General features: G+C 37.2%; 9 protein-coding genes across 16 annotated transcripts; 7 read left to right on the top strand and 2 right to left on the bottom strand.

The window, feature by feature from the left end:
• Positions 1-9431: 9431 nt before the first annotated feature.
• On the top strand, positions 9432-23160 carry ska3 (spindle and kinetochore associated complex subunit 3). Its single transcript, XM_030124147.1, is given in 13 exon segments — positions 9432-9651; positions 9751-9812; positions 11775-11946; positions 12284-12737; positions 12818-12876; positions 13664-13738; positions 15577-15782; positions 15991-16194; positions 17380-17487; positions 17489-17572; positions 18287-18366; positions 18706-18845; positions 22706-23160. Coding segments are annotated over 13 exon segments (1926 nt in total). The 5' UTR covers positions 9432-9527; the 3' UTR covers positions 22864-23160.
• Positions 23161-25531: 2371 nt separating this feature from the next.
• LOC115412593 (uncharacterized) lies at positions 25532-33667 on the top strand. The gene is made up of 2 exons (XM_030125184.1): positions 25532-25778; positions 27194-33667. Exons 1-2 carry the CDS (start codon positions 25601-25603, stop codon positions 28546-28548), a joined length of 1533 nt encoding a protein of 510 aa, XP_029981044.1. The 5' UTR covers positions 25532-25600; the 3' UTR covers positions 28549-33667.
• A 4823-nt stretch (positions 33668-38490) lies between these two features.
• Positions 38491-83129, top strand: lats2 (large tumor suppressor kinase 2). Its single transcript, XM_030125425.1, has 9 exons — positions 38491-38688; positions 51139-51882; positions 72899-73031; positions 73498-75083; positions 75956-76183; positions 76331-76685; positions 76992-77174; positions 78182-78288; positions 79727-83129. Exons 2-9 carry the CDS (start codon positions 51517-51519, stop codon positions 80282-80284), a joined length of 3516 nt encoding a protein of 1171 aa, XP_029981285.1. The 5' UTR covers positions 38491-38688; positions 51139-51516; the 3' UTR covers positions 80285-83129.
• Positions 83130-91853: 8724 nt separating this feature from the next.
• xpo4 (exportin 4) lies at positions 91854-166677 on the top strand. Its single transcript, XM_030125164.1, has 24 exons — positions 91854-91943; positions 100421-100526; positions 100762-100903; positions 102562-102700; positions 104615-104731; positions 104872-105025; positions 118467-118579; positions 134035-134192; positions 144532-144706; positions 145914-146090; positions 146273-146415; positions 147043-147188; positions 147604-147781; positions 150573-150732; positions 151709-151878; positions 153011-153185; positions 156832-157038; positions 157788-157874; positions 159214-159394; positions 160016-160137; positions 160222-160352; positions 161248-161365; positions 161546-161638; positions 163863-166677. Exons 1-24 carry the CDS (start codon positions 91854-91856, stop codon positions 164058-164060), a joined length of 3480 nt encoding a protein of 1159 aa, XP_029981024.1. The 3' UTR covers positions 164061-166677.
• Positions 166678-168899: 2222 nt separating this feature from the next.
• eef1akmt1 (EEF1A lysine methyltransferase 1) lies at positions 168900-176580 on the top strand. Of its 3 annotated transcripts, XM_030124755.1 has the most exons (6): positions 168912-169006; positions 169093-169206; positions 171807-172026; positions 173138-173220; positions 174200-174489; positions 175746-176579. In XM_030124755.1, exons 3-6 carry the CDS (start codon positions 171892-171894, stop codon positions 175877-175879), a joined length of 642 nt encoding a protein of 213 aa, XP_029980615.1. In that variant the 5' UTR covers positions 168912-169006; positions 169093-169206; positions 171807-171891; the 3' UTR covers positions 175880-176579. The 3 variants fall into 3 exon arrangements, with proteins under 3 accessions (XP_029980613.1, XP_029980615.1, XP_029980614.1); XM_030124753.1 differs by lacking the exon at positions 169093-169206 and having other exon boundaries at positions 168900-169006; XM_030124754.1 differs by lacking the exon at positions 169093-169206 and having other exon boundaries at positions 168917-169006; positions 171813-172026; positions 175746-176580.
• Positions 176581-177283: 703 nt separating this feature from the next.
• il17d (interleukin 17d) lies at positions 177284-184539 on the bottom strand. The gene is made up of 2 exons (XM_030124756.1): positions 183787-184539; positions 177284-179337 (listed from the first exon to the last, which is right to left on the bottom strand). The coding sequence occupies exons 1-2, from the start codon at positions 184092-184094 to the stop codon at positions 179016-179018; spliced, it is 630 nt and encodes a 209-aa protein (XP_029980616.1). The 5' UTR covers positions 184095-184539; the 3' UTR covers positions 177284-179015.
• Positions 184540-185946: 1407 nt separating this feature from the next.
• On the bottom strand, positions 185947-211017 carry ift88 (intraflagellar transport 88 homolog). Of its 6 annotated transcripts, none has more exons than XM_030124746.1 (28): positions 210840-211017; positions 209828-209890; positions 209662-209721; positions 208717-208770; positions 208542-208605; positions 207883-207952; positions 207471-207561; positions 207085-207189; positions 206739-206841; positions 203919-204265; positions 203036-203106; positions 202769-202855; positions 202228-202327; positions 200961-200966; positions 200137-200223; positions 199769-199955; positions 199042-199150; positions 198741-198891; positions 198421-198536; positions 197707-197759; positions 197356-197421; positions 197138-197244; positions 193743-193806; positions 193275-193325; positions 192454-192471; positions 192274-192324; positions 187913-188020; positions 185947-186493 (listed from the first exon to the last, which is right to left on the bottom strand). In XM_030124746.1, the coding sequence occupies exons 1-28, from the start codon at positions 210918-210920 to the stop codon at positions 186372-186374; spliced, it is 2592 nt and encodes an 863-aa protein (XP_029980606.1). In that variant the 5' UTR covers positions 210921-211017; the 3' UTR covers positions 185947-186371. The 6 variants fall into 6 exon arrangements, with proteins under 6 accessions (XP_029980606.1, XP_029980607.1, XP_029980609.1 ...); XM_030124747.1 differs by having other exon boundaries at positions 186357-186493; positions 192274-192326; positions 192459-192471; XM_030124749.1 differs by lacking the exon at positions 193275-193325 and having other exon boundaries at positions 186357-186493.
• Positions 211018-211204: 187 nt separating this feature from the next.
• cryl1 (crystallin, lambda 1) lies at positions 211205-260545 on the top strand. Its single transcript, XM_030125304.1, has 9 exons — positions 211205-211499; positions 213912-214019; positions 215418-215544; positions 227658-227819; positions 229648-229743; positions 231288-231386; positions 249810-249918; positions 256403-256509; positions 259831-260545. Exons 1-9 carry the CDS (start codon positions 211462-211464, stop codon positions 259933-259935), a joined length of 951 nt encoding a protein of 316 aa, XP_029981164.1. The 5' UTR covers positions 211205-211461; the 3' UTR covers positions 259936-260545.
• A 3026-nt stretch (positions 260546-263571) lies between these two features.
• gjb8 (gap junction protein beta 8) lies at positions 263572-270435 on the top strand. Its single transcript, XM_030125305.1, has 2 exons — positions 263572-263709; positions 269051-270435. The coding sequence occupies exon 2, from the start codon at positions 269087-269089 to the stop codon at positions 269894-269896; it is 810 nt and encodes a 269-aa protein (XP_029981165.1). The 5' UTR covers positions 263572-263709; positions 269051-269086; the 3' UTR covers positions 269897-270435.
• The last annotated feature ends 892 nt before the right edge of the window (positions 270436-271327 follow it).

Here is a 271327-nt window from a genome sequence, read left to right as displayed (position 1 = left end):
CCACGACGAACTGGAGAGCTGGATCCGGGACTGACAGAACGGGGGCCGAAGTGAAGATGTCCTTCAGCCTTCTAAAGGCTTTTTCAGCTTCGGGACCCCATCTAAACACAGACTTAAGAGAGGTTAGAGCGTGCAGGGGAGCAGCCACACTGCTGAACCCCCTAATGAACTTTCTGTAAAAGTTGGCAAATCCAAGGAACCTCTGGACGTCCTTACGACAACTAGGGGTAGGCCAATCCCTGACTGCACTAACCTTCTCCGGGTCCATCTGCACACTTCCCTCCGCAATGATGAACCCCAGAAAAGACACAGATGGCCGGTGGAATTCACACTTCTCTGCCTTTACAAATAACTGATTCTGAAGGAGTCTCTGGAGCACTTGGCGGACATGTTGGACGTGTGACTCGACATCCGGGGGGAAAAAAAAAAAAAAAAAAAAAAAAAAAAAAAAAAAAAAAAAAAAAAAAAAAAATCAGGATGTCGTCTAAGTAGACAAATACAAAAACATTGAGCATGTCACGCAGTACATCATTTACCAGGGCTTGGAAAACAGCGGGGGCGTTGGTGAGACCAAATGGCATGACCAAGTACTCATAATGCCCACTGGGGGTGTTAAATGCCGTTTTCCACTCGTCACCTTCTCTGATTCTGACCAGATGGTAGGCATTACGGAGGTCTAATTTGGTAAAAACCTTGGCACCATGTAATAGCTCAAAAGCAGATGACATGAGTGGTAATGGGTATCTATTACGGACAGTGATATCATTTAAGCCATGGTAGTCAATACAGGGGCGGAGACTCTTGTCTTTCTTGTCAACAAAGAAAGACCCAGCACCAGCTGGAGACGATGAGGGCCGAATTAAACCAGCTGCTAATGATTCGTCGATGTACTTTTTCATGGCGGCTGTCTCCGGGCCTGACAGGGAATACAACCTTCCCTTAGGGGGACTGGTACCAGGGCGCAGGTCTATGGCGCAGTCATACGGTCTGTGGGGAGGCAAAGCAGTGGCACGGGCCTTATTGAAAACTTCTTTCAGGTCATGACAACATTCTGGTACCTTATTAAGGGCAGGAAAATCAGTCTCTGGTTCCCTCAGGGTCTCCACCGAAGCCACAACGAACTGGACGGGAACGGACGGGGGATCCCGGGACCGGATCTCTTCCCCGTGGTTCGCACAACCCTCACCCCAAGACAGAATCTCTCCTGTCTTCCAATCAACCCGAGGGTTATGCAGAATGAGCCACGGATGACCCAGAATGAGAGGCTGGGAGTCAGAGTGATATATATGGAAACAAAGCTTCTCTGAATGGCCATCCTCGAACTGGAGAGAGACTGGTTGAGTGCGCAGCACCACACGACAGATGATGTGATCGTCTAAAGCCCATGCCTCGAGGGGGCGCTGCACCGGTACCAGATCCAGGTTTAGCTGTTTAGCCAGTCTCTCATCCATAAGGTTAGCGTCAGCGCTGGAGTCAATCAGGACAGAGTGCTGTAGGGAGACAGAATCAGAGGACAGACAGACCATAGGTTGCACCCGAGATGTGTTAACCATACACACTGTCCAGCTCAACAACGAACCATCACCTGTCGTGGTCTTTATCCTCAGCGGACAGCTGATGACACGATGTCCCTCTTGCCCACAGTACAGACACAGGCCAGAAGTCAAACGACGACGATGCTCCTCTGCCGACAGACGTGTACGGCCCAACTGCATCGGCTCCTCCCTTGAGCCTTGGCCAGATTCCGGTACAGGAATAGGAGGATCTACAGACTTCTTGTCACGACCAGCTGTAGGAGACTGATGGACCCCAGACGGTTCTGACTGCCATAAGACCCATTGGTCCGAGATCAGAATAGCGGCTGAGATGACATCATCTAATGAGTGGAGTTCCTGACGAAGCGCCATCTCACGACCAATCGAACGATTCAATCCTGTCTGAAAAGCGGAGATTAATCCCCTCTCGTTCCACCCTGACTCTACTGCCAATGAGCGGAACTCACTCACATACTGTCTGACAGGACGATCTCCCTGCCTCAGCCTAATTAGTCTCTGTCCAGCCTGTTGTCCTCGTATAGGGTGATCATAAATCCTTTTTATTTCGGTCAACAAACAAGACGCCAACTGAACTAGGGGAGAATTCTGCTCCACAAGGGAGTTGAAAAAAAATTAACGGAGGTCCTTCCAATAAACTAGCAACATATGCAATTTTTGCAGACTCACAGGAAAAACGTCGAGGTTGAGATTCAAAAATGAGTCGGACCTGAGTACAAAAACTTCGGCAAGTATCTGGGTTACCTGAGTATTTAGTGGGGGGAGGAATGATGGGTTCCTCCAGGACTCTCTCAGGTGGACCTGTTGTAACGGGTTCGACCGGTGGACTCGGGGTGGATGCCCGATTACTGGAGAGTTGGGAAAACTGGGTGGCGAGCTGAGTCATTCTGTCCAAAAGGGAATGCAGAATCTGCTCATGTCCCCCCAGGCGTTGCTCCTGGGAGCAGACTGCTTCCCGGACCTGATCTAGGTCTGCTGGGTTCATTGTTGTGGCCAGTTTGTACTGTGATAGGCTAAGTACAAAGGCTGAACCCAAAAGCAAGACCACAAAAAAAACAATAAGGTTTAGTGTTTTTATTAAACACTTTAACAGGGACAGATATACAACACAGAGATAATATAACTTCTGTGAAGCCACCGGATCCGGGGGAAAATGTCTGGGCTGCGGGTGAATATGGCAGACGACCGGCTTGGCCGAGCCGGGAAAACCCCAACGGAATCCCCACTAGGGACAAACAGAGGGTGGTCAAAAAACAAGCCAGGTCATACACGGAAAAGCAGTCACACAAGCAACGGTACATGGGGGACAGGCAGACTCACGGTAGTAATCCAGGCGAAGGTCGAAGCACAGGTAATCGGTGGAGGCTGAGGTAATAAAGGGAGTAGGCAGAGACAGAGTCGGTAACGAACCAGGTCGAATGACGAGCAGACAGGATAGGAACAGGCTGAATCAGTGGTCGAAGGACGAAAACGGGTCAAACACGGCAGCCAAACGAACAGGATCCAAAACGCTGGTAAGTGAACACAACAAGTTGTAGAGCACAAACTGGCAACTGAACAGGGGAAGACACAGGGTTTAAATACACAAGAGGGCGGGAAGACAATTGGACACAGGTGGAAATAATCAGGGAGGAGTCAGGTAATCAGGGAAAAGGTGAACACGATCAGGGAGAGGAAGTAAAGACAACAGACAAGACACATGAGGGAAACTTAACAAAATAAAACAGGAAATGACAAACAAAACAGAAAAGACAGACAAAGTCCAAAAGCCGACATGACAGTATTTTAAAAACAGGTGGGAAAAATATCGTAATTTACAAGAATGAAGTCGTTCCTTGCTCGTACAAAGCAGTAGTATCTGTGTTGTATAAAGTACCTGATATTAACTAGTCGTAAATCTCCTCAGTACCAGTAGATCATGCATATATTCACTGGGGTCAGTACACGGTCTGCTGTAAATGCACTTTGGATCAGCTGGTTCTTTGTTTCAGCTGAGGAGGGATTTGCCCCTGAACTATACCTGCCATTTCACTTTAAAAAGAGCTAGGTCTCCAAACATGGGTTCATATGAATCCCAGGAACCGTGGCTACAATTTTGGAAAAGATCATAGACCTCCTATGTATGGTTTGGCCCGGAGGGCGAGTTGTTCTGAAAATGTTCAGGTGCAGATGTTTGTATGAGTCAGAAGTCCTAAACAGAACACTAATAAACATGGCGGACAGCGGTCCCCTGTGCCTTGCATTACATGCTAGCACATGGGGAATTAGTCACCTGTGGAACGGACAGGACTGAAGAAACACCATCCAATAATTTTTAGCGCCGGGACCGGAGCCGTTTTCGGAGCCCCAGCCGGGCCGGAGCCGGGACCGGCGTCGGAGCGCGAGCCGGGACCGGAGCCGGGCGAATTGTTTGGCTTAAATTTTCCAAATGCAGCTGCTCTCACCGTTTTTCTAACATCTCCTACCCCACCTTTTAGTGTTATTTAGATGACATGACAAAATTTATGGTCTTACCATGTCCATACTGAGGAGCAGTGTGACTGGCCAGCTGATTCGCCTCTGGACAATGATGAAAAGGGAACGTTAAAAATCTTCCATCGTATTTATGCTTAGTCCCGTAACCATGGAAACAGTAGAATTCCAATGTCATATTGAAGAAATGCTCGGCCCGACTCGGGCTCTGGGCTAGACCTGTATAGAGCAGTGCGCATGCGCTGCCTTCTGGCGTTAGGTTCCAGTGGTGGAAGTACCAGGGTTCAACCAGGACATGGGACACATGTGTTTACTTCTGCCACTTAATACCAGTGTTGGGCAGTAGCGTCGCTACTTGTAGCGAAGCGAGTAATTTACTTTAATTTTCAGTAGCTTGGTGGTAGCGTCACTATTTCCTGAATCAAGTAACGTTTCAGTAGCTTAACTCTTTTATTGATCAAGTAGCGGTAACGACGTCAGACACAGACCTATATTTATATGGTTTAACACAGTGGAGAAGCAGTTTGTAGCCTAGAAAATGTAATTATATAATCCACAACACAAGCACTCCAGATAGTTCAGAACGGGGCACATACACACACACACACACACACACACACACATACACACTCTGCACAGGATTCACTGTAAACCAGACGTTTCACCCGGAGTGGGCGTGTCTGACTGGAACGTCGTCGTGCACATTCTTGGAAGCGCCGTGCCCGCGCTTCTGGACCGCAGAGCAAACTGTGGGCAGTGATGGAGCTTTTCCCACTCCCTGTTCTCCAACATCCTGCCGCGTCGTTGCTGGCGGTACCAGTGACCGGACAGCAGATAGGGTAACCCATAAAGATCCAAACATCCACCGCCAACCAAACGCATCTACTGATTTAAACTGTTTAATCTCTGTTGATCCACTAATCCTATCAATACGTGTAACTAATTGGTGTAAAATGCAGTTTGTCATCTTTTCATGGTCATCATTTATGACCCATTTGGACGTTCAGAGGCTCTGTAGTGACCGTGGAAACACCGTCGTCTTCTACAACATTGATTCACCAGCAAAACCCATGGAGTTGGATCAGTGACAGTGGATGGACACACGAGGTTTATGTTCGTTAATGTTATATTTTACTGAAAATGTCGCTTTTTCTGCAGTTTTCTCTCTTTTGATATAATAACCCTCAACTTTAATCTGAACTTTTATGAACATTTACATGACCAATAAATTAAATACAGGAAAATACCTGATTTATACTGATAAAATACAACATACAGAGGATAATATTATAAATAAATGGTGATAAATCAGTTAAGAAAGGTTAGATTTAAAGAAAATTTCATTTAGAAACTGACATAAAAGTAGCACTGGGTCTTTATAGGTTAAACATAACACTGATAAACAGTTTAATTGGAGTCAAGTAAAAAAAAACAAAAAACTAACACTCCACCTGGATACATGCATTTCATGTATGTAAGTTATTGGCTTCCAACTTATTCTTCTATTTACCTGTCCCCGATCAAACTATCAGTTGATACTTTGGTGAAGCCAACCACAAAGTAATGGGTTTCCAAATCAGCACATAACTAACACTTGGTATGAATTATTGGTAAAGGTGAAAGGAGGAAGGAGGGAAAATTGCAAAACATTTTCATAATATACGTAATATTAGTGTTATGTGGGTGGTGTTAGATTATTATTATTGATCTAAAGCAGGGGTGTCAAACTCATTTTAGTTCAGGGGCCACAGCCTAATCTAATCTAAAGTGGGCCAGACCAATAAAATAATATAAATAATAGGATAAGAAAAATAATGTCAACTCCAAAGTTTTCTCTATGTTTTTGAGTGAAAAAAGTCAAATTCTGTAATGAAAATGTTTACATCTACGAACTGTACTTGAGCATAACATGAACAAATATGAACAACCTGATAATTCTTACGAAAAATAAGTGCAATTTTAACAATATCACGACTAAATTTATCATTTATACATATGCATCACATCTTACAGATCACAGTGGATCTACAAATGCACAAAACATTTAGTAACAGGCAGAATATTATTAAAACTCCATATTTCAGACATTTTTTTTGTAAAAGGCCAGTCTGTAAATGTAACAATTTTTGTGTAATTTTACTTTTTTTTACTCAAAGACAAAGAGGAATATTTGCAGTTTTCATTATTTATAGGTTATTATAATAGTATTTTACTGCTCTGATCCACTTTAAATTAAATTAACCTAAAATGATTTTAATGCCATTGATTGTTAATATCTTCAGTGTAATTTTTTACAAATTGATCCCACGGGCCGGACCCTTTGGCAGGCCAGTTTTGGCCCACGGGCCACATGTTTGACACCTCTGATCTAAAGCAACACCAGGATTGACATAAATTGTACTTTTATGCTTCATGGCTTTATTTATAGTTACATATATCAGTTAAATATGTAAGTGTTAAAATGAAAATGAAAATATTTATTTAGTATAGACTGTAAAGTAACTTTAGTTTGTTCATTCTTAATTTGACCTAAAGATCCCCTGTGTCTATGTCCTGTAAAGTCAGATCCCAACGAATGTTAACTATCTTAGCCCACTGTTGAACATACTGAAGGCTGAGCTCATTTGATCAAATTTACTGACTGTTGTGACGTGTAATCTACAAAAATCCCTTATATTCTGTAAAATCATCACTTGTTAGTACCATTATTGTTCAGTGAGAATGAAGTACAATATCCTAAAACAATCAAAAAAGTCATCAGTCATAAAATTAAAAAAATGACAACTGATTTCTTTTTAGCTAATATCCAAATTATTGAGAAACTAAAGTTAAAAAAAAAAAAAAACTACACCGTTTATAAAATCTGCTATATTGACTTTATCCACTTGGAGGCAGCAAAACCAAACTGATCACTGGATGCATTTGCAGTTGTGTCTTTACAGAACTGAACTTATTGAAGCAAATTCTTTGACACCCCCACAGTGGATGTGAAACAGAACAAACAAGATGGGATTGAAGCATCTGTTTTTTGTGTCTGGTTATTCTTTGTCGTAGAATAACCAGATAACAGGTCACATTTGAACTTGAAGCAATTTGTCAGTAAATTTCCCAATTACTTTTTCGCCTCTGAAAACAAGGGACTTTAAAATGGTTGCAAATCCTAATGTTTAATGTTATATTTTTGTCAAACCCCTTGAATTAAAGCTGAAAGTCAACACCTCAGTCACATCTTCAGTGCTTCATTTCACATACACTCTGGGGAGAAACAACAGCACTTGTGTCACTGTAAAAATATTTACTAATACACTATACCCATCTGTATTCTATGAAGTACAATTTATCATATTTATCATATATTTATCAAATTCAAACAATTAATCAAAGTTCTGCTTTGTAAAAATTGTGAAAAATAATTTGGTCGCAAAACGAAAATTATTCCCCTGGAGAGTTTTTGCTCAACAGAAATTTGATGTAACCTGTTTTCTTTTTGAAATATATTAACTGTGAATGTTTTTCTTTAGTATCGGACATCCTAACATTTTTTTAGTGCTCCAAAACACAAAGTAAGTGCCCCATAGCCTATCACTTTAAAAGATAGTCGATTAAAAAATGTTAGCAAGAAGTAAGTGAGATATGTAATAATGTGGAAATGTTGCAAATTAGGCAGCACAGAGGACAAGAGGCAGCGGCACAGCAACAGAGCAGGAGACAGACAGACAGACAGACAGGGAGGGAGGGAGGGAGGGAGGGTGAGGTAAGTTTGAATTTTTGTTTACCAACATTATGAAAGGTTTTCAGTTCTCTTTCTCAAATTAAAAAGATTTGCCTTTTTCTATCTACATTATGTTTTTGTTCATTAATACAACTCGAAACCTGCCAGTTGTATGAAGCATTTTTGAGTTTGGGGTAATTTTGTCATAATCGCTTCCGTATTTTAGGAGATTATTAGGTTCTATGTGTTGGATTTAAAATAGTATTAGTAAGTTGTATTTGCATGCAGACATAAAGAGACATGAACAGATCCTCTAAATTAGTCATTGTATCATTTTCTGTACTTTTAACATTTTCAAATATGTGATCTGACTGGGGCCAACCTCTAAGGGAAATTACAAAGTAGACCCATATTTCTTCTCTTGCTATAGCTACATAAAAGTATCAAATTACATGTTAAAATGCAACAGAATACAGGAAATTGCATCTACAAAAATGTGGGTTTCATCTTCACAAGCCACCGTCTTGTGGCTGCATGTATGGCAGAATTTTGGTCACACCCATCAAATCCTACTCCAGTGGTTTTTGAAAAGTTGGCAGTCCTGTTACTGTCACAGGAATTAAGTAAATTTTAGCTTTTTAACCCTTTCATGCATGAATTATAAGAACCTTAATCAAGATTTTTTTTTTTTTCCTGAGTGTTTTTTTTTCATCTGTAGACATGAAAAAATAATGTGATTGAATTATTATTATTTTTTTGTACCTATTTTTCATGGCTCTACAAAAATGTCCCCTCAGCTGAACACCATTCGCTTAATTTTTTAAGCAAAGAGACATGCATTTACTGACATACTTTGTGAAAACTATGAAATAAAACATTTTTAACCTCCTGAGACCCAGCAATGCATTTTTGCTCTCTGCAGGGGATGAAAGTTTGACAGTTTTACTTAAAAAATGCTGTCCATTGCAAAGGACATTCCATTAAAAATAAATAAATAAATAATAATAATAATAATAATAATAATAATGATAAATTATCTGGAAAAAAAAAACTTGCATTATGCAGTTTCCAATTAAGACAATTGTTTAATGGAAAAAAGCTAAAATTTTCACTTTCCTGGGTGTCAAGAGGTTAATGCTGCTAATCTGATGTTTTCTCACATTTGAACATACTATAATGCCAGTTATTACTCACTTAGATAATATGCAAAAAATAAAAAAAAAATTTGTTAAAAAAAAATACAAACGCTATTAATCACAGCAATTGATTTAGATAAAAGAACAGGAAAGTTACAGTAATGGTATGAATGTCAGTGTATGGGATGATGCATGAGCGTCCTCTGTGTTGGCTGATATGGAACTACTAAAACAACAAAAGCCATGAATAAACAAGAGAACAGCTGGAGAATAACTGTCCACTGGAGTGACCACTATGCATGAAAGGGTTAAGCAAATTATTTAAAATAAATTAAAAAAAAAAAAATGAAAGTTAGCTTAACAGGCGACAAGGTCATGATGAAACCGTGCATCCATTGCAAACATTCAGACTCTTTGCATCTTTTTGTGACGGACAGAATTCGCTACTTTAGGGGGCGCTGTTGAACATTTAACGTTGAACATTTAACATTTAACAATTAATCAAACGAAGAAGAAATTCAGGCCACTTCCGTTCAAAACCGGAAACGGCGCCAAAATTGAAACTCGGTGAATGAGCATAAACAAACGGTGTGGTGTGTGTGTTTTTACGAATTATTTTGTTTAAACTCACGTAACATACACGCCTTTCTTAAAATGGATCCGACCACACAGTTCTTTAACAAGCTCCGGAAACTGGCGGTGACTCTTGAAACAGAAACGGACAAACTTCAGACCGCCTTTGAAAACCGCAACAACAACGACGACGATGATGACAGCGGTAAGTGACACTGAGTTTACACCGAAAATCAAGCCTGTTCGGCTTTGAGAGCATGAATATACCCCGTAAACCTATCTGGCAATGTTGTCCCTTTTTCAGACACCAGAGCGAAAGCTATGAGAGCTTATCATGAACTGAACTGTGACGTCAGGAACCTCAAGGTAAACTGGTTCATTTACAGAAGAGTTATTTTAACCCTTTCATGCATAGTGGTCACTCCAGTGGACAGCTGTTCTACAGCTGTTCTCTTGTATATTCATGGGATTTGTTGTTTTAGTTCCGTATCAGCCAACACAGTGGACACTTATGCACCATCCCATACATTGTAATTCACACCGTTACTGTAACTTTGCTGTTCTAGATAAACCTGATCTGCAGTAGCTTGTTTGAGTCTAAATCAATTGCTTGTTATTATTATTAAACAGTGTTTTGGGTTGTTGGTTTTTTTTTTTTTGTTTTTTTTTTAAATATACGTGTTTTTTTGTATATTATCTCCATGAAGTGAGTAATAACTAGTATTAGAGTATGTTAAAATGTGAGAAAACATCAGATCAGTAGCATTAATTTTTTTTTTTTTTTTTTTTTAATTTCATTGTTTTCACATGATGTATCAGTAAATGCATGTTGTTGTTGTTGTTGTTGTTGTTTTTGCTTCAAAAATTAAATGCATGGTGTCCAGCTGAGTGGACATTTTTGGAACTCCATGAAAAATAGATTCATAACAAAATTTTCAATCACATTGTTTTTCTTATGCCTAAAGAGGGGTAAAAACACCTTGATTAAGGTTCTCACAGTTCATGCATGAAAGGGTTAATCTCACAGCCTCAGTTATTAAAACACTCCCATGTTTATGGGGAAACATATCACATATATACACAGTAAGAAGAAAACAAGTTAATGGGCAGTGAATATGTGCAGTAATTATTGAGTACACGCACTCTAGTAAATGTCACATACAGTAGAGTCAAGTATTAGTCAGAAAAGATATAAGGTATATGTGCATTGTACAACAGTGCCCACGTTATCCTTTGATAAACCCTGCAATTAAAACTGGTATATCATCATTTGTATTTGTGTTTATTTATTTAGTTACAGGACAGTGTATTGGTATTAGTTACAAAGAACAAGATGCATGCACCAGATTTAGCAGAGAAGCTAATTTCCATCTGTTTTCCTGGACAAACAACCAACATAATAAAACATCACATAGATTACAAAGTACTAATGCTTTGGAAGAAAACCGTTAAACATGACTGTAATGGCAAAATTACTTATATCCATATATATTCATATATATTTCATATATCATATAGGCTTCTAACTCTATTTCAGATATATTCATGTCACTGTGTATTATAGAGCAGTTTGGACCTCTTTTGTGTTGTGTCCAGAGTAGAAGGCCAAACCAACATTTCTCACAGGGGTCTTATCTCTAAGTTCCTGACACTAACCAAAACACTTTCCACACATCATAATTTTCTCATGGGAGACAGAAGACTACAGGGTGATTTGCATTTTTGGGTTCAGACTGTCTCAGTCTTTGTCTGAGGGGTATCTCTTTCTATGGAGCTCCAAATAAAGGGATTTCTTTGACACTGAACATTTGAACTTATCCTTCTTTATTATAGACGAATTAGTAGAGTAATATTTTTTCCATAACAATGACCAATATAGGAAAGTTTGCTCAGGCTGAATGGTTACAGCCAAATACATAAAAAGGGGCATTTTTTAGACATTGTCTAGAATAGGAATAAGATATTAAAGAAAGAAGAAGGAGAGAAGAGAGAGGAGGGGAAAAATAGAATAAATAAATAGGCTAATTGTACAATAGCAAACCAGACATGGAAAGAAGTAAAGGCTCTTATGCCAGGAGGAAGGGACTACACCTTATCGGGCATTAAAATGCAAGACTCAAGTTTGTATATGAGTGTAAAGGTCTTGTGTATGTTCTTATATATCAAAGTTTGTTTTCCAGTCTCATTTTAAACTTTTAACGCACTCTAAATCAAATTTTAAAAAGCATACTTGCTATACATTGGTGCAATAGAATTATGTACACTCGCAAGGCTTGACTGTTTAAACCCGTTTGGATCCAATTTTGCATAAGTTTCTTTCCTTTGCAGGGAGAGATCCAGGGTCAGCTGACTGAGCAAAGAGCACAGTTAAATGAAGTGTGCAGCTTCATTAAGGCCTGTGGGGTGATGGAACAGAGGGTCTCTGAAGATATCAAGAGACTAAAGACTCACTGGGAAAATTATGGCTACCAGGCTCCCAAAGACATCCACAAAACGAATAGTAAGTACTGACTAGTTTATAGGTAAAGGACACACATAGTGGACATACAGTGGCTGCATTAAATCCTTGTTGATTTCATATATTCATACTTTATCTAAACGCATTGTTTAACTAGTGTCAAGATGTACCTCACATACCCATAGAGCTTGCACTGGGCTGAACAATTTCATGTGTGCTTTTAAGTAAAATCACTGTGAAAATAATCAGAAAATAATGTTGTGCTTTTTGGGGGCTTACAAGTGTGAACAGTTGTGTTTGCAAAAAAACAAGCAAGAAATGGCGCATACTTTGACTTTAGGGTAAAATGAGTTTCTGTCTCTTAATTCTACTTATGCAGAGGTCAAAGGTCAAGAGTCAGAAGTTGAAGACAAAACAGGAGATGAAAATGAAAACAAGTCAACAGGAGAAGAAGAGGATACTCAGGAGGATGCAGAAGTGGACCATTCCTCTGCATCACCTCCAGCTCTAGGGGCACCACCCTGTGCAGACCCTCTGCGCACCCCACAGCTCTCTGACTTTGGCCTGTCTGAAATGCAGCTGAAGAGAGCTCTGGTGGGGGCAGAGTGGTGCTCTGAAGCACCCCCTATGCCTGAAATGAGTCTTCCTCATCCCTCACTTAACACACCTGCCCTTCCACCAATGGCCATTACTCCTAAACGTGCCCTGCGGATGGATGAAGATGAGCTGCTGACACCTCAGATGCATGACTTTGGCATCTCAGAGCACACAATGTGTCTGAACAATGACTTCACTATGGACCTGCGGCGCAAGAATGTTGAAAAATCCCAAAGGTAGAGCATTATGGTTCAAGTGGTATAATATTAAAAAAACAGCTAAGAGCATATAGTTACTGCTTATTGTTTTTCAGCAGACCACCTGAGAACCTCCCTGATCCACCTGTGAACCCTCTAGAGACCTTAGCAATAAAAGGTTTGAAATCTGTATTTCATCACCATATCACAGCATTGAGGCATTCATTAAATAATCAGCTGACTGCAATTACTTTACATGACTGTGCTCATTTAGTGTAATTGATAATTGTTTATATGGTATATTTGTTGCTGAATCAAAGCACTGGTCTGTTTTTTGCATTTCCTCTCAATTACAGTGTTATTAAATGGAACCTATAGTGGAATGTTATAGGTTAAAATAAAGAACTAGAAGCACTCGGAGAGCGCAGACCTCCGCCAAGGCTGATCAGTGGCCCCCCCGTGGGCCCCCCCACGCCAAGGAGGTTATGTTTTTGCCAGGGTTTGTTTGTCTGTCTGTTTGTCTGTCCGGTAGTGTGCAATATAACTCAAAAAGTTATGGACAGATTTGGATGAAATTTTCAGGGTTTGTTGGAAATGGGATAAGGAAGAAATGATTACATTTTGGTGGTGATCGGGGGTCACTGATCAGCCTTGGCGGAGGTCTGCACCCCCCCCCCCCCACCCACGTGGGCCCCCCCCCCCCCCCCCCCCCGATCACCACCAAAATTTAATCATTTCTTCCTTATCCCATTTCCAACAAACCCTGAAAATTTCATCCAAATCTGTCCATAACTTTTTGAGTTATGTTGCACACTAACGGACAGACAAACAGACAGACAGACAGACAAACCCTGGCAAAAACATAACCTCCTTGGCAGAGGTAATTAATTGATGCTGTCACTGTTCTCTTTCCTTGCTAATTTAAAAAGAACTGAAGCATTTTTGTACTCTTCTTATGTTTTCAGTGTCCTCGACAGATTTGGAGACTCCAGAGCCACCTGTGTTTTGCACCCCAGGGCTAAAGATAAAAAAGACAAAGGGTCAGTGCCCCCAGAATCCTCAGGAAAATTATGATCCTGAATCTCCTGGTTGCCATGGAAATCTCACAACAACCCCTGAGGTCCCAGCATTTAAAACCCCATACATGAACACATGGGGACACTTAACTAGTATTTAGATCAGGGATTAAAGTTCTCCGTCACCACGACAGATTTCCGTCAAATGGAAAAATTGAGGGGGGAAAAAAGTCATATTGAAGTAACTTGTTTCGCGGAGTCCAGTCGGCACCGCAATCCTGTCCTGGGTCTGCTGTCCTGAATCTGCAGGTGTTTAACACAGGCACAGGGGGCTGATAGGTTTAACAGTGATGATAATAAGATGACTTCTTTATTTTTATGTCGGGAGGAGAGATTGATGACTATTTAACTTTGGAAGGAAACGCTGCTCATTCTGTGCCTCAGAAACACATGGACAAGTTCAGCTTTACCAAAGTTCAGCCTCCAGACTAACTTTAGTTTAGTGCTAACAAGTAGCTTTCATTATGAAAGAACCACAGCAAAAAGGGAAGAAGACAGAACTGATCTACATGTACCTTCATGTTTGGGTTCATAGCTTATCTCCTCTTGCTGGTATATGACTTGTGTTTGTGTGTATGTGCCCTTCCCGTGCATGGGGCTGTGCGCGCCGCGGCCTTACGCGGTTACGCACCCGACTGCATAAGTACTTTATTTTGACCCGTTTAGCATCTTATTTCTATCTGTGTGGTACAGTACGAAGATAACATTTAATGAATGAGTAACACCCTTGGTATTTGCAAAGCTACTGTATTTTAAATACCCTCAGAGAGTATCTGTAACGGAATATAATTTCTGTTTCAGTTGACGTAATTTCAGTTGACGTACCAAAAAGCAGAAAAAATGAAAGATTAGTTAGGGTTACATTTACACAGACATTTTCCCCAAAATTCATGTGCTGTTGGAGTTGGAGTTATGTTTTAGGAGTTCCTAAATTGTTAAATAAAAAGTTTTTCACTCATTTTTTGCAGTAAGGTTTTCTTCTAGTTATTATTTTCACTTGCTTCAAAGGTTTTCATACCCTTTAAAATTAACCAGAGAGCACTGAAATTGACCTGAAGGTTTAAACATTTTCTGGGGGAGGACCCCCAGACTCCCCACCAATACCACTCATGACATTTTTTTTCTATCCATGTTACTAATCTTCTACACCTGTACACTCTCCCATTCAGTGTGTTTTACAGTATTGCCAAATTTGACTATATAAACTTGTACGCTATAGCAGTAATGTATTGCATCATTTTTAATAGTGGCCAATGATTTTGACCAGAAGAAAATTTTCAGTCAGATGAAAAATTTTTGCTTTAATCCCTGGTTTAGACTACATAAGATGTGTTGTCGACTGTGTCTGGGTTGTAACTTACATTTTAGTGCTGTTCAGTTGTAAACTTATAGCTTACAAAGTCTTTTAAAAACTAGTGGAAGCAAGCACATAGTTGCTAACCTTCTAATGTTGAAGTGAAGTCATATATGTACATTTTCCACCCATGCATTTGTAAATTAACAATCCTTGACCAGAATCCAAGGCAGTGACCAGTGTTTTATAGATTAAAAAAAACAACTATAGTTTGGAAACAATTTGTATATTTGCTTTGTGGAAAACATAATCCTTGTGTTCTCTCAATTACAATTTTATTAAATGGAACCTATAGTGGAATGTTATAGGTATAACACAAAGAAATAAGAGACTTTGACTGAATACAAGATATTGTTAAAATAAAGAATTAATTCATGCTGTTACTGTTCTCTTTCCATGCTAATTAAAAAAGAACTGAAGCATTTTTGTACTCTTCTTATGTTTTCAGTGTCCTCGACAGATTTGGAGTCTCCAGAGCCACCTGTGTTTTGCACCCCAGGGCTAAAGATAAAAAAGACAAACGGTCAGTGCCCCCAGAATCCTCAGGAAAATGGTGATCCTGAATCTCCTCATTGCCATGGAAATCTCGCAACAACCCCTGAGGTCCCAGAATTTAAAACCCCATACATGAACCGGCTGGTCAGCACCAAGAAGGTATTAAGGACTTTTGTGTATGTGATTCTTTATGTGCTGAAACTGTATATTGAGAAAGATTTTTTAAAGTTTGATTTAAATGCATCATGTATTGCATTATCCTATTGTCATCTTAAAAACTGTTGTATACCATAGCAATGTTAGGAAAATTTAATTATTTGTTTGCACTCAACCATCCTGTATGTGCTTTTTTGTCTTATATCAATAGAGTGCACGAAAGCCTGAACCTATTAAGATGCAAAGCGATGACGACAGCCACGTTTTTGACCTGCCAACACCCCCTTGTGATGGAGCAGTTGCCTCTAAGCGTAACTGGGAGTATGATGTTCCAGACATATGCATTGAAGGTGTGGAGGACAAGCAGATGCCAGAGATGCCGAATCTGGAGTCTAATTTGGGAAACTCTTTACAAGTAAGTAAATGTGTCATGTTAGTTATGACCTAAATTTTCTTTTTTTTTTCCTGTTTTCTGCCCTCATTATGACAGAAGATCTTAAGTGATGAAGTAGTTAGTTTAACTAGTTATTATAGTAATTAAAGATATTCAAAACAAGTGGTACCAGGCACAACAAACCCTGCCCCTCGCACGTATTGTAGCTTATTTTGGCATCGATCCAGCTGATGTCATCATGTCTATGCGTGTGCTGATATCAGCATAGACAAATTTCGGCCATTATAAAAAAAATATTTAAAAAAATTCATAACAAACTTGAACTTTGACCTACTTTTCCCAAAATGTAATCACATCTATTCTTGGTCACTAGCAATCTACAAACCCAATTTAGTATGAATTCAACGAATAGTTTTGCTGCTGAAGTGTTAACAAACAAAGAAACAAACCGAACCAAAAACAACACTCCTTGTCTCCACTTTGGGGGGTGAGATAATACCATTCTTGTCCATAGAATTTGTATTTCAAGATATCTTAACCTCTCAAAACTAAATTTAAGTACTGCAAAGATCCTTAAAAATGTGTAAGTGGCTAACCCTAACATCCAAGAGTAGATATGTGTTGCAAATATCTATAATTAAGTTCTTCCTGGTCAAACATAACATTTTGGACTTTCCTCAAAGCAAAAAATGGCACATTTTATAGCATCTACAGTTCGATTCTGGATCAGAATTGCATTCACAATATCTGGAGTTGATTTCTTACAACAATATCTCTAGTATCTACCCTCCAAATATTATGGATATAATCTCAGTCATCGAAAATGAAGAATCACTGTCCAGATTTCCAGAATGTAACATAATGTAATGTATAGATCCATATGACATTTCTTTATCTGTAATGACACTTTTACTATTTAGAATTTAGGCTGCAGTTTTATTAAATGGCTAACAATTAGGCCTTGGCATTGCAACTAATTTCTCAAACTGATACATTTCTCAAGATCACAATTCAATTTGATATACCTTCATTTGGGGGTTTCTCAGTTAAAATGGTACTGGGTAACAAAGCTCCATCAGTGTTCAAACAGGGACGTTATGGTTCATAGCTGACTTCTTGAACATGCTGCTTCTGGGCCACCACATCACCGATTGTTTTGAAGAGCTCGTCTGATGTTTGTTTCCCTGTGTCTTTGTTTGCTTCCAGAGATGTGCAAAAATGCCGAAAATGTTGAGTGAATGCGAGAAGGTAGCTAAAAAGCAGTCAGCCAACAACCTGGATCTAGACGGACCGACCCAGGAATTTAACTTGGGAAACACCGTGTGTCAGACGTGTCTATGAGGAGCCCAGCACCCCAGAGATGCCAGACCTCAGCTCAGTGACCCAGGACATCTGTAAAGTAAGAACACTTCTCACCACTTAAAGCCAGTATTGTGGGTTTGTCATAGGCGCTGTTTACACCTGGGTTCTAAAAAGTATTTTAGTGAAACACAGTATTACTGAGACATTTTTGCCTTTCACACCTGTGTCTATCATGTGCCACTGCCTGTTGCCAGACAAGCACCAGAGTTGTTTTTCATGGGTAAGCGAAGAAAATAAAATATTTCACTCCTAATATCCAGGAGCTGGCTATTTTATTCTCCCCTCCACTTTTTCTTTCACTTGCCCCAAAATAACCCCCATGTCCTACACTCATGAAGTGTTCATCTTTCATGGGGACTCTTAACTAGTGTTTAGACTGCATAAGATGTGTGGTCGACTGTGTCTGGGTTGTAACCTACATTTTACTGCTGTCCAGTTGTAAACTTATAGCTTACAAAGTCTTTTAAAAACCAGTGGAAGCAAGCACATAGTTGCTGACCTTCTAATGTTGAAGTGAAGCCATACATTTTCCACCCATGCATTTGTAAATTAACAGTCCTTTACCAGAATCCAAGGCAGTGACCAGTGTTTTATAGATTTAAAAAAAACTATAGTTTGGAAACAATTTGTATATTTGCTTTGTGGAAAACATAATACTTGTGTCCTGCAAATAACGTTGCATACTTATTTAATCACTGCAAAGCATTCATGATCTGTTTTTGTGCTCTTTTTTCATAATTTTACTGTGTAGCTTGTGTCCCAGGCTCAGCTGAAGAAGTCTACCACGTCAATAGTTCACCCACATTTGAGGCCAGATAAAGAAAACACCAGGTAAATTAAGGTGGAAAATTCTCCCAGGGTTTATCCATTTTTTAGAAATGTTTCATATAAAGCTGTCAAAGTATGACTTTCATTCTAAATTTGTGTAGACTGATGACCTGTTTTACAATATAATACAGTTAGCTTTCAGTCCCTTTTTGCTGAAGGAGATATTGAAAACAATCTTGAGAGATGCAGTGTCATTTTTATTACGCTGTATATTTTAATTTAATTTTGAACATTTTGGTTGTTTTATCTTTCTAAACCGTTCACTTTGAGCTGAATATGTGTAAATTATGCCATTCCTTTTTGCAGTTTTACATTGCACTGTAAATGTCTTCTTGTATGTAGTCCTCTTCCCAGAGCTGCGACTCTGTCTGTGGTGTCAGAGAACGAGTTTCAGGGTTTACCCAGCTACATGAGGCAGATGACTTTGCACAGCCTTAACCAAGCCGTCCAAAACATCAATACCTTCATGACACAATGTCGAGGTCAGTGGGAAATGTTATGTGTGTGGTTTTACATGAGAGTTTGGAAAAAGGTGACAGATCAAAATTAACCTCTAATATTTACATTAAAGATGTACTTTAAAAGGGATTCAAATGTTCTTTATTCATATACAGACAGGTGAAGAACATCTTAAAAATATAAAATTTGATAAATATATAAGAAAATAACACTCAAATCAAAGTTTGTCTGTATTAATTTATTGTATATGATAGATTAACATTAGGTTGTATAATTTGAGTACTGCATGGAATTTGAGAAAAAAGAAAAATGATGTCCAAAAATAGTTCCCCATATAAGGAATTTTTAAGTGTTTGTCAGTATGTAAAAAAAATAGTGAACCAATTTTCATGTAACTTGGCACAGGAGTATGCACAAGCCAGGATCTAACCACAGCTACCCATCAGAGGATGGCATATCCTCCCTGGCCCACACAAAACTGAAACATAGTTCTTGTTCTTGATGTTTGTTTCATTGACTTGGTTTCACTGAAGAGTTGAGGCATTTACTGGCAAATATCAAATGGTTTTCTAATTCTGCTCCAGAAAAGAAAAGGTAACTAGAAAAGCACTCAGACAGCACAGACCTCCGCCAAGACAGATCTGCCGCCCCCCCTCCTGATCACCACCAAAATTTAATCATTTGTTCCTTGTGCCAGTATCAACACATTTCCTGAAAATTTCATGAAAATCCATCCATAACTCTTTGAGTTATCTTGCTAACAAACAAACACACAAAGCAAAGTGATCACAATACCTCCTGGTGGAGGTAATAAACAGCATGACAAAGAAGTTGCCTGCTAATGCCAGGAGTAATAACATAATGATGTATGTTGAACTAGAAGCACTCGGAGAGCGCAGACCTCCGCCAAGGCTGATCAGTGCCCCCCCCCCCCCCCCCCCCCCCCCCCCCCCGATCACCACCAAAATGTAATCATTTCTTCCTTATCCCATTTCCAACAAACCCTGAAAATTTCATCCAAATCTGTCCATAACTTTTTGAGTTATGTTGCACACTAACGGACAGACAAACAAACAGACAGACAAACAAACAAACCCTGGCAAAAACATAACCTCCTTGGCGGAGGTAATAATTAATACCTCATATTTATCACAAGCCTAAAGTCTCTTGTCATCTGGAGGTCATGTGTTACTGTTCTTGATCACATAATAACAAATGAATGAACGTAACAACCAGTATAACTCTCACACAAAGGACAAAATCTAAAATGTGCTTAACAGTAATGGACTAAACGTTCCATAGAATCATTTGCTACTAAGTTTGTAGCTCTAGGTTAAAAGAAAAATATAAGTTATATTGCCATTTTGCAAAAACTTTCAGTCTGACCTGGGCACAGCCTCTATCTGCAGGTAATGACTTGATTCAAGGAATGCATGAACATAAAGTATTTTAAGTATTTCAGTGTCTGACACAGTTTATGTGCTACTTAGTTAAACATGTTTATTCTTGTAACCCCTTGTGGGTCAAAGCAAACGGCACCACTCCAACACATAACTAGTAATTGTTCAGTGGTTAAAAAAAAAAACAAAAACAAATATTTAGCACTTTTCTAGTTACATTCCAGAAGCAAAATGATCATGGCCAGACAAAGAGATGTTGATGATGTATCATTATGTATCATCAGGTAAAAATTATCAGGTAAAAGGAGGCATAGTCTTACAGAGTTGTGGGGTATTTGGCAGAGATGAAGGCAGAGGTAAGCCAACAAAACTTTGTAGGACTGCTGAGGCTAAGGTATATACTTTTGGCTCAGCCTTCGAGTGTATATTGTGACCACTTAGACTAATCGTACATTAATGTGCTAATGGTTACATCAGACACTGAATGTCAGAGTGAGAGTGAGAACATGGAACAAGAACCTGAGAAAGGTTCTGACGCCATGATAACCATTAATCTTCTCACTACAGCAGAAATAAGAGAAGTTGCAGATACAGGGCTGTTAATTAACTGCTGTGCACTGGTAATGTTAGTTATTACATGGCATTGTTTACCACCTGCTAAGCTTTTAACAATGGGGACCAGTAGCACTGCAACGCCTGAAACTGATGGACTAAAGGAGGACTTTGGCTTTACTGTCCATTATTCTAATAAAGCAAAAAGCTGTCTGTGTTACTTGATCGTCACAGCCATGTCCTCCATCAATAATGTTGGAAGGTGAATGCTCAGTATCTTCTTCAGTTCATGGCTTGACGGGGATCAGATGGCAACAAAAGACTATTTTATCAGAGGATTAAATTTACACCACAAGGCTGTATTACCTGGCATCTTTGATGTCACACCCACTAGTCATGGCTTTCATATGTGTGACCCCAGCAGGAACAGCAGGTGTTAGCCCTGTCATTAACCACATTACACACCACTAGGGCTGTTTACAGACCTACCGTGAAGCATAAGATAAGATAGGACTTTATTGTTGTATGTTGCTGTTAACTGTGAAATGTCCCCACGGTGGGATAAATAAAGTCATCTTATCTTATCTTTATTGTACCATGGGGAAATTGTACAGTTGACAGCAGCAAATACAGAAGTGCAGCGAAGATAGAAAAACAGAAAAATACATGTGTGAAACATAAAATACAAAGAGAAGAAAGAAAAAAATGTGCTATCTCTATAAGTATTTGTACAAATTTAGATTTAAATTTAAATATTTTGTACATATTACAGCACCATGACAGCTGTTTATGCGTAATATGATATGGTTATTTCACTGTTGGAGTTGATGTACAACTAGGAAGCACATTATTGTATTAGCAGAATGTATTTTGTATGTTTTTGTATATTCCACCTAGTTTATGTTTTTTTTAATCATATATTGCATGTTATGATTGAGTTCAAGCTCCACAAATCTTATCCAGAGTAACTAACAGCACATTTAACAGAAGAGGAGGATTCAAACTGCCCCTTGAAAGTTACTTGGCATGAAAAGTAAAAACATGTGATTTGTTACCAAAGTCAGTGCCATCTTTGTAGGAGATGACTATGTACTAGCATAAATATGTTTCACAGCTGTCAGATTATTCATTAGTAGATGGATTATTAGGTTATCAGTGGTTATGATTGAGTTTAAGACAATTCAAAAACACCTAATTTAAAGTTCCTGGGTTTATTTTGTCACTGGTGCACAGTGAGACACCATTCACAGTGATGAAACCATTCTATAGCGGGAACCTACTGCACAACATTTTATCAGTAACATGTCAGACAGCTGTTACAATCAAATACCAATTGAACTAAATCATAAAACAGTCACAAAATCATCAGAATCAATGCAGTATCCAAAAAGGTAAAATATTCCATATATATGTAAATATTTCATAGAAGTTGGTGAAAACCATACCCTGTCTTTTTACCAGCCGCCTACATAAAGTAGACCTGTTCTATGGTCTTACTTTCTAAGGGGCATTTTACATTTAAAACTGTGTTTTTCTCTAACAGTTTTATTTTTTTTACTTAAGCAGTACCAGAAAATATGGTGATTGTTTGCTTTTTGGTTTCCACAGATTCACCAGTTTTGTTTTGTTTTTTTTGTTTGTTTTTTTAATCAACCAGCAATCATTGCAGCTGGGTGCCAGTGTGTTTGTCTTTATGCATGTTTGATTAGTTTAACATATATGTGACTCTTCACTAACCATAACTTAGAATCCACTTTGGTCTCCACATAGAAACAGGAAGCTGAATTTAAAGGTGAACCTGAGAACAGTTTATAGTAGAGGTGACTTGTTTCACATAAATTTACTGTTTACTCTGTAAACTCAGACTCTTTGGAAGTCAGCAGCTGTTTAATACATCTAATCTGTTGCTGTTCTTTTGGCGCCCTCTGCAGGAGAACAGACGGAGTTTCAGATGGAGGAGATGAGGAAGATGATCAACTTTGGAACAAAGACACCAGTGTTTATTCTTTGTCTAACTGAACTCAAGAGGCTTGATCATGTCAAAGGAGCCAGAAACACCTCTGTGTTCAAGCTGAATACACACACCTGAAGGCCACCCTGGTACATAAACTGTACATTCAAAATACATACAAAAACTCAGTCTGTATATGTTCATGCTGTATTTTGGAAGCAAGATCATAAGAAATGCAGCAGTTTAAATTGACACTACCACAGCCATGCCAAACACAAGCTCACATTTAGACTGTAAATACTTAAAATTGGCACTATTTTAACATTATGCTGGATATTAAATGACCTGGTATGTTATCTAATATGATCACACATGATACAGAAATTTAATGTTTATACATAGACTTTAATTTGCTCAAATGGAAGTAATACTTAACAAAATAAAGAAGCACACTGTTATCAGTCTTATGAGAGCAAGTGTATGATTTCAGTTCAAATGTGTAATCTGAATATTTCTCTAATTAAAGACATGTAGCGACCTATATTATAGACTCTTTACAGTGACCATTTGGGATCCTTGCCAGTCAGATTTGAGCATCATGTATAAGGCCATATTCAACCAAGAACCAAAAGAAACCAAGAATTAGAAGGACTAAATAAGGAGGTTGTTAGGCTTTTATAAAAGGCAATAATATTCAGGTTCTTCTTTGATGAAAAAAGACAATCACTGTTACCTCTTAAAGCTGCAGGAACTGAAGTTATGGGGGAAAAAAAACAGGAGAATTGGAAAACACAAGGTGGCGATAACCTGATGCCTTTCCACATAGAAAAGCAAATCTCAACACTGATTAGTAATTATAGTTGTCAATCATATATATGTATATATATATATATATATATATATATATATATATATATATATATATACACCCACCCACCCCACCCCCCTATTAAAAATAGGTACATATTGGTTAATTTTCCTGTCGGTGCTGATGAAGATCTGGAGCTGGTTCCTGAGCGCCTTCAATGGCAGCTCACTGCTTGTAATATGTGTGCACTGTGCTAATGCTAGGTACTGTGTGTGTGTGTGTGTGTGTGTGTGTGTGTGTGTGTATTAGGATGGGTAAAATGCAAAGATCAAATTTCCCTTAATTAACCATGGGTAAAAAAGCAAGTTACCCTTAACTTTTAACCCACCTATCTGACAATACAGCAGGAGGTAGAGTTCTTGTTTCCTATCAGACCCTTTGAAATACAATATTTGAAATGAAATTGGAGAAATTTTGCCCAGTGATACTGCAAAATCATCAAGCACTGCAGTTTTAAGGCCCTTGACCCAGGTGTAAATTCAATGGTAATTAAGACAGACTATGTTATCTAAATGTTTTTTTTAACTTGATAAAGAGATAGAAGCAGTAAAAACATGTTTATTGACTTTGGGTTAAATTAAAAGATTTAATACGGTTTCTAGTTCTATTTCTATTCTGATGGTATTTTACTTTAGCACTGTGCTTAAGTGCATACTTGTACTTGAAAAAAAAAAAACAAATACATTCTATTCCACTCTACACATAGTCAAATATTGCACTTATTTCTGGATTACATATCAAAAGAGATGTATTGATGTACCAAAGAACATTAAAAATGATAGCAAATTATAAAATAACTAAACACTGACAGGGAACATTTATTTGCACAATGTCTATCCCTTCATTTTGATGTACATTTTGCTGATAATACATATATCTACTTGAATAAGGTTTTAAAACCTTAACTTTTACTTGAAGTTTAGAATTTTTTGTGTTATTGGAACACGTGAATGATTCAAATACTTTGGTAACTATTTACAGCACTAAATTTTCTTTTGAAATCAAGTTTGGCACAAAATAAGGACAATAACCTTCTAATTTTATTTTTGACTTAGTGAAATGTTAAGTGTCGGGTATTTGTTCAAGATCAGCACAATTAACTTTAGATGGGGATGAGCACAGTCCGGTTCCTGTTTTTCTCATGTACTCAGTTACAAGTTGAAGAAAAGCTGGAATATAATAATTATATTACAGTTCAGACATCCAGCAGGAAAACAAACCTCTATTGCCATGACTCTGACTGCTGCTCAGTAATTCTCCATGACTTCTCTAATGATGTGGGTAAAAAATAATCCTACCTGGAGCACAATGAAAGATATTTAATCAGGATTTTTTTTGTCATCAAATCAAGTGACATAGTGTGACATCTGACGAATCATGTGGAAGGAAATAACTATCAGATGGGACTTTTTCTATTAAAATTTTGATCTATTTTTATTAATATTTTATTACGTGACTGCAGATTTGTGAAATGCGTCCAGAATTTAGGTAGTTGATGTCAATTATCCTGCCAGATTTTTTATTTTCTTTTACTGCTTTTTTTTTAGTTTTCTACTCATTGCTGCTGGTAATGTAGTGGTCTTTACTCCCCCACAGGTAAAACACTGGGGACACCAGCTGGGGCTAGCACATGAAGACAAGCTTGCTTCTACTTGAACTAAGCTTGTTAAATGCTGCACTAAACGCTACGTCATATTCGACCACGGCTTTCCCTTTATTTTTTTCATTCTGACCTTCCCCCTTAAACTCATATACAAAAGAACATCCTTATTATTTTACATATTACTTTAAAAATGTTCACTTTCATATAGGTAGCTTTCTCGGCTTGACAAAAGAGCGCATGTTGATGATGTCATTCTCAAACGGTCCAATCAGATCACTGAAAGCAAACGACAATTGATGACGATTTACGGTTTTTTCACTCCCTGATCAGCCACCATTTTGGGAGTCAAAACACCCAACAGTCGCTGCGCACACCTCCACTCCACGCTTTTCCGTGGCCTTACTATGGTTCACACATGTGTGGTGGCTGGCTGTAGGAATAGAAGGACACCCGGCACCACTTTATCTTTCTACCGTTTCCCTCGGGATCCCGAGAGGAAGCAGCGCTGGATAGCTGCTGTGAACCGAGAGGGCTGGGTGCCGAACGACGGCAGTCGACTGTGTAGTACTCACTTCATCTCAGGTAGGATGCTTCAACTCCCGACCTCAAACAGTCTCCTGCAGTTTATTTAGAGTTAGACCATGAATTTGTCAACGTTGTCCCAAAAGCGATAATATTAGAGAAACTGAAAATGAATTTACTGTACTTTGTAATAACTAATGATCTTTTATCATCGTTTGATTATAGCATGGATGCGTTGTAATTATTAAGATTACGAGGAAAAACAATTATGTTAACAATGCCGATCTATTATTATTGCTATTGTTATATTGTATACTATAGTATCTACAGCCATAATGAAATATCCTGAAGTCAAGTGCGGATACTTGCACATCAGCCATGTGTAGAGTAGATAATTGGATGAAAGTGAGTGTCTACTGGTGTTATTTAACAAAAAAAAAAAAAAACGTGCACATTACATTACATTAATATCAGGTAAGTTAAGAAGTAGATCAGTATATGTAACATGTTTGGTGCCTGTGTAAAATGGGTATATTTAGGGCTATATATTGCAACAGGGTTTTGTATTGATATGCAAGTTGGAGTGACATATGGAATGAGTAGGCCCATCTGCAGCATAACAGTAAGGGCTACTTAACACAGTCTGAGCAGGACTGCATATACACTCCTGATCAAATTTTTAAGACCAGTTGAAAAATTGCAAGAATTCACATTTTGCACTGTTGGATCTTAAGAAGGTTCTAAGTATCCACATTTTTGCACAGATTTTGGCTTTTAAAGGCTGTGTTCTTAAACTTTTGATTGGCTGATGAACAGCCCATTTCAGTTTAATTGTTGTTTTCAATAAATTGCTTTCTCAATTGTTTTTTTTGTTTGTTTTTTTTTGTCTCAGTCCCATTTCTTCTTTTTGCATTTTGAACCTCTACTTAGAACCTTCTTTAGATCCAACGGTGCAAAATGTTAATTCATGCAATTTTTCAACTGGTCTTAAAATTTTGATCAGCAGTGTGTGCAGGCTACCTGTGTACACTTACACTGCACGATATATCTAAATTCTCCCAACAATTAATACTGTCCTACTAAAAATGATTATTTGGATTTTGTAACATTATACATTTCAGATTTTATTTTTTTCCTATAGTTTATGATTTGAAATAATTTCAATATGTGTAGAACATATACATGCTTTTTATATATTTGATTTTTTTATCTCAGATCAAGAATGCCAGCAGAGTCTTGTTAGCGAACATAAAGGGGAAGGGGCTAAATTGGGTACTATATGTGTTGTTTTGCTCTTTCTTTTTTTATAGTGTTCTAGATTAGATCTAGAATGTATTAGGAGGTAGGCCTACTTGTAACATCAACTAAATGCAGCACATAATGAGCCTCTATTAGAAGAAAATACACAAACCATTATTCTATTTTCTACCTTTACCTTCTCCCTTATACATCCTCCTCTCCCTTTCCACATTCAGGTAAACAGGTGAAGAACCCACGTTCTCCAGATTATGTACCCTCTGTGTTCACACCAGCTTCCTTATCATCTGAGATGAAGGAACCCGGTGCCTTAGAGATTGTGGACAAACAGGAGGAAAGAGTGGAGGCGGCTAATGCCCTCCTGTTTCTGCAGGGCCAAGGTAGGCCTGTGGCAGGGGAGCGGGGTCAAGCAGAGCATCCCGTGGAGGTGGAGGAGGAGGCAGCTGTGGAGGAAAGTGCATCATCCTCCCTCAGTACTGATGAAGATGATGATGATGATGATGATGATGAATCTGTAAGCGACAGTAAGAAAGGGAAATATGCCCAGACATCTGATGCACCGATTAACTTTGATGACATTCTGAAAGCCCTGAAGAGGGAGAACCAGGCCCTCAGAGAGTCTGTGGAGAAAATGTCGCTCTCTGAGAACTCCCTGAGGAACGATGCAGAGAAGGTCAAGTTTTACACTGGGTTACCCAACTACTTTGTTTTGGAGACAGTCATGTGGCTTTTGGCACCACACATGGATGGTATTAAAAATGTAAAGCTGTCCAAGTTCCAGCAGCTGCTGCTGACTCTTATGCGGCTGCGCCTGGACCTTCGTAACCAAGACCTGGCCTACCGTTTTGGTGTGAAAGTTGGTATGGTAACCAGAACCGTGCATAGGATGGTCAACATTATGTCCTCCACTCTGGTGCCCACTGCTGTTTTCTGGCCGTCCCGAGCAGAGCTCCGGAAAAATCTGCCTGCAGCTCTACGCTCCTCCCATCCTGACTGCGCTGTCATTGTAGACTGTTTCACCGTGCCTTTTGAGGAGCCGGTTTCCCAGGGCAACCAGCAGCAACAGAGGGTAGTGCCACACCCCCACAGGGCAGGGACTTGTAGTAACATGCTGAAGTATCTGATTGGTGTGGCTCCGCAGGGTGTTGTCACCTTCGTCTCCAGGGGTGTGCTGGGAAATGTCAGTGACAAGAGCCTGGCTGAGGGTTGTGGATTTCTGTGCAAGCTTCTCCCAGGAGATGTAGTGCTGGCGAGTCGCGACCTCGACATCGCAGAGTCCGTTGCTGCACGTGGAGCTACATTCAAAATTGCTGGCAGCTACCAAGGAGAAACATATGGGAGCTCAGAGGGCTCAGTGCTGGCTGACTCTTCAGCTGAGACAGTGAGTGTGCAGAAGCATGTGGAGAGGGTGATCTCCATGGTGAAACAGAGGTACTCCATGCTCACTGGCCCCGTTGAGAGTCCCTTCACCACAGCCGCAGAGCGCACATCGAACCTCACAACCTTTGATAAGATTGTGCAAGTCGCCTGTGCCTTAAACAACCTTTGCATCTCTGCTGCTCCTCTTGAGTGACTGGAGCAGACATGCTTTGTGCCCTGAAAAGAGTTAGTTTGAATCATTTCAAGTGGAGTTCTATGAAGTGCTTGTCCATTGTCAGTTTATTACCTACCGTACATGATGGTCAACTCACCCCCAGTTTGGAGTAGACAAGAGTCAAGGGTACCGACAGAAACTATGCAGTGCACAGTTATGGATGGCATGGCAGAAAAAAACATATTTTAGACACTAAATTTTGACCTATTTTCACCTTGTGAGTGGGGAAATTAGCGGAACTGCACACTTAAATTTTTTTTTTTTTTTTTTTTTTTAGCTGATGCTATGACTGTACTGTTAGACACAGCAGTGCTGGTATTAACAAATAAATTTCTTTGCAAATTTATAAAAACTGGCTGAAGGTGAAAATGACTCAAAATACACTTGTACCATTATATCTGAACCTTGCAAGACCATCCCCGTCCATATCAGAGCATTACTTTACTTCTTTTCCAATATGTTAAATGGGGGACATGCCACCCACTATTCATGCCACCCACTATTCACTGACAATGGAGAAGCTCCTTGAACAATCCCACTTTAAAAAAATCCAAACTAACCCTTTACTGCTGGTCTACTGCTTAAGTTCCCTTTACGGCTTTTGGACCTTATTCACCAAATCAGTGACACAATTCAATTTAATTTAATCTCACTGTATGTGATTCCTTTTTATCTAGGTCGTTCTACACTTGGCAATAGAAGCACTTCTCCCAAAGCCAGAATCCACATTACTGAGATGTGATGTCATTAGTTATGCAACTCAACAAAGAATGGTAAATTGCTTGTAGGTCTCAAAGGATGTTATTGTTTCATTGTGTTTCAAGCGACAGCAGTGTCAGTAAATGTAATTTGAGTTACTGTCATCGACCACTTTGTAAATACTAAGCTATAAACCTGTGGTTTGGGTGGCACAAAAAGTGTTTCGATGCAGATCCAGTTGTCTGCCATGCAGGGCTCATACCGTACATGTTATCATTCTCATCAGATGACTTCATTAAGTGAAACAGCTGAGAACTGAAGTCAGTGATGTTTGTCGAAGGTGTTTATGGTCTATTGTGTGTCAACAAACGTTTTTCATACATCTCTGCCACCTGATCAAAACCTAATCAGATGACAGAGATGTATGAAAAAGGTTTGTAATCGTGATTAGGTACAGATTAATCTTACTAGTCTTGTACTGATCACAAAATTCTGCAGTTAGTCAGATGTTTTTTTTTAAGTCTGACATACTGTTACAGATTTAGTAAAATTTTCTGTTTCCAAGAGCTACAATTGAAGCACACAAACTTTTTTATATGTTTATTTCAGTAGAAAATGATATAGCCTAGCTTGGTCATTTTTTTCCAATATTGCTCCGAGTTACAAAAAAAATCTCAGAGCAAAGCATTCTAGGCCACAGCTCTTTTGCCGTTAAAGTTAACGGCACCATATTCCATTTGTCTATTGTGCTTTATGTTCTAGCTATGTCAACACTGCTGGAGCAGATGAGGAATTACTCATATAGATCAGTTTAACAGCTTGGTACCATGACCATAGAGAGGTGATATTTATTTTCACACTACACACTAACAATTTTTGCTCTGCACACTGAAAATATGTTGACGTGTGTGTCACTGATGTTTGGAACTGTTCTACAGATCATATGTGCAGACTTGTGCAAAAACAGAGACTAATCACCAGATCAAGCTGAAAACTGGTCAGTTCTGGTCATCAGATGATGGATTGGTGCATCTCCAAGCTTTTACCTGCTGTTCTCACAGCATACAGCTGTTCCAGAGGTTTTGCCCAACAGCACTTTTTGAAATGCCACTGTTTAATGATCTGTACATGGTTTGTTGTTAAAATATCAGAAACTGACCAAATACACTTATGATAAGTTAAGGGGAAAATCCTGATGGGAGTGGTCTCTTTTCATCATTCATAGTGAATGCTTTGATGAGTGAGAGTTAAAAGGATGAGAAACATATTCCAAAATGTTAATGCGCTTTTAATATCTTTTGTGACAGGTAAGTGTGAAGGACATTACCGCATTATACTGTAGTTACTCATCTACTTCGTTATTCCAACCTAAGCTGCAAAATAAACAAGGATGTCATTAACCACACCTTACACGTGTTTAATTAAAGTAAGTGCACGTTATCTTATTATAATTCAGTGTTTTCACCAAAATTACTGTTATTGCTCAATTTCAAGAGATTTATCAAACATGGTTGAACAAGGAAAGATGAGTGTTGTCATCAGTCATTTTATTTTCACACATTGTATGTTGGATAACAGGGAGCAGGAGAAAGCCCACACCTGTGACAATTCACAAAGAAAAAGCTTCTCTGCAGGCATTTGTGAACTGAAATTAAACATGCATCCACAAGTTTTCGCACTGAATTCAAGAACAGGTATGAGCTTTGAAAGAAAAGATAATTTTCCAATTGTTAAGTTGAGCATGTCTATCTGAGCACATGGAGAATGTATATGTAACGTTGTGACTGATAAGTCTTTGTTTGATGTGGTTTGTTCAATGATTGTAACCCTTTTAAGCCATGAATCTTTATGATGGAGACATTTATGTGAGTAGTTCAGTCCAAGGCTGGTTATTTTAAAGGGTTAGTTTGGGTTATTTGAGTGGTTTTATGTCAGAATTTTATGTACAGTAGATGGTCAGCAAACCTCTGACAGAGAAGTACAGCCTTCAGCCAATTAAAGAATTAAAAAAAAACAAATCAATACTTAAGTTGCAGTACCCATTCTCATAGGCAGTAAATTGTAATGCAAGATACTAAGAACTGACCTGAAATCAGTTATGTTAATGATTTTCTAATTCAAAATGACTGTTTAACAACTCCTTTTTATGATGTGGTGGTGACAAATGTAGTTGAAGTTCAAAATGTACTCATCCACAAGAAAAAAGTGTATATTTTAAAAAAGACAAGTCAAGTTTGAGATTTTATTAATAGACGATTTAAATGAAGATCAGTCTGAGTCAGCCCTGGTCCTGAAGCTGTTAAATCAATCTCTTCAAAGCCACCAGATTCTTTGGACAAAAACAGTGATTTTTCTTTTGTGGAACATACAAGTTGTACAAGTTATTGTCTTGATTGGTTAGACATAATGTCTCACAGTTACACTGGTAAAGTAACTGATGGAGGTGGTGCTGGACCAACATCTCCTGAGTTCTATGAGGTATAATGACTGTTTTTGTCAAAGGAGTCAGACATGAAGACAGCGATGTAAAGGCCTCAGCTGCAGTTCAGAAAGGGCTGTCCACATCAGTACATCTACTGTGGAGGAGGATAAACTCCCACTCTTAAAAAAAACATCTGAAGTAACCCTTTAAGTATACCCAGCTAGATAAAATAATTCCTGTGTTTTGTAAAAAGAGCATGGGCTTGTCATGTAGCCACAAACTGAAACGTCGTCTCTGAGGAAACCTCAGGATTTCAGCGACAAGAACCTGCTTCTCTTTTGTTGTCCTCTATTGCCGGTGCCTTAATTTGTAACATTGGTACTTCTATTATAAAGCAGCCCCTTTTTTCAATTATAGATGCTTATTTTTACATTCAGCACCATGCTTCTGACTTTCCCTGGATCAGTTATGTGTTCATGTGGATAATGTTAGGAAAAACATCTTGTCTTATTCAGTAACCCTGTTCTGAAAACTGTTGTTGTTGTATCCTTTTTTTTCTTTTCATATCTTTTTAATGTGCATAACCACCACATGATGTCAACTCTTTATATATAAAGTGTAACTTCCAAGGAGTTAAACATTACAACATCGGTTCTTGTGCTTTGGCTCAGGGCCTGAAATGAATCATAAACCTGTTTTAAAGTGGTTTTATTTAATGAGAAGTGCTGCTGTGGTAGGGACTAGTTTGATTGCTGGGCTTTAAAAGATGAAGAAACACTGAAGCTTCACTTGTAGTGTTGAGTTCAGGCAGGCCATGATATTATACAGAGGAATGTGCCTTCTGTTCTCACCTCCACATGGATGGATGCTCGTTTGTCTTTACTGTTGTGTTTATAATATTTTACATGTGCTTGTTATGTATAGTGGCATTTCTGAGGTACTTCCACTATTTCTCTGTGAGTTTTATTTTTCATTTCAAGGGACCATTTTGTTATTCAGTTGGCTGCATCATTTCCTGAATCAAAACAAACCCTGAACTTTCCATAATTACATTTTTTCCATTTTTTTTTTCATGTTCATTCCCGTTTTTGGTTTTCTCTAATAAAGAAAACTTAGATTTACAGTTGGTTTGTAATTCAACAACCACATCAGGAAATGAAATATGCTGTTCTCCTCCTTAATAAATCATTTTTATATAAACAAAAGCCACAAATACCACAGTCTTCTTTTTACTAAATGACAGGGACAGAGGGAAGTGATGAATACGCTCTGTGTAGATTCCACATAGTTGCTAAGAGCATTTTTTAATGTTTTGTCATAGGTGTAGTTTTTGGGAAAGCTGATTTACGTCTCTTCCAGATTTAGGTTATTGACTCATCACACTGACGGTCACAAACTACTAAACTAGAATATTTAAGGTTTAAAGGAAAACTTCTAAACAGAAGAGTTACTGCTTTCAGTCTTAAACTGGGAGTTGCAAAGTGGATGAAAGATATTTGTTTCAAAAGGTTATTTTATTTATGACTGTTGCTTATTCTTAAAGCAAAAAATACATTGTTTCTTGTGTAGTTTAGGTGAAAATATCAGTGTTGGAGATGTTAACTGGATAAATACCTTGTTGTGAAACTGGTTGAATTGATACCTTTTCACTTAATGTCATGGAGTGTTATAATTTTGCTGGTTTTCCACAAAATTGGCTGATGGTTATTGATTAATTTTTTGTTAATTCTGTGTAAACAAAGAGCTTCCAGGTTGAGATGGATGACTTCACAGGCATTCAAACTGATTAATCCAGTATTTTTTACTTTGTTTGTTTTTTGTGTTTTTCTCTAGCAGGTCACCATTTCCGTTTTGTTCACCTTTAGTCTTCTGAGTGCATGTGCTTCCATTATGTAACCTGTAAAGATTTTAGTTTGTTGTTTGGATTTTCCTCTTTATTGTTCCTGTGACTAAAAAGATTAAATTCTAAGAAATGAAGCAGCCTTTACATGCCTCCTTAATTGTGAAAACTGAATTATTTGTGCACCAGTGTCTGTGTAGATAACTAAGTTTCCTCTGTTTTGTCCTTGTGTTTGGCAGTTTGATCATTGATAATTGAACACAGGCCTTTGTTTGCTTCCACAGTGATTCGTGTCTTTCGGCCCATTGGTAAATATTCCCACTTTCGAGGCCAGAGAGGAGTGACTGAGTAATGTCCTGATATTTTTTTTCATTTATCAAAGAGAGAAAAGCATTGGAGGAAGCCCCGCCTGGAGTATGTGCGGTCAGAGAGGAGGGGAAAGCCAGAGCTCTCACTCGGTTCTGCTGTAGAGTCAAAAAGGTCCTGCTTTCACGTCTTCTAACATCATCTGAAACCTGTCCTCATCACGTAACTGCAATTCTGTCATTTATCGATATGAAGTATCATCTGGGGTTGTTTAAAATACTGCCAGGATTTGATATAGATGTGTTTATACATGTTTTCCCTGTTCCAGTGTCATGTTGGAAAAGGAAGAGCAATATGAATATGAGGCATTTTGTCACGTAGCTCACAAATACAGTCACTGAAAAAATTATTCGACTGTCAAAAGTCATCAAAAACAGTGGTTATGCAATCAGGTATTAAGTCCTGTGTGTATCATGTGACTAAAACAGACAGAAAAGAAAACATGGAATGCCTAAAAGTTTTTGTCAGTACAATGCCATAGATATTGATGTAAGAACTGAAGTGATTTTGGTTATTATCAAGAAAACCATGGAAAATGGATAGATATCAGCTCTGAAATTAAACTCATACAAGCTATTTTTGTTGATATCATTACATTTGTCCAAACAAATGTACCTTTAGTTGTACCAGGCATTAAGATGAACAAGAAATTGATGAAAACTAGAGTGATTTAATATTTTTTTTCCATGACTACATGGGTGACAGCAGCAATATGTGTTAAATAATTCCTCCAGAGTTGTTTTTTATACAGGGAAAACCAAAAACATTAAATAAAATGTGTCATGTATTTAAAATGACATTTCTTTTGACACTGTCAGTAAAAAAATACTTTCGCTTGCATATTTGAAAAACCTAAAAACATTTTTCTGCTCAAATTAGACTCTTTTATTTTAAACTGTACAACAAATCACAGTCTGATTCCTCATAATGTTTGAAAATATATATATATTTTTTACATTCCTGCAGCTTTTAGGTATGGACTTTTTTTTTTAAACTCAATTCCACTTGATCCTTCCTGTTTCCAGTTTTTACCTTATTCTTTGCCATTTATTTGCTCATATTCAGTTTGTTTACAATATATTTTAGATTTAGGTTTTATCTCACGGGAGAGAAAGACAGACAAACAATACTCAACAGATCTGTAGGAACAGAACATTGAATGCAGAACATAGCTAAAGTATATCAACTTCAGAAAGAAATATATAATAACAACCAAAAAGGCAAATAAAATCATATAAATATACATTAAAACAAAGCAAATTGGAAAGGGGTAAAAATATGAATATAAAATAATAACACCAAGTACTGTTTATAATGTATATTAGATGTAGATTTGTATCTCATAGGGGAGCAAGAAAGACCAAAAGCATAAAATACAACAAATCTGTATGAGAAACAATAAATACAAAACATAGTAGAAGTAGATCAAATAACATGAGTGAGAAATGTGCAATAAGATCCGAAAAAGTAAAACTACACACTGAAAAAGTAAATTGGCTAGGGTTAATAGTATATAATATAAAGTAACATTAGGATAGCAAGCATGTATGATGTTTCATGACTTATCTTGCCTAAACAATTTATGCCTTCTCATTTCCACTCATGACCTCGTCTTTCAGTGTTTCTCTTAGACTTAGACTGTATTTGTCATTCCAGATTTTACATCAAAAATTTAATTTCGATGCAGTTGGCTCAGCAGGCAGCAGCAATAATACAAACAGGTGCTATATATACAGGATACTGTATACAAGATAGAATATAGAAAATAGAATAAATATGCATATAAAAATAACTGTGTGAATATACATACTATGGACACATTGCACAGTTATATTGCATGTTAGAACAGTCCAGCGTTCATAAGGATGGGAGTGTGTGTGGGGATATTATGTTGAGTTCAGCAGTCTATAGCATGTGGAAAGAAACTGTTTTTGAACTATCTTACATTATTCAAAGAGAAACGACTGCAGGTCACCACAGAGCTTCAGTCTATAGACCTAAAAACCACCAACCATGCCAGAAATCTGGGTGTAGTGATGGACTCAGACCTAAATTTTGAAAAACACATCAAGGCAGTCACAAAATCAGCCTACTATCACCTTAAGAACATCTCCAGGATCAAAGATCTGATGTCTCAGCAGGACCCGAAAAAGCTAGTCCATGCATTCATCTTCATCCATGCATTCATCTTCAGTCAGAAAAGTGGACCACATTAGTCCAACTCTGAGGTCCTTACACTGGCTGCCTGTCCGTCAGAGGATAGATTTTAAAGTTCTGTTGCTGGTCTATAAAGCTCTGAATGGTTTAGGACCTCCTGACCCAGTATGAACCCACCAGACCCCTCAGGTCATCTGGATCCGGTCTGTTGTCAGTTCCCAGAGTCAGAACCAGACATGGAGAAACTGTGTTCAGCTTCTTTGCTCCACATGTCTGGAACAAACTCCCAGAAAACCTCAGATCAGCTGAAACACTCAGTATATTTACATCCAGGTTAAATACCCACCTGTTCTCAGCTGCATTTGAATAGAGTTTGTATTCATCAGTTCAGATCTGCACTGTTCCTTTTAAACTAAAAGTTTTTATCTGCTTATCTGTTTTATCTTTTTATCTGATTTTGTTTTTTTTTGTTTTTTTTTGTTTTATTGCTTCTGCTGTAATGCTTTTAATGTTTTATGTAAAGCACTTTAACATAAAAAAAAAAAAAATTATGGTTTTTGGGAATCGAAAAGAAATTGATGGGGATATTACATTAAAAATATGCGATGCTGAAATTGAAAGAGAGTTTGATACAAAATTCTTAGGGGTTGTTATTGATCACAAATTAACATGGAAACCACATATTAGATATATAAAAGGAAAGACTGCAAAATCAATGGCAATCTTGTGTAAGTCCAGAAATATACTCAACCACAAGGCACTACATATAATTTATTGTTCACTTATACTTCCTATATGTCACATTGTGTGGAAGTGTGGGGCTCGACATATAAAACAACTGTAAATACTGTAGTCCTCCAACAAAAACGAGCAATACGTATTATTAATAAGGCTGGTTACTATGAACATACTAATGTCTTGTTTATGAAATCCCATATTATGAAATTTAATGATTTGGTTTACTATAAAATAATGCAAATAATATATAAAGCCAAATTAAAGTGACTCCCTGTCTGTGTACAAAGGTGCTTCTCAACAGTCTAAATATGATTTGCGAGATGTTTGTAAATTTGTTGTACAAAAAGCTAAAAAAGAGACAAAAAGAAGATGTATATCTGTTGTTGGGGTTAAACCATGGAATGAGGCCAGCATGGATTTAAGAATGTGTAGCCCATTTTTGATATTTAAACAAAATGGTACGTAAGGCAATTTTTGAAGGATACAATTGTTAAGCTCTAACAAGTAATAGGTAAATTATTTATTTTTGAGTCTACATTAAATTACCATTAATTTGGTGGTTAAGTTTTCTATTTCTCTGGTTTATTTTCACCTTTTAATGTTTCGCTTGTTTGTTTGCTTGGATACATTGTTTTTTTGTTTTTTTTCTTTTTCCTATATTGGATGCTGGGTAGCTGAATTTGTTATGTAGGACAGGCATTAATATAAGCATTTTGCTTCTGCCTGTGCCTTTTCAGTCATAACCTGTTGGTAATGTTTGTAATGGTTGAAGTGCTGTTGTTGACACTGGTTATTATGTGATGACTGAATAAAGAATTTCATCATCATCATCACTTTGAACTGTGTTGTACGTGAAATGTGCTATATAAATAAACCTGCCTTGCCTGCCTATATATATATATTATCTGCTATAAATTGTAGGACTTTTTCTCAGAATCTAATGGAAAACTATGGAAGTAAATCTGTCTCATCAGATTTTGAATTATAAAAGCCATTGAATTTCTTGCGCTCAATTTTTTTGCAATGAAATTAAGTATCTGGCTTTTTTTGTCACTGAATTCAACTATGTTCATAAATTCAGAATAAAAATAAATTCAGACGCAAAAAATTCAGATAACATATCCAGGACACCAAGGATAAGCGATCGATTCTTTTGCAAGTTGAACCAACACGCCAGCCAATTGAGTTACGTTAGGTTGGTCATGTGACGCCGATGCAGGAAGACGGTCAGCGCAGATGTGTGATCTGAATTTTTTGCATCTGAATTTTTTGCTTTTGAATTTTTTGCATCTGATTTTTTTGCGTTTGAATTTTTTGCTTTTGAATTTTTTGCACCTGAATTTTTTGCATCTGATTTTTTTGTTTCTGAATTTTTTAATTCTAAATTATGAACATAGTTGAATTCAGAGACAAAAAATTCAGATACTTAATTTCAGTGCAAAAAAAATTCAGTGCTAGAAATCCAATAGCTTTTATAATTCAAAATATGATGAGACAGATTTACTTCCATAGAAAACTGCCAAAAAGTAGTTTCGAAGATGGTGTGCTGAAGTTCTGGTGGATTAAACTGCGGTACGGTGGTTCAGACAGTGTGCGGAGTGAGTCGTGTTTCCATAGACGATCTTCGGGGCCGTGCTGACGTGCGTCGGTCCGTCACGTGACTTGAGGAATGTTAACAATGCAGTGAGTGTCCAACTTTGTGCTGCATTTCTGATCCTGCTGCAGTCTGGGCAGAAAATGGAGGCTCATTTCATCATATTTATCCAGCTCCTCCGACTTCCCTGAGCTCCCTCTGCCTTTCCTCCGAGCTCGACAACCGACACACGGACTTTTAAACGCGGACTTTTGACGGAATTTATCCTGCATTCTGAGTTCTTGTCGCTACTTCTATCACATGGTAAGTTGAGAGTTACTTTTTTGGGGAGGGGAGTGGTGGTGGTGGTGGTGGAGGAACTTATTTCCACGACTTGTTGCTGAGGGGAAAGTTCCTCTACGGGTGTGTTAAAGTAAAGGATATATATAATACAGCAGTAAACAGGGTGGTTTCCCCCTCTACCATTGTGTGGCCGGTGTGTTCAGGGTTAAACAGCAGCACCTCAGGGTCTTTCTGCATAAGAATGTCCTGGCTCGGAGCCCCCAGCCCCAGCCTGAGCTCCAGTGGTGAAGGCCAAAGCACGTTAAAGCAGGGGTTTCCTGAGCCTTTTCATGTTCAGGGGCTTCAGGCTCACACACTAAACCACAGTTTTTCCAAAGGTCCTCAGGCTGACACAAATTTTGGACTTTTTTTTTTTTTTAAACATAGATTGTTTCAAGTTGACTTTAAATTCCCCATGTTCTAGTAATTCTAAGGAATCCTGACTCCATGTTTACCCCAGTGGCATTATTTACTGAACATCCTCCTAAAATGTCATCTTTCAGAACATCCTGCTCTATTAAAGTGTTGCAGTGATTTATTGTTTTAAACCCAGGCTGCCTGCACATATCTGAGATACCCACACAAAAATGCATTCTTTAACTCTCCTCCTACCATCATATTTAACATACAGTGACGAATGAATGCAGATCCAAGAGTAAAGTCCTGGAAATTACAACTATCACAGTCAAATCGTAACTAACACATTATCCACTGGGATTTGCTGTGCAGATAGTCATAAGATGTGTGAATTAACTTCTTGGCTGATGTCAGTGTTTTCTGTGTGTTTATTGAATTTTCATGTCGTTTATTATTTATTTAGTTATTTATTTTTTGTATTTGCAAACAAGTGACATTTGACAGATGAAGAACAACCAAGGTGCAATGTAAAAAAACAGAAACTCAGATATGAGACAATGCAACACACATGTTAACAGACCTAGACAGACAACAGAGAAAACAGACAACAGATTTAGATAATTTTGATATCATTTATGTCTAAAAAAAATCTTAATTTTATAAACAAAACTGAACTAATGAAGTTCTATGTCTTTCACAACTTCATTCCATCATGCATATATATAACACAGCACATGAAACATTGGCATGGGTGGAATGACTTATAGCCTGATATCTGTCCATCCTTAATTATTAATTATGTAATAAACCATTCACAGTGATAATTCAATTCATTGAATCATCAAGAAATTGTCAACTGTTGAATAAATCCTCACCTGTTTTGTTAATCAGTCAATAGGTTTGAGCATTTTCTCATGGAAAAAGTTATTTAAGCCTTTTAAATGGGAGTATTTTGTGGTTTCTTTACTCCTCTGTTACGGTAAACTGTAATCTTTGGATGATTGATGTTATCTTGTGCTTTCAGAAACACTGACCCCACATTTTTGCAATTTCCTGACATTCATTGAAAATACTTGTTTGTTGTAGCCTTAAATCCACCTCAAAATGACATTTTTTTGGTTTTATCATTATTGTCTTGTGTGTCTCCTCCAAAGATATGACTGACAGACTAACCCCTACAAAGTGTGTGTGATACGTCACAATAGGTCACATGGCAAAGACAAACTCATTAAATAGTTGCATCTGTTAAATATAGTCAGAATTGAGGACTTCTGGCTACACTGGCTTTTCCAAAAGCACTAGTAATGCACTGATTGTGAAATTCTGGGCTGTTCTATATTAAACATCAAGATTTACTTTTCTTTGCCCCACATTGTAATAAATGTAACTTGGGCCTCCACCCCCATGCTGTGTCTACATAAAACATTTATAGACATTCAGGAAGAAAATTACAGAGAACAGGCAAAAACCATAATAACCAAAACATACCATTGATACTAATGTTAAATTAATAATAAAAACATAATTAAGGAAGTGCATGGAGTTTCTACAAGTGAAAAATGAACACATATCAGTAAATTAAATATGTAGGTACTCATGTTTTTGTTTATTCTTGTTCTTGTCTTAATTGTACTGTTTTCATTCCGTGATACTCTCACATTAGCTGCTGTACTTTAGGACAAACATTGCACTATTGTCATACAGTATCTGCTCCTGTTTTGTTCCATTATGCATCTCCTCACCTCATAACCGTTACTGTACTGCAGTACTGCTGCTATTATAAATAGATTGATATGTACACTTTATGTTCTATTTTAGTGGATTCTTTATACCACTTCTTTATTCTTATTCTATTTTTACCTCTTTTTTTATGATTTGCATTTTTTATTTCTTTTTTTCCAAACATATCACATCATCACACATCAAATACTAACATTAGAGCATTGGTAAATTATCCACCCTCCCTTAACCAGAAGGGGTCTTCATATCAATATAGTGGCTTTTTATCCTGCACACATCAACTTTGAGTATCCATGTATATAATATATACATACACCATAAATATCTACACAGAGGCGTCTAATCATAATATACACACATACCTACATAAGGTATGTGATCATGGTCTTTTCAGTGTGAATCCTCTGAGCCTTTAGTCTTTGAAATCTAAAATTTCCAGGTATTTGCTCCATTTCAAAAGATATTTTTCTGTCTTGTTCTGCATCCTATATGACATTCTTTCATATGCCGCTACTTTTTCCCACTTCTGTCATCCACTCCTGGAACTTTTTACCTCTTTTTTTAATTTCATGGTATTTAACAAGGTTAGACGGAAACAGTATCTCAGGCCTCTATATGTCCTGTGTGTGCATCTAGTGAATTGACAAAATATAATCTTTGAATTTTGAATCTTAAGGCACATATTGAATCATATTTATGGAACAGCCTTCAGTATAACACAGCAGATAAATATCAGCTACCAACAATGTTCTTTTATACTGATGTTCAGGAATATTAAAAAGTGCCAATAAAAATGTAAAACAATGTCATAGAGTTATTACATTAGGAACAAATCCGTGTAAAAAAAGAAATTATAGAGCAAAGCGTCTATGAACGATGTTCATTTTGTGGATTGTTCTGTTAAATTTTCTTCAATGTGTTGATTATTTTGTTAATTTTTCTTGATTGTTTTGGTAATTTGTACTCATTTTGTACTCACTCAAACTGCTCCTGAGTGTACCAAAAACTGTGCACAAGTTCAGGGTTGACCGTGCCTTTGCTGCAGCAGCTCCTAAACTATGGAACGATCTGCCTCTCCATATCAGACAGGCCTCCTCTCTGTCTGTTTTTAAATCCCTTCTTAAAACCCATTTTTTCTCCTTGGCTTTTGAAACCATGTGAGATGTTTGAAGGTATTATCTTTATTCTGTATTTTTTTTATTTGGTAGTGGTTAGTTGTTCTCATTTATCTATTCTGTTTATTTGTTTATTTTATTCGTATTGTTGTTTTTAATTGTATGGCTTTTAATCTATTCTTGTATTTTATTTGTTTTATTTGGGTTTTATTTATTCTTCTGTATAGCACTTTTTTTGTTGTTTTTGTACAATTTCTATGTCTTTAAATCTATTCTGTATTTTATACTTCTATTTTGGTGTTAATTTTTCTTCTGTACAGCACTTTGGTCCACTGCAGTTGTTTTAAAGGGCTTTACAAATAAAGTTGGATTGGATTTTGCTGATCATTTTATTTAGTATTTATTTCCCAATGTTTTACAGTGGAAAAAAGTTAAATTACATGATCAAAATGTTCACATCTACTAGGCTAACTATCTAGACAATGTTCATTTTGTTGGTTAATTTTTTATTTTTTTTTTAATTTTGTTGATTATTTTGTTCACTTTGTTGAATATCTTGTTTGTTTTGTTAATTATTTTGTTCAATGTGTTGATTATTTTGTTAATTTTCTTGATTGTTTTGGTCATTCTTACTCATTTGGTTGATTATTTTATATATTATACTATTTATTTTTCAATGTTTTCAAGTGAAAAAAGTAAAACTAGGCTACATGATGAAAATGTTTAAATTTGCAAACTATCCAAACTGCTCATCTGCTCAATAAAATGCTGTGTTTCAGAGCATACTGCTCTTTAAAATCACTGTAACATTTCAGCCAGCAAAGCATTTTAGACAACTATACAAACATACACGAACTCTGGATCTTTATCAACCATTTTAGGCCTTTTACTGTTAGGAAAAAAGATAAATAGTAGCCTGTTCTGTTGGGTTAAAGGGCATTAACACGCTCTGAGAAACTGTACAAGAAATATGTAGATGATTTGTTTTCGCTCTGTTGTAAGTCTGCGTGTTTTTGCACTGATGTAACCATGCGTTTCATTCAGTTGTACCACTACTATGCTCAAACACACTCTCCCTCTTTCTTCCTGATAAAGTGTTACTGTAACTAATGGGCGCTGGCTGTTGGTCTTATCAGCTCAGGAGATGAATGTTGGAGGACTCACTTGTGTGTTCAGTGCCTGCTTCCTCTGAAGGGGAAACAGCATGCGGTTTGTAATACCCAAGGTTACTTTAGACACTTGATGTTCTTACCGGCCCGTTTCCTGCATCAGGGGGTCACATTTTTTCACCATTAGTGCTATAATGTACTTGTGATGCAGCGGTGTGTTCCCAGGTATGAGGTCACAGCTGGATGTAGAACTGCAGTGGGAAGTCGTCATCAGACTAGGAACAGATGCAGGCAGATGTTGGCCATGTTGTTATTGTACGGCAGCAGGTAGCTACATCCCCAGCTGAAAATAAAACCCAGTTGGTGGCAAAACAGCGGGATTTGGGTAATGTTTGGATGCAGATGTGGTTGCTGGTTGTAAGCTCTTGCCAGGTCCAGTTGGTGATAAAAGCTGAATGTGGACTGCATGTACCCATTTATGAAGGACGGAGTAACAAAGTAGATCCTGAGGGTTACTACTGCCTGTTTGCTGGTTGTCGGTGACTTTAAAAATGCTAAAGTAACATGAAAAATAGCTACAAGATTATTTCTTGTAATAGTGGCCCAGCTATTCTTACTGGTCTGTAGGTGACATGGATCACAAGACATATCATATAAAAACACTTCAAGCTGCATAAGCTGAAATCGGGGGTAAAATATGAAATAATGGGAAGCATGGATGCCATTTGTCTGTGCTCTGACAGAATCTGAACAGTGATCAGTAGTTACAGCTGTCAGTCACATGTTGAACCACATACTTGTATGAAATGAGTAAATGTTGGCTGTTTTATGTCAAGTTCTGCAGATGAAAAGTAGTTATTTTTACTAATTCTGGCATATTTATGTGGTTGTATTTTTTTAAAAATAACAATGTTCATAAATATGCATGGTCCCTATTAAATAAACCAATAAAATAAATAAATAAATAAATAAATAAATAAACACTTTATCAGCCAAAACCTCCCGTCAGTCAGTGGATTTTTCAAAACCCAGAGAAGGGAGAAAATTCTTGTTTTGTCTGAGACCACTTGAAGTACAATATGCTAAAAGGTAGCAAAAAACGACCAACAATAACAAAAACTTGCAGTTGTATGTCAGATTTAATCAATTAATATTCATGGTCTACAACACAAGACTATTTGGATGTAAGTATCCACAGGTTTTTCTTCTGTCTTCCTCTTACTCCCCAGTATATATTATCTCCTGTGTAGATGACAGTCAGAGCAATATCAGATCATGTCAATTGCAGTGTGTTGCACATCCACTATTTTTAATATTAGTTTATGCAGTAAAAGCCCTTACATACACACTGACTGACTGAACTTCATACTGTACCTAAATAAAACAGATTCAAAGTGTGTTTTCTGACTTACAGCACGCCTTATTAAGTCTTATAGTTAACTTAATAAAAAGAAAATGACACAAGAACTCATGAAGCATACTATTGCAGTGAATGCATTAGATTAAACTGTAGATGATAGATTTCTAGAGATCTGAACATCATTAGAAACGTCTGATATAAAGTAAGTACACTAATGAACTAAATCTAGAACACAGGCCTAGTTTTGGAGAACGCTACATATGCTCCCAATGTCTCCTACTGTGGTTTAAAGTGGAATTTTGGATTGTGTTAAGAGTTAACATCTAGTGGTCATTAGAGAAACTGCAGGTGGGCTTAGTGTTTTTTTTCCCCCTAAAATGCCTAGAGTAAGTATATTTAAATCATTTCTACTGCTGATTTAAATGTTAAAAAAAAAAAACTAAACACTTGAAGAAATAGAGTAATATAATTGTAGTACTACAGAGTAGGTCCTGGTGATCTGGGTAAAAGATCATGTGAGGATCTTGAGGTAAAATCATGATCCATAATCTGAATTGCAATTTCCACACATCTGTAGATGAGGTAGCTACTGGTTGCTGGAGGCATTGTGATGGCATTTTGTTATTGTCTGATTAGAAACATAGCATTTTTGCATCATTTTGGACCATTTTCTTGCAATATTGTGACAAAAGCTAATGAAGAAACATTGGTCTCCATTTTCCTCAACTGTACACATATCTGATATATTTAAGTGTCTTCATTAATTACAATATGGGGCAAAAATGTTAGAGATTTATAAATGAACCAAAATTATTCTTACATTCAACAGAGTTGTCATTTCATCAGTTATTTCCTCTACAGCAGCAGTTAATGAAAAGTCAGAATCAAAACTTGAACTATAAATATCCATTATTACATATATAGATTTAGATAAATTTTGCTGTTGTGGAAAAGATATGTTTCAAAGCTTTGGGTTCAGCCGTTGAAGTGCAGTTGAGTGACTGATCTGCAATCATGAATTACATCTGTCAATCACATATTTAATCCCATATCTGTCTAAAACACATGTGATTTGCTAATGTCTGCATCATGCAGTAAAAAAGAGTTCACATAGATGGGTAGAACTCCTGAATCCTGTCAGACCAGTTGAATTACAATATGCTGTAATGTGATAATGTAAATGTTGCCCAATAACAGCAAAAAACTATCACGCACTGCAGCTTTAATGTCTAAGCCTGTACTGTCTGCATGAAAAAGGGATCGTATTCCAAGTGAAGATTGATCACAGTTAAGATGGTGAGATTACCCAGTCAAACTATAGTCCGTCTGTCACTGTATTTTCCAACAAGTGCTTTATCTGAACCCATTTTTATGATTTATTTATCAAAAACTCTCATGTTTAAGACTGAGTTTTATGATGAATGCGAGTAAACGTGAGGTTTTGTAGCACAGGCAGTCAGTATTGTGTAACAGTGTGTAATTTTGGCCAATTTTAGGTCAGTGGTTCTCCATGACTTAAAGCACTGATTGAGGTAAGGGTTAAATGTGTGTGGTTGTGTGTAAGGGCACCATCCTAACTCCTATTTCTAGGCAGAGATCCCACCTTGCATCTAGTTTTTTAGTTTATTTTGGTCAGCATGGGCCGTCCTGTGATCTGTTGGTGGTATGACTTTACTTGTAGTTACTTGTGGAATGGAATGCTCGTTGGTCGGACATGGCGCCTAAAGCATCACAGGAATGGAGGCAAGAGATCCTAAAGATGAGGCAACATTTATATAGGCCTGCACGCTTGTCCCTGCCCTGCCCAGCCGACCACCATTATGAAACAAAAAACATGTTTTGGTCTATACAAAGTTTAGGTTGTCCAAACAGTGAGAACTGTGTGCGTCTTAGAAATGACCCGGAGGGAAGGACTCAATAGGAGACCAGAAAAAGTGTAGTTCAAGGCCCACGCATGATGGAAAGTAGCTGTGGGCAAAATAGTTCAGATTTTTATGGCAAAACGCAATGTTAATAAGAATGCTTAAAATAGTCTGGAGTGTCTGTGTACAAAGGAGTGAGAGTGTGTTCAATGAGACATCATGTCCTATGGATGGGGCTGTTGACATCCTGGAACACACCACTCCCATCACCTCTTATATGTGTCTGATAGGGTCATATAACACACTACAGGACTTTTATGAAGTGCTTTGTTACTTTTGAATAATGAGAAATGACTTTGTTTAATAATAAACTCCATTCATAAGTATATACAGTGTCAATTCAGACAGCATAGTATGAATGATTTTATGGTAACGGGCAACTTTAACTTCAGTTAGACTTGCATTTTTATTATCCTTTTAAAACTGCCCAAGAAATGTAAAAAAAAAAAAGTCAAAGAAATGTAAAGCTAAAGAATTGAAACACAGGGTAAATCATATTGTGGTAAACAGATTTATAAATGTATGTTTGTTTTGAAATTTGTTCAAGTGCATAAAAATCCTAAAACTTTTTTTAAAAAGCACTTGGTTTGTTCTGTTTTCTGTAACTTAAAAAAACTTATTTTTAGCAAATTCAGGAAAATTTATGACATTATGATAAATCTTAGCATTTGTCAGAGCTCTAAAATGTCTGTCACAGGTGGTTTTACAGGTGCCTCCTTCTTTAAGCTATAATTATGAAAAGTAGAAACCAAGAGACCAACTGAGTCATTCATGTTTAATATGCGGAGATAATTATCTATCACATAATTGCGCGATTAGTGGCTTTTTAATTTCTTTCACCAATCGAGCTTCCAGGCAGACCTGTTGAAATACAGCAGTTCCTGTACAGGTTGTGTAACCAAATCGTTGGAATAGCTGATGAGATTTTTCACCAAGTCAAGACATGTAAGAATATGACTTTATGATGTCTGCAATTTTCTGATGCTGGTAACAAATCAGACTTGTATTTAAAGGCTAAACGGTCACCTTCTGTGGCTGAGGAATGTACTTGTATTCAGATCTGGAAAAACTGACTTACATGGCAGAGGAAAGGTTGAGGACTTTTGCAAGATGTGGTCTTTCTTTCTTCATGAATAACTTAAATGTGCAAATGCCTAGAACTGGACAAGGACTATTGCAACCACCTTTATGACCTCAAAATAGCTTATTACTAGGTCCGTGGCTAGAGTATTAGTGTTGTAAAATACAAATAGAAATGAAGAGGATGACCGACTTATGGACTTATTATATGTGTCTGTATGCATATTAATGTTCTCTGAAATGTGTGTATGCTCAATATGTAGTGTACATACTGATATTATCAATATTTTATTTATTTTATTCACCGTAGATCTTATTGAGGGTGGGAGGAGGGGGGTTAGAGGGTTTTTTTGTTTGTTTGGAGAGTTCTATTATTGTGTTTATGATCGTATATTCATTAAAATCAATAAAATATATTTAAAAAATAAATGAATAAAAATAAACAAGATTTGGTTGTTTAAAAAAAAAAAAAAAAGAAATGTCAGTATATTCAGATTGTTTAAAGGTTTGACTGGTACTCTTGTAATAACATCATCTCAGTTCACCCCTGTCATCTTAAATGGGTTAAAGGCACCAGAGTGGGGAAGTGTTGCCACCAACTGTTTATCTCAAGAAGATGGTGTCTGATGTTTCACCAACAAAGCAAAGGCAAACCAAAATGGCAGTTATATAATCCAGTGTATATTCCATTATTTGTAGTATTATTAGGCTTGTACTATAATAATGACATAAAATGAACAGAAATGGTTATCATCACAAGTTACATTATACTGGAAGCACTGTATTTACCAGTTTTCCACTTTCAGACTTTTCTGAAAGCTGTCTTATATTATAGTTTGTTGCTTGTAATGATGCAATTTCTAGTGAAAACTTTGAATATTGATGTTTCGGGTCAGTTAAAGCGTCTTAAAAGTAACAGATTCCAGTGTCCAACTCTGTCACTGTTATGATTCCTTTTGTTCTGAGTGTACAGTAGCTGCTTTGTCTTCGACTTGGTGGATCTGTACAGACGTATGAGATGCACATACAGTAGCGGAAAAAATTATTAGACCACCCTTTGCTTTCTTCAATTTCTTGTTCATTTTAATGACTGGTCCAACTAAAGGTACATTTGTTTGGACAAATATAATGATAACAACAAAAATAGCTCATAAGAGTTTAAGTTAAGAGCTGATATCTATCCATTTTCCATGATTTTCTTGATAATAACCAAAATCACTTAAGTTCTTACATCAATAGCTGTGGCATTGTACTGCCAAAAACAGTGCTTTTAGGCTTTCCATGTTTTCTTTTCTGTCTGTTTTAGTCACATGATACACACAGGAGTTAGTACTTGATTGCATAACCATGGTTTTTGATGACTTTTGACGGTCTAATAATTTTTTCCACAATTGTATGTGGAAGAAATGTGCCTTGTATCACTCTGTTTAGATGCTGTACCTCTGTGGTCTCACTGAGAGCTTGTTAATTAGCATTTAGCTCATAGCACCATGTGTTGGGTAAATTCGAGTACAGAAATGTTTCTGCTGACTTGTACTGTCCTAGAATGCAGGTTTTTCAAGGAGTCTTTAATTAGTAAATATAGAATAGAATAGAATAGAATAGAATAGAATAGAATAGAATAGAGATCTTTATTGTCCACATTGTGTATATTCATCTTTGGCCCCACAGAAACAAAAAAGCATAACAAATTATTACACAAGACTTAAGTACAGCCGACACACAAGAGCTTCTCACTCCACGGGCTTATGGCCACACAAAATAAGCATAGATCAAGCGGCCCAATAGTCAATATAAAAGTGGCGAAGGTCTGAGATGAGTTAAGTAAAGTGAGTTAGATTTAAGTGATGTCTTTTGCAGTTTGTAGTGTTTGCTCTTGGTTTTCATTAGCTTTGGATGTTTTCAGAGTCAGCATTTACACTAAATTTGTCGTAGGCCTGTGGTCATGGGTGGGTGTTTCCTCCTGCAAGAAAATGGCTTGTTAATAGAGAATATTGAATTTAACATGACTTTGGACTTCCTTTTTGAATGAATATACATAAACATCTGAAAAGCTTGAATACAAAATGTGATAAAGCTATCCAACTGCATGTTAGATTTACATAAAGTCATTTAGTTCCTGTTCATACTAAGCTTTATAATGGTAGGGAAGCCTTTGACTGACAAACCTTCGCATCTCCTCGAGTCGTCTATGGTGTCTGCTCACTGTTGGCCTGCGGGTTCTCACGTGAAGCCTGTAACAGGAACATGTGCGTTTACTCCACCCGTAATCTCAAAATGCTGCAGAGGAGTAACGCTGTTGTGGCAGAATGCGGACTATGCTCTTCTAGATAAGTCTGTCAAATGGTGTTAAATGTCTGATCACAGGGGAGCATCGCAGGCAGGAGGTGGGGGGGCAGGCGCTGACTTGTTTTGACCCCACGTCGAAGCTCGGTGCTCTCCTAAGGGTGTTTACCGATGACCATGTACCAGAAGTATGCAGTGACAGGGGCTGACTTGTGTAACCGCAGCTATGCATTGGAGGGGTGTGGAGGGGGCCAGGTGGAGTTTTATGACCCTCCAACATTCCTGAATTATGCATTAGGTATGCAGCAGCACTGCTCACTCTGAATGTGCATCCAGACACTTCACATTATTGGAACAAAACATCATTAATCCTGGAAATATTTGATGCTGCTGATTTTTGACATGTTGATAATTATTTTTTTCACAAATATTATCTTGCTTTATAGTTAATTAAAGAACTCTATCATTTTTTACATTTTCATTGTCAGTTAGAAATCCAAAATTATCCAAGTGGTCAGTTGCATCTGCTTTTCAATATGAATATGGTTTATTTTAAAGATAGTACCTGAATAAATCAAAGATCCTGCATATCTTTTTGTTTTAGGGTTGTCTTTTGTGCAATTTGACATTTTTCAGCCCCTGTTGTTCAAAGTACAAAAAACATCTAATTTGAAAAATGAGTAAATAATAATAACAATAATGAATCAAATCATTTTGGATTCTTTTATGTTAAAAAAAAAAACTTAATCTGTGTCAAATGTGCATTTGTTGATATTATAATCACTTTTACTAACAGAACCTTTACATGTGTGAGTATCCAGTGTGTATTAGTGTTTTTACTACAGTATAAAGGTCCAAATGTTATTTCCACAGCTGTTTATAGTGATGGATGTGTGCGTGACATATTGATGCTTGTAATTGACTTTTTTAAAATAACCCTTTTGTGACACTGGTCTACCAGAAAATACTTCCAGAATAAAAGTAAAAATTGGTAGTTTGCTATAGTCTTGACGATACAGTATTCAAATGTGAAACTCTGTGATTTAATGAGAGAACAGCATTACTCAAATGTGTCTCTGAATCACCAGTTCTACTTCCAAACACTGCCTGAATACAGTCACCTGTAGTGTAAGACTTAGACATCTGTTATGTAAACATACATAAACCTATATATCTACCAAAATGTCAACACATTAGCCAAGCAGAACTTAAGTCATTTGTTTTCCAATTCATTTTATCAAAGTATGTCAGATTTGGTACATTTTATCTCTGAAGCAGATCATTTCCCAAAAAATTATACAACACTGATACATCTTCTTCATCTTCTCTGAATAGCTATGAACATTTTTAGATCCAATTCCACATATTTTAGCTGAAGGACAGAAGGTAAAGTGCCTGTTGTCCTTTCAGAAGAACAACACTGACCATAGTCCCTTTGCTCTGATCCATCTTTTCCTTCACAGGCTCAAGTTGGCAGCATCATGGTTTGGCTCCGAGGTACCCTCATGACGGGCTGCATTTCCTGGAATAAGCTGGAACCTGAGCCTTGAAAGTCACACCATGGAGTGCCTGTAGTACCCCTCCTCACCTTCATCCCCCACCATCAGCAGGAATCGGGCACACAAACAAATAAGGGACACAGAGGAGGCCTCTTCAATCTGCTCCTCCGATCTGTGCTGCTGCAGACTCTTTATCTATTTAGGTCAGCCAGCTTGGATCTGTGGAGGGAGCAGTGTAGAGTAAGTGTGCGTGTGTGTGTGAGTGTGTATGCATGTATGTGTGTGTGTGAGAGAGTGGGAGTGTGTGTTTTAGAGTAGGTGCCTGCCCTGGGCACCGAGGCCATGAGGCCCAAGACTTTCCCAGCTGCCCCATATGTGGGCAACACCCGCCAGAGGCTTCAGGAGATCAAGGAGGGTCTGAAGCAGCCCGCCAAGCTGGTGAGCCAGGCGCTGCACGGAGGCAGCTCCCGCACCGAAGGCAGCAGGGGGGCTGACTGCAAGGGGGGCAAAGACACTGCCAGCAGGCAGCAGCAGCTCAGACCACCACAGAAATTCAACAACTACCAGAATGCCCTGCGGGAGATTCGCAAGTCCCTCATGCCCTTTGCTAATGAATCGGGCCCCTCTTCTGGATCAGGGCACCCCGCCGGCGCTGGGGAGGTGAACAGGCAGATGCTGCAGGAGCTGGTCAATGCTGGATGTGACCAGGTAAGATGGAGACAGACTTTTACAAACAGGGCTCTGCAGTGTTGTCAACTATCTTAAATGGAAGTAGCTAAACCTTTAGATGACTAACCTGTGGGACAAAAATTCGAAGACATTTGGTTTTATTTGTCAAGTTGTTTTGAAAGTTGTCAAAGTATTTAAATAATTATAGAAACTTGTAATAAAGATGATTAAAATCTCAAATCTAATGATAACAAAACATTTAATTATGAATAAAGGTGCACAATATTGAAACGGTTATATCAGAAACATTTTCGAGACATTGTTATTATTTCACTCATTTACAGATAGGTTAGGACACTTAAAATGGATCTATAAGTCTATACTGCAAGAAGAGACTTTAACACATTTTGATTTGTCATGAAGACAATGAGTAATAACAGGTATTTATTTCAACATCCAGTAGAAAATACAGACTGACTCCACAAACGAAGAAGCAGAAAACATATTTCAACAGTAGGTCATGTGGTCTATTTCCGGTATATATTTAGAGCTCTGCGTTTTGTCAAGAAAATAATGTAATTAATAATTAAGAAATCTGAGCAAAGTAAAAGAACTTATAATCATGGTTGATTACTCTAACAAAGGCAAGGGAGAAGGTGTTCCCTGGCAGATAAAGGAGATCAGTAATTCGTCTTTAGATACATCTGATCTTTTCTATCTGGCTGCTGATGGGTCAGCTACTTACACTGAAGACAGTCAATGCAGTAAAACTGCAGAGTCAAGATTTGATCAAAAAGTAGCAACACAACAAAACTAGTTCTGTGGATTTTGGGTTTGTTTCTCTTTGTTTAGATGTAGAATGAGCCATGTGTTGTATGACACTGTTCTTATACCAAAACTGAAAGAAGTGTTGGTAATTAATGAGAAGAGCTTTTTGTCTTATTCACTGTAACAGTCGCAAAAAAAATTTCCAAGTGCTCACGTCTATCTCATACCCTATCTTTGGAAATAGTTGAAGCAATATTTATTGTAAAAGGAAATTAATAGAGTAGACACTTTATGAACACATACTTACCTAAACTGAGTAACTGCATTTTAAGGCATTCATTATTAATTAATCAAAGGCCTTAAATTGATTGGATTTTCCAGACACTCCAGCAGACATTAACACACAAGCATTTCTAGGCTGCAGTGAACACCTTGTACTACTCCTAATGGGACTAGATGTCACTTCTTTCTTATCATATTCTGGGGAAAAATCCATAGGTTTTTTCCTAAGTTTTCATTTTATCTTTTCAAACGCTTATCTTAATAACTCAGTGTTTAGAGCCTTAGACCAGTGAGAAATTCACAAATCTTTAAAGCCTTAGTGCTTTGACTATAATAGTTTTTTTAGCATCGCAGGGAGAAACTTCCATTATTACCTTTTAAATATATTTTTAATATATTGGTCTGAGACATGAGACTTGTAAGACCTGCAGATCTACGCCATTACAAAGATTTTTGTCTAATCATATGTATATGGTCATACGGTTAAATATGTGGTTTGCAGCTGTAAGTTCCAATCGCTGATCAGATTCTGTCAGACAAAACCTGGATGTGATTCTACTACTCTACTCTGTCTTGACGTGGAAGCTTGGAACAGTGGCCTCATTTAAACACAACATCACATTCATTTTATATTTACATTTAGTCTTTTCAGTTTGGACCGAGAGGAGAGAGCTGCAGAAGGAAGGTCTGTACTCTCAAAGTCCCCCTGATTTCAGTTCCTACATCTTTTACATCATTTAAGCTCTCCAACAAAATAGTCCAATCAGCCACAGAGTTTTGTTTTTTTTTTCACCTGATGTTACTCCTATGTGGATCAAACATGCAGAAACAATCTGTGTATATCCACCACAGAGAAATGATCGGATTAAGCCTGGGTTATTATGTGCTAATATGTACCAACCCGACAGATCGTCAAAGGTTTACGTCACCCCTCTCAACATAACTCTAAAATTCCTTCTGATCAAACCAGTCTCTCCCAATTTAGATCTTTATATAAGTTTGATTTGGATATTCCTCTAATTATCAGTGGAATAATAGGATTCATGTACAGGGTGGGGAAGCAAAATTTACAATGAACATTTAGCTGTTTTTTCTCAGCAGGCACTATGTCAGTTGTTTTGAAACCAAACATATATTGATGTCATAATCATACCTAACACTATTATCGATAACTTTTCAGAAGCTTTTGCCCATATGAGTAATCAGGAAAGCAAACGTCAAAGAGTGTGTGATTTGCTGAATGCACTCGTCACACCAAAGGAGATTTCAAAAATAGTTGGAGTGTCCATAAAGACTGTTTATAATGTAAAGAAGAGAATGACTATGAGCAAAACTATTACGAGAAAGTCTGGAAGATACTATTAAAGAAGAATGGGAGAAGTTGTCACCCGAATATTTGAGGAACACTTGCGCAAGTTTCAGGAAGCGTGTGAAGGCAGTTATTGAGAAAGAAGGAGGACACATAGAATAAAAACATTTTCTATTATGTACATTTTCTTGTGGCAAATAAATTCTCATGACTTTCAATAAACTAACTGGTCATACACTGTCTTTCAATCCCTGCCTCAAAATATTGTAAATTTTGCTTCCCCACCCTGTAGATCTACTTATAGATCAAGACCCTCAGTAGAACCAGAAGATATACAGTATGTCCTAATCTGTTTATGGAGCTTTTATCTGAGGCTGTAAAAGCCACTTAACTCAGTTGTCCAATCCCACTTTTCTTTATGCAGTCTGTAATGTTTCTTAATGAAAGCAGAAGCTACCATAAACAAATACAAATACAGTACTGGTCTCCTCTGCCAAGTTTACTGTATTGCAGTTATGTAATGCAGGCCAAAATGTAGAAATGTTGAAATATCAGGTGGATTTCCAGACCAAGCTGTTTGGTATGTACTCTGTGGGTGGATCAGGAGGATCAGGAAGTCAACGTCTCTTTATTCAAATAATGCACAGAATCTTACACAACACAAGCATAGTGGGAAAGGAGCCCCCCTAAACAGAGGAAAACATCAGTATTTAAGCATAATACACGTTACGCCCCAAATACATCATAGTTTGCCCAGCAACAGACAAGTTATCTCCTAAGTAAAGCTGGAGTGACCGTCAAAATGTAACTTCAAGTGGGTGCAATTTGGAGCACGGGATACCAATAAGGCAACAGTTCTTCATACTTCTGTGAAACAAGAACGTACATCATTAAGGATACATTTGTGAAAGATTCAGTACACTCAGTACTTTTTCCATCATGCTCCATCTGCTTCATGGAGGAACGAGGACGGAGAAGTGTTTCCACGTGAATCAAGAGCATGTTTGACCTTTGACCTTCAGCCTCAGAAATCACTGTGTAACAGTCATGTGTAGGCCGTTAATCAGGGGTCACTTCACTTCTTTGACAATTACTCCATAGCATTACACATACCTCTCATATTTATTGCCAAAATCACTCCTACAAAGAGTTTTCAATATGATCTGTCAATCTGTGATGTTAAATTTTGATTTGTGATATTATTAAAACTGATACATGTGCAGTTAAGGGGATAGTAAGGTGACTGCATCACAGCTTTTATTCATTAGAAAAGTGATTAATAATGATTAACAAGTGAATAGTGGTTAAAAAAAGTTGTTTCAGAGTGTTTGGTGTGAAATGAATGAGAAAGTCTTATTTTCGCTCCAGTGGCAGTCATTTTGAACACATTTAATTGTAAATATGAATTTCACTTTCCTTTGATTTATTCTACTTCAGTATGATTCTCAGGCATCTGTCTGACAATTCTCAAGTAGATTTTGACAAGTGTTTACTTGCACTGTCAACGTTGTGACCAACATATCAGTACTTTCTACTAACATTTTCAAAACTGCCTCATTACCTAACATTTAATGAGGGGGAATTATTGCAAATTTTTGTTTTGCTCCATTGTTTTTCTCAACATAAAGAGCAAAAAAAAAAAAAAGATCATAAGACAAGAAAGGGAGACTGTACTGTGGCAAAACAGTGCATGTATGTTCACCAGGTCTGCTCATATGGTTTGTAAAATGCCAAATATGACAGTTTCTTACTATGGACAAGAAACCACCAGTGTATAATTTCCATTTACAGTATGTACACACACTGACCAGTTGTAAGAAAAGCCAAAAGAACTCCTCACGATATATATACATGGCAGGAAATCATCAAGCCACAGCAGTACTGTAACCAAATGCAGCTGGTCCAGTTTGGATCCGGTACACCAGTGGTTAAGGATCTCGAGGACTGGCCCTGTGATGGAGCTTGGCATGTGAAGAATGCTCCGCTGAGGCTAATGCACAGAACTGTGAAGAAATCCTCACCATAACTTGTAGAGTTCTGAGGCTGCCCTGCACATAAAGGTTGAGCGGTGGGGCCAAATCAATCTCAACTCATTACTGTTAAACACCGGATGTGTTTCTGAAGAAAAGATGCTGTAACGCAAAATAGTCATGAAAGACACAGGAAAATGAAAACAATGTAAAATATGCAACAACAACGTGAGATCCAAGAATTGCACAACAATGTGTCACATTAATCAGAATACTTTATTAATCCCAGGGAGAAATTATTGGGTGTTGCAGTTGTCCTATTATGTATAGATGGATAGATGGATGACAATTAGAACAGCAATTTGTACAATATGTACTAGACAATATATTATCAATATGATAATTAAATAAACCTACATAAATAAGTGTGCAGAAATGTAGTTGTGTATTATTATGAGGTTATATGTTGGAATTAAACCGTCTTGAGGTTATAAGGTAAGGTAAATAAAGCCAATTACTCTGACTCGTACTTCAACAAAAAATGAGACATTTAGTAAGTGATGTATCTGATGGTGGAAACAAAAGAAAAACAAAAGAAAATCACAGCATGATAAATGCAGTTATCACCATATAGAAATATATCTCAATAATATTAATTATCCTTTTATCTCCCAGACCTAATCGCAGTTTTTGGAGTCATTGTGTGCTCACAGGAGTCATGTGTCCTACACAGCACAGTACTCTGCAGGTGTTACTCCTGCATTACAAAATAAATGACCATAGGTCTGTGTGATGTACAATGGCAGCCGTTTACTGAGTCACAGCGCCGAGCAGTTGACGTCCATCGCTGCCACCATTGTGAATGGACCAGACCAGTGCCTGCTCAGCCAGTACAAACAGGATGTGAATATTCAATGGCAGCCGGGTGGAGCAGTTCCTCCGGCCGCTGTCGAGTCACCGCCAAGAACGTCGCCTCTCCTCCCCGTCTGTCTGACTGTGTCTGTCTGCGTATATTAGGCGAATGAGTAAATATGTAAATGAGATTATTAATAAATACTTAATATTCATTAAGTCCACTTTTCACATAAATCATGAGTAATTATCAAGTTCTCACTCAAAATATTTCAGAAATGCCTTCAAAATATGCAGTAATAATTAAATACTGCTGTATTACTGCTCTTCTGGGTGTAGAAAAAAATGTTGGTATAAAAGTTGAGCTTATTACAGTTTTCATACCAGCTTTAATAAATCACACTCCTTAATTCATTTATTACTTGACTTTTGTCAGGTTTTTGTAATAATCATAATACCTGAAGAATTAAAACTATCTGTAAAACTAATTTTTAAAAAAAATTAGCAATAGTCAGTTCTTCAAAATTAAACTGAAAGGCTCAATAAAAATAAAAAGAAATGAAAATTCCTGTAATTACTCTTCTCTCATCTAAATCAATACATTTCCTACAGTAGCATCGGAGTCCTCCAGCATCAGTCATGTTGTTATATTTTTCTTTGTCTGTGGTAGGGCTGAATACATATATACAATTCTTCTTCAGTGTGTATTTATATAATCTTATTTTATACTATTTTGAGCATACAGTCTACAGCTCCTTATGCTGTTGGAACAACATGATGAATGTATTTCACCTTCTGTCACCCAGTGCAATATGCTGAGTTGTTGAAACACCACAGAGGGATACAGCTTACTTTTATTTATATAGGCCTACAAAACCTTTTTTTTTTTTTTTTTTTTCTTAAGTAAAGAATAGTGCTTTTATGTTAGAAGCACCTGACCTACTTATTTACTTCACAAGACGTATGCAACTGGTTTTGGTCTTGTTTTACTGAGTACTTCAAGTTCAGTATTCAGATGTACAGTACACTGTGTTTTTGGTCTTAGAAATAAATAGTTTTATATGCTTTTTTTTTTTTTTTTTAGCCTTATTGAGCCCCACCCTAGCATAGAGGCATGGCAGAGGTGGAAGAAGTACAGATATAATACTTTTTTCACTTCTTTCTTTAATCTGCATCTTGTAAACTGAAAAATCATCTATGTGAAACGGTGTGCCCATATATGTTTCATTTCTACTACAGGTACAGTCATAGGTGCAAACTATTATGACGTCCTCTTCAGTGGAACTATAGCAATGACAACAGAGGAAAATAGAATATAAATAAATAAATAAATGATAAAAAAGAATTTAAAAAAATACAATAGAGGAGAATGAAATTTGAAAGTTATGTTATAAAAAATGTAATATCAAAATTTTTGGTTCAGAAAGTAGATGTTTATGATTGTGGATTGATTTTGTTATGTATGTAGTTTTATGTTACGTCACTTTGGCTCACTTGGAGATACAGTCTACTCTCGTTAAACCGCCCGCCGTTATACCGCCATTTCCACCTATCGCCCTCCGCCAGCCCAGTTCCATGCACAAACAACACTTATACCATTGATTTCCCGACCGTTATACCGCCAGCGTGATTGCCATCGAGTACACATAAATTTTAACAATGCACTGAAACAAACGCGCCAGACGCTGATCGCGACAAGCTACGAGTAGGTCTACGGAACGGCCACCGTTCATTTCTCGCAGAACACTCAGTAGGTCAGGATGTCGGGAAGAGGACGTGGGATTAAGCCAAAGCCTCAAGATGATGGGGTGCCATTTCCCGACACGGTATAATAATGCTTAAAATGTTTCCCCACTTTAAATGATCCCTTACAACATAACAGAATCAAGATTTATTTAGAAACGCAATTAGAACGGGTTAACGGAGGCAGCATAGACATCATATAGTAAAGACATGCACATTATGGACGTAACCAGTTGTAACGCCATTTTCGCTATACCGCCAATTTGGCTGTGAACGGAAGTTGGTGGTATAACGAGAGTAGACTGTACTAGTATCTTATCATACCCAACGGTCTGATCAGCTGTGCCGAAATGGAGCAAGTTGAGCTGTATGGAAAAACAGCAATATTCTTAACCTCAGTAGAAATAGAGATACCTGTGTTGATAATGACAGATTTTTGCTGTAGTAAAAGTACAGGCTCTGAAATGAACTCGAAGAGTAAAAGTAAAAAGGATTTATTTGAAGGACATTTTCCGTTTGTGTGTAAAGCTGCCCGCTGGACTTCAGCGAGGAGGTGGTGAACAGAAGGATGTTGGCAAAGCTGACATCCATCATGGACAACCCCTCCCACCTCCTGCATCAAACTGCAGAGGCCCTGAGTAGTAGTTCCCTCAGCACCAGACTTTTACATCACAGTGCAAGGAGTGATACCGCAGATCACCCCCCCCCCCCCCCCCCAGAGACATCAGACTCTATCACAGTTCACAGTAAACCCCCGATATCACACCACATACAGGTGCGACCACAATGTTAATATGTAAATAATATTAAATTTTAATTCCATATTTACATAAATATACCAAATTTCTTATATTTCTTTTTATATTACATTTTTTACTCGTTTGTGTTTTTTTTTCTACCTGTCTTTTTCTCTGCACTTGTTTGTTGTATGTTGCTGCTGTTAACTGTTAAATTTCCCCGTAGTGAGATAAATAAAGTCTTATCTTAAAGCAAAGTGAAGTTCACATCATGATAATTTGATATGTAAGACTGTTAAACCAACTTCAGATTCATCTTTTATTTTGTTTTCATTAAGTTATGTTTGTTCTATGTAGTTGATGGGTATAGCACATAGTCAATCACCAAACTGGTCTTAAAGGGGTCAAATTTTGCTAAACCTACTTTTATTAGTCTTTTGTACATTTATTAGTGTATTTAGGGGCCTTATCTTTATAATAATTTTGGCAAAATTCGAGTGGATATCTACAACCTGTTTCAATTCCTGTTCAATTTGTTGCATCTATAACTAGTTAAGTTACATTTGCACATATAAGGTCAAGACTTCCGACAAACATTTGTCCAAGTACGACATAATTGTCAGCAGCAGCAGTTGTAGTCCATACTGAAAATATGTCCAAACTTCAAGCCGATTACCTAAAATGTTCAATTGTTGGTTGTATTAACAAACACAAGTGGTTGAACGGGACAGAGCAGCACAGACAACAACCTGGAGGGGGTGGGGCGTGAAGTGGCTCATTTGCATTTAAAGGGCCAGCACTCAAAACAACCTTTCTGGTGTCATTACTCAGAAATAGGGTTGAAGATGGACCTGTGGAGTTGAATTAATGCAGAATTCAGACCCAAGCATAGCATTTACAGTTTATGTAGACCACAGGGAAATTATTTAAAATACATAATTCCATTTAAAAAAAAAAAAAAAAAAAAGCAAAATATCCCTCCTGTAAAGTTGGGGTAGCTGGCAATGATGGTAAACAGAACTAATCAATAATTCCTTTCAAATGCAATAAAATTAAAATAATGAGCTTCTTTTTAAAGTTTAAGGAGAGCAATGTAAAGATATTTGTTGAAATGCAGGGTGTAAAAATAAATACTAAAGTACGTGAACAATCTACTTGAGTAGAGTAACTACGTTACTTTTCATATTTTGTTACTTTCCACCTCTGGGTAGTTTTGAGTGTCTTCCTTGTATTTTTAAGTAGATTCCAGAGACACTGTGGCTGCTGTACATCACACAATCTATCCTATTTCATATCAAATGAAATCAAGCCATGAGGCTTCTTCAGTTTCAGACTTTTTTTCAGCCCTACTCTTATCAGCTCTTCCTCCTCCAGCAGCAAATTGCAGTGCGATGTGGCCTGTTACATAATCATCTTTCTTTTTTTTTTTCTTTTTTTTTTTGTAAAGGAAATGTTTTTGAGGGGGAATGAAGGAGGGGGAGGTTGGCATGCCACGCATTGAGATGACAAGGAAGGAAGGGAAGGAGGAGGGTGTGTTTAGCTTTTTCTTCCTCTGAACTTTTCGGCTATCGCACAGGCCTTCCAGTGTAAAAGAACGTTTTGTGGCTGCTTTGGAATCTGCCGCACGCTAAGAATATGAAGGTCTCCCAACGTGTGAGCAAGCAAACACTGCGGTGTTTATGCAACGGTGAAGCCGATGGGACGTGACTTTAAAGCACAGGGTCTGTGTGTTGTGTGTGGAGCAGAGGACGAGGGTCATGAGAAATGATTTGCAAGCGAGAAAGAGAAAATATTTAATAGGCGTGTACATGTGGAGATGACAGATGGACGTCCCTTTGGCATGTCCATCCTTTTGTACTCTGCTCTCTGACTGTCCTCCATATGGCTCCCATTTGCAGGGTCCTATACTGGAATGTGTTTGAGTGTCAGTTTCTCCCTCACACACTTTATCTCAGAAGGATAGAACTATTTGTAAAGTTCATATTGTTGATAGTAACAGCACGAGACAAACATGAGAATCTGTGTTTGCACTAGCGTAGTCTGTGTAGAGTTTGTAGGCCGGTGATTATGCGTTTGGGATAACTTGGTGGCTTGTGGTCTGCAACCATTATGACAAGGGTGCAAATGTGGCCTGGATATTTTCGACAGAGACGGAGGAAAAAGGAGGAGAGAGCGAAAGAAAGAAAGAGAGTGGGAGATGTGAGAGAGACTATCCAGATTGCAAATAGCTTGAATTCCTGCTTCCTGAGCTGTGGAATGTGAGCAAGGAACATCTGTCGCCATGACAGCCGGGGTCACCAGGCCCGCCTCCGCCCAACACACACACACACACACACACACAATCCAAGGCAGGAAGAGCAGAACAATAAAAAGCAGAGACACAGAGAATTACTACGTGTTAATGGTTCATAAGTCAGTTTCAGTGCTGTTTAATGTCAGTTTAGACGTTTGCACTGATGTTTATAGTTTCACTGAGATGCCAAATCCTGTTTAATCAGGTTGTGCTTTTCATTCTTTTACATTTTAACTGTCTTGAACTTACAGCAAGAAGAAGTGGAAGAAGTATTCATGTCGTTTGTTAGTATTAGTGGTAGAAGTGCTAACAAAACACTGTTATGCTATTCCACTAAAAGTAAACTTTAAGTAAGTACTGTCAGAAAATGTACTTTAAAATATGAAAGTAAAAGTAAAATGGTCCCCATCTTTTTGGATCCTTTTGGATTTGTGCCGCTGAAGTAATGTCTGCGTTGCATTTTACTGCTGTATATGTTTTCAAGTTTACATCATCAGAACCACTTTACATACTGTTGGTAGTTAATGTACAGTGATGCATTGTTGCATTGAGTCCCTGTCCCATGAGAGCTACTTATCTCTAAAATGTCAACTTTTCATGAGCTCTTACCTGTTTTCAGCTTTGTGTCAATGAGAGTTTTTACAGACATTTTTTTTAATTTAAGAAGGATGAGAAATTGAAGCATCACTCGTAAAAGAAACGCTTCATCCTTTAATCCCACAGAAGGATGCAAAATCAAGGAATGAGATGAGAAACTGTAATGTGAAAAGAAATAAAAAAATAAAGCTTCCTGCCAGACAAATGTACTGGAGTAAGAAGTACAATATTTGACACGGATACGCAGTGAAGTAGAGGATTAAAAACACAATAAAGTACATTTACCTCCAGTTTGTACTTGACTACAGTAAGTTTCATTGTCTTAAACTATTGCACATCAGAAATTCAACTAAAAGAGTAAAGTAAATATTAAATATGTGATCTGATACAACCAGATCGATGTGATGATTCTTAACTTCACACTTCACACTTTTTACTTTTTTGGAATGCAGTGTTCTTCAGCCGTCATATCATTTAACAGTATACTTTGTATGCTTCCTTATGTAACACATGTTGAAATTAATTATTAATTACATCTAGTGATGTCCCAATCTGGATTTATTTGCTTCGATATGATTTTTTTAATGATTAGTTTTGCCAATAGCGATCCAGTACTGATACTTTTTTACTATGAAAAAAATTGATTTGATTTAAATTTGGAGTCATTATTTATAGGTTATTATGCTATTATATTACTTGAGATCACAATTGGGCTGAATGTGGAACCTGAAATAAAACAAGTATGGTACCTTTGACTCTTAATAACTTTAGTATAACTTTTACACTTTCCAAATTAATACTGTGGGCCAAATTAGAACCTTTGGTGGGCTGGTTTTGGCCCACAGGCCGTATGTTTGCCACCCCTGCTTTGGGGCATCTATGGACAGGTCTGTTTAGGGATGATACAGGGGTGCGTTCTGTGCCGTATGTACCTCACAATGAGTACACGCAGACCATATGGCCGTACAAAGTGAAAGTGAAACTTAAGATGCTTTACTAATTCCTCTAAGTCTCCCGTTGTTGTGCAGCTCATTTTCCTTTTCCCTATCTTCGGAAACTTTAATTTGAGGGGGCAGGGCGAAAATGCCAGATTGACAGCTGATACCAATCTTTAGATCAGATCAGGACATCCCTAGTTATATGTCCCCAAAATCCCAAGGTTTTTGGAGGGCTCAGGACCTGTGATGGTCATCTGTTGTAATTTAACTAAAAACAAATCATTGAAGTCACATAATCACACAATTCATTTCAAGAACAAGTAGGGCTGCACGATTTTGGCAAAAAAAAAAATCTTGATTTTTTTCCTCTAAAAACTCGATTTTCGATTTTGATTTTGATTTTTGGGTAAAACTACAAAAGACAACAGAAGTCAGCATGTCGTTTTCGTGAGCAGCCCACAATGCAAGGCACTGCTCTGACCTCAAATCTGTGATGGTATCACGTGATGAACCCCCAGAAGTTTATTTTTTCTTAATTAAATCTTTATTGAATGAAATAGAGTATACAAACAATGTATGCAACAAGAAAATAACATAAGTTTGCCAGGGGGAATACACTATAATACAATGTCCAAATCAGAGCAAATACTTATGTTTTTTATAGCCTTTTTGTTTCCAGATTTATCTAACAGCTTTAAATAAAGTTCAACATCTTTCAAAAAATAAATAATATTTGTTTTTGTGTTACAGAACTTACATTTGTGAATGAAAAATTTAGCAAGTAAGAGGACTAAATTAATTATTTAATTTTTTTTCATATATATATATGTGTGTGTGTGTGTGTGTGTGTGTGTTGTTGTTGTTTTTTTTAATTTTATTTATTTATTTATTTTTCCTGGGTATCTGGGCCCACAGAAGTGATACCAATGTAAGTCAGTGACAGGCATCAGTCGTGCGTGCGTGCGTGCGTGGACCAGGTTAATATAAGTGATCCACATGCGGTTCTGTTTAAACTGAGGGATCCGTGCGTGGAATAGACTGACCCAGGACACGCTGGAGGGATTCTATCCTGGAGCGGGTGGATGTGTGTGGGCACAGGGCTGTCTGGGCTCCTCTGCTGAGGCTGATGACCCCGAGACCCGGACCCGGATCGGAAGAAGACAGTACGGTACGGATCCGGGACAACGGAAGATGAGTGATCCGCATGCAGTTCTATTTCAGTTGCGGGATCCGTGCGTGAAGCCACGGCTTACAGTGCTATAAGTACTGCGGGCTCATGAACACATTTAAAGTCCGGCCATTGCACGGAGTTCTGTGACAGACCGCTGTCACTGATAGGAGGAGGAGCCTACGGGAGCCCGCAAGTGCACGGCCCGCAGGCACGAGAGAGATGAAATCGATTTTACGATTTCCCTTTTTAAAAAATCGTCCTGATTAAAAAATCCGATTTCGATTTAAAATCGATTAATCATGCAGCCCTAAGAACAAGATATGATCCTCCTTTGAAAAAAATGTATTTCCAGGAAAAAAAGGCAGCTATGTATTCAGACTAATGTGGCATCTCTTCTCTGCAAAGAATTGGAGAAATCTCAACGGAATGTATCTGTTTCTTCTGCTTCAGTGGTATAGAAAAACCTGCAAAAAGTTCCACTGTAACATGCACTGTTGTGATGGCTCTGGTTTAGGACATTTGTTTCATGTATTCCCTCATTTCCTTTATCTTCATTTCCTGGACGCCCTATCCATAAGTACAAAAGCCAAACAAAACACTAAAACCTAAGAATCTGCTTTAGATATTACCTACTCATGAAACATTATGTACCTACATTTTTACTATTTAAGATTTGACTAAATTTGAGAGGACAGACCTACGTTTAAAAGGAGGAAGTAAAATGAGGCAGAAAGGTTTCAGCGAGACATAATGTGACGTTACTGGGCGACTCTGGCAGCCAGGACTCTGCGCTGGCGACACAGGAATGCAACACACACACGTTCACACAGGAAACAGAGTATAAACACTGGTGTGTGTGTATGTGTGCGTGTGGATGGTGATTGTTGTGTATGAAGGTGGATGTGTGCACACAGCATGTAGCGGAGTATTTACACCTGTACACACACACACACACACACACACACACACACACACACACACACACACACACTGTGACGGCTACCAAACACACATGCACACACACATATTGTAGAAGGCATGAAAGTGTGTGGCCATGGCATTTCCTGGCTTTGAGTGTAGACTGTGCCCACGATTGCTGCGTGGCCCCACATTTAAACTGTTTACGTTTGATTTAGTTCCCTCACGACAAATAAAGGCACCCTGTCTTTCTGAGAAACCACAGGCAGAAGGGCCATGAAATGGACGCACAGAGACAAAAGCTTGCTCTGTCCAGGGTTGTTCTTGCATCTCTGTACTCTCTGAAGCCCAGAAAGGTCGGAACGGGGCAAAATCAGACTCATCAGCAGCATTTGCAGAAGAAAATCTGTGTTTTTAATGAAGTATTTTAGACACTGACACACTGAGCACTGCGGAATCACATATTAATGATGGAAAGGTGTGGTCATGGTTTAGGCACCTTCTGTTACTTTTAAATATAAAGGATAAATTAAAGCATTAAAACAGTTTCCATGTGAGTTAAATATACAGCAGAACTAGCTGATCATTTCTGAAAGCCTCTTAGATTTATTTTTATTATCAAAAATTATTCATTTATTTGTATGTTTGATAATAATGATGCATCTTCATTGGTTGTGGGAAGAAATAAAGTATAATACTGAATTGTACCCAGGTAAAGTTTGTTCACAGTTTTGAGATATTTACTTTTTTGAATTTTTGATGAATTTTTGAAATATTAAAAATTTGCCTTTACTTATAATGGGCCATATTTTGATGGCTTATAACATGGAAATGGTTTAAGATATCTATAAAATTACTATTGAGCACTGATAGGAAGTCATATATGGACTTTCATTTAATGAGTTGAGTCCTGCTCCAGTGAAAGTACCACCCACTTCTATTGGGAGATTGATCTCCTACATCCAGACCACAGGACTCTCACACAGCACCAGAACCTGACAACCTCACAAATTCAAGTTGTTATTGGTTCTTTATAGAACATGCTGGTGAGATACAGGGCTGCTGGTCCTAGTTTCACTTTTACTTTAAGTAATAATGCTGGATTAGTACTTCTATTGGTGTAAAGGATATGCATATCTTTTGGTGGCTCTTGTAGCAACTGCATGCATCATAAAATTGGATCAGTTTTAAAGTTTGGTTGAAGTTAGTGTTGATTTTAGGAATTTAATCTGCCTTTACCTATGTATCTTCAATTATTTGTTTTGTTAGTGTTTTTAAGATATATATTTTTAATGTATATTATGAGGCTTTAAGGTTTGGTTTTCAAACCTGTTTGTAACCAAGAAAGAAAAAGAAATGTAAATGTTATTAGAGGTCGTTCCTTCCCTATGCGGCCGGCAGGGGCGTCTCCACTCAGGACTTGAATGCCGGCTCTGTGAGAGTGGCAGGGCAGAGGTCTGGGTTGAAATGTCTTTGCAGTGAGGTCATATGCCATTTTAGGGGATTTCTTCATCTAGGTGTGGGTCGCTCAGTAGGAGAGGGAAAGGCAGACATTCAGACCAGTTTATCTCCTACTCTGGTGTCTTGTTTGTTTGCAGGTTTAGTAATGTGAAGAGTAAAGCTTAAAGCCAGTGGTTCAGTTTGTTGCCCTTTCACCACATAGCTAAATGGTTGCTCAAACTGCAGACAGGTCAGATGTATAAATGGGTGTAAAATGAAAGGAAAAGTGTCGTAGAAAGGTCTTGATATGATGAACCCATTTCTTAGAAGATACTCCCCATTCTGTGTTTTTACAAATGGAGATGGGGAGCACCGTTTAACATGTCGGTACAAAATCTCCCATCAGTGTTCACACTGAATAACCATGAAGACCTTAGAATATCATTTTAATCAAACAGTTCAGTGATCCCTGTGTATGAGGGCGCTGTAATTTTGGACCATTCCCATTATGATTTTCCATTCATTTGGAACGTGTCTGTTAAAAAATATGTATGAGGGACATTGTTTTTTGTTTTTTTTTAACAAAATAACCAAATCTCTTTTGAGGTTTTTTGTGTCATGAAAGAAATTAAAACAACTAAACTGCAAAATTGAAACAAGATGGAAATTTGTCAAATCGGCAAAAGCCAAAACCAAGGAAAAAAAGAAAAAATAGCATTTGTAAATACACATGTTGCTTCTGTAGCTCTCGCCTCTCTGTCTAGATCTTGCTTAGTTGAAGTGTTAGTTCTGTTTTTGGTTTTTATCAGGTGCTTACGCTGCCTTCATGTGCTGTCGGGAAGATGATCCTTTCCTCTAAGTAAATTCAAAATAATAAGTGCGTTCAAGTGCTTTAGTTGTCGTAGCAAAATGAAAAATGACACAATTTATTATAAACCTCCGAAATTGAGTTTCAGGGATAGAATGGCTTTACTCCAAATGTGCCTGATATCCATGTGAACGCGATAACTAGGACAGATTTGGTTGGATTTCTTATTCCTTGATAACCAATGTATGGGACCCCCAGTGGAAGAACCCTATCGATTTCAGCTTCTCTGTGAGTATTGTAAGTCATCCAAATGGGGGCGCTTTAGTTGAAAATCTGTTTTTTGGATATAAATGAAGCAATAATAGGCCGATTGAGATAAAATTTGGTTCATATTGATCGTCTTACAAATGTCCATTTCATATAGTGTCATTTTCAGTCACTAGGTGGAGTTTTCTGGGGAAAAATTGGTTCTCTGACCATTATTCTGCCACTATCAGGTTGACGTAGCTCTAATTGAGTTCATATCGATTATCTAACAATTATCGTGGATAGATTTATATATAGCAGAGGACTGGGGGGGGGGGGATTTCGGGGATACAGTCTTGCTACCTGTCTCCAACAGCATTAGCCTTCTTGTGACCTGGTACTTTGATAAAACAGTTTTGGACATGTTAAATTATCTTCTACAGCACTTTTTTTTACTTTTTTGGTAAATTGCGCATGCTATAAATATGTAAAATCATCAGCTAATAGCAGCAGAATGTTAATAGAAGCATTGTTTATCATTTGCGATGAATCTTTCATTGGTCTTCGCTATGTTGAAAGGTTCAAAGGTTATTTTCCTCTCAGCATCTCGTTTATGAAATTTTTTTCCCACTTCTCCTGTGGAAAATAAACATAAGGGGTTGTTCATGTGCAATTTTTGAGTTCATAGCTTATTTTTACCATAATTCCCATAGCATGCAAAGGCAGGATTATTCACGGTCAGAGTATTTATTACCCAGAGTAGATGTAAGTCTATACTCATTTGGGGAAAAAAAGAGTCAACTGATTGTTACTCAGCCTCGATTAGTGAGGTTTTTTTTTTTACTTTGGATCCAAAACAACATAATATAACAACTATTGCCACACAGTAAAATAGACAGCCCAATAGGGTCAAGCCAGCAGGACACCAGTAACTCCTGCATTCTGTTTAACCTTGTGCAATCTGAAAACATTCAGAACAATAAATTCATAATTTGTTTTTTCATTTGGATTCTCAAAGCTCTCAGGATTTTCTGCATTGAATTAACATAGGAGTAGAAGGAATGATTGGCATTGTGTAATAAATGGCTCGACAGGAATGCTCTGCATCTTTCCTCCTTCACATTTTTGCTGCTGTGTCTCAATCACAAAGTGCACAGAGGCTTATGATTCAAAATGCCAAAGTGGTAAACCAGCATTTTTCACATAAGTGACCTACATACCTCTGGGCTTTTCCACTGACGCACCTGTTGGAGGAGAAACCACTGGACCAGGGATGAGCTCCACATGAAGCCCCCTGGGAGTGTGGTAGAAAAAAAGAGACAAAGCAAAGAAAAGCCACATAAATATGACCATGCAAAGACATCACTCTGAAGTCTAAACTGAAGTGCCTGGTGTGGATTTACAATGATTTTAAGACTTTTTTTTTTTTTTTAATTATCTTTTTATTGAACATTATAAAATAAATTCCACATACAGCTGGTACACAATGGCTGAGTTTTTGTTTTTTTCCATCTCTTTCCACTCTCCTCCAAATTTAATATCTTTAAATTAATCATGACAATCAAAAAATAGAAAATATAGGACAAACAAAAACAAACAAAAAAAACAAAAAAAAAACAAAAAAAAAATTTAAATAAATAAATAAATAAATAAATATATATATATATATATATATATATATATATATATACACACACACACACACACACACACACATACACATACATACATATATAAAAACATCCTCATTCTTTTACTTTAAATCAAATTTGGGAATTACCATTCCTTTCCAAGTACAAAAATAAAATTGTGCCCGGGACTTCGTGGTTCTATACCTTCCACCATACATTTTGCCCGATTACACTAACAGGGTTTTACTATGTTACCAGTGCAGGGAATATATTAAACCAAAACAAATATACAAATACAATTAACAAGAAAAAACTGAACCTCTGTAGCTTGAACTAGGGCTTTTTTTTTTTTTTTTTTTCCCACAATATACATCTCAGATAAAATCAGACCTAATTGGTTTTATGTACTCTAACCAGTTTTCCCATATTCTTTTAAATCTATCCACTTCCAGTCTCAGAGAAAAAGTTAGCTTTTCCATCACATAAATATTGTGTATTACCTCAACCCAGTCCTCAACCTTAGGTACCTCATTCTTCATCCATTTTCTGGTAATTGCTTTTTTGCTTGCAATCAGCATTATTCTATAAATATGTTTGTCCCCAGATCTAGAAAAGTTTATGTCCAGTTTCCCCAGATATAGTACCTCAAATGTACATGGAAGGTCGACCTTCAGTACTTTTTCCATACAATTCTTAAGCTCCTGCCAGTAACTACCAATGAAAGGACAACTCCAGAATACATGGAAATGGTCAGCTTTATCAGCCCCACATAATCTCCAACACTTTGTGTCATGATACTTTGTCTGTGCTGGTGTTCTAAAGAGTCTTATGATGTTCTTCCACCCGTGTTCTCTCCATGATAATGAGCAAGTTGTTCTCCACTGCTGTTCATTTATCTCATCCCATTCATCCTCTGATATGACAATATTTGCCTCCCTCTCCCACCTCTTTTTTATATACACCGTGTCATTTCCCTTTAAGTCTTCCACTCCCTTATATAATTTTGAAATCAATTTATTTTTCAGTTTTGACTCATATGCTAAAGTAAACATTTTAATGAGTTCTAACCCCTTCCCCCTAGTGGTTCCCCTCATTGTTCCCTCTAAATAATGCCTTAATTGCACGTATCTGTATTGATCCAGATTCGTTAGACTATATTGGTCTTTTATCTCTTGAAAACTTTTAATCTCCTTCTTTCTTAAAAGCTCCCAGAGTATCGTAGGTCCTCTGATTTTAAGACATTTTAACAGAAGAGAACTATCAGAGTGCTCATATAATTTAGAGACAGGCTGATTATTTAGTTTGGCCACATGCTGACATTTTAACTAAGCTATATACAGGTTTATTCAAAAAGAATGAATGGATTTCATGACGCATTGCTTCAGTTCTCAAGCATCGTCATGGAATGAGTCAGTGACCATTTGAAAGGAGTTTTTTAAGTTTGAGCTTTTTTAAATGAAAAAGTGCCCCAGCGATGAACTGGTCGGAAGGGGGCCCAAGACCTTGCTCTTTGTGCTTGGCCTGTGAGATCCCCAGACCTCACCGTGTGTGATTTTTAAAAATTTTTTATTTATTTTTTTTTTTTCTTGTGGGGATACATAAGAGATTGCGTTTATGTTCCACCGCTACCCACTAACCTCGATGACCTTAAACATCGAATAACAACAGCGATCAATTCAGTGGATCGTGATACGCTGATACGTGTCTGGGAGGAATTCTCTTATTGCATTGACGTTGCCCGTGCTGCAGGTGGTGGCCACATTGAACACTTGTAAGACAGGAAATAAAAGTTGATTGTGAGTAGAATACTTGGGACTTGGCTGGAGTTTTCTATTGCTTTTCCTTATTAAAATATTGCGCAATGAAGTTGGTTCATTCTTTTTGAATAACCTTGTATATATTGGTTGAACTGGGCGAATACTCAGGCTTCTAAACTGAAATAGTGGATAAAAAAGCACCAGAATTAGAAAATATATATCTTTCATCTAAAGGTCTTTCCTCTCAGTCCAAATCAAAATATGTGGTTAAATATAAATTAAACTAATATCACTTCATGCTGTTATGGAAAAGTGAAACCACTTTTCCAAGCTGTTGTTGAGAACTGTTGAATCATGTCCAGGTCATATATGATGGAACAAAATCAGCAATGGGCAATTACAGCTGTCAGTCACTTTTTTAAACCCCTCTATCTGTCTGAAAACATGTGATTAGACCAAATCTCATGTCACAGGATGGATTTTCTACAGCCTGAAAATACAAGCAAAGAGTAGATGCAAATGCCTTGTCAGACCACTTGAATTACAACATTTTTTTTCTTTTTTCCCAGTGATGCCCAAAATACTAATAATTCTTCCCAATTTGTTAAGTGTGGTTCACTAAAAAACAGAAACAGTATGAGTACAATTCCTGGAATGAAGGTCTTTGACCAGTCATGATTTGACCTCCTTCTTGTGTCTCGACATCTTTTTCCTTTTTTGTGTTGTTGTGACGGGCACAGGAAGTCACTGGTATGCAACTCCAAGTACGGAGGATGCAGGTGGTCGAGCACCTCCAGTAACAGTTGTTTTTTTTTTTTCTTTTTTAAACATCCTCTTTGTATTTGTTTATATGTTGGGTTTATGGGCACCTCAAGCCCAGTTGGCCTCATTTTAAGAAATAATACTCATCAACTTTCTTTGAAATATGGGTAAAATATACTTAATACATTTATACTTTGTGACATGATCTACATGAGAATACAAGAATGCCTGAAACTGAGAATGTCCACATTACTACACACACCAAATAAGACACCTAAAACAACTAGAACCAGTACACAACTCCAGTTTCTTTGTTTTCCTAAATCAATCCCATATGATAAAAAACAGCAAGTTAAATTTAACTTGGTTTATTTCCTCATTTTGCACATAAGTATAAAATACTTCCTGCTGGAACTCTTAATGAAAGTAAACAGTGTTTTACATAGACAACATAAGTTGCAGGGGCTACTAGACTTGTTTGCATTCGTTGTGTGATTGCACCAAATGAGCATTTATTAAGTGCTTTAGAAGGATGTCAAAATATCATCATGTATCATGATGTTGTCCACAATTATTATTTATATTTATTGATTATTTTTCTTTTTCCCACGTGTGTTTCTGTGTCTTTGGTCAGAATATTGTCATGTGATGAATTCATCTTTTTGTTTGTTGTTTTTACTTTAAAACTCTGTTAAGCTTCTGCTCTCTTGTGCTTCTGTTTGGTAACTGAAACATCCTAGAATTGTGACTTGATGTTGAAAAATATAAGTTATAAACTTATGAAAGTAAAGCATCTCCTAAATTTCTCTGTTTTTTGTATGTTTCTATCACAGGAGATGGCAGTGCGGGCGCTGAAGCAGACAGGAAGCAGAAACATTGAAGCAGCCTTGGAGTACATCAGTAAAATGGGTTACCTGGACCCTCGCAATGAGCTCATCGTCCGTGTCATCAAACAGACTTCACCAGGTGCACAAATACACTCATATAGTCACTTTGGGACAGATTGAAAGTCTTTTATGTGATTTGGCTTTTTTTTCTACAGAAACTGCCTTTTGTCAAGTTTCTCACTGATGTGCAGTCAGGTGAACATCAGAAATTAAGTGCCTTTTAAACAATCATTTGATGATGCTAAGTCTTCTATCAGGTTCCATTAAACTATAGCCAAAGTAGCATAATGAAATGATGACAGAGCTAGTAGATAAAGTCCAAGGTAGTGCTGTTGACAGGACACTGTTCACATGAATCAATTCATTCATTTGGATGTCATATTAAAAAAAGGTAAAAGGTACTAATAATTAATAATTTCTAAAATGTGAATATCAGCTCTGATAATTAGTTTGTATTAGTCCTAAAGTGTAGGTCCTTTTGGTAGATGTCATACAACAAAAGCCTTAAGAGGAATGTTTCTGAAATAATTTTCTTGTCTTGTTAGGAAAAGCAGGTATGCCAAACTCCATGGACCACCACCCTGCAATGGAAGCCTCAGGTGAGGCTGGTGCCATACCCCCATACCACCAGATGGGGGCCCCCATGTACGAGGGAGCGGCTGGATATGGCCCTGAGGGAGAGATGCCCAGACCCTACATGAGCGCAGCCCCTGTGATGAACTACATGCTGCCCCCATCTGGTGCAGCACAGGGCCCAGCAATGGGAAACCCAATGGGTCGACCCCCCAGTATGGGCACGTATCCATCAGTGATGCCCACACAGAGTAACCCAGCCAACACCATATACCCCCCAGGGGCTCAGCAGAAAGGCTACCCTGGCAGTATGGAGCAACACGGCCCCATGATGAGCTACAATGTCCCAGGTCAGCCCCTGCAGCTCCAGCCACAGCCACCAGGGGGCCCTGTGCCAGGACCACATTTTGATTATGGCCATGCCAGGCCACACATGATGGAGCCCACAAGCTATGGGGTCAAACGGACCCCCTCCTTCCAGAACAAGATGGCACCACCCCCCATGGCGCCCCCAGACAACTACTTGCAGGGTAAAGGGCCCATGAGCCAGAATGGTCCTGGAGGAGGGTACCCTGCCAACCTGTACCTGTCCCCCCACTCCCACCCCCGCCAGGCCAGCCCCACCTCCCACCAGGTTCACATGATGTCCCGTTCACCAGGTGGAGTGGCAGCCATGGGTCCTGACTTCTCCGATCTGCCCCAGGGCTTAATGACGCCATCCAGGGCTAGCCTGAACCTGGACCTGTATGAGCACCACTGGGCGGGGCCTCCAGGTCCTGAGGGAGCCGCTCCAGCTAGGCAGCCCCAACCCCAGTGCCCATTCAGGGGTGAAGTGCGTGTCCCTAGCAGGACCAACTCCTTCAACAGTCGCTCTACTGGGCCTGGTGGAGTCCGGCCAACTATGGCTGCACCACCCCCTGCTGGGAAACAAGACCCCACTATGGGCCCGCCAAACACCATCACAGCTGTGACGTCCCCACCAATCCAAAAACCGGTGAGCAGCATTCGAGTGATGAGGCCAGAGCCCAAGACCGCCGTTGGACCGTGCCACCCCGGCTGGATGACTGCTCAGGCCCAGGACACCGCTGAACCTCTGCCCTACATGCCTGAAGAGACCTACACCCTGGAGCCTGCTCAGGAGCCACGCTGCCCACCACCACCTTACCCCAAAAACCTGCTCATGTCTGGGGCACCAGGTGAACCGGGAGCCCTGGAAGGAGCCGGAGCCATGTGTGGAGCTCAGGAGCTCAACAACCCTACTGCCAGAAGCACACACAGCGGTAGCGGAGGCAGTGGGAAGGTGGAGGAGAACCAGCAGGTGAAAGAAAAGACCAAGGTTGGAAAAGGAGAGAAAACAGTGAAAGATAAGAAGCAGATCCAGACTTCACCTGTTCCAGTGAGGAAGAATGGACGTGATGAGGAGAAGAGGGAGTCCCGCATCAAGACCTACTCACCTTTTGCCTTTAAGTTCTACATGGAGCAGCACATAGAAAATGTAATGAAGACCTACCAGCAGAAACTGAACCGCAGACTGCAGCTGGAACAGGAGATGTCCAAGGTAAAGGACATTACTGCTCTGTCTGCCATAATTTACCTGTACTACAGTGAGAAATTCATACTGATAGCTGACAAAACATCAAAAGGCTAGTCGAAATGAATGCAGGTGTTTTTCAAAAAAATCTCTGTCCCTGCATTTAAAAAAAAATCACCCAGTCATAGTTTACAAAGTATCTCTGTGAAGCCTATTTTATCTTGGCTCCAAAGGCATGTGTCACGTGGAAAATCATAAAAACACAAAATTATCAGAAAACCAGTAAACACCTGGCATCATCCAGTATTATTATACACTCACATCATCTAAAGACAAAGATTTTCATTCATGTCTATCTTACTTTTTTTGCCTGTTTGAATGCAAAAATAGAAAATGCAACCTTATAGTTCCTAAAAACATCTGTGTAATCCATAAACTGAATATGTAAAGAAAATTGTACAAGATGTGTATCTAATATACTAAAATGTATTTGTCCATAAAAGATGCACATGGGGTGTACTGACTGATGTTCAAGAGACTGTCCTCTAAAGAATTTCCCCTCAGGAGTTTGTTTTAAACAAGACCTTTGTCTCAGGATGACGTGTCAGTGAGTTCACATTTGTGTTTGCATAAGCTTGTCCTGAATTGTGACTTTGACCTCAGCCTCCCTGACCTAATTTAAAACAACTGGAAGGCATTTTCAGAGAATCCTAGCACAGACAGACCCAGACCGTTAAGTAACAGTTTAAACTGGCAAAGGTCAGCTAACAGCTTCAGTTCATTAATCACAAATGACAAACGTATTTGTTTTTAGTTGTTTCTTTGACTACTTAAAAAATGTATTTGTTTTGTAATGCTTGTTTTGGCTGTCTTTTCCTCTGCCCCTTTCCTCTGTGCAGGCCGGCCTATCAGAAGCAGAGCAGGAGCAGATGAGGAAGATGCTGAACCAGAAGGAGTCCAACTACAACAGGTTACGGCGCGCCAAAATGGACAAATCCATGTTTGTCAAAATCAAAACACTGGGCATAGGTGCCTTTGGCGAGGTGTGTCTGACACGTAAGGTGGACACTGGTGCACTTTATGCTATGAAAACACTGCGCAAGAAAGATGTCCTTAACCGCAACCAGGTGTGTGATATTCATATAGTTTACACTTGAAGTTTTTTTTCTTTAATGCAAAACATTCATACTCCACAAAAACAACTTGTGGCCTGTTTGAGTTTTAGTTGTTCTATAAAAGCTACTGTTGTTAAGCATGGGTTTGCTTTGTTGTAGGTGGCCCATGTGAAAGCAGAGCGGGACATCCTTGCAGAGGCAGACAACGAATGGGTGGTGCGTCTCTACTACTCCTTCCAGGACCGTGACAGCCTTTATTTTGTCATGGATTACATCCCTGGAGGAGACATGATGAGTCTCCTCATCCGAATGGGTGTCTTCCCTGAACCGCTGGCACGCTTCTACGTAGCAGAGCTAACACTGGCCATAGAGAGCGTCCACAAGATGGGCTTCATCCACCGCGACATCAAACCCGACAACATCCTCATTGACCTGGATGGACACATCAAGCTCACTGACTTCGGCTTGTGTACAGGTTTCCGATGGACACACAACTCCAAGTACTACCAGAAAGGTGATTCACAAGTATCTAAATATACACAGGCAATAAAATTACAATTTTTAAAATATTTTAATGATAATTATACTTTGTGAGGATGCACTTTTAATTGTTTTAGATCAGGTTAGTTCATACTAATTCCCAAACAGAAGTTTATTAGCTGCCTGTAGAGTCACTCACCTGATTATAGTAGTTACAAGTTTTGTGTAGAGCAATGACAAAAAAGCTCTGTTTATGGGCATCTCAGAAGATCTTGCGAGTGTGACTTATCCTACCTAGTTTGTACAGATGGTGTTTGAACTTTATTCTTTCTATCGGCAGGGAGCCATGTCAGACAGGACAGCATGGAGCCCAGTGACTTCTGGGATGATGTGTCTAACTGTCGTTGTGGTGACCGGTTGATGACACTGGAGCAGCGCGCCAACCGGCAGCATCAGCGCTGCCTGGCTCACTCCCTGGTGGGAACACCCAACTACATCGCACCAGAGGTGCTCCTTCGCAAAGGTCAGTTAACAAAAGAAACAATACTTTGTCCTTTTTTTTCATTCGTGCACTCTGGCCTTCCCATGTGGCTTCATTACACTTAGTATTAACGTGAGTCTGTTGCCAGACAGGAGAGATGTTTTGCATACACTAACCATGACCACAAGAAGGTTTCAGAAGAATATGGTTCACTTGCACTCCAGACATGTACACAGTAGCGGTTTTTGGCATGTCCATTATGTTCGGCCGCACAGGGTGGCATTGCAGGGGGGGGCGGCAATGCACCCCAAAATTAAAAAAAAAAAAAAAAAAAAACTTTGTGAAATGGTTTTCTATTGTGTAATGCAGTGTTTCTCAATCTTTTTGAACAAAGCCCCACTAACGGCAGCATCAGCGTCCTGCTGCCCCCCGTCTCCAAAAAAATTAAAGATGTGGGAGCTGGGGGGGGGGGGGGATCACCTCCCAAAAATAAATTTGCAGTGGGGGAGGGGGGCAACAAAGGGTTGTTTCGCACAAGGTTCCATTCAAGCTAGCACCCCAACTGCATGTACATCAGAGCTACACTGATCTGTTAGAGCAGTAAAAACAATGACAAAATAAAAGGTTAGGGGGTTTACTCAATAGTTGTGCACAGGTAAGGTAGGCAGTCCATTCCAGACATTATTATTTACACTATGAAAGATGTGTGGTTAAATGCGTCACAGATCACCAGTGTGGTTTGAGGGTTCAGGTCACAATTCATCTTGGTTATCACTTACATCGATGATACAATCTCTCAAAACCCTTTTTTTTGCATATATGGGGCCTATGAGTTGCTCCATGTCCGAATGGATCCATTGTTCCTTACAATACTGTGTTTTGCATTTCTCTACAACAATATTTGTGTGAATATACTGACGTTAGTTATTATTGAGTATCTTTGAGTTTTTGCTAAGTTTAATTTTTTGGCTATTTGCCGAAGCAAATGAAACAATGATTATGAGGTATGAGCCAGAACACTAACCCTTTAATCTGACATTTTTGTGCAGGTTACACCCAGCTGTGTGACTGGTGGAGCGTGGGAGTGATCCTGTTTGAGATGCTGGTGGGACAGCCACCCTTCCTGGCCCCCACACCCACTGAGACCCAGATTAAGGTCAGTGAAGAGGAAAAATATCCCTTTCTTCAATTGGGTTAGAATCGCAAAACAGTGAATGAATAAATGTGACCTTGATGTCACTGGAACTGTTTTATTGGAGGAGGCCAGATTTCCTGAGATGTTCTTCCTGCGTCTTTGTTGGAAGTCCCAGGTGAATGTGACTTCAGACATAAACCTTGATTGAATTGACTCACTTCAACTCTGCAGGGATTTGTTCTTTTGATCCATTTGTTTTGAACAGTTATTTGAACTCGAGTAGATTCAAATAACACCAATGTCAGATATTAAATTTGAGTTTTAAGCATTACATTAGGGGTAGTTTGTGAAATACATCCTTGTGTGTTTGCAGTGATCCCATTATATGAACAAACTATGGGAAATGATGACAAATTGCACGAGACAAAAGCCACATGCCATTAAAATCCTCCCTATATTGGCTTATGTCCAGTTTGGTTTTGGTATCCAGTTCAATTTTGCATATGGATCATGGACATTGGGCAACAGAGGTTAAAATTTTGTGTAGTGAGTCATGTTTTTATAAGATGGTTATGGTTATGTTATTGTATGTGCTTGCATCCATAACGTGTTACATAGCGTTGATCTGCTAGAGAGTGCAGATGAATATCAGCCATGTCTCTAAAGCTGGCACAATCACATGATTGAGTTTTAAATTTGTGTTTCGGGAAGAAATTTATAGATTTGACTGTAACAAAACTAATAGATCACACCAAAACAAACCTCTAATGTAAAATTAGTAGCCAGATTTGATTTTATTGGAGCACATCCACTGCAACAAATAACCAATATAAAACTCTTTGTGCAAGAACATGTTCAGAGTAGGAGCTCTGTATATCAAGGCATTAGTCACACCACTGTAAAAGTCACCAGCAAATAGCAATAATAAACTCCAACCCCAGTGCGACCCACATGCAGGCATGGAGGTCTTTATTTTGGGCTACAGCATTTATTTTGAAACAAAATCTACAGAACGTCAGCTCTGATTAAGGTTCTCTTTACTCATAACATTTGGCAAAGAAAACAATCTTGTACTGCAATGACAAAGGAATATCCTAGTTTGCAAGCGAAAGCTTTATCGTCAGAATGAATAGGAGGCACCATTGGACTATGGAAGAAAGACTTTTAGTAGCTCTGTGTTGCTCCCAGGAGGCTCTGAGGTTTGAATGTGGTCAAAGAGATGAGGGCATAGAATCAAATAGTTGTAGCCAGCATTTCCATGAAAATATTTCTGTAGCAAAAACTGTACAAGGACAAAAAGCTTACAAACAAACATGTCCACTGAAGATCAACTATAATGTTTTGATGCGAATGGCTCAACCACTGCGTCTAAGCCTTGTAATCATAGGGAATCGTGTCAGTGCCTCCAAAAACTGTATTAAACAGGTGTAACACAATAATGTCTGACTCCTATTTGCAGGTCATTAACTGGGAGAGCACACTACAGGTGCCTGTGCAGGTCAAACTGAGCCCTGAGGCTGTCGACATCATCGGCCGACTCTGCTGTTCCGCAGAAGATCGTCTGGGTGCCAACGGCGCGGGCGAGATTAAGAGCCACCCTTTCTTCACACAGATGGACTTTTCCAGCAACCTGAGGCAGCAGCCCGCCCCCTACCGGCCAAAGATAGCCCACCCCATGGACACATCTAACTTTGACCCAGTGGAGGACGAGGGAGGCCCCGGGGCATGGAGCGACAGTGGGGACAGCACCCGGGCCTTGGACATGCTCTGCTCCCCACACGGGAAGCACCCAGAGCACGCCTTCTATGAGTTCACCTTCCGCAGGTTCTTTGACGATAACGGTTGCCCCTTCCGCTACCCAAAACCTCTGGAAACCAGCGAGATGTCGTTAAGTGTCACCGCAGACACCAGCATGGGCCCCGAGGAGGAAGAGGAGCAGGAAGAGGAAGATGACGAAGATGAGGATGAAGACGAGGAGGGAGAGCAGGGAGAGGGGTGTGAGCCGGTGTATGTTTAAGGAGCTGAGCAGTGTGTGTGTTTGTCGCGTTGTTCATGACCCTCCTACTGCTCTTCTGCTGTGTGTGTTTGTGTTTTTATGCATATCCGGCATGTGTGATATTAGAGAGTATGGCTGTTAAGTTACAGGTGCAGGATTGACGAACATCGCCATCTTGTGGAATCTATGGTGCATACTTTAAATGTAAACTCCCCTAAAACTGGGACCAAGAAACATTGTGTATGAGACTGACTGCACCAAGGGCGACGCAATCAGAGAGCATGGCTCAGAAATGGTATAGGAGATAGTTAATATCTTTGGGAATGTAATAATGCCTGGATTTCTAATTTGAGGACCTCTTTTAGTCCTTGGAGAGGTTTTTTGTATCCCATTCCTTCCATCCTTGGTCTTATGGATGACTGAAATACCATCGGACGCAGGAGCTGCTTTCTGTTCTACCTGAGCTGCTTTACACTCGGATATCAGACACGGCAATGTGAAGAGTGCAACCAGTTTACTCTCTTGGACCGTGGGAGGGAGGGCGGGTGGGCGGGCGGGAAGGGGGGGTTAGGGAGGCTGAATAAGCAACATGCCTTTTTAACAGCTGCTGCAAAATAAGCTACAGACACATGCACACACTTTCGCACACTTATTCAGTACAGCTTGTGCTCAGTCATTAAAAAAAAAAAAAACAGGAGATGTCCATCGTGACGTTTCAGAGACGATTCCTCCTGTGTACAGTATTGTCGAGCAGCCATGATATAATACTTGGCCTTTAAAAATGGGCCACTTTCAACTTTCAACATGTATATTGTTGAATCTGTAGTTTAAATCTGCATCAACACCTGATGCAATTTTAAGATTACAGATGAACCAAACAAGCTTTGGTTGCTCTGTCCATCCTCCATCCCCAGAGCAGTTTCCTTTTGTGCCAACTCAACTTCAGTGTTCTGTAGCCTCTACCATTTGCCCTCCGAGGTTTCTGTTACGAGCACATTTGCTTTGACTATTTTTATTTATAATTCTAATGCCTATTGTCAAATTCCCTATCCTTAATCTAGTTCCAGTCTGAACATCCTTTTTTTTTAGACTGCACCTGAGAAAGTAATGGAGCTCAGGCCTTGTTAAGGACTTAGTTTGGAGTTTTATAAAGCGGGATTGTATGATGCACCTTCTCCATAGTATGTGTATTACCTACAGTAGATGGCAGTCAGCAAAAAGAAGCATAGAAAGAGCATTGAAACAGAGCAACATACTGGAGGGGGCAGAAGCTAAATGTATTCTACCCACCTAAAGCAAATGCAGAGAGAAAATGGTTCAAATTTACCGTATGGGTTAGTGATGCAGCCAAAAGCTCACCATTTCTATAATTTTATATCATGATTCAGTAACCGTAAATTCGCTTATGAAATGCTTTAAAATAATGTGTATTATCACACGGGATTCTTTCCTTTTATATTATATAAAAATCTTCACAAGATAATACTTGGTTAAAAACAACAAAATGGAAGCTCTAAGTTTCCAAACACAAACATTTACAATGCCAAAACAAAACATTATGCAGATGCAAGTCCAGTATTATTTTTTAAATTAGTTACACTGGTTTTAACTCTAAAAGAAGTCCTACAATCCACATCACATGAGAGTGACGAAGTGACCGGAATTGGAAAATTGTAAAATCACATGAAATTCTGTGAGATCCTAGAGTTGAAATCAGTATTTCCAAACCACTCCGTGTGTAGACACATTTCTACACATTCCTTCATTGTTTAACATGTTACTGTAAACCTTTCAAAACAACAGTTTTTTGCATTTCAGTTCTCTTACAAAGTGACAGGAAACAATATCATGTATTCTATTTTGACTCTTAATTTGGACTTTAAGGAGAGTACTGCAGAAGGAGGGAGTATATTTCCAAATTTCAGCGAGTTTTTTTTTATCCTTATTTTGCCTCCAATAGCTCTAAGTGGGCTTTTTTTAGATGGTTAAAATACATTTTGCTGCTTCCTCAGTTTTGCACAGCTTAGATTTAGAGCTGGCATTCTTGTCTGCTGCTCCAAACAGCCGCCGTCTACTGTTAATAATGCACTGACTATGAATTAGCATCTCATACAATATCACTATCAATGTCTGAACAGCATGCTTCAGAAATTAATTAATTTTCTTGTTTAAGTACAAGAGTAAAAATTAGTCAGAGGATTTTATCAGGACGTTAACCTCGGGTCAAACAGGTCAGAGACATGTTCCGACTGAGAATCAAAGCTAACACACACATACAGTACAGTACACACGCTTCATATCCAAATGCACCAAGACACACATTTTTACTGCGATTCTGCCTGGATAGTTGTTGAGTTGTAAAGTAATTTACCCAGTTTTCATAAAATACACAAAGAAACATTTTCTTACAACAGCCAAACATGTGATAGTATGACTATGTGCAATACAGAAAAAAAACAATATATATAGTTTTCTAAACACTTAATATTCTTTTGAACATTTAGTACTGAAACGTGCTATGTACAAATATATTGATCTATGTATGTTTTCTCTTTTCAGTTACAACATGCTGCTTATTATTGTGGTTAATATTATTTACATTATTATAATAATTGTTATTACATGCGTACCTGTTTTCTTTTGTTGTGGCTTATTGAAACGTGTTGGCTTTATCGCCACGTGTGCTTGGCTTTTTGAAAGTAATGATCTGTGTGCCTTTTTCTAGTTGAATGTTGACGTGTGTCGTTTGTTGATAGATGGCAATGGTGATGGTGGTGATGATGATGATGATGATCAGTGTTTATAAAAAAAAAAAAAAAAACACCAGTGGCAGACTCTTCAGCTCCTGCAGCCTGGCTGGTCCTGACTGCAGGAGAGGAGGACGTTAAGTTTTATTTTTTGGTTCAGAAAGAGGATAAAGGTAAGATAGAGGAGGAAGAGGAGGAGTGGTTTGAGGCAGGTCAGCTTCAGGAAATGCAGTTTGAAACAAAACGAATGAATAGCTTTCTCGACTTTACACAACCACAAATGGTTAAACTTCAACAAAGAGTGATTGTTTGGTACATTTTCTATTATTTATCCAAAATGACCGCAAGTTAGAGAAGTGTTAAATTCTCCTCTCTCTACAGATCTGTGCCTTGTTCTGCAGATGACACTGTTCTCCAGTAAACGTTTTGCTTCTTGACAATCAGCAGACACTAACTGCTCTATTTGTGTCAAAATGAACCGTTTGGTCAAGTTTTGCCAAACTGTGTCAACAGTATTTAGAATTTGAGAAAACTGGGAATTATGAGGAGGTCAGAGCTTTTAAGTAATGATCAGTAATGTTTGGATCAGATTTGTTACTGAATTGTTGGGGGGGGGGGGGGGGGGGGTGTTTCTTCTTTTGCTTGACAATGTATTGAACGTTTGTTTTTTTTTCTGTAAATGTGCCTTGTGTTCTGAGATGAGCAGCACAACCTTAAGAGTTACTCTCCTCTTGTTTTTGTCTTTTTCTCAGACTTCTTTCACCTGTTGCTACTTTTTACCTGGGGAAGGTAATGGAGCATGCTCTGCTTTATGCTCTGTGTTTACATGCGTCACCAGTCTTTCTGTTTTTTTGTATAGAAACTTAGACTAGAGTCAATCCAGTTCAACTTGTCGAGATCTCAGTTCATGTCATGGAGTGATTTTTATACGGGACCTTGTACAATCATAAACCTCTACTTCCTTCTACTTTTTTACTGAGTTTTTGAAGTTTATCATCAATGTATTTATTCATTTGTATATTTATATAGCACATTTCATACAGATATATAACAAAACAGAAATGATTTGGTGATTTAAAACCATCACACTGGCAGTTTAAGAAAAAAATATGGAAAAATCAATTAAAGTGGCGTAAACTACAAACCACATGACATAAACTAAGGTAAACAGGTGAAAACATGCAACATCTAGTTAAAAGCACTTGATCCAATCTAGTGAAAAAATGTTTATGAATAAAGCAATACAGCACAATACAATATACCAGTTGATACTTGATCGTCAGTTAAAGGGGTCATATTTTGCTAAACCCACTTTTATTTGTCTTTAGTACATTTATTTGTATATTTGGACCCTAATAGTTCCAAAAGTTTGAATTTGAACCCTCCAGGTGCTGCAAAGCTATCTTTATATTCACTTTGGCAAAAACTGCGTGGACTTCTACAACCTGTTTTAATTTGTTGCGTCTATAACTAGTTACATCACAACATTTACACTTACAAGGTCAAGACTTCCGACTAACATTTCTCTGAATACGACATAATTGTTTGTCAGCAGCAGCGGTTGTAGCCCATACTGAAAATATGTCCAAACTTCAAGCTGATTCCCTAAAATGTTCAGTTGTTGGTTGAACAGGACAGAGCAGGACAGTCAACAACCTGGAGGGGGCGGGGCATGAAGTGGCTCATGTGCATTTAAAGGGCCAGCGTTCAAAATGACCTTTCTGGTGTCATTACTCAGGAATAGGGTTGAAGATGGACCTGTGGAGTTGAATTAATGCAGAATTCAGACCCAAACATAGCATTTACAGTTTATGTAGACCACAGGGAAATGTTTAAAATGCATAATTCCATTTTAAAAAGCAAAATATCACTCCTTTAAACAACAACTACAAACACACTTGGCCGCAGTGAAAACACATTTTTAAAAAAAAATCTGAATACATAAATAATTAAATCTCTAGTTTTTCATTTCTTGCAACCTTGTTTTCATTCTATGTGGTATTAATATAGTTATACAGGTTGCAGGTTGAAGTTTGAACTCAATCCAGTGAAAAATCAACAAATTTGTGAAGATTAAAATACACATACAAGGATGGAATTTAGCCTTGAGGATCTGTTTTAGGATTTCCTAAGATGCCTTCACCTTAATAAATATAGAAATAAGAAAATCTGTGACATGAACTAAGTGGTCATATGAGTTTGGATGGACAGACAGATTGGCGCAGTGTTTTATGGGAAGCTTTTGTAACTCAGTATAAATCCAGTTTTAGGACAGAATCTATGGAAAAGTCAAAAGGGTTTTCATCATTCGTTGTCATTAGTTGAATTATGTGCAATGTAATAAAGACAGAAGTCCTGAATTTAAATTCAAGTTTAATGCATTGAAAAATAATGACTTTTTTTCAGCTATTTGTCAGGAAATTGTGTCTTCAATTGAAATAAAGCCATAGCGGTTGATATCAATAATTAGCATTATCATGAGTCAAAGTTGAAGAAATGTGATTGTTATTTTACACTTTATTTATGGTTAAAACATGACAAACGTGCAGCGGCTCATTTCAGAAATCTAATCTCTTATCATTCGAAATAATTATAATAATAGAATATTTAAGTAGCATTAGCATAAATTAAGGGCAATTAAGTAACACAAGAAAACATGGAATCATTTTGTCAGTATTTTAGCAGACAGTGGAAATAAAATAAACCCGAAGCACAATAGAAAAATGAACGTTGCGATAATTGGCATATTCACCTTCTACTGGATCCAAAGATGACGCTTCATTGCAGATGTTAAACAGACATTGCTCTTTTACTTTTCCCCAGACAGTTTTCCTTCATCCCGCCGTCTCAACAGGCGTTCTCTCACTTCTCTAAACCTCATATCGACCAGGGTGGAATCCTCCGTGAAATAGCTTTATAAGCAGAGCCTCAGCAGAGTCTCTGCACCATTTGTGTAAGTCCCACAAAGTGTGCGAGGTGTTTCCTGGGTGTGTTTTGTGTTTTCTGTTTCTGAGGTCTTTAGAGAGTGACGACTGACAATCTTTGTTTTGATCTGATTTCTGTGTCAGACTTCTTTGTGTATCCTTTTCATTTTGTATTTTTACTCTAAGAAGCCTCTGGTTGTCTTTGATGCTCCTTAATGTATGATACAATTCTGTTACTCTTGAATTTATATTTATACAGATATACATATTTTTTGTATCTTTTTTTTTCAATTTCTCTAGTGCAAATATCCATGTCTACGCAGTATTATAGATAATGTAATGTGGACAGCTATCTCTTTTTTTTTTTTTTTTTTTTTTTTTTTTACATCTATGTATGACGGAGAATTTGTAAAAATGCTTTCACAGTCCTTGTGTGTAAAATGTATGTATAAATTAAATTAACCAACTTTGACTCTGGCCTTTTTTCACTGCATTTGCTGTTTGAACAGGTTGTGGTAAAGACACTTTACTGCTCACAGGTCACATATTTACATAGAATTTACATACACATACTCACAGATTATTAAAACATGTAAGCAGTTGTAAAAAAAAATTAACACACACACAACTTTGTGAAAACAATTGCTAAATCCCAAATGTTTGAAATAAAATCAGAACAATCCTATCATATAAAAGTAGAATAATTTCCCCAGGCTTTCATTATATGCTCTCAAATCTTAGAAATGAGAACTTTTTTTGTTTTGTTTGATAATTTTGGTATTTGATTTGCAAAATTGTGAGTGTACAATTAGTAATATTATTAGGATTGGGAATTAACTAGTTTTGCTTTTTATTTTTTTTATAGAATCGAATTCAGAAACTCTTTTTTGCCAAGCAGGTCTTCACTCAACAGGAATGTGCTTTAGTCTGTTAGTGTAGTACATTTATAACAGTGGGTTTAACAAACAGAAAACATAGTGTAAGGGGATGAACATGATGCAAGGTGTAATAAATACCATATATAACATACAACATAAAAGAACATAGATACAAATATAATGTGCATTGACTATAAACAATATCATGAAACAATATTCAGTGACAGATAAAGTGAATAGCAGTATAAATCAGTACCAGTTGGATTCTCTAGTCTTAATAATGAATTCAGCTGGAGGAGGAATAAACTGTTCATTTGATTGTTTGACATGAGGGTTTTATTCCTGAGAGTTTATGACCCAAACTGGGGCGAAGATGAACTCTGATGGAAGTCTGGAATTTCACTACCCTTGGCTTTAGGGTCTGATCAAGCGATAACATGTGGACACATTTCAGGTTCAACTGTCTCAGTCATGTGAGCAGAGTAACTTATGTGCATGTATTATACATATTTGAGTAGGTATTTATAAGTACTTTAACATTATGTACAACAAAATTTGCTGAGATAAAATTTTTAGGTTAAAAATGTCAAATTACTGCTCGGTAACACGTGGACTTGAAACAGACACCAATTTTTTAAGCTTTACACAAACATTCAAAACATGCCGTTCTTGACAGAAATTGGTATCAAGTAGGACAAAACCTTTTAGATATTATGTTCAGCTATGCTGAAAATAAATTTTGGTGTAAAATACTGAAAAGTCTGTGGAAACACATGGACGACTTTTTACCATTGCATGCATCATCGAAAATGTATCAAAAGATCATTACTTTCTGAAAGTTTCACTCAAATATCTGAATTATAAGTAACTTGAAAATAAAAAATTGGTATTTTTGTGGTAACACGTGGACAGGGACTTTTAAGCAACTCGCAAATGTTCAAACTCATAAATATCAATAATATTCACAAAATAATGAAAATCTAATACTTGAAACTTAACAATCATCCATTTAATTAACAGACTGAATACATTTTCAAATTTCTTAGAAAGAATTTTTGCGTCAAATTCGAGGTATGGCTGTGGTGTAAAAAGTACAATCAATAAAATCAGTGGTAACTTTTTTTCTACAAGTGGTATTTTAAAAAGGATAAGGATCTTTAGCTAATAAATGAACCCACTTGATAAATGATGTGTGCAAATGTACTTTTTCATGTTGATGTTCTTTTTCACTTCATTGGACCCTTTAGCAGGCTGAACAACATCCATTTCATGCATCCTCTTCTGTGGACAGAGATAGATTCTTTCTCAAGTCCACAGGGATCTTTACTGTCTGTAGAATGTTGAATTCCAAGTGGTTTTGTTCAAGATAGGAGTTGGTCAATCTTCACCTGTAAACAGAACCTTCCACAACAGAAATGAGCACAATAAGTGTGGGATTATCAGCATATTTCAGGAGCGTGTCAGACTGATGCGTGGAGGTGCAGTAGTGAGTATATAGTGAGAACAGTAGAACACAGAGAACATGTTCTCCAGCTTCACAGGCTATTTCCTGTGAGATACAAAGTCAGTTCTCCAGCTTCATGTTGATTCAGGCATATGCATGATCCTGGCAGGGTTTCCTGCAGAGTCCAGGTGCTGGTGTAAGGTGTTGTGAACATTTTTCTCTGCTGATGGTGAATAATGAAATAGAGACTTCTGCTGGCCAACAAGGTTTTTATTTCTTTGCAAAGAAAGATCAATTTGCACATGAGCAGTGATTGTGAAGAAAGACCCCGAGCTTCTGGCAAGATCCACCTTTATAGGGTGGACACCGTCTCTCAGGTGACACCTTCAGGGGTCTTCAAAAGAGTCCTTTTAGTTCAGTGATGGGCCCCCGGGTTTTACACCTATCCAGACAGGAACATGCAGTCACCTTTCGTTGCTTATTTACATACGCAATAAGACACCTCAGTAGGTTCTATAGAAAAGCAACAGTAGGGGGTGTTGGGGGAGGAGATGAGACAAAGAAGCTAAAATTCCATTACAAAGGCCAAGTTTATAGTGTCATCCATAGACCTGTTGTCTGTGTAAACAAACTGCACTGGATCCAGATGTGGATCTGTGATCGTTTGGAGAAGGGACAGTACCAGAGAACACAAGTGGGTAACGGATCTGTAGTCTCTGAGTCCTGTGGTCCTTGTTTTTTTGGGCTTGTGGTTTACAGGGTATATCTGCCAACATAGTGCTTCAGGATGGAGAGTCCAGCTGCTGCCTGGGGGCCCTGCCTCCTCAAAGTCCTGCTAATTTCTCTTTATGATTAAGAGAGTGGTTGTTGAACTGGGGAGTGGGGGGCTCTTAGGAGAGCCCTGAACCCCTGCTGATGTAAACAGCCAGGCCTATCCAAAACTGCCCACCTCAGTGGTCTGGATCCCTGCTGAGACAGGGAGGAGGAGCTGAATGGAGGTGGTGGTGGTGGGGCTAACACCAGTGACCCATTGTCATTCAAGACGACAACAGTGGTTTGTTTCAGGTATTACAAGGAAAGTCTTGATTTATACCCAAATAAATGATAAATAGAATGACATTTTATAATGTAAAATACAAAATGTGCTGCAAACAAAAGTGTTAAAGAACATGTTAACATATATTTTTGATTGACAATAAATGAAAAAGTATAAAGCAGTGATTGTGAGTAATTATTTCTCTGTTGTGCTGCTTTTATTTATTGTTACATTTGTTGATATTGCTTGTTTCCAGGTTTAATACTTAAAAGTACTCTTTAGTCAAGTTTCATATTTTGTCAACACGTAAACTGTAAACTAGACATATGGAGTTACTAATATTGGGATAACAGTTTTGGACATGAATAACTACCTAAAAATAAGTACACAATTAACCCTTTCATGCAGAGTGGTCACTCAAGTGGACAGTTTTTCTCCAGCTGTTCTCTTGTATGTTCATGGATTTTGTTGTTTTAGTTCAGTATCAGCCGACACAGCAGACTTTTATGCATCATCTCGTACACTGACATTCAGACCATTACTGTAACTTTGGTGTTCTAGATAAACCTGATCTGCACTAACTTGTTTGAGTCTAAATCAATTGCTTGTTGTTATTATTATTATTATTATTATTATTATTATTATTATTATTATTAATAAACAGTGTTTTTTTAAACATAGGTTTGTGTGTGTGTGTGTGTGTATATATATATATATATATATATATATATATATATATATATATATATATATATATATACTTTTTTTTTTTTGCATATTATCTCCATGAAGTGAGTAATGACTAGTATTAGAGTATGTTAACATGTGAGAAAACATCCGATTAGTAGCATTACATTTTTTTAAATTTCATAGTTTTCACATGGTGTATCAGTAAATACATGTTTTTTTGTTTGTTTGTTTTGGCTTCAAAAATTAAATGCATGGTGTCAAGCTGTGTGGACATTTTTGGAACTCCATGAAAAATAGATTCATAACAAAATTTTCAATCGCATTGTTTTTTTTGTTTTTTTTTTCATGCCTAAAGAGGAATGAAAACACTCAAGAAAATAAATATTGATTAAGGTTCTCACAATTCATGCATGAAAGGGTTCATTATATAACAATAATAATAACAATAACAATAATAATAATATGATGAAGAAGAAGAAGAAGAAAGTTTTTTTCCCCCCAACTTTATTAATCAAAATCTGGTTATACATTCAATCACTTTCATAGAAAAATACTTATTTTTCCAGACTGAGCTACAATATCAAACTTAAATGAGCAATATTAGTAAAGAACATCATAAAATAAAAGAATTATTAAAATAAAGTCAGAGGTCTAATCAGGAATCAACACATTAAAATTTTCATATACAATCAAGGCTCGTTTGGTTTTCACATGTCTCAGTGTCTTTTTGAAGTTTGTTATTTCATTTTTGTAAATTAAGAACAATGGGGGGGGGGGGGTCTTCACAAATCTACATTTGTGTATAAATTGTTTGGCCATAATAATCAAAGTGTAATACATAATTTCTCTTTTTCTGTTTTCCATTATAACACCAAATTTAATGTCTTTGTATTTCAGTTTGGGCGATTGAGTGTCCTTCTCAGATGTCCATTCTTGAAATGTTGTCCAAAAAGTCCTGGTGCATGGGCAATCAAAAAATAAATGTTCTAAAGATTCGATTTCAAATTCACAAAAAACACAATTTTTTTTTCAATATTAAATCTTTGTCTCATAAAGTCATTGCAAGGATAGATATCATTTAGTGTTTTAAAATGAGTTTCTTTCGCTTTTGGGGGTATGGGTAGAGTCAGGTATTTGGTTCTAATCCTGATTATAATTTCTTTAGGAAAATCTTTTAATACATTTTTCCGTTTTAATGGTAAGGGGAAAAGATTATATGTAAGGGCACCACGCAAGAATTTGTTTGTACATTTTTCTCCCATAAAATTAGCATCATCAGAGTACATGTTTTATGTCTCTTTTATACTTCTAGTAACACTTTTTTATGCTGCTTTTTAGATATTTATGCCGTTAGGGTTTTCTTTTTATATTTTAAGTTTTTATACTCTTTTATATACATTATTTATACTTTTTTTTATGGCACCTAGGATGATTGTACTTTTTAATTTCGTTGTACCTGTACAAGACAATAAAGACATTCTATTCTATTCTATTCTATTCTATTCTATTCTATCATCAGAAGAAAGTAGTTACTCAGGTGATTAACAGTTATGCACTATATTGCTAATGATAAATTAAGTAAAATAACATACTTCACATTTGATAAAGATAAATACAGATACAGACCTACAGAAAACACAAACTTTGTAAAATGACCTGGTGTGAGGTTCCAGTTCTTTCCAACTCCAGTGAACCTGTGTGAACTGACTCAAACAGAAGCTAGGTGCATGCCTCCTATACAAACACGTGTTCGTGTGTCCGTGCCGTGTCCACTGTTGTGTTACATAACACGCTGCCTCCACGCTGAAGTCGCAGGGTAGAACCAGGCCGGGTACCAGGCGGACAGAGCTGCAATCCACAATGCAGAGCGCATGGCGCGTCATTGGAGAGGGACGATGATGGCGGCGGTCGGTGCACCAGAAGTGATCACACAGCTGGAAAGCGCTGCCAAAGTTTTAATGGTGAGAAATTCCGTGTCCTTTTATCGGCTGTGTGTGGACGGTACGTGTGTCTTGTCGTCGTCTCCGGTTGGAGTTTGTCCGTGGGCTGTTTGTTCCTCCTGCTTTTTGTTGTTTCATGTGTTCAGTTTCACCGGAGAATCGGTATGTGAGCGATGCGTGGCGCAGCGCCTTGCCCGTCTCCATCCCGCAAAAAAAAAAAAAAAAAAAAATCCGCTCATTGTCGACACATTTCCCCCCTTGTCTCCCTTCTTCTCCTTCTCACAAGCCACCACCTCAGTTGTAATCACTTTAGACAACGTGGCTCCGTTTAACACAAACTTCATGGCAGCTTCGTTTCGCCGCCGTTTTAACGTGACATCAAGTTTTATGAGTGTGAGCGGAGGCAGTGGGAGCATCTGAGAGCTGATGGTTTCCCCAAAACAGCCTGTTAAGTCACCCACATTTAGCTTTAGCCTCTCATCTAAGTCCCAAAGCGCCATTTCCAACCGTTTCCAACCGTTTTCCCCATCTCCTAGCTTGTACAGGAACAAGTGAGTGTGGACACACCGGCTAGGAGCAAGTGGCTAACCATGTGCAGGTCAGGAGTGTGTTGGTTGAATTAGCTAGTAGCCTCAGCCTGGGTTTGTTTTCTGCCATTATGTTGGTAAAGTACGAACCAACAGGGAAAACAGCCTGTTGTTTGCCAGTTTGAACACCACAGGAACTCTACAGGCTTACAGTAACGACACTTATACTGTCCACATGTTAGCCAGCACATTAGTTATCATCATGTAGCACTGGTGTAGATGTTGACTTGTACATTAGCCTGGGAGACAACAGTAAAAAGAACTGTAGGACCTTTAGTTTAGTGGACCTGGACTGTAGAAGAGTGGTCTACATGTGATGGAGCTGATTCTTGAAATGACCATCACTGACAGCTTTAGAAAATAAGAATGAAATCAGTGTGTCAGTATCAAGTCTACATGTATAGGACATTGGAAGAAGAGAGATCAGTAACACAAGCATAAATTAAACCAAATATATTTAATAGATCAGGTGCTAGTATAGATCTTTACACATGTATAGAATTACACATGTCACAACATAGCATCTTTTTGGTGGTTTCAATATTTTTTGTATTAAATGACCATATGGAAAGACATTTTACAGACTGTGGTATATACTCAAGTAAAATGTACTCACTCATATTTCATAAAATATTTCAACTAATGTAACAAAATGAGTAAATATCTGAATGCGGCTTATTTTGTGCACTCACCTGTACTATTGTGGCTCTCATTCATAAGCTCTGTCTGTACTGTTTGATAGGATTGTACTGTATTTTGTACAAGAGGTTGGTGGTTTTTGAGTCTGTGGTATGGTTTGCAGAGCCCAGTTTTATGGTCCTGGACCAAGACCTTTCATACTCAAACCTGGTCCATGAGACAGAAGTAGAAGTAGTAGTAAATAAGAATGAAATCAGTGTGTCAGTATCAAGTCTACATGAATAGGACATTGGAAGAAGAGAGATCAGTAACACAAGCATAAATTAAACCAAATATATTTAATAGATCAGGTGCTAGTATAGATCTTTACTTATCTATATAGTTATACATGTCAACATAGCATCTTTTTGGTGGTTTCAATATTTTTTGTATTAAATGACCATATGGAAAGACATGCTACAGATTGTGGTAAATTCTCAAGTAAAATGTACTCACTCGTATTTCATAGTTTAAAATATTTCAACTAATGTAACAAAATGAGTAAATATCTGAGTGGGGTTTATTTTGTGCACTCAACTGTACTATTGTGGCTCTCATTCATAAGCTCTGTCTGTACTGTTTGATAGGATTGTACTGTATTTTGTACAAGAGGTTGGTGGTTTTTGAGTCTGTGGTATGGTTTGCAGAGCCCAGTTTTATGGTCCTGGTCCAAGATCTTTCATACTCAAACCTGGTCCATGAGACAGAAGTAGGCCCTTGTAGGCCCTCTTTACAGGTCAGAGTCCTCCCTCTGGTCACCGCTCTGTGTGATGTTCACTCTCCTCCATGTTTCTTATCCTCATTCAAATTTCCTGCCTGAATATGAGTCATGTGGAAGAACACAAACCTTTGTTCAAATGGTGATAAATACTGTGGTCAGAAAAGGGAGTTTTGACTAAACAAAGTAATTGATAGTATAATTTGAAACAGTAGAAGTTGTACTATCGCTGTAATATGTTCTTTATACTTTGAATAAATAGTCAAGAGCCATTATAGATCCTATGAGTATTAGGGCTGCGACTCTGTTGATTATTTTCTCTTTCCTCTTTTTTTCAATCAGTTCACTAGTTCCTTGATTTATAAAATACTTGTTTCCCAAATAGGACATCCTGAAATTTGTTCTGCAATCCAAAGATCTTGAATTTATTGTCATGGGAAGGAAGGAAATCAGGACTTTTTCTTGAAAAGTAACTCAGACTAGTTAATCAATTATTCAAGTAGTTGTTGCTGAAGTGAAAATGTAAAATTGTTTTTATTCTATGTGGGATGTTATGGAATTGAATGAAGCCAAAGCTTCCATCTAACCCTGATCAACTCACTGTCATTTTAAAGTAGTAATATGCTTTTATAAATGGAATTATTTTAGGTTATTGGCTAGAAGTTTGGGCATATTTTCAGTATTGACTACAACCGCTGCTGCGGACCAACAATTATGGCGTACTCGGAGAAATGTTCACTGGAAGTCTTGACCTTATATGTGCAAATATCATGACGTAACTAGTTACAGATGTAACAAATTAAGCAGGAATTAAAACAGGTTGTAGAAATCCACTCGATTTTTGCCAAAATGAATATAAAGATAGCTTTGCAGCACCTGTAGGGATCAAATTTAAACTTTATGAACTATTAGGGTCCAAATACACAAATAAATGTACCAAAGACTAATAAAAGTGGGTTTAGCAAAATATGACCTCTTTAAGACTGAACCAAGTAGTATCATAGTCACTACACGGAGAATTCCACAGGGTAATTTAATTCAGCTCAACAACGCAGTCCAGTTCTGTCTCTGATATTTACCCTCATTGTTATGACAGCAGTAACACAATACGGTTGAAAGTATCACAAACTGCAACCACCAAAACTGCCATGAAATTGCGTCAGCATTCCAGAATCTGATGCAGGACTCTTAACTGCATTTGTCTTAATGTACAGTTAATATTTATGATGAATTATTCAGAATTAGCCGAACAGGGCTGAGCTGTAGTGTGCAGTCTGAGCTGGATGAAACTGAGGATATTGTTGTTTTAAAGCAGAATTATGTTTAAAATGGAAAGGTTCAACTGTGTGAAAGGGGCACCTACATATAGGAACGGTTATTTTAATTGTTGAGTAATGTCTGGATTATTTTCTCAAATAATTGAGTTTTGTGCTTCATTACGAAGTCAGAAAATGTTGAAAAAAATTATCACAAATTGCTTGTTGAGTTATTCCATTTACTAAGGGGTAAAGGAAAAAAAAGAAAATATTCAGATTTAAGAATTACTCAAATGTTATTCAGTTATTAAAAATGTTGATAAATTCAGCATTTGAGAAGTGACTAGTGCACTTCTAACATGATAACATTATGCCAAAAAAACAAAAACAGTGTTGCAGACACTTAACACTGTTGAAGTTAAATAGGTATGGGTTATTATCTATTCAGCTGAACTCATGGATATTGAACTTTGAGATTGATTTTTATGCTTGCTTTTCTGGGATTTTTGTTGGAAGTATGAGGATGAGCTGTGGAGCTACGATTGTAACATTAGGAGTCGTTGTGCAACACATTTATGTCCCAGAACGTTACACTCATGATCGTTTTTATTGTGTTAGTCTCTGAGGGAAATAAGTAGCTTTGTGCAGCTGCTACATGCTCCTCTGTATTTGCCATATTCTCAAAAAAACAAAAAAAAAACAAAAAGCAGCACTGATACAGAGTGACACTGAACCTCAAAACAATGAGATGAAAGGTGCTGAATCACTGTAACCTGAGGGAAAAGAAACAGCTGGCTGATTGTGATTTGATACTACATGTGACTCTATTTACACTTTTATTGACACAACGAATTGTGTCTGTTTTCCATTAATAATACTTAAAAAATGGTCAGAATGTGTAGTCCAAGACATCTGAATTTGATTGTTTTCTACTTGTGAAGTTCGTTTGACTAAAGTGCTGCCATTGTGTGTCCACCGTCTCGTCATATACTGTTCTGAAGTGTAGTGTGTGAGTGTGTGTTAGGTTATAAAGTGGTTAGAGATAAAAGGGGCTTTCTTTCCTCTGCTGCCTTCAGCCGCAGTGCTGCTTTTACTGCAATTAGGCCTGGAATGTGACTTTCCTGCTGAGCTGTATCATGGCGACACTCCTCAATAAAAGTCTGTGTGTACATGTGTGTTTGTGTGTGAGTGCGTTCTTACACGGTGATCGCTGCAAGAACCAGATTGAATTTTTACCTATTAAAGTGATGACCCAGAATACAAAGTGAAGTCATTTTTTCACAATTACATGGGCCGTTAAAGTTATTTTGGGGTTCAGATTGGGCCTAAAGGGCCAGGGACCTGCATGTTGTCAGTGAGTTGTAATCATTCGATATACCACCTGTATTTAAAAAACATAAAAAAACTTAATTACATACTGGTGAAACTGTTAGTGTGGTTTTGTGTACATCTATAGAGCACTGGTTTCTTTTGTGGTTCTCACAGCATCGAATGCAACTTCACTGTTTGTCAAATAACTAGGACTGAGCAGGCACAAAAGCCAACTGGAACAGGTCGGACAATGAATCTTAACAACTCGGTCATTATTAATATTAATAATATTATTATTATATTATATATATTATATTATTAATAAGCAGAGTTTTCCTTTTCAGGTACATTGATAGTCATATCGTTAGTCTCAGCATGACTGCTTAAAGGAGTGATATTCTGCTTTTTAAAATGGAATTTGCATTTTAAACATTTCCCTGTGGTCTACATAAACTGTAAATGCTATGCTTGGGTCTGAATTCTGCATTAATTCAACTTCACAGGTCCATCTTCAACCCCTTTTCTGAGTAATGACATGAGAAAGGTCGTTTTGAACGCTGGCCCTTTAAATGCAAATGAGCCACTTCACACCCCACCCCCTCCAGGTTGTTGTCTGTGCTGCTCTGTCCCGTTCAACCAACAACTGAACATTTTAGCTGATCAACTCGAAATTTGGACATATTTTCAGTTTTTACTACAACCGCTGCTGCTGGCAAACAATTATGACGTACTCTGAGAAATGTTCGTCACAAGTCTTGACCTTATATGTGCAAATGTTGTGACGTAACTAGTTATAGATGTAACGAAGCGGGAATTAAAAGGGGTTGGAGAAATCCACTCAATTTTTGCCAGAATGAATATAAAGGTAGCTTTGCAGCACATGGAGGGTTCAAATTCAAATTTTTGGAACTATTAGGGTCCAAATACACAGATAAATGTACCAATGACTAATAAAAGGGGGTTTAGCTAAATATGACCCCTTTAAGATTTGTAAATGTATACATTCCTGACTCAGTGATGGTGGTCTTCAGAGACACATTTGCAAAGCAGCTATTTAACCTCTTTTTTGAAATATAAGGTATCAGTTAGCCTGTTTACATTACCATAATCTGATAAGTGGGAGTAATCAGATAATTGTAATAATCAGATGTGACATGTTGACATGCACTGCAGGAATGCGGTAATCAACAAACCCTGGTATTTCAGTCCATTATTGGATTTCGTTCGGAGTATGTGTATGCAGGGATGGTAGACTCAAACTTCCTATTATTGTCCTCTGCTCATGTTTTTTTTAACACATGCTCAGATGTAAAAGAATGACATAAATCAGGTTTAGGGGTATACATGAAGACATTGGTGTATCGGGAAGAAATCCAGGTGTGTTAATTAAATTTCTTATAATCAGATTATCCTTTTTATATGATCAGTTGAATAGTGAGATAACTCCAGAAATCAGATAATGATCAGAGTTTTAGTGTACATGTAGATGGGCTTAGGGAATCATTTCAACGACTAAAAGTGGGACAAAGGCTTTTTTAATTCAGTTTTGTGATTAGGACTGGACATGAATGAAAATACAATCGACTGTAATGCGCTATTGTGTGCATGTGTTGTCTGCTTTCACATTTTCATTGGTCCTTCAAACTGCTGGTTGTAAAAGACTGGCTCCATTCATCTTTATGCAAACAGGATCAAAGTAACAGAAGTGTCATATTTCCTTCATTGTTACATTTTCTGCTGTTTGAGGATTGATTGGTGCTGTTCTAATGAAACCGTTTTGCTGTTCTCCTTTCTTCTGCTATGGTTTAATGACACATAGAAAAAGTTCCCTTTAGGCCGTTCTTTTGGTTAGACTTTATTGTTCTGTTGTAAAAGGGTGTATATTAACACAAACTATGAACTGATCTTTTCCAAAAACTGGCCAAGTATTTTGGTACTGAAACCTAACCAAACAGTGACTGAAAAATTAATGTAAGTCACAGTTAATCACAAACCACAACCTCCTGCCTGACAGTCCAATGCACATCCAATCCATACACAGAGCCTTTTAATGTTGCTTTACTTGGTTTTTCTGCCAGAAGGCCCCAAAGGCTAGCTTTTCCTGGTACTGGTTTAATGGAAGCTGTGGGAACAGTGAATACCACCCACTGTTTGTCTGAAGTAGGGCTGCACAATTAATTGATTTTAAATCGAAATTGGATTTTTTAATTAGGACGATTTTTAAAAAAAGGGAAATCATCAAATCGATTTCATCTCTCTCGTGCCTCCCGGCCGCACGCCCACAGGCTACCATAGGCTCTTCCTCCTACCTGTGACAGCGGTCTGTCACAGAAGTCCGTGTAATGACTGGACTTTAAATCTGTTCATGAACCCGCAGTAGTGATACCAATGTAAGCCGCAATTCAAATATAGCTGCATGGGGATCTCTCATCTTACATTGTCCCGGATCCGTACCATACAGTCTTACTCTGATCCGGGTCCGGGGTCTCGGGGTCATCAGCCTCAGCAGAGGAGCCCAGACAACCCTCTGCCCAGACATCCACCAGTTCCGGAGATATCATCCTTCCAGCGTGTCCTGGGTCGGTCTCTTCCACGCATGGATCCCCCAGTTTAAATAGAACCGCATGGGGATCACTCATATTACGTGGTCCACGCAGGCACGACTGATACCTGGCTTACAGTAGTATCACTAAAGTGGGCCCAGATACCCCAAAAAGGAAAAAAAAAAAAAAAAAAAAAAAAAAAAAAAAAATATATATATATATATATATAATTAATTTATTTGTCTTACTTGCTAAATTTTTCTTTCACAAATGTAAGTTCTGTAACATAAAACCAAATATTATTTATTTTTTGAAAGATATTGAACTTTATTCAAAGCTGTTAGATAAATCTGGAAACAAAAAGGCTATAAAAACTATCATTATTTGCTCTGACTTGGACATTGCATTGTAGTGTATCCCCCCCCGGCACACTTGTTATGTTATTTTCTTGTTGTATACATTGTTTGTATACTCTACTTAATTCAATAAAGATTTAATGAAAAAAAAAAAAAACTTCTGTGGGCCCATCATGTGATACCATCACAGATTTGAGGTAGGGAGCAGTGACTTGCATTGCAGGCTGCTCATGAAAACAACATGCTGACTTCTGTTGTTTTTTGTAGTTTAACCCAGAAATCAAAATCGAAAATCAAGTTTTTAGAGGAGAAAATCAGGATTTTTTTTTTTTTTTTTTGCCAAAATTGTGCAGCCCTAGCTTGAAGGCACATATATTATAATGAAATAATTTCAATTAGGCTATCTTAATATTCAAACAACCCTACTGCTGCATTGTCACCAAAACTAATAATCCTCTGAAGTGTTTTGCTTACTAAATATTTACCAAATACTCTCAATGAATACTTAAGAGACTAACTTTTTGCTTAATTGGCTGTTGTCAGTTATTCGATCAGAGCTGACTTTACTATGTATTGTGCCAAAATGACAATCAACAGTTTGATTGTCTTGATTTTTCTGACATGATATATGAACTAAAAAGCTTATCATAATCAGCAGTAATGTATTGCATCTAAAATGTACAGTACATGCCAGTCTGTTTTCCACTTGGTACTCCTGGCATGGTAGCGCTTAGGAAAGGTTTGCATTTTAATTGTTGAAGGTGACATCTACACCTGTTTCAGTGTTTGTTTTTTAAGATTTTTCCTGTGTATGTCATGTACATTGAAAAACAATTTTAAGACTTTTATAAGCTTCACAGACTTTTGCTGGTAAATATGTCACATTTATGCAGGGTCATGTGTGTCACTAACAACACTTTTAACCACACACTTCTACTTTGCAAATCCTTGACACACACAAGTACAGTTTCACTGTGGGAGTTTGTTTTTCTCTGAGTAGATTTGCTTTTCATAGTTTTCACCAATTTCCATGTATGTTTTTTTTCTAGGCACCGCCGTCCATGGTCAGCACCGAACAGAGACAGCATGCTGAACACGTATTCCTCTCCTTTAGGAAATCCAAATCCCCATTCGCTATCTGCAAGCACATCCTAGGTGAATATCGACTTCATTGTCTGATTAGTGTTTTTGTATCCTGTATAATATTTGAGACATTGATTCAGAGAAAACATACTGTAATATCTGCTGATATACTCCTAGTGATCAAAGTATTAGAATTGAATTTATCATTTTAAAATTTATGTGAAATCTAGAGGAGAGATGTCAGTGGTAAAAGTAAAAATGACATAAAAGACAAACATAACACAGTTTTCCTGTCTTCCCACTCCAGAGACCAGTAAGGTGGACTATGTGCTGTTCCAGGCAGCCACGGCCATCATGGAGGCTGTGGTACGAGAGTGGATTCTGCTGGAGAAGACCAGCATCGAGTCACTCCGGACGTTCCTCCTCACCTATGTCTTACAGAGACCGAAGTAAGAAAGGCCCTTAGTAGTCACTTTGATGTTTTCTCTCTTTTTTGCATTTAATGTCCAGTGTTTCAGGTACGCTGTCTTAATTGTATGAAGAGGATATAGAAAACAAGGCCAGAGACTTGTGGCGCAATTATTCATGATCACGAAGGGATTGGAATTGACACAGTGTTATCAATACCAAAGACATTATCAGGTGGAAAAGACGTGGGGTTTCTGAAAATTTAAGGTCACATTGTCTAAAAAGATGTTCCAGCCCATTGGTGTTGCTTCTAAATGATCCAATGGACTTATTGAAAGTTTCAAGATACTCAAGTTTGGTGTCACTTTTGTAGTATGTAACTATCACAAAAACTTGCCAACATTAATAAAAATAATTGGGAAGATCATGGCTATGAGATTTTGATGGATTGGACAGTTCCACCCCAACCCAAAATGCTACTTGGATCCCATTCTTCCAGAGTTTTTTTTTCTTATTTTAAAGCTGCGGGAAATTTTCCTCACCAATTTTTTTTATCAAATCTGTAAAACCCCAGTCATAACCTAAGTATCATGAATCCGTAAGTCTTTCTGTGATTACTCACCTGAATCTCGTCCCTCACGGTGAACAATTTCTTAGTGCTATCCACCATAAACAAACCATGTGTTTACAAACAGAGCCGTGTGGTAACTTTTGATTTTTGTCGCGAGGTGCATTGTGGGAAGGGGAGGTTCGCGCAGCCGCCTGACAGCAGCAGCGCAACCATATGATATTATCTGGATGAAACAAACACAACGCGGAAACAGCTGAAACACGGAAACGGCTGGAGGGAAGCGGAGCTCTGCCTGGCTGCGGCAGCTGCAAGAAACACGACACAGAAACGATTGGAACTCCGCTTCCCCCAGTGCACCGTGCGACAAAATTCCGAAGATGCCCGAGTTACCGCATGGCTCTGTTTGTAAACACATGGTTTGTTTATGGTGGATGGCACTAAGAAATTGGTCACCGTGAGGGAAGAGATTCAGGTGAGTAATCACAGAAAGACTTACGGATTCATGATACTAAGGATATGACTGGGGTTTTACAGATTTGATGAAAAATTGGTGACGAAAGTCCCCTGCACCTTTAAGTTAAAGTGATGCTTGAATTATCTCTTCAGAGAGTTCATGGGGTTGATTGTAAGTATTTTGATCTACTGTCATATTTGGTGATTCCAGTTTGGCTTCTCACCTGAAATTACTGTCTTTGAAAGAACATAAAGGCTCAAAACTTAAAAGTAATCCTTGATCCAAAATGATCCATACATTGTATTTACTTTTGACAAATATATTGTGTTCAGCAGACACACTGCTTCCAATAAAGTCAACCTGTGGGATGAGAACAGTTGATTAATCAGTTATCTGCTTTTTTGTGCTCCAGCCTCTGTTACACAGTGTGGTTAAACCCTGAACCTTAAACTTTCACACAAACAGTGTCAAGTTTTTTTTCCATGCGATACAAGCCAAAGAAAACAACCTGCAGCTGTGACTGGCAATACTCACACATTTTGTTTCTCTTACTTCGGTGTTCAGTATTCGGTGTCATTAACCAGGACAAAGTGCTTAATGCTATAATAGTTGTGCTCTTATTATCTTGATTGAATCATGAATTAAATGAGTTTCTTTTTTTTTTTCTCCATCAGTCTGCAAAAATATGTCCGTGAGCAGATCCTGTTGGCTGTGGCGGTGATTGTGAAGAGGGGCTCCCTGGACAAATCAATCAACTGTAAAAGTGTCTTTCATGAAGTGGGACAGCTCATCAGTAGTGGAAACCCTACAGTGGTGAGAGAGTCATATATAATGCACATTTTAACAGCAGCTTCTTTTAATCATTTTTGTTAATGATGATGAGAAAATAAGCAATCTTCCTTTATCTACCTTCATTACACATTTCAGATCAATACATCTGTCCCTGTAGCTGAGGTTGGGGTTCCAGCAGTATTCTGTTATATGAAAATTAGTTTTTCATGTAAAAACTAATGTATATCCATCTGTTCTTATTCATTTAAGTCTCTTTGGTGCTTGAACAAATGACAGCATAAACATCCCTGCTGACATAAATGGTTGTTTTAAGTAACATGAATGACTACAGTAGTCACACTGATGGATTTATTATTCTGTGCTGTAAGTATATTAGCATGACAGATACATTTGTTTTCAGTCATACTGGATGTTGCCAGTAGGTGGCAGTAGTTCACAATTTTTTCAGTGATCAAACTTAAGCGCAGAGAAGCTCAGTTGTGCTCTCGCTTTGACCACAATGATGAGGAGGGGCCACCTGGCTTGTGTTTGAAATCTTGTATTTGGTTTTCCATCACTTTCCAAGAGTAATACTTAATCAAAAATTGGACAAAAATTTGAAAAGTTGATTTACTGTAAGGTACATGAGAATTGGAATCACAGAATAATATGCTAATAACCTCATGTCTTTTATTTAATGCTGTTTTCTCATTTATATAGACTTAGTTTACATTTTCTTTTTTCAAGATCCACAATAAGGCTTTTATGACAATCTGTTATTTGTCTGTGAACGTCAGCTCTAGTTTAGTGTCTACAAGGGGTCAATATATACTAATTCATATAGGACCTTTAAATTAATGTCATGAATTGTCTTGCTGTGCAGCTTGGTACAGTTCTCATCAAAATAAATTTTTAGTTCTGAGTTTTTAAAGATTAACTGATACTGCTCCCTCACTAATGCAGATATTTTCCAAAAAGCATTTTTTTTTTTTTTTTTTTTTGGGGTGGGGGTGGGGGGGGTGTCTTTCATCTACACCGAAACAGGATTATAGGCAAACAGGAAAACCGAAGCAATCAGAAAACCATGATGTCACTGTCACACTCTGATACACATGTATATTTTTTTGTCATATGACAAAAGCACAGATGCATTTGGAGAAGGAAACTTTTATGAGAGTTTAAAATATAAGGAATACACTTCAACAACTAAAACCAGCAGGTTACCTAAGTTTTAACTTAGCTTGTCATTGCTGCTTAACTTCATGGCAAACTAAAGACTCTGTATTGGTTATCCAATACTATCTGAAGATCCACAGTATAAGGTACATCAGAAATGAGCATTTATACTGTTTTGTAGTTGTTTTTGTTGTGTGGACAGAGACATTTTTCAAAACACAGATTGTGTAGTTAGGGTTAGGTAGTTGGATCAGTTTAGTGTGAACACCAAAGGTTGTGTGAACTGAATTTTGGGGAAAAAAAACAAACATAACAAAAAACACAGGAGGAGAAAAAGTCCCATCAAGAAAAATATCCCTATTAGGGTGGACAGAATAAATGTGATTATTAGTTGTGTTAAACTTTAAACCCTGCCAGAAACTCTAAGGATAATGTTCAGCTTTTCAATAGTTGTTGCTGAAATCCAATTTGTTTGCACAGAATGGCCCTATTTTAAATGAGGGCTTGTCTTCTCAGTGGAAACTTGTGCAGATTCCTCCAGTCTGACCTCATTAAAAACCCTTATTCTAACCTTTGACCTGTATGAGGCCCTTCTCTGTTCTCTCCCCTCAGTGATGGATTTAACTCCCACTGCACTTTGACTGATAACTATCTTTTCAGATGCACATTAATGCCCAGTACCTTGTTCTTAAACCCTAATGCTTAACTTTGTAATTTGACTGAAATTTGCTCTTGTGAAAAGTATTTATGTAATATATGATCACACCACCTTCTGTGCAGCAAACACTGGCCTGCTCCATCCTCACTGCTCTCCTCAGTGAGTTCTCCAGCTCCAGTAAAACCAGCAGCATCGGCCTCAGCATGGAGTTCCATGGCAGCTGCAAGCGTCTGTTCCAGGTTTGTCCCCCACCTCATTTCCTGCTCTGTGTCCTCACCTCTTGCCCAGAAGAAAATCAAGTATTTCTTGTTTCAGGCTAAGATACCTTACTCATCATTTACGCTTTTATGCTTCTTATTTCTTTTTTTCACACGTCTAGGAGGAGGGTTTACGCCAAATCTTCATGTTGACCATGGAGGTGCTGCAGGAGTTCAGCCGCCGAGAGAACCTCAACGCACAGATGTCGTCTGTCTTTCAGCGCTACCTGGCTCTGGCCAACCAGGTCCTCAGCTGGAACTTCTTGCCACCGAATCATATCCTTTGCTGAGATTCTCCATTATTAAAAAAAAAAAAAAAAAAAAATCAGATCTGTTTTTATGACTCGTTCTAAATGGAAATTCCTTTTATAACTCATAAGCAGTTTAGGGTAAACACCAAACAGTATATCAATTAGTCAATATCGGTTTGCATTATAGCATTACAAATCTAAAGCAGACGTTAAAAAAATTGGGTTGTTTTACTCATTCTTTAAAGCATCTAAAATCTCTAAAACCTCTAAAAACTAATATTTCATTAGCCAACATTAGCACTTGCTTCAGTGTTTCTTTGCTATTTGGCTGTATTCAGACTGAAGTGGCCAAAATCTGCTTTGTTTTTTCTCCTATAACTCAGATTCGTCTTCATATAATAGTGTAACAGCACAAATCACAGAGAATCTGATGTTTAGAGGTATGATTTGGGTCACTGTGGTTGGTCTAATTTTTTGGCAGTGCTACACTTTTTTGCAATCGGTGAGCAACAAATGATAAATACTGACTATGAAACACTGCATTTTAAAACCATTCACTGGAAATTTGATGGAGTTGCACTAACATCATTAACCAGTGCTGCTACACCCCAGAATTTAACAAAAATCACAAAAGTTAACTGTGATAATAAGACTGTAGTGTGTTAAGGTCTACAACCATTTTGTAGATTGTGTAGAACAGACTTAAAAGACAAGGGTTGAGCTAAGAGGGAAAAAAAAATGTCAGTGATGTTATATTGTGTTTCTGTGTTATGAGTTTCATGACATGATGAAAAAACACACGACTTTAATGTGTAGATTATATAGATTAGTATGTATATTCCCTCGTCGCTACTCAAGTATGTGTGTGCGTGTGTCCAGCTATGTGATGCCAGGAATGCATATCTGTCCATCAGTTTCACTTTGTAGTTCATCGCTTGTGCTTGTGCATTTCATCTCTGCAGTTGGCCACATTGTTGATCGAACTTAAGCGTCATGTATGTGCGTGTGATGTGTGTGCACGGCTCATTACAGCCTAAATCCCAACCAGCCTGGCATCCTCTCTGCCTGTCTGAGGGGATCTGGAGTGGCGCTTGCTGCCAGCCAGGGCCATGTATCACTTTCAAAGAGGTGTCTGTGTGTCCATCCCCGAATCATTCCAGCAGCCCACCACCCCTGCCTTGGCTTGTTGAGGCTCCCCTTGGTATGCCTGGCACGCTTAGTTCGATATGTGTGTGATCTCAAAGATGCACTTTTAAGTCCTTGTGTGTGTGTGTGGTAGTCTGTTCAGTCAATTTTTAGACAACACATAAATTTGCTTGAATGTACAAATGGGTGCATGAAGCCACCTATTGAATGTGGGGTTAAAGCAGGATACTGAGGATGTGTGATACGGTAATTAATCTCTACAGTTAATTATTCCATATATTCTATACTTTTATTTATCTTTCAAGCAAAAAAAATACCTCAAGATTTGAGATTCCTAAATATGAGAATTTGCTGTTTTTATAGTGCATGTAAACAAACCCTAGTCAACTGTCTTTCAATGGGGATTTCAACTGACAGCATCTTCTTTTTATACTTCCTCTTGTTGTCATTCAGTCTAGAAAAACTAGTTGCTCCAGTTTCTGGGATAAATTGCCTTTTTCCCTTAAGACTGAAGTCTAATGGATCTTTAAATGTACATCTAAGTGTAGTCACAGAATTAATCTACTTAAATCAAGTGTATTTAAGGTTGTGGTCTGTTTTCTTGCATCTTTTTAACATTGGCACAGATTTTCTCCTGTGAACTACAGATTTCTAATAAAACCATCTAGGCCATTAAAAGGAACTGTCATAAATAATAAATAATAATATTGCTTGATAAAGTACCATTTAAATCCCAAATCCTTCAAGGATATTACAATTGGATATCAGCTTTGAAAGCAGTCATTTCTTATGTGGACTTATATATAAATGGTCATTAACATAAAAAATGTGTTCCCTGTTAAAGCGCAAGTTGATTTTTCATGATAAAAACAAAAACTAGATAATACGAAAAATGCTTATCTTTCAGAATAATGAATAATTTTCACTTAATGCGAACAGTGCAACTTAGTCTTTTCAGTACAGACTGTTACTGAAAGATGAGCCTGTTTAATGTCACTGGGGCACAAATCTTCTACCATCATATGGAAGTATGATGTGCAAGTGTTTTGGCATATGTTTGCTTTCTCTTGTGTGTATATATATATATACAGGTACATACTCACCTTTACTTAAAAGCTGTTTGATCCAGATAACAGCAATGGACCACCATGCTGTGAAACTAGTAATAAGGGTATTTGCCCACACTTGATATAGGTTAGCCCCCACTGTAAGTAAATAATGCTGCTAGTTTGTTTTAATGCACTGAATTGTTAAAATAAATTTGTTAATTTTACAACCTTCAAAGTACAATGCTTTCTTTTGTAGCCAAGTAAAACACTTTAAATCCAGGCTTGGTTAATGGCCAGGATTTTTTGTTTTTATATATACATACCATACATAGATGGTACCATTATAAAATAACTCGAGTTCTTCTTGTGGTAAGAGTCATTTAATAGTCATATGGCTGTAGTTCATCAGTTTACGGAGGCTCTGTCAGGCTGTAGAAATAGCATATGAATTGTCAAATCAAGTGGTGTTTTCCTTGAAATTGTGTGCTTATGTGAAGCCTTTAAGTGTGTGTCGGTTGTTGAAAAGGAGAGCAGATTGATGAAGACCGCTGAGAGGCCTGAATAAGTGTAGCCGCCTGTCTGCAAGTGTCACAACAGGCCTGTTCCTGTGCCATGCGATGTGAGTGTATGCCAGTATGGGTATCAGGGGGCCTCTCCTTAATTGCGTGGCTGACAGCCGCCGCCTTTCACACACGAATACACACACTTCTCAACCTGCTCAAAGACCCTTTTTTAAAACGCCTCTCTCCCTCAGATGAATAGAGCGGCATGCGTGTCATCTGTCCTCACCGCTGTCTGAACCGCAGCCCTTGGGCTCTGGTGTCATGTGGAGGCACGCTCCCCGGGCGTCGGTACGACACCGTGTCACTCCACACTGGGTTTGACTCTGGACAGGGTCGTGGTCAGGGCTCGCGGCTGTGATGGCAGTCAGGTGCTGTAAATGGCTGTTTAAGCTGACAGACAGATCACTCTCTAGTCTTTTTGCTGCAGTAGATGAGTAGTTGATTTTATACCTATTACATAACAATCATCCAATATCTATCCTTTTTATCCTTACTCTTTGATAGAATTCTTTTCCCCTCTAATACTCTGTGGTGGTAGCATTTTTTCTTTTATTTTCTCACATCTGCTCCTTTCTGACCACATCAGAATGTGGAGATTTCATGGTATATGTTGTTTCTTGTTAAAGCATGGCCGTTCCAGCAGTAGAGGAGGAAGTACCCAGATCGTTTATAGCCTTACTCCAGAATAGACACACTCTTATAATGAATAGTTCTATACCCAAAACCTTATCTGAGGTATCATAATATATAAAGAATCTAAACCTATCTAAAAAGTGCAGAATGGCCAGAATAGTATATATATTACTGGTTGCAATTAATGTATTGCTGGTAATGGTTGAGCAACAATGGTTTTGTTGCTCAATCTGTGATCTATATGCATTAATAGGTCAATCCCAGACTCTGTTTAGAAGTTCTTTTTGATACGGGAAAGCAGGTATGATTTCAGAGGTGTTTGTATGTTTACTGTACAAAAAACTTTCAAATGTATAAAAAGATGTATGTCTGTTATTGGGTGAAATTATGGAATGACACAAATATAAATTTAAAGTTGTCCAATTCATTGATGGTTTTCAAAACATTGGTTTGGAAAGATATTTTTGAGAGATACAAGCAGGGATGATTTTTGCTGTTTTGGTTAGTAGCCTAAAACAGACTTTAGTTTGAATGTAGGTGAGGCTTATGTAAGCGTTAAACTTCTGCCTAAGTCTATTCAGTCCCAACATAATTCAGTCAGCTGACTTAAAATTAGCCTCATTGTTTGCATTTTCTGTATTATGGATAATGAATAAACCTAAACATATACCCTAATATTTATTGGTTGATGTTATAATAATAATAATAATAATAATAATAATAATAATAATAATAATAATAATAATAATAATAATAATAATATGAATCTACAAAATAATTATTAACAAAAAGTTACTTGAAATAATTATAGTGGATAAAAAAGTCCAATATTTCCTCCAAAGTATAGAAGTAAAAAGAAGTACAAAATGCAAATGATCCAGGATCTCCATTGGTCCTTTAAAAATCCTAGTGATCTACACTTCCTTTAAAATATCTTAAATATGATTTGGTTCAGTTCGAAAAAAACATTACACTTTACGCAAGAAATCACTGAAGTCATGAGAGTCAGAAATCATAAGTGACATGAAAAACCACCAGAGTTGGTACTGGGTGAAATGAGCAAACGCCATCTAACTTGTGCAGTACTTGAATATCTATAATATATACTTGGTTTCATTCCACCGCACTCCAGCGGTTGTGGACATAAATTCAGTATCTCACACTTTACTTTAGTCCTGTTATGGGAATTGTTTTTGTGTCGTGATGTCCATGGAAATTTGTAAAAACTGATGTGCTGTTGACAGATTTTTTTTTAATTGAGGGGAACAATATCCATTTAGATAAAGGCCTTATTGTTACTTATTTATACTTTGCTGTGAGAGCCCTCTGCTGTTTGTGTTTCTTTATTTTTAGTGAGGGGCAATAAAAGCCGCATTAACGTCTGCGAGCAACAATTACTCCTACGCTGAAGAGAGGACTGTCAGCCCAACACTTGCCTCAGTCTGTCTTCGTATTCTTATTAGCCGTTCAGGGATCAATTTATAGGCTTTGTGGCCCTCAGGTTAAGGTTAGGATTAGGAGTGTGTAAGCTGATGCTGGATGTTTGCCTTGGAGCAAACATTTGGCCCTGACCTGGAGGGAGAATATTCAACTCCTGTCTAAACATGGGCAGGAGGGACACGAGGAGAGCGTAAAGTGATGTGTAGTATGCAGACAGACAGATGGTTTGTGCATATATATTTTTTTAAAACTATGTCTCGGTTTTCCAAATTTATTGCTGTTTGCGTTGGTGGTGTTGTCATTTATTTATAGCTTTTTACACTTGGAGGGATTGTAGTTAAAATGGTTAAAATACCATCTGAATCCAACGGTCTTAATGAACATTTTTGTTATTAGTAAAAATGAACACACTGAAACCTGAGGCATTGTTTGTCACATTCATCCACAAGCTGGCATTGAATGCATCAGCATAATTGATACTTTATTAGTTTAATTTAATAAAAGAGGAATTGATGACAACTGCTGTCTAAGCAGATGGCTCTAAACAGTAGAAGGAAAGGGGAAAGGCGGGGGCTGCGAGGAGGTATTCCTGGACTGTTATTCCACATGGCGAGGCTGCAGCGGAGACTTAAGGCAGGATATATTGCTTAAACCCTACCACGCGACTTAGCATAGCGCTACGCTCTTCTCACGACCACTGGCAGACGCTCAGCCGCTCTTCAGCAGCAGGACCATGGTCCGTAAGGATCAGCCATAATGAATAGAGGATACAGGAGAAGCTTGCTAATCCACGACCTTCTGGCATCAAGTTCATTTGGGTTTGCAAAATGTTAAGATTAGAGATAGATGCATTGTTAGTTATTTAAAGCCAACAAAGGAAACACAGTCGACTGATGATTGCGTTAGGATGCATTGCTGTACAGTATAAAGAAATGATTAAGAATTGGTAGAATTGTGTAGTGTGTCAAAGTTAATTCCACATTGTATGTGATTGAGGTTAGCAGCAAATCTAAGCACTCAGCAAAGTTCATAGTTAAACAGTAAATAATTTGTGAGCTTTTTAAAACTTGTCCATCAAGGAACAGATGAGTAGGTTAATATTTGCACATCCACTGAAAAGTATCTACATCTGTAAGATAAATATAAATGTTGTAAGTAATAAGATACTCAGTACTGTGCAAGTCTTAAGGCACACTTTGTTGAATTTGCAGGGTTGTAATCATCACACTTATTTGTCTCAGTGTCATTATTCACTTACAACATGAAAACACAGGAAATATGTACAGTGGTCCAACTAAATACTTGATAAATTGCTCATTTTTTTCCCTATTTTATGTTTTCTATATATTACAGTTGCATCTTGAAATGGACTGAGAAATGCATTTGTATCGTCATAACCCTGCTGAAATAACAAGTTGATTGTGGCCTAACACAGAACTTTAAGTATCGAGTGAGGAAATGGAAATAATAAAAATAAGTAGTAAAATGTAGGCAGAGGTGGGCTGGATAATTCTACTAGGCTAAAGTAATTCTTCCTGAAGTAAATGACTGTTTTAAAAATATACTTTTATTTGTGTTCTCTGCTGTATTAAGACTGCTTCAAATAATCGAATAATCTACTCAGCACAAGGTTTAGATCAAATAAATGTCGCACTAACCAAACCAGACTGGAAATGTCTCTAGTTAAGAAAAACTACCAAGCTAATGTTTGTTAAACCACCAGATTTATGGATACCCTAAACATTAATGATTTGCTACCCATAAGGCCTGATCCATCATCAGTAATATGAGTGGCTATTACGCAGATATGTTATTTCCTATTCCATTTTGACCGTGACTCTACAATTTTGATCAAAAATGTTAGAGAATGAAGCTGTTGTTTCTTAGCTCACTGGCCGATAGGTCATGAGTTATTGTGAAGGTGATGTGTCCAGCATTTTTGTTGTCTTTGTTAGCAATTTATTCAAACATCTTCTCAGACGAAACTGTTGGTTGGACTCATTTGAAGTTTTGTTTGTAGCTTCTTTGAGATGAGGTCTACAAAGTTTGGTCACAGTTTTGAGAAATTTAGATTTTTGAATTTTTGAAATATTAAAAATTTGCCTTTACTTATACTGGGCCATATTTTGATGGTTTATAACATGGGAATGGTTAGAGATCAATATAGTTACTATTGAGCACTGATAGGAAGTCATATTTGGACTAATTTGAGTTCTCCAGTGAAAGTACCACCCACTTCTGCTGGGAAATTTATTCTCCTGCATCCAGACCACAGGACTCTAACATAGCAGTAGAACCTGACAACTTCGCAAATTCAACTGGTTATTGATTCTTGATGGAACATGCCGGTGAAATACAAGGACATTGGTCCTGTTTTTTCAGAGTTTAAGAGCCTCCTTAAATGTGTCCAAGGATTTTCTTCATGTTGAACTTCAGCCTTGTGATTGGGATTCAGATTATTTTAGATGTGCATGTACTGTAGGTCTTGGGTGTCATTTAAATGTTTTTCTTCACATTGCTTATGTCAGTTCTATTTCATCTTCACCCCTGACGTGAAATGAGAAACTGAACTACTGTCTTGGCATCAGAACTCATGACATTTCCTGGAGCATAGTTCATGGAGATTTTACTCTATAACAGGCAGTTTGAATTGTAAGTAAATTTCTAATGAAGTAAAAGTAAACTTTTACTTAAGCGAAAAAAAAATTATACTAGAAATCAACTTTTTTCAAGTGACACAAGTCATTATAACTTATTTCCAAAGCTGAGAACAAATACCTTAAGCTGTTCTCAATACTGTACTTGAATAAAAGTAGTGCATAAAAGCCTGACACAAATCAAATCAGTGGACATTGATCACGTCATACTTCTTTTTTTTTTTGGAAAATGTTAATTTATAGCGAGTGCACTTGTTGCATGTGGTAACCAAATAAACAAATTACAAGATGACGATTTTAGCATGGGTGTCTTGGGTTGATCATGTGGTGCAGATAACTCTTATATTCAGGGTAGTCTCAGTCCACATTTGCTGTTTAGCCGCTCTGTGGTTAGTTATGCATAGCAGCGCATACTGAATTACAGCCCATGAAGAAAGGAATGATGGGTTTTTATTGCAACTATGTTCCCTCAACGCTTTGAAGTAGAGAGCTGTACAGTGACACACACTACCTGGGCTAAGGTTCACATGCAAAACCATAAATATTGAATGAATATGTGTCACTGAAGCTGTTAGGTCTGGAAATGTCTGTTTGTCTAATGGTAACAAACGGAGCCTATGAACTGACTTGGGGTTTAAATGCTGACTGCTCCTCTGTGACATTAACTAGCGGAGCAGCTCCCTTGGGCGGTGTTAATTAACACGTGAAAGTGTTTGTTTATGAGTCTTTATGCCTGTAAATGTGGCAACCTCATGTGGGAACTAAGGGTGTGTTTGGTTTTAACTGCACTTGCTGTGGTCTTTGTGTTTGCCTCTTGCCTGTCTGTCTGTCTGTCCGTCTGTTATCAGGCCGTCTTGTCTTTCCAGTGGAAAATTGACGTGTCACATTAGTTATTCTTGAGCCTGCTGGAAGGGTTGAGATGGTAGCAGGTGATGCCTTTTTAAAAACCTACCAACCACAGCCACATGTCCTAGTCACTCTGTGTCCATTACTCATCCAGGAGGCATGTACAACACACACATAAAAACACAATCCACCTTTTGCCTTTTTTTTTTTCTTTTTTTGAGGAGTGATCGTATGGTTGAGGGTGTAAATTTCCCTGCTAGTAGTTTTTCTGATGGATGTAAAAGTTTGACAGATTTGCTTTCCCTTTTGGTCATGCAAGTACTTTCAAATATGTAAATGTTTTGTGATTTGAATTACAACAGTAGTGTGGTTTATATATGCAAGTTTACATGCAAACTAAATGAAATTAATAACAGTTTGAAGAATTATCATGCACAATAATCTCAGATCTCTGCAATAGCTATTGTTATGCTGACATAGAGTTGGGCAAATATATCAAATAGTGGTTTGGATTCACTGTGTTTTCAACTCTTGGGTCGACTGTCTTGATGTTATTGTCTTAAATAATCTAATGTTGTATTACACACTTTCAGAATGTCCCAGAGGCTTTCATGGTCTTTTATTATATTCTCTATCCACATGGTCCCATGTAGCTTCTACAATATTCAGATTTTTTTTTATACCCCCACCTCAGAGGGCCAGGAATTCTGTCTGTCCAAGATTTGTGTGTAACCTATTTTTCTGACACTACTCACCTAATTCTTTTCAAATTGGACACATGTTCTTTACCACTAGGAAATGTGCAGTTTGACAGCTGAACTAACATTTTTGGATTTTTTTTGGAGTATTTCAAGAAAATTTGTCAAACCGATGTCTCAGACACTATTCACTCAATTCTTTTCAAATTTGACGTACCTTTATTTAAATTTTATTTTTTATTTATTTATTTATTTATTTTTACAAATTTTTGAAAAGTTTTTCTCTTGTCTTTTTCTGAAATGCATGACCACACAGATGCATTTCTTTGTAGTAGTATAGGTACAGCTGGAATATACAGTTTTACAAAAACAATATTAAAAAAGACAAATGTTTCATAAATAAATATTAACATTGCAGAAGCTACATGGGAATAAGAAATAAAGACTAACACAGATTACAACCTTGCAAAAAACAACAAAGCTGTAGCTAAAGGTTGCCTAAGACTTTCGTGCAGTATTATATATGACCACCGTGCTTATGCTTTTTTTTTTTTTTTCCTCTTCATTGTCTCAGTAGTATCCGTTTGGGTTTTGGAAGTGCCAGAAAAATCCATGTTTTTTCTGAGGGAGACAAATCCCTTTTTTCTCAGTGGTTATAGCAAAAATAGATATGATTAAGTGGATGGTTCTCTTGATTCCATCTTTATTATTCTTTTCACACAAACAGCCTTTTGACAGTCAAGGCGTTCAACAATCCTTAAATGTTTTAAGGTCTTCAACAAAGAACATCAGTTCAGATTTGATACAGTTCCCCCTAGAAACTGATCATGTCACCTACTGTTACCCAGAACTGGGATAAACTGGAATAAAAACTGGAATAAAAGAATGTATTTATTGCAACCAGAGAGGATTGATCAGATTAAGTGTTAACATGGCGATTAGGAGCTAATATGTTCCTATTGAACAGATTATCAAAGGTTTACGCCACCTCTCTCAACTGGAACATTCCATCTGACCAGTACCTTTTGATTGAGCTGGTTCGTATGGGGCTTTTTTTTTCTTACAGGAAAAGTAAGGTCTATAAAGGCAGTTAGTGTGGAGTTATACGGCTAAAAGTAATGCGTGAATTTTAAAACTACATTTTGTGAATGTGCCTGAAGCCATGTCGGTGTTTATTCAGCTTCAAACAACCCTGGAAAAAATTTGTTTGTGGGGTGCTTTGTTTGAAAGCTCTTTAAATGAATATTCCCCCAGTAGCATCTTTAAAGAAGGCTTTAATCAGAGTCTGTCAGATCTCATTAATATATTAGATCAGCCTCGATCCACATCAAGCCTCATCACTCCTGCTTTTTGTTTACTCTCAACAGGTATCTTGTAATTCGTAATAAAACTCTGAAAATTGTGATTTAGCCAAAACAGCCTTAAATACAGTTAGGTAATGTGTTTTTTTAATGTTTTAATTCACTTTAAAACATTTGAAAGCACATTTTAATGAACCTTGGAGGGCTTCAGGCTCCGATCATCTGATTGGATGTGCTTATTTTTTTGGTACAGACGCTGTCAGGCTCCTTTTACGTCTCTGTCCAGCTTTGTGTAATAGTTGTGTAGTTATCATTCCTGAGGTCTCTTGTGAGTTTTCCCTCGTCATATGATCTTAACAGGGGTTTGTGTAGCCTCTGCCACTGAGGTGGTCCCTCCCTGAGGAGACACTGTCCGTCTGCAGGGTGTCAGTGTCAGTCTAACTTATGTTAAGACCAGATCTGGTCCTTTTTAGTATCCTCTGTTACATTTTCCCCGTCTTCATGTTACTTTTTCGGGTGACAGCTTGAGCTTCAGAGATATTTTCTAAGCTACCATTTCATCAAATCACAAATAAAGTTAGGATAATTTAAAACGGCCTGATCAGAAATAAAAGTTACACCCAGGCATACCAAAATAAACTGGAATGCAGCACATTTACTTTTCCAATCTCTCCTTTTTATTCCCTCTCTCTTCAGGAAGGTTCAGTTAGAGGTCTTGTGCCCTGCCACGACTATTTTTAACAAGCCTGAAAGCCAAGCGTTGGATGGACACACACACATACACACACAGCCCCACAGACCCTTAGACAGGTGCCAACTTTTGTGCCGAAAAGTGTGGTGTGGTGTGTTGTGGTGGGGTGTGTGCATGGGGAGTGACTGTGGGCTGGTGTCGGAGGAATGCGTGACCCCGTCGGCCTCTGCCGCTGTTTGGCTTTGATTGAACATTCCTCTGGAAGTTTCCTTCTTCTGCTGTCACCCAGCCACAGTACAGTGATATAGTTTGTGTGTGAGTGTGTGTTTTTTGTGGTTAAGAAGAAACGGACAGAAAATAGTTGGTAATGTGTTTGAAATATTTGACATTTGAACACACATAAACACAAACAGAAGTCTGTTAAATTACCCCTATTCAAGATGGAATACATGACCTCTGATCCCATCGACAACAAAAGCAGCTGATTTAAAAGCATCACTTAACCTTTAGCCATTCTCATTGTATCTAATGTGACACTGTTAGACTGTAGAAAATGTGTTTACAACCTTAATATAATGGTCAAGAATGAGAAAATAGTTTGAGTAAATTTACTTAGAAATACATTTACTGTTGAGTATCGACATTATCATCTTTTAAAACAAAATCCCTTTTTTTAGCTGGGCCATTCAGTATCCTGATTTGGTTGAATTAAACCATTTATTTTTACTTGTCTTCATTCATTTTAACTTGCATGTATTAACATCTTTCATTGGCCTACTGTTGGTTTTATTATTTTATCAAATGTTTTAAATATTTTGATTTAATTTCCTTCATTTTCACTTGTTCATTGCTGGTCCTAGTTCTTGATGATGTTTCTTTTAATAGTGGTTGACCCCTTTTTCAAGGCCAGCATATATTAATGATAGGCCGGTAGCAGGTTATGGAATCCTTGGAAAAAAAAAAAAAAAAATCAAAACCATTGGAAATTAGCTCACTTCAACTCTTTTAGGCACTGGATTGAAGTTAACACCAGGCGCAAAGTAAATGATTCATAAAACAGGAAATCGACAATAAACTTCCCATTAAAAATGTTCAAGAGTTATAATTTTCCTCCAAAATCAGTCATTCAAGTGGAAACACTGGCATCGACAGCTCTTGAACATTCTTCTGTCCAAGATCTGCTGATACCAACAGTTTGTAAGACATCTTCTCAGCACGGATATTAATCAGCCCATCTCTAGTTTTTATATCACACAGACTTATTTGTTAATGTTCGCTTATGTCTGATGTTTTCTCTCTACACTGTCCACATAGTTTATGTTATATACCGTTTCTATTGCACATCCCAATTTATACAGTAAATAAAGTTACGTTTTGCTCATGAAAAAGAGGCAAAGAATAGATGAAAAGAGACGTTTGACCTCCGGAGAGATTGTGTATTCACTAGGAAGAGAAGGATTTTTGTGTTTTATCGTGAAGTGAAGAAAGTGCTGTGGATTTGTTAGACATTGTGTGTTTAGATCATGGAGTGAGAAAAGCCTCAGATGGAGAAGAGATTGTTTTCTCTGAGGAGAAAGCATGTTGTGGGTGTGTTAAACTTTGAATAAGGACAGGAAGTGTTGTGGCTGCTCACGGGGAAAGTGTATGTTGTGGGTTTGTGAAAAAAAAATGTGGGTGTAGAGGTCTTTAATAAGAAAAGTTGGTATTTTGTATGGATGAAGAAAGAGACTTGCTTGATAGTGAGTTTAAAAGGGAAATTTACAAAGCGATTTAAGATGTGGGTAAGTAGTTTGAGGACTTTGTGTTACAGTGCAAAGAGAGAGTCTTGGAAAGAAGTCAGGAGAAGAGACAAAGTGAGCAGTGATTGGCTGAGGAGGAAGAGGGAGTGTTTGAGGGCAGTAAGGAGTCTCGAGGCCGTCTTGTAGAGGAGTGGACAAAGAGGCAGAGCAGTGCAGAGGCTCACCGGCTGCAGGGAGAGTGCCTTAGAGACATCTGAGAGTGCAGAAGGAGGGAGTGCTGGTAGGAGGAGAGGTGAACAAGGGGACAAGAAGGGGAAAGAAGGCTGTGAGGCGAGACTGGGTGAAAACGGAGGGGGGAAAAATCAGAGAGTCGGGTAGGGTATGTGAAAATAAAACAGGAGGAGACGGTGAGAACCAAGGAAAGTGTGGCTTTGTGGGTGAGAACTGTGGCAGATCAAGAGCCGACGAGAGAGAAGGAGAAGACAGGGTGGACAAAGAACCAGAGGGTGAGAAATAAATGCTTTTGTGCATAAAGATTGACAGAGTTAATGAGAGGGTGAATTGGTCAGCAAGTGAAACCAAAGTATTCAGTGAGAAGGAGCTTAGTGACCAGAACTGGTGTTTTCATCTGTGCTGCTCCTCCTCTTACTCTTCCTCCTCCTCCTGCTCATGCTGTTGTTGGCCTTAACTGGCAGCGGGTCACTGGGGCGCCACTACATCGCCATGTTCGAGGCCACGCAGAACGTCACGCTCAAGCCTACGGAGTCCTGGAGGGAAGCTCTGCTGGACACCCGAGTCATGGACCTCTTCTTCACCGTGAGTACTGCATCCATCCCTTCTCTGTTTCAGATGATTTACTCCAGACATTAACATCCTTGTTTGAGAGGTTTGCGGATTTTCTTGTGTATGAAACGGATTTCGATTTTCACAGTTCAATTCTTGTGTGAAGTTGGTTTAGCGTCTCATTTTAAATGGCATTATAGACAGTGGTGGAAGAAGTGTCTAGAACCAAAAACACTTTCACTTCCCTTCTAAGTAAAATATACTCATGGTTTGAACTGTGTTGGAAGGCCCAATATCCTAATTTTTCCAATTAACATTAATTTTTCAAAATTGCAATTAAGTTAATGAAATTGAAGAGTCTATGTATCTTTTCACCCCTCAAAAGTAGTTATTCTGCACTAATGTAGTCCCTTCAAATGTTTTAGTGTTATAGGTTTTAGAGATTGATCAGTAGTGGATTTATAATATTTGTAGTTTAAACCAATAATAATGACGATTTTGTAGTATGAACATTACCCTCACTTCCTCTTTCAGAAAGAACAAAAATGGAGCATTCTCAGAAATGAACTGTCTTTGAGTAGACACGTGTTAAATTTAACATTTATCTAATGAATACTTACATAATCAACAAGTGGACATCAAACTAACTGTAAAATATCTTAGTTGGAGCTATTTTTATGTTTTTTCTGCATATTCTATAACCTCATTCCAGAAATATTCTCTCAGATTATCATATAATACTGCTTCTGTCCTGGTAAATCAATGTGTGTGGTTTTAATTTTGTCACAGCGCTTTTTCCAGTGAATTCAAGATGTTTTGTTTTTTTTTAAGTTTAAACTAAATCTATAATGAAATATTTCCAAATATTATCAACTTATTTGGAGGTACCTGGTTTTAATGGACAAGGAGGGGTAATTGTAAACTGTACTGTATTAGTAATGCTGTCAGACAGATGTAGTGGAGTAAAAAGTAATCTTCATTACTTTGTCTGAACATCTTTGTGTTCCATTCTTCTATCTTAGAAATTGTTCTGCAGGTTTTAGGTCTGAGGTGAAGGTCTTTCTCTTTCATACTTTTCCAGTTCAGCTTTCCCGTGTCCTGGTTTCCCCTTTCTTCTGTTTTTTCCTCTGACCTCTAGGTGGTGGTTTATTTATTCTGAACAAGGAGACAGTTTGCCTTTTCATGTTGGGCAAAGAAATCTGTTTTAACCTCAACGTTTTGGCGCATCAGGGTTTTTAGTAGTTTTGTGGTTCTCCGGGATGCACCATTAAGTAGATTTATGGCTGCTTTACAGTGGGGTCGTGTTATTGTGTTACTGCGCAGAGGACCGCCCGGTGAAGTAAATGTGTATTTTTGTACAGTGACTTGTGTGTTTAAAGAGGCAGCCCACGCTGGCTTAGCAAACTGTGTGGAATAGCAGTGTGGAACAAGCTGGTCAGCTCCTCTTCCATTCAGCATCCGTCCAAACCCCCACACTGGCCATCACCTGATACTGATCCACTGCTAAGTGTCCGAGCGGCCACTACCTGCTCCACCTCCACCACGCTGCAGCTGTAGCCTGTGGCGGAGGCTTGTGTTTATGGCCTCACACTGCTCAAATACCCTGGCCCCTGTCTGTCATCTGAATTACTGCCGTACTAAACAAGACTGCAGAACATCACCACGTGCTCCTTCATTCTAGGGTGGTACATTAAGACCAAAATCTTACATAGGTCATTTCACGTCCAGATTAGAGCTCCAACCATGGCATTGTTGTTTAATGTATGATTGTTTACTTGATTTATCAATTAGGTGTTTAATCAATAAAATATCAGAATATCCAGTTGAGAAAAATGGTGATCACTGTTTCCTAAAGTCCAAGCTAACATCCTGACCACAGGAAATTGAATTAAGGAGTTGACTAATTAAATATATTTACTTGAATTTCAGGGTTTTCCATAGGCTTTCAGACCACTTAATGTTGTCTCAATTCCCGTAGTTTCTGGAAGACCTACACACACACACACACACACACACACACACACACAGATAGAGTTTCTAGGTTCCCCTCTGAAGAAAATTTTTAAATATATGTTATGATATTATTGTGGACCATTACTGTTAACATATCTGTGTACAAAAAACATGGCAAAGTAAGAAGATCATAAAATAACAACATTCAAAAACCGCAACAACCAAACTTGCTAGAAATATTAAACTGCAACCATAACATCTGTTCTTCTAGTTAGGTTTGATGCCGTCCACATTTATTTTACATAGATTTTACTCAAGATCGCAGGCAAACAGGCTCCTGGGCACTAATCAAGCCTTATAATTGTAGGAAAAATGTTGTATTTGATTTATTTTCTTCTTTTATTTAGAATAGTCAGTGCTAGTATTGAATCGGAGTACAAAAAAAATAGTCATATATGACATATAGAGAATTAAAGATAAAACACTCTAACTATAGTTGCAAGCCAGTGAAATATAGATCTAATAAAGTGTGCCAGTTGGTATTGTTTGACATGATTAAAACAGGTCTGTAGTTTGAAGCTGTGGTATTATTTGCAAACTCCCCCTTTTTTGTATGTACTCCTAGTTTTGTCTTTGCAGGTCAGAGTCATTCTCCTGTTCAGTATTAATCCATTCTGTGGTACGTTCACTGTCATCATGTTTATTTGCGTTGACTTGATGCACATTTCCTGCCTGCATCCATACCATGTGCAAAACTCCAAAATGTCATCAAATGAAAGAATGAATGAGTGACATTTTAGTGGCCTAGATACATTTGCTTGAATTGGAAAGAGACCAAAAAGACTCAGCAGGTTTTGCAAAAAGCACAACTGAACTCTGACTCAGTATCTTTTGTTTTTGTTTATTGTATAAACTATTCGGCTGAAAAACGATTCTGTCAGAAGCTATCGCAGAGTAAAGAGCTGAAGGAAAACGGGTATTTGAAAATGATATCTCACATTTGTTATTTCCATTTCATAGCATTAAACACAATAATTTTTGTTTAGTGGTTCATTTTAATACACCATGTCCACTGTTTGTTTTCTCAAAACTGCAGTGTTTATTTACGTTATAATCATCATTGGCAAAAAAAAATACATTAATGAGGTTCTATTTTCAATGCTGTTCCATACTTATTTCTAACATAATTTCTCCTAATCATGAAGTATTGATAATAATAAATAAGGCTTTGTGGTGCCAGAGAAAGTTTTTTCTCAGGATGAAAAGAAACACAAATTAGACTAACCAGCTTTCTCACAGCAGTTGTAATCAAGACTGAATCGGCCTAATCAAGGTTTTGATCGGCCAATCGCAGCAGTTTGACATTTGAAAATGCATCCTGGTTTTCAGCTGCTGGAATCTGCAGGACGTGTTTTGTGTTGGTTTCAGTTTTCAGGCCTCTCGACTCATCTCTCACTCTGGTATTTCTAGTAGCTCAACTGTTTGTTGTTGTAAGGCTGCTGTGGCACTGTCAGCTGTCTGTGTGCATGCGCGACGGCGTCCTCATGGATCTCTTATGTGCATTTTTGTGTGTTGGCACATGTCTGGTCTCATGATTGTGTCAAATTGAGCCTGTATAGTTGATGTTTGTGTGTTCACTCTGCGTGTCTCTCTGTGGGAGGGGTGTATTTTGTTCGCTTTAATGTGGTTCTGTGCTGTCTCAGCTGCCGCGTCTTCTCAGCTGTGAGGGGTAACGGGCTGAGCTTTGTGTCTGTGTATTTGTGTTGTTGTGTTACATGTGAGGCTGTCTTTTTTTTCTGTTTTTTCTTACACAGCCGGAGAATGCGCTGAGTGTCCTCACAAAAGTGGATATGACTGTGAATGTGTGTATACTGGGGGTGCTCAGAGACACGTGCCATCAGGGTCACAGTCCACAACGGACCAGTGGCAGGATTAGAGCCCGGCCCTAGGATTAGGGGCCTCTGTTAACAACCGTACACCCATCTCACACACACACACACAAATCAGTCAATGTGCTGAGGGGCTCTGAGGAGACTCTGTGGTGGGTGTCTGTCAGTCTCCCATTAACTGGCTCCAGCGCTCCCTAACTGGAGCCATGTCATTTTGAGCAGCTTTTATGACCCATTGTTATTACACATTGTTGTGTGGCATCTAGGGGTTGCACCCTAGACTGCCATATTTAGAATTTTAAAATGACAGAAGCTGGATGACCTGGTTATGTTGTGATAACTAACTAGAAAGATAGTCTCCGCCTGGGCCAACAGTCCACTTTTCTTCTCATTCCACAACATTAAAAGGTAAACCGCATATTATGACCCCTGTATTGTCCTCCATATTCTCATTTGGTGTCACTAACTAAAGAGGATTTTAACGGAAAGGTAAGATTCCTCATTTGGTTGGTTGACCATTGATGAACACAGGCTAATTTTCTTCAGCTTCATTCGCTTGTTTTACTGAATCATTGGCATCAGTTGTCCAGCATCACCCGATGTTCATCTGATCTTCCCAACATTTAATGTTATGGTTCAGCAGAGCAGATTTCTTGGTCATGATAGATTTATTAGTGCTTAGTGAGTTCAACTACTTTTTAACTTTGGTTTGGATGATAAGAAGCAAAGCTACATAAAACTGCACATTTCAGATACATAACAGGCTGTAGAGATGAAGTGACAACACTTCAAGCTGGCACTTCGCTTGCAAAACAATCATTTTGTTCATTTTAGATTTGTCATGGTGGCATCATAATTTGTTAATTATTAGATAAGATGTTAAAGATCATCACAGAGGTTATGTGGTTGTTATGAAACCAGCAGTTTTCATATAATAGTTAGTTGTTCATCCAGGGAACTGAGTCACTTCTCCCATATGCTCCATTCAGACAGAGCGGCCTCTAGTTTCCCTTAAAGGACCCCAAAGCTGTCACATGTTGACACCTGGAATCTTCCCTCTTTAGTCAGATCATCTTTCATTAAACTGGCCGTTAACATAATAAGAGAAGTCTCAGTTCTAATCTGTCAGTCACACCCTCCTTTGCAGAGGTAACAACATTAAAAAAAAATCAAATCTTCTTTGCAGGGAGATCAAATTTACACACTGAATCAGACATTTGTTCAGCAATGATCTGTCAACACTTGGTCTGAAGGCAGGGAACAACCGGATTGGAAAAAATACTTGCAGCTCGGCATGTCGCATCAGGATCTACAGTTTACATTAGCATTTTCAGTCCCACACACCTTTAAGGTTCATCACAATTTACAGTAGCAATACATTTAGCGGCATTTTCGTCACACTTTCACTGCTACTAACCTAAAAGTTCATGAAGAATAGAAGGGAATGCTCTAACCAGTGGGTCATGCAAATAAGTACAGTTAATAATTGTTTTTCTGCTCTAGTTATGTCACAATTACAGTATTAGCCTTACGATATCCACATGTGGTACATAAAAAAAAACAAAAAACAACAAATTTATTGACACTTAACCTTTGAACTCATAAATAGAAATTCTGGCTTTGCCTTTTAACCTTTGTATACAGAAATTATGCAGGGCAAATATGACATTAATAAGTTAAATACACAACACCTGAAGAAGTGAATGAGTCTTCAGGCCCATCAGTGCAGTAACCCACGAGCCAGAACATTGACCTCTTGTGGACCGATGGAGGCCTGAGGCTGGGAATGAGTACATTGCGCTTGGTAATTATGCAGCGTCTAACAGCCATTTGCTGCTGATAAGATGCTCAGTCCGCCAAGTGTCATTCAAGGTCCCTGCAGAAAAGCATTCATCTCTTTTTCCACTCAGCTGCTGACAGATATGGCTCTGAGATTCAGAGGAGTGATAGAAGACGGATGTCTGGAGGGAGGGAGAGCAGGACGACAAATGGCGAGAAAAAAAAGACAAGTCCAGAAAGAAACAGGCAGAGGAGGATTTTAAACTAGAGCTGCAGGGATAGAACACTGTATATAATTTTACAGCGGAGACAAAGAAAAAAGATGGATCAGGGAAATGCAATTTAAGGAAGAGTGAATTGGTTGGGCAATTTTCAGGGGTGTTAGAGGTTTTGTGGATAACTGGCCTTTGGGAGATAGAAAAGGAAGAAGGCCCCTGTGATTGTGATGCTCCTTCAATATAAGTTCACTCCACTTTTGTCAATTTAACATCTTTTGATTACAGTACACTCCAACTACTCATAACAACAATCACACAGACACACATGTGCACACACACAAAAACGATGTCGAAAAAAAGCACAGACAAACTGAGGCGTCTGTAATTTTGGCCAAAGAGATGTGTTTTTGTCTGTTTGTGTTTCTCTGGGTTTTTAGTTTCAGTTCGGCTCTGAGTGATTAAAGGGCGGCATCAGATTGTGTGTCCGCATGCAAACACAAACACACACATACACACAAGGGTTTTGGATCCATCTGGTTTATTTCATCCCATCAAATGCACATATAAACACACTCCACAGAAACACTGCACAAACTTAGTCTGTTGCTTTTTACACTTAAGTTATGTTATGACACACCCTACCTGGTCACATATGAGTGTAAATTTGCTTTTTATTTTATTTATTTAAATGCAAGCAAACTGTTAGACTTGCATAGACACAAGAAATACATACAGTCACGGAAAAAAATATTGGACCATCAAAAGTCATCAAAAACAATGGTTATGCAATCAAGTACTAACTCCTGTGTGTATCATGTGACTAAAATAGACAGAAAAGAAAACAGGGAATGCCTAAAAGCACTGTTTTTGTCAGTACAATGCCATAGCTATTGATGGAAGAACTGTAGTGATTTTGGTTATTATCAAGAAACCATGGAAAACGGTTAGATATCAGCTCTGAAATTGAACTCTTATGATCTATTTTTGTTATCATTATATTTGTCCAAACAAATGTACCTTTAGTTGTACCAGGCATTAAAATAAACAAGAAATGGAAGAAAACAAGGGTGGTCGACTAATTTTTTTTTGCGACTGTACATTTTACTTCTGTTGTTGTAAAGATAGTTTTTACTTAAAAAAAAATGCCATTACAGATATAAATGTAACACTTCAAGTATTTTAGTACGCAGCTAATGACATGGCACTTATCCCTCTGATACTTGTGGTTGTTTGAGGACATCAATATACAGCAGTTTTCACTAATTTTACTACTAGATTATATGTTCAATGCAGTAGTCCACAACAGGCCCCTGCATGTGGTAATTCTTTACCAATAGTTTCCAAATTAAACATCTGGCTCTGCATTGTGACACTTAATGTATGTCATGTGACGACTGAAAAATGTCTGTCATGTTCATTTTGTCTTGAATCATGCTTTGTGTTCTTGCACACTGCACTTGAACGAAACCAACACAATAAATGAGGATGAGATTGAATATTTAATTTTTTTTGAAGAGCATGTTCTACTACAGGTTTTCTGCTTTCTGTTTTTGAGAGTTTACAATCCAATCTTAAGATGTCTTTTGACAGGTCTTAATAATTGGAGAGATGAAAGATGTTGTTCTCCCAATATTGTTTTATATTCACTTTAGGAGCACCACTATCAAACTGAAACTCTTTAGACGCTAATGTTTTCTATTTTATTTTATGCAAACTTTAAACACATTTCGCATAAATGTAAATTCAGAAAGAAAAACAATCAGTTAATACCTATTTCTTCATTGAGTATACAATTGTAAATGTAACAGAAAATAGGCTATTTATAGAAACTGCTTATTGAACTTCCAGAAAATATGCGTTTATCTTGATCCGTATCATTGTCTGGATATGAAATGACCTTCATCGATTTTGGTCATATTGTACAGCCGTAGTTTTAATGTACATAAATATTGCTGAATCATGACTGAGTCCTCGCAGAAATGGAAGTCTGAGCGCACCCACCAAAGAGTTTTATGTTTACCAGTAAACACAGCGTGGACTGATGAGGCTGCCGCAGAGGCTAATTCTCCTCCGCTCTGGCCTGCAGGCTTACAGTAACCCAATCTGAAGACTGAGACAGAGAAAGGGAGAGATGTGGAGAAGAGCCAGCAAAAGACAATAAGTTGGAAGCACAGTGTTGATTTGAAAAAACAGAAAGATGAGCCTCTGAGCCCCCCGAGGAAACATACACCAGGCTTTGTCTCCTTCTATAAATATCATTCCTCATTCTCTGTGGCTTTTTCATTCTCCTCCAATCCTCCTCCCTCTCTCATATCTCTCTTCACCCTCTTCCCTCCTCTCTTTCTCTCTCTCTCTCTCTCTCTCTCTCTCTCTCTCTCTCTCTCTTTCTCTTCCTCACCTCATTGTCTGCGTCAACATGCACCAGATACTCCCATCTATCGCCATTTCTGTAAAAATGACTGAAATGGCTTATGGAAATGAATATTCCCGTTGTCATGTTGCTGTGCATTTAGCCCTAACATATTGTTTAACATGTCATAATATGGGAAAATAGGATATGTTATTTTACCCATTTACGTCTATATAGGGTTTTTCCATCTGTGTTCGACCTTGCAGACTCAGCCTCCCCCTTTCAATCCTCTATTAGGTTGTGTGATATATGCTCATATCTAAAGACTTTTCATACCCTACTCATTCATAATGTTCTAAAGCATGACAGTAGGCTTTTCTTTCGGCCATGCATCTATACGTCTGTCTTGCAGAATGTTAACTAGTTTGTATGTTTCGCAGAGGTGATACAGACAAGAGGCCATGTGCAGCTTATAACCATAACCATAAATTCAGAATATTGTTTAATACAGAATGTACTATTTAACATGATTTGCATCACATTCATCATATTCTAAATGGTACTGTGCATGTAAGTATAGTTACACATTACACAAACATACTTTATTTTATTATAAGGGAAGTCCACTGTACACTTCCGATCTGTTAATGTTCTACTTGTTTGTTTGTTTAGTTTACTAAATGTCAAAACACTGTCTGGTTTAAATCATATAGTTTTAGGCTGTGGCAAAATACTTGGGCAGTGGCTTGGGTTAAACATTTTTCTGCTTGTGTAACATACAAGAAAGCTTTTGTAGGGAAATGCTATATGTTAAAGGAATAAGATTTTCCAGTTCAGTTTTCCAGTGTGTAAGATTTAAGGGGATTTGGGAGGATGTACTGTAGAAATGGAATATAATATTCACAATTATGTGTTCATTATTGTATAGGGATGCAGCTATAAGACCTCTTGTGTTTTCGTTACCTTTGAATGAGCCATTTATATCTACAGAGGAAATAGGTCGCCTCCATGATGACGCTGTCACCATTTTTCTGTTTCTGCCGTGACTCAGAAATGTAATGTTATTTTTCGATCTTTTCCCAGTGGTTATGTTCTAAAGCGAATATCCCCCCAACCATACAGGAAGGTTCTGAGTGAATGTAGCCAAAGCACAAACAGACTTGTATAGATTTGTGGTGTTTCTTACCCCCGTGGTCTGTCTCTCAGGCATATGTAGCTGCTACAGGCCAAAGACTGGACAACCATGTAACCAGAGTCAGTATGATTTTATTCACTTCTGCCCACACACCCTGCATGGTGTCGTTATTGGCTGGAGGGTACACAATGAAAAACACGCAGCAAAAGCGGCAAAACAAGAGAAAAATGAAAAAGGATGCACCTGAGAGTGATTCAAACCTTGCGTGGACATCTCTTATAACAGATGAAACCATTTTTAGTGCATCCTTTCATTAATTCTTAATGTAGATGCACCAAAAGATGAGACTAGACAAAACACTAGCTATTTACTCGATCACCGCATGTACTTAGGTGTCATAAGGATCAATGCAGTTGTCCTGGCCACACACAGTTCAGTTCAGACTAATGTAATTATAGAGAGAGTTTGGCACTTTGACAAAGTGATGGCATTCAGTGAATTTTCCACATGACCTTCCTGTAGAATGTTTCATAATAGAAGAAGAAGAAGACTGAAGAAGTCTAATCCACTGAAACATTTTGAATTGAAATTGTTGTCAGAAGAACTGTTTGTTTTATCAGGCAAATAACTGATTTTTTCCCCCATTACTTCTTGGACTAGACATAGGAAAAAAATTAAGCGTTCCATATTTGCATTCAGTCTATACATGCACCTAGTTTGAAAAAGATTGATGTATTTGTTGTCTAGTTATTCTTTTCACATACAATAAACATCCAATCTTACTTAATTCTTTCAGCCACATGCTTCAGGGGCTTCTCATATTTCTAAAATTCCAGAATTAAACACTTGTAAGAGGAATAAAATCAGCAATTAAAGTATCATAGTAAAGTTTTATTTTATGTTGTGATTGTACATGTTATGATGTACTTTTTAAGGGGTTATTTGGTTTATATTATCTGCTAAGCCACTTATAGAACATTTGAATAAGTACTCCAGTTGCATTCATTTGATCTATTTTTGATATTTTTGATTTAATATTATGAAAATCTGCATACACAGAGACTACAAGTACATTCTTGGTCTTGTTACTCCTTGATATGACTTACACAATATTTTTGTCTTGTATTTATGGCATTTTCATCTCATTGCATCTTGATTTACATTTTTGTCTCATTTTGTCTTTTACAAATAATTTAAAACCACAAACAACTGTGTTCTTAAACTTGCATTCAAGATTAAATTCACCACGTCAAGTTGAAAGAAGCAATGATGTGAGATTTACTGTGATAGATATTGAAATTTACTATATGAAGATGTTCACGGTAAGATTCCAGGCCACAGAGGAAAGTGTCAAAAGTACTAGTACTGAAACTTAACATCTGCACCAGAATCCTTAAATTAAAATAACGGCCTTCTGTGTCTCTTCACTAATAGAGTTTTCTCGGTATGAAGGTATCCACTGCCAAAGCAAACAAAGACGTAAGGAAAGCTAACTAATGCTTCAATGTTATCAAACCCATTGATTAATCTGTGTGCAAAATCTGCTGTGATCTGATCCGCGTTCCTGAAATGTTTCATATTGTTTTATCTTGTTCTCTCTCCTCCCGTCTGTCCCACTCCCCAAATACTGACACACAAACGCACACCGACACACACAGCCGCTGAGTATCTCTAACTATAGTCGGACTCAAGGCGACTGACATATCTGGCATCGCATGGATCATTCGCCAGTGCAGCTGCTTTTTCAGAGCTCGCGCTGTTCAATCCTTTGGCCTTGCGCTGCCTCTTCAGCCCCTCCCTCTCTCTTTTCTCCCATCGCCCCTTTCCTCCCCCTCCCCCCACCCCCCACCCCCCTTCCACTCGTCTCACTGAGCTCTTCCAGAGGATGACTTCACGCTCTGGAAGAGGGCAGCAGCAGCAGCAGCGAAGACTACAACGGCTACGCTACTTTAGCATCTGAGATCTCTTCTCAGCAGCGTGGCTTAAGAGCAGCTGGGTTCTCCGAGGAGGAAGAGGAGGAGGATTTGTTGAGAAGGAAGTGAGAAAAGGACAAGATTTGAGAGTACGAAGAAGAAAACGAAGAGGGAGGTTAAAAGTTTGATTGCCTCTGAGATGGGGCCACGCTCTGCGATAGAGTGTGGAGCCGGCAAAGAAGCACACACTGTGGATTTAAGGGGATGACAGTCCAAGAAAGACGGAAAGAGCTCAGACTGACTGAGAAAAAAGAGCGGCACAGCTCAGAGGAGGGAGGCAGATGAGCTCCAGACGTCTGCATAGTACCGTCAGTGGAAACACATGTTGCTGAGAGGCTGTGATGACTCGCAGTGCTGTTATCTGGCTGCATGTCCGCCAGGGTCCACCTTCCAACACAACAATGCCTCTGCTCTTGTTGGAGTGTGACAGCTCAGAACGGATAAACAGCAAAATCCCACAACTGAACGGCAGCTCCGGACTGAGATGAGACTGAATGTGACAGATCTTTGCACTCGGGGTTTGATTGAGGTCGTCTGCGGGCTCGGACTCTGATTGTCCGTTTCAGACCGGTGTCAGTACGTCTGAAGACTGAAGTGTTTAAAGTCAATTCACCCGTCTGCTTTGCCGGGTAGTAGGTTACACCAGTGAGTATTAATCCTGCTTGGTGCCAGCTGATCTGTTTTTGGATGTGGTGACAGTGGATTTGTGGAAGGATTGGGCAGGTTCACCTTTTCCTTATTGGCCTGTGGCTTTTGTATGTTACTGATCTTATCGGACAAAAAATCTGAGAAGAAAAACCAACCTACAATATGTACATGAAAGTGTCTAAAGATGGATAGGTTGCTTTATCAACCCTAAAGGAAGTGTGCTGTTTCAGCAGCCACTTTGCTTTAATCAACAAAACAGCAAGGTAGGTAAAAGAAAAATACAATTAAGGCAAAATTTTGTATTAATAGAAATAATGTAAAGTGCAAAAAAGTAAAAAGAATCATGACAAAACATACATGTGCGATCGGACTACAAGCTCCAATCCTGATATCGGCCGTTTCATTTTCAGATACCTGTTTTAGATTATATGAAATGACCACATGGAAAGACCTAATTTTTTTGTTACATTTCAATGAAATTTATTTTTGTCACTTCCTGTAGAAACTTTGTGAAAATTGTCAGTCAATTATGTAACAAAGTATAACATGCTGATGTGTATAATGTAACACATTAAACAGAATCACTTCAAAAGTAGTTGCAAACAAGATGAATATACACCTGACATGTGGATTTGATTTGTCAAATATGACAAAATCAAACTGGCATTAGTCTGTAACAGAGGAAGTGTTTAATTTGAGGTTGCAAACGAAAGATGTCATTGGTGTTTGAGTTTGTTGTGGAGGTCGGTTCATGTGTGTGTTGGACTTTTCATGTCTAGACCGCAGCCATGCACCAGAAGTAACCGCTCTCCAGTGTCCAAGCTCCTGGTTTTGTCAGGGTTGGTCATCGTCTATCTCCTTTTCTGAATCATGCCATTCTGTGTTCACTCTTTGTTTGTTTATGTTGCCTTAATGCAAATTTCCTGCCTGAATCTTTGTCATTTGAAAGAATCAAAGCATTATCCAAAACAATGTAGATATGAGATTTGTGATTTCTGAAATAGTATAATAAATGATGGCATATAATATGAAACCATGGTTGTCCCTCTATAGCCATAGGTCATACATTGTCATATCGATCTTACTAAATGTGTTTTATGCTATTCTTGGTCAAATGGCAGAATTAACTTAAATGATTCTACATTAGTACAGTGTAGCTGATTGTGAGATGTAGCGCAGTAAGGTCTTAGGGCAGTGGTTTCCAACCTTTATTGGCTCATTTTAACATCACAAATTTCTGGCGACCCCAGACATTCAAAATGGAGACTTTTTTTTTTTTTTTTGCTAAAATTAATTTGTTTTTGTTCATGTAATAGTTTGCTTTACTATTTTGCAAATAAACGTTAATTTTAGACGACATTCAGGCTACATAATGTATATTATTCTGGACGGAGGCAGAAAAGCCAGGTGTAAATTACTGCACAAAGTGAGAATTTTATTTTCCTTGGTCAGGATATGTACAGTCAGTCCAGCTTGGATTTACAAGGCTGCAAATTAATTAAACAATTAATTTAACAAACAATAACTCAAACTATGAATTATGAAAGAGCTGCAGCATCTTAAACTGACCACAATGAACATTAGAAAGAGAAACAGTACCACAGTGCGTCAGTTTCAGCTTCAGAGTTTGTCATGTCTTTTACGTATTGGGATTGTCTCTCTCAACTCACCATATAATTTTTATTGGTAAATTTGTTTTTGTTTTTTTTTTTTTTGTTTTTGTTTTTTTTAGCAATTGCTAGAAATTTCAGGCAACCCCATTTGAAATCCAGGTGACCCCACGTGGAGTCCTGACCCCAAGGTTGAAAAACACTGTCTTAGGGGAATGTATCTTGGGTGGCCATGTCCTGTTTCAAAGACATAACATGAGCAGGCATACGATTATCTACTGTTGGATTTTTTTTTTTTTTTAAAGTCATCATTTTATTGAATCTTAGAGATAATTAAGCAACACAGACAAAAAGGAGGGGAAAAAAATCATGCTGAACTCCATTTTTTCCTCAGCTGCGGTACTAAAATAAGTCAGATTTTAAAAAAATATATACAATATAATAAATACAATATAGTAGAGGGTCAAGGACTCTGTTTAAGAAAGTATTGACACAATCACATTTAAAAGTTATGTAGTGCTGTTTTTGTCTTAGAGTTAAGCAGTGAAATGGCTGATGGTAAAGGAGTATTGGTGTCTGTTGGTTTTAAATTATGGGTTTTTGAAGCAGGAACCCAAAGGCATAGCCTGAAACTCTACAAGCAGGAGGTGGGTGCTGTCAAACATGATTGGGTTCTGCTTTCTTTAACAGCTGTTGGTTTTATAACGTGGACAGACCTCTCTGTTGAGTAGCTGAGATTCTGCTATAGGCCTTGATCATCTTTCTCTGTGAATTTTTCTGATTTAAGCATCACATTCCATAAAAGAAAAAGGTTACAATCTTCCCAATAATAGAAAAGAGTTTTCTGTGGGAGAGGCAATTTAACCAGAAAAATGCAATTGACTGAAAGATGGTTGAAATAAATGTGCTTCAATTAGTCAATGTCTTGGGTGTAAAATATGAATCTATAATTTGTATTATGGCTTGTATGCTATCAGGAGAATGGGACTGTAATTTACAAAGACTTTAAATCAAAACAGCACCTACATTTTAATGAAGATTATACTGAAAATCAACACATTTTGAACTTCACATTAATTTTAGAGTTCCAATGTGAAATTAAGTTCATTTAATTTCACTTCAATTCAGAAATTGCAATGACAGCCTGAAAAATCAATGATCCAGAATTAAAACCGCAAAATTGAAATCCGTCAAAGACACCAGAAAAGAAGAGTTATTACTGAAAAAACAAACATCAAAGCAAACATAGATCAACTGAGGGGAAAAGGGCTCTAGTAAATGAATTGATTAGTTTATCAGGGGAAAAAAAATAATGATCCTTTTAATAGTGAATCATTTTTCTTTTTTTTTCTCAGATTGCAGGCTTTGAAATGTGATGGTCAGATACCAGTCTTTGTCACATCTCAGAATACACAAAATATCAGATTGTTTGCTGTGTCTAAAAGGCCTGATAAATACTTGTTGTTGTCTGAGGGGAAACTAAAACAGGCATTTTTTTGTTGTTTTTGAAATTTCATAGACCAAACAATAGATAAGTAATCAAGAGAAGACGCTCCATAATGAAAAGAAGTATTGTGAGGCTGTCAAGAAGTGTCCTTTGATTATAGACCACATGATCATTCCTCCTTTTAAAACAGCCCCATGTTTGCTTTTTGTCACTCATTTTTTTTCATAATCTTTCCTCATTTTTAGAAAGGTTTCTTTTCTGTTGTTGCAGGTGTTCAAGAAGAAAAGTCTGAAATGATCTGTACTTTGTTTGTGGTTAAAAAATTGACAGCAGCAGTTTTAGTCCACCGCCTTTTTTCAGCCATTGTTTTCAACTACGTTTAAGTCCCTAAGGTAGCTGTTGGTTGGTTTCAGAGCTCTCACGGTTCTCTTATTTTTCACGTGAACTCAAACTGCGACTGAAATTTGTCCAATTGTCGTCCTGCAGGTACACAGGAAGATCCGGGAGGACTCGGACATGGCCCAGGACTCCCTGCAGTGCCTGGCCCAGCTGGCCTCCATGCATGGGCCCATCTTTCCTGATGAGAGCGCCCAGGTCTCCTACCTTGCCCACCTGGTGGAGGGTCTGCTCAGCATGATCAACGGGTCAGTGAATCGCCAACATGCTTCTATTGCGCGGTTGTTTGTAACGCTAATGTGGCTTGATTGGTATGTTCATTTTACAGTCTATCAGCACTAAAGGAGTAACAGGCTTCACTGCTGATGGGTGCTGAAATTCTGAATTAACACTGATATATAACATATATTTGACAGTTTGACCAGTAGCTAATACCTGTGTCATTTCCTTTCATTTGGTTTGTTGTTATTCAAGGACACAGAATACTTTCTTATGTATGTATTAAAACAATAGACTAACTAAACTGTTTTAAATTTCATTGAGCCTCTTATCCTTGAAGGCAAATTCACTCATACATGGTAAAAAACCAACCTTGAATATAACGCAACAGATGAATTTCAGCCTCTGCTATCAGTGAATTGCAATCTTATATGCTATAGTAATCTCTTTTTTTATGTTTTTTTTTTTTTTTCAGAGCAGCAGTTATTTTCCAATTATATGTCTATTTAAATCAGTCACAGTCTTTTCTGTTACGCTCTTTGTTTGGAAAATTTTCTGTTTGATAATCCGTAAAATCATTTCCACTGCACTGACAAGTGATGCTTTACAAACAACAGATGGGACTGATTCCCTACCTGAAAGGTTCTCACAGGGTTGCAGGGGCTATTACACATCCAGCAGGCTACACTAAATGAGTTTTCCCTTTACTAAATCACTGTTATTGTGTGGTTGCTGCAAAGCAGAAAGCACACCATGTCCTTTTTGCTCTTTATTTTGAGGATGTGGTCTTTGAAGCAGCATTCACGGATAGTTCAAATCTTCTAGGTAATTTTTTTGTAGACGTTGACCTTTGTGCATTGTCATGTGGTTTTCAAGTTTGTCAGTCCACTTCAACAGGACATTGTTTTCCATGTAATGCCGTTTTATGCTTTTTAAAACATATTTTAAATTGAAGAACAGACACTAAATGAAGAGGTGTTTTCTCTAGATGTAGGGGTAGTCTCTTAATGATCCAGGTACAATATTGCATGAAAGACGTTGATGGAAATGTCAGAATTTGTGGGGAAAAGTGTCCATTTAATATGCAAAAAATTTTCTTCAAAAAGTTAAGTCAAAGCTTCAGTGTACAATAGTTTTTTGACATCACAGGGCTAGTTAGATAGTTAATTTTTACCCTTTATCATATAGTGAGCTGCATCTTCAAATTCAGGCATTTTTTTCTCCAATGATTTTGGCTCTTGCATCTTTAATGCTCTTAATGTGGAATGGAAACACTTTTTTCCTCATATACATTCTAATGTATGTGAGATGGTTTATCAGTTGTTTGGAATAATTTTTCCAGATATTGTCATAAAACACAAAAATATTGCTGGTAATAGTAATGGGTACATGTGAACGCATGAGTTTGAATTATTTGTCTGCTTTATCCCTATAAAAACATCACAGCCATTTTGATTGAAATAGTCTTACTCTTTTATTTTTTGGAACATTTCAGAAGTTAACTTTAAATTCATTCAACAGTTATATGGAAACATGGTTAATGGTGTTAATCATCAATGAAATAATAATTCTAATTACAACAGTAGAACACAGATTATAAAAACGCACTGTATTTTCTGTTCATTTTGATGAGAAGTATTGTACTGTAAATCCCTTAATCCATATCTTACATGAACTACTTTACTTTGTAATTTTCAATACTAGTTTAACCGTTCGACTAACAAATGTTTAGAAACCGCTCTGCTTTACAAATATGTCCTATACTTTGCACTTTTAAAGTTAAATTACCATTACCATTGCAGTTTGGCTGTCTCTGTAGCAGTTTGTTTTTCTCCACTATCTCAAGGATTTTGTGTTTCTTAAAATCAGAGACTCAACAAGTGATGGAGGCCAATGTCAGCAGGAGTGTGACTCATACTGTGCCATTTCTGCCTTATTTACAGGAAGTAATTGCTTGTTGAGTCTGTATTTTAATGGCCTCTGATTCCTGCATCTGCATACTGGCTTCAGAGGGAATAGCTTGTTTTCCTCTTCAATTACAAATAGACTTAACCAGAAACTTATGTTTCTCCGTTTTCCTCTAAACCCACATTTATGTGAAAGTAGACCAAATTATGCCTTGATTCCTCTTACAGAAAAATGAGGTACTTGTACTGTATTTGAGTGTTTCTGTTTTATGCTGCTTTATATGCCTACATCTGACAGGCAAATATTGTACCGATTACTTTTCTTTTTACAGTTTTTCCATTATGTTCCTATCCCTTAGCATCTCTCTCTATATATCTATACAGTATTTTCAGAGTAAGGTACTTTTACTCAAAGATCTGACTTCTACTTAGACCACGGTCAACTCTCTGATCTGATCTGTTGGTGCGAAAGAATAAAATAAGCATGAATCATACTAGATTTCTGTACGTGTATGCATATCTTTAGTTTTATGGCTGTCTTCAGTTATATTCATCATAAATCTGACAGGGCCATTGTGTGATAATCTACCCTGGAGATGTAACACAAGACTGACATGTCCATACTTTCATAAGATCTGAATTGATGCGGCCAGATGCCGACTCTAAAACCCCAGCAGCACAGGCCTCTGCAGCCTGTGATTGGATTGCCTGCTTGTTAGCGGAGGTCATATGAAGAAACAGAGCTTGTGATTGTGTGCTGAGTTGTGTAAGCCTGTGGCGAGCCTTGCAGGGGGAAGTTTGGAGGGCATTGATTGTTCCACCATGTGGTGAAAGGAATCGGTGTTTTGAGCCTCAGGAAGATTTATTAAATAAGATTACTGCTCTGTTTTTAGCAGGAGGAGACAACTGTCGCCTCCAGGTTAGGTGAGAAGCAGTATTTCAGACACAACGAATTGTCAGAATTTAATCCCTGAATGGTTGGTTGCTTACTGGCAGGTTTCAGCTGCCTGGAAAACATGTCTTAGTGGCACTGCTGTGTTGGCTTTGCATCGTGGACTCATATCAGCTGGTCGAACCACAGCTTTTTGTTTAGCGTCTTGCAGTGTCCACCAGTATACAAGCAAGTGATTAAAACTATTTTAATCTGTGGGACTTCGAATACGTGCTCAGTACACATCACGTTAATGTTATTGTCTAACTCAGATAAGTTATATTTAAACGAGAGTGAACTTAGCCTTGCAATCAAATGACAACGCATCTAGGGTGTATCCTACGTTCACTGTTAGTAGCTGGGAGAGGCTCTAGCATCCTACAACCCTCTTGTGGTTTGTTAGATAAAGTGAATTAAATTTTTTCAAACATATTAATAGATTTTAATACATGGTTACTGGTTAGTGTCCCTTTAGAATGAAAGCAGTTCTTTCACCACTATGAAGTATTTTTTTGTCTTGCTTTTTTTTTTATCTTGTTACGCAGTAATTTCAGCTTAATTTCAGTTGAGAACTGAACAGTTGAGAAATATTAAAACAAGTGCTGTCATTATACATAGTTCACAGATTTACATCTTGTCACCTTCTTGAAATATTTGCCAAAGTCATTTTATAACAAAAATGACATTTTTACCTAAATCATCTCCTCTAGTAAAATCACCTACATTCTCAGTTTAATAGATCTTGTGATTCTACCCTAAGATAATTGCACATCATGAGTGTGATTTAGACCTGGTTATGTTTTTTGTGTTTCCTGAAAAATCTGAAAAAATGCCTTGGGCAATTACTTTCGGAAGGTGATGGTATGCCTTATAAAGCAGTCTCTCAGGGATGTATGCTAGAAGTCAACTGATGGTGGATTTTTAAAGCTTCAGTGTGTAATATTTAGTAAGTTCCAGTGCTGAATTGTAGGTTGCTCTGCTTTGCCCTTACCCTGACCTGTAGCGGCCACAAAAAATGTGACTGTCCCTCATTAGAGTCAGTGTTTGTTTTGCTGAGGGGATATTAACTCTGGTCCACACTCAAACATAGTAGGAGGTGGTAACGCAATTTAACGCCGGATGCCACCCACAATAAAAAAAGAAAGAAAAAAGAAGAGAATCTGTTCTGGGCCAAGGTGGAGAAAATACACACATTCTCTGCAGAAATAGAAGTAGACATACACTAGTTAATGTAAAGGTAATGGTTCAGCCAAAGTATAAAAGTCTCAGCTGTGAAAGGCACTTAAAGTGCAAAACTGAAATGTGTTTGTATTGGTTGTTTCTATGAAAATTAACTGACAACTCATTAAATGGGCAGCAGTGTGTCTCCACAGTAAAGTTTCCCTCTTTATTGTCTTGTTACGTCTTTTATGTTGTTACATCTATCCTGTATCCATTGGTCTATACATCGAAAGGTCAGTTTTCTATGTATTCTTGGTCGTCCATGTCCATGGTCTTCTACTTTTTTACTGAGTTTTTGAAGTTTATCATCAATGTATTTATTCATTTGTATATTTATATAGCACATTTCATACAGATATATAACAAAAAAGAAATGATTTGGTGATTTTAAAACCATCACACTGACATGGCAGTTTAAGAAAAAAATATGGAAAAATCAATTAAAGTGGTGTAAACTACAAACCACATGACATAAACTAAGGTAAACAGGTGAAAACATGCAACATCTAGTTAAAAGCACTTGATCCAATCTAGTGAAAAAATGTTTATGAATAAAGCAATACAGCACAATACAATATACCAGTTGATACTTGATCGTCAGTTAAAGGGGTCATATTTTGCTAAACCCACTTTTATTAGTCTTTGGTACATTTATTTGTGTATTTGGACTCTTAATAGTTCAAAAAGTTTGAATTTGAACCCTCCAGGTGCTGCAAAGCTATCTTTATATTCAGTTTGGCAAAAATTGAGTGGATTTCTACAACCTGTTTTAATTCCTGCTTAATTTGTTACATCTGTAACTAGTTACAGCACGGCATTTTCACATATATGGTCAAGAATTTCGAAGAACATTTCTCCAAGTACGCCATAATTGTCTATCAGCAGCAGCGGTTGTAGTCCATACTGAAAATATGTCCAAACTTTGAGTCGATGCCCTAAAATGTTCAGTTGTTAGTTGAATGGGACAGAGCAATACAGTCAACAACCTGGAGGGGGTGGGGCATGAAGGGGCTCATGTGCATTTAAAGGGCCAGCGCTCAAAATGACCTTTCTGGTGTCATTGCTCAGAAATAGGGTTGAAGATGGACCTGTGGAGTTGAATTAATGGAGAATTCAGACCCAAGCATAGCATTTACAGTTTATGTAGACCACAGGGAAATGTTTTAAAATGCATAATTCCATTTTTAAAAAAGCAAAATATCACTTCTTTAAGGCACCAGAGTCATACTAAGGGTATTTAGCAAGAATAAAACCATATACACGCAGATGTTTTGTTCATTAAAAGCTGCTGGGAATACAGCCGATGTAGTGGACTGGGGGATCCCCAACACAGGGTTTGACTCATCAACTTGCAGCCTCATGGTGCATATTTCTGTGTTTGGCTACTAAAAGAATAAGCAGCATTAACAGAATAATATAGAAATATGGAATTATAGATATTAAATATAATCCTGTCCATCTTGTGGTTTGTTGCAGTGTAATAGTTGAAGGTCATATCCTATGTGTGGGAGGGGTTATTGAATCATAGTCAGAGTATTTAATAGAAATTTGTAGGTGTGTCTATTCACAGCGGTTCTGGTCTGAATTAAGGGACATACTTTGTGTATAAATAACACACACTTGCTGTTGGACCATGTGATTCAGTGAGTAGGGGTCTCTCATTCTCGCTCTCTCTCCTGCTCTGCCTGTAATCACCTATTCTTGGAGCTTTTTTTCCAATTGCCTCATCGGAAAACCATGCAGAGCGGGATGGTCGATCTGCAGTGATTGAGCAGTTCTGCTCGCAATTTAACTCCATCTGATAGGGGTTAGCGAGGCCTCTCACACAGCGTTTCTCTCGCCGGCTGGAGCTGTGGGGAGGTGCGCCAGATCAAACAGAGGTTCAAGATTAACACTTTACTATTCTGGTTCAGCACAGGAACGTCAAAGATCGCACAAAACGTCAGACGTGGTGGCAATTTTTGGTTTTATTTGTTTTTCACGATCCCCATTAGCTGTGCCATAAAACACAGCTGGACATGCATTCCTTTTTTTTTTTTTTTTAAAGCTTGCAGAAGGCACTTAAAATAATACAGTACGATGCAACTAGACCACTATTAGGTTTGTTGTTTTAGCAAGGCTGTAATCACCATACATGTATATTTCCCAGTCTCTAAGGCGAGATACAATGGGGTGATCTGAGCAAAGAAAAAACATACAAGATGAGCCTTAAGAATAACTGGAGAAAACGTGGTATAAGAGGCAAGAAGTTCAGTCAAGAAAAGAAAATCAACCCAAGAAAGTACAACTCAGAGGTCATACTAAATACTGACTTTTACCAGTAGACATGACATAGTTTTGCTCTTATTTGTGTGGTTTTAATACTGCGATCATATTTCCTGTCATTTCTTAAACTACAAACATTCATCTCTGTTGATGATTTTTAAAGTATCATGGAGAATGCAGTGAAGGAGGAATGTCACAGTTTTTCTTGAGGCCATTATGGATCATTAATTATTGTTCTTTTTTTATTGTTCTTTGTGTATTTTGTATGTGTTTTATGTATTTTTGACTTTGTACGGCCGCTGCCTTGGCCAGGTCTCCCTTGCAAAAGAGATTTCTAATCTCAACGGGAATTCCTGGTTGAATAAAGGTAAATAATCTTAATAGTGTCCAGGGAAATACATATAAGTTGATACATTTTAATTAATTCAGACTTATAAACTAAATGAGATCTGTAGAAAACACAGAGGAGCTGTTGGTGTAGATACATACTAAATAAAGTTTCCTACAAAGTATAGTAACAGAATTGTCGTGATATTTGCTGATTTCTGCTAATTTTACGGCTTTCATTGGCTTGTTCCAGATCTTTGTGATGTTACAAAAAAAGTCCTGAATTTGGAAAGCTGTCACATACTTGTTTAGATATTTTTTCTCTTTGGTCTGGTTTCTATGAGTTTTGTTGTGTTTGATGTTGTTTTGTTGTTTTTCTCTGAGGCTTTTTTCCTCCATTCTGTTCCTCCTTTGTGCCTCCCTCAGAATTGTTTTATCTCTCTTCCATCTGCCAGCTCACAGTTTGTAAGGTGGCGTTAAATCCACTCGTTCCACAGTGTAACTGGGGCCGGAGTTGTTTTTTACTGTCAATCATATTTTGATCTTTTTTGTTCTGCTTCTACTCTACCACATTTCAGAGAATATTGTTTTTGTGCCTTAAATTTAACATGGTTCCCAAGCATCATGGAAAACACATGGGGAAAAAAATGAGTGAAAACTAAAATATCCTGGAAAATTTGAGGTTATTGTGGGAATCTATTTATATATTTATTATATCCTGCTATTTTCCTGTACTTGGAATAAACTACTAATCCTAATCTTGGTAAATGAGTCTAAAGTCAGTCTAAATTCCTCACTTAGCAATTGTAGGATTATGTCAAAGGTTCATTTATGTATCAGATTAAGTATGTGTTTTAATCCTGAAGGAGGTTAAAGCAAACAACACGTAACACACAAGAACACAATCTTATAATGACTAAGTATAATAATGGATTATTTTAAATAAAAATTATCAGTAATAATTTCTGTAAAAAATAGAAAATACAAAGTGAATATTGCATGTGAATGTATATACACACATATATACATACACATACACACACACACACATACATATATATATATATATATATATATATATATATATATATATATATATATACATACAAGCATACACAGATAGAATAGTACAATAGAAGTACAAAAATAAAACTTATGCTCATAGATTGAGATAAAAATTATCAGTAATAATTTCTGTAAAAAATAGAAAATACAAAGTGAATATTGCATGTGAATGTATATATACACACACATATATACATACACATACACACATATATATACAAGCATACACAGATAGAATAGTACAATAGAAGTACAAAAATAAAAATCATGCTCATAGATTCTGACAGCAATGGTTAATATAATAAGATTTTAAAGAACAAAGAATTTTGGTTAAATAAGTTGATACAATAATTATGATTTTCTGACCATCAAACACACTGGGCTTTCCAAAGGGAACAAGATAAAATACTGTAAAGGAATAAACACAATAATAATGAACCACAGTAAGAAAAAATAAGACCATCATATCTGTAGGCTGTGTTCCTATAACTGGAGCGATTTTTAAGTGTGCATTAAATGATATCATAGTGAAGTTAGAGCCAAACACTGCAAATCCAGAGATTAACTCATCGCTGTACAGAAAAGGATCTCTGGATGAAAATGGAAATCCTGTTTAAATGACAGCTTTAGTTGCTTTTCTTTTGAGTTGAAATCATTAAATTGATAATCAGTTAACTGGATGAAAACCTCCAGTATACAGTATATTGAGGATTATGACTTGTGTTTTTATCCAGAGACTAATGGTGAGATCATGCAGAGATTTGATTCATTGTTGTAGCTATTCAGATCAATTACTTCAGTAAAACGTCACTGCCGGGCAGAAACCTCTTTTGTCCAAAACGTTTATTTTTCAGGAAACTGGAAAACGATGTATATTCTAAATAAACGAATGGAGTTAAGAGATGTAATCACAAGCTGTTTTCAACACTTTTCCTTGGTTAAATATTTATAAAACCGTCAGGCCAACATGAAGACTAATGTGACTAATAGAATCATTTTATGACCAAAAAAGAAAAAAAAAAGATGGCGACAAAAAGTACTTCACTATGTGGTACACAAGTATCATCTACAATCTCACTTATGTGTTATAAGCAAGATGCACTGAAAGTATGAAAACTAACACACTATGTAGTAAAATGGTCCCTGTCAGTGTTTTATTGTGTTTTTGGATTCATTTTAATGTTTAACTTTAAAGTTGAGCTCATTTGTTTCTTTGTAAGCTGTTGTTAGTTTCACCTGTAGAAATGCCTCATATTCTGGAACACCATCGTATGTTTGTAACATCTGTCCTGTGAGAACCACATAGCTCTAAATAAGTTACCTGATTATGAACTCAGAAAAAAAGACCTGTTTTCAGTTTTGTGACTGTTTTCCAATTAATGAAGGAGGGTTTTAAAGAGTGTATTTAGCTTAAGGAGAAGTCTAAACTCAACTAATAAAGGAACATTTAATCATTTAATACTTCACTAAACATTGAAAATACAATGTTTTCACTGCACAGTTGGAGAAACAAAAAATACTGATCTGAAATATAATTAACAATTAAGTTGTTGAACAAATGAAGTAGAAGGATAGACTGATTTAAAACCCGTCATTAGATGTTGTGTCCTACTTTTCAGATTAAGATATGATGCAATGAAATATGACACAAAATAAGGAGTATAAATAGGATTTAAATCCAGTGTAAGACTGTTGAAATGTTGCCACATAATCATGCATTTGACTTGATGAAATGTACAATTTAGTAAGCAGTTTGTAAGATTGTAAGTAATGCTGTAGTAGTTGAACTGAAAATGGTAATTTTTATGGTATAGTATTGCTTGTCCTCCGTATGTAAAGGGTCTGAATATTTCTTTGACAGTTAACCACCGTTTAGAACCTGTTAAAACCTGAAATGCCACACTGAACATTTTAAATGTAATCGTTGACATCTGTGTACATGTTGGATATTATTGTAGCTTCATTACTTCTTTCCTCACGGTGGATGTTTAGGCGCCGTGGTTAGATTTGTCCAGATTGTGCACAATTTATATTCTATTACATGCCATTTTTCGAAATCTAACATGTGAGCAACGTATTTAAGTGTGTCCACAGCCGTCACCCCATGCTTCATGGTACGATCCCCTGATGAAAGTCCCTCATAAAATGAAAAGTGTAATTACAGCCGCTCTTTGTGTGCTGTGTGCTGTGCTATGAGGCAGGAATACCATAAAAGTAACCCCAGATGCAGCTGTGGAAAAGTGCTCAGGGGTCAAGTTGCCCACGAGTTTTGGTTAAGGATCAATTTTCATGCGTGTTTCCAAACCTCAGTCACCAGCAGGAAAAGTAGAAAGTGACCCCCGTTTATCCAGAGAGTGGAAACTGTCCTTCCTTAAGGCCAGAGCTTGGGTTTGACCTGAAAACGGAGAATCAGATTGAACTTTTGTACAGAGAAGGAAATCAGTTTTTACCACAGGGAAATGTCAATATCAGTACTTTATTAGTGAAGCACACTTCTTTCTTTTCTGCATTTTCACTTAGCTGCTAGAAAAATCACTCAGACTTTCAGAACTATATAAATTATTTCAGTTATTAAGGACAAAGTTGACCATTGTCCAATAATTGGTTGATCAATAAACATCTTATCTTGACTTTTTTTTTCATTTTTACCAGGATTGAGATTGAGGACTCCGAGGCAGTGGGCATCTCGAATATCATCTCCAACCTGATCACCATGTTCCCTCGGAGCATTTTAACAGCCCTGCCCAGCGACCTCTTCACCTCTTTCATTAACTGCCTCACACTTCTCACCTGCTCTTTTGGACGCAGTGCCGCCCTAGAGGAAGTGGTGAGTACTACAGCGTGACCTGAGGTTTAAAGTCTCTGTGGAAGCTAGTGGAGAGCGCTTTGATTTTCATAGTTTTGTGTTTCTTGTAAAATAGGAATTTAGAAAATGTCATTTGAGCTGGTTATAATTTGGAACATTATAGCAACAAATCTGCCTTACTAACCTTAATAAATAGTAGAAACAGAAATAATTAATAATTTTTAGTTGCTGTTATTTTATTTTGACTTTTGTTTTGCTTTCATAAAGGTCAAACCAAAGTCAAATAAATTTTCAGTTTCAGTTAGTTTTGCTTTCCTCTTTTGTTGACTGGTGATGATTGTGACTTTCTGTTATTGGTCTGAGAATCTAAACTAGTTTCTTCACATATGAACTGAATTATGGTCTAGTTAGATCTGGGTTGAAACCACCTGTTTTAGTTAGAACAAAAGCCAACTCTTTGGTCCACATCTGGATGTAAACTGTTTATCCAAAGATTTGTTTTTGGTCAAACTAAAAAGTCCAAAAGTCTGGACCAAACAAGGTAGGCATGAAAGAAAGGGGGTCTGCTTTCCCCTTTGTGAATAGTTCCACATGTTTTATCACCTTCCACTTGCAAGGCACCTGATCTTATCTAAGCCAGTCACAGTTTTCCCGCTCGGGCTCTGTCTTGGGACTTTCACTCTCATGGCTACATGTTTTCCATCTGCTGGCGTGAATCTGACACAACTAAAAAACGGAAGGTCGATTTAATTTCAAATCAAAATCACCTTCTACAACACAGGTTCACCAGTAAAACTCTTGGAGTTTGATAAAGAACAGTGGCTGGAGATGCTTGGTTTATGTTCAATTAATGATGTATTTTAATGAAGTCACTTTTTCTTCAGTTTATCTGTTTCTGATGTAACAATCAACTTTAATCTCAGCATTTATGAACATCTACATGATCAGTAAATTAAATATAGGATAATACCTGATTTTCACTGAAAAAAAATTAAAAATACAGAGGATAATATAAAGTACATGGTCAAAAATCACTTAAGAAAAGTTAAATATAAAGAAAAACGTATTTTGGAATGGCCACAAAAGTACCACTGTGTCTTTGTTGGTTAAGATGTCTCCTCTCTTTATTGATCCCATAATTCTAAATACATTTTGAAAGTGTGGAAAGCAAACTATTATGAAGTGTAAATAGTTGTGATATAAATGTTTTTTTTTCTTCCCGCCTCAGCTGGATAAGGACGACATGGTTTACATGGAGGCCTATGATAAGCTGTTGGAGTCGTGGCTCACACTGGTCCAGGACGAGGAGCATTTTCCTCGTGGCTGCTTCGTTCAGCCAGCGATACAGGTCTTCAACTCGTACATTCAGTGTCATCTGGCTGCTCCTGACGGCACACGCAACCTGGTGAGATGGTCTTTACAGTGATACTGCACCATTACTCATGATAACCACTGTGTGGTTTTAAGTTTGAACAGATTTTTCTACATCTTCGTTGAGGTTACCTTAACCACTCTCTTCTCAATTCCTTATCTTTTTCTCACATAAATCATAAAACTCTTAACCTCTCTCTGCCTTCCACTTGTCAGTCAGTGAATGGCATAGCATCCCACGATGAGGAGGAGATCAATGAGCTGCAGGAAGACGACAGAGAGCTGTTCTCAGATCAGCTGTCCAGCATCGGGATGCTGGGGCGTGTGGCCGCTGACCACTGCATCCCCCTGCTCACAAGGTAAAACCGATGCGTTTACATTTATGCATTACTCAGAGCTCTGTACCTGACACTCTCACATCTCACAGGAGGAGTTTGACATTTATTTTATTTAATCCAGCAGCATCTTTCAACTTTCTAACACATCCATTTTTCCTCCAGTCCTGTTTGTTTTGGCCACAATTTTGTGTTCAACACTAACATTACAGACATTTGTCATGGTGGTGAAAACCAGTGAAAGTAGGTTTTATCTCTGGCACAAACATAATAATGGTATATTAATCTACTGCAAACCGGTCTCATCTGTACTGTCTGACATTTTGCAATTCCACTCTGTTGTAAATATGTATGTAGTCTATATAGTCGTATTATTATTATTTTACGTTGCTTTTGGCACCATCTTTATCCATGCACATTTTTTCTTGCCCTTTATTTTGTCGCTGTCTTGACCATTGAATATCCTGTTTGGGATCAATAAAATCTCATCTAATCTACCTGCCACTATATGCCACACTTCCACTGTTGAAGCATGTCAGAATATTGTACAGTTACACAGGTTTATTTCAGTCTATTTGTGCTCTTTTGATACATTTGTACCCCCAATTTTACCAAACACAGTTTATGTTGATATTTTGCATCTTTCTGCAGCCTCCTGGAGGACCGGGTAACACGGCTGCACGGTCAGCTCCAGAGAACCCAGCAGCACCTCATGGCCTCATCTGACCCCGGATCAGTCGACCGCAAAGTCTTGGACGACCTCTATGAAGACATCCACTGGCTCATACTGGTCTCAGGTCAGTAGTAGGACATTGAACTTTGGCTGTTTGTGCCATTTTCATAAAGAACATTTTAAGGCAGAATATTGTTCAATAAAAGCTGACTCAAGGGTTTGGTTTACAAAATGTGTTAGACATGGTTTAAAAACATTTTATATGTGCCTGTGAAAAGCAGAATAAATGTCTAATATAAAGTAAAATAGGTGTTTTATAGTCTTAACAAGCCTCTTTTCCATTGCACTATATTCTACTTTACAGACTTTATTGAGAAGAACTAAACTCCACCCGCTTCTGTGGGTTTGACTTAATGAAGTAATGTTTGACCCACCCTATTTAAACAGCAGGTTCCTCAACATTAATTTAACAATATAATTTTCATTTTTCATATTTTAGTCTGTTTTTTAATATAGTACAATGTGTTCAAATTCTTCAGGGTATTTACTAGCAGACGACCCCCCGGGTGAAACACCGCTCATTCCCTCAGAGGTGATGGAGTTTTCCATCAAACACTCGACAGAAGTGGACATCAACACAACGCTGCAGATCCTGGGTTCACCGGGCGAGAAGGCCTCATCCATACCAGGCTGCAACCGCACAGACTCAGTCATCAGGTGAGAAGAATCATAGACCAAACACCATCTCCCACTTATAGGATAACATTAACTTCATATTGTGACAGTAAATCAGAAGCATCTGTGAAAATATTCTTCTTGTTGCTCGGTTATGGCAACATTTTATTGTTTCTCGTTATTATTTTATTATTCAAAACGAATATTGTTTTGTTTTTGATTCAGCATAGTTTTACTTAATTTTTATTAAGGGAGTTTCTAGGTTAGCTTTCATTTGATGTTTTTACTTTGTGCTGTGGTTTTATTAATTTTAGTCTTGTTTTTATATAAGATAGGGTTAGTTTGAGTCTTTCTTGTAACATGGGGTATTTCACACAGAAATTCAAAGTAATAAAAATATATGTACATTACTGTGCAAAAGTCTTAGGCCACCTGTAGGTTTGTTGTTTTTGCGGGGTTTACATGAGCATGCATATTTATTTGTCATTTCTGTTTTTCTTCAGATACAAGAAAATACAGGAAACTACATAGCTTCTAAAAGTCAAGGTCCCAATGACAAGAAGCAGCATAAAAACTTATAAACATCTGACATGTTTTGAATAAGACCTAGTATAAACATCAGAAAAATAATGCACTACATCTCATATCCAGTTTCTGTCATAATAGAAGAAACTCAGACATGCACATGTATGGTCATAATTTTACTCAACCTACAAACCTAATAACGGCTTTAGACTTTTACACAGTATTGTGTATGTTTTTTTTATTTTAATTAACCTTTATTTAACCAGGCAAGACAGATTAAGAACACACTCATTTATTGTACAATAAACATTTAATGCAATTTATTTTATTTCAGTTTATCCTATATTTTAGATAAGACTCAGTTTTATTTTTTTCAGTCAGGAAATGTTTAAAAAATATTTTTTCTTTTATTTTCAGTACCAATCTATGGTACTGTCATGTATTTACACTGTACTGTCTTTTCCATCTGTGCGGAACATCAGTACAAAATGGTAGCTGTAGAAATCCAACCGATAATAAAATGGACCCGGGGGTGCAAAACATATTTTTAGGCACTGTTATGAGCTCACTGGAGATTTATATTTTGACAATAATTAACTGACAGCGTGTGGCTGTCATGTTGTGTGGCACAAGACTGGCAGTCAACACTGGATGTTTGTTTGTTAGAGGGTAATTGTAATGTGTGCGTGCACATACGGATAATCACAGTGACGACAAAAGATAGCCATGGCAGCCAGTGGTATTGTCTGCTGAAGGTCATTTAGTCCCTGTGTTTTATAGATTGTTCATTATTAAGGTGTGTGTGTGTTGGTGTGCATGGTGCTGACAGAGGATTGGAGAGGCGAGTGGCTGATGGCATCAGGTTTCCTAAAAGCGATCGGCCCGTAAATGTCAGCGTGGTTTTGTTTTCTGCAAACAATGCGGAACTGTGCACTGTCCTGGACTGAGAGGGGCGCACATAAGCTGCTCTAAGCCTGCTGCCCGCCTGGCCTTTCGTATACTGTGTGTGTCTATGTGTGTGTTGACGTGCACTTGACTGTGTGAAGACCACACTTTGACAAAAAGGGCATCAAGATAGTAACAGTCTGCCAGGGTTTGATCCTTTCACTGTACAGCTGGGAAATATCACCTGAAATCAGTATCTAAAAGTAGGGCTGTAAATAAGCTAAGGATTGTTTTGATGAACAACACCTGATTTTTTGTTTTTGTTTTTTGGGGGGGGGGCTGCCGCCGTCAGTCCAACAACTTAGCTGCGAGACACAAAACACTTGAACTGTACTTGACCCTGTATAAAAATACCTTACAGACTAATTTACTACTCCTTACCCAAACTGAGTTAAAAGTGAATTCATCACTATTTTAATCTGCACGATGTATTAAGAGATGCAGGCAAATGAATGACCAGAGGTGATTTCTGCTTATCTGTTGATTATTTGTGTCAAATGTCAGAAAATAATATAAGTGTTTGTTGTTGTTCATGTTTGTGCATGACCAGCGCAACATGAATGGATGATTGACTGAATGAATGTCTAGTGATTAGCGTCTCGTGGATCCAGTTTCAGATTTAACAAAACAGGGTGTTAAAAAAAAACAACAAAAAACCACATACACCATCAGGCATCTGGAAGGATATTTGTCAGTCAGTCAGTCGGTCAGCAATTACATAACAATCTTATTTCTCAGCTGTTTCATGTTGGACTGATTTGGAACTTATTTGCTAAATTGTTACTATTGAGATGCTATTGATGGAAGGATAGTGGATGCAACATATCGTCCTTTTTTTAGTTAAAACAGGCAGCAAGTATCAAATTGAGATATTTGAGAATCTGCATCCAGCAAAGCCTTAGTATCTCAATTTTAAAAATGATCAAAATTGTTGCAGATTATTTTATTCATTTTATTATATATGTACCTGTTATCATACTATTTGTTTGTTTTTTTTTAATTTTGTTATTTTTCCCTTTTTTTTTTTTCAGCACAAGACCCGAAACATAAATGTTCTCAGGGACCAGATTTACAAAATAACATAATTACATCTCATCTTATGCTTTACTTTTATTTTGTTGCATCTTTAACTTTTTAAAATGTTTGTCTTTTTATGTGTTGTTTGGTTAATGTTTATCAGCTCCTCCAGAGGACACTCTTCTTCTGAACAAAAATAAATAGAATAAAACGGTAAACGCTAATATCAATTCTTCTAGCGGACTTCTTGACTTTTCTTCATTTCCATCAGGTCTGTCCCTTTGTTTCTCCTCGTCTGCGCTCTTTTGCTTTTCCACACAGTCTCAGTTTTACGTCTCTCTGTCAGGTTGCTGTCGGCAGTGTTGCGGACGTCAGAAGTGGAGTCCAGGGCGACCAGAGCGAGTCTGACGGAGCTGCTGAGTCCACAGATGGGAAAAGACATAGTTTGGTTCCTCAGACGATGGGCCAAGACGTACCTGCTGGTGGACGAGAAGCTGTATCAGCAGGTAGGAGACTCTCTGTGTCCACTAGAGCTACTAAACCTCTGACAGTAGAGAACAACACAAGTACATGATTCTGGTGCTGAACAAAAGAAGCTGTTCTTTCTACTTAGAATCTATGACTTTTTTTCCTCCTCACACATTTTTTTTTTTTTTTTTCAGAATCTTTTTGAGATTGTGCAGAGCCAGTTTTAATTTTTTCAGTCCAGGTTTCATTGCAACACAGAAAGGCAGAAACAGAGTTTAGGGAATAATTATACAGACACCCACATCCACTGCTCGACTCCATCCATGACAAGTCATTTCTCTATTATTTGATCCTTTCCAGGAGGGGAAAAAGAGTGTATGTAACATCGTACTTACATGCTCTCTGAGGTCACTGAAGTCCACAGGATTTTGTAGGAGTCATTGCACAATTTTCTAAGGGAATTCATGGGTCTCTAGGCTGTGATTTTAAGTGTGGATCTCTTGTTCCCCACATAACCTGTTCTGAAGAAGGTTAAGTGTGCTGGATTACTTACACTGTTCTCAGTGAAAACTGATCCAAAGTTGTGACACCCAATACCCAGGGTCCTGCTTTGTTGTAAAGCAGACGCCAAAGTCCAGACTTACCATCAGAAGTCACGTAAAAGGACTTAAGTTTTGTTAATGGAAGCGCCTTGGTTAGAGCGATTGTGGTTTTGATTAAGTATTAATAAAAAAAAAAGAAGAAATCCTTTCCAGACTTTCCTGTATGAGCCAACTATGATATCTTTACCTCACCCGAAAAGTGCTGCCAGTGCACAATATTAAAAATGTTAACAATATTATAGTTAAAGCCAGCAGACACTGGAGGACATCGAGTTGGCTGATAATTTCCTTTTATGGTTAACATTTTTGCTGCTTTTATATTACATCCATAAACAACATAAACCCATTATGTGGATTGAAACTTTGTACAAAACATTGAAATGTCGTCATCTTTTTTTCTTTGATGCATTAGATCAGCATTCCCTTGAGTACAGCGTTTGGTGCAGACACAGAGGGCGCCCAGTGGATTGTGGGATATCTTCTGGAGAAGGTGATCAACAACCTGTCTGTGTGGAGCTCAGAGGCCGACCTGGCCAACGACACCGTGGAGCTACTGGTTACACTGGTGGAGAAAAGGGAGAGGTCAGTTCATGGACAGAAGGCTTCCAACAAACTAAAGTTAAGTGAAGACTAAAGTAAAAGAGGTGTTTATTATGGCATAGATTGATCACACAAAATCATAAAATGAGGGGGAAAAAGGCCTGGAATGTATGTGGAAAAAGTCTTAAAATTGTTCGCTCTACATTTTTGAGACCACTAACATGTCTGTATTTCTAAAATATGCTGAGCACTTTGTAAAAGCTTCTTGGATTCTTTTAATATGAAATAACTATTGACATCAAGGCTTGAAAACAAGCTTTTAAAGGTTATGGACATTCCAGAAAAAAGCCGACCTTACACCAAATGACTTTCCTAATGATTTCATTTGTAATATCTGAACCAAATCACAAGAGTTTTGCTAAAGGTGTCTGCACTCCCATAATGTAAGGTGTTTGTAAAACTCTGTCTGAGCTGCCATAAACTGGCCTTCTTTCATCTTGTTTCTATTAAAATCAGGGATTGAATATTGGTGTGGGTTCTGTATCTTGGCTAATTCAGAAAATGAAGTTCAATACTGTGACAACGTTGTCATCAGCCAATAGGTGCAGTCCCTCAGCATCAAACAGGCTGCAGGAAACTGGATTAACATCACAATAAACAACTAACAGGACTATTGCAAACCCACAGCCAAGGTTTTCCACTCATATCCCAAACACATTAAAAAGCAGAATCCAGCTGGGTGTGTTATGTCTGCAGAGAAGAGATAGAAGTGGAAACTGATGATGGAGACAGTGATTTACTGCGCTTTGCTCTTTATCCTTGACTTAAAAACGATTTAAGTCACTACACTAAGTAGAATGGTCCAATTGAGGAGTATTTCCTTATGAGCCATGAATGAATTTGCAGCAAACTTTAAAACCCCTTCCATAAACTGTCACATCCAGTCTGATATAAAAAAAAAAACCAAACTAAAATCAGTCAGAAATATAGTTGTTGTCTTACAAATAGAGACCTCATGAGACCCCCATCTTTAGAAAACCATAATAATTAAAGGCTCTCAGACAGGGTGTCAGTCTGTCTAAAATTTAGTGTATGACAGGCAAAAGAATGACCAAAAAATGGATGGAACAGTCACATCAGGTCCTACAGATGTTAACATGGTGTTTCCGTCCAGGGCCAATATTGTGGTGCAGTGTGAAAGCTGGTGGAGCCTGGCGAAGCAGTTTGCCAGCCGCAGCCCCCCCCTCCACCTGCTGTCCAGCTCAGTGCAGAGGTCTCTGATGAAGGCTCTGGTCCTGGGAGGCTTCGCACACATGGACTCAGACACAAAGCAGCAGTACTGGGCCGAGGTAAAACGTCTAGAAAATACTTACATATGCTCATGTCTGACATTGAATGAAATAATAACCAGAGGTCGATTGTAACTAAGTCCTTTTACAAATTTGACATACTTGTACTTGATTATTCCCTTTTTCTGCAGCTTGATACTTAGAAATGTTGTACTTTTTATGCTGCTACATTTGTCTGACAGCTTTATTTGCTTTTTTTTTTTTTTTTTTCTTATATTTAAAAATTTTATTCAGAACAGTCTCATAACATATTACACAGGACATCACTGGAACAAAGTACACCATTCTGGTTTTTTTGTTTTTTTTTTTTGAAAAAGGAAAAAAAAGGGTGTCAATATTGCTCAGTGAAAGGAAAAAAAATAATTTGTGAATCTTTGTTACATGAATAATGTCATATGAACATGGACTTTGCAGTGCAAAACATAGCAGAAGAGTGATTTGTAAAGATCAATGCTTTTCATGGTCATCCTACTTTGTAGAACAATAACATGAATAGTTGCTTTAGTTGCTTTTTAATGAAGATTTGACACTATGTTAATGTAACAAACCAAAATATTAGAAGATAAAGAGGTTAAAGACCGGTGGTTTGAGAATCGGAATCAGTTTTATTGGCCGGGTTTGTGTGCAGAAACAAGGAATTTGACTTGGGTTTATGCTTTGCTCTCACATGCTATAAAATAAATATATGTATGGAAAAAGAAAAATGTTAAATTCCTGTGGTTGGAAAAAAAGGCATTTTTGTCACAAAACTAAATAGCATAAAGTATATTTGTTAATAGCTTAAATAAATAGTTTTTTTTTTTTGTCTCAGAAGATCTCCCATGATTTCATTTTTATGTTCAAATCATCCATATGTCACTGAAAATCGAAGATTAGAAAAAAAAGGGAAAACAGATGAGTGTAGCAGAACTTTGTTTTTTCTTCTTTTCCTGTTAAACATGTGATGAGCCTCTGATTTATCTGGTTTCTCTGTATAAAACTGGGTATGAAGGAGTTCAGATAAGCTAAACCTCCAACATGCTGCTCTAATAATGATGCTTAAATTTTTTGATTTTTTTTTTTTTTTTTAATTTTTGAAAATTTCAGCTTAGAAAATTTGTCCAACCAATTTCTATTCACTACTATTCACCCGATTCTTCTCAAATTTCACACACATATTCTTTACAAGTTTTTTTTTTTTTTTTTTTTTTTTTTTTTTTTTTAACGAATTTTTGAAAAGATTGAAAGTTAAGACTCAAACTTATTAGGGACATAATGTTGTGCGACCGGGCAGGAGGTTTTATTACTTTTTCACTGGTTCCATTACTGTTTTGGTACTTTTATCTGAATATTTCGTTGACCACGGGGAATAAAAAGGATCTCTAAGCTCTGCATTCCACATTACATGTGACCATAAAAATGAACTGCACTTCTCCAGACTCCCATCAGATCGGAAGAGCAGGGGTGATGGATGCAGTCGATAATATTCTCCTGTTGAGTTTTTCTCCCGTGTGTATAACATGATCCTTGTCGTGATCCTGGAGGCCTTTGTTTTAATAGGCTGACAGTAGTAAATGGAGGTGCAAAGCCACAACGACTCCAGAGTAATTATGGGGAGGGGGGGGTGTACGAGTGAGACGGCAGCTGTTGGCTCCTCCAGCTGCTCCGTCTGTACTCGAAGGAAAGATGGACCCAACAACTGATCACACACCCCTTTGTTTCATCTCTGTGTTCCTTCTCTTTGCTTACATGCACCAGGAAATCGGCCTGATCCTTTTCAGATTTACTCTGCCACGAATGGCAAAAGGGATTTCAACAAAAACACACAGTTTTGGAAGAATAAACCACAGCTTTGTTCCCTTGTGAGTCGTTCTCTCTCATATTTCACCACCAAAGAAAGGAACATTTAATCATACCTTACTATTAAAGTCATTAAAATAAGCAAATAATCACTAATATCGATACAGATTCTGTTTCATCTCCATAAATAGTAAGTAAATAGATAATGTGATGAATAAAACATAAAAAAAACAACTAAGGGCTTATATAAGGATCTCTCCTTAAAGTCGAGGCAAAATACATGTAACTATGGGAAAATATGAATAATATTTTATGAAAGCCAGGAGCTATTGCATTATATTTTTGCTGCAGGGTGACCCATCGGCTGCTACTGACTTTAAAAGAGTGTTGAAATATTAAAAAGTCAAATTCTTACACAAGTGACTCATTTAAAAAAAGAAATAAACTTTGAACATGAAATTAAATGCAGAAAAATTTTCAAAAGATAAAATAAAACATAAACATAAAATTTTTTAATTAGAAAGAGGAAATATGAGAGTGTGTACATTACATTAATATAGATTTTCATCTGTTTCATTCATAGGTAATTATGATGGAAATGTGAAACCGTGATGGTACAAACAGTTTAAAGCATGTTAGGAATGTTTAGGAACTAGTTCATGTCTGACACGATGGTTTGTGATCATTAGAACCCGTATCTTCATTTTTTGTTGGCAAACTCCATGGATTCCTGCTGGTTAATAACTATGGTCAGTCAGAACCAGTTTTGTATAAAGTGCAGCAAACTTCATCATAACATAGAATAGAGTGTCTTTATTGTCATTGTACAGGTACAACAAAATTTAAAAAAAAAAACAGTTCATGTTATGTCCTACCTATAAACCATGAGAAGAACAAGTTTGTATTTGAGTGAACGGTCAGGACCATTTTCACATCATCTTATAATACCCTGAACCTGCTATTTCTAAGATATTCTTGAGCACGAGCTTGTTTTATGCTTGTATTTTTTTATATTATATCTTTAGTTTATTTTCATACACTAAATATAATAAATGATTTAGAAATTAAAATAGATGCAATTAGGTACAAATATTTGATTGTTTTTTTTTCTTCTTGCCAGGATAATAGTGTAAACTAGCTGCTCACACTACATTAAATGTCATTTATAAGAGCAATATGGGCATTCAGTATTAACAAAAACATGTTTTGTGTTTTGAAGTGCTAATTTATTTAGCCTTATAAGGGTACCTGTATTGAATTTTCATTGTTAGCTATCTAAAAGATCACTTATAAGCAGTTCCGTCAGGTAACTTACATTATAACCCGTTGTCAAGGATGTGCAAGTACCAAGTCACTGCTCCGTCAATCAGACATGGTCAGAGACATGTTGCCTCCGTCATGGGCTGTTGCAGCACTGGCAGTGACGCAGAGTCATTGTATTGTCTGATTATCTGACACATTATCGGCCAGCGCTGGGTCGCGTCTCTAAGACAGTGGCGGAGTGCAAAGCTTACAGCTGCACAAACAAGCGCGAATACATGTTTTCCACTGAGTCTCACTGACTGTTGTTTGTTTACCAGCATTGATCACCTGGAAACAACAATGACACGTCATTTCTGGTCGGCAATGGCTACTCCCCATAGGTTCTGCCCCCCCATAATTCACATAATTAAAAGGTCCAATGTGGTGCATTTATGGTGATTATTTAGTTAGTTACTTACTAACCCACTGAATTTGCATCTCCCTTGCAGTTAATGTTGTAAGCATGACCAGTACAGGTACACTTTAAATAAAACCTCCCCACCATAGTTAATGTTCGTGTGTTAAACTGTGTCTAAGTCGTCCCGTTTCCTTTTGTTTCTCTCAGGTGCTTCATCCTCTACAGCAGCGTTTCCTCAACCTCATCAACCAGGAGAACTTTGCCCAGATCAGTCAGGAGGAGGCTGTCAAACAGGAAATAGTTGCAACGTTGGAAGCTCTCTGCGGCATCGCCGAGGCGACGCAGATCGACAACGTGGTCTCACTCTTCTCCTTTCTCATGGACTTTCTGTCCAGCTGCATTGGCCTCATGGAGGTATGAACAGACTGAACAAGTCAACAAATACCTGGATAAAAAAAACATACTCTACATATGAATCACATGTATTACATAAAAATACAAAACAGTACCTCATAAGTGCAATGTTCTGGTTCCATTAAACTGCATCATTTATTCATCACATTATCTGATTGGGTTTCACTGAAAATAACCCAAAAGACTAATATGAATGAGGACTGATTTTTCTATAGTACTCCCTTAAAAAAAACAGCCACACTTAGAAAACAAGTTTTAAAAGAATTATATGTTGGGGAAAAACTTTAAAAAAGGGGGCTCATAATAATTTCACATTAAAGCCAATATATTTATGTTGAAAGTCAAAACATTCTAGGAATAAAGTCGGAAATTCTGATTAAAACATATAATATTTGAACCAAAACCTCAAAATGATACAAGAATAAAATTTTTAATTCTACTAGAAAAAGGGCTATTTCTTATAAGGAAAATGGTTTAACGTAGCAAGAGTAATATTATAATCAGCTGAACTAAACATAGTTGTCTGAGCTTTTGTATTTGACAAAGTTTTCAGGATTTCTTAAAATACACAACTTTATCACTGTGATATTGAGGTTTTTCTTCAAACACAAAGACTTTATTCTTGTAATAGTATGACTATTTTTCTCAAAATATCAGCATGGGGCCACAACACTCACGATCCTCCGGATATTTCCAGATAAAACAAAAACAATGCTGATTACTGATGTGTTTGTTTTTTTTTTCCTCAGGTTTACAGCAACACACCTGAAACAATCAACCTCATTATCGAGGTTTTCGTAGAAGTGGCTCATAAGCAGATCTGCTACCTGGGAGAGGTATGTGACGCATCGTGAAGCTCATCTTTATGTTTTAGTGAAGTTAAAACCAGTTGGTTGTTAGGAGTTTGCAGATGCTGGTACAATGTCACATATGCATTTATGTTTTTTAGTCCCGTCAGCCTGATCCTTGCTCTTGTCATTACTTTGTGTGATTACTTTTATATAAAGCTGAACATTTAGGCACATGGTTCCACATATAGTTTCTCATGCATAGAAGGTACTGTTTGAACATACTTGGATAAAAAATGTGACATGTGAACATTTATAGAAACTAAACAGGGTTAAATTCGACTGGATGTATGAAAAACTGACAGATTTTATTGCTTTTTGCAAATGGAAAACTTGATTTTGGCGTCTGTTCTGTCTATGAAAGCTGCTGTTTTCTCCAGACATGTCATGTGGTTATTTGCTCCATCTCTATGACTATGGTCGCCAAGCATGAAAACCCTTGAACTTACATTTTTTCAGTGTGCTGGGATTGACTGGTGGTTACAAATAAATACCAATATATCATGAATTTACGGAAATGGGCAACTATATGGCATTTGCATCTGAAATTAATAGAAAACTAAACAGTATTGAATGTTTCAAAATCTGGAAACATCCATTAAACATCCAACATTATATATTTTAAAAAAATCATGAAGATATGATTCATTTTTTTATTAGTTTCCTTTGGTCAAGTAAGTAGGGCAAAAATATTTTGGGACAAAAAAAAACAGCGGTTGAAGATGAATCACCATCAGTTTGCAGGAATATATTATATTAATATGCAGTGGCGGATCCAGAAAAAAATTGGGGATAGGGGGCAGGACAATGGTGGAGTCCAGGGGTGGAGCTTAAAACTGTCATTTTTTATTATCATACACTAATAAAATGAATACAATTTAACCTCACTAATGTAAGCACTTTAATATGGCAGTTATGGCCGTTGAATTCCATTGCATTCCAAATAATTTTATATTAGAAATGATAGAATGCAGTAGAGGTATTGCATTACCATGTATATTAACTACACTTATTATAATATAATATGTACTTATTGTTATTGAAAATATGTAATAACACTCTTGTAGTGAACATTAATCAAAACAAAAATACCAGCAGATTTATAGAAACTATATTATTTCTGTAATTCGTTAATAAATTGAGTGATTTGATGTAATTTTATTAAAATAATGTTGATGCTGATATAATAAAATGGACAGATTTGCCAAAAAACAGATGGGATTAACAAACTAGAAAGTTATATTCAGTTCACAGAAATCCAAAAGAATCTGACCTTTGTACCTTTAGTTCCGTGAAGATGTCAACTGTTCCTACGTTTCCTCCTCAGAATAAGTCCATGAAGCTGTACGAGGCGTGTCTGACGCTGCTGCAGGTTTACTCCAAAAACAACCAGAGCAGGAAACGAGGCGATGCCACGGCTGAGGAGGACCAGTACCAGGACCTGCTGCTCATCATGGAGCTGCTCACGAACCTCCTCTCCAAAGAGTTCATCGACTTCAGCGAGAACGGTGGGTTTAATAGATAGTTGACAAACACAAGCTGCACTCTGATTCGATTAGTTTCTGCCTATTATTAATAAAAATGTGTAAGAGTTGTTTTAGTTCCACTCCTCACTAAAAAAGGGGAGCAGGAGTTTTTATTCAAGATGCTAAATTAATTGGTATTTCAGGCATTTCAAGAAACTTGCAACAAGATGCATGTTTTATACTGACTCTTCATCTGATAATTTTAACCTTCTTTTAAGTTTAAGTACAGTGATGATGTAAAGGAGAATTGTGAAATGGGGCATTTTGAAAACAGTTGACATTCTGTGTCTTTGGCTGATTAGAAGAAACTAGAACCTGATACCTCTGCCTCTATGCATTTATTTGATCTCATTTAAACACTTATACACGTTGTCAATGTAAAACAAAATTACAATTTATAATAGAAACAGTAAAAGTTCTTACAATTTATAGATGAAACCGTGATTTTAACAGTTGGGTTTCAAGAAAAACATAGTATGTGGCTGACTTAAACTATTTATGGACATCAGTTTGACCTCTAATAATATTAATATTTCTGAGTGTAAACTTTGCTCCTGTTGATTCAGAGGTTTAACATTCAACTCTTCGCGTCTGTGTTTTCAGATGAAGTGTTTCGAAACCAGGAACAGGGAACCCCGGCCTCCAGTCGGGCGGTCTCTGCAGCAGACGTGGTTCTCTACGGTGTTAACATCGTTCTCCCACTCATGTCTCAGGACCTGCTCAAGGTAAAACCTGCACATAGACACTTAATTCTAACGTTTCCTCACAAACTGGGCCTGTAATCATTTCATATCCCTGTTCTTCTCCAGTTCCCATCCCTGTGTAACCAGTACTACAAGCTCATCACCTTCATCTGTGAGATCTTTCCAGAAAAGATCCCACAGCTGCCTGAAGAACTCTTCAAAAGCCTCATGTTCTCCCTGGAGCTGGGAATGACCTCGTATCCTTCCACCAGTGTTAGTCCTGTCCCCAGTGATCAGAGTTTTAAAACCTCTGTTTATTTCATCTTTTGGTTTGGTTTTTGATTTTAGTTTAGGCATTTCATAAGTCGTTTCATTTTGAGGAATTGTGTAGTTTTAATTTTGTCTTTGCATCTTTTTTTTGTTCACTAAGGAAAGTCTTGATTTAGATAAATGACAAGTAAATGGAAACTAAAACATTTTTTTAATTAAAATAAAAAATCTGATTTCATTTATTTTAGATTACAAATTTTATGTTGTGGGGTGATTCTAAATGGTTTAGGTAAACACAGATCATTTATTTTTGGTCGTTTTCAGTATGCTTCTCCATCTGCAAAAGGAAAGGGAACATTTTTATCATGTTAAGTCACATTACGAATAGAAAAATGGGCTTTTAAGTTTTAAAGTCTTTTCAAAAATGCTGGTTTTTATTTTTATTGCATCTTGCAGTATTTGATTTCATTGTACTTTTAGTCAAAGTACTTTTGGTTTTAATCATAATATTTGCATTTTTCAGTTTTTCTTCAGGTACAAAAGCTGGAAAACATGGATGAAAGTATAAATTGCATCAAATATGATTTAAAAAAAAAAACAAAACAATTGTCTATTCAAGGTTCAAATGCACAGTTTTTTTTATTATTGTTGCATTTCTTATTTTAGTTTTTATTAACTATAATAAACCCCCTCTTTTGATATTTTCCGATTTATATCGTAATGTTGTCATTTTTTCTCGCTTTTGCAGATTTAGTTCAGTGGAAAAGGTGGATTTGTAGAAAACCAAACTACTTGTAATTTCCCAAAAGTGAAATGCTACAAAAACCCAATATCAGAACATTTCCACTGTGCTTGTTGTTCCTCCTTGACGTTTGTGTTCAGGATGAGTTCAGAGATCAGTCAGTTGTGTTTAGAAGCTTTATCTCCTCTGGCTGAGCAGTGCGCCAAAAACCAGGAGAAGGACACGCCTCTCTTCATCGCCACTCGTCACTTCCTAAAGGTACAGAACAGAAGCACACCCCAGCACATTTACACATAAACACATCAGAACATGTTACCATCCTCAGTATAAATAACTGAACTATAAACATGTTTTACAGTCTTGTGACAACATTAAATGACATACGAATTAAAAGAGTCAATCAAATGGCTGAATGCTCACTTCACTGTCTGTCATTAGTTGGTGTTTGACATGCTGGTCCTGCAAAAACACAACACAGAGATGACGGTGGCAGCAGGAGAAGCCCTATACACACTAGTGTGCCTGCACCAGGTGAGTGCAAAGAATCTAAGTTCAGTTCTACTGGTTACACAGACGTCCAGTCTATTGTCTTTTACTACCTGCATAATATCAGTTTTAACGTCCGTCATCCATCCTGACATCAGTGTGGTCCAAAGTAGAAAATAGTTTTGTAGACCCCAACTCTGTAGGGAATGCGTCTCATCGAGTTCCTTCCTCAGAGAGGGTTGGATGTCAGGGCTTGTCAGTTGTGTCTGTTCATTGCCCTTCATGTTACCTGCATACAGTTGAGGCCTATCCACGTTCTGATGTCACTAGAACATGTTATCATGTGTCTTCCTTAGGGATGTAACAATATGAAAATTTCATATCACGGTTGTCATTATTATCGCAGTATTGTTGAAATTGTGCTCAAAATGTTCAAAAAGTACTTATACACACACGCTGAAATAATTAAACAAAGTTGTATTTTAAAAAAAACAACAACAACAAAAAAACAAATAAAATAATTGGCACAATGTACTTTCTCTTGGCAGAAACATTCAAATATTAACCTTTAGAGGTCTGAGCCTATTTTAGCTGTTTTTCAGTCCTTTTGATTTTGCCTTTATATACTATATAAACAAGTGTTTACTATACACATGTTTGGTATCTTTTTCAGCACAACTTCATTTATATCATCTGCCTATTATTTTTTCACTTTCACCTATTATATCAACACAAAAGGACAAAAAACACAAAAATATATAAAATCTGATGTGAAAAATTTATATAATTTATTGCATAAATAACACAAAGATGCCTAACAAACCTTTTCAGAGACGTTAAAAGTGAATATTTGTTCCAAATATTAGGGATATAAAATCAAAATTGTAATAAATTAAACCAATACTCAAATATTTGACATAAAAGCAGATCTTTACATAGGGTTTTTTCCCCTAAAAGTGCGGTAATCAAACACGGTTATCATGATGATTAGAATTTAAACGGTAATACTAACCGTCTGCAATTTTACTGCGGTTTATCATTATACCGGTAATCGTTACATCCCTAGTCTTCCTCTCTCTTGGCATCAATTTTCCCTTCAAGCAAGGTGCGTTGCAAGGTGGTGAGGCGTGTGATGTACCCAAAATACCTCAGTTTCTTTGTCTTGAGGTTTCAAGGAGGGGTTTTCTGGTGTTAATTCTTCTGAGAACCTCTTGGTTTGTGACTGTCCATCCATGAGAGTTTCATCACTCTTCTACATGTCCAGAGTTCAAAGACTGCCATTTCTTTTTCATTTGTGCCGTAAGTGTCCATATCTCATCTCCATGCATAGCAGTACAGGATCCGGATTCTTGTTGGCAGTGGAATTTGGGGTCTTGTTAACACTTTGTTCAGCTTAACGAAGGCTGAATTAGTGATAGAAATTCTCCTCCTAATTTCCTCTTCATATTTCCCATCCTCTGCCAGTTTGTTCCCTAGGTTGATAAAACTTGCTCGTTAACTGCTCCATCAATCATAAAGTTGATTCTTGGCCTTTTTTCCCTTTTGTTGTTAACAACTGTCTTTGTTTTCTTAGCGTTCATCTTCATGTTGTAGCCTTCTCCTGCTTCATTAACTCTGTCTACATCACCTTGGAGATCATTTGCATGTGGAATGTGCAAATGCATCTACAAAGAAAATATTAAGAGCTGTAAATTGATGATTATACTCCTGAAGATTATTTGGGTGTGAAACATCCTTTCTTGAACTTCAACACGATACGACTCTTAAAACCCACCGAACACAAAAGCAGATCAACATCATGACAGCTCCTCTGAAGCGATTTTGGAGGAAATCTAGGTTGTTTAATACACCGGTTGACTCGTGATGATGGCAGTGTTGACAGTGTCGTCCTTTCTGTCACTGAAATAATTCAATATTTCAATTCAATAATGACAAGTGCTTTTCTTAGCAAAACAAAGTCTTCCTTGCCTGTTGGAAGGCACTCATTCTCACTCATTTTCAGGCTGTGTCACTTACTTTTCTTACTTGACATTTCATCACAGTGTGACTATTGCACTTGTACACATCGTAATAATTATGCTGAAATAATTATTGTGTACCGTAATGTCCCTATAGATGTGTGTCACTCGTGTGTGTTGCTGTAACTTATTGTAACACTGAAACACAAGGCCTGTAAAGTATGAATTCTTCTCATCTTAAAGTTGAAACGTAAAGTCTCTGCTGCTGCTTTTTCTTCTTTTACATCTGTTCTGCTGCTCTATCCTCACAGGCGGAGTACTCGGAGCTGGTGGAGTCCCTGCTGTCTTCACAGAGAGACGCCGTCATCTACCAGCGACTCGCCGACGCCTTCAACAAGCTGACGGCCAGCAGCACGCCGCCCACCATGGACCGAAAGCAGAAGGTCGCCTTCCTCAAGAGCCTCGAGGAGTTTGTGGCCAACGTGGGCGGCCTGCTTTGTGTCAAATAACCACTGGAAACCAACCCCTTTTCCACTCATCTGGAAAAAGCAACCAATTGAACACCCCCCCCTTCTCATCCCTAAGGACTATAGGTAGAGGAGATAGCACAATTCCTCTGAGGACATGTCTCTCTCTCTCTACGAGCCAGGGAATCCACTTCTTTACCCCCTTTTTATTTCTTTGGAATTGGCTTTTGTTTTTCCACTCACCTTTTGCCCCCCCCCCCAAACCAGACTCAGTAATGACACAGTAACCATGGAGACTGAACTGCAGAGCAGATAGACTCGGTCAAGGCATCCTGCCTTGTTAAACGGAGGTGACGGAGCACTGGCCGCCATGATGATAGGAAAGAGAGCAGCAGCTGATAGCGATGCTGTTTTCTTTTCCTGCTACCTTCATGTATACTGAAGGCCCCAGCAGCGCGCGCACACACACACACACACACACACACACACACATAGACGGAGGGTAAAAGTGGTTGCAGTTTTGGGAGAGTGAAGGAAAAGTCATTTGTTGTTCCCAGGATGAGGTTTTAGACATAGCTGACGGTATTAAAGGGCCCATTTTGTTTCAAGAATGCCATTACAACCACCACACACACTTGTTTGTAACAGTATCCATTCTGACACACACACTCATCTCATCCCAGTCCTTCCCAGAGTGCCTTTGGCCCTGTACATGCCTGGTATTAACATGTGTCCTGGGTGACCCGATCATACGTGGACAGCTCTAAATATGTATCCGGTTTCTCCAATGACTCCTCTTTTTCTCCTAGTATTTGGCCAAAAGCGTTGTCATCATTCAGTATCTTTAATTTTCATGTTAAAAGTAGTAGTCGAAGCAGGATGAAGAGCTTCCTTATGGTCACAACATGAGGATAACTTGACAAATTGGACAATATTTCAGAAAGGTATTCAAAAGGTACATTCAAAACATGTAAATGCTGATGTAAAATTAAATAAACCAACAAAATACTGAAATATAAAGTGTAAATATGCAAAAAAATATATCATATGATGATAGAAAAAATGTATATTATTGTTTATCACCAAGCCTTATTTCCACAGCAAGTCTCCTGAACTTAATAGTTAAAAGGTTCCGTCACATTGTTGACTGGCTGCGCTTCCACCTGAGAAGAACATTTTCCTTCTCAGTTTTGTTTTTAGGCGTTCTGTCATTTGGTTTCTTACTGGACCTCCACAGTCAGTGTTGAGCACTGAAACACAACAAAAAGCTGAATATACAGCTGCAGTGAATAAAAGGGAATGAGTTCTGATCAGTTAGAAATGTTCAGGGCAGTATTTAACCCCCCACGCCCACTCTGCAGGGGCTTATTGTGGGATTGTCATTGTATTGAATTTTAGACAAAAGAATTTATATGAACATAAAACAAGACAATGACACTGAAAACAAATGCAACTGAAAAGAGAAATCCAAGACATTATGATGTGATTAAAAAAAAAAAGGCACAACCAAAATTATAATACAATACAATGTAGTGTGCAGGGACTTTTTTCTGGACAAAATACAGTCCAACATCCTTTAAACCCTGGTTCCTGCAGGGAAAATGTTCATGCAGAGGTTTCTAGTTCCTGCGGTAAAAATGAGCTTCAAATCCTTTGTTTTATAACCAGCAGGAGGCAGCGATGTACGTACAGTGCCTAGTCCAAATGAAAAGGAGAAGTCAAAATAATACGTACTGCGTCTGTTCTTTGCTGTGTTTCAGAAGAACCAAACGGCCAAAGATCTTAAACACAGCTTAGAATGTTGTCGCACATATACATGACACTCGGTGTGAAATAAGTCCACACCTCCACTAATGCAGGTGAGTGGCTGGTCCTGCAGTGGCCCAGGACACGTGCTCACACACACTGCTCAAAGAATGCAGAGGCAATTTATCGATTAGCTGTTGACTGTTGGATTACTGTGTAACTCTGATAATCATTTAACCAGAATGGGTAACAATTTTTTAAAGATGAAGCCCAACTTAAAAAGAACTGCATCTTACAGTTTACAAAAGTTTATACTCAGATTACATTTTTTTTTTGTTAGTTAATAAACCTAATATGATCTGGAGTTAATGTAGCCTATAGCTCCACCTTGTGACAAAAACACACAGCTTAGTTTATTTGTTCATACCAGTGTAAGAAAACACACATAAATTGCATTTTAGTTGTTTGTTTATTCTTAACTGTTCAAATTTTTGCTTCACATTCAGCTCACATTTTCTGCAAAGTTTACTGAAAGACATTTGAGGAAGTGTTTTAACGCTTAAGGAAACACTGATTTGTATTTTTCACCATTTTCTCTCATAGACCAAGCAACTAACTGGTTAATATCATTTCCATGTTTAACTGAAGCGGTCCATGTTCTTTGGTTTCACTCAGGACACGCCTTAGCGCCAGTTGTGAACAGGGCCTCTGTTTTGTTGATTGTCCTGTGTGTATGTGTGTGTTTGTGTGTGTGTATGTATGACCAACAAGTCATACATTAGTTCACAATAAATTACGACTGTGCCTGCCATTCGCCAAGAACCGAGCGGATGCACACACACACACTCATTTTCACACATGTACACACACAAAAGTGTCAACAGAGGTCAGGAGGGCATTTGTAAGCGATGGCGAAAAAACCAAATCAGATTCACTAAAGGTTGTAAATATACGTCTTCAGAAACCACAAAAAGTGTACAGTTAAAAAATAAACAGACTGAAATGTTTTTATATGCCAGTATTTGGCAGGAGAGTTGTACGAGTTCAACATTGTATGACTTCAGCTAAAGAGGGAGAATCTTTCTAGGTGTTGACCTTTGCAGTTTGATATATTTTCTGTATTTGGGTTGTAGTATTATGTGGCCGCCCTCCTGAGAAACCATTGCTCGTTCTTACAGCGAAGTGTCAGGGCTGCTCTGGACGCGCCTCGGCCAAAAATAAAACGTGAGCAGATGAATCCAAGTAGTATTTTTTTCTACAGAGGCGCATCCACCATTTCAAGACACACTGGAATGAAGCAGAGACTGATGAGTTAAGGACAGCAATAACAAACCAAATAAAAAGGAGCAGAGCCACTTGTTGAAGCATTATGATGGAGACCTCCTCGTTCAGAGCACTATCCTGGTAATTGTAGAATGGCTGTTTTGTTAATGAAGTGTAAAAGTGTACATAAACGTATTGTATAAAATGTTCTGGCCTCTGTAGTTTCATTTATATGCTGGGTCTGTTAAGTGTCCACTTTAGTAATAAAGTTATTGATCATATTTGATCATTGAAAACCTAGTCTCCAGGCCTTGTCAGCAGCGGTTCATTCAGAGTATTTTATGACAGTAAATCTCATTTCTCTCGACCAATGTTTTCATGTGTTCCTCATGTGTTTTCATAAAATGTGTTGAGTTTTCATACACAGGTGGTTTTTACTGCCTCAAACCAAGGAGCCACAACACACACAGCTTATTAAAATACATACATAAAATATTTTGTTGGAAAAACAATGAGATTTTTTTATCTAAAAGGCTTCACTATCATTCCCTCAGCCCTGTTGGAGGTTGTGTGGTGAGCAGGATGTGGGTCATGCGCATGTTTTTTGGCAGTGCACAAAACTGTCCCAGTATTGGAATAATATCAGCGAAGAACTTGGAAAAATATTGGGATACGAGCTACCAAGGACATGTTCTGTGCTATATTTGGGTCATTTATTAGGAAAGGACATACCAAGTGGGGATGGATGTTTGATTAAAATCCTCTTGGCATCATCTAAAAAAGCCATCACACGAAAATGGTGCAAAGAGGACCCCCCTACCCTAAATAATTGGAGAGACATTGTGGAAGAAATTAACAACATGGAGAGACTTACATATATCATAAGACCACAGCAAGCAACTTGTGAAGATCGATGGAAAAAATGGACAATATACAGGATGACAACTGTCACTAAGTTCTAAATGTTTGTGTTGTAAAATTTCAAAAATGGAACAATAAAATATAAGTTAAAAAAAATACATACATAAAAATATAGAGCATCCAAAATTTAGCATTTAACCAGTTTAATGCTCATGTTTTTATCTATGTATTTTAATAAGTCGTGTGTGTTGTGGTAAGAGCAGCAAATGGTCCCTGTCATTTTTTTCCATTTATACATCATGTTTTTTGGATTAATTTGCTGCTTTAATAAGCATATTGCATTTTACTGCTGTAGGTGTTAAAGGTAGAGTTCATTTCAACTATTTTATTTATATACTATTATGCTGTTTTGTTTTTTTAAACTTGTGATGGTGCATTCTCCATCGAATCAAAGAGGGTTTTTAAAGACTGGTTCATATCGAGGAAAGTATTTCTTTTCATCCTTCACTTTATCACAAACAATCAAAATCAACGTATTAGAGGATACATGATTTCATGGACATGAAGGGAATGAAAAACTGTAAGATGAAAAGTAACTACAGCTGTCAGATACCTGTGGCTGAGTAAAACTGCTGTTGGGTGCCTCTGAAATGTAGTGCAGTTATAATAAAATGAATCAAAATGAAAAAAAATTGTGAAGTACAAGAGTACCTGAGATTTATGTGAAAGAATCTGAGTAGAGGTACTTAATTACTTTCCACCATTGTCCATAATACTATTGATTTTCTGTAATTTTCCTATTATTAACCTGCTGTACATCTGAAGTACATATATAGAACTGGTTTTAAATGGGTTACATACACTCAGTGCTTGCGTCTTAAATAGTGAATAGCACTGGTAATTAAAAAAAAAATGGCACAAATGTACAGTAGCTACACAAATATATCTGGAAGTAACAGACCGTCTGTAAATCAAAAGGACATTTTTGAGCCTCCGCGGGATCCGTCCTCTCGCTGATGACGTCATCATTCTGCGATTCCCCACATGTGTAAAACATTTGTTTTCTGTCGTGCTGAAGTTTTACACCAAAGTTCAACTGCGGAAACGTGTCTTATAAGGTAGGTTGTTTTTGTTGTTCAAACTCCTTGTGAATATTGTCGCATTCAAACAAACTAATGTGTGTTTGTTTTTTGTGTGCGAACAGGCTAAGGGCTAATGTGCTAGTTGTCAGTCAGTGCTGTCATTCATTCACTCAGTGTTTCTGTGGTAAAGAGTCCAAATGAAGTTGTTCATTTGACGGAAGTATTGTGTTTAAAAGGTAATCGGTACTACTTAGTTTACATCCACAGTCCCTGGGCAGGCAGACACGACAGAAAATATTAAATTACTGAATATCCTTGGGACTAAATACAGTTGAAATGGTCAAACATGTATGTACAGCCTGACAACAGCATGACTTCATTCCTGTCCTACACTAAAGCACATACATAGTCTAAAAACAAACCCTCACATTTAATTTCCAGACTGTCCCCTCAACACAATCATGATACTAAACACAGGGTGATATACAGCCTACAGTCGCAGAGAAAATTATTAGATCACTCTTGTTTTCTTCAATTTCTTGTTCATTTTAATGCCTGGTACAACTAAAGGTACATTTGTTTGGACAAATATAATCATAACATCAAAAATAGCACATAAGAGTTTAAATTCAGAGCTGATATCTTTCCCATGGTTTTCTTGATAATAACTAAAATCACTTCAGTTCTTACATCAATAACTATGGCATTGTACTGACAAAAACAGTGCTTTTAGGCATTCCATGTTTTATGTCTGTTTTAGTCACATAATACAGACAGGAGTTAGTACTTGATTGCATAACCACTGTTTTTAATGACTTTTGTTGGTCTAATATGTTTTTCTGTGACTGTAGACACATACAGAAAAAAGTATGATGACCTACACTACCAGTCAAAAGTTTTAGAACACCCCAGTTTTTCCAGTTTTGTATTGAAATTCCAGTAGTTCAAGTCCAATGAACAGCTTGAAATGGTACAAAGGTAAGTGGTGAACTGCCAGAGGTTAAAAAAAAAAAGGTAAGGTTAAACAAAACTGAAAAATAATGTACATTTCAGAATTATACAAAAAGGCGAACAAAAAATGGGTTAACATCTTGAAGCAGTTCTGCAGCAATGGAGGTTGGTCAAGCCTCGAAAGTTGGTGCTACCAATTCCTACAGGTGTCCCAATGTTTGTGAATTCCTTCCAACCCCCTCTGTCTGCATAAAAGTAGTGTTGGAACACACTTTGGTACCATACTGTTGTGAACATTATTTGAACAGTATTGGACTGCAGAAAGTAGTGTGTTACTATAAAAATGGCGAGGAAAAGGCAATTAACAATAGGAGAGAGACAGACCATCAGAACACTTAAAAATTTCGGTCTTTCCTACAGAGAAATGTCCAAGAAAGTCCAGGTGTCAGTAAGTCCAGTTTCCTTCACCATCCAAAGGCGCTCAGAAACTGGGGGAAATGCTGACATGAAGAGGTGTGGCATACCCAAAGCCACAACAGAATCAGAAGACAAGTTTCTGTCAACAGCTTGCGTGATAGGCGACTCACAGGACAACAGCTTCAAGCACAGCTCAATAGTGGTTGTAGTAAGCAAGTCTCAGTTTCAGCTGTGAAGAGAAGACTTCCAGTTGCAGGTTTGGTAGGTCAAGTTGCAGCCAGAAAGCCATTGCTGAGACTTCAGACTAAGAAAAAGAGGCTTGGCTGGGCCATGAAACACCGCCAGTGGACTACTGAAGACTGGAAGAACTGATCAAACCTGCAACAGCAAGTCTTCTCTTGGTAGCACCAACTTTCGAGGCTTGATCAACCTCCATTGCTGCAGAACTGCTTTAGGATGTTAACCCATTTCTTGTTCGCCTTTTTGTATAATTCTGAAATGTACATTATTTTTCAGTTTTGTTTAACCTTACCTTTTTTTTTTTTTTTTTTTTACCTCTGACAGTTCACCACTTACCTTTGTACCATTTCAAGCTGTTCATTGGACTTGAACTGCTTGAATTTCAGTATAAAACTGGAAAAATTGGGGTGTTCTAAAACTTTTGACTGGTAGTGTACATATATTTGCCGAGTATCTGACAGTTTATTTGATTCCTTAATGACTTAAAATGAAAAGACACACTGTGGCAAGAAAACAAATCATAGTATGTGAAATTAAAAGATCAAATGCTTTCACAGTTTTTCCACAATCCTGAACATTTTACTTCAACACATACAGTACAATATTAGTCAACTACACAACCTCAGTGGATTAAATCAGATAGAAACCTAAGCTGTAGGTTCTAGTCTAGAGTGACTGATAGTCTTTTGTAGTTTGATTTATTAAGTAACTACACTCTCAGACTCACATTTTTGGCTACTCACTTAAAACCAAATGGCATTGGCCAGTCAAATTCATTCCAGCTTTCCTAAATTTGGATGTTTGATTTAGTTTTGTTACTTCTTTATGACAGTAAAGTGAATATCTTTGGCTGTGGCCCAAACAAGATATTTGAGGGCAACATTTCAGACACTTTAAACAATTTTCTGACATTTTGTAAACCTAGCAATGAATCGGTTTAAGAAAATAATCAATAAATTAATCAACATTGTAAGTAATTTATTTGTTTTTCTACAATTCTGTAATTCTGAACATTTTATTTACCTCTGTTCCTTTATTTAACCAACCTGCATTGTGTTTCAATTATGTTAAACTGCAGTGATTTTTTTGTTTTCAGTTGTGACTTATTTTATCACATTCCCATAGTGTCAACATTTTATGTAAAAGTTCACTTTCTTATCATTCATAGGTCATAACTGTGTCATTCATGAAGGTCTGTGTTTGTTTATAGTGCTTTCTTTTGTCCTAGTTCCAGATTTGCAGCTCCTTCCCAGACCCATTTTGCCTTCATTCCTGAACATCAGCTCTTCTCTGGTCCCTCGTCTGTTTCAGTCATGAGTGACAGTGATGATGACATCCCCACACTTTCAGCACACACTCTGGCCGCCCTGCAGGAGTTTTACAGTGAGAACATGGTGAATCAGGCCCCATCAGACCAGTACGCTGTGGGAGCCATGGAGGAGGACTGGGTATGTTTACTGGATTCAAAGACAGGACATTAAAAACCTGGAACTGCACAAATACTTCTTAGCTTTGGTTTATTATAGGCACTAAAAAGAAAGAAGAACATTTACACACTGTTACCTTTGATTTCCGGAGGCATGTTGGATGATTTTAACACTCAGTGAAATTATATATTTAGAAGGAAAAGTCGCTTTTTTGCTGGAGCCTCTTAAACCTGAGCCAATACACAGCTCATTGTATGACATCACAAGAGAAAAAGTTTGGAAAATGCAGCAGGGTTCCCACAGGGTCTTAAGAGTCTTGAATTTACAAATCTGCATTTAATACCTTAAAACATTTTTTACAAGGCATTAAATTTTATATGGTAGGTCTTAAGTTATGTTGCCTTAAACTTGTTCTGTTTTGTGTTTAAATGTGTCTGTTAAATGTCCGAACTAAAAAGAAAGTATCCTTATTCTACACAGTTGCACCCGTTCCAACTCAACAATTTCTGTTAAAATTAGGACCCAATTATTGCTAACTTTGCAGAACATTCAGCCCAACACACATGCACCTGAGAAAGGCTGACTTTAGGAACTTTAAGGAATAGCTCGAAAGCAAAAAGTAAACTTGAGGAACTGCAAGTTTAATAATGCCTAATTGGAGAAAAGATTATTTGGTTGACATGAGTTTTCCTAAATTCTAGGAGTCCCAAATTATTGCCAGCATGGCCGTGAAATGGGCATTAAATTCTGTTCTAAATAGTCTTGAAAAGGATTTAAAAAGACTTAAATTTAACCTGTAGGAACCCTGTGCAGGTTCTTTATTATTTGTGTGTTGTGTTATCTTACCTACTATGTAAAATCTTCATCTTGAGAGTAACTAAAGCTGTTTGGCAAATGCAGAGTTAGTATAAGTACTTCAAATAAAACTGGATGCAATACTTGAGTAAACTATATGTTGGCCTTATCGATATTTAGGTAAGTGATCTTTTTCACTACTGTTTAAAAGATCAGCTATGATCATAGCACAGTTTCTGAAAGGTTTTTAGACCATTTAAATGGTAAATATATTTGGGTTGGTTGATGTGAACAAATAAACAAACTGAGGATTTGTGTTCACGTTCCTGTCCACCAGGGGATGAGCCAGTTCTGGTATAGTGACGACACAGCAGCTCGGTTAACGGAGGAGCTCATACACGAAGCAGGAGAGGGAGGCAGGTAAAACAAAACCTCACCAAAACACACACACACTCCGACCTCTGCCTGTAGAGCAGGGGTACACTGTACCCCCCCCCGCAGGCAGCACCATTAACATAATGTACTGTTTCATAAAGTATCGTTTTCTTCATGGATGTGTGTAACTTCAGATAGAAACAGTCTTGGGTTCAGGACATTTCACTCAAACTTTTGCTGAATGCTCCGGTAACGTTTGCTGCAGTCCTCTGGGGGAGTGGTTTTCTGACATTCTAGCATCATTCATTGTGGTCAAACTGTATATTTTGCATAATTTCTAAAACATTCCAGTAACCACATTTTCTCTGAACCAAAAAAAGTTCCCTGTGGGACCCACAGCCCTACTGTGGGTTATCTCAGAAAACAGTTTTTAGTCCAGGGATTGTTCCAAAATAACCCTCACTGTTCCCCGAATGTTCTATAAAGGTTTTTCAAGAGTAACCTTTCTAGGAAACATGTTCTTTAAAGGATTCACACAAATAACCTTCTTAGAACTTCGAGGGGCCATGTGGCAGATTTATAAAAATGAATCTTCTATGAATGTTGCAAAAAACCTTCACAGAACCCTTACATTCCCTGAAGTTTTCCAGATGGTTATTTCTCATGTTCATCAAACTGAAAAGTTCTTGCTGTTGTTGGGAGAACCTTCAAGGAATGTTCCTTTTCATTGAGGAGAATATTCCCATAACATTACCAGAATGTGTGACATCTCTTCCAGGTAACCTTAGAGGTGCATTCCAAACCAAATCTTCCTGGAACGATGCCCAAACTCATTTATTTACAGCCACAGCTTGTTTAATGGGTCCACTACATTCATGTTCATTTATTCTGGTCTATTGCTAGATGAAACTTCATTTTATTGTAGAAAAAATCCTTCACACCATATTTCTGAAGCCCTTACTTGATAACATGGTTTTGTACACAGTTGCTGCTGTGGTTTTAAAGTCTGTGTTTCCTTTGTCAGGATAGCCTGTGTGAGTGCACCCAGCGTCTACCAGAAGCTGAAGCAGGGTGTGGTGGACGGCTCAGACCGGGTGTCCTCCGTTGTGCTGGAGTTTGATCACCGCTTCGCCGCCTATGGTGATGAATTCATCTTCTACGACTACAACGAGCCGCTGTCACTCCCAAGTAACGTCGCTCCTCAGAGCTTCGACATTGTCCTCGCCGACCCGCCGTACCTGTCAGAGGAATGTCTGAGCAAAGTGTCCAAAACCATCCAGTTCCTGAGCAAAGGCAAAGTACTGCTGTGTACAGGTGAGGAGTCACTAAAAGCAAGTCCCACAGAAGGACACTGCACTGTCATTAACAGCGTGTCCTCTGTACTTTTAATACAGCTGTGGTACAGTTTTAATACAGCGGTGGTGCTTTGGACAGTAATCCTCCTTTTGTCTCTTTTCTACCGTTTGTTTCTTTTTACAATAAACTGCAGATCAACTTCTGACTGTAGTTTTAGTCTAGGGTTATTCCATAAGGACTCATCTAGGCCTTCCAATTCATAGCAAGAATCTTCCATGGAAAAAAAAAAAATTATTTATATGATTAAGTTACATAACCTTGCAAAACCTTCATGCTTTACTCAAAATATGTTTTCTTGTTTTAGTTTTTGTCATTTGACCACTGGACAATGAATGAGATCTGTCAATTATTTGTATTATTTTGTAAATCTAAAAATAACTGATCAGTTTAACAGATTTCTATTGATACACATAATTAGAATATATTAATATTTGAACCTGGAAAAATAAATAAATAAAATAAATAAATTTATTTATTTATTTATTTATTTTTTAAACATCATTTATGTTTAATAATGATTCCAGTACCAAATGTTTACCACCTCTATTCCAAAAACCTTGGGATGTTGTGTCAAATGTAAATAAAAACAGAATGCAATGATTTGCTGTTACAAACCCATGTTTTATTGACAGAAGAAGACGGAAAACAAATCAGATATTTAAATGGAGGAAATGTACCATCTTGCCAAAAAAAAAAAAGAGACAGTTTTAAGTTGATGGCAGGAACACACTCCAAACATAAGTCCAGGGCCATGTTTACCACCATGGAGCATCTTCTCTTTTTTAAATAAACATCTGGGAACTGAAGGAGACCAGTTACTTTTAGAAGAGGAATGATGTCCCAGTCTTGTCTGATACAGGACTTAAGCTGCTCAACAGTCCTGGGTCTTTGACATATTTTTGGTTTCATGATGCTCCAAATGGAAAGACTGAAGGCAGACCAGTTCACTCAGATTCTTCTCCTATGAGACTGTGCTGTTGTAATAAATGCATTAAATGTACTTAATTGGGCAAGATGTTCCTTGAAAAGGACATCGTCACTTTTTGTTTCCATATTTTCCATTAATAGGGGGTGGGGGTGGATGAATTAGTATATTTAAAAAAAAAAAAAAAAAAAAAAAAACACTTTCTCTGCAGACATGAGTTGGGTTGATATTCTGACAAATACTTCCTCCAAACAGCTCCCATATGATATTTGTGTCCTGTGTTGTGCAGGAGCCATCATGGAGAACATCGCCAAAGATCTTCTGGGTGTAAAAATGTGCAGCTTCCTGCCACAACACAAAAGGAATCTGTCCAACGAGTTTCGCTGTTTTGTCAACTACCCATCCCGCCTGCTGTCCAGCTGAGGAGCAGCGCCTCCATGTGGACACAGACTGTCAGAGCGTAGAGGACGTTTCAGACGCGACACTGCTGGTGTGAAAGGACACATTAAGTCCTGCACAATGAGTCCAGACCTTTGGTTTGGTAACTGCTGCATGAATACAGAAACAATAACTGGCAAATGATGCAGTCAGTCACCTTATAACAACATCTAAGTGATTATGAAGTCAGATTATCCATGACTTTATTGAATTTCACTCTGATTTCATTCTCAGTCTGGTATTTCTGTGTAACTTACTGCTGCTGTTCTGTTTGTGCCTCAAATCAAGCAGACATTTTAAGCTGTTTAGTAAACGCTACAACAATTTAGTGAATATTGTACAGTGAGTCTGGCATTAACATGAAATAAACCCTGACAGGGTGGCACAGTGCTCTCTTCATTTTTTTAAGAGTTGTACGTAAAACATTTTACGACTTATAAATGCTTAATGCACTAATAGAAACCTTTAACTTCTACAGTTGATGTGATATGGCCTATTATTAAAAAATTCACACAAATTTACTCTGGGGATTTGTAAAGTTCATCTGGATCTGGTTCCAGGTCATAATGTGAACCCTGCTCCTTTTCAGATATGCTACTGTGAAGTCAACATCTGGATTTGGACTGTTGGATTCTGGGAAACTGAGTACTGGTCCTTTTACACCACAGGTGTCAAACATGCGGCCCGGGGGCCAAAACCAGCCCGCCAAAGTTTCCAATCCGGCCTGCAGGATGAATTTGCAAAGTGCAAGTTAGGGCATCAAACTCAAAAATAATATAATAATCTATAAATAATGACAACACCATTTTTTCTCTTTGATTTAGTGCAAAAAACATTAAATTATGAAAATATTTACATTAACAAACTATCCTTTAACAATAAAATGTGAATAACCTGAACAAATATGAACAACCTGAGATGTCTAAAGAAAATTAAGTGCAATTTTAACAATATTCTGCCTGTTATTAAATGTTTTGTGCCTTTGTAGATCTGATCTGTAATGCATATGTATAAATGATAAGTCGAGGGATAATATTGATAAAATTGTACTTATATTTCTTAACAAATTTAATTTTTTTCAGGTTATTCACATCTTTTTTTGTTTGGATAGTTTTTAAATGTAAATACTGGCATAACTGAATGTCATTGTTTGCACTAAAACAATTTGGAGTTGTCATTATTTATTAGCTATCATGCTATTATTGTACTGGTCTGGCCCACTTCAGATTAAATTGGGCTGAATTCGGCCCCTGGAAGAAAATGAGTTTGACACCCCTGTTTTACACAGACCAATCAGTCAGAGGGAAATTACAGCAGTTCTAACTCAGGCTGCTGAACTTCAGTGATCCTAATGCGCTCATCAAATGACTATTTAATCCTTTTTTTTTCCCTGTGGGTTCATATTAAAAACCATTTGTGCAAATAACATCTTTGAGAGTTGCTACCAATTCCCTAAACACTGATTAACCCTCATCCAAAACTGACAGAAAAATCTTAATCTTCATCCATGAGCTTTAAGGTTCAAACATCGATAAAATGCCTGTTAGACGAACCCTGAGCTGATATTTACTAAGATATCATTGTGTCCCATACACTTAGAACAAAGTGTATGTTATGAACTTTCTAAGCCAATAGTAGCTCTACAAAACAGTGCCACTGAATTATGGGAATTGTGTCCAGACTTTTTGGTATGTAAAGCATAACATGGTCTTTTACCTGTGTGACATTTCACTTCCTGCATGTATTTCTACTGATTAAAATTCAATTAAATAATAAGATTTTCAGGTGTAGAGCTGTAAGCATACACATTTTAGTTTTGAATTAAACACCAGTGACTAAGCAAAATTATAGAACAAAATGGGTCAACATTGTATAACAAAATCCTGACACCTCCCAAAATACAGAATGTTGAGTGTGTTTTTTTTTTTTTGTTTGTTTGTTTGTTTGTTTTTTTCTTTCTTTTCCAACCCCTGACTGGTTAACTTGTGATCACACAACCTGAGAAACAGTGTTACGCCTGTTTCTGGGCTTTTGACTAATAATCCTGTTCTTGACTTGGTCTCTTGAAAGTACAACACATACTGAGAAATGAAAATATGTTGAAATAACTGAAAAACACAATGATTTTCCAGTTATTAGAGCTGTCAAAGGATTTATACTAATAATAAGAGTCAGTGATGTGCAAAGTGGTCTGATTTTTTTTTTTTTTTATCACTAGGTGGCAGCAGTGTTTCAGATTATTCAGATTAAGTGGCTCCAATTTGTAATTTCTCCAACTAGTTAAAAAAAAATCCACAGAAGGAGAAAATGCTTCAGACAGATGACAAAAGATAGATTTATAGGACATTCACATTTGATGATTTCCATGAACAATAACCCCATATGATATTTAAGTCTGTTGTGCAGAATTTGTAATATCTTAATCTGAGGTTCCCATTTTACTATTTAAACTTAGTTTTACGTGTCCAGATTGATTTTTTTAAAATATATTTTTCTGCATTTACTCTAAAACAAAAGGACTTGCTCTTAAAAGAAACCATGTGTTTCCCTTTGGCACTATAGTCTGTGGAGGTAAAGTGATGGACATTTATAGGAAGAGTCCATTTTCTAAGATGCAAAAACCATACATTGGTTTTTGCAGCTCATTTAATTGACTCATCCATGTTTTTTCCAAATGGACACTGTCTCAAAATCTGGTCAAACCTGTTTCAGTCACTGCTTAAAACTAGTGAAATGAGAAAACAACAGAAAACTGCTCATTACTCTGGGGTTTTCAGATCCTCTCCATGTTTGTAATGCAACAGATGCAGATTAAGATTCCCACAGTTGGACTCTTAGATCCAGTTCAGAACAGTCTGTGTCCAGAAAAACAGTCAAACTGAGAATGAGGATGGACAAATATAGTCCCAAATAACGGTTTTTGCTTTCAGATGAAAAACATTTTAACCATTTGTTGCAGATGAACAGATGCAGATGTCTGATGTTCTGTGTTACCCACATTATAAATAAGGACATTTCACTGTTGGATCTTCTACTTTGCAGGTAAAATCCCATAAACTCCGTCTTGTTAATGTGGATCCATCACTCAGCAGAGCTCTTCTATACTTTTTTCTTTTTTCCTCTATACTTTCTTACCAGCTGGGATGCGTGGTCTGGCCTTAGGTTCTGCTCTGTCCAGGTTCTGGCTGCTGTTCTGAATGTCCCTCTCTTTCTCCAGCATCGGCACACAGGTACATCCGACGGCAATGGAGACGTAGATTTCATTGTAGGTGAACCGACCGGAGACACAGGAACCCTTTCTCTTCAGGATGACAGAGGGAGCGTAGACCGGAACGCTGCGGAACCGGCTGTTCTCCTCGCCATGGGCTCCAATGAGGCAGCCTTTACACAGACAGTAGGCCTCGGGGATGTAACGGGGATACCGGGTCGGGTCGTAGGACATCCTGCCAAGAAACAAATGACATTTGTTTAGCAGAATTTCAATTCTTTAACTGAACATTAGTTCATTGCTCTCTCAAACTATTTATTCCATAACTCATCGGCTAAAATTTGCTTAGAGGTCTTATTTATGTCTTTGTGCATAAGAAATCAATATAAATGAATCCCCAAAGGAACTGTGTATTGGTAAATGCAAGTTATGCAAATTTACAGGACTTCAGTTCTGTTGCAACATGTTGATGGTCATATGAACTATGTTTTCAGCTCAAAAATGTCCAATTTCATCACAATTAATGCTATATTTTCATGTCACAAATGACCAAGTTATATTTTAACTGAATTTACCTGAAAAACAAATATTCTATTCTTTTAGATTCCCCAGTGTTTCTTACAAGATTCTATCCTACATATCACATGTTTTATTTTTGCAGGTTCAATATGGAGTATGGTGCTGATCCATCCTGCTTATGTTACGCCAACACATACATTAAGAATGTCACACGTCACTTTTTAAATCAACAGTTTTCTAATAATAAGCATTTTTATAAAGAAATAACAATTCTATATTGTTATTTACTCTTTAGTATGATGATAAACTATACAATAAATAATTCTGATACTAGTTTTTGCACAGGGATCATTTGTGGAAACGGTGACATGGCTGCCGAGCATCAGTATGATGGGATCTGTAACAACCATGTCACATCCGTCCACTGCCACATTTTGTGTTTTTGTGTCAGCTGTTATTGTTTTAGATCCACAATACTAACATTTATGAATGAGAGGAGAATTAGCAATAGTAAGTATATAAGTTTATTACTAATAAAGTACTGGTACTGACCAGATCATCATGGGTAATGTCACGTCTGTCCACCAGCAAAAGTTTTCACATACACGTGCTATTCAAAATCCAATATTTCTGAAAATATAGCTTCCACTGTCAAATAATATCAGTAGTCTGTGCACAAATGTATTCAACACAGTTCTATGCATTTCTTACAACTTTTTTTTTTGACAAATATGGCCACTCATTTGACCCCCTAAGTAAATTTTAGCCATCATGTTTTTGTCATGTCTGCTGACATTAAGTGGCTTGTGGACTGAACTTACCTTTATTACCTATTGTTACATAATTACATCTGATCTCTAAAGCAGGTCTTACCTTTTCCCCTGTATTTTCAATGTATAGTTGTGTCCAAAATAACAGCAGTCCAACATGACTAACCACATCTTCACTGTTTTGGGTAGAAATTCTATTACTACATGGCAAACAATTTACCAGTAGGTGTAGTAGACACATACAAAACCAACAGACCCAACATTCATGATATGCATGCTCCTGAGTCTGTGTGATTAATGATTAATTCAATGATCTCCAATGCTTTAACCTCCTGACACCCAGGACATGTCAGCAAAGTACAAGCTTTTTTGTTTTTTATTAAATAAATGCCTATATTGGAAACATCATGATGCAACAGTTTTTTCAGATGCAGTTTTTAAAATTTTGATGGAATGTCCTTTGTGGTGGACAGTTTTCTTTTCTCTTTTTTTTTTGTATAAAGTTGTGAAACTCTTGTCCACAAGTGTGGACAGTGGGTCCTAGGAGGTTAAAACGGAAAGCAAAACTAGAGACGTGGAAGAAAACGGAAGACTGCCGTTCGAATGGATCAAAGAATAGGTCAAATGGCAAAGACTCAGTGATCAGCTCCAGGGAGATCAAAGACTGTCTGAAGTTACCCATGAGTACTGTGACAATTAGAAGACGCCTGTGTGAAGCTAATCTATTAGCAAGAAGTCCCTACAAAGTCCCACTGTTAAAAAAAAAAGACATGTGCTGAAGAGGATAGAATTTGCCAAAAAACACATCAACTGGTTTTAAGAGAAATGGAGAACAATTGGATTGATGAAAGAATGTTTGTTCTTTTTGGGTCTAGGGGTTGTAGAAAGTTTGTCAGATGAGCCCCAAACACTGAATTGAAGCCGCAGTAAACTCTGAAGACAGTGAAACATGCGGATCAGGATGTTTCTCATATTATGGTGTTGGGCCTAATTATCACATACCATGGATCATGGATCAGTTTGCATATGTCGAAATACTTGAAGAGGTCATGTTGCATTATGCTGAATAAGAAATGCCCTTGAAATCATTTCTCATCTTGGTTCCAGACCAACAAAATTCAAGTTACGGAGTGGCCAGCCCAATCCCCGGACCTTAATCCCGGGAAACATGTGGGATGACATAAAAAATTCTGTGTCTGAGGCAAAACTAAGAAATGCAGAGGAACTGTGGAATGCCGTCAAATCATCCTGGGCTCATCATTCACAGGTGCCAGACGTTGGTCAACTTCATGCAACACAGATGTGAAGCAGTTCTCAGAAATGGTTTATACAACTACTGTTAGTTTATTGATTCACATGAATGCTAAATCCTAAAGGTTTTTCAGTTTATACAGTAAATATTTGAGTTTGTAAAGAAAAATGCAGACACTGCTATTTTTTTCAACAGCCCAATACTAATTTTGCTTCATTTTCTGTAAAGTAATCAAAAAATGTATACAATTTTCATGTTTTGATTTAGAATATAATGTGCAGTGCATAGAAATAAAAACTATTGTAAGGATTTTGAGCTTTATTCACATTTTTAAACACATTGCTATTATTTTGAACACAACTGTATGTCACTGCTGCTACTATAATACAATGTCCCTCTAGAGATGAATGATATCAACTAACGACAATAAGTATCAAGTGCTTAAATAGAGTAATGTGTGTATGTGCAAGTGGTCATGCAAACTAATTTTTTTTTTTCTGCCGTTTCAATGCAAACTGTACCAAAGTTATGATTTACTAGTATACAGACAGTACTTGAACGCACCAGAAGAGGGCTGGAAGTCCCAGTGTTAACGGAGCTGTTAAAGAAAAACTATATTGTATTAACAAAATTGTTTTAAGGTCATGGAAGAATAAAACCTCACATAGTTCCGGCCTGTTATACTGGTGACTGTAGGGAGATCATTTTTGTAATAACTCTGATCCTACACTGAAAATACTGCAGTACAAGGAAAACTTCACAGTTAAAACTTGAGAGATGTATGAAAAGTGTGATCACTGAAAGGGTCCTACAGTACTGTGCAAAAAACTCAGGCCACCATTAAATTGGTTGGTTATTTTGCTACTGACCATATTTATGCACCTAAGGATCAACATACAACCAGAATATACTGGAAATATATCTCATTTATTTATTATAATCAATCAGAAAAACAGCTTCTACAGACTGATGTATCAAGTATTTAATGTGACCCATTTATACTTAGTATGCAAACTGTTTTATTCAGACAATATGGGATGTATTCCACTAATTTAGGGTTTTAAAGCAGTTTTCATTCAACCCATGTCTAATGTTTCAGATTGTTTGGATCACACTTAACTGACTTCTGCCTCTAGAAGTCATTTAGTTCAATTTTTTTTTTTTGTGTTGTCCACATATTTGTCGACATTATCTTTGCATTATTGTTGCTTAATGAAGAGACTGGTCAACCCTATAACACCAAACGTATCATATTTGATACATGAGTTTTGAAGCCCTCTACATGATCTGTGTGATATTGTTTTTCTTGAAAACCCTGATGTATACAATTAGATACATTCAATACACAGATAATCCACCAGGGGGAGGAATTTGTTCACCAGAGGCCTCTCTAGTGACACTACAAATTGTTATTAATGAGGATGGAGGCAGAACTTTGCAAGTTTTGAAAAGGAATTACCAATTTGTTAGACATGTTTGTGTTGTATTATGTTTTTGTTTGTTCAAAAATAATAATATTTGAGCACTGAGACCCGATGTATCAAATATGATACAAAATTTTAACTCATACATGGAAATTGATATTTGAAAAAAAAAAAAAACTGGGTTGTTAACCTTTTCACGCATAGTTTTCACTACAGTGGACAGTTATTCTACAGCTGTTCTCGTGTATATTCATGAATTTTGTTGTTTTAGTTTCATATCAGCTAAAACAGTAGATGCTTATGCATCACCCCATTCACTGACATTGGTAACATTACTGTAACTTTGCTGTTCTTGATAAACGTGATCCAACATGTTTGAGTGTAAATCAATTCCTTGTTATTGCTATTAGACTGTAACAAAAGTTTTTTTGTTGTTGTTTTTTTTTTGCATATCATCTCCATGAAATGAGTAATGACTAGTATTAGTGTATGTTAAAATGTAAGAAAACATCAAATTAGCAGCATTAAAATGTTTTTATTTCATAGTTTTCACACAGTATATCTGTAAATGCATGTTTCTTTGCCTCCTCAAAAATTCAACACATGGTGTCCAGTTTAGTGGACAATTTTATCAACTCCATGAAAAATAGCTTCATAAAATTTTTTTTATAAATCCACTGCTTGTCCCACATGTGGCTCTAAGCACCTGGCCCCCCTACCTGTAAGCCCAGGGGGAGATGCTGCGCAGGTTGACCGGGAGGCGGGTCTTGGTGTCGGACCGGGACCGAGCCGTGTCCGGGCAGGTCAGGTTCAGTTTGTCCCTCGGTTCCAGCTGCAGTGCGTGGTGGAACGCGCTCATGACCCCGACCGAGAGCCGCCCGAACATCTGCTCCAGGATCTCCTCGGGCAGGTCCAGACAGGGCCGGGCCCTGGTGGCCTTCTTCCGTACCCGACCCGCCCCGGACGCCCAGCTCAGCAGCAGCAGGACCAGGTGCAGGGGCAGCAGGACGCGGATCCGGCGCCGCATCACGGAGCTCCTCGTTTGGAAATATGTCCAGAAAGGCCCTTCCCCTGGACTGAGCTGAAGAGCAGAAGCACAGCTCCTTTACAACCACAGGGTACTTTCCTCTGTTAGAATCCAATGAAAGCTTGGAGGCGTTGGACTGCACGCAGGAAAACAGTCCACTCCGGCGTGGAAACCAAGGCACAGGCGCGCCGCCAGGGAAACTGAAGAAACATTTCTGGCTCCACACGAGTGTAGACACGAGTAATAACAGCCTTAGAAATGATTTCCGAACAGGGAGCTTTACACCTGCTGCTTGTTACTGGGTCCGGTCGTTAAAGATACCACCGAGAGCGTCCGAAACCCGAGAAAACTGTGTGCGTAAAATGCGATGGATGCGTTTGTGGCGCATTACGCACTGCTCAGAGGAGGATTCACTCACACTGACAGATGAAGTCCTGACAAAAACACACACCGGATCACAAACCGGAGTGGGAAGGACAGATCTGTCCGAGTGTGCGCACTGTTGGATCTTGGCTTCACACCAGTGATGCCCTTCTGTCAACTCTGGTTTACAGACTGAACCTGAAAGCCCAGGTTAAAAAGCCATGCATGGAAATACATTTTATTGTTTTGTGCCTGTTTATTTAACCCTTTCATGCATGAATTATGAGAACCTTAGAAGAGATTTTTGTCCTGAGTGTTTTTATTCCTCTTTAGGCATGAAAAAAAAAAAAAAAAATCAATGCAATTGAGATTTTTCATGGAGTCACAAAAATATCCACTCAGCTGGACACCATTCATTTAATTTTTAAAGCAAAGAAACATGTATTTAAAACCATCATCAGAAAAGTGATATACTGTGTGAAAACTATGAAATAACATTTTTAATGCAGCTAATCTGATGTTTTCTCACATTTTAACATACTCCAATACTAATTATTACTCACTTCATGGAGATTATATGCAAAAAAAAAAATCTTTTTGTTTAGGAAAACTGTTAATTACAGTCTTAAAACAATTAGCAATTGATTTACATTCAAACATGTTAATGCAGATCAGATTTATCAAGATCAGCACAATTACAGTAATGGTATGAATTGAAACCCATGAATATACAAGAGAACATCTGTAGAATAACTGTCCACTGTTGTGACCACTATGCATGAAAGGGTTAAGATCTGTCTCAGCAGAAGCCTTAAAACGCTATTACGTTTGTTATGAAAATTGTTAAAACCCACTGATACTTAATTTAATCCACTTTAAACCCCTCTAATTCTATATTTTATTCTGCTCACTTACATGATTATTGTGGTGTGAGAAATGTTCATAAGATGCTGTTCATTTATCTTTGATGGGACATTTAATTGTAAGCAAAAAAAAAAAAAAAAAAAAAAAAAAAACAATGTGCAAAATAAATACAGGATCTGGAATGGATGGATCAGGTTCGTCTGGCATGTTGATGGATTTTCCAGAAGGTTCCCAGGCTCACACATGGAAACATCCCATGCAGTCGAGAGATATTTGGACTGTGGAGATGTGTTTCATTGTTTTGGCTCCGCACTTCAACAGTGACTGAGATTTAAATGTGGGCTTTCAGGGTGTGTCTTGTGCCTCAGTGGGGATGTTCTCAGCCCTGTGGTGTGAGGCTCTGAGCTCATGTTCCAGTGGGTGGTGGGAGTCACAGACTGGGTACTGGTCTATGTGGGTAGGTTTCTGGTAAACCTCAACGCTGAGAGGCTTGAAGGACCAAGAGGAAGTCCAGCTGCCTTGTACGTTAAGGATGTTTCACGTCTGCATTGGAACTTTGAGCTCATTGTACTGGTGTGGTGTACAGTATATTATATGAATTAAAGAGAAAACAGTGATTCCTGGACAGTGTGTAAAATATTAATAAACTTTAATATCTATTATTTTGTAAAAAGTACAAGTAACAACACAAACCATACTGGAGCCAGTTGTCTTAGCCACAGATTCACATTCAGTCCACACACACCTGTACGCACACACACACATAGTTATATGTATTATATAGTGCATTCCTTCGCTGAATGTGGTTATCTATTCATAGATACTCATAAACATCTATATTTTCTCTGACTCAGCGGTGAAGCAAACCCGACCAATGTGATGGAGGAAAACGTATCTCACCACTCGACAACTGAGATAAACAAGTCTCTGCAGTATAAATAAAGTGTTTATCTGGAAAAACACCTGTTTTTTTAGTGTTTTGGTTGTGTGGTGAAGCTTTGTGTTTGTGCCTTTTAAAGGTGATGACAGAGCATGTTCCTGTAGGAGCAGCTACTCCGGCAGCAGGTCGTCTCCCAACTCTTCGTCTGCAAAGTCGTCATCATCCACTCGTTTCTTGGCCCCTGTCTTGGGTCTCTCCATCTGAGGCCCCAACGGATCCACATATGAGGCGTCTGCAGATGAAAGGAGCACATTTTGATACATGATTATAGATGGTCGGGGAAACCTGGGTGTCAGTTTGTACACATTATTATTAAATTTTGAAAAAGACATGTTGATGATGCAATGTATAGATCTGTCTCTAGGCTTTGTCTTCTCATCGTAAATATAGTCACCGTTCACTGGACCTCTTCGTAGGCTAATGCATAGTTCCAAGCCACCAAGTTTACATACTGATGTGTTAAGGGAAAGTGAGAGATACTTTGCAGAAAGCACTGCATGACAAATTGGTCAGGGGTATTAATTTAGAAATAAAGCCAGATCAAAGCATGATTCATGCATTAGATTAATGGTTTACGATAAAAATGACAAGCCAAACATATTACGATGGTTAGCACATGATAGTAATGCCAAAAAAGTCCAATATGAGCAAGGATCGAAGCATTTTGCAGCTAAAGGAATGACAGCTAGATGTGTCTTATAAAAAGAAGCAGAGCTGGAGAGTTTCCAGAATCTGAAAGAAAAAGATGATTGCATGGTTTTTACCGAAAGAAATCCTGGCAGATCTCACAAGGAAGTGAACATGATCCAAATCACTATCAAAACTTATCAGTAAAGTGACATGAGAATAATTTCAGCATTTTATCAAACATTGTGTGTCAATGATAAGCACTCAACCAAATATACACACAGAGAATTGGAAGAAGGAGCTTAATGTGGAAATTGTAAATGATTGGCAAAACATGTGGAATATCCATCACATATCCAACAATTCACGGACATGGAGGGAATTATCCTGGAAAATGTGGTGCATTTCTTTTAAAGACGAAAACTAAGCAGTTAAGCTGCCATTTAAAAAGTTAAGTGTGGATCTCTCCCGTCTTTTAGAAATGTCTTGATGTCAGAATACAACTATTTTCAGATATAGCCTTTAAAGTTTTACAAGCTTAAGGTTCTTAATCTCTTTAATTCTACAAAGAACATTCATGGGAAACAACACTTATTTACTTGATACATTGTTTGTATGAGGCAACGAGTAGAAGCACCAATAAAGGACCAGTGCTCTGTTGACATGAAAAGACATATTCTGAACTGTTAGACAAACTGAGAATAATGTCAACTATTTTTGCTGTTGTCGACTCATGAGACTGATAAATGACATGTGACCTCAAGGCCCTCAACTGTCTAAAGCAGGGGTGTCAAACTCAGATCCTCAAGGGCCGGTATCCTGCATGTTTTAGATGTTTCCCTCTTCCAACACACCTGATTCAAATGATAAGCCTATCATCCAACTCTGCAGAAGCCTGATAACGACCGTCAGGTGTGCTGGAAGAGGGAAACATCTAAAACATGCAGGATACCGGCCCTCGAGGACCAGAGTTTGACATCTGTGGTCTAAAGGGTCAAAGACTAAAAATCAGGTCTTTGCTCACCAAGTTCTTTAGGATTGCTGGCTTCATATGGTTCATTGGACCCAGGAAGTGACCGCATCTTTGCGCTTAGTCTTTCTCCTTTCATGCTGTTGCTGCTGTGGCCACTCTCTGTAACACAAAAATACATGGAGATTTAGCACGTCTTTAAAATGAAGTTTTATATGGACTGGCTTCCATTGTGGCTCAGTGCAGTGGGAAATGCATCTCTTAATGTGGTGCCTGTCCATACAAGTGTTGCCTACATGTTTTTCTTTGGAACTGTAGTAAAGTGTGGATTAGTACTTTGTCCACTGTTGGTGATGAAATACATATTTAAAAAATTAACACAGTGTACATTTCTACACTTTTAGAGGCAGATATACACAGCCTGGGCAAAAAAGTCCCCATTTGAATTTGACTGGGCAAATATGTGTAAGAACCTTCCATCGGATATTTACTGCAATGATTAATATGTTTCAGCTACAACATGTTTTTATCTCTAACTGATGTAGTAAGTAGCTTCTCCTTTCTTAAATAACCTTGTTAGAAGACATTTCATGTAGCTGTGGACCAGTCAAATTACTGGCCTGTATCAAAAAAGAAAACAACTAGGGAGAATCAAACTACTAACAATGGGTTAAAAACTGTCAAACGTAATGTTAAAACCTGGAAGGACTGTCGTTAGATGGGCATAAAGACTGGACTGTGTTTCAATGGAAAAAGGTGATGTGGCCTGATGAGTCCAGGTTGACCCTGTTCCAGAGTGAGACTTTGAGCAGTGGTCTGACATCATCAATACAAGATGTTGGTAAAAAATAAAAACATGTGATCGAAAAGAAAATGTTGTGACATTACATATGCTGATGGAAATGATGCCATGGTAAATGTGTGCAGTGTCCAAAGCAAAAGGTGTTCCAAGTAAATATTACAGTTCAGGAAATTATTTGGCCAGGCTTTGTTGATTGTAACAGGCAAATGCAGATTGCATTTTCAGCCCTTTAAGTTAATAATTCCAGTTAGAAAGCCTTTACCTGAACCTCCAGGCGCTCCAGTTTCCCCTGCCATTAAAAACAGATACATAGAGGTTCTACTTTTAACAGTTCAAGTTCAGTTTGCTGTGCATCCATGTGTCTCCCCTTACTTCCTCCCTTCTCCCCCAATCTCTCTCTCTTCTCATCCTTTACCCTCTCTATTTAACCTCAACTAGTCAAGGCAGATGACCATCCTCCAGGAGTGGGGGTCTGCTCCAGGGTTCTGCCTGTTAAAAGGAAGTTTTTCCCTCACCACTATCATTAAGTGTTTGCTCCTGGAGGATTCTGTTGGGTTCTGTAAATTGTCTTGAGAGTCTGGTTTTGACCAGTTCTGTATGTAAAGTGTCATGATTTGGCACTATATAACTAAAATTTGATTGATTGATTGATTGATGATTGAGAGGTCAATTCTTCTGTCGGCGCCCCTGACCACGGTGCTGATGAAGATGTGTAGTTGATTGCTTTCAGTTGCAGCTCACTGCTCCTAATGTTAATGCTAATGCTAGGTACTGCGTATGTATTAGGATGGATATTTTATCCATCCATTATCCATCCATTTATCCATCCATACATAGAGAGATCGAATTTCCCTTTGGGGATAATAAAGAGAGGTAACATTTAACCTTTTATCAATTCATCAGCCACCATACCAGAGAAAAGTTCTACTGATACTGACACTGTAATTGTTTCCTTTTGGCATTAATCAGCCACCCAAACCAATTACCGATCCATCTGTAAACCTCATTAATTCCATACAATTTTTATTAGTTTTATTATTATTTTCAAACCCATGTCGCTGAAATGGTTGTTCTACAGCCAAAACTCTGTACTACGTATTAACATTAAACAATTTACTCCTCTATAAGTGTTGGTATTGTATTTGCAACTCTTCTTTGTTCTTCTTGGTATCAGATCAGAAAGGAATCAAGTGAGATCACTACATGTAAGTATTCAGTTTTACAAGATCATATTTCCAAAGCTTTTAGCTGTGGTCTGTGTTACCTGTGGTCGTCTCTGTGTCCGTCTCAGATATTGTGTGAGAAACCCCTGTGACGCTTCATGAATTATTTCACTGGTAAATTCAAAACTGCCCACAGGCCAAAGTGAAGCCAAAGCTGCTGTTCTCACCTCATCAACAGTCAACATAATGGAGGAGTGACATTTGAAATCTTAGAGACTGTGTGCGTGCGTGCATGTGTGTGTGCAGATCTATGCTGTTTCTATGTTTGTAGGTGCAGTGAAAAACCTCTGCAGACAGTGGACTGGACCAGTTCAGGCTCTAATTACCTTAGACAGTATGATGGTGCTACTCATAAGGTGTAATGAATATGTTGGAAAAACGTGTGTGTGTTCTAGCCCAGGCTCAGATGGCAGACTGGCAGACAGAACGCTCTACTGAACTGAAGGACAGACATGATTACAGACAGCAAGAGCCCACATCTGGCTGCCAGGTAGCCTTGGAAACTTTGGAAAGCAATGACACAAAGCTGAAAAACAGGAAGAGGAGGAGGTCTGATATTCCACTGTCCCTCTCAGTCCCAAACATCTCACATAAGGCCTCACATACTAATGGCAAATGGACTTTTCCCCTCTGTTTCTCTGGTTTGATTGTCTTTAGTGTTGTTTCTGCAATATAAAACACAACTAGACACTGACCCTGACAATGGACAGAGGGATGACACATGCCTAAAGTTGCATGGGGTTAAGTTTTATGAAGTTTCACGGCACAATAAGGCATTTAAATCTGCAATTTGTACAAATACATATTTTTTTGATCAAACTTATGTGGAAAAACACAACTCCATAGGCTCTAAAAAGGAGCTGATAAATACCCAATATGAATTCAGGAGAGGCCTAAATGTGTTAAAGTAAGAAAATACAAGTATTTCACCAAAATGAGGGAAAAAATACAATAACGGGGTTCTCTTTCTTGACTGATATGCTTTGGAGAGGCATAGAAGACAGACACAGATTAAAAAAAAAAAAAGAGCTAAAAAACCTTCAGGCCATCTTGTAACCTCTCCCTCTCTCACACAAACACTACAGTTCTGCAAATGTGCAGACTTTACAGAAAAGAGGGAAAACTCTCAGGTGCATTCAAGGTTTTCCTAAATATCCAAAAGTGTTCTGAGCGACTGCTTCCTCTCACTGTGAGAGCACACAGTGCAAACACTGAGTACAGTCCAACATCACAGCTGCCTGTCAGAAGACTTCTGGACTAGGTTCAGGTGGGGGTTTTTTATATATGCACATACCTAAAGAAAAGCACAGTATAGTAAAGGAGGACTGTTGTCTGGATTTTAAATATTTCTCTGTGATACATTACAGGGATATACAGACTGTGAAAAAATGTGAGAAGAAGCTTTCAGTTGATTTTGGACTTCTCTCTGTGGTACAATGGAACTTATAATCCACCTATCTAAAGAAAACCAGAACACTTCAACTCTGCGTTGGCAGGAGTGCACAATGTAAACTTCACACCACTTGTGGTATGAAGCTCTGCAATCATCTAAATTAGGTTTTTACACAGTCAAGGTTAAGACACTATCCACACCAGTCAAGTAAGACATACATAGATACTGGAGGTGATTGATTTCTTTTAGGGCTATTTGTTTAGCAGATCATTGTTTCATAAAAGTAGGTAAAGTCACAGAATTATGTAAAACACATTCAAAGCCCAAATTATGACGACTGTTAAAGAAGTAATTTCATAGAGTTGTTGCAATGGCACCAGGAGAGAAAACTGAGCAACATGTTCTTTTGATTGGTTGAAAAACAATGAATGTTTACTAAAACAAGTAAATGTAATTCCTTCTTTTAAAGACTCAATTTGGCAAATAGTAGACTGAGAGGTAGCAAGCTTCTCTCTGTTTTGCTTGCCTTCATTGACTATATTGGCCCTGCTTTCCATACACTTTAAAAAATTCACCATTTACTCTAATTACACAAGTTGCTGCACAGTGAAATTAGTTATTGTGTGCAGAATGATGTATCTATATCAGTTCAGTTGTATTGAGCTACTGGATCCCTAAATCTCTGGACACATGAATGGATAAACAAAGTACAAACCAAGGCTTGGGAGGACAAAGGTGGACGTACTTTGTACAGACTGTAAAGCCCTTCGGTTTGTCCTATTGGACCATATAAATAAAACTGAACTGAAAGAGAAATTCTCTTTCAATCTATTTGGATTTAAAGATCTTTAAAACCTTCTCTGGGTAGAAACAACTAGAAAACAAAAACATGTGAGCTCTTGAGTATTTCTCACAGTTTTTGCTCTACAAGTGGCCAAACATGTAATCCTACACCTTCCTTGTTCCCGTTTTTCCTCAAATGTATATTCTTACATACCTCTCCCTGAATCCAAGTGAGGACTCAGTTGTTTGGTCTCAGACTGTGATACTGGGCGGTAAAGAAGAAACAGGAAGAATAAGAGTAAAGATGAGGAAAATGATGCACACTGAGCAAAGACTGAAGATTATTCCACACAGCAGGCCGTTTGCCAAGATTTTATGACCTTCATTCTCTCACCTGCTTTGACATCCACCTCTGATATGCCATAAGAAAGTGAGAAATGGAGTAGGGGTTAAATCAGAAAACTTAAAAGTTTCATACACACTGCTCAAGGACATGATGAAATGAACATGTAAGAGGATGTTGAAACGCCTCCAGTAACTTTGAGGAACTATGGGACATTAAACGCATGCAGGTTTAAGGTTTGCTAATCTAATTTATGAAGACACAGGGGGATAAATGGAAGTCTTGGCAGAGAGGAGCAGTAGGGAAATTAACAGGTGCTTCAAATATATGAACACATACAACACACACACTACACCACAAGATAATACAAAGTTTTTACACAGCATAGCAAAGCTGGGTTATATTACAGTTTTATTGGTTTGTCTGGACCACATTTGAAATCTGCTGATGAGCTAGCTTTCCAATGTAAGAGCCAAAGCAGTGAAGGATGTGTCTGTTTGTTGTAGCTCTGCAGTGAAAGAGTGCCGTCTAACTGACTCTGTGTGCTTAGGGTCAATTAAAAGTCTTTTCTACCAGGCTGTGAGACTACACTCTCACTCCCTCAAAATTATTTTACATCCTAAATTAAGTTTACAAAAGACAGCCCTCAATTTGGCCTGTAAAAAGAAGAAAATAATAAAAGAAATACACTTAAGGATATACATGAAAAAATTGGAAGTGTGAGGTGAAAATCGTTGCTTTAACAAATTGCTGTGGAATACCTAAAATTACAAACATTTAATTGTAAAAGTAAAATACAGAAATACAGAAAAAAAACTACTACTATCCTAGTCCACTCAGGATGACACAGTGTGTTGTACACATAGTTATACCCATAGTGCTGGTCTTTTTAGAAGAGGTGGGGGCAGATGTTGAGATGCTTGCTGCCCAGCAGCATGTACACAAGAGGAAAGACATGACATGTGGAAAAACAAATACTGAATATGATAATGGTGATGATGATGAAAAGCTAAACAGTACTGACAGCAGGCTTTGATTCTACTTTAAATTGTCCACATTGTACTGGGAATGTTACGATAGAAGGAATAAAAACACTTTACATTTAATAAATGTCCTCTTAAAAAAGAGCTACCTCTTCATATGTAATTGAAAACAAACTAGGAAAATACAGTGTACTTTATAAACAAAATGAAAAATGTTTGATGATTGTTTGCAGGTTGCTACAAACAATATTTCTTAAGATGGTTTTCTACATTCCAAGCACCACATTTATACTTATTTTGTTTTCAAGAACTGCCAGAGTGACTAAAAGTACTTTTAATGTTGTGGAAATAACTCACCACTACTTCCTGCGCTGCCTTCTCTCCGACTTCTGGCGCTGCCCTCACGTCCAGATTTCACCCTCTGGAGGAAGAAGGAGCAAACAGATGATGTAGCTTGATACTGATTAAGGACCAAACTAACCCTAAAGGACATCTGAATGGAATTTGCAGTTTGATTTTTGTAACATTTGATAACTCATTATTGGATTTCAATAAATTTCTTTTTTTATTATGACTCATTACATTCGTGTCATAAATTGAGTCTTTTTATGGGTATGAATAAAATCCAGTTTGAATATAAAGAGGAACAAAAAAACAAAAACCAAGAAAGAAGTCAACTTCATATTTAATTTTAGGGGGACATTTTAAAGTGTTTACTCCATCACAGAAACACCACAGGAAACCAGAGTAAGGAAAAAGCAGATGTCAAAATAAAATAGAACTGGAAATTACCATGGCAACAGCGTACTTTATAAACATATCTTCATAAACAGAGCAATGATTCGATCAGACTTCATAATGGTTTTCAGTTCTGTTATATTAATAGGATCATTTGTGTTTCATTCACTCAGTTTGGGCTGATGATTGAACTCTCTGGCTCTGTATCTGTCAGTCTGCATGATCGTTCATTTGGTCCAACAGCGTCTCTGGGCTGATGTAAAAGCAGCTGGTTGTGATTTGATGTCTTTCTCATCAGTATCTGGCTCTGAAGAACATCTCCACAGGACTAAGGCACGTGGCACATATACAGGGAATCTGGCCATCACTAAAAACTTCCTCCAACCGGAGACTCAAAGATAATCTGTGGTGACCTCATGCCTCTTTACCTGCATCCATAATAAAGAAATGTATTGATTTATTGTTCATTTACAACCCCGAATCAGAAAAAAAGCAAGTGATATGGAAAATACAAAGCAATGAAGAAAACAGTGAGGTTGTGTTTTATTATGGACAAGATAAACACAACATAGTTAATTTCTTGTTTCATTTGTAAATGTCAATTGCTGGTATTCAGATCTACAACACATTCTAAGATGTTAAAATATTGAGATACAATAACTAAATAAGAATAAGAAACAGGTGAAGTGAACTGCTGAGTACAATCATTTGGATATTTCATCCTCTTTAGTCCATAATATACTTTAAACATCATGCCAGAGATTACACATCTACAGCTTTTTATGTTTTGGTTGATTATGGATCAGTGTCACTGTCAAATAACAAACAAAATCAAATTAAATATTCCAATGCATTTAGGATCATCCCACAAAGTCTCAGTGGTGTCTCAAGTACGCAAGAAGGGATAAAACATCTAGTCCTACACAACAGATCTGAGGGGAAGGATGCAAGGCTTTGGTGAACACTGATTTCACTGGTCTACAATTTTTTAGAAATGATTTGCTTCAGAGATTAAATATGCTAAATGTTACGTATTTTAATAAGATTAATTGGAAAATAAATGACAAAAGTGCCGGTTTGCTGATGTTTTCAAGGTATATGATTAAGTGTTATTACACATATATATTGGTTTATGTACATTTATTTAATAGTTTTATAAATCTTCCACTAAATAGAACCTGTAAAGTGAAAGTATTCTAATGTGCAGACAGTGTTTTGAAGTAGATCTTGTAGCTCTGAGACAAATATTCCTTTTGAGTCAAACCCATTCTCTCGTTAATTCTTGAATTTCACATTTTGACCCAAGGCTGTATCTTGGAAAGTTCAGCCAACCAGCATTTTTTACTTGATTTTTCTTTATCAGTGACTCTCATGTGGTAAAATTTCGTTACTTTTATTCTGGAAGCATTTTCCTTGTAGACCAGTGTTTCCTATCCCTCAAATGGCATGACCTCAAAACCCCACATGAAGTTCTACAATAAGGTTACAACCACAAATGCCAATTCAAACTTTACTCAAAGCTTCATTTAAAGTGTGTGCAGACATCTCAGCAGAAACATAGATTGTGCTCAGACCCAGCAGTATTCCAAGTGTTTGTTTGTTGTTTTTTTTTTTTTTTTTTGGAAGAAATGGACAAAAAGGACTATCCAGCTTGTTGCCAGCAACAAGTTTAGAAGCCATGGTCTGTCATAGGTTTGTGTCAGTGTCCTTTTAAAAGGTTGACTGACAGTGAGATTTTTAAATGACAATATAATGAGGACAGTTTGGAGCAAGGAAAAGCCGTTAGCTGATCAATCTGCATTGGTATCATCCAATGAAAAGCACATTATGCATGTCCAAAAGTGACTACTTTCATTTGAATAAAGACAGGGTGAGTTTTCAGCTGAACACTAAGTCAAAGGAATAAATACCTACATTAATCTGAATCACTGAACATCAAACCCAAATAGTTTAACAATAAAAGTGGGAGTGGACATCAAACTAACTGTAAAAAGTTATTTTATCTTTTGTTATTTTTGTTCACTTTCAGTATTTATATTTGAGAAGCCTTAACTACCATCAGCTGCAAAAACAGCCGAAATCAATAGTTGGGAAATTGTTATTTTGGCTCCGATGTACTGAATTAGTCTTTCGGTCTGTCTCAATCATTAACGTTGAAAAGGACATTGACGCAATGTAGACTACCTTCAAGAAAATAACTTCTCAGGGACACCCATGCATTTCAACTAGACAATGAAAAAACACATTCTGTAAAACAAACAAAAATAAATCCTTTTCCAACGCTATTTGACAGAAACAGTTACATGGTTGTTTCTACCAGCTCTATATGTAAAGTGTCTTGAGATAACTTTTCTTATGATTTGGTACTATATAAATAAAATTTGATTGATTGATTGAGGTGAAACGTCAAGTAGCATTTTGCTTTGTTGTTTTTAGTAATAATACATCAAAGATAACCACAGTTTTGAGTTTTAAAGTATCATCCTATTTTTCCTGATTTGTTGTATAACTGGATATTGTTCCACTTATTCATGCCATAATTTGGAGGAGACAGTAATAAACACACTGGCTCTAGTAAAATTCCAGTCCTTTTCCAGTTCATTCACTGTTCCAGGTAATTTCAACAACAACTTAAACAACCGCATCAATTCTCCAAACACAACAAGAGTTTAAAATGATCCAGTATTAGAATTAAACAGCTGATGTGCTTGATTCAAGGAAATCAACACCAGAGCACAAACAGCTGTTTTTACTTTCCGAAGCTACAATGACCAATGAACCACTTCAATGCTAAAATACAAATACATGTTTTCAATCATCATGTTCTTGTCCAGGAAAAGACAATTAATGAAAAACTCATGAAAGTGCTCTGTGATACAGGACTATAAGGTTTTATGATGATTCTTCATATGCATTACCTAATCTGAGTGTTACACCATCTACATTAACCTGCCTGCTCTTTTATTCCTAAGTCCCTACATCACTAGATCTATAGAAGCAGCAGTTGGATGTACCTGTTCTCGTATCTCCTTCAGCTTCTCTACTTTCTTCAGCATCGTGGCATATTCTTGGACTTCCTTCAGGCCCATGTCTGTACACAACCTCACCAGGAAACGCAAACCTGGACAAACACACACCTTTTTAGTTTCTGCCCCACTTTGTTCCATGAATCATCTGCTGTTCATTAAGTGAGTTCTGGTTAGAGTTGTGCAAGTAAAAAAAAAAAAATTACATTCCACATTTTCTGGAAACTTGCGGTGGATATCTTTATACGTTTCCAGAGCTTTCTGGTAATTTCCTGTTGAGAAAACAAAAAACCGTCACAGAACATTAACTCAACGTAGACCCATCTCCTCATCGTAAACAAGGACTAAATGTTACCATTTAACTTTAATTAAGTTCTAGTTTGAGGAATTCAGTTACTATTCTATAACCTATGGCTCCAGCTAACAATTATTTTATTTATCTGTTAGTTGATCATTAGTTATTTCTGTTCAAACTGGTGTCAAACTATTCATTTCATTAATCTTAAGAAACGTCTTTAAAACCCATGCACTGAAACAAAGAGCCAACTCATTCTCACCACTTCTTCTGTAACAGCTTGCTACCATTAGCTGCCATTTCACCTGGGTCGGCCTGAAGGACAGAACAAATAAATACTGTTTAAACAAACCTAGAACTGAAATGCAAAACAATTTCTCTAGTCAAGTCACATCTCTGACATTTTAACCATGAATACCGGAATTTTTCTGCCATTACTATTACTTCTATAGTATGCATTTCAAGGACTCTTATTGTGAAAACATTCCTTCACTCTGGAGAGTCAAATATATTATCTTGCTGATACAAGGTAATTACCGTACTATGGAGCCCATTAGGGGACAAATCAAAAGTACTTTTCTGAAAAACAAAACAAAACAAAACAAAACAAAAAACTCAAGCACACAAGTTCTCTCTGCTTTATTACCTCCGCCAAGGAGGTTATGTTTTTGCCAGGGTTTGTTTGTTTGTCTGTCTGTCTGTTTGTTTGTCTGTCCGTTAGTGTGCAACATAACTCAAAAAGTTATGGACAGATTTTGATGAAATTTTCAGGGTTTGTTGGAAATGGGATAAGGAAGAAATGATTAAATTTTGGTGGTGATCGGGGCTGGGGGGGCCCATGGGGGGGGCCACTGATCAGCCTTGGCGGAGGTCTGCGCTCTCCGAGTGCTTCTAGTTTGTACAGTATTCCTTCGTCTAAACACAATAATTGTGTTTAATAAATACTATCCTCATATTGTAATTGCTGTTTACTTACTGTATGAGTGTGGCTCTCTCAAAGTACTGAATGGCCTTCTCACAGAACTGCGTCTCGATGTAATAAGCCCCGAGCCACTCAATCACATCTATGTTGGATGGAAAGTACCTGAATGACTGAAGGGTAATACAACACAACATGGTCAGAGTGTCTAAGGGACCATAGATGTGTACAGATCATTGTACTATTGTTTTAGTTACTGCTTTGGTGTAAAAGTAAAAATGACATGAGAATAATAGTAAACAGCATTAGTTTTCTTTTCCAATAATGGTGGATAAACTTCAAATAACTTATAGAGAAGGATATTTATCCCACTGTACATCGTAGTAGTACTGGAAAGCCTGAGACTTGTCCCCCTCGCCATCATGTAGCTCTCCCAGTTTGGCTAAAGCCTGGGGGTCGGTGGGTGTTACACTGATGACCTGCATCAGCCACTCAATGGCCTGCTGTGGATCCTCCAGAAGCTCATAACTGGGACAGACAAGTCAGGGAATAACTCAGACCTATACCCAGCCCCTGATTTTAACTTTTACAAGCTACAGGGTGTCACAGACCCAGTATAGTAGAATAAATTGTCGCTACCACACACACACACACGCACACACATCATTAGGAGGATACAGGTGTCCTAGCTGGTACATGACTTGGGCACTGTTCCTCAGTATGGCATGAAGCTTCAGGAAGCAGTCCAGAGCCTCCTCCAAACGGTGCAGTCTCTTATAGGTCAGACCTGGTACAAAAGAGCAAGTCTCTTAGTAACAGGTAGATCTGACGCTATCACAGGATAAAGAAATGTCATTGTCCTGTTTAAATAGTTAGAGATGTTGTGGACGCAAACTGCTCAGTGACCCACAGAGAACAGGAGTGAGTAGGTCAATAACATTGTATGACTTTTATATCAAGACCATCGACCCTGATGGTTTCATTTAATATATATATGAAATATCAACAGATGAGACACAGCCCTAAAAAAATAAGGGTCTAACTGTTCATTACAACAGATCAGAAACTAATCTTTGCCTTTGCCAGATTTTTTTAAGTGCCTGTCACTGTATTGAGACTCAACATGACTTAGAGAGTAATTTTTAGAGATATCCAGTGGTAAAGTTGTACATTGCCACCACCTGCCCACACTGCTGTAAAAAACACAGATGTCCTCGGTTTAAAGCCGTTTTGTCTGTAAAAGTGCATGTGTTCGTGTTATTCTTTTAAATGTTTTGTTCTTTAATACAAATATATAGAAAATACATCTCACAGGAATGTGCTTCTAATAAATATCAAACTTTACTACAAGTCAAGCCTAAAGTTTATCTTCCAATGGTCCAGTATCACAGAAGCAGATTCTTACCCAGGTTGTAAAGGGCCTCTGTGCAGGAGGAGTCATTCCTTAGTGCCTCTTTGTAAAACTCTGCAGCCTTCTCATAGTCTTGTTTGACAAACACTGTGTTGCCCTTGTTGATGAGTGCTGCTGGGTTGTAGCGATCAGCATTCATGGCGAGGTCAGCATAGCGGTCAGCCTGGTCATAGTCCTTCTCCTGTGAAAGGGTAAACATCAGAGGGAAGATGTTTCAGAGATGGGGCATAATTCTTTTGAGCCATTTCGTTTAACAATCAATGCAGTTACTTGTCTTTAAAAAGAGGTCAAACATGAGTTACGTTTTTTTTTTGTTTTTTTTTACATTATGCAGTAAGGTTTAGTTTTTTTTGGGATCTTACCAAGAAGTAGAGGAAAGACAGGTTTGTGGCTGCAGCACTTTTTACTCTGCTGTCCTTCTTCTCAAATGTCTTCAGTGTTTCTACTGCCTGATAAAAAACAAATTTAAACCCATTTAAAAAAAACATTTTACACTGGTTTCACCCTGGTGTAAAACCATGTGCACAAACCAATTTCTACAATGAAACGTCACCAAACACATGAAACAGCTTTTTATATAATCTACATTAGGTGCTTTATTGATCCTTGACAGAAAATTACTCAAAACTTACAAAACAAAAACAAAATTAAACTTCCCTACTTTTTTCTTGACTCCTTCATTATATGATCTAAAGCCGGACATAGTGGTATTCAGCTCAATCATTATAAATAAACACTGTAACTCAATAACTATAAAAAAAAAAATTAGTAACAAATACCTTTCAAAAGAAAGTGTCAGAGTTATCAAAATGTACACAAGTGTAACTATATAAAGCTCTTGCTTTCATTAAAGTTTACTGTAAATGTTAATATAATGCAAATTGGACAAATTTTGCATTCATTTCTTCCCTTTTATTCTTGAAACAGATGTGAAATCACATGTGCTGTTTTTGTAAAAAGTTTTAATGCAAAAAAGCAAGTTATCAAACCACAAGGTATACTACAGCTGATACATTTATGCATAAAGACAGATGAAGTTACATCATCTGTCTGTATAAAGAAGAAAAGCACAACACACATGCAGACATACAGCCTGAGAATAGAGCACATGAGTACAAGCTAGCAACTGCAGGTACATAAAGGGGGGAAAAAGGTAATCTCAAATGGAAACAAAAGACACACATACCTCAACCTTAGGCATGCAGATGGGGAAGAAAAAGACAAAAGCAAGAGAAAATGGACAAACATGAGAAGACAAAAATTCCGTCTGATGCCGCACACTGATGAAACAGCTTAAGCAGAAAGTTGACACATGAACAACAGCAATGGCAGTATTTTCATAACATATTGTAAAAAGATGGAATAAAAATAAACAGAGCACTAACACACATTTAAAAGGGAAACACCACTCTCATACATGCAGTATTGGTGAACAATACTGCGTATACAGTAAATATTTTGTGTCGGCAAAAGTAACCTTTAATGTAACTGCTTCATGATGTAATTAGAATAATATTTAAAAGGTACAAGCAGTAGCATGTCAACCAGTGAAATGTCTGGATTACTCTACAAGTTTTGCACTAAGATAGAGCTGGGTTATATAACCAAAAAAAGTTATCACAATAAAAATGTTCATATCACTCAATAATGGTAATTATCAATAGTGATAGTTATGTCTTTCCAGTTTAAAGGCTCATTTTTGGTCTTGAGTGAAAGTTTAAGAAACCATCTGGTTGTTTTAACCTTAGTTTTAAACTGGTCTTCATGATAAGAACACGACAAAACAACAAAACATTTATGAAATCAAATGGCAGGACATTCAAAACAATTATAATGATACAAACTTTGAGATTAACATATGCATGAATAAAAAATAAAACAAAACACTGAAAGATTTATTAGTCTTTTAACTGACAATTGACATGCAATAAATACAATTAAAGGCAAAGTATGTAACATTAGCTACTTGTGATTGTAAATAGAATGTTGTAGAGGTAATACACAACCAGAGTCACTTCGCTAATTAATTGTTTTTATATTTCCACCCACACACGCTGCATCATATTAATATTGGCTACATGTACCAACCCACTGTTCAACAAAACCCAGAAACAACACAGCAAACCAAGATGAAAACATAAAGCATAAACATAAGTTAGGTAAATACACCACCACACCGACAAAGGTTTAGAAGCAAGGACTGAGAATTATTGTAAGAGTGATTTTAAAAGAAAAATGTTATGTTATATACTTTGCCTATAATACTACTGCCCAGCACTATTCACAAATATCAAATTTAGCAAGTTGTAGTTAAAGGCAAATTGCTCACAGTTTCCAGTCAAATATTCAAGCCACATTGGCAAAGTACACATTAAACTGAGGTCTGTGATAAACTAAAGACATGCCTATTTTTAGTGATATCACCCTTCATCATATACAGAAAACATACTTACTTGATTGAAGTCCTTTTGTCTGAGGTAGGTGATGGCTTTGTTTATCTCTAGATCATTGGCAAGTTCAACATACTGTGAACTCTTCACCATGTCAACACAACTAAAACAAGGAGATAAGCAAAAATATATTTACACTTAGAAACATACATTTTTTAGAGGATTACATTCTGACTTCCAACATTTGAGTTGTTACATCAAACAGTAATCAACAGTAGAGCTGCAATGTCAAATAACTTGTGCAATTACATAATCTCATAATCACACGCAGAGAAAGGTACTGTATTAAAATATAAAAAATACAAAGGTACACCATTTTTATTGTGACGTTATTGAAATACTTTGTCTTATGTTTGAGGTTGAAAAAAATTAACATTTCAGTTCAAAAATCACAATACTGTCCACAATAACTGCAGCAGATATTTTTGTTTACTCTCGTATCTGTTTTGAAACTACACCTAGATATTATCAATCCTTAATAACCGTACTTCACTGAACATCATATGCCTTCTGTTGTAATTAGGATATCACAACTTTTACAAACCAGTCAAATCCAGTCGCAAAAGAAGACTCAATGACCGGAGCGATGAGCTTGGCTGCAGTCATGATGTACTTCTCAGCCAGGACTTTTCTAAACAGAAGAAGAGGATAGAACAGGAATTCGAGAAATCAGTGGTTCAGGGTTAAAAGGCTAAAAACACTCTCTTTACTCCAGAGTGACCTTGTATGTGGCTGAAAGGACGTATCTTAGCGTAGAAAGCATCATTAAATCAAAAGTTAAAGAAAAGGATTACACGTAATATTTTCTTACAGATCTCTCTCCATCTGGTGAAGTTTGTCGTTCTTAATGGCTTCAATGACCATATTTGAGGTGGCGTCATCCTGAAATAGACAAGAGCACAGGTCAGGATCTTAAGTGAACAACATTAAATGATACTCGCATTTCATTGTAACAAAAAATACACTGTAAATGGCACCTGGAGTGTAGTTTCATTATTCAATCAAGTTCATTTGAGTGACAACTTTTGAAAGGTACATCAATATATTTTCAAATGAAATGACACAACTTAGTTCACACAATGCAATATTTTTGTCAAACTTAGAGCAGAAAAAAAGTTCAATAATGATTTAGTTGTCTACTACTAAAAGAATAGTCACTAATTGATGATTGATCACTGAATTGACAACATTTTAAAGCAGTCACTGAACTGAATTTTGGCTTGAGGCACAATTATAAAGAAAATAATTAGATCAATCAGCAATAAATATTATTTTCAGCACTGGCTGATACATTGTGCAGCTATACATGTAAGAACATGGCAGTCCTATTATTTTTGCTTCTGTGCACATTTGTATTGTTATTTGCACAGCTGTCAAAACTAATTCCACATGAGACTTATTTTTAATTTAATACAGGCTATAATTTTAGGATTTTTTAAACAAGCTTTGCTACTGTATAAGTTAAAAAAGCGAAGGAAACCCTTTCTTTGTATTTTAAATTACAACTGAACATTTAGCTGATTTCATGCAAACACTAGGATATATTGTGTATTACAATGGAATCTTTTGGAAAAGGATAAATGACTTGATATTCATTACACAGAAATCTCAATTAGTCACGACAGAGGGAACACATACACACACACACACACTAATGACAGATTATCAAACATCAACACATTACTGTATCTCACATTTGAAGGGATGTACTTGTCCTCGTCGTCAATGCCCAGAGGAACCGAGATCAGCTTCTGAAAGGCCTTCTTCATCCTATCTCTATCACCAATTGCGTAGTAACACAGGATGAGGTTGAAACCTGTCTTGATGTTGGGGCTCTCACTCATGATGTGCTCAAAAGATGTAATAGCGTCAGTGTACTGGCCCATGCGGACAAACACCACACCGATATTCTGCATTATCTTTATCCTCATTTCCTTGTGAGCATTGGAAATTTGATCTAGTGCCATTCGGTAGAACTTAATGGCTTTGGGGTAGTTCTTCTGCTTGAAGTAGATGTTGGCCATGTTGACTTTCAAGCGACCTGTGGGAATAACAGTAATATATTTGGAGGGGAAAAATAAGTACAGGTAAGTGTGTAACTGGAAACCTAGCAAGAGATGGCTTCGTGTTCAGTTGATGATTTGTTTTTTAATAAGCTGGTCTGAACAAACACAAACTAGCACCAAAAAAAAAAAAAGCCAGGTATGTGAAAAAGTCTTTGGCCACTGTTAGCTTAGAAGACAATACAGGACATATGTGCACAGGCTTAAAAGAGAGTCTGGTTTCAACCAGCTCTATATGTAAAGTGTCATGAGACTTATGATTTGGAGTTCTATAAATAAAATTTGATTCATTGATTGATTGATTAAAAGACACACAAAAAACTGAAATAAATGGGTTCTAAAGGTTAAAGTCACTATTTAGTGTGATCCCCGACCCCATGACAAGAAGAAACAGAAACATCTGACATGTGTTAAATGAAACCTGGTATAAAACATCAGAAAATCAATGCAATAAATCTCATCTTGCATTAAGGACATGTTAAAGGCAAAGGGTGGTCACAGTATATACAATTTCTTTGCTTTGTAGAAGTTGTTTTTTCCCTGAAACTTTTGTTTTGAGTGCTGTACATACTTCCTATATATCCAGATTGTATCTTAATACAGAGACTGAGAAATGCAAGTGTGATCATTAGAACTTTACTAAACCAACAAACCAAATGGTGACCTAGGACTTTCGGACAGTGTTGTATATCTGAAGTTAGCCATTAACCTATTAAAAACATAAGTTTGCCCCATGCCCTGTGTCTAACCCACTAACTGCTACTAATGTGTGCACCTTACTATCTTAAAGTATACTCTACAGGGTGAGTCAGAAAAAACGCTCTTTCCATTTAAAGAAATTGTACTGCTAAAACGGAAACACTGATTTTCCTTTTGACCATACAGTCATATTGATGTGGTTATTGAGCATGTCTGGTGATGTAGTCATAGGTTTATTGCATTGCATAAGAGAGAGAAGGTCCATTGTTTATTGGGCACTGAAATACCTGCCAACACAATGTATGCCATAGTGAACAAACTTGAAATTGACAACAATTACAGGAGTCGGGGCTTTGCTTTCACACTCAGGACATAGGCCTACATGACAGTGCCCAGGGAGTTTTCATCATGGCAAGACCACAGTTTACGGATGTGCAGAGAGCTTTCATGGTGACAAAATTCTCCCCGATCCCCGGACTTGACCCCCCTTGATTTTTTCTTGTGGGGGTATCTTAAAAACCGTGTGTATCAGACTGTTCCACAAACTCTTCAGGAACTCCGAAATCGCATCACGGCTGAAATCCAAGCCCTACGACGAACACGAATGGCGAGAAGAGCTGTGTTAAAGATGCGACAATGAGCACAGATCTGCATCAATCTGAATGGTAGCCAGGTTGAAGGTCGTGCCAGACGACTTCGTTGAGACAAAACATTTTGATGGTGAGTAAACATGCTGTAATGGTTGACAATTTCAGTTTCATTCACGGTGGCATAAACTGTGTTGGCAGATATTTCGGTGCACAATAAACAATGGACATTCCCTCTGTTATGCTATGCCATAAATCAATGATTCAATCGCCAGACATGCTCAATGACCACATCAATATGACTGTATGATCAAAAGAAAAATAAGCATTTCCATTTCAGTGGTACAATTTCTTTAAATGAAAAGAGCGTTTTTTCTGACTCACCCTGTATATTTAGAGTATTTGCTGATTTTTCTTGCCATCATACAGTCTAAACACCTGGAAGTCTCTTGAACCTATCAGCTTCCTGACAAAGAATAATTCTGCAGCCCGTGTTGTTGTGTCACTGTGTTTAAATACGTTATTTTTTAATATCTTATTTCAGGCACAGAATGGTCTCGGTTCAACTCCGCAGAAGATGAATGATGTTCAGTCAACTGCTAACCAAAATGTGGCTACACTGAGTGACCATTCTCATTTCTAGTTCAGTTGCAAAATAAACAGTTTTGTGCTGTTCTGGGAACACGTCATTTATTCATGTTAGTAGACTTAATTTCTAAGTCAATGGTTTTCATTGGAGGAGCAGAAGAGACACTTGAAAGGGACATAGCTCTTCCATCACCTTTTACATATTCATAGAAAATCTGATCTGCAACCTCAACATAGAGATCAGTGTCATCATGACAGTCTGTACAAAAGCTGGGGAAGAGGTTTTTTGAGATATGACCTGTTCACACATTGTAAATAAAAAATGCCACTAATATATGTACATGTCTTAAAAAATGACTCTTCCCAGCTTGTCACTTCTCAGTGAGTAGAACTACAGCTTTAGTAGGTTTTGTCTAATCTAATATGGAGTGGATATTCATCCAAATCTTTTCAATTTGTGTTCCGCTTTTCTACCTTTAAATACATCAATACATTCTGCTAACACCTTTTAAAGTTATTGCCATTAAACATGATTCTGTCCCGTAATATGATCAGAACTGTTGACTGGTTTACTCACCTGCATTGTTGAACATCTTGTTCTTCACAATAACTTGGTAGCTGTTCAGAGCCTCTGTGTACATTTCATTGTTCGCATACTGGTTTGCAAGATTGAGCAGAACCTAAATAAAACAGAAACCTTTTAAGCATTTCAACAACACACAATGCGAAATGAGAAACAGGCAATGAGTTCAACAACTGACTCTACAACACCTTAACTCTACTTGTCTCCAGGAACCATTTTCAGTAGCATGTATGAGTTCTTAGCTGAACTTCCTCCAAATGCAAACGTGCTGTACCGAGAAGCCTGAGAATCACATTCTGTCATATCTTTATTTATAACTGATGTAAGCAGATTTACTTACCGAGTATGTGAGGTCTAAATTGATGTGGTCTCCATTTCCAGACTGTTCCCTTTGTCTCACCAGAGCTCTCTCTTTTCTACCTGCCTCTTTGGCTTTTTCAAGAGCCTTTGTAAGACAAGTATACATATTATCACATTACATAAAAAAAAACAGGGACACATATCGAAGAAGTCAAGAACTTGTATTCATGACTAAATTGCAGTGAAAATAAATAAATAAATAAATAAATAAATAAATAAATAATTTCTGAAGCATCAGTCTTCTAAACACAAATGTCTGAACTTCTGTGGTTCGAGTCATTTGTGTGTTGTTTGAAACTGAAATATTAATACATGCAATCCTAACATTAGAATCCTAACTCAAGTTACTGAAGAACTGAGTCTAACCAGCTGTAAGGACCCCATGCTCTGTGCCATGCAGCTCTCTTCTATCAGGTCATTCACTTTCTTCTCCAGAATCTTGATCTTTTCCTCAGCCCTGCAAAAGAAAGACCGCACCAAATGTGTAGTATTGTCCCAAAGTACACAAGCCGCCCACAACCAAAAAACTACTTGTAATGACATACAGGACAATGAAAAACCCACAACACTGTTATCCTGTTAAAAGTTTTGTATTTTATCTAACTTCCTTATGTGCATTTCCAGCTGCCTAGAATTGTGTTCATCACAGTACATCTGTGACCTGTGAAGTAACTGCAACCATCTCATCAAACTCACACACACCTGTCATACTATCATCAGACTTGTGTCATTTTATTCATTTTTTAATTTTAATTTAATAGCACATGTGGTTACTCACGCGTCTTCATTTTTTGCTTCAAGTGGAGGTGCAGGGCCTCTGGACTGTCCCAGAGGGTCAAAGGTGGAACCTGAAAACAAGTAAAATGTCACCATAATAAAAGTAGTGAAAGTTTACCAAGTTTGAGTCACTTTTTCAGTGAAAATTAAGGCACAAAAAAAAATGCTGGTTGGGTGTAGTTTCCAAGATATAGTCTTGGGTTAAAATATGAAATTTGGAAAATTAATGAGAGAATGGGTTTTACTCAAAAGGTTTTAAATGTTCAAATGTTTGTCTCAGATCTACTTCAAAACACTGTCTGCACATTACTATGCATTCACTTTTCAGGTTCTTTCTAATGGAAGATTAATTAATCTATTGTATAAATGTGCATAAATCGATATATATGTGTGTGTGTGTGTGTGTGTGTGCAATAACACTTTTTCATGTACATTGTAAACATCAGTTTATCAGCACATTTGTCATTTGCTTTCTAATTCACCTTATTAAAGTATGAAACAATAAGCACAATTAATCTCTGAGGCAGAAAATAAGAAAAAAAAAATTGTAGACCAAGTAGAACTAGTAAAATAAGACTCACGTGGACTATCCAAGTACCTAAACTTAAGTGCTATGCTGAGTTTGTCTCTCTTTGGTTGTGAATGAAGTCATAAACTTACCTCGGGTTAAAGAGGAGGTGTAACCTGCTGCTCTGACTGCAGTCATTGGTCGAGCTGCTCCATCCTGCCACATTAGGAAAAAAAACAAAAACATACAGTTCCCATTTCATATTACACTCCTTGCTTAGTAAGGGAAAAAATTAATCATGAACTTAAAATGGTCTAGCTCTCTCACCTGTACTGCACCAGTCATGGGTCTGCCCATTGAGGAGGCCATGGGGATTCGAGACTAAAAGAAACAACAAAGGGAGCAAATAAAACATTTAAGAATAAGCGTGTAGATTTAAGTTTAACATAACCTTAAAGACCTTTCCATTCAAAGGTGAAGATGACTTAAACAGGATTCATGCTAATAAGACTGCAAAGAAAAAACAAAAAAGTCTTAACCTAGCTAATGGTTATATACATCAGTTTCTCATTCACCAAGTGGAATGCTTTTAAATTCTTTAAGGTGCCTGAAACAATCTGGTGACACGTTTAGGAAATGCATCTAGAATATGGGTTTTACCCCAGAGTGCAACATACAGCCCCTGTTTGCAGCCGGGGTACACTCAAAGATTTTCTCTGGTAGAGGTATACATACACAAAGAATAGTCTATATTTCTGGTGAGAGGAGAAACATACCTAGTGATTAACAACATAAAAGATGAAATTAGGGTGGTGAACAGTCTCCTCATTCGGTATGACTATGGCAGCAGAGCTCATTATGAGAGGCTCAGAATATGTTGTACAGTGACCACAGACTTCCACACATGCTCTCAGTGATTAGTTCAGCAGTTTAAAAAAACCTTTCCATTATTTCCACTATTCCTTAGGTAGGTGTGTCATGGAGGAGTAATAGCACTTAGATGGTCAATAAATCATACCCACATTTTCATATTATAATATAATCTATTCTAATCTATCCAAGTACACTCAGCGACACATAGTAATACCTACCTATGAATTCAGCAATCCAACAGACTTATTGAAAGCTGACTAATTTAGGTTATTTTAATAATAAACTCATTTGGTAATGTACAGTGGTCTAACATCATCTTGTTCAAGGTACAAGCTGAGCTCCAAGTTCGATCAGAATCAAAAATAATATATTCATAAATTATGATCATATAATACTTACTCCAAAGGAGGACACTAAAGGCCGGGCCCCAATGGCAGTGCCAGGAAATTTTGCAGTCATCTAAAACAAGGAATGTGTGTTAATATTTGGACAGAAGAATAATTTCTGGCTGCATTAACACGTTCCTTTCGTTGTCTTACTGACACAGATTATACTCAGTACTCACTGGGGGTCGTCTGCCATGACTGGTCCTCACGGCTTGCTGGAAGCCCACATCATTCTCTAACTCCTTAAAATTGGAGAAAAAGCCTGTAGTGATTATTCTACACTGTTTTATTAATTTTATTCATTTTCATTGGTGATTAAATCTCACCAATGAAAACTACAATTTTCTATAGAGAAATAATGCTAGTACTACAACTTCAGAAAACATATCGTTCATTCCACATTTTAAACCATTTTACACCATGGTGATAGAATTCATAATGCATTCTCCAGTGTATACTATTGAACCTTTGGACACAGTTCATATTTTTCCTCTAGATTCATAACTAGGGACAGCTGTACAAGACATTGTGTGGCCAAAGAGATTAGCACTGAATACTTTTTATCTATAAAGCGAACTACCAGATTACTTTATGTCTTTTTTAAATTACAGATTAACTATGCATTGCACTAGGTCCCATGATTTCATAGACCTAAAAAAAAAACAAAAATCAACATACAAATACAGAATCTAACAGGCATACTAAAAATACTTTACAAAGACTTCTGAACTAGGACAGACACATTTTTAAGTTTAAAACCCATATGGCTGGATTGGAACCATGTGAATGTCCATCACACCAAAGTAATGTACGTACTCCAGTTGTCTTTAAATGAGTATCATGTGCTTTATACCGTATATGTATTGTCTGCATTTTGTAACTACTTATATAAAAGGAAAACATTTCCTTCGGCACTGTTAAAAAATATAAATACAGGATATCTCTACATTTATATAGATATCTTGTATATAGACGTATCACTATCTCTTTGGGTCAAGGCTCATTTAGATTATATGTGACGCGGAAAACAAGGGCAACTATTATTCATATGTTCAGTGTCAAATGCAAAAACAATGAAATTTGCTATTTTGTCAACCTTTTCTTATATTTGTAGCTTCAAACTTCAACGCTTTAATTTAGCTGCCAAACGAGAAACTGGCTGGTAAGTAGCATTGTTGTTAGCTAACTCACCTCGGAGTCAAATGTTGGATTATAGTCGTTGTACCCCGAATAAAGATCATCATCCTCTACAGCCAGGTGTACATTCTCCATTTCTGTTTTTTCAGTGTAATTACAGAGTCACTGATTAAAGAGTAAAGCGTTTGACGCAGGTGAGGCTAATTGCTGTTTGTTGCCGATTGATGAATTCATCCCCACAATCCACAGCGAAAAGGGTGGGACAGATACGTTTTGGAACTTCTGATTGGGTATCTACACGTCAATCATAAGCTATCTTCTCGACAATTGGTCTAAGCTTTTTTCCGTTGCTTGGTAACAAGTTTGTCTTTCCGGCTAGGTCATTTACGTTTACAAGAAACTATGGCTTACAAAAGTTTATCATCAGTAACTTAAATTACACGTTAATTATAACTTTTGTGCCAATAACAACAGCTGATGATCTCATGTGTGCGTCAGTGCTCTGTTTGTCACGGGGAAAACACATTTTGCTATATCTGTCAGAGTGTTTTGGGCCTTACAGGCGTCCGTACTGGGTTTCGCCAACGTGACTCTGTGGGGCGGTGCGAGAGAATTGACAGGACTCTGCAGAAATATAATCGATAGTCACAGCAGAAGTCTGTGTAATAGTATTAAAATGAACTCATCTAATAAGACCATCACTGTCATTGGCAGGTGAGCAAGAAAACGCGCTTCAGTGATGTTTTTCTGTGGGCTGTGAAGTGGTTTAGAAATCTAATGCTACTTGAGGGAGATGCAAGTTTCTTCTTTCTAAGTGTCTTTATGGTGTTTCAACAAATTATGAGCTAATATTTGGCATGTGTTGTGTTGCATTGAATTGTGATATGGTGTTTGCATGGTATAGTTTAATGTTGTAGTCCATCTTGCAGTGCGATTCTGAATACATTTTTAGATGTCTTCTTCACTGTACTTTGTACTTTACAAGGTTCAGTCTTAAACCTGCCTCTATCATAAGAGCTTTGTGTCTGTCTTTATGTTTAAAAGAAATTATTTATGTGTATTTTTCGGTTATTTTGCATAATCTTCTGAAGTGACCTTTCATAACCCTGGACAGGAAAAGCCAAACATCGCAGTTATATGTTCAGTGATTTATTTGTGTGGATTTTAAGTGTTGCAATTGTATACTTGAATGCATATTATCCCATTTGTCTATACGATCCCAACCCAAAATATAATGTCCTTTAATGCAGTTATATGGGTCATTCCATATAATTTCATCAAGTGGTCCCCACCTGACCCTCTCAGATTTGTCTAAATTTTTACATACTTATAGAACATTATATATGATGGAAATATCCAAAATTTCAAGGCTTAATTGTAAATAGTTCCAAAGTTATGACCATTTGAAGTTGGTAGGGGTATCCTAAAATTGCGACCAAAATTAAGACTTGAGATTTTCGGCTATTTTCAGGCTTCTATAACTTCTGAACAACAAGAGCTAGAGGTTTGAAATTTTCAGAATCATTTTGCAGGAATCTATTGTCCTAAGAAATATGAAAATATTTAATTAAAATTTATAATTGCATGTTACAGAGAATGACAAAGTTGAGATTTTATCCATCGCAAACGGCTAAAATGCTACATTTGGCCACTCATTACACAAAAACAAATCATTATATTCATTAGAAATTTTATGTGCTATATCTTGGCTACTTAGGAAATGGATCTGTGTAAAATGAAGGTCCTATGTTATGTTATGTATGATATATGAACAGCTTAAAATCAAAACTATCTGTCCGACCTTCGGATTCAAAGGTCAATATCAGTATGTGGGATAGGTAGTATCACAAAATAAAAGACATCATGTGAAAGTACAGGAATTGCCCTAAATTTTGACACCAAGCACAACTTGCTTCTATAAATCCCATATTTTAACCATAAATGGCTAAAATATGGCTAAAATATGGGGGCAAAAACGTCCATATTTAATTTGAACATTTAACATAGAAGGATTTATGAAGCAAGTTGTGCTTGGTGTCAAAATTTAGGGCAATTCCTGTACTTTCACATTGTGTCTTTTATTTTGTGATACTACCTATCCCACATGCTGATATTGACCTTTGAATCCGAAAGTCGGACAGATAGTTTTGATTTTAAGCTGTTCATATATCATACATAACATAACATAGGACCTTCATTTTACACAGATCCATTCCCTAAGCAGCCAAGATATAGCACATAAAATTTCTAATGAATATGATTAGTTTTTGTGTAATGGGTGGCCAAATGTGGCATTTTAGAAGTTCGCAATGTATAAAATCTCAACTTTGTCATTCTCTGTGACATGCAATTATAAATTTTAAGTAAATATTTTCCCATTTCTTAGGACTATAGATTCCTGTGAAATGATTCTGAAAATTTCAGACCTCTAGCTCTTGTTGTTCAGAAGTTATAGAAGCCTGAAAATAGCCAAAAATTTCAAGTCGCAATTTTAGAGTACCCCCTACCTACTTCAAATGGTCATAACTTTGGAACTATTTACAATTAAGCCTTGAAATTTTGGATTTTCCCATCATATATAATGTTCTATAAGTATGTAAGAATTTTAGAAAAATCTGAGAGGGTCAGGTGGGAAATTTTCTTAAAATCTGTTGATTTCATATGGAATGACCCATATGTGAGCAATATGAATAAACAATAATTATAAAAAGTAGAACTTGAAAGGGTGTCGATGTGCATTCAGAACTAAAGCATTCACAATAAAATAAAGCACACATTAGAGGTGACTGGACTGTTATATTCACAATCCCAATGCAGATATTACAACAATCAACAGGTAGCAATATAAGATGAGATGAGATAGCCTGTATTGTCATTGTCATTTTGAATTTTCATCAAGCAAGAAAGGTTTACAGAGGAGGCACTAATCTGTAGAACTATATGTAATTCACACATTATTCAATGCATTACTACTTCTGCAGTTAAAATTGTCATAAATTTACAGTTAATCAATGACAATGGATGATGCAAAATAAAGCACTGCCAAAATGACAAATGAAACCATTATAGTATGCACAAGAATAATCTGAGTTGTTGTTAAACCATTTTTTTGGCCATGTTTTTCAGTGGGCTCATCGGTCGCTCCTGGGCCATGGTGTTTGCCAGTGGAGGCTACAATGTGAAGATCTATGACAACCAACCTGGACAGGCTGCCAAGGCCATCAAAGAGATCAGGTCAGCTCTAATGTGTAGGGCTGCAGTTTTTATGTAGCACAGAGCACTATATCATTAAATAAAGTCTTACAGTAGTAGTTCATCAACTTAAGCTCTGCTGTCACTGTAAAGACAGTCTAAGGAATAATTTACTCTCAGACTCATAAACACATAGACCATTATTCCTCCCAGGTTGATATAGTTTGAAAGACCAAATATTTGTATAAGAAAAAGTATTCTGACTTTAACCTATGCAAATACAACACACCACAGTAAATACAATTTATTTTGTGTATCCTTGTTATTACTTTGAGACAGGGCTGATTTGCTTGTCTTAAACACAAAAATGTCTTTGAATTGTAGTTTAGCTACAGACATTTTCTCCAAAACTCAGACATTCAGTCAATTCCATCTTTGTTTTGTTCAGGCTAAGGAAAAAATGGACTCATTGGTTTGTCATGTCTTGAGGTAACTTTAGTTACTGTCACTACATTTGTGTCTGTTTGCAATGTAATTTAAATATGAATCAGCTTCATAAGGATATTTAAGGTGCTGCATAATGTAAAGTTTCACAAAAGTCAAAACAAGATGCAACAATGCAAAATGTCAGTACAAAAACAAATCAAATAATAAAAGCAAAAGACAAAAGCAACAAGAACTTATCATCACCTAAAATAAATCTAAAGAAACAGGACTTCAGAAATGATTAAAAGAAGTCACCAATTCGAGCAGTTCATCCTAAACATAAAGGATGGCCAGGCCACGGTGCTCTAATGAGTCACGAGGGCCCTGTCCGAAATATAACTTGTTTTCCTTCCAGTTCTCACAGTGGACACACATGGACATTGCATGATCAGTGACTTCCTCTTACACACAGGAAAAAAAACACATGCTCAGCCTTCTTTTGCAGCCAAGTCATCACAAGTTAAACATTACTGTAGAGTGACAAAGAGCTTTTTGTTAAGGCCCTAAACCTTCACTTTGAGTGATTACTATCAGAAAAACACATGTAATACAATGTCATTGGCTTTCAGATGTTCCTTTATTCATTTTATCATTTTGTAAATAGTTCTCCTGCTCTTGTTCTGCTTAAACAGTAGAGGGAGTCACTGACCTGCTTGTTCTAAGTGCAGGGTATATCATTTTGACTCAATGTCTGATAAATACTCTAACAGCTGGCACTGTCACAAAAGACTGTAGTCACATATTGTTGTTAGATTTTTGCTTTGACTGGAGAACTTACCTGACAACATCCACATACCACAGTGCAAAAAACAGAAGCCTGAAAAGTTTTGTTTGATTGTTTGTGTATATTGTGAACATGACTATTCAATAAGTCATGTTACATTTAACATAAAGTGTCATGTTACTTTAAATATAGTGTGTGTTAGCAGCTTCTGTCGCTCTGCACTGGTTCAGGAAACAGCTGGAGGAGCTGGAGGCTGCCCACATGTTGAGAGGGGAGCTCAATGCCACACAGCAGATTGCCCTATTCAGCAACTATGATGACCTCGCTCAGGCACTGGAGGGAGCCTTCTTCGTTCAGGTAACACACTGGACCAGTCCCTCCAATAAGATGAACTATGGCTAGGGCGTCTCAAAAATCACTTTTCTCTTCAGATCATGGTGTTATTTAAACCAGTTAATCTCCAACATGATAATAGCCCTCCCAAAAAATTTCAGCAAAATCCATCAACGTTTGCCCCCCCCCGCAAAGTATGAAGGGCCCGTCAAAAAACGCCACAAAATGCTGTTTTTAAATGTATTACCATGCTTAATGGATACTAAATGGATACTAAAGTGCCTAAAGTAAAGACATTCATACTGTGCCACATGTGGTACCTGACTGAGTCTCTTGTGGTACTAAGTCTCTTTGAGAAAGAAGTACCAATAGAAACCAAAGCAGCCATGGCAAGACAACTGCAGTACAGACAAATGAGGGCTATTGTCTCAGGCGACACAGTGGTGCAGTGGATAGTACTCGTGCCTCACAGACAGAAGGTCCTGGGTTCGATTCCAACACCAGTCAATGGAGGTGGGACCTTTCTGTGTAGAGTTTACATGTTCTCCCCATGTCTGCGTGGGTTCTCTCCAGGTACTCCGGCTTCCTCCCACCATCCAAAGACATACACTGATAGGTTAATTGGTTAATCTAAATTGCCCATAGGTGTGAATATGAGAGTGCAGCCATGGATGGTGCCCATAGAGGGAACATCATCTTAGTGTCTGGTTCCCACAGAATCAAGCTACCACAGTTTCTCAAGAATGAAATGGAAGAGAAACTATAGAGCGAGTAATATCTGAATAAATGTACATGTGTAAAAGTATGTCCAGATTATCAGAACCATGTCATCATTAAAGTCTTTGATTTATGCAACCTTAGATCTTGTATTTAGCCTTATTATTTAAGTGTTCGGCTAAATTTGTCTTTAACTAAAACCTGTATTTTGCTGAAAAGGGGGTTAAGAAAATAGACATTGTATTCAACTAGATTTACTGTTCTGAACTTCTTTCTGTTTCAGGTTTTTAGCCTGTAATTGAGTTATTTTATCTTAAAATCACCTTATTTTCACTTAAATATCACCTGATACAATAACCTATGAAGTTGATATTACAGAGACGCTGTAAAATACCAGAAAAAGCAATTTGTGGACACTTAAGACCTCATTATATGTGGTTTTCTGGGTTAAAATGAGCATTTTTGGTGTTTTTTGACGGGCCCTTCATACTTTGTGGTGGGGGGGTCAAACGTTGATGGATTTTGCTGAAATTTTTTGGGGGGGCTATTATCATGTTGGAGATTAACTGGTTTAAATAACACCGTGATCTGAAGAGAAAATGAAATTGATTTTTGAGACGCTCTAACTATGGCACCTGTGTGTCCTCCAGGTGTTAATACAGATCAATCAGCTCTTAGTCACTGTTTTTTAGTCATTGTATTGGCTTTAGTCAAACATGAACAACTTTACCCAAATGAGATCCTGGATATGGTCAAAACCTGGCTACACTCATATTTTCATCTTTGTGAATCAAAGAGTGCAACATTGTTTGTTTATTTGTTGATTTGTCTTCATATCTTATATTAACTAAGAATGAAAAAGGGCTTGACAATATTAAACTGTTAAACATTTGTTCTTTTTTTGCCTGTTCAGACTGATATGGGCTGAATTCCTCGATCAATAAGAAGAAAATGAGAACTAACACAGCAAGACTGTGGAAATATCTGATTAAAATGTCAGAGGTTCCCCTAGGTTTCTAAGTGACGGGACTTAGGTGTTGCTATTGCAGTCAGAGTTTAATGATATTCTACAAAAAGAAATTTTCTCATTGAAATTGACCATCACAATGTTATTAATCCGTAAAGACCTGGTGCTGTTTTTGTGGCAGTTCCAGTGAAGTTTTCCCTATTTTTAACCTTGTTCGAGTGATTTACCACCATTTACTCTCATATTATGCTCTGTATTTTTGCGTTTTTAAGTGAAAATCAGGTATTTTCCTATATTTAATGTACTGATTATGTAGATGTTCATTAAAGCTCAGATTAAAGTCAAGGGTTATTATATCTAAAGCAGAGAAAACTGAAGAAAAAGATTGTTTTTTCTACAAAATATATCATTAACTGAACATAAAATAAGTGTCTCCATCCACTGTCACTGATCCAACTCCATGGGTTTTACTGGTGAATCAATGTTGTAGAAGATGACGGTGCTTCCACGGGAACTAGAGAGCCTCGGAACGTCCAAATGGGTCATATCTGATGACCATGAAAGGATGACAAACTGCTTTTTACACCAATTATTTACATGCATTGATAGGATTAGTCTATCAACAGTTATTTAACATTCTATATCAGTGAATGATTTTGGTTGCCGGTGGATGTTTGGGTCTTTATGGGTTAAAAACAGGTTGTAGATTTTCACATGGCACTCAGACATTGGTATAAACAAAAGTGGAACAAGTGAGAGTGAGGTAACCATGATGTCCTGCACTGTAGTGATCTCTTGTCATAATTGTATTTGTCACTTTGCACAGGCGCTGTGAAAACAACCTTGTGCTATAATGGTAGAGCAAACCCCAATGTCAGAGAATAAGGTCAGTAAGAAACTGCACAATTCTCCAAACATACAGAGCTGCTTCATGCTGTTACTGAGGAAGATTAATTACAACAGAAGTACATGGATAATTTATCATAAACTGTGAACACATTTAGAAGATGGTACTTGTTAGGTTTGAAGAAAAATAGTTCAAAGATGTACTGGTAAAATCTAAATAACATATTTACAAATCAAGCACAATTATGGCCCTGAACTGTGTGTTATAGCAAATGTATTAAGGAGAAGAGGCATTTACAGTTAGGTCCATGTATATGAACAGTGATCCAAATTTTGTCATTTTTTTCTCTGTGCACACAGTGGATGTGAAATGAAAAAACCAAGACGTTATTAAAGTGTTGGCTTTCAGGTTTAATTCAGTGGGATTAACAAAAATACTGAATTAACAATTTTGGAATTACAGCCATTTTAAACAAAGGCTCAGAAATAAGTGTACAGCCTACTGACAGGTAGCCTCATTGTCCGGATATGGTCTGTTCCCTGGTTATTCTTTGTCCAATGAAGCAACATACATGGAATCCTTGCTATTTTTCCTAAAAATGTGAAGGAAGCCAAGGATGAAATACATTACACATGAAATACATGAGACAAAATATCAAAATTGTTGTCAAAAGTGACACTAACAATGTCAGTTTTTTTTTTCAACATTTGTAAATTGGCTTCCAAGAAGGCTCAGAAAAAAACATCAGGACAGTTTATTTGTTGTTTTATTTCTTATAATTTATTATTTGAGTAGCTACTGTAGTTGTATTTTCTTCTAAATATTAGTGTTGTGTAATCCTGTTTTAAGCAGGGCAGTGGGTTCAGCACAATGTGCTGTGACATTTTCAAAGTTGCGCATTGTATCCTGATGGGGGAGCAACATTACTTCTTGTCATATATAACACCTCAGACACTGATTTGTGCATTTAAACAAACGTGAATATATATTTGCATATACCTTATAACAGTATTACTTTAGAAATGATCAGCGTTGTTGGAACATGTTAGTTATGGTATATTAGGATATCACATGTCCACCACAAAACTTAAACTGGGTGTACTCTTTGTGCATATAAGCATTAAATCTAGGATGTTCAACATGCTGCTAACACAAGTGTTTTTGTAGCTGTAGCTTTGCAGTGTACACGGTGAAGAGGGCATGTGTTCAGTGGGTAAAAGTTTAAGCTTTATTTAGAGTGGTGGTGGAAGAAGTATTCATGTCTTTTACTGAAGTAAATGTACTTATACCACATTGTGAAAATACTTCACTATAAGTAAAATAAGAGAAAGTATACATTTTATCAGCAAAACTAAAAAGTTACAGTACTCATTCTACATTAAAAATTTCCTTGTCATTGTTTTGCCACTGTATGTTGTTTTTAGATTTATTTTACTACTTCATGGATGTGTATGTTGAATTGTACTGCTGCAGTTGTGTCAAATTGAGTCATTTGGACTACTTCATATACTGCTGCATAGTGTAGGCTACAACAATGCATCATAATCTTGAAGATCATCATTGTAACATCACTGTCCTGTGAGAAAGTATCTCTAAAAAGTCTTTAGCTCAAAACAAACATGTTTCCAGCTTTGTGACAGTTCATTTTTTAGCAAATACAAGAAGGTTTTTAGAGTTGTATTACCCAAGAGAGAGAATAATTTTTTACTTAAGAAACACTTTATCCCTCAGTTAATCACAAATATTCATATCAACACATTTGGAGATATGTTGATTTCTTTGGACAGGAAAGAGATGGAAAAACTGTAAAATGAAAGGGAACTAAAGCTGTCAGACATAAGTAGTGGAATAAAAGTACAATATTTACATCTAATATAATAAAATACAGTTATGAATTTATATATAATAGAAATACCTACTTCAAATGAATACTTCAGTACAGTGTCACCACTGACTTTTTCTAGACACGTATGGAGGAAATTTTTTACCACTGTATGAACTGTCCTTTAGAAAAAAATGAAAGTACTTCCCTGCTGTAGAACCATTTATGCCAAATCACCTGCCTTGTTGTTTTCATCCTAAGGACACAAACACATTCAGCAAAGGACATGAACTTATTTCAACACAGCCATGTTTGACACTGCCAGTTAAAATAATGTTGAAAGTGGAGTTTTTAAGCCAAGGAAATGTTTTACGTGTCACCATGACTTTATTCAGAAGACAATGGTGCTCTTCATTATAGCAGGACTGATCCAAGGACCATTTAGAGGAAGACACGTAAGGCCAAAAAAAAACAGAAAAGAAAAGAAAATCAATAGTCCGCAGTGAGTTCACCCTCGCAAGAAACAATAGAGGATTTATTAGAAACAGGGAAATGACAAGAAGAAATATGCAGAGTTTTCTTTTTTAGTGAGTCACCCCCGTGTTTCCTGATACTCTGATACCCTCTGTTTCACCTTATTGATCAGGGCTTCTCTGTTTATGAACACCAGGTTCTGCTTATTTAACCTACACTAGCCTGTACAGTGAAGGGTCTCACACCTGCTGCAAATAGTCAAGTTGAAAATGGATGCACACTTTGGTTAATTGTATTCAGTATATTCTGTCTTTTTTATATATTTGTTGTAATTGATTGATTGACTGATTGATGGATTAAAGTATTTATTTTGAATGTGAATGTAAAAACACTGAAAATAAATAAACAGACAAAACATTTACACATAAGACATAAAATAAATATTCAAAAACGAGTGAGAAGTATAACTTATAAACTCCCACCCCTTTTCCCTAAATAATTAATAACAATGATAAGCTTCTTAGTCTAAACATAGCTATATTCTAATGCAGGGGTGTCAAACATGCGGCCCGGGGGCCAAAACTGGCCCTCCAAAGGGTCCAATCCGGCCCGCGGGATGAATTAGTGAAATACAGAACTTACACTGAAGAAATTCACAATCAAGGATGTTAAAATAATTATAGGTCAATTCAATCTAAAGTGGGTCAGACCAGTAAAATACTATCATAATAAACTATAAATAATGAAAACCACAAATTTTTCTCTTATTTTTATTGTTAAAAAAAAAGTAAAATTACACAAAAAATTGTATATTTACAGACTAGCCTTTTACTAAAAATGTGAACAACCTGAACAAATATGAACAATCTGAAATGTCTTAAGAGAATTAAATTTAATATCACTAATATTCTGCCTGTTATTAAACGTTTTGTGTATTTGTAGATCCACTGTGATCTGTAAGTTGTGATGAACATGTGAAAATGAGAAGCTGAGGCCAAATAATGGCATAAATTGTTAAAACTGCACATTTTTTCTTAATAAATTTAATTTTATTCATGGTTGTTCATGTTTTTCCACATTTTTTAAAGGATAGTTTGTAGATGTAAACATTTTGATAATATAATTTTACCTTTTTCCACTCTAAAACATAGTAGTTAGACATACAAATTTTGGAATTGATATTATTTATATATACTTATGTTATTATTTTAATCATCCGGCCCACTTCAGGTCATTTTGGGCTGTATGTGGCCCCTGAACTAATATCAGTTTGACACCCCTGCTCTAATGCCTGATACTTATTGTTAAATAATTTTTTTTCTGACTTACTACTATATACTTATATTATTATTAAGAAATATAAATATAATTTACATATACTCATGGTATAATAATACACATACATATACACACATATATATATACTTGTACATCCTTATAACACCCAGTGATACCCAACACCTCCCTCATCCCTGTATCTCTGAAAGATCATGTCTTTGTACCTCCTTTTAAATGGTTTCATGCTTGGACATTGCTTTAACTCTATATTGAATCTGTTCCACAGTCTCACCCCGCTGACTGAAACAAAAAACTTTTCCTGGTTGTACATGTTAAACGAACATTAAAGTAAATTTTCCCCCTTAAATTATAACCCCCCTCATGAATACAGAATAATTTCTGTATATTTGTTGGTAATAGATTATTTTTAGCTTTGTGCATTATTTGAGCTGTTTGATAGTCCACGATGTCTGTAAATTTGAGTAATTTTGACTGTAACAATAATAAGTTTGTGTGTTCCTGGTAGTAATTTGTCATTGTCATTTGTCAAACTTGGATAAAACACTTCAACCTTCACCTAACTTCACACAACACCCTTCACTCTCCTGTCAGAAATTGTACAGATGAATGTGGTACCTTCAAACATTTGGAAGAGAAACCAAAGTTCTAGATGTCTGTAATGCTTTTGGCAGATTCATTTAGAGTTTTCCAGTGATTACAAGTAGAGGGAACCTGGGGTTGCAGTCGCATTGTCCAAAAGTGACCAGTTACTTCCTTTCTCCACTTCCTAATCTCTTCCTCTTGACTACAATGAAAAATTTCATGAGGTTAGATATGAAGGAGAGTTCACAAGGACCTTGGAAAAGACATTTGTAGTGCTGAGAGAATCCAGCTGCTCTCATACTGTTACATTGGTAGACGCATATTTATTAAATCAAGGATTTCTCCTTCAAACAAAAACTCAGATAGTAAAAATAACACTGTCTCATAACCTCCAGTGTCTGCATCAGCTGATAGTTTACATTATAGCTCACAGCCACAGTAAAACTACAAATCACCTCAGTTTTATGTTCGGTTTATGTTTCCAATACCTGCACTAAAGATCTGTTTGGAATCATGAAAACAAGGCCAGACCTGTCACAGTTTAGTCTGAACTGTGGATTAACAAATAACCTAACAAAGAGAATAACATCACCTTCAAGAGCCTCACACTCAAACTCACCCGAGTAGAAGAAACATTGTTATTTCAATGTCAAATATCATTCATTTGAATCAGAGCTGTGCCCAGTGATGCAATTAATTTTTTATTAGGGACCGAGCCAAAAGGTAAGGCCTTCTCACACAGTGAGAGGCCTTCCCTGCAAGCAAGGCCCTATTGTTTTTCGTTCGTTTTTATATTATACTTCAGTGTTTTTGAACTGGATTTTGACCCCCTAAACATGCTCAAAAACTCACCAAATTTGGCACACATGTCAGGTCTGGCAAAAAATTTGATAAAATGTAAAAATTATACCCATAGGTGCTAAAATGAGCTCTCTAGCGCCCCCTAGAATCACAAAAACGGCCCTAGCGGCCAGTAGGAATGTCGTAGAAACATGAAACAAACGTCAAAATTTTCGTCTCATCGAGCCCGACAAATCACGCACTGACACTCATGACCTAACTCCAACAGGAAGTTCAGAATTTGCCTTTCAAAATAAAATGCTCAAATTGCTAACTTCCAGTAGGAATGTCGTAGACACATGAAACCAATGCCAAAACTTTCGTTTAATTGAGCCCAACAAATCACGTGCTCACTCTATCTTTTGGGGTTGTTTAGAAGTCGATATGACAAATGGTGTTAGACGAGTTAGTTTTAGAAATTTTATTTTGAAAGGCATATTACGAACTTCCTGTTAGGTCATGGGTGTCAGCATATCATTTGTAGTGCTTCATCCACCAAACATTTTGTCGTTGGTTTCATGTCTCTACGATATTCCTACTAGCCACTAGGGCCCTTATGTTTTTTTTTTTTCGCATAGGTGGCGCTAGAGAGCACATTTTGGCACTTATGGGGTTAATTTTTATATTTTATCAAAATTTTTGCCAGACCTGACATGTGTGCCAAATTTGGTGAGTTTTTGAGCATGTTTAGGGGGTCAAAATCCAGTTGAAAGTTGCGAATGGTAGAATAATAATATCAAAACGAACAAAAAACAATAGGGCCTTGCTTCAAGGCAAGGCCTCTCACTCAGTGAGTGAGAGGGCCTCACCTTTCTGCTCGATCCCTAATAAGACAAAAACAAAATAACATTTAAATGAACAGAATCTATCTTCAAGTACGTGCAAGTCTGAATTTTGCATGGTCGAAAAGGAGTAGGAAGAAGTATAAATTTATTTAATCCAACCACTCGAGTGCTTTTACACCTTTATCACTACCTTAATACAAGAATCAAACTCCATTTTTCCTAATTTTAGCATTCAGCCAAAACTAATACATAATGCAGTAATTGAATTATACACAACAATATGATCATGGCAGTACAGTCATACAAACAGACTCAACAATTCAGCATTTTCCTACAATAATTACAGCATATTTATCAATTCAACATTATCCATAAACAAACAGCCCTCATTGTCAGTATTTCCTCTCCTTCTCTAAAAGTCCACTTTATCCTCTGTTGAAGGAGACACTTAAAGCGTTGAAGGTCCGTACTTGGTTATGTACAGAATTAAGGAAGCTCTTTTTTTATTTTTTTATGTAATCATCAATGAGGAACCTTCCCAAGCAAAAACTATTATCAGAACATACCCCAGATCTTAGAAGTTATGTCATGACAACAATTTGCCAGAAGCTTCCAGGTTGTCTAAAGTGAACTTAGTTTGTATTCTTGACCCTCACAATGTGATTAAATGAATAAAAGCTACATTTTCTCTACTATTACTCTGAACATTTCACATCATCAATATGTAGACAACCCAACTAAAGTAACACAGGTAATACATACCTTGCCCCTCCCCTGCTGCATGGCTTCTTCCAAAGATTTGAAAGCAGAGGTAGTACACAGGCCTCTGTAAGTGGGAATTGTGTGATACCATTCAGACGCACCACTTATGGCCAAAATGTACTGTCAATAGTAGGAGGTAAACTCTGGAATAGCCTGCTCCTCCCAACAAGAGAGTGTCCAACATACAACGCTTTTAAAACTCACTTAAAACATTTCATCACCCATGTACTTTCTCTGTTAAATTGGATGTAAGTATAGTGGTTAATGCCCCTGTGATCATCCTAAGTCTGTTTGTTTTTTGTTTATTTGTTTGTCTGTTTGTTTGTTTTGATGATGCCTATGTCATTATTATGCGTATTTTTTAATTTTTTAATTTACACCAAACAAGTGATGTATTAATGTTGGCTGTTTTATGTTTTGTTTCTGCCACCTGCCTAGGGACTGCAGATGAAAAGTAGTTATTTTTACTAATTCTGGCATATTTACATGGGTGTATTTTTTATACAGCAATGTTCATGAATATGCATGGTCCCTATTAAATAAACCAATAAATAAATAAATAAATATAAATAAATGAAATGTTTGGATTTGTGAGAAGCTGACTTGAATGCATTTCACTGAGGTGTAAACCCCTGACCTCAGCCGTATGAGCAGATAGTTTAGCACCACTACTTTCATCCTTGTCCTTCACTGCTTCTATTTAGATAGCTGTTTGTCAAGTCTGACCCGGTGAATGGCTGACATATGAATCTGTTGTTTTCTCTGTGAAAGTGAGGAGATGAAAAGTAGCACAAATCAACGGATCCATTCACACACACAGTTGTTTTTCTAGCGTGATGTTTAAGGCCTGAGACTCTCCTACATACTGACGTCATCATCATATAATTCAGAAAGTATGCTGCTTGTCTGGCCAGTTAGTGCACGTAAGGTGTGCGCAACGATGCGTTCAAGACAATATTACCCTACCATCACAGCTTTTGTCAGCCACTCCTTACCCACACACAGTCGAGTCAGATACAAAAGTAAGTATACCTGGGGTATTTTGGATCTCCAACTGGTTGATTCCAGTCTCAGGAACAATTTGGCCTGCAGTGTGTTTGTAAAAATGTGTTCACAGGGGCCATCCTGTACCATTTACCATGTTATCACTGATGATTGAAATTTAAGGGAAGTAGTGGTAAAGATTCAGGCAGTTTAATAGTGTATGCTTTTCTGTTTGTTTGTTTGTTTGTACAAGACTTATATATATGTTTGTGACTTATTCTACTGTCAGGAGTACATCGAACATAAAAAAAAAAAGACATTTTACTTTGATGATGTATATTGAAGGCTTTGATTAATACAAACATATAGCCCAGTGGTTCCCTACCTTTTTTGGCTTGTGACCCCATTTTAACATCACAAATTTCTGGCGACCCCAAACATTCAAAATTGAGACATTTTTTTGGCTAAAATTAATTTGTTTTTAATCATGTAATAGTTTGCTATACTATGTTGCAAATGAAAGTTAATGTTAGATGACATTTAGTCTATATAATGTACATTATTATGGACAGAGGCAGAAAAGCCAGGTGTAGATTACTGCACAAAGGGAGAATTTTATTTTTTTTTGGTCAGGATATGTACAGTCAGTCCAGCTTGGATTTACAAGGCTGACAATTAATGAACAAACAATAACTCAAACTATGAATTATGAAAGAGCTGCAGCATCTGAAACTGACCACAATGAACATTTCAAAGATAAACAGTACCACAGTGCTTCAGTTTCAGCTTCAGAGTTTGTCATGCCTTATGTATATATTGGTATTGTCTCTGTCAACTCACCATAAATTTTTTTATTAGTATGTTTTTATTTTCATTATTTTTATCAATTACTAGAAATTCCAGGCGACCCCATTTGAATTCCAGGCAACCCCATGGTGGGTCCCGACTCCAAGGTTGAAAAACACTGATATAGCCTATTACTCCACTGTCCTTGCGTGAACCATATTTTTACTCAGGTGAATTGTTAAGCGCATTATGTTGCAAAGAGGCTCATCATTCTCTCCACTCTTTCAGTAAAGGATTGGTCCAGTGTATCTTCTGCTAAATGAGATACTAAAAGATTCATCAAATCTCCTTTCCTTGTTCTTTAGAGTGGAGGTTCCCAAACTTCTTCAACTCAAGACAGGAGAAGTTGAATGCTCCTCAGTTCAGAAAATTACAACTTTTACATTGTTTTAATTTTATGTTCTTTATGTCTTGCTACATCTTCAGTGTAATTTTTGTCTTTTATGTTGTTTAAGTCTCATTGGCCATTTATGTCTTGTTGTGTCCCTTATGTCGTTTTTGTTATTTACATTTTGCTGCATCTTTCACATTATTTTAGTTTTTTTATGTCATTTGCATCATAATACATCATGTACAGCTGAGGACCCTCTTTTATGTCTTTCTTCTCTTCTTATTCTTTCTTAATTAGGAAGATGAATTCACACTTCATACTCTTCTTACTCTGACAGTTGGTGGCTCAGTGAAAATGGCTCTCCTAACCATTTTGGGTTTTTTGGAAAGTCAGATTTGCTGAATTTCTACAGCTCAAACTGTATCATGGTTGACATTCAGATACTCATTTCACTCACTCCTATGATAAAAGGAGTGTGCAGACACACCTCATGTCTTTGGGGAGATGAAATGTTATTTGTGTTTGTTTTGTTGCAAAAAGAGTCCTGATTTATTCCCCCACTGTATTGTTATTCCTGAGAAACCTTCAGGCTGGTTATTAAAATAACTAACTCCTGTTACAAAAATCCAATGTGGTTGTTGGTGTCTAAGTGCTACTCTCAAACATTAATTCAAAACAGGCTTCAAATAAGAAGATTGTATTATCCTACATAATATTAGATGTATTGTTTATTTTCCAAATGGACATGGGAACAGAAACGCACTGTTCTGCAGCATGGACAGAGAATAATAACATTTATTTGGTATCAAAAGAATAGAACTGACAGTTCTCTCATTGACTGTATCACTGTATAATTGTGCATGTTTTGTTTTTTTCACCAGGAGTGTGTCTTTGAACAACTGGAGGTCAAGCAGAATGTCTTCCAGGACATCGAGCGTCTTGCAGGAAAAGACGTCATCCTGAGCAGCTCCACCTCCTGTCTGGTGCCAAGCAACGTCTTCTCCAAAGTCCAGAACAAAAGTCGCTGCATAGTCTCCCATCCGGTTAGTACCAAACTGTGTAGCATTTTGTCATATTCAGGTCAACAAATAAACACAAAATACCCCAAAAATTATACTATTACTATATTTTTTTTACTGTATACTAAAATATGAGACTACCTTTTGCAATATTTAACATTCAGTTAGTGAAAAGGATGCCAAACTATTATTTGTTCCTTCTAAACCGCTAAAGAAATACAGTACATACTTGAATATTAATCCATCATCCAGCCACGTGTCTTAAAATGCTTGGAGGGCTCTTTGTGCAATCAGACCCCTCAGTGTTACAGCACACAGTTCATCCAACCAGAGTTAGGTTCCTTTTGAAATGGAACACGTTTCAGATTCAGAGTTGGCAAAAAGACGCACATTCTTTACTCAAGCAAAAGTCTGGAAGTCTCAGTTAAAAAAACCTTTCAGCAAAAGTACAAGTAGTGACTCAACTTTATTACTCAAATAAAAGAGGAAAAAAACACACATTTCTGCCAGCGGAGCTTCTCATCATATTATCATAAGAAGTCTATTAAACCATTATATCTTTAAAAAGAAAAAAACAGTGTAATATTTTTTTGGCATCACTTTTTTGAAGTGTTTGTTGTTGGTGTTTTGGAAAATGTAAGTAATGGAATATACTGGTTTTTGTGTTAATATCCTCAAGTAATATCTGAAAATTCCACAGTAACTAAATACAGCGTTTTACCTTTTTTCTTACTAACTGTAGCATGATTACAATTACATTTATTTTGTGATTTAATTAGTGATGGATGATTATTGATGATGGAGAATTGGACCGCTGCATCAAGTCTTCATCATATCCCAAATTAGAGTCTGGACTTTATGGAGGCTAATCCATTTTGTGGAAATGATCTGTCAGTCTCCCTGAACCATTCTGTCACAAACCTGATGATCTGGATCAATCCTGGCATTGTCCAATCTTTTTTTTTTTTTTTTTAAACAATTTTTATTTCTCAATTTTTAATAGTACAATACAATACAATCTCCTCAGATTGAGGAGCAGGAAAAGAAATGAAAGAACAGAAAAACAAACAAATGAAAAGAACAGCCTGTGTTGGTGTCAGAATATAAAAGACCCTTAATAGATACATTTGTCTGAATGTCAGCCATTTTCCCCAGTTTTTCATAAAGAGATTTTCTTTTAACTTCAGTTCATGTCAGATGTTCCATGACAAGTATATCATCTATGATTGAAATCCATTGTTTATAAGACGGAGCATCAGTCTTAAGCCAGTTCTTTGTTATGGCCTTCTTCACGGCCACCAGGAGGATCTTGACTAGATATCTGTCTTCTTTATGCACTGATTCTTCCAAATGTCCAAGGTACAGAACAAGACAAGAATTTGGGATTGCATATCCCAACACATCACAGAGAGCTGAGTGAACCTTCCCCCAGAAGGGCTGGATATTTGAGCATTTCCAAAACATGTGTGTGTCATTGTCCAATCTTTTTGGCATTAAAGACATGAGAGGACACTTACTGCATCAGTTAGAGTTCAATAACCTGTTACAGCTGAAACATTATTAACCACTGCAGTACTTACCGATGGAAGGATCTGAACTATTTGCTTAGTTAAATCCAGTGAATGTCTCCTGTAATCAAAACCAAAGGCGGTGCAGTGAAATATTGCATGTGCGACTTTTTTTTGGTCAGGCAGTGTACATGGATATACATCCCTATATCATCCAACTTTATTACTGCAGTGTCAATTTGGATTTACCCTGAAGGGAATCAGTAAAGGTGCACCTTATCTTATCTTACGTTACCCACTGTCACTTAATCAGTAGTGATGTATGATGTCCTCCTGCTTCACAGGTAAATCCCCCCTACTATGTTAAACTGGTGGAACTGGTGCCTCACCCAGAGACTGCATCCACTGTTATGGACACCACCCATGCTCTGATGACAGAGGTAAACCTCCCAGTTTCAAAAACCTAATCTGTTATTAAGGATTACTAATGCTCATGGAGAGGGTTAAAATAAGACACAAGCAAAATGACTGGAGCAATATGGTTTGTTCAGTGCTAACAAAATCTGAAGCCTAACTTCAGAATGTTTCTTCATGATGTCCTTTTAGTGTTCCCCTGGAGTAAAAGGCGGATCATGGTGTCTGTCCATCCATCTACCTGTAGCATACTTCCAAAACCATTCAATGTTTTCTTTTTTGATCAAGGTCTTTTTATTAAGATTTTGAAAAGTATAAATACAATTACATTTACTATACAAGCACCTCCCCCCAAAAAAACATTACAAATTCCACAGGAAAAAAAACAGCCAGGAAGTTAGAGAGAAACGTACATGCACATGCACAAATACATATTACACATACACACATACTTGTACACTACACTCTACAAATTAATCTCATCCACATTTATAGTTTCAAAGTGAGCTCCGTTCAATATTTTCTTCATCAAACTTGATATTTTGTATCTGTTAGGTGTTGGAGTCATTTGCCCATGCTGTCTATCATGTCTTTTGTTATCGTTTCATTTTATGAGCAGAAGTAGAAAACCATTCAACATTTTTCTAGCAAACCATTAAAGAAAGTACTTGCTCAGCTTCCTACAGTAGAAAATCTGACTTAAACACAGTCTCTCATTCACTAACTCAGAGGAAACATCTTCAAACCCATTTATGCAGTTTTCTCAAATATTCTGGCATTTACCAGTGTTTTCTTGTGTTAATTTTTTTCTTGGGGAAGAACATGCACATGATCTGCAAAGTCACAAGAACACATCTTTGCACATTTGACAAGTTTGTGTGATATATCAGCTTTTTATGTTTTCTTGAGTTCTGCAGTAGTTTAATATGATATTACAAAGACCTACAATACTAAATAATTTTTTATATTATTAAAAAAAAGTTGTTGTTTTTTTATTTCAGTCTTTAAGTCTTCCAGTTAATTACAACTTCACTAACACTTGGTAGGCTTTATTACAACATGATCTGTCCTCATGTAGCTTCACAGAGGTATTCCTTAACCAGACCATCTAACCTTGTACTACTGCATACTCAGACTTTTGAGACAGAGTCAAGATGTTGCATAATTACAGGTCTTCAATAACCCTATTGTAACACATGAATACACACATAGATATTCTCTGCAACAGAGCTTATTCATCAGCATCTTAAAATGTTGCCAGCATCAATATCTCATGTCCTTTAATGGGGATAGGCACAATAATTTCCTGCTAATTGGTGATCATGGGCGTAGCCACTCAGTTTAAGAAGACAATGGGTTCAATGATTCATTCTGCAGCTAAAGAGCACGTGCATCAATCTGATGTAGACTTTTTCATAGGAATTTTGTTTAAGAACAAATGTAAGAAAAAGCTTAAGATACTGATGAATGAGGCCTATTGTTTATACCTTCATTATCTAAAACAGACAGAAGTACAAGTGTTTCCTTTTCAGAGTTCAGTAACTGACATGGATGGTTTCTGTTGATTCAGGTTGGTCAGGCGCCTGTCCGTCTGAAGAAAGAAATAGACGGGTTCGCCCTCAACAGAGTGCAGGCGGCCATTATTGCAGAGTCCTGGAGGCTGGTCCAGGTGAGTTTAGGTGGAGGCTTGTGCTCATTTGAAGGTGAACAATTGTCTGATTTCTTTTTGTTTTTGTTTTTTAAGACACATCACCCTTTGTTTTCTTTTCCTGCATCTCCAGATGTGTTGGTTTTTTTTGGATAGCATACCTGATATGACATTGAAAAAGCATCAAATTAAAATAAGTAGCACTTAATAGCACTGGTTATATATCACTTTTCTAAAGCCAGGTTACAAAATGTTCTAAGCTTTTATCGTAAGAATTTTGAAAGACACGGAAGAAAATATGTAAATAAGAGTGATAATAAAACCTACAATAATATTAAATTGAAAGACATGCTAAGATATGCAAAAAAAAGTTTGAGTATATGATGTTTGGTCTCACGCATAAGCTATCATTATTCAAAAAACAATATTATATAAAGGTGAGTTTTAAGACAATTCAATTTAGGTAAATTAAAGTTGTCTATGAAGAAAGATGAGTAGCTATATTTTTAACTAATTGCACTGTAATAATCCAAATGAGAGCACATCAAAGTATTGATAATTAATCTAGCATTAACTATGGCTGTGGAGTGTAGTGAATTATTTTATAAAGTTTTGCAAAGTTTGTAAAGTTTTTATTATATTTTGAAAAAATCCTAAATTGTGATCTTGAGATTAGTGCATCATATAGAGACTTATCATTCTAAAAAAAAAAGCTTAAAAATGAAATAATGCATAGAGGCACCTTAGCAAGAGCTGTGTTTTTATTGTTTGCTGATATTGCACATGTTCAGTATATAGTTTGAATAAATAAAACAATTATCGAGTTGTGTTTTGCCCTAAGTTTAAAAAAAATCAATTAAAAACCATAAATCATTTACTGATTTGTGTCACCATATTACCCTGCTCTGTATTTTACTGTTTCTCAGATAAAAAGGCATTATTAAACAAGTTTATTACAGAAAAATACAAACAGCGATCAAAATGATACCAAGGTCACAATAAGGTTTTATTACATTAAATACCAGTTGTCTTAACCCATAAAGACCCAAACATCCATCACCATCTGTTGATCTAAACTGTTTAATACCTGTTGTTCCACTAATCCTATCAATACATGTAAATAATTGGTGTAAAATGTAGTTATTCATCTTTTCATGGTCATCAGATATGACCCATTTGGACGTTCAGAGGCTCCGTAGTGAACGTGGAAACAGCGTAACCTTATTCATCAGTAAAACCCATGGAGTTGAATCAGTGACAGTGGATGGAGATGCTTGTTTAATGTTCAGTTAATGATAGATTTAACTGAAAAAGTTACTTTTTCTGCAGTTTTCTCTGTTTTGGATGTAATAACCCTCGACTTTAATCTGATCTTTTATGAACATCTTCATGATCAGTAAATTAAATGTAGGAAAAATACTTGATTTATACTGATAAAATACAAAGTACAGAAGATAATATTATAATAAGTGGTGACAAATCACTTATGAATGGTTAGATATAGAGAAAATTCATTTCGAAACTGACACAAAAGTAGCACTGGGCCTTTATGGGTTAAAATGGAGGTTAGATTTATAATGCCAATTTTATTTTTGAAGGTTAAAGAAAAACACACTTTAATTTTCACCTTTAGGAGAGGAACAGACAGTGATTTATTTTTAATTTTTTTAAATTTTTTTGGTGGCTCATTACAATGTTTTCATTCAGATATACAGTATGAATGCGGCTACTTAGTGGAGACAAAAAGCACAGACAGAAGCACATTTCATTCTGTGTTTTCTGGCCAAGAGCTCCTCATAGGCAAAGGCTTTGTGTGTCTGAGTGGAGCTGCTGATGGGTTTGTAATAGAGGCAAAAAGGAGGAAGCCTCTTGTCAGTTCACCTCAGCCATTATCCACATGCTCTCCTTCCAAATGAAAAGCAATGAGCGTAAATGAGCCTTAGCCTCTGGTGACAGCCATAATAACATGATCAGCCTTGGAAGAAATGTTCAGAATGATAATGACAAAAAGATTTCACTGGAGGTTAACTTGTGTGCTGTGATACCTGAACCATTTCACTGTTATTTGGGCTGCAAATAATGATAATAATATTTATGTACTTGGGTTTCAAAATCCACATGACAATGGGCTTACAATTCAGTGTGGAAACATTAAGAACAGTAAAAAGACTCTCTAAAAGAAATATGTTTAACTCAACCCATGGGTTTCCTCAGGCCTGACTGCAGCTGTAAATCTTCCATAATTAAGTTTCTGTCCTCACAGTGACAAATGATGCAGCGCTCACCCCCTTTCACACCTGTCACATAATAACATACCACAGCGTAATTGCCATCCAAGGTGAGAAATATATGGTGTACAAAGTGTCAAACTCCAAAAACACTTGATTCTATACTTTACAAAATATAACCTGTAACATATTTTTGTTCAACCCTCCCTGCTTTGTAAGCAGTCTTATAGTTTTGCAGTTCAACTGGGAATTGTCCATCTGTGAACACGCCACACTGTTTTCATATGGTCTCAAAAATGGCAAACTGTTCATATTTAAAGACACATGTTATCAAAATGCGGAATCTTGTGACTACGGATGTAACAAAAGTTGTTTGGGGGGGGGGGGTTGAATGTTGTTAGATTACAACATATATTCAAATATAATGAATCATCTCTTGCTTCTGTGAGTATGAACGAACGCTGTCACTCATTTCAAAACCAACAAACAAACTCTCACACAAACTGATCATTTAACCCAAAAGAACAGTTGGAGCAGTGATGTGTAACAAAAAATGGCATTTTCTCAGATAAACCAACATTTCCCCTCCTGTCCTGTCACTCAAGTTACAAAGTATAGCTGTATTAGATGGACACTAACTGTATCACACAAACAAAAGGTGATTACATGAAGTATTTATCCAGTTTTAACTTGTCGGACACTCTCTTCTATCTGTTAATTACTTTCTTCAAAGGCCCCAGACTCCTTTGGCAGTAACAGTAATTTCACCTCACAGATCAGTTCTACACCTGCCTCAATAACTTTTTTTTTGTGACTTACAAAACACATGGGGCCGGATCAACTAAGATCCTAATTTGCTTGTACTAATTTGCGTGTGCAATCTAGAATTTTGCGTGTGGGGTTGAACTGCAGTTTGTGGTGATTTGCTAAGAGTGATTGCGTAAATGACAATAGGTCAATCATGTTGGAGACACATGTATTTAATTAAGGGTTTTGTGTGTTTTTTGTTGGTTTGCAGCACGGCGAGTTAGGAGAGACAAAAGTCCAAAGCTAAATTTGACCGTCTAGAATTTGAGGGGTTGGTATATGAAGCAAATAAACATTTAAATGAGCTACAGCAAAGAAATGTGACGATCGCACAAAAGAACGCTATATGGGAGGAAATCTGTGACAAAGTAAATGCTGTTGGTAAAACGATGCGAACAGTGGATGAAGTGAAATGAAGATGTCTATATATTATAAGAAGAACAAAAGAAAAATTGGCATATAATAGAGCATCAGCAAATAAAACAGGTGGGGTCACAGTGGATGAGATGCCTCTGACCAGCATTGAGGAAAAGGTGCAGTTGATGTTCTGCGAAGAGCACGTCCCTGGAAATACCCAGATGCAAAAAAATGTAAACTTGCCAGGAGATTTGTCATTGCAGGTAATGCATGACTACTTCTCATTGCTGGATCCAAATCTGTTGTGACTTCCTCCAACAGCTAAAAAAAAATGACAAGGCTGGATAGGCAGTGTGTTTTAATGTGTTTCCTCATTCATTCGAGAAATGAGGAAAAATGCATTCTCTGCGTCTTGTTTCATTTTGATGTCTCCTTCTTGCGACAATAACCACAGCCGTGTGTGCGCAATTACCCATACACACCGTTTGCCTCTCCCTTTGAGATGTGTTAAATATAGACGCAGTTTCTATGAGCAAAATTGCTTTTGGGTTTGATAAATCACTTTGAGTGTGCTAAATTACTATATTTACGTTTTCTCCTCTCTCCCCATATTGCATATTCGTCGCGGTAAACGTACTAACTGGATGCAGACGCGCTATTTTGCACCTTTGAAAGACACAACCATAAGTGTGCACTGTTAGTAAATCAGTTTGTACGTTTTTTTGCGTGTGCAATGAGTTTGCACACGTCTTTAGCTTACCGGCCGACAGGCCGTAAGCTATTGTCGTCATGCGGTGTCCGGCAGCGGTGGTGTCTGTCGTTGTCGTCTGTTGTCCGGTACAAAAATTTCAATCATCTTCTTCTCCGAAACTACAATTCCGTTTGACTTCAAACTTGGTATACAGCTTCTTTATGATGATGTCAACAAAAGTTAGTGAAATTATTTGAATCTGGATCTGAATCTGGATTTGGTGCGACTTTGAAAAATTTCCCCATCATAAGAGATAGGAAGTGGATCGATGCAATAACTCAGTAAATATAAATGATATCAAGTTAAAATTTCTACAGTCCAGCCCTGATGGGGAGATGACCAAAACATAATGGCCACATGCTGATCAGGATCTTCTTCTGGATCTGGGAACTTACGGAAAATTTTACATGGGCTCTTATGGGGTAAAATTTTCAATCGTCTTCTCTGAAACTCCAGTTCTGATTGACTTCAAACTTGGTATACAGCTTCTTTATGATGATGTCAACACAAGGTATTGAAATTATTTTGATCCTGATCTGATTCTGGATTTGGTGCAATTTTGAAAAATTTTCCCATTATAAGAGATAGGAAGTGGATTGATCCAATAAATCAGTATCAATGATATCAAGTTGGAATTTGAATTTTTTACAGATCTGATTGGAATATGACCAAAACATGGGCTATTTCTGTAATATAATAAATACACAGAACTGGGTGATAATAAATGGCATCTGGATACATTTCCCAAAGCTTTTAATTTGGCCGGTAAGCCACAGGGCCATTGGTCCTATTTTTATACTTATAGTGTAGAAACATGGTGGACTGTCAATAGTGACCGTAGCCCTTTGTAGATGGAAATGGGTCATTGTAAGATAACGGAAACACAACCATTCTTAGTTTCATGTGATTATACTCTAATGAAAACATAACTATGAATATTATTTTCAATTTCTTCCAAAACCTACTAAGTCTTGCACACTGCATCTTTTAAAGGTTTGTTTGGATCCAAATGAAGACAGTAACCCCTCTACATCTACTGTAATACTACCAAATGAGTAACTCATACACCCCTGTTTTCTCTACTTCATATAACCTTTTCAAGATCCATCCATAGGTGAGGACTGGCTAAAATGTCTTTACTTTGTGTTTCAGTTCCTCACTTTTGTGTTTAAACATTCATATTGATTCTCACAATAATTTCTATTCAGAAGCACAAACACACATTATGTAAGATAATTACCGGTTGCAGCCGGTTGCAGCTGCCGGTAGTCAGCAATCAGTAAATCAACGCACAACAAAACACAGCAAAACAAGACTTGTGAAACGATAAACATCATGAGTCAAGTATGCCACACAAACTTACTGTACAACAACATGGGTGTGACGCCTAGCACATCAAATTTCATCATAAGTTTGTTCCGCTGAACCAAAGCAGATTCATGTCATGGAGTCATTATTATTGTTAGGGTAACATAATAATATCTATAAATAAATAATTCTATAATTATTTGATTGTAAAAGGTGGTCCTAGTGACTTGTGATTTTATATTTTCGTGCCATGCTGGAAAAGAAAAAGCATTTACAACATATTTGTAACTTTGAACTGTTTGCAGCTGACACATCATATGTTAAACATATAGATCTACATATAAGAAGTCACTGGTCACATTTCCATGCATTAAATAGATCAGTTTTGGCTCTTGTATTAAAAAAGGAAAAATTTCCAATAAGTACTTTTCACAACTAATGAAAATGAATAATCCTCTAATATTCCTGCTCACATGGAGCCTTGTGTGCCACATTAAAGATACAGTCCAAAGGTTTTGGCAGTAACACTAATTGTGTTTTTGTAAATTTGCTGCTTCAAATTTTTTTTTCAGAGGTGCGTAGAGGTTTGAGAATAAATAAATCACATTTATGCAGATGAGTCAGTTTGGAGGTGCGACACAGTGATGCAGCGGATTGCACTGGTGCCTCACAGCAAGAAGGTCCTGGGTTTGATTCCAACACCAGTCGATGGGGGCGGGACCTTTCTGTGTGGAGTTTTCATGTTCTCCCTGTGTCTGCGTGGGTTCTCTTCGGGTACTCCGGCTTCCTCCCACCATCCAAAGACATGCACTGATAGGTTAATCGGTTAATCTAAATTGTCCATAGGTGTGAATGTGAGAGTGACTGTTTGTCTCTATATGTTCAGCCCTGTGATGAACTGGTGACATGTCCAGGGTGAACCCCGCCTTCCCCCATAAGTAGCTGAGATAGGCTCCAGCAACCCCCGTGACCCTAGTGAGGATAAAGCGAGTTCAGAAAATGAATGAATGAATGAGTCACTTTAGGTCACTGTCAAAACTTTCGACCACAGCTGTAGTGTTTGTTTGTTTTTCTGAAGTTTTTCATTGCGTGAACTCCCTGTTTTATTTCCTCAGATACCCACTGGAAAAGGTCAGCCTTTTGATATTTGTTCAGCACTTGTTGGAACCTGTGATAAAGTGCACCAGTTAGATTAATTTTATGAGAACAACACATACCTGTCCAAAGGATCCTCCTTAAACTGAAATAATAACAGTATATCACACATGCCTGAGTGAGAAAAGCTCCATTCTGAAAAGGGCCTGATCAAGAACATCCAAATGGAATATTCTGTTCACATGACACCTATCAAATTCAGAATATTATCATATTTGGAGTAATAGTGTGTATTATTAAACTTAGTCACTGTTGGTAACATTAGAAGATGACCTGGAAATGCCAGTAAACCATTCATTTTATCATGTGGCTTTAAACAACCAGGAAACATTTCTTTGAGTTGCGTGTTATGTGCTACTGTGCGTTAATAATAAAACTTATCTGACTACATATTTATGACGCATGAGCCCAGAATATCGTCATTAACTTAATAAACAAGCATGTGTACCGCCAGAGCTATTTATTATTGTTCTCTTTATCATCAGTTTCTCTATTTGTAGACAAAATGAGGCCACTTTTTTGTCAAATAAGAGTCTGTGTTCACCTTCACCTTGTTAAGGTGATAAATCTCACTGACATAGGAGCCATTACAGGGCAGTTCACAGTTGACTTTGTTGTGTTGCTTGTACCTTTAAATCACCTTGTCATCTATTTCTGTTTCTCAGTGTCTGTCACCAGTACAGAGCACTCCCTGTTTATTTAACATAGAAAGAGAATTCTTTATTTATTTTAACTTCATCTTAACAAAATATAAACCTACAAAAATACAAGAGACTTGAACCAGCACCCAAACGTTTAACACTGAAACACAGATGTTCATTGTACTGAGGGTTACTTATATATATATATAATCATGAAGTCCATCCTCTTTAGATAACCTATAAATGTGAGACAGGCCTCTACCTTGACAATGTTTAAGTCCAGGCTGAAAACAGCTCTGTTCAACTGTGCATAGAACAACTGAAAGGGTTCTATCTGCACTCTTCTCTTTTACTTTGTTTTCATTGATTATTATTTATGTTTTACTGATTACGTTTTAATTGTAATTGTGTGTTTTTAACCTGTCTCTTTTCCATTTTTGTATAGCACTGTGAATTGCCCTGTGTATGAATTGTGCTATACAAATAAATCTGCCTTGCCTTGCCTTGCCTAAACAGACCTCAGATATTGTGAAAGAGGGTTTGATTATCCCTGATAGTTTATGTAAAAAAAACATGTAATGCTTGTAGTGTAGATAATTCAGGAATCCACACATTAATTTGAGGTATACTGATCATTTCCGTGACAGAGTAATAACATTTGATGTTAAGTTATATAAGTTATATTATATTATATATTATAAACCAGTGGTCACTCAGTTGTGGTGAAGATCCATGTACTGAAGAGCTAAAGACAAGTCAGATTGTACATCCAACTTGAGGGCTTTTATTTGGGCTAAAATCATGGAACTGACAGATCAAACAGATGATAACTGTCTTGAATTTCATACTGATAAAACAATGATGGAAGAAAATGAAAGATCACATGAAGTGGTGGTTTCCAATCTGGTGATAGTAGATCTTTGACACTTTCCCTACAGCTTCTGATAACGACAGAAAAAAAAATGCTGCAATGTATAATATGCCTGATTAATGTTAAGTTCATTTCACAGCCCTGTTGTATTTTTAGCTGTAGGGTAGTGAAGAGTGATTGCCAGGCCTTCAATTCTAGTTTCAGCTCAGTCACTCTCCAACTGTGAGTGTACTCTTCGCTGGGCAGCTGTCTGTGAATGTCTAATGCAGGGGTGTCAAACTCATTTTAGTTCAGGGGCCACATTTAGCCAAATTTGATCTGCAGTGGGCCTAACCAGTAAATTAATAACATAATAATATACAGGCAATGTAACTCCAAACTTTTCTCCATGTTTTATAGTAAAAAAAGTAAAATTACAGTATTAAAACATTTACATCTATAAACTATCCTTTAAAACAATGTGAATAACAGAAACAAACTGACATTTCTTTGGAAAAATAAGTGCAATTTTAAGTTTTATGCTTCAGTTTAACATTTACACATGTACTTTATAACTTACAGATCACAGTGGATCAACAAATACACAAAACATTTAATAACAGGCAGAATAATGGTAAAATTGCACTTCTTAAGACATTTCAGGTTCATATTTGTTCAGGTTATTCTTTTTTTATGAGAAATGATAGCTTGTTTTAGTAGAAATACAGTAAAATTACATAAAAATGTTTGCATTTACAAAGAGAAAAATTTTGAGTTGTCATTATTTATAGGTTATTATAATCGTATTTTACTGGTTCTGACCCACTTGAGATTGAATTGTTCTGAATGTGGAACCTGAACTAAAATGATTAATATCTTCAGTGTAATTTTTGCATTTCACAAATTCATCCCATGGGCCAGAATGGACCCTTTGGCGAGCTGGATTTGGCCCTCGGGCCGCATGTTTGACACCCCTGGTCTAATGTTTGTGTTGTGTTGCTCCACTTTGCCTGATTTGGGGAGTTGACACCAAAGCATGCATACACCCTTACCTTTCACTAAGATAAAAAAAAAATATATAAATCATCTTGCCATTCTGAATGGAAATTGTTTGTTTTCCCTCCTTTCACAGAACCTCTGTCATGCTAGTTCATAGTTCCTGAGCAAACGCCAGGTGATGATCTTTGACCCTTAACATAACGCTATCGCATTGGTTCATTTAGTGCACAATGAAAAAATACAATGAATTTCCTGTGTGCACAACTAAAGGATCAAGGGGAGAGGGTGCTTGCAAAATTTACTAGCTGTAATTGATGGACTGGTGACCATTAGTATAAACCTGTTATTTGAAACTATTGGGCCTATTCTGACATTTGCAAATATTTGGATAATATGGTCAATATTTTTACCCAATTTTTAAAAGCATGAGTAAAGACAGCAGAAAAATAGACCTTTTTCTCTGTTTTTTTTTTTTTTTTTTTTAATAGAAACCAAAGGAGCCAGATCTCCAATTTATGACACCATATTTTAGTTTATATTAAGTTTAGTAAATTCAACTTTGGGATGACATGGTGGTGCAGTGGATAGCACTGTCACCTCACAGCAAGAAGGTCCTGGGTTCAGATTTTTTTGCAAAAAAACAGAGTGAAGATTTGGTTTTAGTTTTTTGTTTTTAGCGCAGACTCACTGCAGGAACAGCCTCCATAGCTACAGTAGCTTTGTCACGTTTCTATCTAGCTTAGTCATCTTACCATCAATGAATTCTTCAGTAACCTTAGTGACAGATAAATGATTCTGTTAGAGTAACATACAACCTCTAATGGGTTTGTGCACTAGCCCGGGGTGTGTCTACTCCACTGTAAGTTGCTTTTTTTGTTGTTGTTGCAGAAGTACAGTTTGAAAAATCTGATTCACAGATACAACAGATTTACTGTAATGTTTGGAAAGAGCCATTTTCAAAGGATTTTTTTTTTTTTCATCTAGACTATATATGGAGAGACCAAAGTGAAAATCCAGTTCTACCACCCTGCAAAAACTACATTTCAAATAAATGATAGATGTGCAGTGTGTTGTGAAACAATGCAACTGCAGGTTGGAAGAAGATATCCCCTGAGTTTATGGAGCTTTTAGTTCCTGAGGACTAAAACAAATGTATTTTTCATAGTTTTAGACGCATAACTATACTTATAAAACATCATGTGCTGTTCAAAATGGTTGGGTGCTGCACCTAAGTCTTTTAATGGAATATAAAACCTTGGCAGCAAAGACCCTGGGCTTGTCAGGGTTTGGACTTTTAAGTTTTGTTATGCTTCTCCTTGAGTAACTGTGGTTTCTTGAGTGGTTCTTAAAGAGTCAAGTGTGCCTGTGCTTCTTACAGGCTGAAAACAAAAGCAGCTGCAGTCCTATCATTCAGTTCCCTGCTTCTGAGAATTATTTATCTCAAGGAAATGGAACAGACTACCATGTCTGTGGCTCTAACATGTTATCCACGCATGTAGCATGTGATATTTGCGTCTTCACACAGGCTTGAGGAAGCTCAGACTCATATCTGCATGACATTCCATACTGAGCGCAGATCACTTGCTTGTGCTTTACTTGTGCGGCTTCTGTGGAGGAGAATTGCCTATAACTCTGAGGGACCCTTAGGTCAAAGCTGCCAAAAATGGCACTATGCTGTTGAAGTGTTAAAATTAACCCTGGAAGGAGCTGGAACTACTTAAAGGGTTTGGGGTTTTTTTTTATCATCGTGAAGTTTTCTCAGTACAGTGCAAAACTGAATATTTTCATCTTCACAAAGATGAGAAAGATGCCTTCACAGGGTAGAGTTAAACCAATTAAATTAGCAAGTCCAATGCAAATGCTGTATATTAACACATCTATAGTTGAATGAAATACATGACAATTAGAATATCAACATGATCATAAAAACAGCACAATTAAAAAAAACACAAGTAGCACTTTATAAAACAAAATGACAAGAACATGGAAGAAGAAACAACATAGTGAATTAAAAGCCAAGGTAACACAGAACATGTACATATATCATAAAAACAGGCAGTGCTGGGGGGGGGGTTCTATACAGGGTGTCCCATAAGTCTCCATACATAGGAAAAATAAACGTTTCTTGACATAAACCATTTTTATTTATATAGTATGCTCTATATGACTGCCATTTTGTCGGGAACAAATTGATCCAAAACACTTCCTGTTTTTTTTAACTTGACGATAAGTTTTGCCACAGTGTCGTGTGTGATACTCGTCCCATGTTTTCTGTTAAATTTGCTTGCAACCATACGACTGCTTGCTGAACCGACCATCAGCATGATTTCAATTCGTTGCTCTTTATTCAAATGCATTCTTTGGGTTATCTGAAATATAAAGAAATACATGTTAGAACCATATATGTATGGAATGTATTATGTCTCCTATGTATGGAGACTTATGGGACGCCCTGTAATGTGGGATTCTCTGCAGAGTCTGGGGCTACACCTGTAGAAGTATAACCTGAGCAACCTTAAAATGACAAGTGGCTGTAAAATGTCAGACAGGTTGGATCTAGCCCATGCGAAGATTTGTTTTTTTTTTTTTCCTCTATGTGTTATTTTTGTTTCTGCTGGAAGTATAAAGGTAGATTGAACTATAATCCACATACAGGGACACCAGTAACGGAAAAGTTGGAAACTAAAGATTTAATTTGTCATAATGGGTTGCTGCTGTTTATTGTAATTAGTGTAAAATCTTCATCTTATCTAAGTATCTGTTTACTACATCAGAGTAAAAATTACTATACTTCCTTGTGAAATGTTAGGAAGTAAAAATATAAATGCATATAAACTGGAAAGTATCTCAAAACTGTGCTTGAGTACATGTACTAATAAAGCTACATCAATAGCACAGCTTACACAAAGATTTGTGAAAGTAATCCTTGAATAGGTTGTTTATGTCTATTTTTCACACATGTCAAAGCAGTATTATAAAAATTAGGGTCAAAAATGTTGGCACAATAGAAATGTTTATCAGCCAGTATCAATAATTATCACTATAAATGTCAAAAAATTATTTCTTTCATATATATGGATTTATTTTTAATGTGATCTGTGCAAAAGTTCAGTTGAAGTTAATTTTTCATAAAAGGTGTAACAAGATAAAACAAATTAAAAGGTAACAAGACAAAAACACATATGTATTGACATGTATTATTCATTTAATGTCAGAAAATGTAAAAAGACTTGGGAAATTAAATAAATCCCACAGAATAACCACTATTTCAGTTTTCCATTTATAAATTACACTACATTTATTTGAGAAGCAGTCAGTTAAATCACCATGATTATCATTTAAAAGTCTTAAAGTGTCTGAAACCTGTTAAACCTGTTAACCTTTATTGTTCTGAAGTATTTTAAGAGGCTTGTGTTTTCTGCTCAAAGCTAGTTTGTCTGACACTAGAGGCAAAAACCACACACCAGTTGTAGCTCAGTCTGAGAGGGGCAGATGAGATGAATATATCATCTATAGTTACATGATAAGAAAAGAACTGAAAGTGTAGATTTCAACCCAAGCCTGTATCTTAAAATGTTAAGTTGAACTTAAAGCTTTTTTCATTGGATTATAAGGACAATGGATCAGTCAGAGGTATAGCTGTCCACATATTTATTTAATCTTTCAATGAAACCAGTCATTTTGCTTTGGTTTTGTTAAGGACTTATTTAATATCCCACATTGCTGATGATATATTGTTTTGTTATCTTCCTCTTAGTTAAATTACACCAAGGAATTTTGACCATCGCAATTCTGGGTCATGCTTGCCAGACAGGAACAGTCCTCATCCTGTTTGGCAGTTCTTTATGTCATAGTCGCTCAGCAGGTTAAACATGAACATTGACTGCTCTACCCTTCTGGGAGGAGGTCCACAATATAGCCAAAAAACTTTTGGGCAATGACTCTGCATTCCCCTTCCTGACTTTTTACCTAGGAAATATAGATTTAAAACTACCCAAAAGGGACAGATACCTCTTGAAAATTGTTATGATGGTGAGCAAAAAGGCCATAACAAGGCGATGGCTCTGTAAGGATCCACAAAGTGTTAACCAGTGGATAGACATGGTGCTAAACATCCAACATATGGAACAGATGACTTACAATTTAAGACTGCAGAGGAACAGACAGAAGGCACTCTGGGAAAAATGGGAAACATACCTCACTCACACAATGAGCTGACAGTCTAGCTTAGACTTAATGCTCTTTGACATATGTGATAGATGTTGATACTACTGCAGTTACAGATGACACGCCTGATCCCCTCAGACTATTGTTGTTACTATAGTTACTTTAATCACTTTGTAAGCTTCAGTTATGTGGTATGTAACTGTTAGTTTTGTAACTGATTTTTACTTACTTTTTTAGAAACATATTCTACCATGTTTTTTTTCCCTCCCTAGGTATGGGTTTGCATATATGTGTGTGTATGTATGCATGTGTGTGTATGTATATAAGTATGTGTATTTAAGTGTATATGTTTGTATATGTGAATACATGAATATATACAGTATATATTTTCTTTTTCTTTTTTTTTTTTAATTTCATTTTAATTTACATTTTTTACTCATCTCTCTTTGTGTCTGTTTGTCCACTGGTTTGTTTAATATGGAGTATTTACTCTTGGAACAGCTGTTTTGTATATTATGTTTGGAAAAATTATGAAAAATAAAGTACAAAAAAAAAACATTGGTTGCTCTAATTCCAAATAGTTGTGATGAATGTGTGGGGTGTGGCCAAATGGCACACGTTATACATTCTACACATCAAACAACATTTCTTTTTTGGTCCTCAAGGACACTGTTGTTAACATGTTGGCTTTTAATGATGTTTGAGCCAGGAGCAGGTGAGGTAAATGAATTGTCTGTCAAAAAAATTGAGGAGTTAGTTCTCAGAGACAAATCTGAGGATTAAAGCTTGTCAATACTCATCCAAAACAAAGAATTCCTCACTTCTGCTAACCATTTTTCACTACGTCTCTGCCTACTCATTAAATGAGAACTAGGAACTGTTCAGCATTAATCATTGTTAAGTAATTAATGCCCTAATGACTAGAGGAGACTATCATTTATAGTCACATCCTGGGTTTTCTGGCTGTAATCCTAATTTTGCACATTCCATTTGAAGTGGCTTTATCTAACCTTTATTACCTGACTGGACCTGGGTTACATCAAATGGTTAATTACTTACTGGGGGATATAGTGGCCCACTTTTCTGATGGTCTGTTTGTCATGTGCTAAAGTGGTACCATTTCCCACTGTGTCATTTTAAATGTGCTGAAAATTTTTTTTTTTTTTTTCCCCTCAAAAAATGCCTGACCAAAAAAGTTCACACTTGGATTTAACTAAGCAAACAGTTCAGATCCTTCCATTGAATATTTACTGGAGCGATTATGGTGTTTCAGGTCCAACAAGTTCTGTGACCCTAACCTGACGCAGTGAGTAGCTTCTCATTTCTTAAACAACCCTCAGACTAGACAATACCAGGGGCCATGGAGTTCATCCGGCTTGTTAAACAGGGGTTCAAGGCTCATGGGACGTCATTGTCATGTATGAATTGGCCACCACAGAGTCCAGACCTGACCCTCATTGAGAACCTTTGGGATGTAATAGAAAAGTCTTTACACAGTGGTTTGACTCTCCCATTAACAATATGAGATCTTTGTGAAAATTTAAAGCAAGTCTAGATGAAAATAAATATTGTGACTTATACTGTGGCTTTGCATAAGCATTGTGTTCCATAAACATTGCCACAGTGCTTGTGACCTGCAGGCTGTGTACGTCACTGACCAATTCAAGGTGCTGTTTTGTGAAACTACTCGACCTCGGAGCTGTCAGTGGGCTAAGTCAGCTGCTGTGCTTCCATATAATGTCAACTGAATTCGGAGCAAACTTTTGTAAAGTCACAACAAAGAAACGGCAAATTACAAATTCATGGGTTTCCATTAGTGGTCTGAATAGTATTGTCAGAGGGTGGCGCTGTAGGCATTGTTACGCATAGTTCTGTTAAGCAGTAGAAGAAGTAGAATAGTAGCGTAGAAGTAGTGCATTTTGTAGCTGTTTTACACCTAAAGGGGACGTATTTTCTTCCCAACAGATGACATCAATAAATAATTTAGTCTTATCACTCCACTCTACATTTTGTATTTATGGTCATGTTTTTGCATTTTATCAGAATATATGGGAAAACTCAACATTCAACTGATCAGTCGCAAGTTAAGTCTTCGCCTTGTCAGAATTTATTTGGAAAAGATGCTCCAGTTCCCCTATCAGGTGTTTGCTGTGCTTTAAAAAAAGCAAAAAACACCTCCATTGAGTTTTTAAAATGTTATTTTATTGTTTCCACCAAGTGTTTTCTAATGCAAAACTTCCCAATGTGCATTAAATGCGTTTATGGAAATATAGTAAATGAAACTGAGTTAACAAGTGCCAGGTAATAGTAGATAAAAAATGCAAAATGTTACAAAAAATGAAAATGAAAGAAGCAGTGAAGTTGCTAATCTCATCTTTATTTAGAAGAAACTGACCAGGAACTTGATATATACGCAGAAGTTCAGGATTTCTCTTTTACTTCCAAGAATTCATTTAACGCACTGTAAATGGTGAACATTTTCTGCAAAATAATTTTTTGTGATCAAGTCTGTCAAAGTCATTATTACATCACTACAATGATCTAAACCTAACCCCAACAACAACAGTAATCCAAAAAAAAAAAAAGACTGACTATAACTCACAGCATCACTTACAGCGTTTAGCATCGTGACCTGTGTTGTGAGAGTGGCCTTGTGGTTCTCTTATATAACAAACGACCCCCAAACATGCATACATGCCCACAGAAGTGGCTGTTGAGTCAGAGCCAGCATTGGAAAGCAGAGCGGCTGAGAAAGCAGCTGGTTGCCCCCCAGTGATTATGGTGGAGAAAAGACCCCACCCACAGCCTGGCTTTGGTTAGAGAACAGGCCTGTTGTTGGACACCAGACCCAAACAAAGACGACCCTGTCCCTTTCCTCTCGCTTACCCTACTCTCTGTATCCAAGCTTTGATTTCCTCTGTGGTTGGCCAACAGGTATCTCTGACCCAAAGATACCTGAACCACTCCCTTCATCTCCCCTTCCATCCCCAGTCCCTCTGCTACCTGTACACCCCACATAATCCTGAGGACACAGAACTAGCTGATTAGGGAAACCTTATATGGTGGGACTCGTCTGATGGGATCAAAGCGAATCTGGCTGGTCTAAAGACCCGGTGGTAATCAGCCATGACTGTTGGACTGCCCACAAAAATACTTTGTTACCTCCTTTGACTGCTTTTGAGCTATTTTATTAGAAATGAGATATGTGCTTGTTTGTTGTGAACATTAGCATCATTAAGTCCTCCATTGGGAAAAATGGTTTGCCTTGACACATTCTTATCTTACAAATCAGTCATATCTACCCTAGGTCAAGTTAAAGGGTCAGGTTGGACATTTTAGCACCAGTGCTGAGGCTAAGTGATGTTCTGCTGTGGATGAGAGCATAACCACTAGACTCCTATGACAAAATGGTAATTAACCTGAAAGAGCACCAGAGTTTCTGGTCTATCACTCTCTTGATCGGTAGGTTGGTTCGTGTTATGGAGAGACTATGGTGAAGGTCCAGACTAACAGGTTAATCCTCCAAAGTTGCACAATAACACAAGAAACTACAGTCCTGGCCAAAAGTTTTGGTAGTGACACAAATTGGCTTTTTAAAGGGTACCTGTGGTGAATTTTCATTGCTAGCTATTTCAAAAGTTCACGTATAATACTAGCAGTTCTGTCCAGTAACTTACATTATAGCCCATTGTCAAGTGTGTGCAAGTCACTGCTCCATCGGTCAGGCATGGTCAGATACATGCTGCCTCCTTCTAGCACCGGTAGTGATGCAGACTGATTGATTTGTCTGATTAGCTGGGCTATGATTGACTGGTCACTGACCCCGTGCAGCAGACACCAGTCTAAGATCACACATTATCGGCCAGTTCTGGGTCATGTCTCTAGGACAATGGTGGAAGCTGACAGTTGCGCAAACATTAAGTGCAGAAATCCCGGAAATCCACTCAATCTTGCTCACTGACTGCTGCTTGTTTACACACTATCAATCACCTGGAATCAACGACGGTATGTCACTTCTGGTCAGCAATGGCTACTCCCCCGCGTGTAAATTCACGCAATAAAAAAGGGCCAGTGTGGTGCATTTGTAGCGGCTGTACGTGTGCGTTGTGAATAACTTGCCAAAACACGATCCTCTCTCTCTCCTTGCCATTTATTCTGGCAGAAGACACAATATCGGTTTCACACAGGAAGAAAGCACAGCAAAACTGCCCTTTTTCTCAGTAACAAAGTAAATACAAAGTAGATAAAATGCATACCTGGCAGAAAACACAATATCGGTTTCATACTTTCAAGATAAAAAAATTTTAAAAAAATCAAAGTTAGCTAACACCACAATCAGACCATGAACATACATAAAGAACATTGCCATTCAAAAAACATACTCAACCAACAGGGAGCCAATCATTACACAAACACAACGGTACATAAAAATCATTCAAATATGACATAAAAAAAAAAAATTAAAAAATGTAAAATAATGATGAACAAACATGTGTGTACTCACCAGGAAGAAAGTACAGCAAAACTACCACTATCTCCCTGGGGTGCACTACCCTAGTTTGCAGGGGTGTGGTGTTTAATGTCCCTAAAATAAAATTGTAATTAACACAATAAAACAGTGTGAGATGGCAAGTGCAATCCTAGACTATATACATTAACTCCGTTACACATTTATGGCAATTTTTCTCTGAATTTGAGCCTCTCTTTGTTATAAGTAATACACAAAGCACAATTAATGTCATAAGCATTACCACAGTACAGTAGTACAGGTACACTTTAAGTAAATTTATTTATTTGCCAGTTAAGTCTCTAAAACTTATGAAATGCCACTAATCATTTTTCAATGTATCTAAGAAACATGTAGAACAAAATCTAAAACAACTGATTAGCAGGTTTGCAAGTATAAAATCTGTGTCACCGTCAAAAGTTTTGGTCATCTTTGCAATAAATGGAGACAGGGGTAGCATCTCCTGTAACCTATAGGATTAAAGTTTTTGTCTAATGAGTCGGAGAGAACAGTAAATAACAGCTTCAGTTACCTGCCAGCAATGGATGTTTGTTTAACCTGCTATCTACTGTGTCTAATACCCTGACTATGAATGAGTACCTTTAAAAACAAACTAACCCCTTCAGTACAGTAGGCAGGAGTATCTGTAACCCTGTTTTATCTGACTTCATCAGGATGGCATCATCTCAGTCAAGGACATCGACCTGGTCATGTCAGAGGGACTAGGAATGCGTTACGCCTTCATTGGTCCCATGGAAACAATGCACCTTAACGCACCTGAAGGTAATGTACCCACTATGTGTCATTTCAGGATGAGAGGGATGGGTAATCTGGGCAAAAGGTCATATCACAATGTGTCTAATTATGATTACAATCAACACTTAATATGTTATCTTTCCTCTAAATTTATCATCTAAAGACTATAAAGAGACAATGAATATCTGTATTTGAACATTTGACCTACGCGATATTACATTACAAACAGCACAAGTTCAACTGTACATAATTATATTGGTTTTGAAATGATGACTGATACCTGGATTTATTGGATACATGGACTGTTGGAGTTGGTAGTGCAGAACAACATGATAATTAACATTAAAAGTTCAAATATTCTGATTTAAAAGGAGATTTTAAAGTTAAATTCTATTATGCAGTTATCAAATACAAAAGCTAATACTAATGTGTTTTGTGTATTTATTTAGTTTTTTTTTTATACATATACTTTATAATTCCCCCTTTTGAAAGAAAGAAATCCAAAGTCCACTTCAAATCAACTTTGAATTAACATTAAATCTATTGTACAAATTTCAACAGATTAATGAAATGTCCCTTAATATAACACAAAAAACAAACATCAACCCCTTTCCACTAGTGAAATATCATGTTGTTTGCTGATATTTGACGTCACTCAATAAGGCCGGTACTGATGTTCAGCTGATATGTATGTAAATCCCTAATGTCAGCTGTATGTTAAACTATACAGCTGCTGATGTGCAGATTGGTGTCTGGACATGGGCTTTTTGACGTTTTCATCTTAAGTTTCAGAACAGAAGTAGGATGACATAACATGACACAATCTCTGCCATTCAATGAAATAAGACATTTTTAACATAAATAAAATCATCACTGTAACATCATCACATTGCTGACATTTTATCACAGTGCAGTTTTGTACAGATATTCATGACTTAAGAGAATTAATCCTAATGAATGTTTGTGCTTAGTGTAAGTCTGTTCTTACTCTTGTAAACATGTAGATGATGGACAAATGTTTGCATCTACATTCAAGGTTCCTGGAGGATGAATCCTGCCTGACTGTTTTTCTGTAGAGGTTCTCATTTATGTCAAATGTGTGAAAGCGTCAACAGATACACTCTCATGTTTCAGTGTTACATACATGTTTCATGGTGTGTGTATCTGTGTGTGTCAGGGTGAGTAAGAGTGAAACCTCAGGGAGATGGAGAATATCAAAGGGGAGTGTGAAACCCAGAGAGTAACCCTGACTGTGTACACATACAGGAAAGGACGCTTTGGCTGAACAAAGCAGCCTTTTGATGGGAAGCGATGAATGCACTCCCTCACACCAGTAATCCAAAACTCTCAGAGCTCTCACTGCGGCCTTCAAACAAGGTGCCAACTCTACCTGTAGTTACAGTGCTTAGGGTTTCTACTGATTCTTTTTTTTTTTCTGCTCAGGAAAAAGTAGAATGATCATGTTCTCAAAAGATCGCAAAGACCTACTCCTGTTGTGACTTCCCGTCCTTAAATCATTCCAATCAGATACTGGAGCACTCAGGCTCTCAGTCTCTGTCTGTCTCTGCTCTGCCTCAATGAGTTGGCTTTTAACCATGTACCTGTACAGGGGAGCATTATCCTTAAACCAGCGCTCCACTAAAAACTGTACAAACTGTAAAAGAAAAAACAAAGCAAAAAACTATTGTCTTGCAGGTGGATCTGAAATCTAGCTTTGTCTTTTATGCAGCATATCAGCTGTTGTCATCTATTGATTCAACTGGTCTTTACAGACATCTCCTAATGTTCCTCTTCAGCTTTCTGTAAACATGCAGTGTCAGTCATCTAAACCATACTGAGATTGTTCTTCTTGAAGCTAAACTGTTTATGGATGAGCTATTATACAGAGAAAAGAGACAAGATCCTTCTAGGGGTCCTGCCATTGTCCAAGTATTTGAGTTGTGTGTTACCATTTAGCATCAACCTCCTCAGACCCAGCTATGGGTTTTCTGTCCACATTTGTGGACAAGAGTTTCACAACTTTATACAAAAAAAAAAAAAAGAAAACTGTCCACCAAAAAGAACATTCCATAAAAAATGTTAAAACTGCATCTGAAAAAACTGTTGCATCATGATGTTTCCAGTATAGGCACTTATTTAATAAAAAACAAAAAAAGCTTGTGCTTTGCTGATATTTCCTGGGTCTCAGGAGGTTAAGTCCACCTCTCTATGTGAAACAACAACCTCAGTACATACTAAAATGTCAGACTTTGACACAATCGTCAATCTTTTTTCCCTAACTAAAACAGTTTTCCCTTGATAGAATTTCGCAATGGTATTCTGTCTCAGTCCTTGACTTAGTGCCATGTGTGATTCATTTAATAATATACAAACTAGCCAAACAAGCTTGAGAGTATTTTCAGCATTCCAGAATAATAATGGTTCTAGACAGACCTTTCACCTCCTTCACTGCAACAGTGCTGAAACCAATTGTGGAGATGCTGTAGATCTAGATATGTGAGATTAACAAAGTACCCCCAGACCAATAGACATGATGTTGCAGAACATGATGTTTCATGCTGCAATGGAAAAGTAAAGCCACTTTTTCCATAACACTATTTAACCCAGTGTTTTTCAACCTTGGGGTCGAGACCCCACGTGGGGTTACCTGGAATTCAAATGGAGTTGCCTGACATTTCTAGTAATTGATAAAGATTATATAAAAAAACCTTAATAATAAAAAATATATGGTGAGTTGAGCGAAACAATCCCCATCCATAAAAGACATGACAAACTCTGAAGCTGAAACAGAAGCACTGTGGTACTGTTTATCTTTCAAATGTTCATTGTGGTCGGTTTCAGATGCTGCAGCTCTTTCATAATTCATAGTTTTAGTTCTTGTTTGTTCAGTATTAATTGTCAGCCTTGTAAATCCAAGCTGGACTGACTGTACATATCCTGACCAAGGAAAATAAAATTCTCACTTTGTGCAGTAATCTACACCTGGCTTTTCTGCCTCCGTCCATAATAATATACATTATATAGACTAAATGTATCTAAAATTAACATTTATTTGCAACATAGTATAGCAGACTATTACATGATAAAAAACCAAATTAATTTTAGCAAAAAAAAAAAATTATCCATTTGGAATGTCTGGGGTCGCCAGAAATTTGTGACGTTAAAATGTGTTCACGAACCAAAAAGGGTTGGGAACCAGTGATTTAACCCCCTTACCTGTCTACAAACACCTGATACTTGCCAAAAACTGGGCATCAGGGTAGATTTTTTTACTGCTTGGAAAAGACAGAGAAGGAGAGTAGATACAGAAGTCTCATTTCCTCTCAGATCGCTTTACTTACAATACGCTGGAAGGTAATTGTGGTATTTTTATCCTAACACAATGCCATTTCCACCTGTGTTTTAATTCAGTGTTCATTTTCAATTCAAATCAGTTGCTACAATTCATCTTTGGCAACGTTCACACTGTAGGCAAAAGTGCCTCAAGTCTAACTTTTTTGCCCGTATGTGACCCATATATGAGGTTTTTTTATGACAGACTGAACAGCACAACTCAGATGTTTTTAAATCAGACCCACTTTCATATGTGGTTCTAAATCCGATACATGGTTTCCAGTGTGACTTCAGTCGAACGGTCATGTCGAATTCCATCCATCTTTTTCGTCACTGAAATGCTACAAACATCACAATTCTGCGCTGGAGGAGGCGGAACCCAGAAAGGTCCATATTTACATCTGTAAACATAGCATGGTGCACGTTCTTCTGCACATGCAAAAAATCTGAATTGAGCATTTAGACCTGCAGTGTGAATGTGACCTCTGATAATCATAAGATTAAATAACCCATTATCATGAGAATATTAAAAGTTGCTTCTCCTTTATCTCAACATAAGAAAGCTTAAATCCCAGAGGTTACATGATAAATTACCCAGTTATTACAAGAAAATGAATACCACTATAGAGAGAATATGATAACTGACTATTGATTTCAAGGTAGCAACATCAAAAAATTGCAGGCATTGCTCAGATTCTGTATGTAACACCACCAAATATCTCATATTTCTTTTAACTGCCTTTGGTTTCACATGAACTGCTGTAACTTAACCAGTGTCCCTTCTAAAGCCTAATAGAATGTAAAAGAAAAACAAACATCTGCAACTTTTTGGAGTTTTGTGTATTTAAAAAAAAAACAAAAACCCTACCACTACAAAATTAACAAAATCTTCGAGAACCATCTGTTATTGTTTTTAAGGCATTAAGTTAAACATTTAAAAGAAAAATCAGCTATGACCAAGGAGAAGTTGTACAGTCAGAAAAAAAAAAAAGGTACGACTTGAAGTAACGCCCACGCTATCTGTGAGCGAGTTTGGTTGAAGGTAGATGGTACTTATCACACTACTGTGTAAAATATAGTGTCCTACTAAGTTTCATGTAAACATTCAAGGTTCAGGTTCAGCTGCAGGAGTTTGTTGGCACTGTTTGTCTGAAATGTAACCTCCAAAACTATAGCACAAGTTAAGACTTTGCATTAATGTTTCAATTTGTTTAATTATTTTCAAAGGTGTCACACTTTTAAGTCTTCGGTGTGAAACTTCAGTTCAGTGTGACAGAGCTATTTCACATGGACGACGTCTGACTCGCCTTCATTTTAGAGGTGGTGTGAAGCGGTCTGAGCTCACCTTTATTAGGTTGCTTTACTTCGGGGGTTTATGGCTTCAGACATCTAATCCTTAACTGCTGTGGTTCTTATCACAAAAATGTCAACAAACTATACTTCTTACCAACTTTATGATACATTTTGTCTAATCATTGATAGTTTTGGGGTCTGATCAAGACATTTGTCAGGTGGTACCATGATTCACTTCCAAATCAAGGATTCTTATAGGTTGTTTTTTTTTTTTTAAATTCAAATGTTTATTCAGAACAGTCATACAAAATATTATATATGACATCAACCACAATAAGTACACCATTTTTTTTGTTTGTTTGTTTGTTTGTTTTTTTAAAGAAGGAGGAAAAGAGAAAAAAAAAAAAAGGACAGTAAAAAATTATATCAACAAGCCTGTACATCTAAATTCTTATAGGTTTTAAATATCTATAATGAACACTATACACATTGTATGTAAGGATCTGTCACCACAATAAAACGTTATCAGTAAAATGACTCAAATTCAATGGCTATTACACTGCAGAATCTTTGCAATTTTATATCATTCTTCAAAGTCTAACTGATGTTGTTTTGGGTGAATATGCCAGATCAGACTGTATGAAACTATCAAGGTTATTTAAGAACATTTGTCCTTTTCTCACCTAATAAATCTTTCCAGCTAAATTATTGCCAGACCCACTGATTAAGGTCAGACTGTGTGATGTTTTGTCTTGTAAGAGTGCTTTTAGCTGCGAGGACTTGTTTCAAGACAGTCCAGTGATAACTCCCTATCACACTTAAGAGTTGAGCAGATTTGCAGTCAAATTGTTTGGACAATCAAGACTATGAGAATGAAATTGTTTTTAAAGTGAAGTGAAATAAACCAAGACTCTGACAAGTGCAGAGTTTCTTTTTGAGTCAAGGCGCAAGAACAGTCATTTATTAACCTTTAATTAGTTATTTGGGCAGCGCGTAAATCACTCGTTAGCCATCATGACTACTTACATCACTGAAAAAATCATTACAGGTTAATAAATGAGAGCAATGTAAGGGAAAAAGTAATAACACTGAATGTTAAACTGTGGAAAGTGTTGACAGTTATTTATAAAATATTATACATGCTCTCATCAAGGTGAAGTTCTCTTTTCAGAGACTGAGATCAGTGTTTTAGGACACTTAGAAGTATTAAATACAGTCTGGGGTGCCAATAAGGGGGGGTAAACTTGACAAATTCATGGGGCCCAGCATTTGTTGGGGGCCCATAGAGCAGTGGAGGGGGTCCAGTGGATACAGGTTAGAAGTTGTGAAAATTTCGTGTAAGATCTGCCGTATAAGAGAGGCATAGAAGTCAGGAGTCGGACGTTAAAAGTATGTTAAGTTTCAGTTTTGTTTTCACGCTAGTGTAAGTGATGTTATGTATGGACCCCCACCACCACCACCACCACACACACACCGACAGATCGACAAGATACTAAATTTTATGAAAGTGTCCACAACGTTTACCTTTCATGGGGCCCATAATTGGTAGCGGTGCCCCTGAATACAGTTAACAGAAGGTACCATCTACCGGTAATGCTTTTTATAGAAGGAAGTGTGTCTCAAATACAATCCAAAGACTTGCTTCATTTAAAATGGAATCTCATTTGTGCCTCAGAGATGCATGCTGATACATATCCAACATGTGCTATTGTCTTGTGATGCTGCAATATTTCCATGTCTAGAGATTCATAAATACATACATATAGCCCAGGCCATATACGGCATATGTTACAATGCATATGTGAACGCACTCCAGTGAGATTTGTGTGTACATCAGTGCCCATTTTTCCTGGCATTCCTCCTCTGATCAGCTGTCCTCCCACAGGTTTGGAAGACTATATGAAGCGATATGGGGAAGGCATACAGAGAGTCCTGACCTCCTTTGGGCCTGTACCAGAGTTTTCTAACGAGGGAGCCAAGACCATCGTGAATGTAAGTTGGACCGAGGAGACTGTCCTTCTGCTGAAATTGAATAAAGCTCTCCTTAAAACTAAACCCCATGTTCATTCACAGTGATGTTTGATGCTTCACTTTGCAGAATTTGATACTATCAGGTTGTTTTCACATTCATCTGCAGAAATCAATATAGAGTCTGTACACTCATGAAAAAACTTACATCAGATTGAGTCACAACTGGTACTGATACGAGATCTAAATTTGTGCAATCCAAGGAAAATGTAGCATTGGCAAAGTGTGAGAAAAACCTGGGACTGTGGACTAAAGTGTTAGACATTTCATCTGGAGGAGGTAACAGCAGCCATCCATGCCACAGGAGCTGCTGCACAGTTATAGACCCTCAAACCCATCACCGTTTTTTTGTCATTATTTTTTTTAGGTATAAGCAGATATTTTATAGAAAAATCTAATGAAAATATCCAAACCCTATCAATATTTTTTGATGGTTGAGGTACAATTTCTATTATTGATTATGCCAACACTGAAAATCTTAGGGAAGCTCTCTGAAATTACCAAAAAAATCTGAGTTTGTACAGTTAGGTTTTATTATCAGTGAGGATTAGTATTAATCTAGTGTGCAACAAGGCTAAGATAGAAAACTGAAGCTGTCATTGGTCATACATGAAAAGTGTACTTTTAGGAGAGTGAAAACTTATAGCTTTATAAGATTTTAACACTTTTCACGTAACTGTTTGTGTTTGTAATATGCTTTTGTTACTGAAGGAGAGATTTAATCTCATTGTTCTTCGATACATGTTTATTTATGGCACCATTAAATGTGTAAATGTCACACCACTTGTGACCAAATCAAGGTATGTAGTCTTAACAGATGTTTCCTCATACATGACTTTTTCTCAGATGATGTTTATTTACGGTTCCTTTAGATCCGCATGACTGAAACTTAGGATGTTGTCTTGTCCCAGCGCCATAGGGTTTAGTCATGTGCTACCATGGCTGTTAAAATTTTAGCCACAGAAGGTCATCTTGTGTGAGCACACTGAGCAAGAGCAATAAATAGTTTAAGGTGAACCAGCTTAAAAGGACAATAAGCCGTCAGGCCTGTTCTGCTGTGGTAGTCTGACTAAGGAAACAGTTTCAGCCAAACATTAAGGAAAAAGTCACTGCTAATTTTACAAAGCCATTGTGTTTGAAAGCTGACTTTCGTGCTTACTCTTCAGTTCAGTTTGCACTTACGTAATATCAAATCTTGGCAGTTGAGTGTAAAGACTCATTTATTTGGTTGTTTGGTAATAGGCTGCAGAAAAGAAATAGAGAGATACACCAGCACACCCTAAGTTTGCACTTTGACTGCCATCGTCAAAGATGACCATATTTGGACAAGAGGTGTGAAGTGTAATGAGGGTTGAGGGTGAGCTAGTGCTAATGCTAACTCACTAACTGGCACAGTAAAATGGTAATCTACAATAAATGTTTGCATAACAAAGTAATTTGACAGTAGAGTTTAGTTGTGTGTCAGCAAAGAAATCTTTCAGTCAATCAGCAGAAGCGTTAGAATTCTGATCAAAGACTTTTATTCATGCTAATAAATCATTAATGGAGTAAAAAAATTTAAAGATGGATCACAGATGACACAAACTAGAGTCAAAATAAAGTAAATGAGACCAGAATGACATGTGGGAAAAAAATGATTGTCTTAGAGAAAGAAGTTTAGTGGAAATCAATCAGAGCCAGTATTTTTAGAGCCAGCATCTAGAGGCTGACAGCTGTATTACACTTTAACGCATTTTCACATGAGATTCAATTTAATGTCTCAGTTGTGGTCCTTTGGTCCATTTTGATGTGTCTGTCGTTTGTTGTTGATATTGTTTAAGAATGAAATAACATGCTGTGAATATATACTACATCCCTAAATATAATTTACTGTTCATCTAGTTTCTTTGCTCCCTTATAGCAACATGATGGATATCCAGCTTGTGGACCAAAAAATAAACAAGTGGTGAAAAGCACAACAAACCCCACCCCTCCCACATATTTCACCCATTGTAAGTAAATGGGAAGATTTTTAAAAATCATAAAAAATTTGAACTTTGACCTACAATTCCTAAAATGTAATGGGATCCGTTCTGGGTCACTGGAAATCTATAAAGTCAATTTGGTATGAATTCAACCAATACTTTTGCTGCTACAGACATGTGAAATTTCACCCATTATAAGTAAATGGTGAATTTATTTATTATTTTTAATTCATAAAAAATTTAAACTTTGACCTACTTTTCCCCAAAATGTATTGAGATCTATTCTAGGTGACTGGCAATCTATTAACCAAACTTGCCATGAATTCAACCAATAGTTTTTGCTGCTAGAGTGTTAACAAACAAACAAACAAACTGAACCAAAAAGAATGCCCCTTGCCTCCCCTTCGGGGGGTGGGGTAACAACTCAACAAACTGATTAATCAAGAAACTCATCAACAGGTTAATGCATAATCATAATAAGTGTTAGTTGCTGCCTTGTGTGATACCTGTAGGATTGCAAATAAATTCAGTCAAGGAATCAAGAAAAAAAAGCTGAAACAGGTCATCAGGTTGTGTCTGAACTTCTACTGTTTAAGCTTGTTTCTCCCTACTTTGGAACAGACAAATACCAGTGTCCACAGTCACCCTTTCCTCCTATAAATGGCTGCAGACACAGTGGAGTTGAACCATGGGAAAACATGAACCTTAAACGTCCTCCCTCAATAAGCCTTGACAATGATAAATATAAGAAACATCTGGTGGAAAACATGCTATGTAGGAAACACACCAAACACATACTGTCCTCAGCTCGCCACATACAGGGGTTGGACAAAATAATGGAAACACCTTCACCTCAAGATGATAATGCCCCAATCCATACAGCTAGAATTGTTAAAGAATGGCATGAGGAACATTCTAATGAAGTTGAGCATCTCGTATGGCCGGCACAGTCCCCAGACCTCAACATTATTGAGCATTTATGGTCAGTTTTAGAGATTCAAGTAAGACGTCGATTTCCACCGCCATCGTCTCTAAAAGAGTTGGAGGGTATTCCAACTGAAGAATGGCGGAAAATTCCTTTGGAAACAATTCACAAGTTGTATGAATCAATACCTCGGAGAATTGAGGCTGTAAATGCCGCGAAAGGTGGACCTACACAATATTAAATTATATTTTGTTGATTTTTTTAAGGTGTTTCCATTATTTTGTCCAACCCCTGTACAAGCACAGCTAATGTCATTCACTGGAACACATGACCGAGCAGCAGATAAAGCAAGTGACCACACGTGATTTTTTTTCCCCTACTTTTTTCTGTCGACAGGAGATGTGTGAGCTGATTCCCAGTGACCAGGAGCATCTGTCTGCCCGGAAGGAGAGGAGGGACCAGCTTCTAATGAAACTGGCCAAGCTGAAGAAGGATCACTAAGACAATCCACAGCGGGTCCAACATCTGGGAAAGTTGATTATACTCAGTGACTTAGTCTGGTAACGGTAACGGTTTTAGTCTCTTCTTGTGACCTCTACCTGAAGCTACTGAGCCTGATTTATAGAACAAACATGAATTAGACGTGTGTAATTTCTTAGACATGTGAGTTTCAGGAGGATGAAAGAACGTGTCGGATGAACACAGTATTTCATCACATTTCAGGTTGACAACACATTTGGTAAATTGTTCTACAACGATGAAATGTTGCCTTATTAAGTGTTTTCTATGGATCTAATTGTTAAGTCTAAGGCATCACTACCAATATGAGAAAACTGTACATTCCTTCTAGATCTACACTATATTTTATCTTTTGATTAAAACATGATCACAAGATTAATTAAAGGAGATTAATCAATTCTCTGGTGCTAACCCCATATTATAGCGACACATTTCAGAATTACATCTCAAAGTACAGTATGTCTTAAATGAAGACAGTGGAACGATGCATGTATGTCATTTCGTTTTCAATTCACTTAATAAAATTTTCGTTGTCTTAATCCTAATGGGAAGTGGAACAATACAATCAAACATTATATATTTAAAGAGTGAATCTTCTCACTGTTTTCTCTTGCAAAACAAATCAGTTAACTACAGTGCATTAAATGATTTCTGTTTCCTGAAGAAAAAAAAATAATTAAAAAACATCATGAGTGCTGTTCACACCCGCTGTGACATTTCTGCTCATCTCATGTTGCAAATTTCAATTCACAGTGATACGAGGCCAGAGTGTCCCTCACATGACCATGCAGTTGTGTGACCGACATCTGTCACGTTTCTAGATACCAATCAAACAAATTAAGAACTTATATATAGATGTATGCATTCATGACATGTTTTATTTCCATTGAGACTACCAAATGCCTGAGTGACTGTGTATTATAAAGATTCCTGGAGAACTGTTTTGATTTATGATAAATATTGAGTGACAGAGGTTTAAGTAAGTGAGGTAAATATAACATTTCCATCTCTTTGGATCCCACAGTTTTAACACAAATAAATGCACTTAATTTAATGCATATTTCTCAGTCAACAAAAAAGACAAAAATAAGATTTATGTAATGGCTTTTATTGTTAAGCTCCAGGTTCTTCAAGCACATTTATTCCAATACTGTAGTTAAAACAAATTAGAAGTATTTGTACTTTATCAGTATTTTCAGTTTTGATACTTTATATTATGCTAATTTATTGTAGATCAAGCTACGCCACACTTTATGCACTGAGTACAATGAACCAACCACTAAAGATGAATACATTAATGTGTCAGTAGTTGTACTCCAGTAACATTTTTATTCTGAAATGGACTAGTTTAATGCTTCAACCCCAAATAAAGACTGGTTATAACAGTATGGAAAACTAGAAAAAGAAAGCAGTGGTATTAAAATTTACATTAATTTATATTTCATTGTGTAAAGTATGAAAACAATCCATTTCATGTTTTGTTTGGTCAGTTTTATTCCACATCCATTCCTCACATTCAGTATCCAACTCATTCAAGAAAAAGTTGAGACAATGGATTCAAGGTTAACAATGTGATTGGGATTTGTTCCAAAAGCAGCATACAGGAAAAGTCTAGACCTCCAGGAGCAAAGATGGGCAAGGACGGCCAATTTGTCAACAATATGTGAGAAAATTAACAAAAAATTTCTTAAAGAAAGATAGCAAGTTATTTTGTAATTTTATTTTCTATAGTGAGTTGAAAGATGCAAAGAATCTGGATGTAGAGATGAATATGTAAAGGAACCACTAGAGGTGGGTAATCCCAGGTTCATCAAGTCAAAGTCCTGCCATGTATTGGTTCCAACCCGTTCACTTAACACAGGTGATTCCACTAATTATCCCATCTACCTGGATGAGGAGTTATGCTCATCAAAATGGGCTGTTTCAGTGAACAGGTTGGAACCAATACATGGCAGGATTTTGACTTGATGAACCTGGGATTACCCACCTCTGGGAACCACATGATCAGGATTACTGTGGAGAAATATTGACAAGCTCTAAAATATGCGGTTACATCCAACAGTTAAAGTTAAGTAAATATATTGGCTAAAATTTGATTAGAGGTCTTATTTATGAAATCAATGTAAGTGAATTCCCAAAGGAACTTTGTGTTGGTAAATGCAAGTTATGCAAATTTACAGGATTTCAGTTCTGTTGCAACATGTTGATGGTCATATGAACTATGTTTTCAGGTCAAAAATGCCAATTTCATCACAATTAATGCTATATTTTCATGTCACAAATGGCCAAGTTATATTTTAACTGAATTTACCTGAAAAAAAAAAAGATTCTTTTAGATTCCCCAATTTTTCTTACAAGATTCTATCCTACATATCACATGTTTTATTTTTACAGGTTCAATATGGAGTATGGTTCTGATCCACCCTGCTTATGTTACGCCAATACATACATTAAGAATGTCACACGTCACTTTTTAAATCAACAGTTTTCTAATAATAAGCATTTTTATGAAGAAATAATAATTCTATATTGTTATTTATTCTTTAGTATGATGATAAACTATACAATAAATAATTATGATACTAGTTTTTGCACAGGGATCATTTGTGGAAACGGTGACATGGCTGCAGAGCATCAGTATGATGGGATCTGTAACAACCATGTCACATCCGTCCACTGCCACATTTTGTGTTTTTGTGTCAGCTGTTATTGTTTTAGATCCACAATACTAACATTTATGAATGAGAGGATAATTAGCAATAGTAAGTCTATAAGTTTATTACTAATAAAGTACTGGTACTGACCAGATCATCATGGGTAATGTCACGTCCGTCCACCAGCAAAAGTTTTCACATACACGTGCTATTCAAAATCCAATATTTCTGAAAATACAGCTTCCACTGTCAAATAATATCAGTAGTCTTTGCACAAATGTATTAGCATTATTTCAACACATTTCTATGCATTTCTTACAACTTTTTTTTTTTTTTTTACAAAAATGGCCACTCATTTGACCCCCTAAGTAAATTTTAGCCGATTTACATTAAGTAAACGTATAGAAGTATTGTTACACTGTAGTATTGACTTTTACATATGTAACAGATGACAGTGCAGGACTTAAAGCTTCTTAGCCAAATGGATGGAAGTGTTTGTATACGCACCTTTGAAATAATGATTATACAATGAAATAGTACAGAAAAGTGAACATTTGTCATAGAAGCAGCTTGTAAAGCCATCAAAGTTTAAGCAAAACACATGAAACGGCTGATTTATAAAACAGCAAAAAATATTCCCATTAGCAAATGAAAATGAAGAAAAACATAAATAAATAAATAATAAATATCAAAGTAACTGTATACCAAAGGGGTATGATAATCTACTTTGGCCCTATAGAAAACCACATGCCTTTAAAATGGGCCCTTCTTATTGAGTGCAATGCATTTGTCTGCATAAATGCTCCCCCTACACACCAGCCTGCTGTTAAAGTCAACACAGACCCACAGGTTGCAGTCCAGTCTGACATGTGCCGGTCCCATGGGTGCGTACCGGGGGGGCCCCACCCTGCCTGGCCCCGCCCCTCGGTGTCTGCTCGCGCACCAGGTGATAAGTGTTGAGGCCTCCGGTGTTTCCTCAGTCGGAGGAACACAAGGGTCGAGTTGTCTTCTTATATTTACATTTTCTTCAGACCGCAAAGGATTAACCCCGTACCTTCATGGAGAATTACTGAAATTTACCGGATAAGCTCTATTTAGACAGGTGAGTGGAGATTAAAGTGAGGATTAATGGATTTTTGGGAGATGTTTGCACTTTATTAATATGTCTTGTATCACTACGCGGACGTATCACTACCTGCGTTAAAACTGTCAGCATTGGGCATGATTCCTGTGTTTAATAAGAAAATGCAGCTTATTATTGAACTTCTACATAATTATGTTACAACTGGTGACATTTCTGCCTGACTGGGTTATTTATATGAAAGCTTGAGTCTTAATTGGATGAGGAACTATTTCGTAGACAATGCCAGTAAATTAAACTCACTGTACAATTTAGAGCAGTCCAATATAGTGTCAGTACTACTTCTAAGTCATTTTAGTTTTTATTTTATCATTTGTAAAAGAAATAAAATCACTTTCCTTGAGTTTCTATATGAATGACAGTATGACTGCTGTCCTCCTCACAGTAGGCTGATGTCTGATTTATTATGTTTTATAAATTTATCTTCATAAACATACAAAGAAGTGAACTCTAAGAAGAGATCCTGGTCTCTTTTAGAATGACAATGCCCCCACCCACAGGACACCAGAGGTCACTGAATGGGTTTGATCAGCATTAAGACAGTGGTGGAATGTAACTAAGTACTATATATTTAAAGATTGAGATACTTGTACTTTGCTTGAGTATTTCTATTTTAGGCTGCTGTGTACTTCTACTCCATTACATCTCAGAGCCAAGTATTGTGCTTTTAGATCCTCTACATTTGTGTGACTGCTGTAGTCACTTTTCATTTTAGTTTTTAGTCACCTTTCTGTTCAGTGAAAATCATGGATATCCACATAAATGTACTGATTTTGGATGTTTATGATAAACTGAAGGATGACGTAAAATTGAACAGATGGCAAAATTCATAGCCAATATTTAAAATGACATTGAGGCCGATGGTGTTTGTTTGCTTTATCTTTGTTGTTATTCATCCCCCTTTTGTCACCATCATCATCAATCTTTATACTTAAGAAATCATTGAAGTCTAACCTGACATTGAGTCTCAATAATAAAATAAAATTCAATTCAAAGCAACAAAAGTGTAAATTACAGTATTAATAGATTAAAATAAATAAAACAGTAAATGGAAAATCGATGCATTAATATTAAAAGAATTACAAGTAGAAGAAAGGAGATGTACGGTCATATTTTTGCTAAATATATAAAAAGCACAATGTGTGCTTAAATTAAAAGTGTGTTTTTTTATTCAGACCAAATACTTGCAACATTACCAAGGGTAAGTATTTACCGTTCTGTGTAAGGGAAACCAGTAAATCCTCATTTCGTATTGAAAAAAAAAAGGCAAACTGAAGGATTTGAGTCACTCTGAGCTTCCTCACAATGTTGAAATTGGCATAATTTCAGTCAAGCAAATGCATAAAACAACTTTAATGTAACACAACAGATAAACACTGATCACCACCTTTGACCAAATGACAGCTTCCATATCCATATAAGCTGAGACCCATGTTGTTACCTCTGCCAGGAGGTATTGTGATCACTTTGCTTTGTGTGTTTGTTTGTTTATTTGTTTGTCGGCAACTTTACGGGGAAACTATTCCAACCATCTTTACCAAATTGTACCCACAGATAGACCTAGGCCCTGGGACCAACCCATTAAATTTTGGGCCAAGGAGGCCAAAGTTCAAGGTCACAGCAAGTTCACAAAATCTACAATTTTCCTTTCTCTGTTCATTGAGCAATTTTCCAAAATTCATCAAAAATTTAAAACTACTCCAATTCGCCTCCAATTTGATACACCCGTAGTATATAACAATATCTTGTATCTGGCACAAAATTGTCCACATCCACTGTGGAATGTGGACTCTGTGGACATTTCAATTTAACACTGAAAATCCCATTTACCACACATTTTTCATTATAACTCAACAAATATTGATTGGAATTTAATATAATTTGACATACACATGACTGGTACCAAGCTTAAACATTTTTCTGCTGTATGGAACAACCTTGAAACTATTTAATTTAAAAAGAAATAGTCGATCCACACATGCACATCGTTCGGGGTGCTTGGCGGAATTTTGCGTTCTCTGAACACTTCTTTACTGTTTAGATTCTCACAGGACAGTGACACAACAACACATGAGCACAGAGTTCAAGGTTGGTGCAGGGGATTTGTCAACTTCAATATGTAGAACCCTTCAGTAAAAATAATATGTCAGAAACAGAAAACAATAACAGTAGGTAACAGGCTGGTGTTTTTTCTTCAGCCCTTTTTTCTTTCTAAACTGTAAATCAGCTCATATGAGCATTGAATTTTCTCATTCTCCAGCAGAATGAATTAATGTTTTAATCATTTATACTTCAGATGTTTAGTAGGTCTACCATACTATACTATAATCATCCCCAAATATTATATGTGTGTTATATTTTGAATGCACTGAGAGTTTTGAGCATGAGCTAAAATGTCAAGAAGCAGCGTCACAAGCAAATTTAAGTTGAATATTCCTTTGATTTTACATTAAGGCATTTCAGATGTAACCTGCTAAAAGGCAAAAAAGGTGCATAAATTCCATAAATAAAGTACTTCCTCTTAAGTAAAGATTAAGGATATTTCGTTGTCATGTGCTATTGCCTTCACAGTCACCAGCTCTCAATTCACATGGATATGACGGTCCTCTCTACATCCACCATCAAAACACTACATGATGGAATATGTTTAGTCTGAGTGGTGTTCATCCTCCAGAACAGTTCACAGACTAGTAGAAGATACTCAGCTCTGATCTGTTCTAGACCATAATGCGACGCTTCAAGTTGGTTTTCCCTTTAATTTTTTTGCCTGTCTCTAGCTTCTGCTCTTTAAATAAATAGCCAAGAATTGCAGCAACCTTAGTTCAGTCATTTTTTATTAAAGCTCCAATGATTAGTAATGCGACTGAGAAAACATAGAAAACAGTGAATTTAGATAACAATGAAACTTTAAAAAAAATGAAAAAGAAAAATGATAAAAACAACAACAAATGATAATTCACCAAACATATAGCGACATTAAGAATGATTAATACAATTAAAATATGAAGCAAAAATCAAACAAAAACTGAAAGTGATTTATGGTGAAATGAAAGTGAACATTACATAGCTCTGGGGTTATAAATGATGCAGTCTAAAGTGTTTTCCGCATGTTTTTCGAGGCTAAAGGTGCACAGTGAAGTAGTACTAACACAATTTAATCACTGCAATCATTCAGGCATGTCCAGGAGGTGTTTGTGTTAAACCGTAGTAAGTAAGATGTGGTGTTTTATCTGTCAGTGTGTGGTTTTCTTACTGCGCTTTGATGCAGTTGCGTCATGTACAAGTTTATCATATCTAATGTGGCAGACTTGGTAAAGCACTGCCTACTGATCCCTCCATATCAGATTGGTGCAAACTGACATCCTACAGCCAAAAAACTAATTTAGAAAACATATGTAAATATTCTATTCCTCCTATTAGCAATTATAACAGAACATTTGACATAGTTTAAAATGTGTGGAATCATCATTTAAAGGGGTCATATTTCGCTAAACCCACTTTTATTAGTCTTTGGTACATGTATTTGTGTATTTCGACCCTAATAGTTCAAAAAGTTTGAATTTGAACCCTCCAGGTGCTGCAAAGCTATCTTTATGTTCATTTTGGCAAAAATCGAGTGGATTTATTCAACCCATTTTAATTCCTGTTTAATTTGTTACGTCTATAACTAGTTACATCACGATATTTGCACATATAAGGTCAAGACTTCTGACGAACATTTCTCATAATTTTGTCAGCAGCAGTGGTTGTTGTCCATACTAAAAATATGTTCCAACTTCGAGCCGATTACCTAAAATGTTCCGTTGATGGTTGTATTAACGAGCACAAGTGGCTGAATGGAACAGAAAACCACAACAACCTAGAGGGGGTGGGGTGTGACGTGGCTCATTTGCATTTTAAGGGCCAGCACCCCATAATTCCATTTAAAAAAGCAAATATCACTCCTTTAACATTTTCATATCACTCCTAGAATTTGTGTCCCTCTCTTGTTTTTAATATTTCTGTGCTGATTTCAATTCTTCTAGCCAGCACGTGCTTAGTTAATACCTTTCTACACAACCGAAGAATACATTTTATTCTATAATATCCAAAAAACACTGAAGAAACACTGAGGTTTGTGCTCATCGTATAGCTATGACAGAGATGGTACACAGGCATACTTAGACCTCAATACACTTTATGTTACTGTAAAGATTATATAAGCTGACTGAAGGGCTTCTATGAGACTGTCTTAACAGCTCATTTTGCTCTTAATAAAAGTTTAGGTTTTTTTTATCCATTAAACTATTTCCTTATCTTCTAGACAAAAATGGCAAAATAAGATTGCACAGATGGACATAGAAGTGGATGAATATTGTCATCCTCTTATTCTACTTTCCTTAAACCTAACTTCCACCTTTTCCAGATAAATATATATACAATTAATGATGCAGAGAGGTTGTCATCAGCTGATTGTGTTTTGAGTATGGCCTCATTTTTAAAATATGTTTTTCACTTTAATCAAAACTTATTCAAGTCAACAAAAAAGTTGCTGTTCAGTTGTAAAGATGGTAAAGTACCATTTAATTTAGTGTGGCAGTGAATGTACCTGTAATCTTCTATAATACATGATGCCAACACCAAAAAGTTCACCGCTTCGCACATTTCACTGTCTTCAAAAATGTCAAGAAGTATTAAAATGGATAAAAATCACTTGAGTCTGACCATAATGAGGTTGCACTTGAGGAGATATGAAGTTCAAATGAAACTTGTTTAAGTTTTTGTTGTGTCGTCTTCATTACATATGAATTGTCAACAGTTTGACGACTAACTTCAACTTCTTTAACTTCCAAAATTTTGTCCCATAGAGCAAATGTCACACTCATGCCCCCCAGAAAAAACATTTGACACTGTTGGAAATGTATGATCTTTGACCTTATTACAAACCAGATATGTATAGAACTGGAATCTCAGTGAAAATAATGAGTACCTAAATCAATCAAAACATAACTAAATTTGGATCATAGAACATTAAACTCAGAATAATAGATCTGTAAATATGGAACAGATCATCAGACTAAGAACCCAAATCATGGTGAGTGCTGGTCCAGTTGAAAAGCTTAAAATTTGCTCTGTCGCTACCAGAGACAAGATGTGCCCATACGATGGTTTGGAACAATGTTGGTATGCTCTGATTAATTGGCTAAACTGAAGTCAGTCTATCTCTAGTGTATTATGTATGATTTATCGCTCCTGTCTTTGATCTCTTTCATCAACTTGCTGAATTTGGCTAATTTTCCTGTTTTCTTGTTGTTATTTACAGATTGCCTGAGCCTCCAGAGTTCATCTCTCTGCCACAATGAGTTGGGGGGCGCTCTATGCCCAGCTGGGAGGGGTCAACAAACACTCCACCAGCCTTGGAAAAATTTGGCTGTCTGTTCTGTTCATTTTCCGGATCACTATTCTGGTTCTGGCTGCAGAGAGTGTCTGGGGTGATGAGCAGTCTGACTTCACATGCAACACACAGCAGCCCGGCTGCAAGAACGTCTGCTACGACCACTTCTTCCCTGTTTCACACATTCGTATGTGGTGCCTGCAGCTTATATTTGTCTCCACCCCTGCTCTGTTGGTGGCGATGCATGTTGCGTACAGGAAACGTGGAGACAAGAGGACCATGCTGGCCTCCAACGGCACAGAGAAGATGACAGAAATCGACCTGGAGACGTTGAAGAAAAGGCGTCTTCCCATCACAGGCCCTCTGTGGTGGACCTACACCTGCAGCTTGTTCTTCCGCCTCATCTTCGAGGGTGGGTTCATGTACGCTCTCTACTTTGTGTATGATGGCTTCAAGATGCCCCGGCTGGTGAAGTGTGAGCAGTGGCCTTGTCCCAACAAGGTGGACTGCTTCATCTCCAGGCCAACGGAGAAAACCATCTTCACCATCTTCATGGTAGCCTCGTCGGCCATCTGCATGGTGCTGAATGTGGCTGAGCTGTGCTACCTCATCATCAAGGCGCTCATGAGGTGTTCAGACAGAGCCAAGAAGAGGAAACACCTTTACACCCACTCAGACAGCGGGACCAGGGATAACTCCCTCCTACAGAACAAGAAGAATGAGATGCTGCTGTCTTCCTCTGCAGATTCATCCAGTAACAAGACCATGTGTTGAGAGATATCCATCAGTGGTGAAGTGGTTCCATAAACTGTAAATTCAACCAACCTAGAGTTTGGTAAATAACCTGAACATGAGCTTCCACAAGCTTTGTCTCATGGGAAGGTGAAACAGCTTCTGAAACAGGTTTTAAACTGTGGGAAGTTGAACTTAGCACAAGAAGAATGAATTTCACCCAATCAGAAGCTTCTATAGTTGAGTGAGCTGCCTTCTAGAGTAGATTTATATTTAAAGAAATCATCGTACTTAACTTTGCTGCTGAATGCAGTGTGATGCTCCATGCTAATAGAGGCTATGAATCATCATCTATGAATCATAGTATAATTAAAACTGTAGTGAAACTGCCATCAGTGATTTTTAATTTGACAGCCTTTTTATTTTTAGAAGTGAATGCTGTACATATAGTAGTGTCAGTGCATCTGTGGACCACTAACACTTCATATCAAAGATATTGATCATGTATTTGCATAATCCTTAAAGGAGTGATATTTTGCTTTTTTTTTTTTTTTTAAATGGAATTATTCATTTTAAAACTTTTCCCTGTGGTCTACATAAACTGTAAATGCTATGCTTGGGTCTGAATTCTCCATTAATTCACCTCCGCAGGCCCATTTTCAACCCTATTTCTGAGTAATGACACCAGGAAGGTCATTTTGAGCGCTGGCCCTTTAAATGCAAATGAGCCACTTAACACCCCACCCCCTCCTGGTTGTTGACAGTGCTACTCTGTCCTGTTCAGCCAACAACTGAACGTTTTAGGTAATCGGCTTGAAGTTTGGACAGATTTTCAGTATGGACTACAACTGCTGCTGCTGACAAATAATTATGTCGTACTTGGAGAAATGTTTGCCAGAAGTCTTGACCTTATATGTGTAAATGTCATGACGTAACTAGTTATAGACGTAAAAAGTTAAGCAGGAATTAAAACTGGTTGTAGAAATCCACTTGTTTTTTGCCAAATGAATACAAAGATAGCTTTGCAGCACCTGGAGGGTTCAAATTCAAACTTTTTGAACTATTAGGGTCCAAATACACAAATAAATGAACCAAAGACTAATAAAAGTGGGTTTAGCAGAATATGACCCCTTTAATTCATGGATGTATCAGAAATTTCTGTTTCTTACCAGTAACAAATGATCAATTTAATTTCAGTTCATATGATTGGTCACAAGTTAAGGAATGTTAACTCAGTCGTTCAAATATAAATGGGTTTCATTTCCTTAAAACTTTTTTTGCTTTTTGATTTAGTTTTGATAGAAATGCCATTTAGTTGTAGTCATATTTTAGTCATCTGAATTTGAAGTTTTCATTTTACTCAGTTGAACACCATAATTTTAAATGATTAAAATGTACCAGGGTTAAAGTGGAGAATTTTATGTGACTAAACTTGATCTAACTTAATCCCATATCATGTATGAAATAATTGCT

Source organism: Sphaeramia orbicularis, chromosome 21 (genome assembly GCF_902148855.1).
Source record: "Sphaeramia orbicularis chromosome 21, fSphaOr1.1, whole genome shotgun sequence".
NCBI lineage: Eukaryota > Metazoa > Chordata > Actinopteri > Kurtiformes > Apogonidae > Sphaeramia > Sphaeramia orbicularis.
This window is presented reverse-complemented; position numbering and strand designations above follow the sequence as displayed.

Excerpts from the sequence above, each read along its gene's own strand:
- il17d (XM_030124756.1), bottom strand. The coding sequence starts at position 184,094 with ATGCGGCGCCGGATCCGCGTCCTGCTGCCCCTGCACCTGGTCCTGCTG. Across the intron at positions 179,338-183,786 it reads ATCTCCCCCTGGGCTTACAG|GATGTCCTACGACCCGACCC; the intron begins GTAGGGGGGCCA and ends GTTTCTTGGCAG.
- cryl1 (XM_030125304.1), top strand. The coding sequence starts at position 211,462 with ATGAACTCATCTAATAAGACCATCACTGTCATTGGCAG. Across the intron at positions 214,020-215,417 it reads AAGGCCATCAAAGAGATCAG|GAAACAGCTGGAGGAGCTGG; the intron begins GTCAGCTCTAAT and ends GCACTGGTTCAG. Across the intron at positions 215,545-227,657 it reads AGGGAGCCTTCTTCGTTCAG|GAGTGTGTCTTTGAACAACT; the intron begins GTAACACACTGG and ends TTTTTTCACCAG.
- eef1akmt1 (XM_030124753.1), top strand. The coding sequence starts at position 168,933 with ATGTGTAAAACATTTGTTTTCTGTCGTGCTGAAGTTTTACACCAAAGT. Across the intron at positions 172,027-173,137 it reads GAGCCATGGAGGAGGACTGG|GGGATGAGCCAGTTCTGGTA; the intron begins GTATGTTTACTG and ends CCTGTCCACCAG. Across the intron at positions 174,490-175,745 it reads CAAAGTACTGCTGTGTACAG|GAGCCATCATGGAGAACATC; the intron begins GTGAGGAGTCAC and ends TGTGTTGTGCAG.
- lats2 (XM_030125425.1), top strand. The coding sequence starts at position 51,517 with ATGAGGCCCAAGACTTTCCCAGCTGCCCCATATGTGGGCAACACCCGC. Across the intron at positions 73,032-73,497 it reads CATCAAACAGACTTCACCAG|GAAAAGCAGGTATGCCAAAC; the intron begins GTGCACAAATAC and ends TTGTCTTGTTAG. Across the intron at positions 78,289-79,726 it reads CCACTGAGACCCAGATTAAG|GTCATTAACTGGGAGAGCAC; the intron begins GTCAGTGAAGAG and ends TCCTATTTGCAG.
- gjb8 (XM_030125305.1), top strand. The coding sequence starts at position 269,087 with ATGAGTTGGGGGGCGCTCTATGCCCAGCTGGGAGGGGTCAACAAACAC.
- LOC115412593 (XM_030125184.1), top strand. The coding sequence starts at position 25,601 with ATGGTTCACACATGTGTGGTGGCTGGCTGTAGGAATAGAAGGACACCC. Across the intron at positions 25,779-27,193 it reads TAGTACTCACTTCATCTCAG|GTAAACAGGTGAAGAACCCA; the intron begins GTAGGATGCTTC and ends TTCCACATTCAG.
- xpo4 (XM_030125164.1), top strand. The coding sequence starts at position 91,854 with ATGGCGCGTCATTGGAGAGGGACGATGATGGCGGCGGTCGGTGCACCA. Across the intron at positions 102,701-104,614 it reads GTAGTGGAAACCCTACAGTG|CAAACACTGGCCTGCTCCAT; the intron begins GTGAGAGAGTCA and ends CCTTCTGTGCAG. Across the intron at positions 146,416-147,042 it reads TGCATCCCCCTGCTCACAAG|CCTCCTGGAGGACCGGGTAA; the intron begins GTAAAACCGATG and ends ATCTTTCTGCAG.
- ift88 (XM_030124746.1), bottom strand. The coding sequence starts at position 210,920 with ATGGAGAATGTACACCTGGCTGTAGAGGATGATGATCTTTATTCGGGG. Across the intron at positions 207,562-207,882 it reads GAAGCAAAAAATGAAGACGC|GGCTGAGGAAAAGATCAAGA; the intron begins GTGAGTAACCAC and ends TTTCTTTTGCAG. Across the intron at positions 198,537-198,740 it reads CTTTCCAGTACTACTACGAT|TCATTCAGGTACTTTCCATC; the intron begins GTACAGTGGGAT and ends ATTACCCTTCAG.